The 268232-nt window shown below is 42.1% G+C and overlaps 1 protein-coding gene across 3 annotated transcripts; it reads left to right on the top strand.

Moving 5' to 3' along the window:
• Positions 1-87161: 87161 nt before the first annotated feature.
• On the top strand, positions 87162-267491 carry SPTBN1 (spectrin beta, non-erythrocytic 1; the record flags this gene model as incomplete). 3 transcript variants are annotated; one of them, XM_081069287.1, is made up of 36 exons in its annotated part: positions 87162-87740; positions 137338-137532; positions 201726-201877; positions 210465-210638; positions 214334-214425; positions 215482-215562; positions 215926-216041; positions 219206-219318; positions 220096-220283; positions 221284-221401; positions 222420-222578; positions 223249-223551; positions 225314-225467; positions 226166-227036; positions 227141-227278; positions 228082-228838; positions 229637-229839; positions 234777-234867; positions 239650-239796; positions 240690-240953; positions 242511-242735; positions 243179-243268; positions 243437-243718; positions 244409-244539; positions 245807-246011; positions 246383-246757; positions 251010-251254; positions 252399-252537; positions 253330-253414; positions 255209-255405; positions 256516-256628; positions 257363-257426; positions 261776-262014; positions 263175-263348; positions 264880-264922; positions 265719-267491. In XM_081069287.1, 35 exons carry the CDS (start codon positions 137385-137387, stop codon positions 265935-265937), a joined length of 7095 nt encoding a protein of 2364 aa, XP_080925413.1. In that variant the 3' UTR covers positions 265938-267491. The 3 variants fall into 3 exon arrangements, with proteins under 3 accessions (XP_080925413.1, XP_080925414.1, XP_080925415.1); XM_081069288.1 differs by lacking the exon at positions 87162-87740 and adding an exon at positions 87948-88477; XM_081069289.1 differs by lacking the exons at positions 87162-87740; positions 137338-137532; positions 261776-262014; ... (1 more) ...; positions 264880-264922; positions 265719-267491 and adding an exon at positions 166959-167067 and having other exon boundaries at positions 257363-258715.
• Positions 267492-268232: the final 741 nt, after the last annotated feature.

Below are 268232 nucleotides of genomic sequence, written 5' to 3'. Positions count from 1 at the left end.
ATAGGCCAGAATACCCCCCAAAACCTAAGGGGGTGAAGCTATAGAAATTCTAAAGATAAAAATATATAATTTTCTAAAAACTTAGACTGTAGCTTAAGAGAAAATCAGCAAATTGGAAGACAGAGCTGGAGAAATCTCATAGAATAAAACCGAAAAAGATAACAAGAAATACTAAAAAGAAGAGACACAGAATAGAATGTTACTGAGTTCCAGAAGGACCTAATAGAGACATTTGAAATAAAAATGGCTATGATAGAGACTACTACTTGTTACCAATAACCAATCTCCCTTTCCGCCTTATTAATAGAATCACCCATTTTTAATGGAATTAGGCTCCTCAGAATAATAACACTATTTCCCACTTCCTTTGTTGCTGGGTAGACTATGTGATTATGTCCTGAGATATAACCAGAACAGCTGGTGCAACTTCCAGAAAGCCTTAAAGCAGGGAGGTAGGCCCTTCTCTGTACCTTTTTCCTGCAGTAGCTGGAATACAGATGTTATGGTTGTAGTTTCAGTATTGAGAATCTACTTGCTGAGGATAGTAGAGCAATAAAATAGAAGTGTTCCTGAGCCTCTGATACCATGAAACACCACCTCGATGGCCTAATTTAGGTGACAAAGAAATAAACTTCTATCTCGTGTAAACCACTCTGATTTAGAGGTTGTTTTTTGTTTTTTTTTGTGTGTGTGTATTTTATCACTTGCCACAGAATCTAATCCTAAAGTACACACTGAAGGAGAATTTTCTAGGATTAAAACCTTCAAACTGAATTTTGAGCTAGAAAAAAAATGAAATGAAATCCACACATGGATACATAATAGTAAAACCACAGAACATCCAATGTAAAAGAGAAAAACCTTAAAAGCAAATTAGAGAGAAAAGAGATTCTTAGAAAGACAATCATAGTGGCAACAGGCTTCTCATCCACAACAACAGATGCAAGAAGATAATGGAGAAATATCATGAAAATGCTGAAGGCAAATATGGTCAACATAGACTTCGCTATAATTCAAGAATGAGGACAAAATATGGACCTTTTCCAGACATACACAGATTAACAATAGGAAGTGCTTACATACTACCGTTTTACAAGGCACTGACTGTTCTAAGTGCTTTATATATTTTAATTCAGTAATCCCCACAACAATCCACCAAGATAGATACAATTAACATTACCGTATTAAAGATGATGAAACTAAGAGACAGAGAGTTTAAGTAACTTGTCCAAGAACACACAGCTAGTAAGTGGCCAAATTAGGATTCAAGAGGCAGCATTCTGTTCTAGATTTCATGGTTTTAAATGCTACACTGTCTCCATGACAAATAGAGGTAGTCACTCACAGATCTTCATTGAAATAACTACTTAAAGATGTCATTTAAAAGACTGATATTGGACCTGGACAGGATATAAGCAGAAAATAAGACAAATCAGTAAATCATATTGATTAACTTAAGTATTAATCAAAAAATGTTCTTTTGTGAAATGATTCTGAATTTAGATTCTAGGAGATAATTTTTTTTCCCTTTATGTGGCAAAAGAAAATATTTGACAATTCTATGTCAGTTCCCCCAAAACTTTTGGTGATTTTCCTGGTAAATGAAATCACAAAGTCTGGAAACTACGAGTTCAATCTATGGTGCAACAGAAGTTTTTGTTTTTTTGTTTTTTGATAAAGCAAAATTGCAAGACTAATTACTAATATGTCAAACAAAAAATATATTTGTTGATAATAGGATATTTTGTTGGATATTTGTAGTCATGATGTAAGGACCGGCTTGCATGTAATCATTAGTGAGAATCACTGTTCTTCCAGAAACATGACCCCAGCAAAGGGCAAGCCATAAATCAAATGTTAAAAAAGAGGAAAAAAAACCTTTCCACTACAGAAATTCATTGCTAACATATTAAGATTTATGGAGAAAATGCTTTTGGTTGATAAATTGTATCAAGATGATCTACAATATTTCAGCCAGGAAGGCAGAGCCCAGTGCTGTTGTTACATGCCCACCAAAGTGGAAGATGGATAATCACACCAAATAACCTCTAGAAGAGTAAATTTCTTTGTTATAAAAATTTATTCAAATGACACTATAAACTATCTTTTTTAACTCTGTAGATTGAGAATGCCTAATATTTTACTCTTAAGAAACTTTATAGGTCGCATGATTTCCTCATTCTTTAATCAACTTTGCACTAGAAGGAGACGTCCCAAAAATGTTCCCTAGGGTTCTTAGCTCTTTGTTTCACAATCGTCAGCAAGTGAGTTGAAGAAATGTTATGACCTAATACAATTTTCATGGCTAGGATCTTAACTGTAGCTCTAACAAAACTTAAGTTTCCAGATTAAGGTCTGTAAAAACAATTTTAATTTTTAGGGTGCTTTTGTATATTTGCTTTTGCATTTTTGGTTGTTTACAGCATCAGCAGCTCACGTTTTTCACTGTGGTAGGAATTGGGGATGGTGAGAAGGTATTTTTAACAGTCACCCTATAAAATCAAAATTCCCTTGAAAATCCCTTACAGTGCCCATGATGTCCAGTATACACAATTCTGTGTACGGTAATTCTTACATACACTAAAAAAATGTCACTGAGCCACAAGAACAAAAGGAAAATCCCTATGAAATGTCTGCTTGCCTGCAGGATTTCCTCCATTCTCGTTTTTGTATTAGATTTCTACAACCCTAATACATGCTTGTATGGTAAAGGATTAACCTTGCTCAGAGAGACGTCTGGCCTTTGCCCTTGGCTCCTGTGAGGTAACTTCTAAGACCTTGGCGTATCCTGCCCGATAGGAGTGTCTTTGTTTACTTGGGAGCCTTATGCCATGCCACACCAAATAGTCTATGCTAAAATGTGATTTACTGTGGGGGGTTTTAGGCATACAGGATTATTAATCTTGGCCTCTGGAGGCATAGAGACTAAAAGTCAACCATGTGGGCAGTCAACTCTGACTATATGACCAAGCTCCATAAAGCTCTGGATACCAAAACTCAGGTAAGCATCCTAGTTGGAGATTTTCCATGTGTATTGTCACATACTGTTACTGAGAAATGTTAGCACTATCTACAACTCCCCTGGGAAAGGACAACTGGAAGCTCAGGTGTGGGGGTCTCCTGGACCCTGCCCTATGTGCCTCTTTCTTCTGCGAATTTTAACATGTATCCTTTGGCTGTAATACACCATAACGGAGTATAAGAGCTTTTGGTGGATTCTGTGAGTCCTTCTAGCAAATTATAGAACCTGTGGGTGTTCTTGGGGACCCTCAAACTTGCAGCTGGTGGCAGAAGTGAGGGTAGTCTTAGAGACTAAGGTTCTTAGCTCTTTGGAGAACTAAGAAACTTTGCAATGCTGATTTATTTGTTGTGAGAATTATGCAAGATAATGAAGTCTATAGTGAAACTCCTTGGTAATATGGAATCTTTCACTATATTAGATGGAGTTGAAATATTTGATAGGAGAGGCTAAAAATAAATTGTATTTGTTTAGCTCTAAAAATGTTCCCAAGTATTTTCAATCAAGATAATCCGAAATTTTGAAGGATTGATTCTTAAATTGTTTAGCATTGATTCTACTACAGTTAATCTCAGTTATGGATTTATGAAATAGCCAAGAGAAGAACTCTTCATCAATCACTAAAATTCTCACTTCTTTAATCAATCCTACTGATGGTCCTTTAGGCCTCTGAGTGGTAACCACTGTTTCTGGCCTACAGGACAGAGCATATTTGACTTACTGACTTCCTTTAACTCTACCCACAGTTTCCTAAGTAATCTCTTTATTGAATTCTCCTCATTCACCCTATTTGAGTGGCCAGTATTTCCCGGCTGGACCTGACCAATACAGTAATTGGCACTAAGGCCACATATGATCACAGAATCTTCTCAACACTGAGCTCCAGGTTATAACTATGAATTGATTAAAATTGACACTTGAAATGCATTTGTCATTTCTAGATTTGAGAAATGATGATATTCTTCTTGGTCTGAGCCTCTACCAAAAAACATGAAAAATATTCCTTATTATTGGACACTTCATTACTTTCTTACTTCCAACACTCAGTTATACCACTTGTGGCCTCAGTTATGGAGATTTTGGCCCAATATATCTGTCTGTTAACATAACCTTGATAGCCACAAGAGGTTCTATGATTCAATGAACTTGTGTGTCATACCTCTTTGTTTGCCAGTCACCTGCCTCTATAACTTACCCTAAACTCAAATGTTCTCAGAGACCAGGCAGGTAACCTAAATATGTGAAGACCACGGATATAAATAAGGCAGTAGTATAAACAACATGCAGTTCTGATTCTGGCATATTGGAATAAAAACCTCTGAAAATCCACTCCTCCATAAAAGAAATGAGAACACTAGCAAAACTTGTCAAAATCAACTGTTTCAGAACTCTGGGAATTAACCAAAGGCTTACAACAATTGGAAAAGCATTTATTTAAGAAAAATGGCTGAATCTCTGTAAGAACAGCGAGCTTTGTGGTGTGTTAACTTGCCCTATTCTCATTCCATCTCAAAAAAGGATAAAATACTTACTGTGCTTCCCTGAAAATAAGACCTAACCAGAAAATAAGCCATAGCATGATTTTTCAAGATGCTCGTAATATAAAATAAGCCCTACTGTATTTCCCTGAAAATAAGACTGGGTCTTATATTAATTTTTCCTTCAAAAGACGCATTAGGGCTTATTATTAGAAAACACAGATAAGTTGGATTTCATAAAAATTAAAAACTTTTGTGCTTCAGAGAACACCATAAAAAAATGAAAAGTCAACCCACTGGAGAAACTATTTGCAAATTATATAAGAGACGTGTATCCAAAACATATAAACAACTCATAAACTCAATTTTTAAAATGCTCAATTTAAAAATGAGCAAAGATTATATGAGTATTGGGGATCACTTCATAGATTGTATTAAATGCGTACAACATCATGCTGTATATCTGAAACCAATATACAATAATATTGAAGGTCAAGTATAATTCATACATATATATACACACACACACAACACACACACACACACACACACACGCATATATACACATATATATAAAATAGTCACAGGATGTGAAGTACTGCATAAGGAATATAGTCCATGGTATTGTAACAGTTATGTACGATATCAGAGGGGTAGTAGACATATTGGGGTTATGACTGTGTGAGGGATGTAAATGTCTAATCATTTTGTTGTTTTGTACACATGAAACATAAAAAAATGAGCAAAGTATTTGAATAAACATTTCTCAAATGAAACTATACAAATGGCCAATAAACACATGAAAATATTCTCAACATCATGCGACTCAAAACCAGAGTGAGGTATACACAATAGCCAAAACATGGAAACAACTGAAATGCCCATCGGTAGGTGACTGGATTAAGAAACTGTGGTATATTTATACAATGGAGTATTATGCAGCCATAAAGAAGAAAGAAATCTTACCATTTGCAACAACATGGATGGACGTAGAGAACATTATGTTAAGTGAAATAAGTCAGACAGTGAAAGACAAATACCATATGATCTCACTTATATGTGGAATCTAAAGAAAATAATAAATGAATGAACTAATCAGAAACAGTTTCAGAGACATAGAGGTAGAACTGAGGGTTGCTAGATGGGAGGGCGGGTGGGAATAAGAGGGATGGTGAGGGGATTAGAAAGCACAGTCAGTAACCACAAGATTTCCACGGGGTTATGAAAGTCAATTTGGGGAATGTAATCAATAATGTAAAGATTTTGTAGGGTATCCGATGGACACTAGTCTCGTTAGGGAGACCACCTCAGGGAAGATGTAGATGCCTGATCACTGCACTGTACACCTGAAGCTGAAGCTGAACAATAATGAATGTCAACTACAAGTTTATATATTATGTATATAATTACAAGAAGTGGAATACAGCATTAGGAATGTAGACAGTGGAAATGTAATGGCTGTGTGCGATGTCAGAGGGATAGTGGATGAGGGGAGGGCGATTGACACAGTGTGAGGGATATAAATGATAAATGTCTAACTATTACATTGTTTTGCGTGCCTGAAACTAATAAAAAAAATAATAAAATAAAAAATTAAAAATCAATCAATAAATAAATACAGTGATCTAGGATAAAAACAAAACAAAACAAAAAACCCAAACCAGAGTGAGGTACCACTTTATACCTCCTAGGATAGCAAAAGCAAAAAGAAGAAGTGTTGTCAAGGAAGTAGAGAAACTAGAATGCTCATTTATTGCTGGTAGGATTATAAAATGGTGCAGCCACTTTAAAAACAGTTTGGCAGTTGTTTGTTCAAGACGTTAAACAGAGGCTGGCCCGGTGGCTCAGGCGGTTAGAGCTCCATGCTCCTAACTCCAAAGGCTGCCGGTTCGATTCCCACATGGGCCAGTGGGCTCTCAACCACAAGGTTGCCAGTTCAACTCCTCGAGTCCCACAAGGGATGGTGGGCTCCGCCCTCTGCAACTAAGATTGAACATGGCACCTTGAGCTGAGCTGCCGCTGAGCTCCCGGATGGCTCAGTTGGTTGGAGCGCATCCTCTCAACCACAAGGTTGCCGGTTCGACTCCCACAAGGGATGGTGGACTGCACCCCCTGCAACTAGCAACGGCAACTGGACCTGGAGCTGAGCTGTGCCCTCCACAACTAAGACTGAAAGGACAACAACTTGACTTGGAAAAAAAAAAAGGCCTGGAAGTACACAGTGTTCCCCAATAAACTCCTGTTCCCTTTCTCCAATAAAATCCTAAAAAAAAAAGTTAAACAGAGTTACCCTATGACCCAGCAATCCCACTCAAAAATATATGTAACCAAGAAATGGAAAAGATATGTTCAAACAAAAACTTGTACACAAATGTTTAGAGCAGCAATATTTATAAGAAATAGAAAGTAGAAACAACTCAAATGCCCACCAATTTATGAATGAAAACAAAATGCAGCATAGCCACACAATGGAGTATTATTCAGCCATAAAAAGGAATGAAGCCCTGACACATACTACAACACGCACAAACACTGAAAACATTATGCTAAATGAAAGAAGCCAGGCACAAAAGGCCAGAAGTTGTATGATGCCATTAATAGGAAATGTGCAAAATAGGCAAATCCATAGAGACAGAAAGCAGGTTAGTGGTTGCCAGGGCCTAGAGACAGGAGATGGAAAATGGGGAGTGACTGACTACAAATGGATACAGTTTCTTTCTGAGGTGATGAAAATGTTCTACAATTAAAAAAAAAAAAAAAGAAAATGTTCTGCAATTGTGGTAATCAGTGCATGACCTTGTAGTAAAAACCACCAAATTTTATACTTTAAAATGGTGAATTTTTATTCTATGTTAATTATATCTCAATAAAGTTGTTATTAAGGAAAAGACAATAGGCAGTGCTTGAACCTATAACAAACTGTGGAGTCCAGGCCCCTTGCGAAGACATGGTAGCTCAAAAACATTTTACATACTGGGCTCATCAAGTAAAATACCATTGCTGCCAGACCTGGACCCTAGGCACCAAGTATGATGCTCTGAGAAGGTCTTTGTCTCTTCACACCTGCTTCTCAACACACACTGGCCTCCTGACTGGGAAGGGGCAAGACGGAGGGGCTTTCCCACTGAAGTGGATGATCACCTCTTGGCTATCAGCCCCTTTGTCTCCCACATGTAGGACCTGGTCAGGAAAGCTCCAGGAGTGGGTCTGGATGTTTCTCTAGCCATGTTACACCCTTCTATGGTGCACTCTCGCCGTACCTGGGAATACTGGTTCCAACTCTACTCCAGCAGGGCGGCTCAATCAAGTCTAGTCCAACTGTCCTTCCAACCTTTTTGGAAATCTTGAGTCCTCTGAAAAACCAAGCTTCCTCAGGAGCTGTCCAATTACACGAATGTTCCTTATTTATCTGCGTGCTGCATACTTGATGTACGTGAACACACCCAGCCACAGGAAACTTCAACCCTCACACCAGGTCACAGAATAATATCCCTCTCATAGTAAGCACTTAAATAAATACTCAGCTTACCAAAAAAAATAAATAAATAAAACAAAATAGACAAAACTTTCAAGAATTCATGTGTGTGGGGGGCGGGGTGAGGCGTTTGTACGAGGTCCGACAATTATATTCATGAACTTGTTGCAACCATGTTACTAACCTTTTTTGATATCAGAGGGATTATTCATCATGAATTTGTATCAACTGGACAGTTAACAAGGTTCACTATTTGGAAGTGCTGAAAAGGCCGCATGAAAAAATTAGATGACCTGAACTTTTTGCCAATAATTCATGACAATGCACCAGCTCACACGGCCCCGTCTGTGATGGAGTTTTTAGCCAGTAAACAAATCACTGTATTGGAACACCCTCCCTACTCATCTGATCGGACACCCAATGACTTCTTTCTTTACCCAAAGATAAAGGAAATAGTGGAAGTAAGACCTTTTGACGACATTCAGGACATAAGGGATAATACCCTGACAGCTCTCGTGGCCATTCCAGAAAAAGTTCCAAAATTGCTTTGAAGGGTGGACTAGGTGCTGGCATCGGTGCATAGCTTCCCAAGGAGAGTACTTTGAAGATGACAGTAATGATATTCAGCAATGAGGCATGCAGCACTTTTTTTAGGACGAGTTCGTGAACTTCTTTGTCTGACCTCATGTATGTGTCTATCTGTCTGTCTGTCTGAAATGAAATGATCCTAGGCTTGCAGACATTTTGACTCATATCATCTAACAGTAACCCACTCTCAGGAGACTAAAAAATATGCTGAACATCTCTGGGAAGGCAGCTTGGCTCAAACACTAAACCAAATGCTGAAAAATCTGGCTTCTAACCCCAAGGCAGGTCTTGGAGCTGGTCATCTCATCTATCTAAATATCAGTTTCCTAATCCATGAAGCAAGAACAATTATATTTAGCTCTGCCTAAGTCACAGGTGATCTTAAGGATCAAACTGGAAAAGAAAATTGATTTGAAAGTGCTTTAAAACTAATAAAGCAACAGTCAGATGTGGGGTTTCATGATCTCATCTTTGAAGTTGTGACCCTATGAAAATTTTAGTAGGCAAATACAAATGTTTTTTTTAAATACCTAGGATAATTCCTTGGTTACAGTGAAGAGAGGAAAAAGAATATTCCCAAATGCATTTATTTTTGTACTATGTATATATTTATATTGTAAATACAGCATGTTTTATACTGTTTGTACATTTGTATTTTATATATCATATATTACATATGTTACAATATATTTATACACATATGTATACATAAAATGTCCTTCCCAGGACACAGAGTAGTTGGTAAATCAATGTTACGCTGACATTTCTCATCACACCAATCACAGCAAAGCTGTTAGGGTTGTGAAAAGAATTCAGCAAGAACAATGAAGGGCGTGGCACTGCTCAGTGGCCAAGTGGGATGTCTCTTTCTTCATCTTGCTTCTAACATTATTGCCAGTAAATTCACATTGTACAAAAACAATAATTCTATCCTACTTTAGTCCTATATTTCAATGCTGCCGGCTATCCAAAAAAAAGTCAAAATTACATTTTCAGGGGAGGAAGAGGGAAAGGAAGTAAAATTCCCTACCACCTCTACAAGAATGTTGGACAAATCGTGAGATGTTAATTTAAAAAGTACTTTGCATATTCCTTTCAAGGTGCATTACAAATATTCGTTGTTGTTTTAGTGCTTAAAACAAAAGCAAAAACACGTGAAAAAGAGTAGCAGGTTTGTTCATTCGGACCTCCTGCTGCATAGCTGATGTGATATTCTTCGGTTTTGTCATGCAGGATTACACCCCTCAAAATCTGAATTGGGCAGGAACCTAAATCTGGGAGTAGTTCTGCCTGGCGACTCTTTGTAAGTGGAGGGTCAGCTCAAACTGTGGGAAAAGGTGAAGTAGCCCTTTAGAAGAAAGGTCTTTAGTAGGTCTTTAAAGTTCTTTTTCGGAGGGCCCTTCCCTTGTTATGTAGGTGGAGAGGAAGCCCAGGTGGGAGGGGTGGTTGGGCCCCACCAAGGCCAGACAGGGTTCCTGACATTCTTGGGACTTCTGGAGAGCCTTGAGAGGGGAGACACAGTCCCTGGAGGGGACAGTCTACCGTGGTCTCTGGCCATATCCAGGGCCACCCGCCAAGTGAACTGTTTTTATTGTTACCAAATGTCACTCCACCCTAGACAGGATTTTCCAAGATTCCTTAGATGAATGGGAACTTCTGGTTGCTCCTTGTTTTCTGAAGTGTGTTATGACAGGCATTTGATCTGTTCCTCCTTCGTAATTCAGGAAAAATTCCTCAGAGCCTGGAGGATGACCTTTAACAGAAAGCAGCAGACATTGTTATTCCTTACCAGGCAGTTTCAGGGTCTCTGAAGGGTTGACAGATTCATTTTCTCACAGACGTGTCAATGTTTTAGGCTGTTAAAGTCAGAAGAGAAAACCCATCACTGTCCTGAGTATTTCCTGGCTTGATTTTGAGCCCCTAAAAGAGGATGGTGGAGTGGGTTGAGATGGGAAAAAGTACTGAGCTTGGCCAGAGCTCCCAGGGAGTGAGAGGCCCAGCCCTGCAGGTACTACCACTGAGGGCTGACAAATATTCACCAGGGTGCTGGCTTGTGTTGGATTTTCGGGGTGAACGGCAGGCCTGTCATTATTCAGCCCTCCCCCCAACAGCCAGCTGGGCCTCTCCCTCCAGCCAGGAAAGAGGGCAGGAACATGTAGGCTTAGCATCTGTTCTGGTGCTGGACCTCAAGGGAGTGCACGGCGCATTGATGTGTCCCGTCCTGGGCTCTGATTGGGTGTGGGGAAAGGGCCACACCCAGACTATATCCCCATTCCCGAGCAAATGCAACAGCCTGGAGATTTCAAGCAGGGAGGCCTGGTGCCTGCAGCAGTCACACCTGCTGTCACAGTTGTCTGCTTCTTGCTTCTAGTAAATTTCAGACATGCCGGTGGTGGGTGAGGGCCAGCGCAGCGTCTCCCAGGAGGACAGCATCAGTGCCAGAAACACAGTGGCTCTGCCAGGAAGCCAGTCCCACAGTGTGGGTGGGCACAGGAGGGGCCCCGAGCAGACTCTTGCCTGGGGAACAGCTGCACTGCTGTGGGAAGAGCCCAGTCTAGGAAAGCAGGAAAGCAGGTCTCTGAGTTCCAGCTTTGTCATTTTCCAGCTGTGTGACCTTGAGTGTGTTGCCCAACCTCTCCGGGTCATGTTCCTTCATCTGGTAAATGATGGCAATATGAATAGCTACATCAGATGGCGTTCGTGAGGAATAAATGTGATAATACATGTGGAATGTTCTGTAAACAATGATAGCTAGTGACACGTATTGAGGGTGCTGTGTGCCTGGTACTGTTCCATGAACTTCACATGTCTTAACTAGAATCCTCACCAATGCTTTGAAGTAGGTTTTTATTGTTACACTTGTTAAATGGGATAACAGATAAGGAAAATGGGGCACAGAGATATTAAGTAATTTGCCTATGGTCAAACTGGCAATACCCAGGGGATCTGGTATTCAAACCCAAGTTGTCTGATTCTAAGTCTGTCTTCTTATCCTTGCAATAATAATAAAATGTGCGTATTCATTTTTGAGGCCTCCTTAATCTAATAGTTAATCAGTTGCTGAGATCTGCAGAGTCCAATAGTGTCTCAAATCTGTCCTCTTGTTTTTATTCCCTCAAACTCATTGTGGTGGTTTTGAAACATGGCCCGCAGCTTTTTGACACTCTTGCTATCAAGAAGAGAGTCTGTGTCCCCTGCCCCTTGAACCTAGGTGAGCTGTGGCTGCTTACACCTATAGACCAAGACATAAGTGATGACATCAGACTTCCAAGGTGAGGTCCACTAAGCATTCACTGGACCACTAAGCTACCATGTGAGAAGTTTGACTTCTCCGAGGCTGCAAGGCAGGGATGGCCACATATAGGCATTTCAACCCACAGTCCTGGCTAAGCCCCGCCTTCCAGTCTCCTCCACCAAGGTGCCAGATACACGAGTGAAAAAAAAGGGGCTCCTGAAGCTCCAGCTCTTCCAGTCCTCTCCAGTCTTTCCAAGGGAGGCTCCAGCCTGGGGAGCAGAGATGAGCCACTCCCAAGCATAATCCATCGGTTATGGTTGTTTACCACTAAATATAGAGTCGTTTATTGTACTGCAATAGGTAACTGGAACATTCATTAGGTCCCAAACCGGACTTATCCCTGCCTCCTGTGTTCCCCTTCCTATATTTCTGCCTTTCAGTTAATGATATCATAGGTCACCCAATGGGCCAGAAACTTCTCAGTTCCATCTCCAATTAGTCACCAAGTTTTTATTTCTTCCATCTGTTTCCTGTTTCCTATTTCCACTGCCTCTGCCTTACTAGTGCAGGAACTTACCACTCCTCTCAGGCAATGGTCTCCTAACTGACCTGTGTGCCGTTAGCTTCTCACATCCGGTCCATTCTCTGCACTACTGCTGGTCTTTGCAGATTCACCTAAATCTAATAGTCTCAGCCTTGCTGAAAACTCTCTAAAGGCTCTCCATTGCCACCAGAAGGACTCAGAAGACCTTGATAGCCAGGTAGCCTCTCTCCAGCCAGCCATGCCTCCAGCCCAATGTGCTGCACTCACATCTGGAGCTACTCACTCATTTCAGAACATGCCAGGCATGTTCATGCTTCTGTGCCTTTCCCCATGCTGTTCCCTCTGCCTGGACTACCGATGCCTTCACACTCCGCCCCCCAACCCCCACCCCACATCTGTAACATTTCTTTATTCCACTCAGGCCTAGCTCAGATATCATCCTCTCTGAAGCTCTCCTTCCATCAACCCCAAGCAGAACAAACTGTTCCTTCCTGTGCATTCCATTGTTTCCCAGTTTGTGTGTCACTTTTGTAGAACTCACTTGATGTTTGTCTCAACGCTCTGCATCTCCAGGGCCTAGTGTGTAGCCTGCCTGGCATGCACTGCATACTCTATCAATGTTTCTCAGATTCCCACTGCTGCTGCCCTAATTCACAGAGTAGTTTTCACCCTGATACAATTTGCCTTCTTGAAATAGTCCCCAACAGGTCACCTCTCCATCAAAAAGGTAGGTGGCTCTCCACTGAATAAAGACAGAACCTCACAGCATGGCATCTGTGACTTACACCTATGTCTTTGGGTTGACAGAGACTTGAGGTAATGGTCAAACAGTTGAAGTTGCCCAGTCAGTTGGAAGGCTAGCGTGTTGCCCACCTCTGTGCTGCTTCTGACCTTCTCCTCTTGTCTGTACCCAGATATTTCTCCAGCACGGCTCTGTTCTCAGTTTTTGAATATATACTCATATTTGTCTTCAAATTAGTTTCTTTTTCTTGGACCAAGTCGATTCTTCCATTCCTGTATTCTGTCATCAAGTCTCTACACCCAGTCTCGGGAACGCCTATGAGGTTGTATTTATTTCTGGGTCTCAGATAGCAAGTTTACTTCTTTATTGCCCATTACCTAGGTAATGGCATACAGACATCTGCGGTCGCAGGTATTGTTTCTTGCCTCCTTTCCAATCGTCTTAGCCTGTAATTTACTATGCAACATGCCTCCTGCCATGCTCCTGTCTCTCTTATACTCAACACTCTCCATAGTAACTGATTTCACAGTTTCATCTGAACATATTTTTGCTGTACACTATCATTCTTAAGGATGGAATCCTAAAATGCTGAAACTGGAAGTCTTTTTTTCTTTTTTCTCATTCTATTATGAGATATTTCAAGCACTCATTATACCCATGTACTGGGAGTCCTATTTAAAACAGGTATTTTGAGTAGTTACATTTGAGTTCTCTGGCTGAAGAATGATATGTAATAATTATTCAGACAGTCACAGTTCCTTTGGTCATTGATGGCATTTAAAGTAAGAAGAAAAACTATCTCAGGGCAAAAGCAACACAAGGATTTTAATATTTTTAAGACCAAACATTGTAAAGACAAAATAATGCTTAAAGAACCAATGAATATACCTTAAGTTTCTCAGAGAATAACTAATTCCTTCCCAAAAACCTAGCATAGTTTATTTCCATTTAAAGAACTTAAACATCAACCAGATTATACTTTGGTCCCTTTAGAGAAATGTTATACACATTATCCAAAACATATGTAGAAAGAGAAAGCTGGGATAAGCCTGAGCTGGAAAGCAGTGGTCACTTTTCAAACACAGAGCAGTTGAAAGATTTCTAATTTTCTTTCTTTTCTTTTTGCATGGCAAATAAAGACAGATTAAGCCAGTGTGAAATTTTGGCTCCAGAGCAAATGAAATATACATGTCAAGACACCCTTTGAGTTTCCTGTTTGGCTCCCTGATTCTACTCCCATGCATGTCTGCAGCACACACAAGGCACAAGGCAGCTTTCTACTCTGCATTTCTTCCCTGATCTGTAAAAAAGCATTTATTAATCTTGCTGGGAAAATATTTTTTTTGTTTTGCTTCCATACATAATGGAATATCTAGTGAAGTATTAAGTAAATGCTGCCTATCTGCCTATTTATGATAGTAATCAATCAAACTTTCAAGGCTTTTTTTTCCCCCTTAAGGCTTGCCAATTACCTTATCAACATTTTTTTTTTAATTTATCAACATTTAAATGTATCCAGACAAGACCCAAAACGCAGAGGCCATGAAGGAACAGATCAGATTTATTCATAAGAAAATGTAAAATATTAATATAGCCAAAAATAGAACTTTAACAAAGTTAAAAGATAAATGGAAGAGTGAAAGAAAATATTTGTAGCATATAATAAAACAGTTATATCCCTAATACATAAAGATATAAAAATCTCTATATAAAGACCTCATACAAATCAGTTAAATAAACTTAAATTAATGGGAAAATGGGCAAAGGGCATGAACAGGCAATGCAAAGAGAAAACACAAAGAAGAAGTAAAGAATTTCAAATAATTGCAAAATAAGAACAAGATACAATTTTACACCTGAGATAGGCCAAAGTTTAAGACTGTTCATATAAAATATCGGTGAAGAGGAGGGGAGAAATAGGTACTTTACTATAATGTTGTAGGAGCATAAATAGGTACAACTCTTTTAAAGGCAATTTGACCAAAGTTATCAAAATTGTAAATGCACATGCATTTTTACCCTATAATTTTAATCCTTGATAGCTATCCTATAAGACGTAACTATATATACGAGAGCAAATTTATATGGGTGCTTATCTACTATATTATTTTAATTGCAAATAATTGCAGAAAAGTTCAGTGTTCTTCAGTAGGGAGCTCTTTAAATACATTAGGGTACATCTGCACAATGGAATTCTCTATTACACATTCAAAGAGTACTGGGCTAGATCTTCTCCAAGATATATTGTGAACAGAGCAAGTCACAAAATGATTTGTACAGGCAGCACGATCCAATTTTGTACCTAAATATTTTCAAATCATGTGGATGTGTGTGTGCGTGTGTGTGGGTACGCGCGTGTGAGCATGTGTGTTCTGGAAGGCTGCACACCACAGTGTGACTAATCGCAGAAAGCAGGTTTAAAGAGGCAACTCCCTTTTTTGCTTTATACTCTTGAATACTGGATAAATTTTTCTACAGTGACATGAATTGCATTCCAAATTTTTAACAAAACCTATTGAAGAAGAGAGATAATATCTAAAGAAATTTTAAGTATATTACTGTTAAGAGCGTCAACCCACCAAGCTTTGAGGATCCCTGAAGGATCATAGTTACCTTCAAATTTCAAGTTCACTTTATAGCCCCTTCACGTGGCATTGGAATAGAAATACATGATTTTGAGTTTCGTTCCTGACCCTTCTCCCAATTATTCTGTCTTACTCGTTTTCAGAAGCCATATTCCCGTGGAGGCAAAGCTGACCTTTGGTGACAGTCATGCAGAATAAATCAGTGTACACTCACTGGGGTGATGGGCTGGCACTGCCCAAATCAGGAGTGAGTCACACAGAGTGAGAGTTAAGGAAAGCCAGCCAAATACCATGCAGCATGACCTGCTGTGAATGTGTGTTCACACACTTCACCAGCCAGGTGGCCATTGTGTTGGGGGTGGAGGGGCACTAGCACTGAGGCCCAGGAAGCAGAAGTATTATGGAAGAAAACATTAGCCACTCCAGGGCTTCTATCAGCTGGGCACTATAAGCACAAAACATTAGGCTTGGTTTTCCTTCAGGGAAAAGACCTGCCTTACAGGATCACTGTCAAGTTCCCACAAGCCTGTGTGCCACAGTTTTGTGAATGACAGTGTCTTTCTGATGTAAACAGCCTTGCCTACTCACCTTAGCCATGCCCCAGCAGACATTCTGTTTTCTTAATCTTTACTCTCCTGGCCAAGTCTCTGTTGAGTGGATAGCACTCTTGGATTGACAGAAGATATCCACTGGTCCTTGTGGACTGTGAATTTCCTTATATAGGGAATTCAGGATAACACCTGTATGGATACTGTCCAGTGGTATGTTGATACATGTTTGAAAACCAGCTCTCCTGGATATTTTACAGTTGAAACGCTCCCACTATGTGAGCAACCCCCTGCACCTCAGTTAGAGACCTCATTTATTCAGGGCCAGAGGGTCATGTCCAAAGTGGGAAAGGACCTGGGGAGCTGTCCTCAAAGTTCCAGACCTCTCTCTGCTCTAAGTTTTCTGAATGCCTGTATCTTTGTAATAATTTAGTAAAGGTGATACTGGGTAAGATCTCTGCCTCACGTAAGTCTGTTTTGATATTCAACACTTGGGTTAGCCCAATAATCAGTTAGTACTGTAATCAGTTACTACTGTTATCTAAATCAATGATTCTCAACTCTACTCTGTATAAACATTAGTTGGGGAGCTTATAAAATGCAGATTCCTGAACAGAAGATATCCACATGCAGATTCCAAAATCTCACAGAGATTTTGATTCAGTAGATCTGAAGATGGGATCAGTACCTATTAACTTAGAAATGTGTATGTAACAAAATGATTTGAAAACATCTCTAAATCAACCTTCTGTTGGCATAATTCTACAAATTTCTATTGTCTTAAAAATAGCTTTTATGAGAGGCGATATTTACAAACAATGCCTACAAGAGGCTAACAGCCAAAACATATCAAGAACTCATACAACTCAACAACAAAAAGACAAACAATCCAATTAAAAAAATGGGCCGAAGACCTGAACAGACACTTCTTCCAAGAAGATATACAAATGGCCAAAAGATACATAAAAAAATGCTTAACTTCACTAGCTATTAGGGAAATGCAAATCAAAACCACCATGGGGTATCACTTCACACATGTTAGAATGGCTATCATCAACAAAAGAAGTGTTGGAGAGGCTGTGGAGAAAAAGGAATTCTCATTCACTGTGACAGCTGTAAATTGGTGCAGCTACTATGGAAAATGGTATGGAGGTTCCTCAAAAAATTAAGAATAAAATTACCATATGACCCAGCAATCCCTCTCCTGGGTAGCTACCCCAAAAATCTGAAAACATTTATCCGTAAATATGTATGTACTCTGATTATACATTGCAGCTTTATTTATAGTGGCCAAGACATGGAAACAACCAAAGTGTCCTTCAATAGATGACTGGATAAAGAAGATGTGGTGTATATATACACTGGAATACTATTCTGCCATAAGAAAAGATGAAATACTGCCATTTACGAAAACATAGATGGATCTTGAGATTGTCATGCTAAGCAAAATAAATCAGACAGAAAAAAATCGAGAACCATATGACTTCACTCATATGTGGGATATAAAACTGAAAGCAACAAAGGAACGAGACAAAGAAACAAAAACTCATAGACACAAACAACAGTTTAGTGGTTACCAGAGGGTAAGCAGGGAGAGGGATGGTGGAAGAATGGAAAGGGGGTCAAACATATGGTGATGGAAGGAGAACTGACTGGGTGGTGAGCATACAATGTAATACATAGATGATGTATTTTAGAATTGTACACTTGAAACCTATGTAATTTTACTAACCATTGTCACCCTAATAAATTTAATTTTTAAAAAAAGGAATGAAATACTGATACATACTGCAATATAGAAGTTGAAAACATTATGCTAAATTAAATAAGCCAGATACCAAAGGCCACATATATTAGTCCATTTATATGAGATGTTCAGAATAGGTAAATCTACAGAAACAGAAAGCAGATTAGTGGTTGACAGGGACTGGAGAAGCGAGAAATGATGAATGACTGCTAATGGGCATGGCGTTTCTTTTGCGGTGATGAAAATGTTCTGAAATTAGATAGTAGTGATGGTTGTACAACCTTGTGAAAGTACTGGAAGTCATAGAATCGTAAACAATAAAATAGTTAAAATGGTGAATTTATCGCCATTTAAAAAACATCTTTTCAAAACCGAAAAGAAAATAAAAATCTTTTATGATTTAAAAAAACAGCTCTCCTGGAGAAACTATGCCCTGGCTTGTAATATTTACCAATTTCTATAGTGTAGCTACAACTATAGAAATCCCCTGGCTAATTTCAAGACACAAAATAAAATGTCACTGAATGTCTGTTGGGAAGAGGTACACATAATAGCATACCATTATATAGTATTTCTACTTTAAGAGCAGAGATAATAGAAAAGTGTAGTAAAATAATTAGAAAATGATGAGTTGCATATTTGACATTTCTTTTTAATATCATTTATTTAATCATAAGTTTATGTAATTTAATTTCTAATAATGGCTGGGTTTAACAACTGGCTCACAAAATTCTTGAAAATTTAACAACTGGCTCCTGCAAGCCAACACAAGCCGACTCCAGCACTCCCCTGAGATTACCATACTGCAAGATGTTACAGATATTCTTTTTCCTTTCCATCAGTCATACTTCCATTTCCAATGGAAACCCAGATCTCCTTATGTTTTGGAAAATACATATGTCTGTTTGTATGTAGACAGGGGGTGTCTGTACATTGATGTGTGTATGTCTGTATTCATGCCTCGTTGGGCTTGGTGTGGGTGCTGGACAGTGTAGTAGATAAGGAAAGGCTTGGACACTGGAGTCAAATAGATTCAGTGACTGCTCAGTGTCAGCATGCAATCTAATTAATCTTTGGCTCTTAATTTAATAATATGTTTTATATTATATATTATATATTACCTAGGGGATTTTTGTAAAAAGAAAGAGATAAAACAGGCAGAGAATATACTTAAACACACAGCAGGTGTGAGGTTTAAAGATTACATATGTAAAAACACTCAGCACATAACAGGAGCTTAATGCATGTTAGCACCTTTTCTCTTTAACAAGCATCTCCACAGAACCCTAGGTAATTCACTGGAGCTATTTAGAGAGACCTGCAGATCTGGGCAGCGTCAGAACTCAGCAGGCTGAACCTGTCTCTCCTTTCCTTTTTACCTGATTTAGAAATCAGTCTGGGAGAAACACTGACTTTATCATTCTGGTGCCTGGCAACGGTCTGTAGTTTAATCCTGCCAACTAGAGTTGCCATTGTGGGGTAGAAGTTTCTAGAGATAGACCTGCCCTGGTTTTGTGGCGATAATACCCCTCTGAGTCACCAAGGTTGGATAGTCGGCACTGCTCCTTCTTGGGAAAAATCTCAGCCTCACACAGTTTTGAGACTGCACAAGCTTATCCAGGGTGCTACACCTGCACCTAAGCAAACCTAGAAGGTGTTTTTTAAAGTTTTAAACAGGAAAACTATGTATTGCAGCAATTTGCATTCTTCCCTAATTAATCAAATCACATGCTTTATACATGTGAATGGCTTTTTTTTAGAACATTAGAAATCCATTTTAAAATGTATTTGGGAAAATACACAGGTGAAATTAACAAAAAATTGTCTAGAGAAGAAGAAATACAGCAATGCCTCACTTTCCCAGGAAATGGAGCATATTATAATTAAAAATAAAGTGCAAGGTACTGATTTGAGCAACAACAAAACTTAGTAACACATCTAAAAACAGACTAACGGATATAACAGTTCACAAAACAAATAAAAAGGAAGTATTCATTGATGGGGTTGGAATGCCCTCTCCTCGCTCTGTGTTGTTCAAATCAAACCCCCTTTTCAAGTCCCAGCCCAGTTTCCCAAAGGCTGCAGGAAACCTTTATGGACCCACATCTCCTGAATTCCTTCAGCTACAGAACTTATCTCTACTGCTCAATTTGTCCTTTCCTCTCATTCTGTACTGTTGTCCTCTGTACAGATTCAAATAGTCACGTTTAACATGTTTTTGAGGGCAGAGAACATTACTGTACTTTTATGTAACTTCACCTAACAGACAATTCAATTCATGAATGAATAAAGGAATCTAAGAAGCAACAAATGAATGAACAACTATGGATTTGGGCAAAGCAGAACTGTGCCCTGCAGTTTCCTCATCTGGCCTTACACAAGATTACATTGATTCAACCTAACTACTAGACTTTTTGCTATAAATGTGGTTTATTGGCCTCGGGCCATGGGGACTGACATCTCTGGAAGTGATCTGGCCTGCTCCTAACAACCCCTCCTCATTCACTTGGAAAATCAAATAGCCAGGAAAGGACCCCTGGTATTCATTTGAGATCTTATCCTTTGATTTCTTTTTTTTTTTTTCTCTAGTTCCTAATCCCTCTAGGATAGTGTTTTCCAATGTGTGGTTGTATGATCACCTCATCGGCTCACAGGTGGTCCTAATTAAATATGCAGATTCCTGGGCCGCATTTGCAGGCTATTGGAGCAGATCCTTGGGGGTGAGCCAGGCTGCATCTCCCGGGTGACTCTTTTGTGCTCTAAAGTTTGAGAATCTCTTACTTAGAAGAGAGAGAAGGGAAATAAATGTGTTGCGTGTCTCCTATATGCCAGGTACTTCTGTTTAAGATGCCTCCTTTGATTCTTACAACACGACTAAAGATAGATTTTACTATTTTCTTTCAGTGATGGGTCTCAACAATAATATATTGATGAGACAAATTGCCAAAGGCCCCCGTGGTGAATTAGTACCAAGGCGGGCTTCCAAAGCAAGTCGATTTGACCCTATGTCCTCAGTTCTTTCCATGACAACACAGTTTACCCCATAGCACCTTCCATTTGCATGCATTCGAGATCCCAGGTTCCAGCTGATACTTTCTACAATTGACCCAAAAGGACCTGTGAGATGCTACTCCACAGCTCATTTGCCTCAAGAGCTGAAATCTCAAAAAGCAACTCAGTTTAGTCCCAACCATCAGCACTGTTTATATGTTTTGGCGATGGCTTAGAGACATACAATTCAACTCAATTCAATTCAGCAGGTCATTGCTAGGCCCTAAGCCAAGAACTGGAATCCAAAAGAAACAGTGACAACTGCTTCCACTAGGCCATGTGGCAACGGAAGGAGAGAACTCTTGGCAAGGCTTGGAGCACGGCAGGGGGATCAGAGCAATCACGCCAAGCCCACCCTAACACTGAATGGGGTGTTGTACCTCCCTCTAAGATGGTCCCCAAACATGGAATCCCCTCTCCTTGAGTGTGGTCTGGATTTAATGACTTACTTCCAATGAAAACAACACTGCAGAAGTGATGGTATGTCACTTCTGAGATTGGGTTATAAAAAGACTGCTGCTTCCATTGGGCATATTAAAACAAGAAGACGTGGTGAGACAGAAGGAGAAACAAAAATGATGTCCAGATTTTTAGATTGAATACCTGGATGCATGTGGTGTCATTTACTACAATGCTGAAGATTAGATTAAAAATCGTTTAAGAAGGAAAGTGTTCTTAATCGTGATTTTGGATTTGGATGTGAAGTTTGAGATAATGTCTGCTAAGCAGTTCGGATTTAGGTTTGGAGCCTAGAAAAGAAGTTTGGGCTTGAGTATAAATTGGGGAGTTTTCAGAAAGAAAAAAAAAAGCTGGGAATTTCTCTTCCAGTTGTGCGCACGCACACACACAATTACACTGGTGCTGTATGGGTATAATCACCCATATAGACACATGCTGCCATGGGAACATGGGCACAGAAATCATAGCTGGTTCCCCCCTTTCCTTTTATAGATATTGTCAAAACAGTGTTTCTTTGGTGATATCTTTTTTAGTCTCCTTGTTTCCCTGACTACAGGTTGAGAATCATGAAAAGCCTCTGGGTGCTTTTTAGTAGATCTTTCTCCACTGAGCTTGGTGGCTGAATGACTATATTCCTAGTCCTGATTCAAAGTCTACTGTACTAATTATATCATTCATCTGTTTGCAACTGAATCTCAAAATATGTTTGCATAAAACATCTACCCTGCCCTAGAATTTAGGATCCTATCCTCCTCTTTATTAGGTCAAGCTCACGCTCCTCTCCTGCTTTCCAGGGCTGATGTTGCCCCACCCCTCTCTGCCCAAATCTTCCTCTTTGCCCAAATCTTCCTCTGCCACCTCTGTTCCAAACCCACGTGTTATTTCTGACCTCTACGCCTTTGTTCATGCTGGTTCTAATGTGAGGTTCTAATCCAGTTCCTAACTAACTCCCTATATAATTCTGAGCAAGATGTTAAAACTCTCTAAGCCTGTTTCTTCATTCACCATGCAGAGCTTCCACCGATCACTGGAGCTACCATTTACTGCCCTAAGTATTTTATGCATGTTTTCTCAAATCCCCCAAACACCTAGTAAAAGGGACATTACTGTTCCCATTGTACAGATGAGGAAACTGAGACTGAGAGAGCCTAAGTAAAATTGCCCAAAAGTACACAGCTAATGAAGAGCAAAGAAGGAATTAGAATCTGTGAGAGGAAAACTCTTCATTTTCCTCTACTTGTTTACTTACCTCTGTGACCAGATGTATGGGTTTTTTCCACAGTGACCAATTAATTCTCTAACACTAGTTGGGCATCTTGCAATTGGATTCAATTCTGACACTCTCTACCTGGAGTCAGCATTCAGATCCCACAAGTTAAGGGCTCTATTCCACAAGACTGCCCCCTCATTTCAGATGCCAATTACACATCCCAGATTGTCACCCACCATTCTGACTGACTGGTTATAAATTGGGATTCTCATGACCCTTTCCTTGGGTTCAATAATTTGCTAGAATGGCTCATGGAACTCCAGTTAAATTAGTGGTAAATTACATTTACCAGTTCATTATATCATAAAAGATATAACAAAGGTTATAGATGAACAGCCAGAGGAAGATTCATAGGGCAAGGTCAGAAAGGTCCCAAGCACAAGAGCTCCTGTCCCCATGAAGTTTGAGTATACTGCCCTCCTAGTATATGGATGTGTCCATTAACCAGGAAGCTCTCTGAACGCCATCCCTTTCGGATTTTTAAGGAGGCTTCATCATGCAGGCATGATTGGTGATTAGCTCAACCTCTAGCCCCCTTCTTCCCTCACTGGAGGCTGGAAGGAATGAGGCTGAAAGTTCCAACCCTTTAATCATATGATTGGTTCCCCTTGGCAACCAGCCTCCCATCGTGAGGGGCTTTCCAAAAGTTACCTCACGAAAATAAACTCAGCTATAGTTGATAGGGGCTTCTTATAAATAACGAAAGACATTCATTCCCTTTACCTTTATCTGCTTATTTCTTAGGAAATTCCAAGGGTTTGAGGAACACTGTGCTCAATATGTATTTCATCCACAAATTCTTCAATACTCTTCCTTTCAAGAATTGGAGCTTAATTCCTCTCCCCTTGAGTGAGGATTGGACACTGATTTTTCTCTTAATGAACGACTATAGAAGGAGTGGCAGCATGTGACTTCTGAGACTAGATCCTAACAAGCACTAGAGCTTCCTCCTTGCTCTTCCTCTCTGTCTGACCACTGGCTCTGGGGCAGCCAGCTGCCATACTGTGAGGACACTCAACAGCCCAATGGAAAGGTCCACTGGCAAGGAACTGAGGCTGTCTGCCAACAGCCAACAAAAAATCTGAGACTCTCTGCCCAAAGCCATGTGAATAAGCTGTCTGGAAAGAGGATCCTTCAACCTCATTCAAGTCTTCAGATACCTGCAATCCAGCCAAATCTTGATTGCAGCCTCATGAGAGACCCAAAGCTAGAGCCACCCAGGTAAGCTGCTCTAGAATTCCTGACCTGCAGAAACTGAGTTATTTGAAGCGGGCTGCTAAGTTTGGGCAATCGGTTACAGAACAATAGAGAACTAATATATGGCCTTATCTACAAAACATCCCAAGCACTATTTCACATATACTCTTTTTTCCCCTCCTCATGTACCTTGAAGTGAATGATCTTGAAGCTCTTGAAGGCCACAGATGGAAGGAGCTGGGAGCCCTGCATCACTCAGATGCCCAATGGCACCCTAGGAAGCCATCCCTATTGTGTTCAACTCCACGCTTGGAGCTTTGTTACAAGAGCTAGTGTTACTTACCCTCCTTCTACTTCTCATGGCATGTATTATTCTTTACCATCTAAGATACAATTATTTACATAAATGTCTTTTTTTCCCCCCAATCTAGCCTACAGGTTGCTTTCTTTTTTAAGTAAACGTCAAATGAGTGCTCAGAAGCTGCTTGGCACTATGTGTTTTGCAATATCTCAGTTAATTCTCACAATAACCCTACAAAATCAATTCTATTATTTTTCTCATTTTTCAGATGTGGAATCTGAGACTGAGAGAGTGACTTGCTCAAGAACACATAGCCCAGAGGAGGCAAAGCTGACAAGTGTTCTGATCCCCAAATTCGAGCTTTAACCAATTTGATCTTCTTCCCCATGACCCCGATATCCCACATAGCACACAACAAAGTCTTCTGCATACAGCTGTTGTTTAATTAATGTCTGTGGCTGCATGAATAAGTGAATGAACAAATGGTAGTATGTTGAGAAGGGGAAATGTCATGAAAGTCCGCAAATAATCAAAACACTCTGTTGTCCCGAAATATTTTTCTCCTCATACAAATGCCCCTTTTTACTAGCATCTGAACTTTAGGGTATTAATGGCTAAGACACATAAAGAGATTCATTCACTGGATGAAAAGCATGCTCAGAGAATTCATAATGTCTACATTTTCAGATAAAGAGCTGCAAGTGCTTCAGGACATCAAACAAATTCAGGACTTTTCTGAGGAGCCGACTCATTAAAAGGAAGCTGCTGAAATCCACTGGCACCTTTTAAGGAGAAGACAGTAACTACTGTACCAATGGATGCCCATTTTGCTACAAACCTGCATCCATTCACAGGGCCTGGCCGGGAACCTCAGCAGCATGACAAAGGCCGAATTGTTCACTCCAGAACAACTCGATAATGCAGGGAAAGAGTGGGTGCCCTGTGTGCTAAGGGAAAAAGGCAGTAAATGAGTCCCTGGCACCACCACAGCAGGTCAGCCTTAACAAAGATGGGGACAGAACTCTCTGCCAAAAAACCGGTCTCAGCAAGCTTGCTCTATGAGTGAAAACTCTATCAGATTTAAGCTAAAAACAGATAAATTTCCAAAATATGCAGCCACGGCACCATGGGAAAAAGACTATCCCTTCCTAGGAAGAGTAGATAAGTAATGAATAGTCTCAAGCTCTTTTACTGAAAGCAAAGCCCAGGTTGTCCTTTCTGATTTGTTCAGAATTGGCCTTAGCTTTAAGTCACCACTGTGTTTCCAGCCCAAGTTCACACCTGTGTCTATTCCAATTCTCCCAAAGAAGAGCTTAAACTTTCCTTACTGTAAACTTTTTTTTCTGAAGTGAAGGAAAGTAGTTAGCCTTGGGGAGAAAATGGGGAACTGGAACAGAAGGAGGGAGACATTTGGGGTTGTCCATGTTTATCTTGTGTTATTTACCATGCGTGCTTATTCATTTTTCTTTTATAATGTTAGAGTTCATCAGAGTGAGCATTATGACCACTTGGGTCTCTTCTATTATTCTGTTTCAAAAGAAACCAATTATTATTTTTATAAGTTTTATAACGACGAATCTCTGCCCTAAAACAACACTTATTGTTCCCATAAACAAAAGCCCTGTTTATCAGAGAAAAGTGCATTCAATGTGTGCTCTTTGGAACACAATCCTACAGGAGACCTTCACTGAACAGGAAAAAAAGGGGGTTATTGGAGGTTGGTTGTTTGTTTTTTGTAATGTTAGTATTGCTCAACATGGTATAACCATATATTACTCTCTTACATAGATTCACGTTTCCAACTCAGGGTGATTTTCCCCCCAGAGGATATGGTAATGTCGAGAAACATTTTTGATTGTCGTGACTTGTGGGGGAGGTCCTACTGCACCTTGTGGATACAGACCAGGGAGGCTGCTAAATATTCCACAGTGTACAGGACAGTTCCCACAACAAAGAATTATCTGATCCAAAATGCCGATAGTGCCCAGGTTGAGAAACCCTGATACAGATATGACTTCATTGTATAATATGCAGAAATTCACCCTAAAGTTGTACTCACAGAATAGCTGATGAGGCAGAAGGCCAAGGGGGAATCATATCTTAATTGTTTGAATGCCACACCAAGTGTAAGGTTGTGACTGGCCAGATTTGGGGGCAGTTGTTTGCATCTTTTCTTCCTGGACATACAAGGTACTCGATAAATGCTTCGAAGTAGAAGTGAACCTATTCTTCATTCTTTGCTCATTTATTTAACAAACATATGTTGAATCTCTGCTATACGATCAGGTGAACACAGCTTGTAAGAGAAATCACTCTTCAACTACTATGAGCACATCTGTTCTTAATAAAAAAGAGAAGTACTTGGGTCATGTCTTAATGTTACAATCAATATTTGGGCCAGGATATGTCTTTCGAACACTGAAATGAAATGAGAATGAAACTGAAATGTTTAGCTATCTTATATATTAATATTAAATGTGCATACAGTTAATTTCCAGCATGGCTGGTTTTGTTGTACAGTCATTATAATAAACTCCTATCTCTTTGGGAAAGCCAGGTCCTCCTAGGGCAGCAATTCAGGGGGCTAAAGAAGGCTAAACAAACCAAGTAAGAATTTACGCCCAGGACATGGGTGGCAAGAGCTTCTCCTGGTACTTTCACTTTATATTTCTGTCTAGTCCCCGCCCTAACCAGTTGACTCAGGACAGGAGGTGCTCCTGGACTTCCCTCTGCAGCTAGAATAGCCGGAAGGACATGCGTGTGTAGTCCCAGGGGCTGGACTTGGCTCCTCTCTCTAAATGGAGTCATTAGGGAAGTTCGTGAACTATCCCTCCCTGAGCAATCATGAATCCACATTTAGTTCTCCCCCATTAAATTAAGCCTCACAAAAATATTCTCCCTTAAACTTAGAGATACCCCAGCAGGATGAATTCTCTCAGAAGTTATAATAGTTGTAGCATTATTGATCCATGAACAATTGAATTCTTTGAATTAGTGCCTAAGAACACATAAGAAACCCTTGTACTTTTTCACAAGTCCCTGTGGAATTTCCCATTCCAATGAAAGCAAGCTATACTGTTTTCTTTTCTTTTTTATTCAGCAAGAGTATCATTTCCAACCACTAATGTAACCACTTGATAAGTTTTTTTTGGTTGATTTATGATTCAGAAAAAACAAATTTCTAATAAAAGAAATGCAGCTACAAAGTACTAAGATCAGCTATATGTGCAAAAATTACATTGCAAATATTCTCTTCAAGTTTTGATTGCCTTCAAGGAAAACTAAGTTGGATGAGCAGCATTGACACCAACTCAATTGGGCCCAAACCAAAGCTGACCCAGGGTTGGCAGAACCCATTGAACTGAGGTTAGAGCAGGCCCAGCCTGGCCTCCCTGCTGGGCAGGAGTCTGGTAGCAGTCTGTCTCAGGCCATCCCAGCTGGGACTGCTCTTGATTGACCTTGCCTCCCACCCTCAGTGGTGTTTAGCTTACAGCCCGACTCCAGTTCTATAGGTGACCAAAGCGCTGGACAGGGCCCAGAGCCTACTGTCAGCCTCAAGCTTCAGGGTGCCCTGATCTGGCCTAGAAATAGTCCAGATGACTGGGGGCCATAGCAGTGGGTGCTAGGTCCAGGATCAGCCAAGGAGTCCGAGATCAGTCCCACAGCTACTCAACTCCAAGGGCTTTGACTGGAACCAGAAAAATTATGGGAATGCAGCAAACCATCTGCCTGGCTGCATTCAGCTCTGGGTCAGTCCCAATAGGTGTTCAGAACCCCTGGTCCTATGCAATCAATCAAAGACAGACAACTTCCACTAAGAACTAAAAGCTGGCCAGGCTGTCTGGCTTTAAATCATGCATTGTGTCACTCTGGAACCATGGAACGAGTTAAACCTCAGCATGCTCCTGACTTTAACTCATTCCAGTTTCTCAAATGAGAACAAAGAAAACAGAAGTTATCCATCAGCAGTGCAATATGTTTCATACTGGGCTAAACCTGGTATTTTCACACTTAACTCAGAATTTTCGTCCACTTACAGATTTAATGCAAATCCTTTGTTCTTGTTGAATGAATGATGGCACACATATGTCTTTTTGTTTATTTACTATATGCTGGGCTTCCTATGTGCTGGGCAGTGTCCTAAGTGCTTTATAAACACGAATGTACTTATACATACACATGTATGTACACTTATCACAAAATGTACATATTTGGGGGTTGCTACACTTTGTAATGATTTATTTGTGACCGTATTGTTAATATTTTTAATTGCTAAAGTAATTATGTGCACATTTGAAGGAAGGAAAGAAGGTTTTATAAAGAAAAGTGAATATTCTTGTTCCCTTCCAGATCCATCCTTCTGAGGGAACACTGCTGTTTACAGTGAGTGGTAAGCCTTCTGAAGGGAGTACTAAAAAAAGGGTTTTAAAGAAACCCAAATCTTAAAGCAAACAAGTGGCATGAGATAAACAACAACATTTTTCAAGAAAAGGAAAAATTAAGAGATGAGGTGGAACACAAGATGAAGGAAAAGACTCATGGCCTCAGCATGGAAAGAAGCTAAATAGCATAGCTGTCATTGAATTTTTTAATTAATGTTGTTTGGTGGGAATGGTAAAGAATGAACCATAAGTCAGTGTAGACCTGGGAAGATGGGTGGAGGGGACAGTGTGAAATTTCAGGCTTTATGTAATTGATCAGTGAGTTTCTAAACGTTAAATAGAGATGGAGAGCAACTAGCAATTACTCTCAGCAGATATTTCCTTTCAAGAGTTTAGTCACATGTCCTTTTGAAAATTGTTCAGTTAGCTTCCATTCATATACCCCAAGCTTCCCCGAGATTGCATCTGAACAGTCTGTCAGTGCAAAAGGGAAATCTTGTTCCTCTTCCCTGGAGAGATGAATACAACAACCTAAAACACAAATCTGGAAACAGTTTGTCTGCTGAAACCTAGCATCTTCCAAGAAGTTCTGTTCTCCCCTGTGATGTGTGCAGGAGACTGTGGCCCCACCGCCAAGGAGGCTTTGAAGTCAAGGGAAGCTCACAGGTACCCTGGAGAATGGGACCTGGGATGGTCAGTGCCAAAGGGGTCCTTTGTGGAACTAAGATGCAGCCAAACATAGCAGAGAAGATTCTGAGTCGGGTGGGGGAAGGGGGGGAGGAGGGGAAGTTTGGGGGTCGGGGGGAGGGGAATTGGGGATCAACTGGAAAAGAGAGAAGGGAGTAATCAGGACAGAAAAATACTGTAAGTCTTCCAGGATCACCATTGCAACTCTCAGTAAAAGGAAGGCTTCAGGCTCCAGGGATTCTTCTACCTACAAAAATGTTACGGACTGAGCATTTTTGTCTTCCAAGGAGACCAAAACAAAGATCAAATCATGGAGGAGGTGGAAAGTGGGAATATAGAACTTCCTAGCTAACTGACCTTAACACTGCATGTGATTTGAAAGCTTTGTTGTACCACATAGGAATCAGTTCTTAGCCTTTTAAAAAACACATGTGTTAATTGTTATTTCATATCTTCATAAAGAACGTTTAAACTCTAAACTCCCCATAGCTAATTAATCTTTTTTTTTTTTAAGGGAGGGTGTAGCTCACAGTGGCCCATGCTGGGGTTGAAGTTTTGGTGTTATTAGCACCATGCTCTAACCAACTGAGCTAACTGGCCACCCCACTAATCAATAATTCTTAATCCTCAGGTGTCTTGTCTTAAAGTTCAAAGTGTTGGAAATAATCATGGGACGTGATTAAGAAGGGTGTTTGTCTAAAGCAGTGGTTCAGCACCTTGGGTGCACATCAGAATCACCTGGAGAGTTTTAAAATATTGATGCCTGGAATCCATCCTCAGAAATTCTGATTTAATTGTTCTGGGGTAAGGCCAGGTTATCCACATTATTTTTAGAAGTTCCCCAGGTGATTTGAATGTGCAGGAATCAGCGAGAAACACAGGCCTCTGATCATTGGGATCCCAATCCCTTCCTTAATAACCACCCCTTCCTATGAGGTGGGCACAGAGAAGAAAACAAAATGAGTAACCCTTTCTCAGGAGCTTGGACCCCCCAATCTCACTGCAGCACTGTAGTTAGGCTAGATGAAATGAAGAAAGCTTTTGCATGCACCTGATTAGCCAAAACCAAAGCCACATGGAAAGCTAACTCTCCCTCTCCATCTCCAACTCTAAACCCAAGCCTCAGTTGTTACCACTCCAACATGGACAGCCACATCAACATATTTGCAGCTCATATTTTCAACCAAGAAAGAATGAGTATCCCAAAATAGAAGGAAATGCAAATCAAGAAGAAAAAGGCAACAACCCATTGGAAAAATGAACAAAGGATATAAGCTAATATCAGTTAATAAAAGACAGGTCTCTAGAGACCAATAAACATATGAAAAGATCCCCAATTTCTCCAGCAATCAGGGAAACACCAATTATAATCACGAATGAGACAGATACTATTTCACACTTATCAGACTGATGAAAATCCAAAAGGTTGGTAATACCAAATATTAGGAAGGATGTTGAGCAACAAGAAGTCTGACATATGGGGTATGAATTTGCACAACCACCACTTCGAAAAGCAATTTTGCAGTCTCTACTAATGTGAAAGGAGTGCATACCCTTCAAGGAATCGATTTCACCTTCAGGTATTCGCCACTCAGACAGGTATAGACTTAGATGTATACCAGGGGGTCCATTGCAGCACTGTTTGTAATGTGAAGGGTAAGTAATACCCTCCAACAGTGGAACAGATAATTGTGGTTTCATCATACAATGAAATAGTATACTCATTCTATACTATTATACAATGTTAAAATGAGTAAAAAACAACATCTACTTATTTCAATACACATTAATAAAACAATGTTGAATGAAAAATGCAAGTTATAAAACATAATTTTCAGCATGCTACCATTTATGTAAAATATTAAAACACACAATATATGTAGATATACGTATATCCATAAACAAATATGTAAAAAAAAGTATAAAAACACGAGCAGGAAAAATGCATATGAACAGTAAGAAAATGTGGTGTTACCTTTGGGAAGAGGTACTATCTTCTCATTTGAGATTGGGGAGGCATTTCAACCGCAACTAAAATGTTTTCCTTTCTTCTTTCCTTCTTTCCTTTCCTCCTTCCTTTCTGTTGTTTTTTAATCTGAAGCAAATGTGGCCAAATGTTAATAATTTTAAAACCTGGGCATAGGTAACTGTGTACTGTTATTTTTATCTCTATCTTATCATACATTTAAAAAACTTACTAATTAACTTTTTAAAAACTTTTTAAGAGGGAAAAAAGAAGCCACGAGCATCTCCGTCAGGAGCTGCTTTGGTCTGTTTCCTCTCTCTTGCTTTAATGCTGATGTGGCAAACAACTGCGGTGGGGAAACGTGCTGCTGGCTGCCAGGATCCACTTACTGATGGGGTGAAGATGTCATTGGTCCCAGGTGATCCATCCCGTGGCCATCAACCCCATCAGGCTCACGTGGCATCATCAATGTATATTCCATAACTCCACTTTGGAATGTGGGAGATTTCATCCGACTTCCAGAGTAATGCACAAACCCTGGAGTGCAGAATGCCTTTACTTAATTGGTGTTTTATATGGAATAACTATTTGAGTTACATTTAACCTATATTTGATGTGTTCAAATGCTCTGGCCCCTATAAAAGACCAGGTTATGAGTCATTCATGAGCAAGTCATGGAGAAATGGGAAGCAGCTGGGGAACCAGGGCTGTGGGGCATCTGATGGGTGAGAAACCGAGACAACAGATGTAGGTAGTGGGGCTCGTGAGAGCCTGAAGCTTTCTCATTGCTGGAGCCAGGGCTCTACTCTCTTGACTCCCTGCTCAGTGCTAAGGAACCCCAGGCTGCCAAGGTGTTCCTTTTTATGGACAGGTGAAACATCCTCAGGGGAGAAAACTTTCGAAAGTGTAAGCTTTTTGCCTACCTCCTTTTCTCTCTGTGGTGTTGTTTTATCGCTACATTTAAAATTTACAGAAACTAATCTATTATACATTTAGGTAACCAGTTTATTTGTTGAGTCTCAACTTGAAGAAAAAAATATAAGAAAATGGCTTTATATATATTTCCATCCCTTAGTGTCATTTTAGGCAGATTGGATATCTCTCGGGTCACTTTTAGTTAATAAAATTTGTTCAATCTAATCTCATAAGAGAGTCAAAGTTCTTTTCTCCTTCTCCAGGGTATCTCTGCAGGGTGAGTGTGTGTGTGTGTGTGTGTGTGTGTGTGTGTGTGTGTGTGTGTGTGTATTTGGTGTGGGGAATGCGACCTGGCCTTAACACTGCCAGCCTTTGATTCTCAAGAAATTGTTAGAGGCTTCCAAAAAGACAGAGACCTAAATCTGCTTCTGTGGCTAGTGAGCCTCGGTTAGCGGTGGGGAGTCGCTGGTATCACACTGGTTTGTGATTCTCTCTGAAACTGGAGACCTCTGTTCATTGCAGAGCCACCCGGAGCCCATATGTTGCCTGGGCCGATTGAAAACAGGTTCTCCCAGAGAACCTTCTGGGGTGATGGGAATGTTTTACACCTTCTCCTGCTCTCCCTTAAGGCATCAGCAGGAATAACCCAGGCTCTCCCATCAAGCCCCTCAAAGCCAAGATTTCCTTAGAGAGCAGACTGTTGGAGAACACCAGCTACACAGCATGAGTTTTCCTGGCTCCATTTCCATCTGAGCATACAGAGGCACCAGGACACCTTCCCTGGTTCAGTGTAGCTGCTGGAAAGAGGTTGAGTCTCTCACAAACTCGGTTAAGGCCTTACTTTTACCCTGAGAGAAATTTGTTCTATTTTATGGAACTAAGACTGGCCACTGAATCCCAATGAATAATTTATCAGTAATTGTATCAGTGTTTTTTCAGTGGAGAGCTAGGGAAAAAAAGAAACAATGGGCCTCACCCATCCAGGTAGCAGTGTCTAAAAGTGAGAGGAAGCATTCAAAATATTCATTTAAATAGCTCTTTTGTTTGGTTGTAGGGAAAGAATGGAAGGGAAGGAAGACATGCCTGTTTTAATCAAAGAACTTTTCTTTTAAGAAAGGTCACCAGGAAGTTACCTCTGGAGACAGGGTGGTCCCCTCATCTGATCGTGTCCACTCCCTATAGCCTTTACCTGTCCCCTCGACTCATTGTGACAAAGGCTTTGAGTAGTAATTCTTTCTGAGGTTGACCGGTGTTTTAGCCTCCTCCCCCATGACAAGGGAACTGTGAGCACTCTACCCTGAAAGGAAGCTGTCCTTAAAGAGTGCCATTCACACCAAACGGCAGGTGTGTTTTTTGCTCCTTGGACCTGGTCAGAAATCTTCCATTTCAAATGAAACTTGATATATCTTAATCCCTTTCAATTTAGAGATCTCAAGCAGGTAAGGCCCCATTTCTTATAATCTCTTATTTAAAATTCTGGTTTTAGTGTCAAAACTTTCAAACCTAGGAAGAGTCGCCATCTATACCAGGGGTGTCAAAAGAATGTATGCAACTGGACACTTTGGTCAATGTTGCTCAAGCAGTAGTTCACCGTAATCAGAAGTGTCTGGATGCTGATGGTAACCATTTTGATCACCTCTTTTAATTGCAGAAGTCAAACGTGACTTGTATTCATCTTTTGTTATTGGCATATATTGAGTATTACAATGTTAATGTAGTTTTCCTTTCTTAAAATGTGTATAATTTTGGGGGGCACTGTGTGTGTTTGTGTGTGTGTGTGTGTGTGTGTGTGTGTGTGTATGGATATGGATATATGGCTAGAAATTGATTTAAACTATATAAATCTTGAAATAATCCATGGAATACTTTGGTGAAGCATTACAATCCTCGTGTTACTGTTATTTCAATATTTTTATGTTGCTGAGATGTCCAATAATCGATATGTGGTCTGTGCTCTGAAGATGTTTCCAGCTGGCATTGGTCACATTATAGAACTGACATACAGTCAATATAAATCGCACTTACACCTTGTAAATGTGGAGTGCTAGCTTCTGTCAAACATGGAAAATAACATTCTGAGGGTATTGCAGGATAGCCAGGAAGAGATTTTTGTTTCTTTATAGGGTCATCAAGATGCCTATCTTTTTACCAATTAAATCATGTATTTTTTTATTTGTTTCCTCTTAGTTAAAATTTTCATGGCATTCATTTCCCTTCCAAATGTGCACTCATTATTTACATTTATGTCATTCATTAAAATTAATTAAAATTACTCTCCCTTTAAAATATTACTATAAAAACCAAAATATAACAATTCCTGGCTTTCTATTCAAGTTGTTAGGAGCAACCTGGTTTGCAATCCAGACAGGAAAGAATGAATCATAGTCATCTTCTCAGACAAGAAGCACAAGGATCTGAAATATTTATAATGGGCAGGTCAAGGATAAGTGCACTTGAGGGTGACTGTATGTATGCAATTAGCAGGACACACAGCTTAATGATATATTTTAAAACGTGACAGTTGCAAATAACATGAGCCTCTCTAATTAAATATACATCTTCCAAATGTCTATGAAACATTTCAGAATGTCTGTCATTAGCAGTTATCACAGTTATGGCTTTACAGAACTGTCATATCCCTTTGCATAAGTGAGTGGCTGGTTCATTCTGCACATCTGAACGTGACTCAAGGCTCTAGTTTCCTATTAGAGAAAATTATGGGGGTTGAAAAATGTAAGGGGGGGGGAAGGGAGAGAGACCGAGAAAGTGTGTGTTAAGAATTCCAGGAACCCAATCAGAAATCCACCACTGGGCCCCCCAAGCTGCTAATGAGGTGATGATATTGGCAGATCATGGATCATGGCGCATTACCTCAGCTTACCCTTTTGGATGATTTAGCAGAGGCACCTGCTCTCGAGTGCTGCATCTCTTTCGTTCATAGAAAGTTTTAAAGCACAGAAACTCCCTTGGTTTCCTCTCCTGTACATCCCTGCTCTTCACACAAGGGATGTCAGTGAAAAGCTAAATAAATGTCCTCTCAGCTGGAGGTGTTGCTGGTGTTGCTAGTAGAGACCACGGAAGGAAACTTCTTCCTTCCTCGGGACCGCTCTTATGCCTTTAGCACTTTTATTCTACTCAAGGTGTCTATTAATTTTCTCTGTATCTTTTTAATGTTTTGAATAATTCATGTTGGGCTTTTAGCTTTTATATGCTCTGTCTCAATTCTTTTTGTCATGTAAAATGAAATGATCATGTTTTCCCACCCTCAATTCATTGATCTGGCTACTTAACTGTAAAGCACATCCAGTTTTTCATCCAGAAACACAAGCGAGATACTAATATTTCTGCAGTCTACCCAGGTGCCTTTTTCCTCTCTGTGGTGGATGCAGATTATGCCAGTTTAGCTAAGGTGGGACTACATTTCCCAGAATTCTCTTCCTTGCACAGTTGGCCTTGGGTCAGAAGAGAAATTTTGCTTGAAATTCATAAGGTAGAAATGAAGCAGCCATATTCTTTTTGTGCTCAAAGGTTGACACTGGCATGCGGGGTTGTTGCCACTCACACATGTCATTGCAGATCTTGTGGCTCCACTTGGTGTGGGGCAGCGGCCTGGCCCACAGCAACTCCAGGTCTCCTGTGTCAGCTTCTCTGACTCCAGGGCCAGGTGTTCTCTTATCTGTGGGAGAAAGTCACCAGCTTATCCTGCAGGTCACCTGCATCATAGTCTTGGAGGCTTGTAGGTAATTGAGAGTCCAATTTGAGGCCCAGCCATCTTGCGGTTTCTGCCTCATCCTCACATGTGTCTATGCTTCCCCCACTTCACACCCATCTTTCCTTCCTGACTGCCTGCCTGCACATTTCAAGTCCAGTACCAGAAGCAGAAGCAAAGCCTCATAGAGACTGTTTAATCAGCTCCCACAGTCGAATAAAGTCAAATAGCTAAAAGAAATCCCTTATGATGTCACCCCTAGTGATTGTGATTCTCTGGTAAAATCTTGATGGATATACTAACTTTACTTGGTTGGGTGCATTTTGATGAATAAAGAAAAAAGGATTTGAGCTACAACTGTTAAAATCAAGGTTACTGTCCCTTAGCCTCACCTGGATAGGAAATCCCCAATCACACTTAAAACATTTCTATTTGGGACAAACGCCTGGAATTTGAACCAATAGTGTCATCAGCTTCTCTTCTAGTGCTCAGAGCAATGTAAGGTTTCTCAGCCACTTGCTTTAGGTTTTCTGACTCAGACAACCCTCAGATGGGTTACGGAGCATTGAATGGCCAGGGTACAACCTTCACCTTTGGGAGCGCACTCCTGCCATTCTTACATTGGAGTTGGTACATCAAGACCCTCTGATCCACGCAATCAGCCTCCCCATATTACAGGACATGTTAAGAAGAGGCCTTCTTAGGGAAAATGGTAATCCCGTTGAGTAGCCAAGCAGTGAGAATTCATTTGACTCTTCTACATGGGTGGGTCTGCTGATTTTAAAGGATATGCTTTAAATTATGAGAACAGCCCAGAAGCCACAAAACTTCACTTTGGTTACATGCATGTTTATGCACAGAGAGTTGGTGAGATCTGGAAAACACTTTAGGAAATCTCAATATTGTTCCCATGGCTGAACTTTCCTGAATATAATGCCTTTTTTTTTTTTTAACATGAGAGTTTCTTTTGGATTAGACTTAGGTATATGGGTCATGACTTGTACAAGATCTTAAATAACCCCAAACCGAGATGAGTAAGAGCAGTTTCCAAACACAGCTGCTTGACAATGGAGATTGCCAATGTTCTTTTTATGAGGGGAAGGAAAGGATATTTTCAGATATCTGTTTTCTTTCCTTTGCAGTTTGTTTTTCACTCAATCCAAGAACGAAGACTTATTTATTGTTTACTCCAAATATCCATTCTTGAAGTAATTTTGGGGTGGTCTTACTACCTTAATCACCTTTATACTTTAGCTAAATTATGCTGGATTCACTTTGCATAATTTTAAGCAAATAAACTAATATCAGTCCAGCTGGGCCTACAAGTATTCAACCACATGATTTTGGCAGGAAAAAGTCACAGAAAAGGAAGCCAAACATTACCCAAACAAAGGAGATTACATCTTTTGGTACTATCTTCCATGTTCAAGTTTATCAGTATAAATCAATACAGCCTTGAGTGTCCCCAGGCCATAACTGTCTAAGGATACACAGGGGCTCATGCATGTAGGGCTCATGCATGTAGGTGTTTATACATATTACCTATTTTTTACTCATCTGAGTTCAATAATAATAACTAGACCAGGTGTCATATAAATGAAGACCAAAATTTTTGGCTTTCTCCCTGAGCAAAGCTAAGTTAGAGGACGTAGCTTAGCTGTACAATAATAGGCTTATTCCAGAGCAACTATATGCCAACAAATTGGACAATCTGGAAGAAATGGATAAATTCCTAGAAGAGGTTTAATACCCAAAATTTAAAAAAACTTTTTACAACTCAACACCAAAAATACCCAAACAATTCAGTTTAAAAATGGGCAAAGGACCTGAATAGACATTTCTCCAAAAGAGGACATACAGATGACCAATAGACATATGAAAAGATACTCAACATCACTAATCATTAGGGGAATGCAAATTATTAGGTTGGTGCAAAAGTAATTGTGGTTTAAAAGTTTAAAAATAATTGTAAAAATCACAATTACTTTTGCGCCAACCTAATAAAACCCCAATGAGATACTATTTCACACCTGTCAGAATGGCTATTATCAATAAATCAACAAACAACAAATGTTGGTGAGGAGGTAGAGAAAAGGAAACCCTTGTGAACTGTTGGTGAGATTGCACTCATAACTTTTGGTGGGATTGCAAATTGGTGCAGTCACTATGGAAAACAGTACGGAGGTTCCTCAAAAAATTAAAAATAGAACTACCTTATGACCCAGCAGTTCTACTCCTGGGTACTTATCCAAGAAATCCAAAACACTAATTCAGAAAGACATATGTACCCCTATGTTCACTGCAGCACTATTTACAATAGCCAAGATATGGAAACAACCAAAATGTCCATCAATAGACAATTGGATAAAGAAATTATATAAAATGGAGTATTACTGTGCCATAAAAAGAATGAAATCTTATCATTTGCAACAACATGGATGGACCTAGCGGACATTATGCTAAGTGAAATAAGTCAGAATGGAAAGATAAATACCATATGATCTCACTTATATGTGGAACCTAAAGAACAGAGTAAATGAACAAACAAAACAGAAAGACTAATAGATACAGAGAACAAACTCATGGTTAGTACATGGGAGGGGGTTGGAGGACTGGGTAAGAAAGATGAAGGGATTAAGAAGTACAAATTGGTAGTTACAGAAGAGTCACATTGATGTAAAGTACAGAATGGGGAATATAGTCAAAAATATTGTAAAAACTATGTATAGAGCCAGGTGGGTACTAGACTTATTGGGATCACTTCATAAATTATAGAAATGTCTAACCACTATGATGTACACCTGAAACTAATAAAAATAATATTGAATGTCAACTATAATTTTAAAAAAATAGTCACAGGATATAAAGTACAGCATAGGGGAAAATAGTGAATAACATTCTAATAACTATGTATAGTGTCACATGGGTAATAGACTTCTTGGCGTGATCACTTTGTGAAGTGTATAAATGTTTAATCACTATGTTGTTTTATTATTACACCTGAAGCTAATAATAAAACAGATATTATTGTAATAAACTTTTTTTTAAAAAATAGGTGTACTCCATACTGTCCCCTGTGACAGGCACAGCTGGACCACCTCAGTCCTCACCCACAGGGTCAGAGACACTCCACTAAGCTTCCTGCATGATGAAGATAAGTCAGAAGATCCCAAAGGAGTGGAGACAGAAAAGGAATGAGCCCAGTTCCTTCCTCCAAAATAGCCATCAGAGAAGTCATTACTCCTCACAGGGGGAGAGGAGAGTAGGTCTGGGGAGAGAGGCCAGGATGCTGTTCTAGGGAAGTTCCTCCCCAGGGAAGCTGTTGCCCTTCCTGAGCAATGCTGCTGTCTCCTACCACGTTCCACCATGGCTTCCAGAGCCGTCAAGAAACCTGAAGTGGCCCACTATTTAGCAAAGCAGGAGAGCATGTATCTATTCCTTTTATATTTTTGCCATGGCATCTTGCTAACAGAATTCCAATTATGCTCAGGCTTTCAATATAATAAGCTAACCATTTTCTTCCCTAGCCCCTTTGCATGAAGAGATGGCCATGTGACACAATTTGGATCAATGACACATAAACAGAAGTCTCTGGAATTTTTCTGATTCCAGATTTTAAATATACACACATATATATATATATATATATATACATACATATATATACGTACATATATATACATATATATACAAACGTATATACATACATATATATATATATATGTGTGTGTATATTTATATGGCTCCCTTCCTTGGACTAGAAATGATAGAGTTATTGCCATCTTGCAACCATGAGGAGTCAAGGATGAAGATGAAATCTGGCTCATTAAGGATGGTGCAGCAGATATATAGGAAGATACTAGGTGCCTGGAGTTACTGTTGACCAGCTAAGCTAACCAAGCATCAGCCTATTTCTGGGTTTCTTGTTATATGGGAAAACAAAAACTAAATACAAAGACATTTGTATAAGACACTTTAAAATGGGTTTTCTGTTACTTGCAGATAATTGGGATCTGAACTGATAGCATCCCTGTTTCCCCAAGCAGCTTCAGGAGAGAACTTCATGAAGCAGTAAAGGATGAAGGGGGCTCCTCACCCTTTCTCTCCCCTAACCCCCCAGCCAGCCAAAGCATCCAAACCAACATGGGTGACCAGAAGGATGAAACATGTTGTGGCCATTACACCCCTAGCCCATCATCATTTAATAAAACCATGGGGCAGAGTCAATTTCTTCACTCTTATCACTTATGTGCTATTTAAATTCCACTCTCACTGCCTATATCAAGCCAAGGATTCACCTCCTCATTGACAATAACCACCGAGTTCATTCTCCTGGCTTTCTTGTGTAATCTAAGTATCAGCTAACTTTCTACGTCATTTACCATTTAGAAAAAAGGATAAGTGAGAACTGTGTTTCTAATAAAGAGTCCCTTTATAGCAAGGTATTTTGTTACCAACTCTCCAGCTTTTAGGCAATCAACTCTCTTCTCAGCAAACTCAATAATTCATTATCATCTTCAAAACCAGATTTGTGTTGAGTAGAGACAGAGGCATAATTGAAGAGATTCCTGATACTAGATCAATAATCACATTCTCACCCTCTAGGTAGTGCATCCTCATAACCCAGGGAGCTCCACCTTGCATAAATTAGTACTATTCTATATGGTATTGAAAGAAGTCAGAGGATGGCAAAAGGAAGAAAAATACCACCGTATCATATCCTAATGGGCTGCTTCCTAGGACATACAAATTTGAAAAAGTTTTTAAGTCAAAAAAGATGTCTGTCTCCATAGTTTCTTTGCCTTTTTGTTGTTGTCTATTATTTCTGTGTGGTGGTATTCTATGATATTTCCCTCTGTTTCTTCTTTTATTACAGTATGTATTTCAGTTCTGGATTTTTTTTGAGTGGTTACCATTAAGTTTATGTAAAAGAAAGTTTGATATTGGTGATGGAAGGAGAACTGACTCTGGGTGGTGAACACACAATGGGATTTATAGATGATGTAATACAGAATTGTACACCTGAAATCTATGTAACTTTACTAACAATTGTCACCCCAATAAACTTTAATTCAATAAAAAGATGTCTGGATCCTTATCTTATTTTAATTAGAAATATTAAATAATACTTTTTTCTACCAAAAATATTAACAGATCCAGGGAACCTTGCAACAAATAAATACTTAATGGGTTATTGGCTTTTCACTTCCTTCTATAAGAATATAATATTCTTCTGAATTAATCTGTATATCTGTTGTGCTGTTTCCTGTCACTTTGTGGTTTCTATACACTTGAACAGCTCTGGGTGCCCATGAGTCGTATTGTTTGTCTGCCTGTATCAATTAGAATGTGTATCAATTAGAATGCACTGAGCTGCAAGTAACAGAAAATTTAATAGTGGTTCAAACCACAAGGATATGTTTTGTTTTGCTAAAAAGAAGTTTTGAGGCAGTTTGTCCTTGAGTTTGTTCAGTGACTCAGTGATGTTGTCCAGTACTAAGGGTCTTTCTATAATTCCACCCTACCCTCCTCAATGAGTTGTGATGTTGCAAGATGGCTGCCACAGCTTCCAGAATCAGTCCACATAAGCAAAAAATTAGAGCAACATGACAAACACAAAAAGGATTTTGTTCACGGGTCTTACTTCTTTATCAGGGAGGAAATTTTTTGCAGCAGCAGCACTCTAACAGGCTTCCCTTTGGATTTCATTACCAGGAATGGGTCACATGGCAAACACTGGTTGCAGCGGAGGTAGGACATCCAATATGGCATTTTCAACCCTTTGAGTAAGAGACAGGCAAAAAGGAAGTGCACTGGGAACAGTTCTGAGTAGGCCATGACCATGTGCTATAGAGTATAAACTTTTAGAAATCAGGAATTGCATATTTTTATTTTTTCTGTGTGTCCTTTTGTAATAATTCAAAAACGTTTATCAAAAAAATAGCAGTAAATATATTCAAATAGTACTTTGAACAAAAGAAAAACCATCACCTATAACTCCTTCTCCATTACAAAGATTTCTTTTCTGTGTATTGTCTTCTACTTACTTTTCATAGCTCATATTGATAAATATTTTTACCTATTTACAATTCAATTTTGTATTTTTTCATTTATTATTACATCATAATCATTTTTCTACATATTGTTCATAATTATAATTTTTCATGGAAAAATAATTTTCATTAAGATTAATATATTACAATTTACTTAACTATTTCCCCATTACTGAACTCAAAGATGATTTTCCATATTTTGGCTTAAAGAGATTATACTACAATAACATCTTTTTGCATGTAAGTTTCTTCTGCTTGTAGATTATTTTAAGTGCAAACAAGCTATGAATAGTTTTATAATATAAAATATTGTCATATTCTCATGCAACCAGAATGACTGTTATATGTTATAGTTTAAAATTCCACTAGTGAGATATATAAATATGAACATTTAAGCACAAATTCACTAGCATGGCGCTGATCATTATTTAAATGCTTCTTTTTTTCTGATTCACCAGCTGTAAAATATTGCGTTATAATTTATTTCCATTATTTTCCTTCTTCCTTGCCTGGGAGACCAGGAAACTAAACCAGCCAGGGTGTATCTTATATGACTATAAGATAGGGGCAAGATTGTTTTTCGCTCAGAACTCAGGTAAACTCAAATGTTAATATTATTAGAAAGGTATCTCTGAAGAGTATGTGTGAGAAATTTTTATTTTCTACTTTAGTTTCTATTTTCTACCTTGTTTTTCTCTAACTATTCATTGAAAATGTATTCCTTTGATAATGAGTATAAAGCAATTACAAACTATTTGTTTTACTTTTAATGAGTTGATCTTTGATAGTACCGGCACAGGTGTGTAAGCAGAGAAAAGGGTCCAAACGAGTCATCAGAGCATGGAGAGCCTAAGACAGGAACACAGAGAAGGAATACAGCCAAGGCTTGGGGATTCCACGGAGACGGGACCCCGGAGCAGCATGCCAATAGAGCAGACAAGGCCCTAGAAACAAGGGCTTGCAGGCTGCTGGTTCTCATGAGCTCCTGAGGCAAGAGAGGAGACAAACCAGGCTTTTTCAAGGCAGAAGGATAAACAGATTGTTTTTTTTTATTACTGCCAAGGTGTTTTCTTACTGTTATTGTTTCTTCTTGACTGAATTATTTATTCACAGCCTGAAATGTGCCTTTGTAATTATAATATTACTTTATTCATCGTTCCATACATATGTATTGAGCACTTCCTCTGTACCAAGCGTTGTTGTAAGCACCAGGACACAGTATTAAACACGACAGATGAAGTTTAACTGTTATGAAGAAAGAAAACGAAGGGTAAAAACAGACAGGATGTGTGGGAGCAGAGGGAACCTCTCTCACATATAGCAGGTCAGAGAAGACTTCTCTGATGAGGTGACATTTGGACGGAACCTGGATAAAATGAGACATGCAAATATCTGGGGAAATGGTTTTCTAGACTGAGTGAAGAGAAAGTAAAGAGGTGCTAAGATCTGAGCATACTGGATGTGTTGAATAAAGAACAAGTCCAATGTGGCTGGAGTGAGGGAGAGAGTGGTAATAGATATGACTGGAGAGAAATCTAGAGAAGGCTCTCATAGGTCAAGGTAAGAATTTAGGATTGTGTTACCGCTATGAGGAAAAGTAGCTGGGTTTGCAATGACTTATATTTTAAAGGAATCACAACTTGTTGTTCGGAGAATAGATTGGCTAGGGATGTTGGAAGCAAGAGTAAAAGTTGAGACCAGTTGGAGGTTATTGCAATAGTCTAGGTGAGAGGTGCTAGGGGTGCTGAGATAGAGGTAATGGAGTTGGTGAACAGCTGTCAGTTTCTGAATAACTTTTTAGGCTAGAGCTGACAGAATTAGCTGATGTATTAAATATGGCATGTCAGGGGGAAAAGAGGAGAAATCCAGGAAGACTCCTAGGTTCTTGGCTAGTGCCTTTTACTGCATTTTGGGACACTGGGGGAAGGGCAGTCTTGGAAAAGAAAATTAGAAGGTCAGATTTCTTAAGTCTGAGATTAGGTGTCCAAGCAAAGATGTTGAGTTGGAAGTTGAATATATTAGTTTGGAGTTCAGGGCAGAGATCCGGATTGGAGATTTTATTTTAGAATCACCAGCATATAGATTTAGGATTTATAGCCACAGCCTGGATGAAATCACTGAGGGAGTGACTGCAGGTGGAGAAAAAAAGAGGCTCTTTCACAAGGGGAAACTGGGAAGATGAGAAGGATCCAGCAAAGGTCATAAGAAGGAGTGGCCAGACAATGGGGGAAGAGAACCAGATGGGTTCAGGGTTCTGGAAGCCAGATGAAGAAATTGTTTCAAGAGTTGTTTCCACTAACTATGTCAAATGCTCCTAAAAAGTCTAGTAAAATGAAGACTAAGACTTGATCTGCAGTTATGTTCTGGCACTTGGTAAACTCCCAAATGCCGAAGGTGCATAAAAAGCCATTGAAAGCAATCCCAGCACCATCTCTCCCTGGACTATTCCTACGTGACATGGACAGGATTGAGATCTGTCTTTAAGTAAGTAAGGACTAGTCGAATGGTAGCTGGAGGTTCCACAGGTTGTCATAATTCCTTGTATGGTCAGGTATTCCTGAGATTGTTCTAAGGATTGCATGGATAATAAATGAAAAATATGAGGCACAGGATCTGAAGCAGTGTCACCCATATTGTCAGCCTTAGCAGTGATTGTACCCCCAGTAAGTCTCATTTAATTTTCAGCTCTCATTTCAGGCTGTTGCTTAGCAGTGTTTCAAAGATAAGCATTAAATTTTCTGGAAATGACTGAAAGTAATCACAACATATTAGAACTAAAAGGACGATAGAGATTACTTACTCCTTTCTCTTCACTTGATAGATAAGGAAACAGAGATCCAGTAAGATTAGGTAACTTTCTCAAGGTTCCCCACCAGATTAGTGACAGAACTTAGACCAGAATACAGGTCTTTCAGTGCTGAATCCTTTAGAAGCAGTTATAGTTAAAGCTCATGGTTAGGGAATTGAGCATTCCAGGTCGGGGGATCTATTTGAGATAACTGAAGCTTGTTCCTTGTAACAACGCAAACTTGGTAACAATCATTATCATCATCATTATCACTCTTCATTAAAATCTTCTCCTAATTAAAACACTTCTGCACAATGTAGTTATTTTAGTCTAGAAGATTTGAAATCCTTAAAGTCAGCTTTTCATGTTACCTTATTTCTTTACCAGCTGCTTTAAGCTTTGAGCAGTCCCTTTGACATGTAATGCAAGTGACAACTTCCTATGATAGTGTTACAATATTGTTAAATTGATCACTTGATATTTCCTGAAAACTCAGAAATGTAAGGAGTTAAGAACAACAACAAGCACATAATTCTGCATCTAAGAGGATCCATGATTACAAGAGTGCATTTACTATACATTAGACATACATGTAGAATTGTACATGTATTACTATGGAACTGTCAGTGTACAGCACAGATCTGAAACTCATGGAGAAAGTAATCTTAAATGAGTGTCATCTTTCCTTCAGCAGTTCAGCGAGGAGCTCATATATATTTAGTTACTAAAATAATTGTATCTCTGTAGCATTTTTTCATAGAGAAATTCTGAACATCACTTCATTAGATACCGAAACATTCCTATGAGAGATGAAAAATCAGATATTGTTATTCCTCTTCTATAAATTAGAAAACTAACATCCGCAAATGTTAATATACCAAGAGTACATATATGAACAGGAACAAAGTCCTTTTCTCCCTTCTCCTTCTCACTAGGCAATCTTTTAGACTAATCCAGGAGTCTGAATCTAGCCCTCAGTATTTTCAGCTGTTTCAGGAATAGAGACAGCCAGAAAATAAAGCCCACTGATTCCTGATGCACACAAATCCACCCTTGACTTTTCCCATCACTAGTGACCACAGGTTTAGCCTCTGACTGCCTCTAAGGTCATGGGGTCTCTGTTGCTACAACAACCATGAATCTGTCACATTTCACTATTAAATGTAAAGGGCCAGTCACTTACATTTTGTCCAATATTGTGAGAACAACTGAGCTGTGCATGTCTAGGAAGTGGAGTGGCAAAGGATTCCTTCTTACCCTATCTAGATTTTGGTGCCTGTGAGTGACGAGAGATATTGTTGGATGTTGGGCATGTAGGATGTTCTGGAGGAAAAGCTAACATCTATATAATTACAGGATAGATGGGAGGATTAAAATGAAAGGAAGTAATACATGTGAAGTGCTTACCAAAGGGTCTTGCTCAAAGAAAATATTCAATAAATGTTACTGGTTGTTGTTTGTAGGTTAGCTGGTAGAATTTGGAAAGAGCTAATAATCGTGAGCATGATTACCGTTTATTAGACTTAAATCCCACAATAAGGTTACAAGACGATTATCATTTTCCCCATTCCACCGATGAGAAAAAGGCAGACTTAGAATTTGACAAAGGTTTCTCTAATTTTAGCAAGCTTGTTCGTTTGTTCATTCATTCATTCACTCATTCATTCACAAATACTTATTAAGCACTAGGCCTTGAGCTAGGCAAAGAGGTGAACAAGACAGACCTGGTCCCTGCTCTCCTATGTCTTTGAGTCCAGGGAGGTTTCTAAACAGGTGAAACCCAAATGTCATGATGTCCCAAAGCCTGCCCTCAGTCTTGCCCTGCCACCTTGAATGCAAACCTCTGCTCTTCTCTTTACCCTCCTAAAATGAATCCACACCAGGAAGAAAAGGATATTTTACTGAAGAAAGCATAGGAGAAGGAGTTTATACTTCACCATACACAGAATTCCTCTCCAAAATTCCCCCATAAACCTCTGTGTCCTCCCCACCACATCAGTCCTTAAGCTATTCAACCCACTCCATTCTACCCTCAGTCTCGCAGTGCAGGGAGAGGCGACAGATTCAGGGTCTGCCCTGCAGACCTCTCTGTGGCTCTTCCTTCCTTATACATACCACTTAAGTCTTATATCAGGTGTCAAACAAAGGTCCTCCTATTAGCAAGATACCCCTCCCTGAAAGATGGCCAGGAGATTATGAATACATATTTTTTTCTTCTGGTCCCATAAGTAACGAGGCAGATCTACTGGGTATGATCCCATGATAGGGGAGCACATAAGAGGGACTTAGAACAGACTTAGGGCAGCAGGGCAGGTGTCCGGAAAAAGTAACATCTAAAGTGGGGGGAATGACATGGTTGCCTCCTCAATATCCATTGTTCAGGTTTTGGTAACTATCCTAATTTGGTGGTGGAGGTTGGAGTGGGGGGTTACTCACACCTTCTATATGAAGCCCAAATACTTTGTGGGAAACAATTCCAGCCCCCACCCCTGAAATCAAGTATAAGGTAAATAGCATAATTTCATCCCCCCAGCCACAGTTATTGGTTCAAGGGTTAGCAAGCTGAGCTTAAGCTGAGCCAGTAAGAATTTTAAAAATGTGGTTTTCAGGAGGCAGAGAGGTCTGGAAAAGAAACACTTGTCTTCTTTAATGGACATGAATAAGGCTTCATCCCTACCATTGGACCACATGCCTCACCAGGAAGGATATGTTGCCCCACACACTAAAGAGCTAAAAAGAAATTGAACCTTTCGTTACTTATTAGAGCTGCTGACATACAGCCTCAGTGATGTGAGCCTCTCTTGTCTAAGGCAGTTTGGCTTGAGTTTTCTGTTACTCACAATCATCCAATCTAACTGATGCAGAAGATGACATCAGATCAATGAGTAGCCAATAGCCTAGAGAAGGGGGTAGGCAAGTTCATTCATTAAATGACTTAGTTTAATTTTCAAGACAAACACAAAAACAGGATGACTCCTACATACTCTCACTAGCTAGATAACAACATGAAAAGAGAGATCTGCTTTATAATCAACGCATGCGTGCACACACACACACACACACTCCATACTCACAAATTTCCAAAGTTAAAATGATTAGGGACTATTTAATTTCACTTTTAAAAAGAAAACTTGGTTCCTTTGTGAGAACATTTTAAAGATGATAAGATGATTCAAATAAGTGGAGAAACAGAGACAATTCCAAGGTGAAAAGACTCAATAACATTAGAATGTATGAACCAATTAAATTTGAGTGTAATTGAATGTATAGATTTAATACTATTATGATCTGAGGCGCATTAATTATTTTCAATCCATGAAATTATTCTAAAATATATGTATAAAAATTATAAGAATACCATCAACAGGGAGTATAGAAAAGCAATGAAAATGTTCTACCAATATCAGCCATTAAAACCTACTACATAAATCAATACGTAAAATATTACTGAGATATTTTATAGTCTCTTTTTCATACTAACCCTTCTAAATCGGGTGTGTATTCACAGAATTCAGATGTGTGGCTGGTGGCTATCTTATTAGACTGTGCAGCTATGTGCAGATAAGCTTATCCTTATTTTTATGACTTAGTATGTTCCTTTCTAAGAGAAAGTGCCTCTCCTGGGTTAGACAACTGAAATGAGAATCTCTGTTCCTTGAAAGTAAGTTTGCCAGATAAAATATAAGACATCTAGTTAAATTTGAATTTGAGATAAACAACAAATAAATTTTTAGTATAAGTATGTTCCCCTCCCACCAAAAATAAAATAATAATAATAATAATAGAATAAGGATGAAAATAAATTAATAGAACCAAAGAAAGAGACTTACAAAGCCCTAACTACTTACAGAAGCATTTGGGTGGAACAAATTGAACTATAATATATATATATTAAATACACACACATACATTTTAACATATATGTATCTAGTACAAAACAGTTTATTAAAATATAATAAGGAAGGTGTGTGGCAGACACTTCTAATTGGTCTGTCTCAATATCCTTCTCCCTTGCTGTTTTCTACAGCAGAAGAATTAAACAGAAGCAGAAAAATGAAATACTTTCCCAGCCGCCATTACAGGTAGATGTGACCATGTGATGCAGTTCTGGCTGAGACATAAGTGAAAACCTGCTGGTAGGTTTCTGAGAAAATTTTTTTTCCTAATAAAAGGAACTGGTGTGATTCTCACTGCCCTTCCTTCCTGCTTTGAATACAGCCCTCTTCCTGCTTTCAATACAGATGTGATAACTTGAGGTTCAGCAGCCATCTTGGAACCAGATGATAAGCATAAGGGAAAGGCCAAGAGAATGTCAGAGAGCCCTAACATCACTGAAACACTGAAATGATGCCAGAGGCTAATATATTAATACTATATTGATCATTAATTTGCTTTTAAATTTTTTTTGTATCTTATGATGTTTTGATATCTTGAAAATCTTGCTGGCCAGGTAGAGATTGCCCTTCCAGAGATAGTTAATATCTAACAATAATAAATAACTTACTTGGGAAGCAGATTTCTCATGTACAAGCCAACCATCCACTTTATTTAACTCACTCAACAAGCCAATATGTCCCTAACCCTAAATCATCTAGGGCCAGGTACCAGGAACCTAGAAACCACCTTTATAGCCCAAAAACCACCAGAATTATTCAAACTAGCCAACCCTGAGTGGTTTACTCAGCTCTGTTTTTCCTTTCCTATGGAAACCCAATAAAGGCTCTGGTCTTAGCTTTCCCTAGCTCTTGCTTTGGACCAAAACCTTGCGCTTCTCCTGTGGTCCTCTTCAATCAGGAAATGTGAGTAATAAATTCTTTTTGCAATGGTATTGATCTCTCCATATTGTCATTTAGTCACCTCTGTAAATTAAAATGCCACATGTACATTTCAGGACAACTAGCAACCTCTGGGCATCTTGTAAAGTGAGAAGAATAAACCCCTATTTGTTTAAGCTACTGTTATTTGGATTTTTGTTACTTGCAGTCACATAAGCATAACTGATACAAGAAATATTTGATAAGAGGTATTGGAATTGGTGATAGCAATTTTAAAGTAGCTAAATATTCTATATACTGCAGATGGACTAATGAGTTAACTTTTGTGAGAAAAGAACAGAACGTTGAATAAGATTTAGCAGATCAGATAGGAAGAAGTTTTTTTTCTTAAAACTTTACAAGGAATCATAAAGAAGAAAGTAATAGGCATATATAAATTTTAAAATTCTGTGCAATAAAAAACAGCAAAACATAAGAAAAATATAGAAAAAGTCTATCAAATATTCTATATTCTACAGAATATAAAAAAGTATATCAAATATGACAGACTGTAGGGTCATAAATAAAACATAAAAGGATCTTATTCAAATGTATTAGCTATATTTCTTTATTCTGATAGATAAATGGGCCAAAAATATGAACAATCAATTCCTCCAAGGAGAAATAGAAACAGTAAATAAACACCTGAGAAAATGTTCGGCCCTGGTAGTGATCAAAGAAATGCAAATTAAAGCAAACTTGAAATATCATTTGACACCTACTAAATTAGCATTTTAAAAAATGATAGGCTGGCAAGGTGACACTGATATTAGCACACTCATTCATTTCAAGTAGTACCAACTTTGAGAAAGCACTATGAGAAGCACAGAGAAACATTCTTGCCTTTTGACCCAGTAATTGTAGTTTTTGCAGTTAGCACTAAGGAGAAGAATTCAGTAGAAGCAAAGAGACTCAGCACTGTTCCTCAGAGTCTTAGCAATTCTATTAAATTCAATTAACATATATTTTACACCTTCCACTTGCCAAGTAGAGGCAGCAACAGGGAATCAGAAATTAGTAAGACACTTCATCTGACCTCAGGGGGCTCACAGTCTGGCAGAGGAGTCAGGTAGTTACTTACTGGACTATTTTGTAATGTAAACAAATACATTACTAAATAGTGCAGTAAGTCCAGCAATAAAAATAGAGATAAAGTCAGATGGGTTAGGTTTTGATGATGGGCATGGGTGGGGTAGGTGAGCAGAGAGCAGTCAAGGTCGAGAGAAAGCTTATTATGGGGACAAGGTGAACCTACAGGCAAAAAGGTAGAGTTAAAATAGGGACAGTGAGTAGTCCAGCACCGTGGGAACAGAGATTCCAGGACGAAGTTTGTGGAAAATGGAGCTGTGTGGCAAAGTGAAAAGAGAGCTTTATTGCCCTTGTTTGACATGTATAATAGCAAGAAATGGACAATTCTTAAATCACCAACATTAGAAATATCTCTCTATGAATTGTGATACACAGTGACCTTTATTCCACCAGAAGAATGAAAGTGATGAAAAGCATATGATACTTGGAGACATTTACGATATGCAGGCAGGATAACTTGGAGGAAAGCACTTCTGGCCTTGACAACCCTAAGCATTGCTCCAAAATTCACCTTTGCTTCTTTTTCCCCCTCAACATTTTGTTATTGAAATATAATTCACATACTATAAAGTCCACCCACTTAAAGTATACAAGTCAATGCTGTTAATATATTCACAAGGTTGTGCAACAATCACCACTATCTAATTCCAGAATATTTTCATCACCTGAAAAAGGAACCCATTGACAGTCACTGCCCATTCCTCCCAGCCTACAGCAACCACTACTCTACCTCTTGCATCTGTAAGACTTACCTGTTTTTCACCTTGCCCTTTGGAAGCCTCCTGAACCCCATGCTGTTCTCCCCAGGCCCGGATAAGCACGGGCAATACCTATTCAATGCTCTGGCCCCAGTGTGGATACTGGCCCTCCCCAGAGTGCAGCTGTTTGAACACAAGCAAGCACCACTCTTTTAAAGTCTCAAACATAACACAGGAAATTAAATATAGACTCACGTAAAACTAAAATATCTATTAAAAGAACAGGTAGCTTGCTCTGTGGGGTTTTCAAGGTCACCATCTGAACCTGAACCCCTCCTCCCTGAGGTGAGCACCATCTTAGCTCCCACTTTCCAGATTCCCTCCTTGATGTTTAAAGGGAAGAGAGCAGGGCCAGTGAATAAACAGTGTGAGGGGAGCATGAGGGCGCAGTAGGAAGCACACCTTCCTAGAGTAACACACGCAAAGGAAATCTGGTGGTGCATTTTCAGTTTCCACTCTGGCACTTGCAGGAGGCATGGTTTGTGTGGTGGCTTGGTCTCTGACCACCTTCACAAGTTCATTATCTCTCTTCCTCTCCAGCCTTATCTCCTGCAGGACACTGTTTTGTTCCTTTCCCAGGGACATTGAGTGTAAAAGCTGCAGTTCTCTCTGGAAATGACCACCGATGAGTTTCCTTGCAAGTTGTGTTTGCTGTGCTTTCCTGACTATCTCAGGAGCACACTGCATGTTTGACCTTTTTGTCACCACAGCACATTCTCTTTGGCAATCTCAGTGTTTAGAAAACTTTACTTCACTCTTCACAAACAAACTGTAGCAGTGATTCATCACCTTGTTTCTCCCAATCTTCTGATACACTGTGAAGTGAAGACAGTGGTGAACCATAATATCGTGTTGAAAGTGCAGACACAGAGGCAATCGGTGATATATTAGGAAGAGCACTGACCAGGAGTCAGGATAGGTGGGTTTGAGTGTAACCTCTCCGTGCTCAGTTCCCTCGTTGGTAGAGTGAGAGTTGGAATAGAAAAAGGCCTCAGCAGTTCCTGCTAGATTGAAATTCCATAGATTTTCTAAATTAAGGTGAGGACCAGGTCTCATTGTTTAGCAGATGTTTGTCTCAGGGTCTTTGTGAGAGAGAAGAGGAAGGAGATTTGAGGGAAGGACAAGAAAGGAGGGAACATAGGAGAAAGGAAGAGAAGGTTCAGGAGGTGATGGAAGGGAAGGGGACAAGAGAGAAGGGAAAGGACAAATGGGAAGGAAGCGGGGGAGGGAAGGTACAAGAGGGGAGAGGTGGGGACAAATGGAGGGAGGAAAGGGAACCGATGGGGATGAGAGAAGAAAGGAAAGGAGGGCAGGGGACTGGAGAGGAGGGGGGATGCGTAGGAGGAGAGAAGAGGAGAATGGAGGGGAGGAAATAGAAATAGGGAGGGGACAGGACGGGGAAGAAAGGCAAATTATTAAGAAGAAGATGGAAAGAAGATGGGAAGAATGAAACTAACATTTCCAGTGTCCTACCGGATATCAATTCTCCAAACCACCTTCAAGGTAGGTACTGATATTGCTCTTTCACCCGTGAGGACCTGAAGTTTTAGATTCTTTGGGACCCTCTCCTGTATGTGGAATAAGCGACCCCCATCTCCCCCATGGGATTCTGATACAGTTGGACAGGCTTTGAGACAAGCTGCTCCAAGTAATTTGTTCAGAGTTTCACTGAGTTAATCATGGTGCTGAAATTCATACCCAGGCCTATCCAGTTCTGAGACCTGTGTTTCGTCCACTCTACTATGCTGAGAAAAGAAAACACAAAGAGAAGTGAAGTAAGATTTCAGAGTGGATACATCTCCATGAATGTAATTTAAAAAATGGGCTATGAAACCCTCTCAATGAAATCCACTGTCAAAAAAAAAAAAAGGAGGAAGGAAAAAGTGGGCTGAGTTAAGCAAAATCTATTCAATTCAAGGAACATATTTAAGATAAAATCGCAAAGGCATTCTAGGTACAATAGACCTTTTCCATAACTAACACGTCTCCCTCTGCCCTGGGCTAGCAATAACTCTTACTGCTTATTTTTTAATAGGGATCTAGATTTAACAATTATGCTTTTTATTTCATAGCACATTCACAATCTTGATATCACTTTCACATTCATTATATTTCTTTTGACCCTTAAAATAATAATAACAATAATAGGTAGGAGTTCAAATAAAGGGTTTTGAATAAGACCTCAGTTTGATTGGCCCTGCCCTTATGAGCCGTATGACCTTAGGCTGGTTAATTAACCATTCTGCACTTTCATCTCTGTCCTCAAAGATGGGGACAATTAAAGCGCCTACCTCATAGGGCTGTGGTGAGCATCCAAAAAGATCACAAACACCTGTCGACTATGGCCTAGCACATCGTAAGTGCTCAAGAAATGTTAACCAGTATTATTTTTCATTTTTCAGAAAAATTATCTGACATTTAAAAATAGGCAGAAAGATTATGGATCTTCTTTCAGTGCAGTTCTGGGCTTGATTTTTCTATTGACTTGACAGCTCTGTAGGTGCAGAGGCTCAACTGAAAGTTTGTGTTTGGTGAAGAAGCAAATAATTTCTGTCTAATAGAGCAGATAAGCACAAAGATTGCAGTTTACTGTCCTGTTGAACATTAATCAGTTCTGCATCTAACTTGGCAATCTTATACTTTTCAAAAATTAAGTTGTACACACAAATACACACACATATACGCAATTTCCGATACTCTATGGACCAGTTTTAACATCCTAATACTCCCCTAAATAAACAAAATCTTTGACATGCATTCATATTATATTTGCATGAGAGATACGATTTTACCCTTTTGAAAATTGTACTGTAACATATTAGAAGCTCATACAGGTAGGCCTGCCCAATTTACTTGAAGGACTCTGAAACTCAAGGAGATTTGGACTCGTCCAAAGTTTGGAACAGAATTTGGTTTTCTCAAATTCCAGTCCAATACATTTTTTTGTTCTGTCTTATGCCTTTGCCAAATGATACACAGAAATAGAAAAACAACAATAAAGAATAGAATACAAAAGAATGTAAGGCCATACTCTTCCGGCTGGCTTCAGCAGTTTCCAGACTATCTTCACAGCTTCACTCACTCAAAGAGGAATGTGAGAAACACCCTGTGAAGCTGCTTTCTAACTGTTCTCCTTCTCTAAATGATTTTCAGACCCATAGAGGAAAAAGGGACACTCTTTAAAGACAGCAAAAGTATAAAAAGAGATAGGGTGAGGAATCTAATAGTTCACTAACCTAGTTAATGGGAAATCAAAACTATTCTGTGCAAAATAAATGTGATCTATATTGATCAGATAGAGGGAGATTGGGTTGAATCTACCTTGGAATTTGAGCAGACTCAGCATCTCTGAAAACTTTATATTCTCTTTTCTGGGCTCAAGAGGAACGTAAGCCTTCAGAATTAGAAGGGTAATTGAGAGGAAACCCTGTGTCCGTGGGTTGAATTCATTGTTATGCTCTGGATGGGGATACCACTTGAAGCATGACCTTGAATTTCTAAATTAATTTGGGGATAGTAAATCGCCATCGGGATGGTGACGAGAACAGAGGACTGGGGTGTAGGGGGGCAGGTAAGCAAAAAGAAAAACACAGGGAAGTAAATTGTTCACTCTCCAGACACTGAGATTCCAAATAATTCTTAAGTATCCAGAAAAAACTTTAAGTGAAAACATAATCATTTTATTTTGCCGAGTAAAGATATTAGGGGAAAGTTATCATCTACTGTCACCAACACATCATAAAATAATGGACATTTAATTTCTGAAAAAACAGAAAAGATGTAAATTTTAGTTTTTAAAAATTGAATAAATTTGGTTTTATGAAAACGTACTCTATTGACTTTATTTCTCCCATTGCACCATGGTCCTTTAGAAATGTTACCACTGACATGATGGGGAACCACTGACTTAAGTGAGGTTCAAGGTCAATGAGCAATCACTGACAAGTTTCCCAAGCCTGTACTTCTCTACGTGTCTATGACCAAGTAAAGCTCTCCAATAAATATTCTCTACAAGGGTATTGAAACATGTAGGTGAATAGGTGACCTGAGATACCTGGCATTAAAATTTACCTAGAATTTTTCCCATACATTAACCAGTTATAAGACTAGGCATACCAAAAAAAAAGGTAAGATACCTGAAAATAATAAATAAATGAATATGTGTGTATGTGTGCGTGTGTGTGTATAATACATAAGGAAGAAATTAGTGGATCAAAAGAATTTTAATATGTAAATTAGGATATAGTATCTACTGAAACCAATGACTAAGACATTTAGTATCATGGTTACATTACATAGAACATAAAGTGGAATTTCCTTACATTTTACTGTAAATTGTTTTGAAAATAGGTATTTTTTAAAGAATTAAGATTAAAAGGCACAAATAACAGACAATTGAAAAAAAAACATTTAGTCTACTGAAGACAAAATCAAGCAAGACAGATGATATCAAGCAATATTCACATTTACCGCTGAACCAATTTATTCAGGAATAACACCCACGAGAAGGAGAATATATTTTGAAAATGGAAATGTGAATAATTTCCTTAGATGGCTTAATTCACATGAAGAGGAAAATCTGCTCACAGAAAATACGGACAGTGATTGGAAACAAGCTTGTTAAGGGAAGAGAGAAATATTCTGCGCCAAGGGGACATTAGCCAGCCAGTATCTGAAAGAAGCAGGAGTGACTGGGACATATGTCATAGGCCACTGGATACCATTTTAAGAAATTAATAATTTAGGGCCCAAGGGGAGCATTGGGTGACTGGAATCATACATATAAGCGATTAACAATAAGGACTAAGAGTTCTGTCATTTAATTGACCTCCAGGTTCCTGGAGGACAGTAAACAGGGACTCAGTGCTTGACTCACTGGATAAACAACAACAATATAAAACGAATCATTATGGTTCCAATTTGGAACTCTAGCTCTGCAGGGGCAGCCACATAATCCATTCGAGTCAAAAAATAAGAAAACTCAATTAGCAGCTGTCCTCCCCACTACCCCCTCTGATGAGGAAAAGAAGCAGAATTTTCTCCCACACACTCCTTAAGCCATGGGGGTGTCCTTTGAGCTTTTGAACAGCAGTCAGGAAATGAGGCTGTTCAGTAAGCTGATACTGTGAGCCACACAGGTCCCATGAAGAGCTTAAGTGGAAAACAATACTAGTGGCTAGATTTGAATTCTCAATAAAACCAAAGTTATTCTTCCGACTTAGTGCTAGTAGAAATTGCCAAATTTTAAATAAATACTATATAATATTTGGGATTTAGAATAAGATTCAAAATCTTATCTTTTGATGCAACAAGCAGTCTTTTCTGGTACTCAGGCAGATTCAAAAGCTTATCTTTTGATGCAACAGTCAAGCTTTTCCTGGTACTCAGGACAAGCAAAGGAAGTTGGTACCAAGCTTCCTGGACAAGAGAATGTCCACCCAACGTGTTCCTCTTGGAAACATCTTGAAAACAATTTCCCTTCATTATGGCAGTCAGAGCCCATCATGGGCTAAAATTCTGTGTACTATTGGAGATATGTTCCCCAAGTAGAAGGAAATACCCATTTGAATTTTATTTATTTGAATTTTAATTAAAAGGTTGCAAATACTCCTGACATTTTTGTTTCAAGATACACTTCAGCTGAACTCATGTTAGTCTTTCACTTATAGGGTTAGTCTCTGGGAAGAGGTGGGGACAGCAAGAGAGAGGAGTTGGGAGATGTGGCTTCACTCTGCCTGTTATAGCAGCCAGCTGTGTGTTGACCGAAGATTTCACTTACCTTCTCTGAACTTTAATTTCCTTAGCTAGATAATTAGGGTCTTTTCTAGTTTCAAAATAATAATCTGTGCGACTGCGCAGAAAGTTTGAATAGGTCTCTTGCCCAAGAATAAAATGGCTATATCTTTCCGTTGTTGAAATGATCAAGACAACTAGATTTAAAACGCCTTGGCTGGTTATTTCAGTAACCTTAACCACTTACTGGCTTGACCATGAAGCAGTCCTTTTGATTGCTTTAAATAGCTTTTCAGAACAGTTAAAATAGCTTAAAAATAAGAATAACCATCTTTAATCAATTGGTCTCCATCACATAATTTGACCTTATTTATGGATAGCTTGAGACACATATCCCACAGAGTTATTTTGTAAACTCTCCTCCCTCAGTGTTGATAGCACAACTTTTTGCGGCATCCTGGGTGCTTCTTCTTGCTCAGTTTTACAACTCTTCTTTCTCTGTCTACTCCCTACATTTTACTTCCTTAGCACTCCTTCTCAGACCTTTTCCTCTCTCACTGCAGTTGCTCTCCTTAGATGATTTCACCTTCAGCCCACAATATTGTGCAGTAAATATTAACAAATGAAGGGATTTAAAAAGTTTAGCTTTTAGTGTTTGCTGATTTCTGTGGTGTAATACTCTGACCACTGCTGATTTCAAGCTACCAATCATTGTGGAGCTGGGAATTGATGCACAAGGTTGGCGATTACCAGCTATATGAGCCAGTTCTAGCGCACCATCACGCCCATCCCTTCTACTACCACCTTGCCTACATGCTAAAGTCTCTCTCCCCACTGCCTTGCATGCACATGCCTTTGTTCCAGAGTCAAATCCACTTGAATGTCACATCTTCTCAACATCAAGGGCAAAATGAACAAACAATCGTCCTATAAATCTTTTCCTATATTCGCAGTATATCAAGGTAACTATGGATAAGAGTGAGTGACCCAGCCTATGAGAAATGTGCTAACCTTGAATTACTGTGTGAATGCATCTTTTGAGCAATGGAACAAGACCACATGCTGGTGGGTGTGGATGCAGTTTTTCCTGGCAGAAATGGATGTTTCTGCTCAATCATCCTGTGAAAGTGGTTTCTATTTCTATTGGAAAAAGAAATGAGAGGTGGGGAATTCTTTGAATTGGAGGACAGAAAGAGTTAGGGCCTAAGACCAACTCAATCTGAATCTGAGGTAGGAAGAAACCTAGAATGGTTCTACTAGCAGAGGAACTGCTGCTATTACATGGAGGCAGTGAATGGTAACACTACGTTTCTGAACACTACGTTGCCGAACACTACGTTTCAGCAACATGGCGGCTGAAAAGGCAAGGCAGAAAAGGGCCAATTTCTGGAGATACTAGAGTGAGGCAGCAATTGTGGACCTGGTTAGTTTCAAGAGGGGACATCCCATTTCCAAGGCTGGAATGGAGATCCATGGACAGCAGTCACTCATAAATCAGCTAATCCCACAGAGTGGGGATCTCAGAAGGGCATCAACAGTAGCAGCAGCAGCAGCCAAGCAGCAAGATTAGAAGGTTAGAGGGGAAGAACCCTAGGGACTTGTTCTGTAGCTCAACTGAGAGGCGCTCCAAGACACTCTCAGAAATAACTGATAGGACACTGACAGCAGCTGGTTCCCAGGAAGTAGTTTCATGCAGGCTGTATGCTACAAGAATTTAGTAAAGCAAGGAAGAATAACTGTGTTGTAGTCACAGGCTAGTGGGGTCAGGGTATTTCCTTGGATTACATTTATTTCCATCTATGCCAGACCATCTACCCTGACACCTAAGCCTGAAAACTGGGAGCCATTCTGTATTCTTTGACCTACCACGTACGATCAGTCACAAGTCACGTAAATGCAGCTTTGATTTACTAATCCCTTGTCCTGGACTGGACCAACGATGGCTTTAAGGACTTTCTGAATATTTTCTCCTATGCTTTTCATCAGCTAAATATGAGTGAAGAAACCTAAAAGATGTAATCTTGTCGTCATCCTCAATAAAGTACATTTTCATATTCACTAAGATATTGCATTTAGAATAAGATACAATATTCACATGTATTCCACAACTATATGTATTCACAAAGAAATAATAGAAAACAAGTGTTTGTCAAACTTAAACAAATTTTTCTCATCCATGCAAGTTTAATAGTAATAAATAATACATTTTGATAAATAAATTGTAGTCTCTGGTTTTAACTGTAATTTTAATCAAGGCTGAATCAAATATATTTGGGGTTTATAATAGTTTATTTTCCAAATAGGTACTTTACATTATCTCAGTCTTCATAGTAACTCGAGAAGGAAGTTATTGTTTTTGTTAATTAATTTATAGGTGAGGTAATGGAAGTTTAAGATGGTAAAATATGTAGCTCAAGATTACACAGATAGTAAGTGATGAAGCCCAGGTTTGAATTTACGTAGTCTGACTCCAGGTCCACTCTTAGACAAAATGCTTTATCGGCACCTCCCTCTCCTTTACTCCCCACTTGTAATTGATATGCCAATTCTAACTGTTTCCTATTTATTAATCTAACCCTTTCTATCCAACCCAAATGGCCTGAGTTTGTTCAGGCTCTCATAAAGTCTTGCCTAGATTATTCCTTTAGCCTTCTCATTGTTTCTAGTCCTGCAGGTAATGTACAAATCTAACTTTCCTCTTTACTTAAAACACCTTGAAAAATAACACACAAATTAAAGCTACAATGTGATTCCACTATTCTATTTCCCCCCCACTACTCTATTAGTCTGCTTGGGCTGCCATAACAAGATAGCGCAGACTGGATGGCTTAAACGACAGACATTTATTTTATCACAGTTCTGTAGGCTGGAAGTTCACAATCAAGGTGTCAGCAGGGTTGGTTTCTGGAGAGGACTCTCTTTCGGACCTGCAAATAGCTGCCTTCTCAGTGTGCCTTCACATGGCCTTTCCTCTGTACATGTGGAGAGGGGGAGGGAGGGAGATAGATAGACAGATAAATAGATATCTGGAGTCTCTTCCTCTTCTTATATGGACACCAGTCCTATCAGATTACAGCCCCACTTTTATGACCTCATTTAACCTTAATTATCTCCATAAAGGTTCTAATTCCAAATACAGTCAATTTGGGGTTAGGGCTTCAGCAAATGAGTTTGGGTTGGGGGGCACAATTCAGTCCACAACGACTACACACACACACACACACACACACACACACTCGCACCAAAATGGTTAAAATGAAAAAGACAAACAATATCAATTGTTGGAAACTGGAACTCTCCTATACTACTGCGGAGACTTTAAATTAGTCCAATCACTTTGTAAAACTGGCAGAATCCAAACAATCTGAATACATACTTAGCTTATGACCCAGAGATTCCACTCCTAGGTATTTTAGCCAGTGGAAATGCATACATATACTCACCAAAAGACATGTACAAGAACAGGCACAGCAGCCCTATTCATAATAACCTCAAGCTGGAAAGAACTCAGATGTTGATACATAATAGAAAGGATAAATAAATTATGGCAAATTCATACATGGAATATTATACAACCATGAGATTGAATGAACTACATCACACAACAGAATGGATGATGCTCAGAAACATAAGGCTGGCTGATAAGAGCCAGACACAAGAAAGCACATGCTTTAAAAATCCGCTTAAATCATGTTCCAAAAAAGGCCAGGCTGGTGGTCCCTCTTGGAGAAGGAAGTAGTGACTGGAAAGGAACAAAACAGGGCTTCCAGGGTTCTGGTTACCTTATGATATAGTTTCAGGCTGCACAGCTGTATTCAGTTCATGAAAATTCATTAAGCTGGATATTTATCACACGTGCATGTTTCTGCATACATTTTATACTTCAATAAAAAATTTTCTTAAAAAAGAAATACTCTGAAGACTCTGTATCACCCCAGAATAAAGTCCCAATACTTCAGCCTGGTCTAAAGCCCTTTGTGACCTGGTCCCAGGCCAACCTTTCCAGTCCTGTCTATAATACTTCTGGCCTAAACTCCTGCCTAAACAAGCCATCGTCAGTACCCACACTGTATCATGCTCGTTCACGTTCTCCCCCCTGCCTGCATACCCTTCCCATCACACCCATTTCATCTAGTTGGTTGACTCCTTTTAAAGTTTAGAAATCAGCTCAGGCTTCATTCCCCAGAAAGTTTTCTCTCACCCCACCCCACCCAGGCTAAGTTAGGAGTCCCTGCTCTTTCCTCCCTCAACATTCTGTGTACTTATCACCCGTAGTACATCGCACTGTCATTTGTGGTTTATAAATCTGTCTTCGCTGCTGGATTGTGATGTGATAAAGACAAAGATTGTGTCCTTTACTGCAGCATTCGCAGCATAGGCAGCATCTAGTGTCCGGTGAACAGAAATGAACAAATAAAGGGATTAACAAAATCTAGCTTACATCCTGATTTAGGTACGGAATTTTTCTCTCATCATGCTAGCAAGAATTTTTTTTTTTCAAATGAAACTAATCTGGCAGCGCAGACTATATACCATGCCCCAAATTCAGTTTGCAATGAGTGCTTTGTTCCCCATGAACATAAATGTCAGGGAAACCAAATACACGTTTCTTAAAATATATAATAGTCATATTGCCCATTCCCTAAAGACTGTCCAACTTTACAAAATGATTGCATTCCTCTGGAATATGGGTGAAGTGTTAATGTTCTTGGTTGGCTTGAAACTCAAGAAATTCCTCTAACATCTAGATTGGCCATGTTTCTTGGTGGATCTGCCAAAAATTCCTCAGATATCCCGGTCTGGGATTTATGAACTGAGAGGTTTATGATATTTCAGAGTGTAGAATAGACTATTGTTTTACATATTAGACAAGTCAAGTAAGTGCAGTGAAAGCTGTGATTGGGCTGAGGGCCTAAAAAGTGAACCAAGTTGACAACAGTCATTTTCTATACAAGTTCCAAACAGGCTTCAACCAGGAGAAAGGCTAAGTAGTGATCATATTAGATTCTGAACAATGTTTCTTCCTATTTCTGAGTTTGGGCATCAGGTATCACTCCAGAATAGAAAGCCAGAAAAGGTATTAATGATGAGAGGTAGGATGATAAGGATATTGCCATGATGATGATTCCTGGTAAATAAGGGTGAACTATTTGCAACAGAAGCACAGATGTGAAACATGACCCCAAAATGCTTACCATTCAAAAAAGTTAAGGCAGGGGCAGCCGATGGCTCAGTTGGTTAGAACAGCAGGGTTGCCGGTTCGATTCCCACATGGGCCAGTGAGTTGCGCCCTCCACAATAGATTGAAGACAATGAGCTGCCCCTGAGCTTCCAGATGGCTTGGTTGATTAGAGCATGAGCTCTCAACAACAAGGTTGCCAGTTCAATTCCCGTATGGGATGGTGGGCTGCGCCCCCTGCAACTAAAGATTGAAAATGGTGACTGGACTTGGAGCTGAGCTGCACCCTCCATAACTAGACTGAAGGACAATCACTTGGATCTGATGGGCCCTGGAGAAACACAGTTTCCCAATATTATCCCCCTCACCACCACCCCCCAAAAAAGTTAAGGCAAAGGTAAAGAGGTAGTAGTCCATTTTAAATATGTGTACAATCTAGATAGTGAACCTAGGCCTGCCTTTAGGGTATTTGCCCATCCTCTCTTCGATGAGAACCTCTTACCTACTCCACCCCAAGAATCCAACCTACAGGCTTATTTGTACAGTCTCTGATACCATCCATTCTCTTGAGCCACAGCCGATTGGACCAGACATAGATACGTGACTTAAGCTAGGCCAATCAGATGCTCTGTTTGTAATTGGGCTGCAGTGAAGCTAGTACTCTAAATGAGAGGAACTGTAGGGCTACAGCCTGGCCATTTGGGGTGGAAGGGAGTGGGAAAGCATAGAAAAGTGGACAGCAGGGATAAAGAAGACATACAATAAATCATCTCCAGTTCTCTGGAAAGACCTGTTATATTCTCTGCCCAAGTCTAACCTGCTCTTTATGACAAAACACCACGTTTTGTTCATGCTGGTTTGGGTGGGTTTCTGAAGCCCCAGGACTATGACGTGAGTGCTCTGGTATTCAGGCAGAGGTCTGTCTTTACTCCCCTAGTGCCTTGGAAAAGAAGCAAAGGTACAACTGAGTCCAGTCCTCACAGCCGTAGCCAGCTGGAATGTTAGCTCTGAACACCAGGGGCTTGCAAGCTGTGGGTTATTGGGGGTGTTACGTAGCTCTTTAAAAAAGGAAGCAGGACACTGTGAACGATGACATTTGAGCATCAACAATACAAAATTAAGCCTGTGGAAAATTTTGATAGTTAACACAGGAAATTGCATTTATGTATGGAAACTAAATTTAGAAACCTGGACAGGTTGACAGGATCCCTCCTAAATCCATGTAAATAGCCCATGCCAGGTGCCAGGAAGTAACTGCAGTAGCAAAGACTGGCTAGGTGGGCAGGCCCCTTGGCTGTCCTAAAGTCTGAAGGAAGAAAAAGGTCTTTTCTCCAGGCAATTTATTTTTTCAGAAGTGTTATCTTCCAGGTTAAGAGAGAATTAACAGTTTCTGAAAGAATCTTTTCCAAGGCGGTTCCTAGTTTCTCCCTGCTTTGTGTCCATAAACAAGGAAAGGGTGTGGTTACCACTTGGATTGGCTCTGGGCAGTGTTTCTACAGCCCTGGCCAGCTGCCAGAGGCAGTGCCCAGTGGAAAAGGGGAAGTGTAGCAGTGCGTGGGGGAAATCCCTCCCGCTCTTTCCCCTCACCCACTGTGCCCCCCACTCTTAGAGTTCCCTCCTTCCAATGGTTGTTCCTCTACCACTTCGAGTCCCAGTGACATGAAAACCGGGGGGAGAAGCAGAGAGATGACATTGATGGTGATTCAGTAGGGCAAGGACGCTGGAGTTGGGCAGACATGTTTATAGCCCTGGTACTACCACCAGGGCTCCCCTCAGACTCAAGCAAGAGGTGTCTCTGCCCTGGGCCCTGAGGATCTACAGGGCCCGACTGTGGTCCTCCTCAGGGATGCTCCATCCCATGGAATGAAGAGGCCACCAGGTCAAGGGAACACGCCTACCCAGCCCATCTCCCCCATCTAGACCATGCTCCAGGTACTGGGACATCAGAATTCCCTGTGACGGCCTTGAGTCTGCTTCTAGGACCTGTGCACACCTCTTCCTAGGTGTGTCCTCTCAAGGGTGTCTATTCCTTAGATTTCAGGGTGGCTGAGGGACAGCTGTTTCTTGAGAATATAGACAAGAGTTGGATGATGCCTGCTGAAGTATAGATATATGAGTTTCAGGGGTGGGAAGAGAAGGGCACCAGGCCCGGGATCGGGGCATGGCAATCTGTGCACCACCTCTTACTGGCTCAGACCAAGAAGTCTGAGAATCCGAAATTTGAATCTGGCCTTCCAAGTTGTTATGTGAAGGTTTGTTTTTCAAAGCAGGAGGAGAGAACATATTTTATTTACCTGTTAACTTCATGTGTAACTTTTGCCATGGAATATGGGTTCCTGTTGTAGTCTTGCTCCAGACCTCCCAAATGTTAGGGGTGGTCTATACGACCACTTCAACACTGTGTGACCTCAAATAAGTAACTTTAGGTCTCTGAGCCCCAATTTCCTTAGTTACAAAATGAAGGAAAAACAGTAGCAGTTATTTTGAGAATTTAAAATGTATTTAGTTGTATTATTGTTATATGTCCTTTGGCAAGTTACTTAATCTCTCTGTGCCTCAGTTTTCTCATCTGTCAGATACTAATAGTATCTGCCTTATGGGTTGTTATCAATTAATGTATGTAAAAGCTTTAGGAACAGTGTCTGGAGCATGTAAACGTTAGTTGCGATTGTTACTGTTGTTAGTATTACCCACTGCCCAATACCACCATCTGGCCAATTAGATTAAAGGAAACATCACGTACAGTGTGTAGGTCACAGTGAGACACACCTCTGCCACATTGTTTAGTTACTTTAAGACTTGTTTCATGCTCCAGATTCATCCTGTGATTTCAAAATCTCTACCAGACTTCTTAGGAAGTATGAAGCCTGTTCCTGCTTCCAACTGCGACTGTTGCTTTGGCCAAGTGTAATCTGATGAATACAAACTAAGAGTACTGTCCTGGGATAACCCTCATTCTTGTCTGTAAAGGGCTTTGAGATCCACTCAGAAAGGTGCAAAACAAATCTTAAATCTCTGGGCAGAGACACAGTAGTGGCAGGCAGGGAGGCATGGGGGAGGGAGGTTGGCCCTTCTCCTGAGATGCACTGATTGCCATTCCTTGCTATGGAAGAGTTTCTGCAGCCCTGTGCATTGGCAGGTTCTCCGGGCTGGGCTGGGTTTGGGAATTAACTTGAAATGCTAATTTTGCAAATATTGAGAGAGGACTGAACCTCCATAAAAGGTTATTTGATTGCACGGGGCCTATAAGCCACAGAGAACTACAAAGGGGTTTCCAAAGCTCAAGCCCTATTGCTTTCTGCTACACAATGCTGCCTCAGTGGATCAGCAACTCTTTCTTTTGCTCAGCACACAAGCCGCTCACTCCAAAGTTTGCTTCAGCTTTGTAAGGGATCACCAGCAGGCAGCTTAGATACCAAAGCTCTCCAGAGTGAAACTTAAGGAGGGTACTAGGGAGGCCATTAGCAAAGCATCAGTCATCAACTCCCTAGCTCTTCACTTCCGTATTATCTTCTCCCCAAGGACCCATTGGGGGCAGGTTCTTCCTACATCCCCATGCTCTATAGACATATTTTATCTTAGAAACAGTCTATGCTTTATTTGCATTAAGGCACAAGTAACTAAGAACAGCACACAGTATTACACCCCTCTCAAATATTTTCGTTTTAAAAAGACTTAAGGAAGTCCTAAGCCAAAGAAATAAGGCAATTTCAGACTGCAGTGTTTACTGCAGCTGGAGAGGGTTTTTGTCAGGGTGGTGGTCCTGGGGAATGGCAGGCCTATTCCAAAGTCCTCGCCTAAAAATCCATTTACCTGAATTCAGCCTAAATGTTTTCCTACCTGTGCTCAGGTATGATATCAGTAATTGACTCCACAAGTTCATTGGCATCACTGTAGTTTGAGACTGGTCACACGGCTATTCCTCAGGGCCTATAAGCAGTGACCACACTAAATCCCTGTGGCCATGGTTTCTGTCGAGGCCTTTGCTTTGGTGTCCCCTTCTCCTTATGGTCAACATTTCTGAGTTGTACGGACAGCCAGGGAGTGGTGCCCTGACCATCTTTTATTTGTGTTGGGTGGTTCGGACCATATACACCACTGCTACATTATAGCAATGGGACTGTTTTAACATATAAAAAAAAGTTAGTAAGGAAAAGCAGCACCACAGTGTTGCCAATGAGGGTACCTGCTTTGATTGGCATGAGTGACGCCTTTGTTTTTAAGATAATATTTGAGGCATGGTGAAAATATGTAAGTCAGTTTGCATGCTATGCTGAACAAGCCCAGCAATACGTGTGAAGTATCAACAATCCTGTGACACTTCTAAAAGGAAGTAGTTTCTGTGTATGGCTAGCAAACACTTTTTCAAGAGTTAAACATCTGAGCTATTTAAATTCCTCTGCAAAGTATGAAAAGCAAATAATCATGCCACAATCACTCAAATTAGAAGAATGAGGAGTGTAGTCGGGTTTTTTTTTGTTTTGTTTTTGTCTTATAACTTATATCATTTTGTCAAGAATGATAACCCTCATTCTTGTCTTATAACTTTTTTGTTTTGATTTGTCCAGTATGCTGACAAATCCAGCTGTTTTGTTTTTGTGGCAGGGGAACATCTAATCTGATTGTCAAAATTCAGTCAAAACCTCTAGCCATTAGCAGTTTTTAAGAGATAAATGAAACGCTTTACAGATGGTTAGCTAGGACGAATATTCTTGTGGTACAATCAAATCAACATGTATTTTGATTGCTGACTGTTTGCTGTGTGCTACAGAATGAATGTGTAAATAAGTCCAGGGCATGAGGAGACCATTGTATGTTATGGGTGTGTCCATGAAGTTGCAGAAATATTTTTCTCAAGGTTCTGTTTATGAGGCTTAGTTTTCTGAAGAGCTGCTGAGGATGTTATAGTCACTATTATAGTGACTACCAAAGGATATGATAGTCACTATTTTATCCATAAGACCTGATTTAAACGAATTTATCAGTGGTGCAATAAGCCATATTCTATGCCAGCTCTTCTCTGCTCAAAACAAAACAGATACGTCTAGTTTATTTCCCATGAAGGAAAAGTTTTGATTCCACCCTGAATGTACCTTTGCTTATTTGTAGAGCTGTTTCCTGTTTTTTCTTATCAAAATATTTCAGCTATAGCTTAACAAATTGAGTAGGCCAACCAAGTCAGATGAGTGTATTTAATCACAGCTCTGAAGCAGATCCACAATGTTAGCAACTGAAGCACTTTAAAAAAAAAGGAAAAAACATTTTTATTCTAGTGAGTATCTCTTATGGGAAAAAATACAGATGGAAGGAATAGCAATGATGAAACAAAATGAATATATCTATATTATATACCAACCGAAAAAGGTGCCATGTCACATTTCTATGTTTCCTTTCAAGTAATGTGCATATTCTTTTTTTCTTTGAATATTCTTTTATGCTTGGCAGCCTTAAAGGCATAGGATAGATCATTGATTTCTGTCCTTTTAAGGAAACTTTAAATATCTCTGCCCAGTGCCACTATGTGTTGATTTCAGTTTAACACTCAGAAAATGTATTTGTTTCCCTATTTCCTATTTCTTGGTTGTGTTGTTGGCTGAGGGTGGATATCTTACTTTTGCCCTCATGGACCACCTACACGTGTGAAATCAAATTCAGAGGAAATGTATTCTAACTCCCTCTAGCAACATATGAAAATGTTTTATTACTGGAGACTGAATATATTCCAGTATGCTGACAAATCCAGCTTTGGAGTATCAAAAGTGGGAGACATTTTTTTCCTGTTTTTTTTCTACAGAGACGTCAATAGTTTTGAATAAGAAGGAACTGTGTTACTTTTAGGCCAGAGGAGTAAAGGTAGTACTTATGGGAGGTAAGAGAGTTAATCATATGCCCTGAATTGAGCTGGCGGCAATGTAAGTAGTGCATTCTGTTAACTAATCTTTAATTTTTGTACCAGGCACAGAGCCAGCACGGCCAGTGAATTGGGAGAGATGATTAAGGAGAACACTGTAAAAATGCTGAACATAATTCACTATCACCAAATTAGGCATTTCTGAAGCTGACAGTCTTGCTCATGTGAAATGGAATAAGATGATCCAAATTGTGAGGAAAGGAATCCAACTTGGTTGGGATAAAAAAGACAAAACAAAGAAACTTTGGCCCACTTGTCATTTTTGTTTGGAAAGATTTCTAAAGATTGAATTTAGGCCCATAGTGCACTTAATGGTGCAATCTACAGCCTGCCAAGCCTGCCAATGAGCAATCACGGAACTGAAACCAGCAGTTCAAGGTGGGAGAAAATTAAGTGGACAGAATCTATATTCTAAAGATGCTCTTCTTATCAGAGCTTCCTGACACCTTCTAGAGTGATGAGTTCCAAATTATGTACAGCCATGGCTGGGGTGTGAGGTTGGATAGTGGGGGAATTTGGCCAGCTGTGGATACGGGATTTAATTATCTACAGCCTATTTCTATAATAGCTTCAAACAATTTCTGCTTCTATCTTATAACCCACCATAGCCCAGAAGTTTAAGAATTTTACTTTAAAGTATCTTAACAGTATATGTTTTAAAAGCAAATTGCCACAGAAAAAAAACATTTTTTAAAAACCACTGTCCCATTACACATACAGTGTACACATGTATGTATAAGGATACATATTTTATTCACACATAGAGATTTAAGTCAAGTAGGTGCCCTGACTTTATTCCCTATATGTAAAGTTCAAGAAGAAGGATCTAAAGATGCCTTTTTCCTAAGTTAGGTATATTCTTTGGAACATGTTTTATAGGATGTTACTTGGTGCTCCAATTAGCTGGACAAAATAATTATTATTACACATACAGAAAACAAATGGCCAATTTCTTTAACATAAAAATGAGTCTTACAAATCAATAAGAAAAAGACAAACAATCTTATAGGCAAACGATATATAGAGATCGTTCACAAAAAGGAACAAAAACAGGAAACAGACATATAAAAATATACTCAACTTCGCTCATACCAGTAGTTTAGAAATTCAAATGATGATGAGATAGCAATTTTCACTTCCAACTGGTAAAGATTAAATAGAGGGTAATACCAAGATATGAGGAAAGTGTCACTCTCATACATCGTTGGTGAGTGTATTAATTGATATAGTGATTTGTGGTGGCAATTTTACAATATCAAAGTTGACCCCAAAATTTTAATCCTAGGAATATAACCCATAGAAACATTCACATAAGAACACAGAGACAAATATACATAGATGATGGTTGCAGCATAGTTCCCAATATCTAAAAACTAGAAATAAACCACTGAAAAGAATGAGGCAGATCTATATATACTCACATAAAAAGTATTCCAAGGTATGGCAATAAGTAAAAACAGCAAGTTACAAAAATGAAGTAGAAAATGGTTTCATTTTGTTATATGCAAAGGAAAAAACTATAATGACATATATACTAAAATGTAAATACTGGTTATTTCTGGGGGTGGCATTTTGGAGCACTTTCCATTTCTACCTTATGTATTTCTGTCCTATTTGATTATATGTTACAGGTAAAATAAAAGTAGTTAAAAAAATAACACTGTGAACATCACGTAAGTAGTTTTCTTGCCAAATATGTTAAATCTGAATCTCAACATGAGGAAACAATCACATAAATTCAGATTGTGTGATATTCTATAAGATAACCAGCCCAGACTCCTTAAATTTGTCAATATTATGAAAAATGAGAAGAGACTGTTCTAGATTAAAAATAACTGAAGCGGTCGTTCACCCTAATTGCCTCACTACATCCTCACGAAGACCCCATGCAGTTGAAAATGGAGCCCCCCCGTGGGAAACGGCTTGCCCCGCCCCTAACTCAAGGGCCCCTGTCTGGATCCGGGCTGCATCATTTCCCAGTTCTCCTTCATAGGTACCTTATGTCATCAGCATGATTGCTAAAAGTTTCCTTTTTAAAAAAATTTTAGATTTGTAATAACTAAACACGCTTATACAATTTATAAACTTTTAAACATACCTTCTCTCTTAATATATTATTAAGCTCATCCACTGTGTTGCAGTTATTCATTTTGCCCGCTGCGTAGCACTCCACTCGGTGACTATTCCATCGCTGACTGTGGGAGGGAGCCGAGAGCCGCTCAGAATTCTCTGCCACGTGGCTCCTGCTGCACGGTGGATGTATTTAGTCACACGGCACGAGAATGTCCACCTGTAGGAGGCAATTCTAAGCCTGTTCCCAGAGGGCTGGCGCCAATCTGCTCTCCCACCTACTATATAGACAAACCTTCGGATTGATCCACATCCCAGTCAATGATTGGTCAATGCCTACGCATTATGATGCCCACCTGACGAATGAGAATGAGGAGAGGGTTGCCCCGGGTATGCTGGGAAATTCATTTAATCCTAATTCTGACTCACTGGCAAAGAGGGCCTCTCTTCTGCATCTGGACGTGATGCTCCCACCGGGAGACCCGGAAGGAGCAAAGCGATGGAGAGACCTGGGTCCTCGGCGTCCATGATAGTGTCCCTGAATTAACCATACCTGAGGCTGCCCTGCTTTTGGATTTAAACTTGTTACAGGGAACTGAATTTCCTTGCTGTTTTAGTCATTCTGAGTTGGGTTCACTGTTACTTTCATGTTTGCTATTACTTTCATGTTTGCTATTACTTTCAGCTGTTACTTTGAGCTGCCTCCCAGCCTAGTTCTCCAGCAATTCCATGGTGACTCACTCTCCTTTTTAGCAAATCCTTTTTCTGCTTGCATCAGCCAGAACTGATTTCGGTTACTTGCTGCTTAGAATCCTGATGATACAGAGGAGAGTCTGAACTCAGGGCTGTCTGCTAACAAAGGTGCTGAGACAGGAACAAGGAGTGTATTTGGAGATGGACTTGAGAGAGAAGGCAGGGCAGAGGCTGGAGCTCCAAGCATTACCCACCCTCTCTTGGGTGGGAGCACTGGAGGTCACAGTGCAAAGACACAGGTTAGATCCTAAAGGGGCTTGAATGCCAGGCAGAAGACTGTTTACTTTATTCTTAAAGTCACGAGATCTTGACGAAAAGAGTCACTTACTAAATTTATATTTTAGGGAGTTTGCCCGGAAAGGGTACTTAGGGGCCCCCTGGAGAAGGGTCTCTGGCATCCTCTGATCTCCTGTGGGCCAGTCAGGTCCCCACACCACCTCAGCTAAGCCTCATAGTTCCCCTCTAAGAGAGAGATTATTCTTTTTCTAGATAAGAAGCCTGGGGCACAAATCAGGGAAGAGACTACCTATGGCCCCAGCTGGTAAGGGGCATAGCCTCTTCATGTGTTGGAAGAGAATTGACACCCCAGGGCTGATGCTGCCAAAATTATCTGCGCTGCACCAGGAAGGGAGAAGCTTCCACAATGATCACCAAAATGTTTCTATAATTCTTAAAACCCAGTGACCAGGTCACTAGCTTTAAAGCTGCTGAGGCTAAGTGACATTCCATCTTTTTCTGCTACATTTAAATAAAGCCTTTGTGAGATGACAGTAAATAATAACTAAAGAGAACTGATAACTAAAAGCAATGTGTGATCCTTGATTGGAGCCTGAATGCATAACATTAATAGGACTTTTTAGGACACAATCGCCTTGGTAAATCTAGGTGAAAGAATAAGATTCTAGAATTATATTTTGAGAAATACAAGTATAGGAAATACCCATTTAACTAAAATGTGTTGTGCCCCTCCTTGCTAAATGTTCCCATGGATATACTATCACATTTAATGGTGGTTATTTATAGGAGAGGAAGATGATTTCCTACTGAAGCTAAAACTCACGTTACTACGATTGCTGAGGGAGCCCATATATTTAATTCTAGAATATCTTATCTGGTTTAAAGATTTCCAATGAGTGCCTAGATGCCAAATAGGATTTATCATCAAGTTGGGGAATTTCAAAGATGGATGGTATCTTTGAGGTTACTTGGGATCAATTTTCATCATTTTCCAGATGAGCAAAAGGGACCCAGATGGGCTAGGTGATGTATCTATAGTCAGTTAGAGGAAAACTGGTTTTGGAAATCTTGCCTTGAAATTGAGTGCCCTTACAATTAAGCCATAAAGATAGATTCAACCGTTGCTGAACCGCAACATTGGACTGGACATCACAATGGCCGGCCATGAGAAGGTCCCCTTGCAGCCTGCATGGAGAGAGGCTTAACACTTGAGGACGAATTGCATGATAATCCTCAAGGAGCAAAAAGCCTCCAACTCCTAGCACATGTAATGATGTAGGCAGTCTGCCGAGTCCACGCCAAACCAAGACATGCCCTTTGCTTGACTTTTTTATTACATAAGAAAGCACTAGGAGATCAAGCCAACACATTTTTCTACCTAAAAAAAAAAAAAATACAAAAGAAAAAAGAAGTGATGCTTATGGAAGATGGATTACAAAAGAGTCCTAAGTCCTTTACTTATCTTCCTGAAAAACATTTCCCTTGTAACATGTTCCCAACAGGCCTCATCCCATCTGGTAGAACGATGGGAGGGAGATTGAATCATTTTTTCTTAATAAAATATGTGTACCTCCTTCTTAACTGTACTAAGACTCCAGATTTACTTCCCCTATTTCATATCTCCCTTTGAGAATAATCTCCTGACCCACATGGTGGATTTAAGGAAATCCAAAAGCCCGTCTCCCTAAAATGATTTCCAGATGCCCACTCCTCAGGGGTCAATGGAATGTCCCAAATTGTCGATGGTAAGAGTGTGACTTCTCCTTGTGGTGGGGCAGGTACTGGGGGTTAAGGTAGGCAAAGAGCTCTACACGGCACAGCAAGCCACTGTAGAGGTAAGCCCAAGTGTAAATAGCTGGAAGAACATATACAATGCCAAGCTGGGAGGCTACTGAGATTGGGGTTGCTAAGTTAAAGGTTTGGAACTTAATGGAAATGGGCTTACAGTACAGACAGGTCAGGGCCAGGCAAGAGGAAAACAGCCCCAGATTCTAGCTGGCAAGTGTGGCTCATCATTTGTGGCTGGGAGGGCCTGGTGTTTTGAATTGGCTGATATGGCCAGGATCAGTGGACCTAAAAGAGCCACTGGTCAGTGAACAACAGAGAAGAGCACCAAGGCTTGAGTTAGAGTCTGGAGTGAAAACTGGATACCCACATTCAAGGAGATAAGAAGGGGTTGAAGTCAAGGACAAACCCATTGTTGGTCCAATAATCAAATTTGATAAGGGAAGAACAAGAATGCAAGCATGAAGCCAGGGAGAACAGACAGCCAAGGTGGTCAGTGCCAGAGGAGAGCAATACAGTGCTGGAGGTGGGATGAGCTGGAGCAATGCCAGGGCCAAAGAGTAGATGGTACAGCCACTCTTCCTTCTGTTCTGTTGCTCTGAATGGGATGTGTCTTATGCCTTTAGAAGTACCACCAGAAACTTTATTTATTCTGTTTCCTTGCAATTAACTGGGAGTATGAGGTGAAAGGAGAAGTTTGTTTATGGGGAAGAGTATGTCTGTGTTGATTGAAAGTTTGAGTTGATAGGAACACCAGAATTTCAAACATGCAGGCATTCCTACTAGAACATGCTGGGGCAGTAGGAATGGGGGAGTATGGCCAAAAGAACTGCTCCACGATCAGTCACACTGAGCTCTCCAACTGACTGGATGGAGATCGATGGGTCAGGTCAATGTGCACTTTAGAATAACTCTGTGAGAATGCACACATTTTGGGGAGGGTGGGTAACATTTATACTCGAGAGCCCTAACAGCTCAGCTCAGATCCGTTTGTGCTTATGCCTGGAGGGAATAGAATGAGGAGGCTAGGGTACTGGGGAAGGCTAGGTTCCTAGCAAGGAAGCCTGAGAACACTGGATACCAAAAGGACAGGGGAGAGAAGGAGGGTAAGACCTAGGGGTGCTCCACAGCCTGCTCAGAGAGGTGGGGTTCAGCTGACAGGATGCCAGTTTACCTACCTTTACTGCAACTTCTGCCACAGTAGGGCAACTTTCGTCAATTATGCACGTTGGATTTCTGTGATTTTCTTTCATTTGGCTTTAGGTCATTTGAAAACCACTATCCTATAGCAACAACACTCAGTGCTATCCATGTTCTCAGCTCTGTATTGGATGATACCTTGATTATTCACATCGGATCCTCTCCTCAAGGAGTTTATAGCCTCTCCAGAAGTGTAGTTTTATGTAATGGCAAAAAGGAGAGAACAATATAGGGTAGGACTTAAGGACTAAGTGATGTCTTAAGGGCTACAAGTGACCCATAACCACAAGGAAAAACAATGATCCATGGGATGTGGGGGTGAGGGACCATGTCAAAAAGTACAGAAATTTCTACCAAAAAAAAAAAAAAAAAGTTGGTGTTTGAGATGAACCTTAAAGGAGGAGAGGATTTGAATAAGGGGGGAGGTTATTCCAAGCTGAGAGAGCAGCATGAACAAAAGCATAGAGATGGGAACTCTCAACGCCAGTTTGGAAAATAGTAAATAGAGAAAACATATGGATGACTAACAGTGTTTTCCATTCTTCTAATGACTTATTCAGATTGAATCCTGAGCAAGAACAATGTCCTGTGGTTTATAAATAGGTCCCACTTGTTTTTGTAGAATACAACACTGATGATCATTCAGTTTTACAGAAACTTCAGTTTGCCAAGGACCAGGAGAAAATGTGTAAATGTCTAAGAAATGATCTAGTACATTAAACACCATTAATAAAACCTAACACAAAGTTTATGCAGCAACTTAGTGTTCCTATCCAGGTACTTGTCTCTCTGTCTCATTCTCCCTCCTGGCTTTGCTCCTGACTTACTGTGCAAAATGCCTGAGGCTTCAGATGACATGTACCTCTGGAAATAAAAGACCAAGAATAGAAATTGGGAGATTGAAAAAAAAAAAAAAAAACAGGCACAAGAGATGAAGTAATTTATCTGAGCTCACACGGAGGGTGGTGCCAAGGTTACAATTCAGGACGCCCATCTTAGGTTTCCTTTTACCCAAAATCTTGAATACAGAATTTCTACTAATCTCTGTAACCAAGAAGCTACCAAATTGTACAGAATTCCGATTCCTGTGATCCTAAGATAAAAACTTTTCCACTGTTTCATAGGTTGGGAATCCCAATCGCCTATACTTGAGAAACATTCCAATGCATATGTGCATGTTACATGGTATCCAAAGAAAGAAAATATTTATACTGATACTTAATTAGGTGAAACGTAGATCTGTATTTTGTTGCAATTAGCATCATCCTCAATTTTCCTGTACTGTTCTATTTTCCAGTCTGTTCCAGTCTGTGATAGCATTTGCATCACTATATAGTGTTCATTTTGGCCTAAGAAAGATTTGAATGGATATATCTGTTTCGCTCGTATTTTTCCTTTGTTTGCTTCTTACTATATAGACTTAGAACAAAAATAAAATGATGATTATCCTAAATATTGAACTTTCCAGTCATACTTTCCTATCTACTTTCCAGTCATAACGCTGTTGGTAAAAGAAGGACCCTGGACTTCATTCACAGCTTGGATTAAAATTGAATTTTAATAACAGTAACAGCAGCAACAAACTATTACAAAAAAATTTATTAGGAAAAACATCCAACAGTCAATCCTATCTCATATCTCCTATCTCATATTTTGAAGAGATTGAGGTATCAATCTCTTCAAAATATCAAAAGATATCTTTGGAGATATCAAACATCTCCAAAACTATGAAATAACTTTATTACAAGTGACTCTACAAGTTTTCACAAAAATTTGGAGTTGTATCTACCCCAGCTCTTTAAGAATGAGCATTATTAAGTAGTCCTCTCATTCTTAAAATTGGTCATCTTATGGGGTAATAAAAACACCACCAATAGCATTTCTGGTTATTCCAATAATCCTCTCAAAAATTCTTAAAATACTGCTAAAATTGAAAAGGAAGCTCCACCCAACTTATCAAATGTAATAACAACTGACTATAAAAATGTCCTTTGACAGGCAGAATTTGTAGTTAGTCAAACAGGATTATTTTCACACAGTGTCCAAGATTTGCAGGATCTTTTCTTAATAACAAAGTTTTACTTGTTAGCCATGTCATGTGTGTAAGTTTTACATTTTCATGAGGATTTTCGGAGGGAGAGGGTGGAGGTATCCGTTTTGGACACACTCTATTTTATCATGTTATGATAGCAATGTTGGATTATATATTAAACCACCAGCTAATTACCAGTGAAGTTCACAGGTATAACAAGCATGGTTTATTTATTTATTTTTTTGGTTCCCAACAACCCAAAAACTGTACTTTGGGGTATGAGAGAACTAGAATAGAAATTGGGTAATTTATTCTTTAGAAATAAAATCAGGTTTCTCCATTTTGATCCCTAAAATAAATAAAGACAAAAACAAAACATACCAGTTTTCTTGGGTGTAGAAGTTAGGATAACTTTTTTTCTGTGCATTCCTCAGGAAGTAAGATTTAAGTAGCTACATACCTGGGTGATCAGGAAACACACCTTTCCTTCCTTTTTCCATGATGGTCTATTTAGGCTTTCCCAGGCTGGTACCCTCCCAGCACTATTTCCACTGAATGTGACTCGAACAAAGAACTTGAGAGTAGTGGCAGAGAAGGGTATCATGGTAAAATAGTTTTGAAAATGTGAGATGCAACATCGACCTCTTGGTTGATTTATGAAGCATGGTAGTGTATTAAAGTCTCAGAGAAAATCTGCAATTAAATCAATGTCTATTTTTGGTTATTTTAGCATTTCCCAAGCTTAGTTGACTACAGAACACCATTCCCTTCTAGGCCGTGCACTAGTATTCTGTGAGTTACCTTTGAATAATCGTTGGCCTGGGCACGAGCATTGGCTGTCACTCAGACATAAGGTTCTCAAAGGCTCTCTGTCATTTGATAGCTTTCAGACCTTGAGCAAGTTACTTACCCTCTCAGAACCCTAGCTTTCTCATCTGAATTAAATGGAAAAATAATATCTATCTCTCAAGATCTTCTGAAGACATGGTATATGCTCAATAGATATTTATCTCCTTCCATTTACAAAGTATAAATCTTTGTGTGTCTCAACATGCATTCCTATATCCTCTCTAATATGAGCACTTTCCAGTTTCATCTTCCAGTAACATGGAGACGTAACCTTACTAGCTAACTTTTGACTTGAGGCAAGTTACACATTCTTTCTGTGTCTCAGTGTCCCTATCTGTAAAATGGAGATAATAATGCCTCCGTGGGTTTTGAAGATTAAAGGTTAATATTGATAAAGCATTCAGAATAATACCTGGCATAAGGTAAGTGCTCAAGAAACCTACCACTAGTCTTATCTTATGACCATACACTATGCTCTAGCCACACTCAGCTCCTTGCTATCCAAAGATACCTGATGTTTTCCCATGTCCATGGCTTTGCTCTTTTGGATCTCTTCACCTGGAATGCCCTTCTTCACTTTTGCTACCTGGTGAAATCGTTTCCATTCTTTCAGGCCCATGGTAAATGCTACCATCTTGGTGAAGCCTATTGACATTCCCCTGGTTTTCTTCCTCCTCAGAGGAAGCCCTTCAGGGCTTTACAGCTCTCTCCCAGCTTTTATCAGGTTCTACTTTGTGTTTCCTGGGGGAACAACACAAACACACGCGCGCACACACACACACACACACACACTCACACTCACACCACCGCCACCGCCACCACCACCACCACCAGTTCAGCCCCCAGCAGTGTGAACTAGCAGGGAGAACTTCAGACTGGGAACCAGAGACCTGGGTTCCCAGGAGACCTTAGGCAAATGGTGTCATTGGAGCTTTGGTTTCCTTTCTTAAAATAATGGGTTGGATCTGACCAGCTCTAAAGCCTCTTTTATCTCTACCTTTCTGTAAATCTAGTATACCTTTCTTGGGCAGCCCTACACGTGTCTGGAAATTCAAGTGAATAGAACGAACCAAGTTTGAGTCAGAAATGTCCAATCAGAAACCCTTGATTGCACTGTTTGTAAAAGCAAAAGACTGAAATAACCCATGTAAATAAAGTGTGGCAAATAATAGAATACAATGCAGCTGGAACAAAAGAAGGAGGAGGAGGAAAGGAAGAAGGAAGCTTACTTTGTGTGATAAGGAAAGATCTCTAGGATGTATTAAGTGAAAAAAAACAGTCAAGGCTTAGAACTATTTGTAGCATACTACATGTTGTATAACAAAGGAAGATAAGTCATATTTATTTGATTTTGTTTATATATGAGTATGCCCAAAAAGACACCTGGCAGGTACCCTGGAAGAATATATAAGAAATTTTAAAAAGTGGTTACATATAGGGGTACAGTATGGAGTGAATGAGCATGGGATAAGAGTGAGAATTTCAATGCATACCTTTTAGTACTGGGAATGTATGTAATGTAAATATATTGTCTACTCAAAGAAAAGGCTAAAATTAAAAATGAAACCTCTGATTGTGACAATGAGTATTTTAAACAAAAACAGATGCTTATCTTATTTGTTTATTTTCCGTTTTCTGTGGGGCTAGGGAAGAACTAAGGAAAGATTTACTAATTTATTGCTGCAGCTTTGTACTGGGGTACAAACTTGTGGCAAACTTGTCATTGGAAAGGTAAAACTTGGCAGTTAAGGTATCCCTGGAGTTTTCTTGTGAGGCCAGCCACATTGATTTTCCAGTTCATACCACCTAATGCAGATGGCTCAGAAATCAGAGACCTCCATCCATCTGGGATGTAGCTGGTGGTTGTGTGAAAGGTGAAGGGTCGCAGAATCGGCACACCAGTTCTTTCAGGAGGATCTGGGAGAATTCAGTTGAGGCAGAGTGAAACCTAGCAAATTCTCAAATCCTCCAGGAGAGAAAATTAACAGAGAAGTGATTAGAGAAGGCTCTGATCTTCTCTTAAAGATGGGCAAAGATAATAGTGCCTACATTACAGTAGCTAAGACAATTCAGAGCAATCTTTCAGTTGACTTTCCTAGCCTTCCCATAAAATCTACCCCACAGATGGCATAAACCTTCCCACTAAGTGGGTGAAATCCCAAGTTCTTCTCAAATTCTGTTAGCCCACTGCCTTAAGAAACTTAGATCTATAAATATTTTTTGGTCCTACCACACAATCCCATGGCAATTAGAAATCCAGCGCATAATTTTCTCAGCTTGCTTTGGTCCAAGGTCCTCCGTGGAGAGAATCCTGAGTGTAAATTACTTGCAGCTGAGACAGGCCCATACTTACCCAGCATGGATTGTATCAAACACCAGCACTCCTGCTTGGTTGTTCCTGGGAAGGCCTCAGAAGAGCTTTTCAAAGCGGACCTCATAAAAACAAATATCCCACCTCTACCCCCATCTCCTGTCCCCTTCAAAAAACAAACAACAATACTGCTCTGTTCACCAAACACAGGGGGATTTTCTGTTTAAAGTATTTTTTTTCTTATTCCATATTGGCAGCACTTATTAAGGAGCGGATGACTTTCAAGTTGGGTAAACTTTTTTTGAAACATAAGCCCCTAAGAATCCAGGTGCTTCAAACTTTCAGACTTAGCTACAACCTTACAGCCTTCATCTAAACAAATGTATTTTTAAAGTTTTATTAAAATTATGTCAATTTTTAAAAAAGGATGCCTTTGGGCGGCCGGATGGCTCAGTTGGTTAGAGCGCGAGCTCTCAACAACAAGGTTGCTGGTTCTATTCCCGCATGGGATGGCTGCGCCCCCTGCAACTAAAGATTGAAAACGGTGACTGGACTTGGGGCTGAGCTGCACCCTCCACAACTAGATTGAAGGATAACAACTTGGAGCTGATGAGACCCGGAGAAATACACTGTTCCCCAATAATCCCCAATAAAAAAAAACTTTAAAAAGTGCTTTAAAAAAATGAAATTTAAAATGAAAAAAAAAGGAAGCCTTTGAATACATATCTGAGTCATTATGTTTACTTTTAAAGCTAGTAATAAAATGTTTAAGATCCTATTTCACTTTTCAAACTTTGGAAACCGTTTGGTGTCAGATGGACACCATCTGGGTTTGAATCCGGTTTTCATCACTTATGAGCTATAGTACTTCAGGCAATTGACTCAACTTCTTTGTACTTCAGTTTTCTCATAGGTAAAATGGAAATAATAACAGTATGCCCCACGTAGATCAGTTGTGAGGACTAAATGAGTATGAGTATACTAAGTACTCACTTAACAACATTAAGGCATTCTTGGAACTACAGCAAAATGACATATTATGAAATCAATTTTATCATAGGCTAATTGATATAAAAACAAGAGTTCATCGACGTTACAACAAAACGATGTTGAACAAAACTGCATTGTGTAAAGTGCTTAGCAGAGTGCCTAGAAATATATAAGTAGCAAAAATAATAATGTTAAAACAATAACAAAAAATTATTATACCTCATATCTCATTTGGAAGAAATGCTTAGTAACCAAAGTTTAGCAAATATTTCCTCATTTGTAATTTTTTAAGCACTCCAATTTCAGCCTAAAATAAAGGCTTATCGTTAAAATCGAACTTTTGCTTGCTCTAACCCTTGTGTAATACAAAGAACCCAAGAGAAGAAACCAGCTTGCCAACTATGAAAAGTGAGGAAAGAATTTCATTCTGTCTTTTGCCTCCATGGCAAATGTTCAGATAGTTTTTGGTCATCTTCTGAGAATGAGACATAACATTTGTGCTGCAACCATGCACCCCCATCCCCACAGCATCTGAGGGCATAGGATGAGAAATGAGGATACCCCAACATTAGAGGTATGATTAGGGGGCAAGATCTAATCACTCAATCCAGCCAGAAGAGTTTCTCCTCAAACCAGCTACTTGTTAAACTTCTCTGACCTCTGTGGGGAAGTGATTCTTCTGTTTCTCTTTGTTCCGCACCCATCAGCCTATGAATTTCTGCAATTTCTTGAATGAATTCTAGGCATGAATCTAGCCTACTTCTGGAATCCTTTACATAGGCTGGCAAACTATGTCAAATTGTGGGGTTGGGGGTGGCAGGTGGTTTCTTGAGCCAATGGCACTCTGGCATTGCCAAATTGTCTTTGGACTGACTTCCAATAGAGTGACACCAGTTATAAAAATGTTAGCCATACCTGCCTTCTGCTCACAGAAAACCATCATGGCTTGCCCAACCCACAGATACCAAGGCCATTGTGATGGAGGCACTCTGGGAAGCCTGGAAGTTGGAAACCACCCCACTTTAGAGTTCTTGGTCTGTGGCATATTCCAAATTCTAGTTGCTTTTCTTCAGTTTTCCTGAGCCTAAATAATGAGGATCCCAATTACTGAGGTCCCCGTTGACAATGTCTGGAGCAGCGTTGTCCAATAGAAATATAATGTGAACCACATATATAATTTAAAAATTTTGCAATAGTCATATTTGAAAATATAAAAATAAATGGTGAAATTAACTTTAAAAATAGGTTATATTTAACCTATTATCTCCAAGATAGTATCATTGCCACATATAATTGATATATTTTTTTAAAGATTTTTTATTAGGGAAGGGGAACAGGACTTTATTGGGGAACAGTATGTACTTTCAGGACTTTTTTCCAAGTCAAGTTGTTGTCCTTTCAGTCTTAGCTGTGGAGGGCGCAGCTCAGCCCCAGGTCCAGTTGCCTCTTTCTAGTTGCAGGGGGCACAGCCCACCATCCCTTGTGGGAGTCTAACCGGCAATCTTGTGGTTGAGAGGACGCATTCCAACTAACTGAGCCATCCGGGAGCTCAGCGGCAACTCCTGATCAATCTTAGATGCAGGGGGTGCTGCCCACCATCCCTTGTGGGACTCAAGTTGTTGAACCAGCAACCTTGTGGTTGAGAGCCCACTGGCCCATGTGGGAATCGAACCAGCAGCCTTCGGAGTTAGGAGCACGGAGCTCCAACAGCCTGAGCCAGCAGGCCAGCCTATAATTGATATTTTTAAAAAACTGAGTTATTTTATATTCCTTTTTTAACTGTCTTTGAATTTGATGTATGTAGATTTAATAAAATTCACAGTTCAAATAAGTAGATTCAAATACCCAAGTTGTTCCAAACATACTTAAAAGTTTTCTAATAACTGAACATAGAATCAAATTTTCACTTTAAATTTAAATTAATTAAAATTAGGTAAAATTAATCCTCTTTCTTGCCCCTTCCTCCAACCCCTGGGAACCACCAATATGTTTTCTATCTCCATGGATTTACCTATTCTGGATATTTCATTTAAACAGAATTTTACAATATGTGACCTTTGTGTCTGGCTTTTTTCATTACGTTAAGTGTACATGTGTTAAGTATACCACAATACATATACAATGTACTGATAATCTATAGTATGTACCAGTGCTTAACTCCTTTTATGGCTGAATAGTATTCCATTATATGGATATACCACATTTTGGTTATCAATTTATCCATTGATGGACATTTGAGTTGTTTCCACCTTTTGGCTATTGTGAATTGTGCTACTACGAACATTCATGTACAAGTGTTTGAGTACCTGTATCAATTCCTTTGGGCATATAGCTATGAGTGGAATTGCTGGCTCGTATGATAATTCTATGTTTAACTTTTTGAGGAAGTGCCAGACTATTTTCCATAGCAGCTGCACCACTTTACATTCCCACCAGCAAGTATGAGGCTTCAAATTCCTCCACATTCTCGCCAATACTTGTTATTTTCTGTTTTCTCTCCAGGTTTACTGAGCTATAACTGACATACAGCAGTGTATAAATTTAAGGTATACAGCATAATGATTTGACTTGTGTATATAGTGAAATGATTAATGCAGTAAGTTTAATTAATACCCATCATAGCATATAAATACAAAATAAAAGAAAAAGAAAAAAATTTTTTTCCTTGTGATGAGAACTCGGGATGTACTCTTAACATCTTTCATATATATCTTACAGAAGTGCTAACTATTGTCATCATGTTGTACATTACTTCCCTAGGATTTATTTATCTTGTAACTGGAAATCTGTACCTTTTGATCACCTTTGTCCAAATCCCCACCCCAACCCCCATCTGATCTCTTCCATTAAAAAAAAAAAAGAAAGAACCTATCCTAGTGGGTATAAAGTGGTATCTCACAGTGGTTTTGATTTGCATTTCCCTAAAGACTAGTGATATTGAACATATTTTTATGTTCAATTGTATATCGTCTTTGGAGAAAGAGGGTATCCTTTTTGGAGAAATCCTCTTTGGAGAAAATTCTTTTGTATATCCTCTTTGGAGAAAATTCTATTCAACTCCATTTTTGTTGAGTTGTAAGAGTTCTTTATGTATTCTGAATACTAGACCCTTATTAGATGTATGATTTGCAAATATTTTCTCCTATTCTGTTGATTGTCTTTTCACTTTCTTGATAATGTCCTTTGATACAGAAAAGTTTTAAATTTTGACGGAGTCCAGTTTGTCTATTTTTGTTGTTGTCATGCTTTTGGTGTCATATCTATCAATTCATTGCCTAACTTTTGAAGCACATTTCAAAAGAAAACAAAATGATAGGTTTATATCTGGAAAAAGACATACTTAGATGTTTTAATTTACATTCACCTGCTAATTGGTTGACAAAGTATTTATACATGTTTACTGAAAGTCCACTTCTTTTTTGTGTAAGCCAAAGCTGATACGCATTTTTGTTTTCTTTTAAGTTGATTTAGAACTTAGAGACACTTGCAGAGCATCCCGAACTGAATATTTTAAGGTTTTTATGATTTCTCTCCCTCCCTACTTTTGTATTGTTATCTTGCCCACATATATTTTGATGGCAATATTTTTAGCCTTTATCAGACAGTTCAAAATTATGCAACTTAGTTTTCACTAAAGAGCTCTCTTTTCACACTCATATTTAGTTGGTTCATGTAATACTTAATTATAATAAGTGTACTTATTAAGCATAATAAGCATAACTAGCATAAACAAATTTGGGAACAAACAAAACTGACTTGGTAAATATACAGCACAACTGGAGGGAGCTGAAATATACAGTTGCAGCCTACTAACAGAGTGTGTTTTGTGTCCATGGACATTGGTCAATATGCTTACCACACAGAGTGAACAGTGTAATCCAACAAATGGGTTAAATGAAGGAGCATTAAGAGTGCATATGCTCTACTATTCTAGGGGTCTAAATTCAGAATTACTTAAAAAGAATTTTTTAAAACATGGTGACATATACATAGAATAAAATTCACCATTTTAATTATTTTAAGTGTACAGTTTAATAGCATTAAGTACATTAACATTGTTGTGCAACTATCACCACCATCCACCTCCAGAACTTTTCTCATCTTATAAACAGAATTACTTTTTAATTATTAACATACAATGTCCAGACACACAGCTCTTAAATGCTAGCTTCGATGCAGATATCTCAGACACTTAGTAGCTATGTAAAGACACTTAATACCGCTGTCTCAGTTTTCTCATCTATAAAATGGAGTTAGTATGTACCCCAAAGAACCGACAAAAGGACAAAATAATATGATATGTGCTAAAAGACTTTAAAAACTAGAAAGAATTTTATAGTTGCTACTTATGATTATTACTATTGTTCACAAATTTTGAAGGTCCTTTATATCCACAAAAATTTTGTAATAAGTACTATTTCTATGGGAGACAAAGCCATATACAACCACATGGTTTTAAAAATGGAGAGTAGAGTGTTACAGACATGATATCGATGAGTTCTCTCTTAACCATGAGTTCTAGGTTCCTTTAAATCAGGGGTGTCAAAACTGCAGCCCGCGGGCCAACTGCGGTCCACAATCCATTGGCCAACAGCAAATTTCAAAAATATATTTAGTTTACTTAAATAAATTAGGTGAGGCAATATGTACTTCACCTCGAGTGAGTGGCCTGGCTGTGTATTTTACCGCATATGGCCGTTGATAAAAAACGATGAAAAAAGTTTGGACACCCCTGTTTTAAATCAACCTTAATTCTATTGTGACGATAAACTTCAGCAAAGCTTGTTTGGAGATATTTGAGAACACTCCTTTTTGTTGCCAACATTACAGACTGAGGCTTTTGTCTTTTCTAGATTCTGCTCTTCCACAGAGGCATATGTCTTCTCCAATCATCTCTCCAGATTTAGACTGTCTTTTCTTTGATCTACTACTTTCTTTTTGTTTAGTGTACACTGCTCTCCTGGGTGATGATTTTTTTCCACCGAAAGGTAAGAATTTGAAACTGGGAGCAGGTACTTATAGTGAAACTCTGAATCCTTGTTTTTTACATTTTTGGAATACTTACTGCCTCTTTACTAGAGTACCTAGCTAAGGTTGTATGTGGTCTCACTTTTTGAAGGAAATTTTTAAAAAGTAAGTGGTAGTGGAATGAGTTAGGGGAGGTGACTCATCCACCAAATTGAGATTTATTCAAGTACTGTTATCTGTGATAAAGGAAGCAGTTAAGAGTCACCATTTCAGAATAGCATTGGAAGAATTTAAACTGAGGAATTTCCCAGTACTGCCATTGTTCTCTTTGCTATTTTATTAACATTGTGGGTGGGGAGGTGCTGGGGGCTATGCCCAAAATAAGTGAAAGGGAAACAACTTTCATTCCTAGTGGATTTCCAAGTGTTGCCTAATATGGGCAGCACTTACCTGTTGATTCTGTTCAATTCAACAAAAAATTTTTGAGCACCTCCGAAGTGCCTGCTATGTACAGTGAACAAAGTACCCGGCCCTTGAAGAGTTCACCTTTCAGCTGTGTTAATAACCTTCTGAGAAAAAATGTTAAATTATTTGCCTTCCTCAATTATTTATATATATATATATATATATATATATATATATATATATATATATATATCTCAAATGTAAACATTGTACAAACATTCAAACTGATGGTGAAGGCCTAAAAGGAAGAATCATCTTCATGAATTGCTGGGGACAATTTCATTTAGTTTTATTTAAAAATATTAATTTAAAAATACATACAAAAATATAAACCCATCAATCTTCAGTTCTATTGATTCGAGATATAAGCATGATCCAAACTATTTGTCTTTTATTTCTGTTTCTTATTCAGGGGTTGAGGGTTAGGTCTTTAGGGAAAAGCCTTGGGGCTTTTGCAACCAAGAAGGGCCTCTTTCACAGAAGCTTACAGTGGGCACCCTTGGGCACCTACAGAGCAGGCAGAAAATCAATTTCTCCAGATTGCTTTCTAAAGAGTTTCTAGTCTTGGTCATAGTGATAACACCATCTTTCGTCTCAAACAGTGCTGGTTCCATAATTTCTACATAGCCTGGGGGATTGACAAGGTTGGCCAGCTGGTTGAGAAGGGGCGCTGGCACTTGACATGAACGTCCGGTGTCCATCTCAGGATATGTGGAGAGGGGGAGAACTCAAGCCCTCAAGCCATCGCGGGGCCTTCACTGCAGCCGGGACGTCCTTACTCTCGAGCAGTGTCTCGGGAAGAGCACCCACTTCAGGTGAAAGTGAGCCAGCGTTTGGGTCAGAGGCAGGAGTTGGACGAACCACTTGTAGTGTATGTTCACAGCTACCCAGACGGAAAGGGTGGAAAAGCTCACAAAGGAGAAAGACCTTGACTTTGTCGAGGAACACCCCTCCTCCCCCGATCGTCCAAGGTTTCCCACGGAGAGGTCACCATTGCTCTTTATTAGGCTGGGTGGAACCTACAAGGCACTACCGCCTAGATCTGAAACCAAACCAACCAAACGACGTTGTAAAATCTCCCTCAACACTCTCCATAGCGTTCCAAACGCAAACGTCGCGGGTGAAAAGAGGCTGCACAAGTCACGTAGATAATTAGGCTGTCCCTTTCCATGGCGATAATCGAATTAGCCTCAAATTAAACGTGAAATTGGCCCTTGCCAGCTGTGGGGACAAAGTCCCTATTGTCCCTTTGCCCGGGTAGTGGCAGCGGCGATGTCCACTCTGACCAGGCTGTCCCTGGCCAGTCTCTGCTACAAGGAACGAGGTCGGCGCTGGGCCCCGGCAGAGCTTCAGCTGGGGAGAGCGTGAACGCGCCCGAGGTTCGGTCGCGCGTGGAGCAGGCGCAGGGTGGGCGGCTGCGGGGCTCCGGGCAGGCCCTGAGGGCCCGGGAGAGGGAGGAACCGAGGAAGGGAGGAGGGTGTGCGGGAGAGAGCTGTGCGCGCGCGTGTGTGCACGCTCCCGGCGCCGGCGCGCTCCCTCTCCCCGCCCCTCACCCCCTCTTTGCCTGCTCCCTCCCCTCCTTCCCCCGCCCCGCGCTCCAGCCCAGCCCCCGGAATCAGTGCAGCTGTTACCGTGCAGGCTGCGGATTCCTCCAGTCCCTCCCTCGGCCGCCTCTCCACCCGGAGCGAGCGCGCAGCCCCGCGCAGCCCCGCGCAGCAGCGCCCACCGGTCCCGTCCTGTGAGCCCCGGCCCCAGCCGCAGACAGCCCCGCGGAGTCGCCTCCCGGCCCACCCGCCCGGCCGCCGAGGAGCGGGAGGAGGACGGGACCCCGACGCCCCCACCCCTTATCCGCGGGAGGTAGGTGAGGGGCCTGAGGCTGGAACATGCCAACTCACTGGGGCTGCCTCCCAGGCGGGCTCCTGGGCGGCAGGCGGGCGGGAGGAGGGGCGCGGGCCCAGTCCGGCGGACGCCGCTGCCCGGCTCCCCACGGAGCGGCGTGGGGGCGGGGAGGCTGCAGAGCCAGGGCGGGGGCGGCACCAGGAGCCTGGGTCTCCAGTGCTTATTAGTGCTCGAGTTTTGCGGGGCAGGGAGGGCAGGCCCCGCAGTGCAGCGGCCGCAGATCGGCGGCCCCGGATCCGCGGTGCGCACCGCGGCCGCCCAGCCCCATCCCCTGCGCGGTGGCGCCGATTTCTCCTCCCTACCTTGGCCGCCGTGTCCCTCCATCTGGGCGCAGCGGCCCCTGGCGCGGGGGTGGGTGCACAGTGGGCAGCAGCGAGGGTATATTTTCGGGTACCCTCCTGCTAGTCAGGCTGGTGGGGGAGCCGGGGCGGCATTGACAGGGCCCGGCTCTGCGCTTAACGGTACGGAAGATGCGGCCAGGCGTGGTCCTGGCTGCGCCGCGCTGCAGCTGAGCGGGAGGCGGCGGCCCGGTGCCCCCTCCCACCCATCCTAGTGTCAGCTCGCGGATCCGCGCCCGCTCCCCCCCCCCCGCCCTCCTGCTGTCCCCACTCTCCCAGGGCTGGGCGTGAGCCGCCTGCGGGCGCGGAGCCGCCGCTGCGCCCGCCCTTCAGCTCCTGCTACCCTTTCTTCAACAGGTTTGTACCCGCGCGGAGACCCGCCCGGCCTGCCTTTGGGGTGGTGGGTTGGAAGCCCCTCTCCCCATCACCCCTTACACCACGCCCGCGGCCCTCTTTTTGAGGGGAGCCTTCCTTTTGTTTTTGTGATAGGAAAGATGCCAAGTGCCTGCTATCAGACGGGGTGGGGAAGTGTTGTAGGGATCGGTACACATTATTTTTCCAATCAAAAGCCGTGTCCATTATTTTTCCAATCAAAAGCCAGGCCACTTAGTAAGTGAGGAGAAGGCAAGTGTAGGGCGCTGCCGAGGAGAAAATGGATTCGGTGGGTTTGTTTGGGTGGGGATGTGCTTTTTTGGCAAGATGGATGGCTCCCGGTGCCCTCGCCGTGATGCAGCACAATGCAGCAGTATCGCGGCCTCCCCGGGTTCTCGCTGGCGGGGCTTGGCACGGCCACTCCGCGCCTGCAGCCCCCACCCAGCCCCACCCAGGCCCGGGGTTGCCCTTGGCAGAGGCTGGGCACAGCATCTACCTTGTCTTGCTGTTTCAGCGGGATGTGGCATCAGGAGGACCAGGTCACCTAGCTGTGAGGGTGGACTCTTCTTTTTGGGGTGACCCCCTCCCGCCCCGCCTTTTGGGATGTACTTGGATGAAGGGGCTTCCTGCAGCGCTGATGCGGGCAGAGGGAGCTGGCCTGCGGCTGCGGATCGGAATCTGATCTCGGACTGAGGGACCTGAGCTGTAGGGAGGGGCTGCAGGGAGGACGCGCGGCCCAGCGGTGTGCGGTGTGCGGAGGCGCTGGTGCAGTCAGCATTGGGAGTCGCAGCGGTTTTTTGTGGATCACTCATAATTTGTAACTACAACCCAATTACCCATCGATTTCTTCCTATACGAAAAGTTTACGTTTATTGGAGCATCGTAACGGTTACATTGCAGTACCTCTGTCTTTGGTCAATAATAAGAATATGAATTTTTCCTACAGAAAACTATTTTTTGAAATAAAACGATTACTGTTTTAGTTCGTGTCTCCCTGAGACATTTCTAAAAATACTAACATTGAGTAGGTTTGTTTTTAAAAGGAACTTGATGTATTTTTTGACGTGTAGTAAATGATTACCTTGTATTGGCATTGCTTTCAGCGTTTGCGTTTTCTGTAAATCAAATTACATATTTGGATGCTTTATTAGGTAAATGAGTGAATTGTTATTCAGATTTTTATTGATTTAGATAGCCAAGTTTGTTGTGACTAATGGGATTATGATGGTAACTGACTTCATTTGTGTTTGTTTATATGTATTTTTATACATATTTTTTGCAGATGTTGTTGGGGAGGGAGTTGAGAAGTGCAGACCACCAAGGCCTGTGTGGCTGGTATCTGGTCAGAAGGAGATGGTTGCCAGTATTCTCATCTGTTTAGTCTGGGCTAATACACAGGGAATTTCCCTTCTAAATGCCACTTCTACAATTCATTTATTCATTGTGGGATGGCAAATGGGATACATTTCAAATGTCACCCAGATTCTTCTAAAATGTTTAAGTGAAAAAGAGAATTTCAGTATGCTAACTAACTGGAAGAGAAGGTCAGTATTTCAAAGCAAGGGTGTGTCTACTTTTATTTTTTAAATCTCTCATGAATCCAAGTTGGTGGCATTTGATTTCACGTGGCTCTGCAGAGTAGAACTGAATGCAGATTGTGTGGTGTATGTGCATTATTTTGAGTTTCTCTTAAAAGAAGGCCATTGAAAATACAGAACTTTTTGGATTTCGGCTTCATCGGTGTCTGCTTGTATAAAGTCGTGTTGCATAAAGATGTTTGGGAGTATTGTTCCCATGATTATCCAGACATTTTGGATTTACTGTGTTGTAAGAAAATATCCTGTGTTGATGTCACAGGAGGTTTAGCTGTTCTGACTTACACACCAGGTGCAGAATTCTGTTAGGTTAAGTAAGCGCTTTGTAACTGTTCTCTCTGGACTGACCTAAACCTTCATCTGAAAGCAGGAGAAGTATTGGGACACTGAAGAAACTGTGGTCACTGGGTCCTCTCTGTTGTGCAGGGTTTCTGAAGAGGACCTCTTGGGTGAGAATACCTAGTAACAACTGTCTGTGATGTTGCAGGAGCAAGTGAGAAGATCTCACTGTCTACTTGTGACATATCCTTAGCAGAGACTTGACATTGGCAGTTTCGTTGGAAGAATTTGTTGGAGTAGTTCTTTTGTCTTGCTACTACGTATATGAAAGTATGACTTTACATGTGGAAGTACTATTTTGAGATGGAAGGATTTTATTACTAGTAAACAAACATAGACATGATGAGTGGAAATTATTTGATGTGGTTTTGTTGAAATATGCTTTTCATTTTAAGAGCATATTCTTAGAGAGAATTTTAAAGGCCAATATATATTTTTTACATGTGGTGATGTGATGCTCCTTTAATTACGTTGGGGATTGACCAACATCTGCATTATAATCAGGCTTTAATTAATGTCCTGTGGATTTCCTTGTGGTAGTCCTGGTTTTTTCCTGCCAGGCTATTGGGAATGTAAACCATTCTTCCCTAAGGAGAAGGCTAATGCCATGGCTGGAAAAGTTACTTTCATAGACCTGCGGAGGTGAGGAAAACATCTTAATGGATTTCTCTTGTAAGTTTTCAGTCTTTGCTGTTTCTCAAAGCACCTTTTCTTTGCAAAAGACCTGGTTTAATACTCTTGATTCTTCTGATAACAGTTGTCCTGTATCCATGTTATTTAGTGTAGCAATAACATCAATCTCTTTACCTTGGTGAGTAAAATTAAACTCTCCCAGCTGGATACACCCAGACTTCTACTTTTAAACATCACTGAAGAAGGCATTTTCATAATGTGCCTTGCTGTAGTAATGAGGTTCATGGACAAGGAACATCAGGATTTCCTGGGAGTTTGTTCTAACTCAAACTACAGAGGCCCAACCCAGACCTGTCCTATCCTAATTTGCATTTTAACAAAAACCCCCAAGTGATTTGTATGCATATTAAATTGAGAAACTGCTTTACTCCTTCAGCTAAGGGGCCTCCCTATCAGAAAGTTCCTTCTTGTGTCTTACTTTCTTATCTTTTGAACAAGTATCAACACATTTTTTCCCCATGTGTCACTGAGTGGTGTTGAAGAAAGGGATGCACTCTGTAAATTATTTAATACAGAAAAACTTCATGAAGTTCTTTAATATTTTGGTGGAATAGTCCTATTCATTATACCTTATGTAGATTAATTAATTTTTTTCGGTTCTTTTCTAAAGTTAAAAATAACTAATTCCCTGGAGGTGGCCCAGTTAGCTCAGATGGTTAGAGTGCCGTCCTCTTGACAACAAGGTTGTCGGTTCAATCCCCACATGGGCCATTGTGAGCTGCGCCCTCCACAACTAGGTTGAAACAACTACTTGACTTGGAGCTGATGGGTCCTGGAAAAACACACTTAAATTTAAAAACAAACAAACAAACAAACAAATAATTCCCCTCTCCTTCCCCAAAAGGCGTTAGCTTTGAGACTGCAGAGCTGGAGTCCCATAAATGCAGGGTCCCCTTTGCTCCCTCGGTTCTCCTCTGGCGTCTTGTTCTCTGTCATCAGCTGTTTTCCCTAGTATATTCAATATCCTGCTCTTCGGGTCTAGTCTTAAAAAGTTTTTTTTTTTTAATCAAGTGATCTGTACATATAAAACAATGCCCATAAAAGATATGTCCCAGAATCACAAACCAGCAGACGTGAAGCCAGCCACTACTTAGTTCAGGAAGAACCTTATCATCTATTCAGAGTTCCCTGTGTGCCCCTCTGTCATCAGAAGCAACTGCTGTCCTGAATTTTGTGCTTCTCATTCCCTACTCTTCTTTATGGGTTATCCTTTTTAGACTTCTTATTTAATTATGTATGTTTGTGGACTTTATATAAGTGAAATTATGCTTTATGTATTTTTCTGTGACTTACACTTTTAGATTAACATTATATTTCTGAGATTCATTTTGTTGCTGTTGTTCATTCATTTTCACTGCTGTATAGTATTCTACCATGACTTGTTTATTCCTTCAGTCCATAGTGATTTGGTTTGATTCCAATTATTTGCTACTATAAAAGGGCTGCTATGAATGGTTCTTCTCTATGTAATTTAGTACATATATGGAAATAGACAACACACACACACACACACACAGAGTCTGTTTCTCTGGAATGAAATTTGCTGAATCATAGGATATGTGCATCATCAACCTGGCTAGAAAATACCAGACCTTTTCCAAAGGGATTATATAGATTATAGCCCCACTAGTAGTACCGTATATAAGTGTTACTGTTGTACCACAGCCAGCCAGTACTAGACTTGAAAATGTCCAGGTAATTATTTGTGAAGTGTTATCTCATTGTGCTTTTTATTTGCAATTTCCTTGATTATTGAGGTTAAGTATCTATATTATTGGCCATTTGGGTTCCTTCTTTGTGAAGTTCCTGTTCCGTCTCTTGTCTTTTATCTTCTAGATGGTTTTCTTTATTTATTTGTAGGAGTTATTTATGTAGATTGCTTATTAATCCTTTGTGGATTATAAATGTCCCAAAAATTACCTCCCAGTTTGTGTGTGGTTTTTTTTTTTTTTTTAAAGAAACCCTTTGTGGTTTCTTTTGATGACTAGTCATTCATAATTTCAGTAGAGTCATAATCAGTTTTTGTCTTTTCAGGTTTGTGAGGATGATTTTGTCATTGCAGAGAATTTTTCCTAAGTTTGGAAAGAGGATGGATTTTGAAGTCAAACAAATCTGGGCTCAAATCCTAAAGTTAGTGTTTACTAGTTATGTGGTCATAGCTAGGTTCTAGGCTTGCGCTAGTTCATTACTTTTGGAACCACAGTTTCCTCATGAGTAAAATCGAAATACTACTACTTATACAGTTGTGAGACAGCAGTGTGCCGTGCTAGGCACAGCTGATAACAATTCCATTTCTCTTCAGACTGCCTAAGCCGTGTGAGCTACTGACCCCTTTTGAAATGCTTTGCAAAAACTAACATTTTTATGTCTAAAGAGCTATTAAACAGCTTATTTTATTTTTTAAAAGACTGCATTACCAATAGAATTTATATATTGATTTTACATGTATGGAATATGTGGAATTTATATATTTACATATTGATTAACATAGGCTGTAAGACCACTTACTGGAGACTATTTGTCAGTTCAAGTTTCTATTCCTGAAAGTTAGTATAATTATAGTTGTTTTTACCAAGAAGCATTTATACTGTTTTCCCCTTTCTGCTACTCTTAAGATTACTTTGCAGTATCTTTTGTTTGTTTTGATTTAGTAAATAATGACTGGATACCTTCTCTTGCCAGGACATGAAGTTGGGTTAGGGTGATGACGGTGTGGGCTCGCTTCAAGTTGAGGAAGAATTAGTTCCTGAATCCAAGGACTATATAGTCTACTATATAGATTATACATGAACACAAAAGACCTTTTACTGACTACCGGTGTAACTTCTGCAAGCCATTAACCCTTTTGGTCTCAGCCCTAAATTTATTAAATGAAAAACTTAGATGAAATTATAGTGGGGGTTAAAACATGTTTGGTTGAGAAGAGAATCAGTTTGTCTTTAAAGATGTTGTTTGAGGTTCCAGCAGAACCCTTGGTGGAGACGGTTTGAGAAGTTGAAGTACAAGAGGCCAGGGCTAGTGTGGCTAATGGGAGGCTACTGGATGCAGGGGTCCTGACTTTAGGCCCTGGAGTTGCACTGCTGGGTCACTCTAGGCACTGGCTAAGTGACCTTGGGCAAACTTCATTGACTTCTCTGTGTGCCTCAGTCTCTTCATCTGTAAAATGGTGCTTGTGACAGAACCTATCAAAAAGGATTATTAAAGCTAAGGGAGATAATCCAGTGCCCATCAGAGTATATTTTAATTACCATAAAATGGAATTTTTGCTTGTCTAAATTTTATGCTTTCTTTCAATTAAGTAATTTCATTTTTTCAGAAAAGAGACGTTCCATTAAATAATACCAATCATTCAGATAAATAATGCTGATTTCAGTCTATGTTAAACTTGTCCCTATTTGTTATGTCAAAATACAGTACTAGGAAAGGCAACCCTGATTAATATTTATTTTTAACAAGAAAACGCTAAAACCTAGTAGGTGGAGAAAGGCTAGGAACAGGTAGTTTATAAAAGAAAAAATCAGGGACGCCAGTAACTATATTAAATTGTCCAAACTCACCAGTAATATGAAACACAACACAATTAGATTATTTTCCCACTTAAATTGGTAGTAGATCATGCTCTCTGAGATGCTATGAGATGAGAGCTCTGTAGCACCTGTTGGGAGAATATTTGGATTAAATACAAACTTAGTTTGGTTAGGTTACATATATAAGATAAATCTTTAATGTTTATACCTTTTGGACTGAAATTCCCACTTGTAACTCTATAACCTAAAGAAAGAATTAAAAACAATGGCAATAGTTCTTAAACAAGGATTTTCTTAGCAATAATAATACTAGAAAAGCAAAAGGGGCATGATCAGATAAATTATGGTATAGGCATAGGATGGAATTCAATGTAGTGCTTAAAATAATGGTTTGGAAGAATATTACTGAAATGGGAAAATGCTAACAATATAATATTCAGTGGAAATAATCTGCATAATAGGGTATAACTCCAGTTTTGTTACATTAAATAAAAGACTGGAAGGAAATACATTAAAATGTGAATCGTTTGCTATGGATGGTGGGTTGATGGGTGATTTCCTTTCTTGTACGAAAGGAAATTCCTATGACTTAATGTTTCTCATTTTGAGTTTTGAAATATTTCACACATAGGGACGAGTACAGTTAATAATACAATAGACTTCCACGAGAACCATTTTTTAATAATCAAAAAGCAATCAACACTTTATTTTAATATTAAAAATGAAAGAAAAAAGCAAATCTGGCCAGTATTAGGTCATTGTTAAAGAATAGTTTGAAATTCCAAAGGATTATCATATCTGTCCTTGTCTGAATTTATGTAAGAGCAGTGGGAAAATGAGTCACAGCATCTTAAGGGTGTAGGTCTGAGAGAGAAGTACAGCATTCTGATGTAATGGGATGCGAACTTGTCTCTCTACACTCACCTAGGCCAGCTTAAAAAGTGGGGAAGGCCAAGACTCTTTAGTATTTCCAAACTTCTGACTTGCTGGGAGAGAGGAGTGGAAGGAATTCTGTGACATACTTGTTCTCACTTGTGGAAGCCCAGACTGCTGCTGGAGGTAATTTTGTAACCATAAGGCCATCATGTTTCATTGGAATTGGTCAGAAATGTAGACAAAATTCCAAGTGAAAATTTTAAAATAAAAATGACCCCAGATTTAGATTACTTCTGATTAATGGTTTCTCAGCATTTGAGAATATTGTAGGCTAAACAAATTTTAATGATATCCTTCCTTTTTTGTATGAAAGGAAATTATTATGTAATGTTATATGTGATATTTATATATACATATGTGATGCATGTATCTATTCTACCTTATCTATATATCTCTATCACATAGGTGAGGAAGAGAGATGTGTGTGATTAATTTCCACCACAAGGAGGCAAAGGGCTATTTTAAGGCTTTTTAAGTGGGGAATATTATAGAGGTAATATTTTGAAGGTGAATCCCAGGAATGAGCCACATCCTTAGCTGGTGGCAGAAATGTTTGGGAGAAAATACTGTAAAACTTTCTGTTTTATGGTATTAGCACTTTGTAAAATTTAGCTTATAAAAATGAACTCATTTATTTCTAGGCATTTTGTATGTTTTCTGCCATGAACTTTAAATGGTTGATTGAAGAGGTTTTCAGGATGAAGTGTGCTTTGAGATATGAAAGTAATATGTTACGTTCCAAGTCACTTTAAAATTGACCCTTGTTTATAGATGTCATCATTCTAGTCTTAGTAAACTCTAACCTGTATTTTTTTCCTAAAAATCACCTGAATGATTTTTAGAACCGTTTGACATCTCTGCTCTAGAATGTAGAGTTCCTTGCTTGTTCTGATTTTGAACCTAAAATTCTAAGCCATTAGTTAGGCAGTAAAATCTGTATTAGAAATAACTATAGATTTTTACCTAGGATGACATGTAGAATGATATATAAATATAATAGTATTTATGCTTTTAAATGTATATGTTCAGTGTTTAATTTGTGTCATTAAACACGTCTGTGCTTAGGACGTTCATTAGCCTAACAGAGGAGGTTATCTCGGGGTGATGGGGATTTTGGAAAAGTTCTAATTTCATCTCTTCATATTTTCCAAATTTGTGTAAATGTTTGGTAATGAATAATCATGCTTTTTACCAAAAATATTCTAACATTTACCATAATGCACCTCATTTTAGCTGGCTAAGAATGAAATAAAATGATTAATCAGCTGAATAGACCTGCTGTTCAAATATTTTTCTCCTGTAACTTTCAGAAAAGCAGTGTTAACACTGCAGGTGTAGAGAACCCTGAAATTTAAAAAAAAGTTTTCCATGCCTCATTTAAATGTGCATTGTGTTAGGGCCTTGCCATTTCATTACTTCTGTGGAGTGTGGGAAAAGATGTAGGAGCCGGCCCCCAGGGAGCCTCAGAAACATTCTCCAGGAGCTCAGCGTCTATGGCTGCTGCCTTTGGCTCTGCATGAAGTTCTTGTTCCCACCCAAGCCTCTTGGGTGGCTGTTTCAGGGATGGTTTTTGTCCTAGCATGTTTGCCTCAAGGACAAATCTAACCTGTCAAGAGATGCATATTTTTTTGGAATGTTCTTCACCAGCTGTACCATGTCTTTGGGGTAGGATAATTCATGTTCTTATTGCGGTTTAGGGCCGCTGGAGGGGGGACCTTTTTATTCTTATTTATCTAAAGGGGAAGGAAAACCTAGATTTTTTTCCCCTAAAACAATGCTTATTTATTTTATTCTGTGATGTTTAAACATTTTCCATTGTATTTTTTAGCCTGTAGTGTAGGAGTGCTTTTATAGTGAGAACAATAGTTTTGAAAAAAATATATATTATTTTTTTACCTTTTTAGAATATTTGATAATCTGCTAATATATACACAGTGTATAGTTTTATTCTGAATGGTTTCTGAAGAGTATATACTTTCACAAAGGTATACATTAGCATAAATCATCATAACATTAAAAAATTTCAATTTCTGAATAACATTTTATTTTTTATTACCAAAATAATAAATATTTATTATAGATCAGATGAAAAATAAAAACGAACACAAAGAAGAAAATTAAAATCACTAGGTGAATTCAGTAACCCTATTAACTTGCAGTTAACAATTTTGGTATTTATCCTTTAAACCTTTTTCCCTCTACACATTTGTTCATCTTACAAATAAAGGCCAATTCTCAAATCTTAGGTTGAAGATGTAAAGTTTTGAGAGTCTAAATAATCACTTGATGTTTGTCACTCTTCCAGTTTATACACGTATCATGGCAAAACAAAGTCTTTACTGGTTGTATTTAAAGCTATGGCACAAATACTGTCTATTGCCCTGAGTTGTTTTTAGTGGTGGGCTGTTAAAGAAAAATAGTGAAAAAACAGAGAATCCAAAATTTGCATATTATAAATACTTCTCTCCTTTGAAAAAAAGTTTTTACAGTGGAAAAATACCAGAATTTAAGTTCTCATTAGATAATGTGTGTTTTCTGTTTTGTTTTGAAAGGAATTCCCCATCAGAGTTGTCTTAATTCTCTTGAGAGACATCTCCATATGCTTGGACAACATCTGATTTTACTTTTGTCTTCAGATTTCAGAGAGTCTTTGAAACAGCTACCCCATAACATGTCGCAAATGGAATGGATACGGTTATTACAATCTTGGTTTTAAATGTAATAAATTTTAGTAGGCTGGGTTTGGTTATAACTGTTGAAAGCATACACCAGAGCTCAGCTTTCTTAGGGTCTTTGTATTAACTGACTTCTTTAAAATTCTGTCTTCGGATCTAGGATCTGTTTCAAGGGGAAAAAAGCAATATACATATTTGATTATGCAAATCAGTTCTTTAAGCCCTGAGACATCAGATGGATGGAGGTGACTTGATGGCACTTCTTTGTTGTCTTAATTCTAGTATTTGCCTGCTTCCTGCAGAAGGTGCTAAAGTGATTTCTTCATGTGCTGAGGGAAAGAGGGAGTAGGAAGAGGGGAGAAATACCCTTTCTTTGGAAGAGAAAGAAAGCCCTTTCCAGCAATTTCCAAAGGGAACTTTGTGGTTGTTATTAGTCTTGTTTGGGGCGGTGGGCGCTGGGGAAACGTGGCAAATGATCTTCCCAGGTTGAAGGCTAGTGGTAGCTCCTTCCATAGTTTAGTGGGAAAATCTGAGCTGGGCTGGGTGATGGGTGGAGCAGTGTTGGGTAACGGAGCTCAGCTGCACTTCCTTTCTCTAAACAAGGGATTCTTCAGAAACTCCCAACCTCATGGGAATCATTCTCTTTGAGGGTGGCTAAAACCCATCAAGGGAAATGCTTGATGGTTAATGTGACTGGGCTGTTTGAATCCTGGAATAGGGCTCTCGGCTTAACCTCCAGGCAGCTGCAGAGGTTGGGCCAAGCCCTTGAGGAGGCATTGAGCTGAGACAGCGCCCAGACTGGTCCCCGGTGCCTCAGGTTAGGGGAGAGCAGGGGGCTGGAATGTGGCCTTATCCGGACCTCTGACTCGATGAGCACACCTGTCACTATTTTAGGAGGTGAGTGGTGGTCAGAAGTATCAGTCGGGTGATTTCTGAGAGGGGCCTGGTTCTTCTCACAGCAAGGTTGACAACTCTGTGCTGCCAGCTGTCCCTAAATACCCAGCTTATCTCCTGGGGTGGCGTCGAGGTCGCACCACAGTCCTGGAGCAGACACATTGGTGTGCCATTTGAGAAGGAAAGAAACCAGCGCACACCTTGTGTTTTATCCTTGGTTTTAAAGGTAGGTTTTTCTGTTTGTTTGCTTGTTTTTAAATCAACACCCACTGCTAAAGGAATTCCTGAGTTTCCCAGAGAATAAGGATGATTTGTCATCTTGAAAGGCTTATTTTGCTTTTGCAGTATGTGTTCCTGACATTAGCACCCGCTTTCCTACTAGTTCTAAAAATCTCGTTTGAGTTATAAAGGGTGATAATTTAGAGAGCAGACTAATTTTTTTGTCTTTTCCCGAGGAAGACTATTCTTGTCTGTCAGTTGAATTTTTATATACACTTATATACAAAAATGTATACACATTTTAAGAAAGGAAAGTTGTAATACTCAATATATATCAATAACAAAAGATGAATACAAGTCACGTTTGACTTCTGCGATTACAAGAGGTGCTCAAAGTGGTTACCATCAGTATCCAGACACTTTTGATTATGGCGAACTACTTCTTGAGCAACGTTGACCAAAGTGTCTACTTGTATACACTTTTTTTGGCACTCCCAGTAAATACTTTTTCCACCTCTGAAGAATTATTTTGTCAGTGTTATGTTTGCATGAATATTTTATGCTTAATTATAGTATTATTTCTATTGGGTTACACCCTTGTTCAAGAAAACTTGTTTACATGAACTAAAAAAATACATATCTTTAGTGGGTCATACTTGAGAACTGCTTCTTAGTCCTCTCAACTTTTAAAGTAAGTAGATATTTAATGTAAAGAGTATATCGATAGCCGGGCTATCACTGGAATGTTGTGCAGCTGTGCAGAGCCTGAGGATCAAATGTACTAATTAAATATTTTTTTTTTTAGCAAGAATGGAATGTAGCAGCATGTGGTTACCCATTCCAGTTTGTTTTTGAAGAGTACTTTTTTTTTTTTTTGCCAAATATTAACAGTTAGAACATTGCCTTAGAGGATGTATCACTATGTTAAATTGTTCCTTTCACGGAGGTAATGGGATTCATTAAATACTAAGATCTCTTAAAGTGTACCCGGTTAATAATCTGCTTCAAAGTGTAGGCAGTGGGGGCATGACTGGAGTTTGGCATCTATAGTCAAGGTGTCCCTTTTTAAAGATTTGATCTTGCTTTTTCCCCCCTCCATATCAGTTAACCTTCCGTAGTTGGTGAGCATTCCACCTTTCTTTGGACAGTGAGGCAAGGCGTTTCCCCCCAGTTTGAGCAGTATTCTGATACTTGTTTGGGGGACTAATGTGGATCATTTGGGCTAAACTGCATTCACACAGATGTTGGTTTGTTTTCTTTTTCTTTTTTTTAAGCCAGGCATTGTGTGAAGTGACCTGATGGGAATAAATGACAGGCTGGTTATATAATGGCAACATCTTACTAGTGTGTCTTCAGAGATAACTAGAATGTGATTCCAGCAAGGCTGTGCATAAAAAGTTGGAATGTGTTGGAGAACTGCCAAGAGATTGGGAGCAGGCTGTGTGACAAGTACTAATGCAGCCTTGGCCTGCCTTTAAATAGCTGTAGTTTAACAAAATATCTTGAAACTTGTCATTTCACTTGAACAAAGTTGCTCCTCTACCTGTATGACCAAGCAACAGAGGTTGTTGCTTTCCTCTTTAGCTTCGCAAGGTTTCTTTTAACTTGTTTCAGGTTTATTTATCTTTTTGTTCCAGCAGTCTTAAAAAAATCTTGTGACTCTACATAGGAAAATACTTCTGTGCAGCTTCTTATTTTGCATGGCTTTACCTGGACTAACTAGTAATGCATTATCCCAAACTTTACATTGAGGTTCCCATACCCCATCCCACTCACTGCAAAATATGCGGTCTTTGTGGTTTGAATAAAAGTTGGGGAAGATTTTTAAAAAAGGCCTATATTTTATTTTATCTGTCTGATAGTCATTTGGATATGAGTTACTGACATTTGAACACTAAAACATTGTGGAAGCACAGTAAAAGGCATTTGTTACTGTCTTGCAGAATCTTTTTTTCCTTCACTTTTGACTTGCTATTTATTATTAGGTTCGTTGGCAGTTTGTCTGCAGTACTTGATTTTTGTTTGTAATTGATTTATTTTCTAACTGGTCTTTCAATTTAAAAAAAAAATAGATGGGCTTTATATTTTTAAGTCAGGATGGTAAAAACAAAGTGGGAGGGGGTACAGTCTTTAGGAGGGGTCCTGTATAGGTTTTAACCTGAGGGTGACAGGATCAGTCAGGGCCTACCCACAGTTGAGGGGCTAGGTGAGGTGGGAATAACCCAAACAACCTATTAGTTGGGTGCTGTGAAGATGAAATTTTTAAAAATGTAGTATTTGCATCAGTGGAAGTAAGAACAGAATAATCCAAACAACCTATTAATTGGGTGCTGTGAAGATGAAATTTTTAAAAATGTAGTATTTGCATCAGTGGAAGTAAGAACAGAATAATCCAAACAACCTATTAATTGGGTGCTGTGAAGATGAAATTTTTAAAAATGTAGTATTTGCATCAGTGGAAGTAAGAACAGAGATGATTTAGATGTTAAATACAATATGAAAACAGTGAATGAACTTTTATCTTGAGGCATAAAATACAAACCAAGTTCCAATTAAGAATTCTTAAAAGGTGATATTAACAGATATCTTCATTATCCTATAACAAAATCCTTTAGAAATTTGGACTTAAACATTGCAATAATTTTATAGCTTTTTAGAGTACCCACAAATGTGTTTCTTATATTGCTGTCTTCAGATTTATAATAAGTTTGAATTTTGCTTTGTCGCTTGGTATCTTAACATATATATCAGAGGGTGTCTTCTTGTATAGAAACATTATTTCTGGCTTTATGTAAGCGCCTTTTACAGAGATTTATAGTGTATAATTATTAGCCCTATGGTCAATAAAGGTGGGGTTATTTTTTTAGGTATTTTTTGTAATATGTAAAATATATTTTGTTTTTAAAACATGAGAAAACATTTTGTGGAAAACTTCTTTAGATGTGTTGATCTTCTAATTAGATGGCAGATGAATTCTCTGTGGTATTGTTGACATGTTGGAAAATTTCTTTATTGAGCCTATGATTTCAAAATCTTTTATGTTTTTGCTTTGGCCTTCTTGTATACAGTCCCTGTGTTTTAAACATAGTCTTGGGTAGTTAGATTGTTAAGTTGAGTTCAGAAGATGTGAACGATGAGCCAGAACCACTGCTTACCTTTTCACTTAGCACACCATTATCTGATCTGCTTGTGTGATCTTGCTTTTGGATAATTTTCACCTCAGACCATCCATTGATTTAGAGTATGCATTCCTTTAATCTTGCAAGTGTTCAATCATTCACTATATGATAAGCAGGCAAAAAGTAAAATATTTAAATATCCCTTTTCTGGATTATTGTCTGAATTAGAAAAATCATTCATTTTTATTATATACATGCATATTGGATGTTATCTCTGTGTATGCCTTGGATTGGCACAAGCTCATGCAACTAGGAACATATAAAACTTAACATTTAAAATGTTCCAGGCAAAAAATTGATGGAATTTGCTTATATGTGTTGGGGGATTATTGTGAGGATTAAATAAGGTAATATAAGTAAAGTGATTAATGTGTGGCAAATATATAACTATTTAAATATTGGTTATTACTGTATTGATAAAAATATTATTGAAAACCTAATGACATAGGAAAGTTTGTTTTGTTTTTTTAAGTTTTTAATTTAAGGGAAAAAGTGACATGATTATATAAATGGTGTTTCTTTTTCTTTAATGATTTCTCAGGGCTTTTATAAGCTTCATAGGCAGTCTAAAAGGGAGAGGAATGTATGGTGTTTCCCAAACTTACCTGACCTTCAAATTCTTTTCTATTTTTTCATAACCTCTCTTAAGCCCAGGATTTCATAGAATATGCTTTGGGACACACTAGTCTGGTCTGTTCTTACACAAAGCAAAAATGTTAGTTACATTTTATTAATAATTATTACATACTTTGGGAAGAAGCTTTGTTTTTATTGTTCGTGAGAAGAGTTGGTTATTTGAAGAGTCTGATTTCTACTATTATGAATCAAATTGTAGGCAGTGCTCCTTTTTTTTTTTTAATTTAGTCATTATTGGTTACATGCTTGTGTTGAATCCATAGGGTTTTCTTCTTCATTTGGTTGTTTTCTGTCCTAAATTTATCCTTGAAAGGAGTAAGGTTAAACAAGCCATGACCACACATCTTAGTGGTTATAAAGGATTAAATTGGTTTGAACAGATGGCCCAAAATCATAAAATTTTTTATTGGCTTCAACATTGTTTCTTGGTTCTCTCTGACTTTTCATAACAAATTTCCTGGAAGTTTTGACGCTACTGAAATGAGGGCTCTGATAAGAAGCAGGGAGACAACTTTTATCAAGAGGTAGTACTTATTTCTCTACCAGAAGGTTTTGGGTTTAAAACATGGTCTTTGTTGGCAGGGATTTTGATACATGCCTGTGAAACAAACCTCAACAGGGAAGTTTTTGCGTAAGTGTGGCTGGAAACTTCTTGTAATAAAGTTTTAGGTAGGAAGGATCTCCTGTTTCCTAATAATGCATGAGTAAAACTTTATAAAAATTAACTCCCCAGACCTTTGAGTTTGTAGCTTTATTCATTTATTTTTTTTAGTGAATTCCGTTTCTATTAGAAATCATGGGAACTCCAGTCTGAGAATTCAGTTTTCATTTTCTGTTTTGTGCTTTTTTCCTTTGTGAATGAAAAGGTGTGAAGGGCATTTGCTGTTTCTTGACAGAAAATACACTTTTAAATCTATCAGTAACTCAGCAGCACCCCACTGTCATTGTAATCCGGATCCGACCGTTAGTAAACTTGCCCTCTTGAAGATGCCTTGTCAGGATGTGAGCGAGGCAAAACCTTGAGAGCATGGTTCCCAGTCTTATCCTTTTTGTTGATTGTAGTATTGTCGTAGGAAAAGCATTCATGACCCACCACAAAAACAAACATTAAAAAATACTTTTCACATGGCCTGGGGCTGACAGGAGTCAAAGTTAATATATCAAAGAGTATTACAAATATGGGAACCATCCCTGTTCCCCACACAGCTGCTCCCAGGACCCTTGCCTGTAGCAGGCCTCCTGGGTGTTTGATGACCTCACGTGCTTGTATTGGGTTTCACCAATGGTAGCCTCGGATGTAGGTCTGTTTTTGAGAGAGGATAGTTTATTTTCTCACCTTGGGGGGCTTGTAGTGTGATTCCCCTCATGGACCACCCTTGTGGACCAGCTAGGAAGCCAGCCGTTAGGAAGGTTTGTGGTCGAGCACCGTTTTCACTTTGTTCGATATAGCTCATGGTTAGAAAGATTGTAGAGGATACATAGCATTAGAATTTTTAGAGCTGGGTGGGACCTGGTAGATCTCAGTACCTCAGTGTCATTGGTCATTGAACAGAGGAGGAGACAAGCTCAGAGACTAGGCCAGGTGAAGTCACCCAGCCTCACATAGTGTCACGGAGTGTTGTTCGGAGCCATTTGCAGATATGTATAGGGACACTCAGTCTCCTCGTGACCATTTTCAAAGTGCTGACCTTGCAAGGCATCTTACCTCTGCTTATGTGGACCACTGGTGATGCATTTAAACATCATATATAAGAGCTTGTGCGCCTATAAGTTAATGCTTTTGTTCACTATTTTCATGCTGTCAAACTAGCATTAATCATTTATGGAAGCGTAGATTGCATTTTCTCAAAGATGAAAAAGAAAGAGAAAAAACATTTTTTTTCCTCAGGGAAAGAAGTGTGGAACTAAAAGTCAGCACATAACGTGTGTCCACCTTTGTCTTAATAAAAATACGTAGCAAACAACTGTGCCCTGGCTGCCTGGGCCAGGCTGAAGGAAGATGAAGGTCATTCCAAAATAGAAAAGGATCTGGTTAAATATTACTTTGTTAAGTTGAATATGTTTAAAATTTTTCAGACCCAGAGATGTGGCTATAGGCTGACCGAGCAATTCTCTCTGAGCAGATGACTTGTGTATTATCAATGATGTGTATCATTATCAATGCTGTGTATTATCAATGATTTAAAAGGGGATAAAGAACAGTTCTGAAAAACATGACTCTCACCTACCCCCACCCCCCCACCCCACATGGATTTGTAACCTTTAGGAAATCTAGGGGATGATGGGTAAAAAAGTAAAGTTAACCCCATCTTCCCTTGGAATCCTCTTCTGCGGAAGGTAAGACTTGGCAGGGAATATCTTTCGGTGGATGGGTTCTGGAGTCACACTACCTGGATGGAACCCTATCTCTGCTAATTACTGTGGATCTTTGTTAGGTGACCATATAATTTGTCATCCAAACTGGGACTGTCTGAGGCAAACCAGGCAATATGGTTGCCCTAGTCTTACCAAGTTACCTAATCTCTCTGTCTCAGTTTCTTCATGTTATGAAATGTGCAGGATGCTAGTACTCATTTTTTAGGGGATTAGAATTAAGTGCAATAAAACATGTATAATGTTTAGAATGTTGTTTGGCACATAACTGTGCAGTACCGTCAGCTATTTAAACAATACTATTATTTAGGATGCTTAATTCAGACCTAATAAGCACTTACATACTCCGTTTACTTCTGTTGTCTTCATATGATTTCTCCATAGCAAATTTTGCTTTTACTTTTATTGAAAGAATAGTCACATTTACTAATGACTTCTTCCTTTTATGATACCTACTCAAACTTAATTACTTGCTTTAGCTGGGCCCTTTATGCAGATGAAGGCCCTGAAAGTAAAATTGACTTCTATTTTGTCAGCAACTCTTGTATCTGGCACTTAGTTATATAATTCACACCTGTGGTCCAGAGAAGGCTGGGCATCAGGGCACTTGTGTTTCAGGTAGTGGCTAATTAGTATCCACACTAGTGCGCCCAGTTTTTACAGTTGACCTTGAGATAAAAGGAATGGTTGGATGGTTGAGAGGATGGGGAGTGCCAAAACTAGATCTCCTCCTTGCCTCTCTCAAGTTGGGTTTTCCCAGCATATATATATATATATATATATATATGAAAAACAAAGAAACCAGAATTCCCAGTTAGATATTAATTTCAGATAAACAGCACATCTTCTTTAGTGAAAGTATATCTCATGCAGTACGGGGGGCACATGTATATTAAAAATTCATTTTTTATTGGAAATTCAGCTTTAACTTGGCATTCTGTATTTATCTGGTAATCAAGTTATATAGTCTAAAGGAACTTTTTACCCTATTCAGTATAACCCGCATTCAGAGGTGTCTACAAAAGTATAGTCCAGTTCTATTGTAAGTATTGAGTCAACTTTTTAGAAGTCCATGTGTTTTACCTTTCATGAGAATGGACATTTGAGAAGTTGTTAGTGAGTAGCTGCTGCTGGGTACCCACCTATGCCAAGATAAAAAGGAATTCAGTCTGCTTTGCCACAGCAGCAGGGATTACATTTGCTCTGTGAGAACTTCTTGGCTGTGAGTATGGGTGGATGGAAGCCAGCCCTTTCTCCTTGGAGGGGAGTCCACTGGTTAAGGTGACTTATTGAAGCCTTGGCCAACTTGGAGTTCTTGGTTTTGAGATTGAATTACTGAAGTAATAATCCAGGGAGAGGAAGTTTAATTTTGGATCATTTATATTTCCCTTGTGAATGTGGAGGGAACAACTTTTATTGTCATGAAGGGTGACCTTCAAATACTCTTCCCATTAAAAATCTCTTCTTCCTGTTTCTTTCAGTAGTACTGCCTAGAAAATGCTGGTGAATTTTTTGCATCAGCCTTGGAACTCTGTCAGCATTCATCCTGAAGGGCCCTGCATGCCTTTGGGAACTGATGACGGGAAGATCAGGGCCTGTGGACACCCCGGTGTCAATTCATATTTTTTTGAGCTCGGAGTATGAGGCCCCTGTTAAGTGAAGTCTCAGAAAAAGCTTCAGGTTAATGATACACTCAGTGAAATTAATAATAGCAAGTGAAGGTTGAGACTGTGCCTACTGGGGAAGAAGGAGCCAGGGCAAATGGGTTTTGGCCAGTACTGCTTTGTAATTGCTGCCATTTAAAAAGTTTACTGTACCCAGTGAAAAGGCACAGGTTTCAGATTATCCTTTGAAGAAAAATGCACAGTGGTAAGCGTTTACTATCAGGCACAGATAGTGTGTGGGTGGATTAGCCAAGGGGGGAAAAATCTAATTAGAGCTGTTTGCTCAGAGTACCAGATTTGGAGGTGTATTTTGTTAACTGGTGGCATTCCAGAAAACTGTTTGCATAGACTCATGCTAGCCAGGCTTTGGATGCTGATAGCTATTTTGAAAAGCTCTTTTTCCCGTCTCCTCTTCTGAGTGGTCTCCTGCTATGCTTCCTTTAATGTCCCATTCCTTTTGGACATAAAGCAAAACCTGAAGTTTGTCATAGTGTCATAGGATTGATTGCATGATAGGTGGAATATTGAGCCTAATTCTTATATGGCTTACTATTTGTATGCATGTGTCTGGTTGAATGAGGATTAGCTGTTAATGGTAGAAATTTTGCATTTTAGAGCAGTGATTCTCCATCTTGGCAGCACATTGGCCTCACCTGAGAAGCCTTTAAAAATGCAGAGGTCTGGGTTCCATCCCCAGAAAATTCGATGTAATTATCTGTGGGTATTAAATGGACACCAGGACTCCCCAAGTGATTCTAGTGCATAGCCAAGTTTGCATGTTGTCCTTTGGTAAACTCTCAGAATTAGGGCTCTAGCCGGAGCTGTCTGGTGGCATAGCCATGAGCACCAGGTGACTCCTCACATTTAAATCAATTAAAGCTTACGAAAACTAAAAATTCAGTTCCTTAGTCGCACTAGCCACATTTCAAATGCTCAGGAGCCACGTAAGGCCCACGGCAGCTGTCCTGGACGGCACATATGTTTCCAACATGGCAGAAGGGTCTGTTGGAAAGCCTAGATTTAGGCTGTCCGTGAGATAGCAACAAAACAGGGCAGGGGCAGTGAACATTTGAGAAGTCTGACACAGGAAGGGACAGGCTGGGAATAGGGCTAATCCAGTAGGACCTGCCCGTACTGAGTTACTGCACACATTTTTAGCAGCCTTTTTTCTCAATGGTCTTTTGGCACCAGGAGCCCTGCCGCAGTTGGTGCAATGGATCATGTGTCGCCTGGTGCTGAAAGGCCCCATTTAAAACAGGCTGGTCTGAAGGGGTGTGGTAAGGACCCAGGGCAGGAAAGTGGGAACCCTGAGGCGTCCAGGGCCAGGGAAGAGAGAATTAAGCTTTATTCCTGCAGACCTGAAGCATGGCTATTTGTAGTGAAACTGGAAGAGGGGATTTTATCCCTTCTTTTGAAGGAACACCTGCTTCTGTTGTTTCCCTCTCCTGGCTCATCTCTAGTGTGCAGGAGAGAAGGACAGTGCTAGCATACAATTCCAGCGAAATAAAGTTCCATGTGGGCCCCCATGTTCTTGCGGGGCAGGGCGGGGGGGAGTTGAGAGAATGGGATCCAAGTAGAACAAATCATTTTTATTCAGACAGATCTCATAAAAATCCAAGCAACGTAGGGTCATGGAAAAGAGAAAGAAGGAAAATGAAGTTTGCCAGAGGATGTGGATGTTCTAAAGATGCTTTCTTCCAACAAGTTGACTTGGAAGAATCTGCCTCCTACAGGAGTGAAAAACCCTCAGGTGGGCGAGGCTGTCAGGAGGCCAGCAATCCAATCTGTACCCTCCAGGCTCTTTGCTGAACCTCCTCTCTTGCTGGACGTTAGCACCTCCCCAGGGACAGATTTTGTTGCTTTTCCCCGAGACCACCCAACATGCCAAGTGTGCATGGGCATGGGGAGTAGGTAGGAAGAGCTCTGACAATCCATGAATCAAAAGCATGCACCTGGTCCAGGGATATGAGTTACCAGGGTTTAATAGGGTCTGTGAGTCACTTGAGTTTTTCCTGTTTGTCATTGTCTGCTGTTAATCTGGGGTGAAGTTTAAGTGCTTGTAGCATGTGTCATTTCCTCGCCTTGTTACGCTTGCCAGTTAAGTGTTAGTGACAGGGTTGTTTCTAAGTGTCTGTATTGGGAAGTGATAACCACATAGCACTACCTGCATCCCCCGGAAGGAGTGACCGGACCTCTCCCCAGTTACGTCCACTCTGCTTTCGAGTGCTGGAGAAGAGGCGTGTTTCCTTCCTGTCCCATTGTCAATCATTTGTATCCATTTGGTTAACACCCTGCTTTTGTTTTGAATTATGTTCAGCACTTTTATTGTGCCTGGTTTTTAATATTCTCTTTCCTCAAGATTAGCTGGATAGGGTATGTTAACTTCTTTGAAAAAGAAGAAAATGGAATCTTGGAAAGACCAAAAAGAAGAAGAATAGGAAAGCCAGCCTTGATTAATTAAGATCTTGGGTCGTATAGGAAGCCATACTGGTAACTCTCGAGGGTGGTCCTCTGTTGTTTGTGGATTTTGGACATCTTTATGGGATTGAATTTTAAAGGACAGCTAGAACTCTTACGTCCAAGCCCTTGAAAATTTGCATTCTGAAGTACTATAACCTTTCAGTGCTGAATATAGTACACACAGAAATCTAGAAGTAAGTAGTAGATCGGGGTTCTCAACAAATGTTTAAGTTGTAATTAAAAGGATGTTTGGTAGTTTCCAGACATGCGCATCAGAACCACCTGAGGGGGCTTTTTAAAAATTACGGGTTCTGGACACATCACATTTCTGTTGAATAGAATTTCCAGGCACTGACTGGGCTCAGAAATCTGTATTTAAAATTCCTAGGTGATTTTGGTCAGCAGCCAAGTGTAAGAACTACTGGTCTTACTTTCTTGCCCCAATTTTCAGATGAGGAAACTGAGGACTAGGGAGGTGAACTGATTTCCTTTCAGTGAAAGAGATTTAGAGAGGGGTGACTAGGCCAGGGATCTTTCTAAGGTCCCTTTCACCGCTGAGAATTTGTGACTCCCTGCTTTCACTGTAGACTGTTGTGATATCTGACTCATACTGTAGTCTTTTTGAAATCTGCGTCTTTTCATTTTATTTTTGGCAGTGTGTTGAATTCTCCTTTTTCATTCCCAGATTGCTGTTTCTTGCTTCATTAGAAAGGGTGGCATGTCACGGGTCCTACATGTTCACACAAGCGAGGTATAAACTCTGAGGGTAATCTCTGGGACCCTTTTCCTTAGATTTCAGAGTTTGTCATTACTGTCATCCTGGTGGCTTCTTTATGATTTACAGTTCTGTCTCCTCACCATTAAAAAAAAACAACAACAAAAAAGTCCTATCTCAATATATTTTTGGCTGCAGAATAACTCCAGATGGCGCATTTTCTATAGGGGGGAAAAACACCAGAACTTTTCACACTTTTCTTTGAATTGTTTTCCTACTTTGAATTTTAATGAAGTTATTCATCTTACAAAGGACTCATTCTGTAAAGAGACTAATCACTGAACAAACACACTTATATACAATCTTTAATTCAATTGGCAAAAATTAAGAGTATGTTATTCTTACATCGTTACATCATTTGTTACTGTCTTACATATTTAGCATCACATGCTAAAATAATTCAATTTTCTAGAAATAGAAAATTAAGGAAAAGAACTTTTAATACATGGGTTTGACACTGAGTGCCAAAAATAGGATCAGATAAAATGATGTAATTGAAAGTACTTTGAAAAATACATGGCAATATACAGATATATTACTGATTTTTTAAAATCATAATTCTGACTTGAGAGCTGATGTTGTTTTACATGATTAAGAGCTTTCACAAGGAACATGCATACAGAAATCCCTAATTGGGAATGTTTTGCATAATATTACTCAGTATGGGTTATTTCTAGAAAGTGTTCTTTACTTTGAAATGATATTTCCAGTGTGGTTTTTATTAGTTGGATTTTTCTGGATCAAGGAAAGAGGACCTGTGACCTTTGAGCCTAAAATATTTCGAATCCAGCTGTGTTTCCATAAAATAGGAGTGTAGGTAAGGTTAATCATTCATGCTCATCTCACAGAGCCAGCCCAAGAATCTGCTTAATTTTGCTGGGTTGATGCAGAGGAGAGAAACCATTTTTGTAGATTTTGTAAACAGATCTTTTAATTCAGAAAATATTTAAGGGCTCTGCTCTGCTAGTGCTTTTAATTCAGGTAGAGTCACACACAAAAAAGGGAAAATAGGACATTCGAACCATCTTGAAACCACTGAAATGGTGATGAGGGAGTTCTTTCACAAGGCAGTTTCTCCAGAAATTTCTGATTGAGAATAAGCACTTTAAAATAACTGGTACTTTAATTAATCTACCATGTCTGAATTTTCCCTCAGTATTGGATGTGTTTTATAGGACATTTATAGGATGTGTTTTATAGAAATGGGATAACTGCTTCAGCAGCGTAGATGGACGTGGAGCCCATTGCTGGCCTCTGTGCTGGCTCCAGGGAAAAATTCTGCCCTCACAGGGCAAGAGTTCAGCGGAGGAAATGGGGAGCCAGTGACAAGTTCTCATGATTAGTATAAACGGCAGGCACAGAATTGGTCTCATTCAGGTAGGTGCCAGACAGGATAGGGACAGCTCTCTGAAGAAGGGTGCAGCCTGAGATGAAGCTTGAATGAACATTGTTAGCTGGAAAGAGTAGGCTGTGCAAGAGTCTCAGGCTGAGGGAACGAGCCATGGAGAGAGGAGAAAATAGTGCGGTTTGGGAAGTGTTCTATTATGGCTAGAGCAGGGGGAGCATGTTGAGAAGTGAAGGGAGCTGAGGAAGTGTGAAAGGGCTTGCATGCCTTGAGAGGAAGTTTTACCTAAAAGATGAAGGGGGAGGGTGTTGAAAGATTTTAGGTAAGTTTGTGCATTTTTCAAAGCTCACTAGAGCTCCAGTATGGAAGAGAAGGAATTTTCAGTAAGGCAAAATGGCAGTGTAAGGCTGCCATTCAGTCAGAAAACACTGAGGGACTTCATTTAGGTCAAGGCTATATAGTTCATAATTTTTTTGGCTCCAGAGAAGTTGTTAATAAGCCTGACAGGAAAAGCTATACTGCCAGGGCATTATAATCTGTCGCTGTGAGGGTTTACCTAACTCTGTCCCACACAGTATATTGTGAAGAGCCTCCAAATCCATAGTCACGGTTTTCGAAGATTGCCCACATCATTAACAACACTTTATAATTTTCAAATATGTTCTTTTTCAATTATTCTACAATTTTGTAGAAAAAATTCTCATTGCCAACTAGATAACTATGATTTGAACTGTGGTGGTCCATATTCGTGGTTAAGAACGTGTTGGTAATTGTTGTTCATATTATGTAAGAGTAATTTTTTGAGTAATAATGTTCTGAAGAGTTGCATGCAAAGTAAAATTTTGAACATCATATTTTAAGTGCTTTATAGCCATGCACCATTTAAATTTGTCCTCTTGAAACGTCTGTGGGTTGAAGAGTCATTTTTAAGTATTTCATTCTCTCTCTCCTAAATCCAGATTTTCTTATTGGGCTTTGCATATAGGCCCTTAAAGAAACAAACATTCAGCAATGCTGGTGAACATAGTTCTTGACAAGTTTCCAGAGAAATAGTGTGGTACTTTAAGAGCTGTTTTAAAAACAAACAACCCCGCTGCCCCCCAAAAACCCTGTGAAATACTTGTTTTGAGGATACATTGTCATTTTTAAAATAACTTCTAATTATGAAAGTAATAGATTAACATATTTTCCTGTTATTCCAGACCTGACCCTTGTTAACATTTTGGTATATTTCTTGGTCTTTTTTATTCACACTTGCTCACATGCATATACTCACATTACATCACACTTTTGGTTTTCTGTAATTGCGCTCACTTTGTTACATCATGAGTTTTATTTATTTTGAAAACGTTTTTTTGAAAACAGTTTGCATGACTTTAAAGTACCCATAGTCCCCTATTCCTGGACATTTAGGTTGTCTTCAGGGGTTTTTTTTGCTTTTATTTTTTTGCTACTATACAAAGCACAGTGATGAGTATCGTTGTATTTACATTTTTATCCAAATTCACCTTTCCCATAGATTCCTAAGAGGGGACTTGCTGGATCTAAGGAGTTTTATTTAACACCTGTTTCTAAGGCTGTGTGTTTCCATGACCTCCTTGCAAGTGTCTTACGTACTACCCTTGTGTTGGCCGACTCATTCCTGTGGCAGATGCCTTCACACTTAAGCAAGCTGGTAGCATTTTATATGGGATTTGGGTTTTGTTACTTAAAAGGTTGCCTTCCAGAACATTTATGTAAATCACAGTAGTCTTCATGCTGAGGACACATGGACATGTGTCTTATGTCTCCAGCAAAGATACTCCCAGCCTACAGTAGAAATGTAGTTGACTACTGGGTGGATTTCCTTTTTTTAAATGTGGAATAAGAATGAGATTTATTGGCTTGTATAGACTACAGCAGAAAAGTTAATAGAAATAATAAAAGCTGTCAGATTGTTTAGTTCTATTATGCTTTTAAAGCCAGATTCTTTTAAAACCGTGTTTAGAAAATTGTGCAGTTTAATGTGTCTACATAATAGTGAATATAGTATTTATCCCCAAATCCTATCTTTTGAAGTTTAGTTAAAATGAAGGAGCGTATTTCAGTGTTTTCAGTTTTCTTATCATTTGTTTCATAGTCTAGATTGCGCTTACTTATATATTCCGTAACTCATACGCGTTGATGTGCTCTGAATTTAAATAGATTAAAGTTGCGGGAGAGGCTCCCAGACTAAGTGCCAAGATATTTCTACATGGAATATTTCCATGTAGAATTGTTTTTCTATTTTTAACTCATGTTGTATTTACTTCTGAATAGCCTCTTCAGTAGGAAGCCCTTTAAATCTTACATCTTTTTTGGATGCTGATAAGGTGCTTATAAAAGACCCAGAAAGTTAATATAACTTCCCCAGAGTCACATGAGTCACATGAGTGGGTTACTGTCTTTTCTTGGAACACATACAAAGAAAGGGTCCTTCTTCAAGACTGATACAATCATGTCACACTCTTCTCACAACACCACTGTAGAGAATTAAAGAGAAAGAAGCCATTAAATAGTGCCATGCAAATCCTGAAAAGAATGAGGTGCAATGTAGGGGAATTGGGCAGTGGACAAAGCACAAATTTTTATATAACTGTAATTAATATAGGCATGACTCATTTGACGTTAACTTCAGATGTGAAGATTGGATTTTAAAAGTTACACAGAATGATTATTCACATTATAAAATGACTCATCCCTTATAAAAAGGACTTAACTTTCTTTTAAGAGGATATTCCCTTGGTGCGTTTGGGTACTTGTTTGCTCATTGTTTTTTGTGTGTTTTTTTCCCCAGTTGAATTAGAATGCCCTATGATGCAGTTTTTTAAAAAATTAAGATATGACCTATAATATGACCCAGGTGTTCTACTCCTAGGCATTTACCCAAGAAAAATGAAAGCACACGTCCCCACAAAAGCTTATATACAAATGTTCATAGCAGCTTTATTTGTAATAGCCCTAACTGGAAAAAACTCAGGCATCCATCACAGGTGAATGGATAAACTGTGTTGTAGCCATACAATGGAATACTTCCCAGCAATAAAAAAGGATGAATTATGGCTATATGCAACAACATGGGCGAATCTCAAAACAATTACAGTGAATGAAGAAACAAGATAGAAAAATAGTTCATACTGTATGAGTCCATTTATATAGAAGATACAAGTTAATCTACAGTGACAGAAAGCAGATCTGTGGTTGTTGGACGAGAGGGGGCGGGGATATGTGGGGATGGGCTTGAGGAAACTTTTTGGAGTGAGGGGTATGCTCATTTTCTTGGTTGTGGTGATGGTTTCACAGTATGTACATATTGCAAAACTTAGAAAATTGTGTAATTTATATATATGTAGGTCATTATATTATTACACATCAAGTATACCTCAGTAAGTCTACTTTCCACCTGTCTGTTGACTCCACCACTCTGTTGTGTCCCCCCCAACCAACTCACTGTCAAGAACATGGGCAGGAATGAGCCAACAGTGGTAGTCCAGTGTGCAGAACGCTGTGCTAGCTAAGGACACGAGGTACAGTGAAGACCCCCTACAGGAGGTGAGCTTGAGCTGAGTAAGGGGTATTTTGGTGGGTGTGCTAGTCTGGGAACTTCTGGTGGGTTGAGCTGCCTGGAATGAGGGTGTGTGGGTTTGTGGTGAGGGATGAGTCCGGGGTAAAGCAGGGGCGCTGCATGCTTCTTATATAGTTTGAAGCTTTGTTTTGAAAGTTCTGGGGCATCACTGATGGCTGGTAAGCCAGGGAAAGACAAACTCACCTCAGGGGCCTTGCCCATATCGGGGAGGATGAGGAGGCAGGAATCTCAGGTGCAGAGTTCAAGGAGCCCTTGCGAGATGCTGCTCCCCAGTCTGTCCAAAGAATGTTCCTGCCGGGAGAACCTTGTTAGCTAAGAGGGATCTGCTTTGCCAGACGGCTCTGCTCTGTCCAAGAAACTGCACACCTCATTGGAATCCCACCTGTACAAATACTTAAAATTTCTCATTTCAAAAATAAAGTGTTCTTTGTAGACACAGAAAGAAATAGTTTTCTTAAGAAAAATAAAAACATTTAAATTGCCTGTAATACCACCACCCAGTGCTAACCACTTTTAACATTTTGGTATATATAATTTCAGATAAATGTATGTGTTTTCAAACAAAAATAGAATAATACGCATATTTTGTGATCTGCTATTTCATCTGAGCTTCTTACTGTGTTTACATATACATGTAAAATATTATTTTTACTTGAGGCATCAGAGTCTATATATTTACACATATGCATGACTTATTTAACCAAGCTCCTTTTTGGAATCCTTTTTTTGTTATAAAATTTTGTTACAACATATTTTAAATGCTGGGAAAGTCAGAGTTTTATTTTTTAAAAGGTAAATCAAAAGATGTACAATTTAGTCACATGTTTGTTTGTTTTTGTATATATTACAGAAAAATAGCCTTGATCAAATGGATATTCTAACTAAATGAAGGGGAGGGATGTCCACTTCTAGAATTACACATGGGTACATAACGGTGGTTTTTTGTTACCGAGTGATAATTATTTCATCTGCGCTATTCACAAAAAGTAACCACCAATGTAAACTCTATTGTTTCACAGGAAGATTTCTTCCTTATCAGAAATAAGTTAAAAAGTATTAATAAGTGAAAAAGTGTAAATGTCAGAAATAAGTTTAAAAAATATAAATAACAGTAATGTTTTTTGAATATTCCATGTATTTTAAGCATTTTATGTGCTTTAACTCATTTAATTCTCAAAACAACTCTATGAGATAATAGGTTCAATTATTATTCCTGTTTTATAGATAAATAAACTGAAGCAGAGTTAGGTTAGTAATTTAATCAAGTGATCAATTTAGATTATGATAACATACTCAACATCACATCACTAGTAAGCAAAGACCTACAAATTAAAATAACAGTGAGATGTTACTTTAGAGACCATTGGTGATCTTACCCATAATAACTTGCGTTGCTCAGGGTAGAGGGAAAACAGGCGCTCTCACACAGTGCTGGTGGAGGATTCATTTCTGTAAGGCAATAGGTTTCTCTTCTAGAAATTTATCCTAAGAAAATAGTGGGCAAAGTTACAATGATATTACCACATTCATGAAAATCTTATTGAGAAGTGAACAATTATGTGCCTTATAGAAGGGACTTGGTTAAATAAATTATGGTATACCATATGTAGAACACTGCTCTGCTACCAGAAATGATGATTTGGCATATGTTTATGGAAATAGTTGTTCAGGAAATAGTAAATGAGGGTAAACATACAGTGTGGGACATGGGAATCCCGTGTTTGTGCAAACTCCGCTCCCAGTTGTGAGTATTTAGCCTGCCCCACCAGGGAGCATACCAAGCCCCCTGTGTTTACTGTGGTACCAAAGAAACTTGTCATCTCTTGACCCATAGTATGCATGTCCATTCAAGGAACCCCTGGGGTTCCCATGGGGAACCCTCTGAGGTTCTTTGAAAATAAGCATCATAAAAAATGTCTGGCTTAGAAGAGGGAGGGAAGGAATGAATATATTTTGTTATAGATCTTACATTAATGTATTTTCACAAATGCAGAAACAGAATTTTACACCTCGGAAGTCCAGCCACAGCAGAACTACGAACTAGTTTTGTTTTTCCAGTCTTCCTCTAAGCCCACTTGAGTATCTTCTCTTTTCTTCTTTGAGACTCGCTGCACCCAATGAGTTTTCCTCTTTACTTTTATAATGTCCCGCCCCTCAGTGCTAGGACTTTTTTTCCTACCAAAATTGACCAGTCCAAATGAAGGTCTCATTTCCCAAGTCCTTTTGGATTCAGATGTTATATCGAACGATGACTCGGTGTGTCACCCTTCTTAGGTAATTGACCTTTCACAACTGATTTTTTTCAAAGGTATAATTATTTGGGGAATTGCAGAAGTCATAACCACCCACCCACCCCCCAACCCCCACCACCCCACCTCACAATGGCAGCTCTCCCTGAATCCGTCTCTAGGGCATAGAATTTAAAGGCTGCCTTAATACCAAAAACTTTGTTTCCTGTGTCACAGAAAGAACCTTATATGGTGTGCTGTCTACATTTTGAAAAATGTCTGCAAGTATTTTCGGAACTGGATTTTTGGGAAGGGCTACCCTCTGGCTGAACTTTGCTTGTAAAATCTATGAATACATGGTTTCTGCTCTTCATATCAGGACAGGTGCAAGTGTGACCTAACAGCCAGAGACCATTTCTGTGAACATCCCGTCAAGAGAAGAGAATAACAAAGGAAAAAAACAAAGTTTCTACTTGGCTTTCCTGTTGAGAATGACCATTAAGAATCAAGCTGCCGTTGACTTGCCTTTCTATATTCTTGCTTAAAAAAGTGGGTATTAGAAAATCTCAGGTGGAAAAAAGACCCTTTGTGTTATGTTTTGTTAGACGGAGGGTATGGATGGCATAGAGATAGGACTTCATGGATTTGGAGCTAAACTCAACTTGAGAGGCAGCAATAAAGCGTAGGCTTTCTGTGATGATGGAAGTGTTATCATCCATGCTGCGTAATTCAGTCTTCATGAGCCGCGTGACTTATGCGTGCATATGGCTAGTGCACTGAGGAGGTCAATTTTCCATCTTATTGAATTTTAATTCATTTAACTTAAATGAACACATGTGGCTCATGGCAACCATATTGGACAGGATAGGATAGACTCAGAAACGAGACCACTTGGGTTTAAATCCGTATTCCACTAACTTCTTTGACCTTAGGCAAGTCCCTTAACCACTCTGTGCCACAATTTTCTTATCTGTGAAGTACAAAAGTTAATGCCAACCTCAGAAAGGTTATTTTGAAGATTAAATGAGTTAATATTTGTAAAGGGCTTAGGCCTGGCACATAGAGCTATGTGTTTGTTAAATAATGCAAATATACATACATCCATAAAATTCAAGTCAGATCCATGTTCTATTTTCTTTCAAGAAGCTCCCCCACATTAATCATCAATGCATTTTCCCTTAAACTCTGTAAGCGCTGTGGTGATCAGAAAAATAAATGCTTATTGAGGCCTGACTTTGTGGCGAGTGCTGTGCTGGGTGCTGGAGATAACACATTGGGGGGCATAGAGATTTGGTTCTTATCCCCCATCCTAATAGGTAAAATCCAGCAGCGTTTTCTCATTTAATGTTTATGGAACTTTAGAACAGGAAGAGACTTTACAAGTAGGGTACATGTTTAGGTATAGACTTAGAAACCTGGATAAACTTTGTGCCTGCTCTTGGTCAGCTAGCTGGGACTTCAGCTTCATCTCCTGTTAGCCCCCACTTCCCTTTACACCCGTGGGGCCAGGTATATCCTGAGGAGATCACTGCCCACTTCTGAAGCCTTGATGTAAGATTACCATTTGTCCTTTACCGCAAAGGATCGATCTGTCAATTCTCAGATGATGATTGTTCTCCTGTTTGGGGTCTTCTTTACAAAATAGTGGCAATATTAGTAGTTTTTAGTTTTAATTTTTACTCCTTACGCAACTAAATAAAATTCGGGAACCTCTGTTGGTTCCTCCATATTTTCGTTTGTTTAACTTTACAGGCTTATGAGATTGAAAAGTCTGTGCTGTACTATACTCCGTTTGGTTTATATAAACCTTTTTAAAATAATATAAGCCCCAACATTTATGAAGTACTAAAAGTGAGAAGCTTTTGAACCATAATTGATTTGACAAGAAATACACATAATGAAGGAAGGTGACTGGTTGGTTGTCTGTTGATTTGCTTTCAGCACTTGCTAAAATGTGGAGGGACAGGGAAAGAATCCACCAGTTTGCTTTACATATGAAAAATATTAAAATGTCAGCATGGCCCAGCCACTGACATAAGAAAACTTGTTTAAAGTTTAATCTCTAAATGATGCCTTAAAAACACATTTGTAATTATCTAATTAAATTAATAAAGGCTACAGGTAATAGAAATAATATGGGAGGCATTTTCTGGCAGATAAAACTTTAGAAATGTTCACATCTGCACATGATTATAAAGCCCCTGTTGTTACTTTGCTTTCTCCCTTCCTTAGCCCACATTTCTCACTATGAACTAATAGTACATAATAATAAAACCCTGGATATCAGCCAAAACAGTTTTGGCTAACTTTTAGAGTGTTTGCAAAAGTTGAAAAAGCAATGCAGCTGTTATACTGGGTACTTTCCAATGGAAGATATGTTTTCCAGATGAAAGCACAAATAGTAATTGAAGTGTAATCAGTATTTTTGGCATTTTGGTATAATAATTCCTTTCACTTTTCGTTATGTTAATTGTTCATTTCTTAGGATTTGTTTTGTGCTTTTTTTTGCAGCCTATAATCAGCTAAAAGAGAGGGAATGAAAGTGTTTTATGCAATTTTTTAATCATTATTGAAAACAAAAACAATGGCAAGTAGTCTCACTTGTTAGCTGGAGACTTATTTTTAAATAACCACATAAGTTTTGTTTAAGGTATTTTATTGTGAGACTCATGTTTCAGGCAACAGAGAGAAGAAAATCTAAATCCCAAATACAGTGTGAAAGTTTTAGAGCTGACTAGAAACTTCTAGATCCTTCAGGTAGGCTGCAGCCTGAGTGTTCAAGTGTCCTCAGGGCCAGGCTGGCTGGAGATGTCTCTTCCTTTGAGAGACTTGCCCTATTCGGTGAAGAACTCACCTTTTTCATCCCGTCCTCCACTCCAATTGGGGGTATGTGTGCAGATTATTTCATTGGTATTTAGGTCTTAGGAAGTTCTTTGTTTTAAATTAGAAGGGGCTCTAGTTAATCAGTAGTTCTCAACCCTTTTCAAGGCCCCGATGCCCCCCTCTAACCCCCACCCCCCCAGCTTAATCAAATCACAGGATCACCAGAAGTGATTATGATGTGCGGCCAGGGCTGGGACCTGCTGTCCTAGTCCAGCCCTGTCACCGTACAGATGAGGAAACTGAGGCCCTGAGCCTGTAGGCGACTTGTCCCAAGTTCTCTACTGGCACTGACCTGAATGTGGGATAACTAACTGGTTTCCGGAAGGGATGTCCGTCTCTGATTGTCCATCTCTGTCCATCTTTCTCCCGAAAGGCTGTGAACTGCCCTGTGGAGAGTCGAGTCAGGAGGCCCAGAGAGCAGGACCCCAGTGATAAGATGGAGCATTGATGTCTCTGCCCCTTTCACCCAAGTGGAACGTGCTCTTGGTTTTCCTAGGGGAGCTACTGCATTCCTCAGTGAGAGGCATGGTAAACTGCCTCAGGTGGTCCTGTTCTTTTTCCCCAGAAACAAATAGGTTTCTAATTAGCTAAATAACATGGTAGTATCCAGCCCAGTTGCTGTTTATCACAAAAGAGCGTTTTGAATAGTTGGTCTTTCTGCATATCTTCCGAAGCCTCTTTCTCCCTTTTTAGGGAACAGTACACACTAATGTAGGCACAGGGTTTGGCATAACTGACAATTCCTAATGCTTGGGTATCCACGAAGGATCACTGACACCAACGAAGTTCTGAGCTGGCTGGACAGCAAGGTGTAGGTCTGCGGTATCCAATGGCTGGACAGCAAGGTGTAGGTCTGCGGTATCCAAAAAGAGGCCTTGGGCCACATGGACTCTGGGTTGGTCTGTTCCCAGCCCTTCTGTGTCAGAGGCTTTGTCTCAGGTGCCCTCCTGCCCTGCGTGCTTCCTCTGGCCGCTTCTCAGTGCTGCAGCTGTGCACTGGAGGGTGGTATCCTGAGGACAGGAACGTGGCTGGCTGCCTTGCCATGCCCTGGGCACCTTTGGGGCACCCTACCTGGGGGATGAAACCTCCAAGGAACCGAGAGCACAAAGGGGGGGTGTGAGAGCACAAAGGGGAGCTGTGAGAGAAGAGGAAGCCAGGATATGGAGCGGTTTGTGTGCACAAATACTTGCCTTGAGAAAAGTTTGATTACATTTTTGGTGAGTATTTACAGCTCCCTGAAATTTTGTACTGCAGGTGATCATTAGCATATTTTGGAACATTTGATGGAAAAACATTTGCATTGTAAAGCAAGACTGGATTAAAGGGCTTTGTTTCATTTCCAACCCGGCTGTTTATTGTAATATGACAGCATCCGTTTCCCAATGTAAAACTTGGAGAAATTTATTTTTCTTTTCAGGATGTCAGTCAATTCATTCATCCCTTATCTGCAGCACTCACTAGCCTCTGAAATGACCCCCTCCACCCCCCTCTTCCCCCCAGTGTGAGGCTGTGGCTGTGATGGGAAGCTGATTTTCTTCTTTCTGGCCCAGAAGGCCTCACTCCGGCTATCATCTGGAAGCTGCTGGTGAAGGTTTGTTACTCTTGTCAGGAGGCGATTACAAGAACCTAAGCAATGTGGACCGAATTGGTTAGCCAACATTAGTTTAGCGCCGTGGGATGATCAGGCAGACACACAGGTCTGACTTTACCTGCCCGCCCCCTCCTCTTTGAGGAGTTGGTTTACATCAGAGAAGCCTGCTCCTGACGTTGCAGTGTATTTCTGGCAGAGATGGAAGCTACCTCCTGCCCTTTACAGGAAGTGAAACAAATACTCACTTCAGAGAATACATTTTGAGGCCGGGATGTGTATGCATGGGTGACAGCTCCTTGCCTGCTTTTCCTGTAAGGTTCTGCACAGAGAGAAAGATTAACAGACTTAGCCTGAAGTCAGACAGAGTTGTGTTAATGAAAAACCTAGCTCAATGCAAAACCAAGGGCAAACTCTGGCTTTACTGTTGTTTTTGTTTTTTCTCTCTCCCATTTTGGAATGTACATTAAAAGCAGGCAGGAGAGGGCTCCTCAGCCCTTATTTATAAAGCCTATTTGGGTGGTTAGCAGGAACTTTCTGGAACTCCTAGAGGAGGTTCCTGGAGAGTGTGTGAGTGGTGAGCAGTCTGGTTGAAGAGGGCTGGTGCTTGTTGGCTTTGCCCTCGTTAAGAGTTAAGGGGGAGCTCTGTACAGACCCCTGAGCTAACACATCAGCCTGCTCACCTTAGAGGAGAATGCACTTGACATCACTGCCATGTTCCCTTCTGTAGTCATGAGGAAGGAAGAGAGCTGACAGTCCCTGCCTGTGTAGCTGGCATCTTTCCTGGCACAGCAGTCACTCTGGATTTTACACTAAGAGGTTTTAACAACTGGGTACATTTATAGTCTTCTGGACAGTGATCCATAAGTTTTAAAAAAATCCTTTTGCCATTTGGAACTCTTATTGAGGTTATTAATTCAAAAAAAACCACACAAAATGGACTCTGGTCATCCAGTCTCACCTGCCCCCAAACCCCCCAAGACTGTAGTCTCCATTCTGATATGTTATACTCCGTTTCTTGGCATGTTCTATTTGGAGATATGAGAATAATCTCATGGAACTCTGTAGAAGCCAATGGCTGCCCTTTCTGTTCTCGGAATCACCAGCAGCAGTCCGAGCAAACTACGGAGACCAGCACCCTTCTTGTCATTCTCCTGCAGGCCCAGTGTGGGGCGAAATGTGTTTTGGAGAAATCTGTTCGACACTGGCTGTCTGCTCCTTCTCCTGGAGGATCTGAGGGATTTAGTATAATTTAAAAGCATCCAAGGCTTTGAGGCAAGAAATCTTCATAAGCATGAAAATGATCATCTTTGTAGGTCAACATTTTGGTCAATACTTCTGGGAACTGCATTTAAACCAGCCATAACTGAAACAAATTCTACAGCAGATATGGTACCTTGGTTATTTGATTTGGTTTGTCACCTGTTCCTCTTCTGAGAAGGTCCCCCTCATTATGTCAGGACGTGGCTGCGACATGATGCTGGATGTGTGTATATGTGTGCATTAACCTTTAAGTACACTAGGTGGGACTGATGAGTTCAGATTCCCCTCCATGAGAGCAAAAATCTCATCAGGAAGATCAGAGAGTAATTTCTTAGGGAAACTGCTTAGAATGCAACCCCTCAAATTGAAGAAGCAAAGAGAGGTTTTCATTTAAGCAGTATAAACAAAGGACTTGTAAAGTACAAGCTGTTTTATATTCTGATATTCTGACTTCCTTAAATAAAAACTTCTTACAGTTTCTTACCTATTTAGGTAGCAGGAATGTCTTGCTACCTAAATAGCTTGATATTGAGCACTTTTTGCAAAGGACAAAATATATAGACTCAATAATATACACGTATGCCCTGGGTGGTAGTATCATACCAGCATAGGCAGTATTTTCTAATTAAAAGTTTTTTAAATGAACAGATGTTTTACTTGGTACCTTGTATTTTAAAAAGTGTACAGTTGCCTAAGAAATAATTGTTTTGATAAATATTTCCAATGGTGCACTTAAAATTAATGTTTCCATCAAAATATAAAAACCTTTTTCAAAACTTTTTGCCCATATTTTTTAGTGGGGCTATGAAACCTAACAAAAATGTTTATAAATGTTTGCAGAAGAATAATTTTTAAAGAGAATGAACATATTTTCTTAATATGAAAATACCTTAACAAAGAAAGATTATAATTAAAATAGTAGAGATGCAGTTTAAAATATTATAGGATTGGAAAAGCCATTGTTGTGAAATATGCTCTGAGCCCCATCAAAGAGAGAATATCGTGCATATCTGGGGAACCAAGTTTTGAGTACTGTAATATTGCTATAGTAATACTACAGTAATTGCTACAGTAATATAGTACAGTGTACTGATACACCAGAGTGGTAAATACTTTGTGGTTAACCAGATCACAGAGGCCTGTTTGTCAGAAGGGATCTTAGAATTCATGCAACCCAGCTTCCCACACGGTACTTGGTCCTCTTTGTGGCTCCCTGTCAGATGGTACTTCCCCACCCTTCAGGGACCGCTGGTGACATGGTGAACTCCCTGCTCTTCGGCCAGCCCTCTGCATTTGTGGAGAGTTCTCGTTGTTAGAAAGCTCCTTCTAACCCTGAGTCTCCACGCATTTGTTGCTCCTTGCCTGCCAAGGAGGCTGTGCCAGAGCTCACATGAGAGCGACTGAAGCTATTTAAATATTGGTGCCGAGTGTCCCTCGAAGACTTTCTGCTGTGTGGGGTCCAAGCTGTTGGACTGGAAATCCCAGGTGTTTTACAGACTGGCTGCCCCCTTCTGGACACTCTTGGGTTGATCGGTACCCTGGGGTTTTCTAAAAATGAAGCCGTCTAGAACAGCGCTTCTTTATTGAGCTTGCCACATTTTCTGTAATCTGCTGTCAGTTTTCACCTTTTCTGACCTTCGGTAACTTTAAAAATCTAAATCTAGGATTCTACGTGTTCTTGAACAATTTTGAATCTTCTCAGTTCAGAGTACTCCACTGTGAATTGTACTTTTCTGAGGTAGTGAGGGAAGTGCAGACCACACCAGGGCCTGCATTATGAGGCTGCCCCACCACCCTTTAATCTTAGCGTTAGCCCCGGTTGAGTATGGCTGCTCAGCTAGCAATGAAAATTTGACTTAAGAAATCAGCTCCTAATTTAGACAGAAATTTGAAGTTGCCATTGCACAAAATATTTTTCCTTTGCTCAGTGAGTGAAGTTAAAAATTCTAGTGTGATTAAAAAAAAGTAAAATGTAGATGATTCTTGATCATTTAGGAGTGTATTTCAGCTTTTCTTCGTTTGTTTTTAACTATTTTCTTTGAACAAATATCCCAATGGATAAACTGGAGCATTTTTTTCTTCTTGATACAGCAGCTTTGGTAGGGAAAGTACTTATAATACTCTTGAGAGATGAGAAAATTTTAAGTATAAAGTTTATTCAAATGTTTACTGTGTGCTAGGCATTGTATCAAGGGATACATTGATTTTTAAAAAAAGAGAGAGATGCCTAATAATTCATAGAGAGGATATTGTATAAGGTGAGATAGGCATTTAACAAATAAGCACACAGATAATTATTTAAACACTATTGGTATGGGCCTTGATGAAAAGATACCAACAAGAATATATAATAGGAGGCGCTGGGTTGGGGCAGGGGCTTCAGAAGAACCTTCCTAGAGAAAGGCTGACCTGGTTCTCGTTCATTTGTTGTCCCAATCTTTAAAATCACAAGTTACTGAGAGAGAGCAGCTCCATTGCTAATGAGATTAGAAAGCCTCCCTCGATTACAGGGTCCTTTTTGGGTTGGGATTGGCATTGAATGGCACAAAAGACAGCGTTAGAGTTCACTCTGACTAAGGAATCCGGCTACCACTATGGCGTCCAGCCCTTGATTTTCTTTCAGTACAGAATCGTAGAAATCTAACAGGATTTGTTTCTCACCATTCTCTAAATTTCTCCCTACCATCCTTTTCATTCTTCATTCTGGTGATGGGGGTAAAAAAAAAAAACAACAGCAACTGAGTTCTTTGAAAGCAGTTGGAGGCAGGAAAAACAAAGTGTATGTTATGTTGTAGATATTTGGGGAAGGAGGAAACAGGTTTATTAATAACATAGTTCAAGGAGATGCAAGTACAGGCTTGATTTTGGTCAAGCAAGGAGTTCAAAGATGCAGCTTCCAAAGTCCCATCACCAGGGAGCTTTTAAAGAAGTCAGAGTGATCTGGATGTTCTAGTTCTTGTTCTTTTAAGTCTCTTTTCCCCTCTTGGGAGAACAAGGGAAGTTGCTGGTTTCCTTTGCTCTTGACCTGATTGAGGACTTCACCAGCTAAGACCTTATTTTCATTTTGAAGTCATTTGAGCTATAGAGTGAGTGTGAGCCAAGCAAATTTGAGTTGCAGGCCTATGGCCCTATAGCTTTGCATGGGCTGTGCTTTATTTACCTCGTGGCTTTCTGAGACTCTGGTAAAGTGTTGGCATGTTGGCTCGCTTGGATTGTGGTCTGGCCCTGTGGTAGATGTACTTACTTGTGTGTCTGGTCACCTACGATGAATGCATGCTTTTAATTATATATCAGAGAGCTCCTCTGTGATCCTAAACTTACAGTGATAAAACACTGTGGCTCTTTTTTTTTTTTTTTTTGTATAACTGTGTTTAAATATCACGAAAAGCCAAAGTGAAATCCTGCACTTACTGTAACTGGCCTTTGTTTCCCAAGCTTGATATTGAGCACTTTAGGAATCAAGCTTTTAAAAAGTAAAGTGCAGCATTCCAGTGGATTCCAGCCTGTACACATTGTTAAATAAGGTTTAAACACTTTTTTTCAAATCGACCAGGTTTAAACAAATTTTAGTAATATAGGTTTGATCGTGTTAAAATGGTAATTATTTGAATGGTTTTTCTGGGATTGACGTCACTTATTCTTTTCAAGTATTGTAGGCCAACCTTGACTCATTTTGTTTATTTGAAAGGTTACAGATTTCTAAGTAAGTTTGGGGAACATTTACGAAGCATACAAAGTGAAAAGGCTTGCTGCTGAAGTGTCCACTCATGCAAGTTTGAACTGCTCTCTGAGAAAATTTAATAGTATTTAAACCTTTGGAAATTTGTATATTATTAGACAAGCCTGGATTTAGGCCATTTTGCAAACATTTCTTTATCCTCAGTGAGATTGTGAAATTAGTGATTACTCCCTTCCTATCCAAATAATGACCTATCTTATTGTGCAAAGTCGAAAATGAACTTCTTATCAAAATTCATCCTTTGCTAAATGAAACTGAGTGAAGAGAAGGTTGCTCCTTATATAACAATGAGAATTTTACGGGGGCCCAGGCTACCTATCATTTAGGCAGAAAGAAGCATTGTGGTTTAGAGTTAGAGTGCTCTGGAGTGACGCTGCTCCTATCACGCAGCGTTGTCTTTATTTCACAGTTGTTCTTTTTGTTGTTGTTGTTGTTTTTTTAGCACCTGCTATGGCTTAAGCATGTTGCTGGTGGTATAAAGAGGAACAGAATAGGGAGGATTCCGGTCCTCGTAGAGCTTAGTGTGTGTGTGTGTGATTCATCATTTCATACAGTGTTGCTTTTCATTACAATTTTACATATTTCTTTCATTTGATCATTATTCCAGGAATTTGGGATACACATTTTTACTTGATAGATAAGCAGAGAATTTAGGCGCTGGGCTGCTCTAGGAGTGAAAGCCAGCCAAATAGAAAGCACATTATTACTCCTCCATTGTTCGGACACACACAATACTGGCTTAATGAAATTTTACAAAAAATAAGGCAGTGAAACGCAAAACTCATTGAAAGTTCAGGATCAGCATTTTGGTAGCAGAGCCATTAGACCTACCTATATTGTAAGGTAATTCAAAACTATCTGGAAGTAAGGGTAAGACCAAAATTGTTTGTAGTGGCTCGGAAATCCCACATTGGCCATAAGATCATAGGGTTAGGTCTGCATGGATTTAATGATTTCAATTTTAATTGCTCCTCTCTGTAAGGAGAACAAAAATAAGGATGGTCTTTAGCTGCCAAGTTTATGAGGATAATATTTAGTATAAATTATTTTAAACATTTTTTGTTTGATTTAAGGTAGATGATTTTGAGACTTACAAATAGACATTGGAAAATCTAACCTTTCTCTCTAGCTCTGTTTTCAAAATAAAGCTAGTTTTTTGTTTTTTTTAATTTAGGGCTTGTAGATTTATATTTAGAATCTAGATGGTATCATTTGTAGGCAGAGAAAAGAAGGTACTTTGTTTAAAATTTTGATGTAAAAATAGTAAATTAAGATAAATTTCTATGCAGTATATTAAGAGTTTTCCTTTCATTTAAGGTACTTGAATAATAAATCTGTTTATAATTTCACTGTCCTTTGTCCCGTTTACTCTGTAAAATGGAGGAAGGTCATGGAGATGTCCTGTTTTTCCCTTTTTATTATATTCTTCCTTTTTCATAGAAATGTACTCTTGCTTATACTGTACAATAAAAAGTTCTTAAACCATAGTGATGGTTCCTTTTAATGGATTGTTTTAAAGTAATGAATTATGGTCCATGTATTTTTCTCTAGTGAATTTTTTAAAAATAAATAATTTCCTTTATAGTAAGGATTAATTTTGCTCCTCCAAACAGTAGAGCCTGGTATAATCTGCCCATGTTAAAAAATAAAATTTGTTCCTAAAGCTTTGTACATAAAACTGAAATTAGCCTTCCTGTGGTATCGTTCATCTGTGTAGCAAAGAGGTCATTTCTGAAGATAGGGAATGAAGGTGTCTTAGTCCGTTTGAGTTGCTATAACAAAATTCCGCAGATGGGGTACCTTACAAACAAACATTTATTTCTCTCAGTTCTGTAGTCTAGAAAGTCCAGGATCCAGGCTCTAGCCTGGATCCAGGTGTCTGGGGAGAACCTGCCTCCTGGTTCATAGACTGCTGTCATCTTGTTGTAACCTCACATGGGAGAAGAAGTGAGGTTACACTCTGGGTATCTGTTATAAGGGCACTAATCCCATTCATGAATTCTCTGCCCTCATGACCGAATCACCTCTCAGAAGCCCCACTTCCAAAATACCATCTCATTGGGTGTTAGGATTCAACATGTGAATTTTGGGGGGATGCAAACATTCAGTCGATAGCAGAAGGTTTATAATGGGTGCTTTAGTCTTTCAGTGTTATAGGCAGAAGATGGCTGAGTCATCGCTATTTCCCTAAAATGCATATGTTAGTGTTAGGGAAGAGTAGCCCACTGTGAATTTCTATATCAGAGACATGATGAATGGGACCCATTGTATATGCAATTCTGATTCTTTTATACAAAGAAATGTGCTTTTCATCTTCCTGTCTTCCTGGCCCGCTTCAAGTCTTCATTTACTTAAAGGTGATACAGCTTTTCTCTTAAGTTGGGCAGTGTTTTTTAAACTGTTTTTCATTCTTCCTTTTCTCCACCAGGAATCTTATAGACATTTGTTTCTTAATTTCCCACCTATGAAATTTTAATACCGCAGAGTACTGTATCTCCTTGCTTACGTGAAAATGAGTAAGTTTTTTCACTCCATCCCCAAAATGAATTTCCATTCTTTGGAGCAGCATCATCCCCGTGGAGAATCCACAAGTGAGGAGACTTGGTTAGGTGGGTTGCTGCCCTATGCAGTAATCAGAATTGGAACGGGGGGGGGGGGGGCAGGGGGGGAATTTGAACAGGGCTAATCTGTTTACTCATTTGTTTAAGAACCTTGAATCCATTAGATATTTTTCTGATACGGGCCACTATTTTGTGCCTCAAATTGCAGGTTAAGTTATTCGTTTAAAGCTTGGGCTTTGGAGCCATACACACTTGGTTCAAAACCTCTTGGCTTCTTCATTTCCAAGCTGTGCCACAACAGGCAAAACCTTAGTTTATTCATCTGTAAAATAGGGCTAATAATATCTCCCTCTGAAGGTTGCTGAGTAGGACTGAATAAAAAAACAAAACACCATTTCCACAGAAAGTAAACCAGCAAGAAAATTAAGTTATTTATATTAGTATTAGTTTTCTTTGGTTGTTAGACTCATCAGTTTTCTGCATTTTGAAGATTAGATTGAGTTCATATGGTTCTGGATTCAGTGGTGACAAAGATATTATGTATGTTGGGCTCATAGCTGTGTGTGACTTGATCCAGTTGTTTAACTTTTTAGTTGGCCCCAGTTTTCACTTTTTATTAATTAAGATAGAAAACAAAGTTAGTTGGTTGAAACTTCAAATATGGCAGTAATCCTAATAAATATAAATGGATATTTGCCCACTAAATGACCTAGACTCTTGGATTGGATTTTAAAAATAAGCCATACCTAAAACAAAAAGACTCGAGAAGATGAAATAGCATGGGGGAAAAAAAACATACTAGAAAAATATTACTATCAATAAAAGTAGAATTAATGTGTGAATAAGGAGAAAGTATAATATTTTATTATGTTAACCTACCAAGAAGATAAAATAATTATGATTTTGTATGTATTCAGGGAATTATAAGGAAAACCTGATAAATCCATGATTACAGTATGAGATTTTAACATGCTAAATAAAACAGACCAAAGTAATAGAGTATTTGAAGACCATCTTTGTTAGTGAGGTTTAATTATTAAACAGGTCTCTGAGATCTCTTCCCTCTCCAAATGGTCTGTGTGGTTCTATGAATTTTGGTGAATTCATGTAGCTGTGTCATGCTTTTGTGCAGTTGATGTGTTCCTGTAAACCTGCAAGTAACCCGAATAACTTAAAAGCTAAATGATACTCTGTTAAACAATAACCTTCAAGGCCAAAAGTTTTTCTGAAAGAAAGGGTTTACTGAACCAGGAAAAGGAAAGGTCTAGGGGCGTGCAGCCTAAACCACCAGGGCTGTGGCTACTAGAGGGAGAAGACAAACGTGTCTACCATCCTGGGATCCACAGGGCTCTTTTGTACAATGAGCTTGGGAAGAAAGATACAAGTTGTTTTGGAAGAGTTTACCTTGGCTATGGATGGAGGTGGGGGGAAAAATGCGGCTAGTTCTGGTGTAGGTGAATAATTTATAAGGAAGAAGGTTTTGCTGCCCTTGGGTTGGCTGTGGGTATTGGTTAGGACAGTTCATGCATTGGCAGGATGCGGCGGCATCTGGTGGTTGGCTGTTCTCTGGATGAGAGCTGAAATAGTCATGTCTTGGTGAGCAGAGAACTTGAAATGTTTACAGTGGTATCTTGGGCCTTCTTGTGGAGCAAGCTCCACGAAGCTGAGTAAAGTCGGTTAGCCGAGTTTATGCGTCCCCTTGGCTCAAGATGGGGTTTCTTGCAGATGGGCCTCTCTAGTGGCTGGCTGTTGGTATGTATGCTGCAGCATGCCTTGGTGGGCGAATTGCAAAGAGGGTGTGCATGTCTTGCTTTCTGGTGACTGAAATAGTCAAGAGGGTTGAAAACACTAATAGGTCTCTTTCTGGAAATTCTCAGGCCCATAGTTTGGTCCCGTAAAGTCCCTGAGCAGGACTTTTTTTTTCCTTTGAAGACAATACACCAGCAGTCCACTGTATGCTTTTTCAAGTCTTCTATGAGTAAAGTGGGAGGATTTTAAGTGTTTGCAGAACATTTGGGTCTGTGTATTCTGCCAAAGTAATTGTTCGCATATGGTTTTCCTCCTCAGAAAGGATTGGCAAATGTTAGTCACCTTTTAAATTTTTATTTAATTTATTTGAGCCTTTAATTAAAATGGGGTATTAACAAAATGTGTGTTTGTGCAAGTGTGTGTGTTTGTGGGTGGGTGGTTGTGTGTGTTCTCTGTATTTGTTGCTTTACTCTCTGAAATCTGACTAGTTCAAGCAAAAAATAAATTATTTTCATTAATAAAGACCAAAAAGGGAAATTTTAATTTTAATATGCACGTGGAGAAGCACCTTATTAAATGTGTGTTCATGTTCACTGGCAGCCTTGTCTGAAAATGTGACTTCTTGAAAGCATGGTGCTCGCCAGGTCTCCGTAGCTCAGAGGAGTATGTGTTGTGGGCTCCGTAACTGATGGAGAGAGTTCCAGAGTGGCGGCTTGGAGTGACATTGCTCCTGTGGCTTCACCTTCCAGGGCTCTGTCTAGCAGTCTTTCACCCAGCCAGCCAGCCCACAGATAAATAATTAACAAATACTTAATGTTTCTAGGCACCCAGCTAGGAGCTGAAAGATAAAAAGGCAGTATGATGGGGACATGACCTTAAGAGTCTGGCCTATTGACCATAAATATATAGCAGTTCTGTAATCATAAAACAGTCTGATAATGATAAGTGATGGGTCAGAAGTATAGAAGGTGTCTGGGAGGGAGTACGTATCCGGCTATCTAAGGTTGTCTAATTTAGACCAGATGGTGGTGGGGAGTGATTGGGGGTGGCTTTCTGGATGAGGTGATACCTCCACTAGCATTTGTGGGATGAGTAGGGAGCTATTCCAGGTAGTAGTTTTGGAGGTGAGACGAGCATGACCTTTCCCTCAGGAACTACAAGAGCTTAGGACAGAAATAATGAGCTTCGGACAAGAATATTGAGACCAGGCTGGAGAGCTGGGCAGACCTCCCCATGAAGGGTCTCATATCTCTCTTCAAAGGGTTCTGACATTATTCTGAAGGCATGGACGTTGGTGGGTTTTAGTCACAGGAATGAAATGATTAAATTACATTTGAGAAAGGTCCCTCTGGTGGCAATGTTGGGGAATAAATTTAGGGGTTAAAATTAAAGGTGAGGCCTTGAGTAAGCAACTGTATTGCTTGAGCTAAGTCAGGAGATTGTCACGGAGGGCCTGAATATGGGAGGAGAGGGAGAAATGAAGGATGTCTAAAAGGTTTCTAGCTGAGGAAACGGGGGGAAATGAGATTGCTGTTCCGTGAGGGAGTGACAGGAGAAAAACAGGGCTTCGAGGGAGGAATTAGGAGCTTAGTTTTAGACACTGACTTGGTGACCCATAGGAGACAACTGCACTTAGCTGTCCAGGGAGTAGTTGCCAGCAAAGGGTAGGAACCAAAGATGGGAGTGGGTAATGTCTGTCACCGAGGGATTTTGTAGAGTAACAGAAGAGGGCAGGAGGGGGAAGCTTGGAGATAAACTGTTATAAAGAACAAAAAAACCTGTGTGTTGGTCTAATACCCGTTAATACGTGTGTAACATGGAAAATAGATTGGGCATCTTGGAAAGTAACAGGACTGATAAAGTGTTTTCTGTCTGGGCTTTGCCCAGTATTGACTTTCAGAATTTTCATCAATAAAGAGGAGGACTGATAGAATACTCCTAAAACTTAGAATGGTAATGCTCCAGTTGCTTTCCTGGTGGTTATGACGTTGGGGTAGCACCTGCCAGAGCTCAGGAACCTTTTGCCTCCTAGATCTAGGGTAATTGTTTCCTCATCCATGTCTGTCGGGCTCTGCCAGTTTGAAGAAATAAAATTGTTGTCTTAATGAAGTAGAAATGATACAGCTTTTGGAATTTCTTTGTATTCTTTGGAAAATTTCAGTTCATAGGACATAGGAGTAGAAAAGAGAAAAATTTGGTGCAGGAGGCTTAGCTTTTTCACATTTTCCTTTCTCCCTCTCTTCCTCCCTCCTTCTCTCTCTCTCTCTGCCCACCTTACCCTCTTTTTCTTAGGATGAAGAAGAGCAGGGAAGGTAGGAATGTACTTTTAACCATCTTCCCAAAACCTAGCCACAAAAAAATGGGTATTGCCCATATCACACCCAAGATATTATTGATTTTTATTCTTTCAAGGATTAATTAATGAATTCCTGCTGTGGTGATCAAGTTAGATAGAATCTGGGCCATCACTGAGCCAGTAGAGGCAATGAGAACCCTTCTCTGGGAGAGGAAATTGTCTTGTCTCGTGCCAACAGTACATAGTCCTCTCAAGTTTTCCTAATGGCGGACCCAGCAGGCAGAATTCCAAGATGGCCAGCTCTCCTCTCTTCTCTCCTCCTAATCTTCCCACAGCCATTTAAGAAGTACAGATTACTTCACAGGCCCTGGGACACATGGCTGATAGCACCTTGGGAAAATGTAGCCCTTTATAGATAACCTCCTGGGGACACCTATATGTGTGATATAAACTGCCTTCACAGCTGTCACAGTCCCTTATTGAAGTGGGTTAGAGAATAAAGATGTTTGTAGCGTACTGGGTTTTCTGGTCTCCCCGTGCCATGGGCACACCAATCCATGCTCTTTCCTTCATTCTGAATGTTCGTTACCCTCACATCACTCCATTGTTTCTGTTGGTTACCTAGAACAGCCTTTCACTGGGGCTCTAGTGGGGAATGTGGGATGTTTTGCTTTGACATTGCCCTGAAATTTAAAAAACGTCCCTGATACCCAAGTTCTTAGAAACGCTAGTGAAACCTTACTACATTAATGTATCTTTGTACACAGACTGGTAGGAACTTTAGCTTCCCACTTTCCTCTTTGTTTTAAGGGACAAGGGTGTTAAGTGAAGAACACCATTTAAGAATTCTTAGGGGGAAAATGTGCTTATGTTCCCTGAAGGATTTATTTTAAGCTTAAGGAGAGGATTAAAATTAGCACTTGCTTGTTGAGAAATTTGTGGAAAGTAGTCAGTGATTTGGGGGTAAGTCAGTGGTAGGAAAAGATTCGTTGTGGGGAAAGGGTTGTGGTTGGGTTTACTCGAGTCAGATGTGAGGAAGTTCTGGCACAGGTTGGTAGCCGCCCTGGAGGCTGCGATGTGGCTTGTTCTCAGTGGTCAGCAGGTGGCACCAAATAGCCAAAACGAATCGAGAGAGGTGCGTGGTGGTTAGATTTCACCTTGGGTTGGGTGAAATGGTACTTACTTTGCTTTCAGAAATTTGGAATTAATAGCACATTCACATTTCCCTCTTAGACATGGCATCCTCCGAGGCTGAATTGTATGAAAGTCTTCGCATTGACCTAGTCAAGAAAGTTAACCATCTCCAAGTTCAAATGACAGTATCACATTTTATGACTCCGAATGTTAAGAGCAACTGTTAAGATCACTCAATAGAATATATTTACTGGCTTAGGTTTCTGAAATTTATTTGTGTTTTTATGAAGTCTTATAGATGAATTGCTGTGTAGTTGTTAAAATTAATCTGCTGATGAACTTACGTTGTTGGGATTGATTATGTCTGCCTGATGGGAATCTAGGATTTATTCCCATCCAGGATGTTTCAGGATGAGCAAAGATGGGTGACTATTTGAGGTACAGATGTGTGGCTCAGTTGTAAGTGCTTTTTCCTTAGGAATATGTAGGGTGTGTTGGTGATATTCTTGGGTAGCTTGGGAGAAAACTGCTAATGATGAAAGGGGAGGCAGTTCTATCCTTGTGTCACTAATAATTATACTGTTTAAGGTACAGTTCCTTTGTTTCAGTCTAGTTTATTTACCATGGAAACCTGGTTGCATGTGACGTGTGGTTCTATACTAGGACTTGAGAAAAGCTACATTTGAAACACAATAAGAGAAATGTTTCTTTTGCTGCATATGTGACTATTTTCTTTGTAAGGTGGCATGTGTGAGGGGGAGAATCAGCTGGGGTGATCATTTAGTGACTGCTGGGTCTGGTTTCATTAATATGCAAACTAGTGATTAGGCCTGTTTGCTCTGGTCCATGAGCATATTCTTGGTGCACAGTGAATGGGGTTTTCATTCAATGAGCATCCAGGTACAAAATCTTATAATAAATTGTTGAATCTTAAGATAGAGTAGTGGGACAGGATGGGAGGGGGAGAGAACAAACAGCTTTTTCCTTGGTACATCTGCCCCTTCTTAACTAGATAGCTTGGTACATAAAACATGTAGGAATTTAGCCACACCAGTAGGAATTATGAGCTCATCCTTGCCTAAAATGTGTATTCCATGCAGCACCAGGATGGATCTTTTAAATACATACATCCAGTGGTGTCAGTTATTAGCTTAAAATCCCGCGGAGCCTTCCATCACATTTAGGTTCGCAGAGCCCTTTGTGGTCTGGAGCCACCTACCATTCCAACCTCATCTCCACATGTCTCCCCCTGCCCACCAGACAGACTCCAGCTATACTGACCTTTTTCACTCCTCTGAGAATCTGTGCGTTTTCTCACCGCAGGGCCTTTACACAAGCTGTTTCCTTTACCTGGAATGCTGTTCCTTTTGATCAGGGTGTGACCTGTTCCTTTTTGACACTGAGATCTCAGTTTAAATAAACACTGACTCAGAGAGGCATTCCCTGACCACCAGATCTAAAATACATTCTCACTCACTCTCTAGCATATCACTCCACTTGTATTTTCTTTCAGCTGTCTTGCCTTTTCTTGTGTGCTTTTCATCTGGCTCTCCCTACTAGGACGTAAGGTTCTCCAGAGCCTGGTCCTTATCTTGTTTAGTGTTCCCCCACCATCTGGAACAGGCTGAGCATGTAGCAAGTCCTCAGCACACCCTGGTTCGATCAGTTTTCTAATGGTTCTCTTGAAGGAGAAGCTCTATTGAAAGCTAAATGCATTTGTCTTCATTCGCGGAGGGTACTGTCATAGAGCGAAGATAGCAGTGGGCCAAAAGTTGAGGCCTAGGTTCTTGTTTCCCCTTTACCTCTGTAAAACACTGTGACCGTGGATGGGTTCCTGGGGTGTGGGGAGTGGTGTTGGTAGTAAGACTTTATAACAACACAGCGATATAAATATTGCAGCCATTATTTATTGAGCATCTATGCACCAGTACTGTCCTTGATGCCGTACGTGAACTCTCACGTTTAATCTCAGGCATCATTTTTCTAATATGTAAATGAGCTGTTTAGGTGACACGATCTGTTCTTTTATATACCACTTTAGGACTTTGCAGGAGAAGCTTCAAGGTTAGTTTATGGTGGTACCCTATAGAAGTAACGAGTTCATTCCGAAGCCCCAACTAGCTGTTCATCCAGCTCCGATGAAACTTGAAAATTGCAAAGTTTAAACTTTAGAGAGAAGGAAGAAACTCATCCTTTGTTGGGCATCCGTCATGTCATTCCGTTCTCTCAACAACTTATAGTTCTCTCAGCAACACTCGTTGATGGTTGGGGAAACCGAGGCTCAGAGATGCGAAGTACCGTGGCCAAGTTCAGAACACACGTGTTCTGAGGCAGTGCTCAAGTTCAAAACCAGCCGGGATTGACTCCAGAGACCTGTTCTGGATATGTGTGAATTGTGTTAACCTTCTACTCACCTTTATCCCAGTAGGTTTTGTGGGGACGCTACGCACTGCAGGTGACTAAACAGGTTTTTGCTTTTCTTTCTCACAGAACTCTAAGAAGGAGCTCATGTGGAGGAGCCGCTGAGACAGTACAAGATGACGACCACAGTAGCCACAGACTACGACAACATTGAGATCCAACAGCAGTACAGCGACGTCAACAACCGTTGGGACGTGGACGACTGGGACAATGAGAACAGCTCTGCCAGGCTCTTTGAGCGGTCCCGCATCAAGGCCCTAGCAGGTACGTCTCCTTCCTGCCTGCTCACACAGGCCCAGGGTGCCACAGTGTTCCCTTCAGAATCACCCACCCTGACGACATCGGCTCACCTCTACTTAACCATGTTCCCGGAGAGCTAGCTGACCAATTCATAAGGTACCCAGTTCCATATTTGGAGAACTGGCAATCCTAAGGCCAGAATGATTCAGAGCAGAGTGATTTTTCTAGCAGTTCAGAAAGAGCTGCCCTAGGATTGTTAAGAATCCTCTTACATTTGTTGGATGCGTCTTACATTTCAAAATAACAAAGCATAAATATACAAATTAATCTATGTACTTAGAGCCTGTGATATATTAGTTGACCTGACCTGTTATAGTAGAGTACTTTGAATGACCAAGATTAGTTAGTACCACATGCAAGGTTTTTAGATCTAAAAAGCAATAGCTTAATCTGGTAAGGGCACATTTAATACTATAACAGTTAAGTTTGCCATTGAGTCTTTAAAATTAGCAGTAATGCATCCTTACTTTGTGATTTCTCACTCCCTTGTTGAATACCTAGAACACACTTTCATCTTGGGGTGGGGAGTGTTTTGCCCTGAAATTGTCCTGAAAATCAGGAAAGGGTTCTGTCATGATGAAAACTCAGCAGTATTGAATATATATAAACGAAGGGTCAAAGCGTTTATGCAAGGTCTTGCATCTGTACTTGGAGATTTCAAATAAAATGGTTTCCAAGTGAGAAAAGTGGGTTTACATGATTTTTTAAAATGTTTTTAATTATGACAGGTAAGTCGTAGTCATGATGTAAACAGGTAAGTTTATTATTAATTGTGGATGCAGCTCACTTTTTTTGTTATACTTTTACAGTGTAGTTTGACTATGAGGCATGTATGATTTAGAGTTCTCTTGATTTTTAAAGGAAAAGGAAACCTAACCCAAAGTGGTTTAAATGGCAAAAAGAATTTATTGATCAAATAGTAGACAAAGTGGCTTTTGAGCAAGACTCCTGCGGTGCAGTGGTGGGGCCAGGACCCGTTTCTTTCTCTGCACTTTGTAGCTCTACTTCCTAGTGTGAACGAAGCCTCAGGCAGGCTCTTGGGACCCTGTAGTCCCGAGCTAGCTCTCCAGGTCCCAGATCTGTCTGTAAGGCTCTTTGGCAGAAGAGAGAGCACCTCTGCTTCCCTAGTACTTCCACCATGGTCCTGGGGTCAGTCTCACTGGCTTGATTGATGACTCGTTTGGGTCGTGTGCCTCTCTCAGAACCTTCCTTCAGTTGGAATCAGAGAAGAGGATATGCTGACTGACACACTCCTGGAGTGAGGAGGTTTTGGGGTGTGGGGGAAGGGGTCAATCCCACCCAAACAGCTTCGCTAGAAAATTTGGAATATAATAGGAAGGAGGAAGAGGGGAATGGATGTTAGAGATACAGCCAACTAAATGCTATAGGAAAATTATTCAGCTGCTGTAGAACAATTTGTTTCTTGAGTGGTGGTGATTTCATGATCTTTCTTGAGCTTGCCTGATTTGAGGGTGTAAATGATTAACCAGACAGTCACTCTAGTATTGGAACTTGATTTTCTAGCTTATTCATTAACCTGGAACATTACGAAAACCATGATCCTGACTTGTGCTAGTGGATTGACTTGTACTTCAATCTCTTACCTCTTTTTCTCCTCGAATCTTCATTTGAGCCTTTAGACCAAGATGATCTTGCTGGTCAGTTACCTTTGATCATAAGTCATTTACGTCCTGCTGCTAGACTACTATGTATTACCTCCCTTTTAAGGAACGTTTTACCTACAGACTGCAGAGCCGTTTCTTACTCTTTGTATCTGTTCTTTTCTGCAGTTCCCGAGGAGATGCCCAGCTGGCCTTAGTATTGCTCAGTTGTCCTTGCACTTCCTAGGATGTCTTTCCATCTGTGTTACTAGGTCTCTGAACTGTTGTAGTTACGGTACTTGCTTTGTGTCAGGCACTGTTCTAAATATATTGTATATATTAACAGTAATCCCACAACAGCCATATGAGGGAGATTATTATTATCTACAATGTATAAATGGTGAAACTGAGGCACAGAGAGATTACATGGCTGAAGGCAGAGTGGCTCTAAAGTGGATACTCTACTATTTTTCTGTATTCAGTAAAATACGAACTGACTCCTAGCTCTTTGGTGCGGAGTATTAATAATGAGTAATTCAAACGTGTTAAAAATTTTCTACTAGAAGGCTCAGGTATGTATCCTGTGATCTAGAAGAAGCCATGAGTAACCATGACATGTTAGTGAAAAGAAAACACGCTGCCTCCAGGTTAAGTAATGTTGAAAAAAACACAAAAAATCTGTCAGTGAATCCAGAAGGTATCAGGAAAAGCATGTGTTTATTGGAGGAAATTGTCTTACTCTCAGACTTCCTAATTCTGTGAGACAGAAAAGTCTCCGAGCTCTCTAAGCATCTTATACCGACAGCACGAGTAACATAGTAGTCCAGCCGTGTCTACAATAGTGGTTCTAGACTTTGAGCGGGCATCAGAACCATCCCGAGCTCTGGTTAAAGTACAGATTCCTGGGCCCAGCCCCAGCGTTTCTGGTTCAGTAAGTCTAGGGCGGGGCTTAAAAATGTGCACTTTTTGATGGGTTCTCAGGTGATGCTCCTGCTGCTGGTAGTGAGGGGGGGAATCACATTTTGTTGTCTGGTCTACTTCCTGGGGTGTCTACTTCCGTTTCTTCTAGACCCAGCTAAAGTCTAGGGAGAATTAAAGTATCAGCTTCAACAGAGATCTTAAAGAGACGCTTCAATGTGGGAGTGGGGTGGAAGACTGGCACTCGATTTTAAGAAAAGGAACTATCTTCTTGCCCCCACAGGGAAGTGGTACCATGATAGGCTTAGCTGAGGGAGTGCTGTTGTGGTTTCTGGTACAGATGCATCTTCAGAAGTCAGAAGTCTTTGGTTATAGCAGTCGAAATGTTCATACCAAGTTTCCTGTTGCCCTATGGCGCTCGACGTGTCGAGTCTTCCTAGACTTTCATCTGAATTTTCTGAGGTGATTTCAGAAGACATTAACAGGAATTTATCGTTTTACAGTGCAGTGCATCTCGTATTGATAACGTAACCACCACCTTGTTTTTCCTTTACTGAATGACTTTCAATGTCTACATCTCTAAGGAAATAAGGTGAAGGAAACTGCTTGCTGTTTCATCTTTGCTTTTGACTCTGGTATAAGAAATAAATTTTTTTCTTTGTCCCCAGTGCCTGGCACAGAGCTCCTATAAAAGCTTTGGAATTTCCTGAGAGTGTCCTTTGTTATTCTAAAGAGGCTCTTTTATCACACCTGGATTTATGCTAATGAGGTGACTTAGGGTCTGTCCCCTGGATAGCCTTACCTAGGAACTGGTCACTGTACACACTGAGTGATGAGAAGGTGGGAACTTTCAGCCCTACCTCCCCAATCTCCAGGGAAGGCTGGGCTAGAGATTGAGTTTAACCACCAATGGCCAATGATTGAATCAATCACGCCTATGCAGTGAAATCTCCATAAAACTCCCCAAATGTGTCAGGGTTTAAAGAGCTTCTGGGTTGGGTAACACATCATTGTGCTGGGAGGGTGGTGAGGGCGTGGAAGTTCTGCCCCCTACCATCCCTTGCCCTATGTACCTCTTCCATTTGGCTGTTCCTGAGATACAGTCTTTATAATAAACTGGCAAACCCAAGCAAAGTGCTTTCCTGAGTTTTGTGAGTTGTTCTAGCAGATTCTTGAACCTGAGGGGGTGGGGGTGGTCATAAGAACCCCTGAATTTATAGCCATATGGAAGCACAATGGCCTGGGACTGGCAGCTGGTATCTGAAGCGGAAGCAGTCTTGTGGGACTGAGCCCTTAACCTGTGGGACCTGTGCTAACTTCAGATAGTGTCAGAACTGAATTGATTTCTAGGACACCCATTTGGAGTCCGAGTATCAGACTCGGTAAGATATTTCACAGGGAAGATGGCTTCTTAGATATAGTGTGTAACATGTTCATTAAAAAAAAAAAGTAGAAATCAGGCCTGCAATCACTGTCAAATGCCAATTTATCATCACAAAGATGAAAGAGTGGAGTTGGTTCACGTCCGTTGCCCAGTGAGCTTTGAATCTTTCCATTTTCCTTAAACTTTTTTGCTTGGAAGTCTGATTCATATCTCAGTCACTCATCACCCCTCCTGCTCCTTCGTAGTTAGGAACATCAGAGGGAAATACCAAGTGGAAGCACAGGGAACTGAACTATCCAGTCTTCATAGTCTACTGAGAGCCTTTCCTGGTAGAATTGGACTGCGGCAACGTTTTGTCAAAATAGAGAAAAGTTGCATCTGAAAGCATTCCCTTCACACAAGTTGGGTGAAGAGAGGGAGTCTCTCAAATCTCCAGCTTGTGCAAGTTCCAGACTTAGACAGTTTTTAGAAAATAATTAGAATTAATATTAACAATAGCCACATGTTCAAAATTTGTATATGTATGAGACTGGTGAGATGTATATTTAATGCCTAAAATTGAATGCGCTACCATTTACAGTTCAGAAGGAAGGTGAGAAGAGCCTTGGTCCATCAGATTATGTAGCAAAGAGATCATGGCATGCCGATTCGGCCTTGAGACAGAGAGCTGTGAAGTGATTTTTATGCATTCTGTAAATGATTTCCCACATCCCATGGTGGCATACCAACATTCCTGACCTCTGACCAAATTGCCTCAGTAGTGTGGGACATGTGGTGATGAAGAAAGTGATTCCAACCAAATAAGCTGGACTTTTGGGAAACCAGCATTTTATTTGAAATGAAAATAAAACATAAAACTTGAACCTTTTCAAGAAATGTAAAAGGTAATTGTTTTCTTTTTACAAGTGATGGGTGTTTACAGTTTTATTTTGTGGAATCAACATAAATTAGGGAAGTAGGAAAGGTAGGTCTTTAAAAAGTGCAACCTTTAGCTTTTATTTTTATTTTTTATTTTTTTTAAAGATTTTTATTGGGGAAGGGGTACAGGACTTTATTGGGGAACAGTGTGTATTTCCAGGACTCTTTTCTAAGTCAAGTTGTTGTCCTTTCAATCTTAGTTGTGGAGGGTGCCGTTCAGTTTCAAGTTGTTGTCCTTTCAGTCTTAGTTGTGGAGGGCGCAGCTCAGCTCCAGGTCCAGTTGCCATTGCTAGTTGCAGGGGGCGCAGCCCACCATCACTTGTGGGAGTCGAACCGGCTACCTTGTGGTTGAGAGGACGCGCTCCAACCAACTGAGCATCCGGGAGGCAGCTCAGCTCAAGGTGCCGTGTTCAATCTTAGTTGCAGGGGGTTGAGCCCATCATCCCTTGCTGGACTCGAGGAGTTGAACTGGCAACCTTGTGGTTGAGAGCCCACTGGCCCATGTGGGAATTGAACCGGCAGCCTTCGGAGTTAGGAGCATGGAGCTCTAACCGCCTGAGCCACCGGGCCGGCCCAACATTTACCTTCTAAATATCGATAAATTAGAATTCATACCTTTCAGCACTCATAAACAGTGAATTTAAAAAATTGGGAGTATATGTACCAAAATATTCAGTGTTTATTTCTAGTGACTTTCCTTTTCTTACCTGTATCTGAATTTTTTCCCCTGAAATAAAGTCTGAACTATTTTATAATTAGGGAAAAAAGCAGGAAAACATCTTAACATGTAATATATCACATTGAAAAATTTAGATTAATTTTTCCCCCCAAAATAAAGGCATATAGAGGTGGCAGGAGAAAGCTTGCATATGAATGAGCATTTGAAAAAAAAAAAGACAAATTAAAAACCAGATGACTTTGGGAGTTGTCAACATTTATGAGCTAAAATTTTGCATAAGAGCCTCTCTGCTAAGCTGTGGACATGGCAAAAAAGACATTGACCTTGAGTGTACATGGTTAGGGGGAAATCAGGGACAGCTGATAGCCATGAGAAGATAAGGTGAAAGCACCTAATTGTATCTTTTACATTACATATGTAGAGTAAATAATTATTATTGGCCATATTTATATGCCAGATTCCCTTTAAATATAGGCATTTATTTGAGTGACCAAGAATTTTGGTGAAACATTTAAAGCAGTGATTTACCTTAAATATCCAGATCAGTGATTTCCAAAAGAACCATAATACTAGCTACATGTGTTTTTGAAGATATTTCAGTTAATCAAATTATCCAACATATATCCTATACTCATCAGTATAAAAAATTATTAATGAGATACTTTACATCTACACTAAGTCTTTGAGCTCCAGTATGTCTTTTACTGCCCACATTGCACATAGTGAGTAGTCACATGGGGCCAGTAGCTACCGATTTGGACAGTGCAACTCTAGTGCCTTCACATAGACACTTTTATTGGCTAAAACTATAGATCCTGCTGAACAAACGTGGGCCTTGAAATACCCATCGAGTGTTTGGTTTGGGGCATATTTTTGAAGCAGTGACTAGTTGGCCACTTGGCTAAATGTGAATTTAAATTTTGATGAAGAGTAATGTATCAATTGAATCGTTATTTTAAAAACAAGCACTTCTCCCTTTTGTGCTTTCCAATATTAAAGTTTTATCAAATGGATGCAAGGCAGCAAGAAGGACAGATCTTCCACATCATTTACACATTGCTCTTTTAGCTGCACACTAGTGCAATCTTCTCAAGCACTGCTTTTGGATGCAGAAGACTCAGTATCACACTTGTATAAAAAATGCATATTCCTACGTCCCTCAGCCCCCATACATTGAGATTCCGTACTATGGGTGGGAGCACAGGAATCTGCGTTTTGAATGCATGCGATGCACTTGGAGAAACACTTTCCTGGGACCTGGCCTAAGTGTTCTCACTTAATATTCAAATCCTGTTTCCTTGAGTATTCCCACCAAAGTGAAAACCAACTCTAGCTCTCCTTTAAAATATTAGCCTCTCCTTTCCCTCAGTAAGTAGGTCACAGTTTATGTATTGATATATTGACGCCCTTTAAGATGGCTTAATGTTCTGCTCATACTGAGTATAACGCTGTCTCCTGGCAGGGGGAACACATTCTTCCTGTAATCCCTGGCCTCACAACAGCCTGTCTGGGAGGATCCTCCTCAAGGCAGAAGTGAGTGAAGTGGTGCCCCCTCTCCCACCTTCTGGCCCCTATCCCTGTTTGGGCCTTTTCGTTTCTAATCTCCAGGAGGGCAGAATATTTCTCTAGGCCTAAATTCGCTCTCTAGTTTTAATTAAAATTAGTGGAGACACTTGAAAAGTATATGCTAACAAAATCTGCAGCTGTGGATAAAAATATTCAGGCACAGAGTTTTCTCAGAGCAGAAGAACTGGATTTTATACACTGAGAATTAGAACAGAACTTGCCATCACTGTCTCCCAGTTGACTGCAAATTTCAAGCTATCGTTGAAGTTATGTGCTTAAATTATTTGCTTAATCCAAAAATAGACAGACCTGCACACAAATGGAGGAAAACTTATTGTAAAACTGTAAAAGATTTTTAAGTGTACTTCTATTTTCTGAGAGAAGTCTTAGTGTCTTTCCTTCCTATAATCAACAGTTTTTAATTAGGTGGTTTAGACACTGGCGTTATATTTTTTTATGGTGTCTTATAACATGGTGGTTTTACTTAGAAAGTTTCCAGAGTAAGACTGTTAATTTACAATAAACCACCCCCTGTCAAAATGAATATATATACTTCTATTTTATTCTTTTCTAATAAAGGTACAGAAGCAGCTTGCTATTGACTATGTAAAGAGTTCTATAAAACATGGTCTGGAATTGTCTAAATAGGAAGATAAAACCTATTTACATGAAATATTAATTAAACATGTATGCAAGTGCTAAGAAAGTAGTATAGGCAATTAGCGCTCTAGTAATTTTGAGAAAAGGATTGCTCACAGGAGGGAAAAAAACCAGTCACTTTAAGAGGATGGGTCTAGTAACGTAACGACCTTTGAAACTTGGAGAGAGAACAACTGGGGCTTGAACCTTTCAGGGCTGCTTCAGTTTCCTCTGCAGCAAAACAGAAGAGGCCAGGCTGCATATCTCTGAGGACTCCTCTCATTAAAACAGAAAGTCTGCTTTCAGCTTCTAAAGATGGTACACCATCTGAAACTTGGACTCATTCCTCGAAAATTAAGCTAGAGCTTTTCTTATTCACACGCCCACAGCCCAGTTCAGATGGCACACTTTTATGCCCCAGGGGGAAAGCTTCTTGCATGATGGAATAGATTTTTATAGTCAGGATTAACAGGATTTAATAGCTACCCATTCTTTTCTTCATCCACTCTTGAGACCATTTCCTTAAACTATGCATTATTTGGTATTATTTGTGAGACAGGGGCACGGTCCCCAGTGGATAGTAAATACACCACCCATCATTTGTGAAATCTGAATCTGAAAGAGCATTTCATTTGAAAGAGGCTCATGAAAGCTGTTTAGGTCACTCAGTATAGTCCCAGATTATACCCTCAATTTATTTTCTATAAACATATGGCTGCAGTAGCTCTCTGATGTAGGAATGCGGGGATCTTTCTTTTCTGGGTACAGGTTCCTCAGGTTTCCTTCTCCTCGCTTTCCCCTTACTCCTGTCCATGACCCTCTCCCTACTTTTGAAATCAGTTTGGGTGCCTGCTACTGTTCGTTATGTTCCTCAAATTCTGTCCTCACCTCAGCAATGGCTGAAGTCCCGTAGTCCGTGAGGCGAATGATCCTGGCTGGGAGAACCAGCCTACTGTTCTATTCCTCTCCTTCATTAAACCTCTTAACCACACCCCATTCCCTTTTCCTAACCCACTCCATTCTTTCCCCTCCATCTTCTAGAGCCCAAATTCTCTTTCCTCAGTCACCTCAGGGAACTTCTCTTGATTCTCATTCCCTTATTTATCTCTTCATTCACCCTAGGCCTTTGTCTTAATGCCTCTTCCCATCCTACTGGACTATTTTCCTTAAATCAGTCTCTTTTGAGGAACTCCAGTTACCATTTCTATGAGAAAATCTCATAAATGTTATGGTTAATTTATGATTGAATTTAGGGAATATAACCTCTCTTTTGTTGGGGACTGCCTGGGTAAGCAAAAGAGGAAAAACTTACGATTTTTCTCCTCATTTACACTTTTCCTGGCTCTCTCTGTGCTCGTGTGTGTGTCCTCACCCCCATCTGTCTCTTAAATATCAGCTTTATTGATATGTAATTTACATACCATAAAATTTACCCCGTAAAGTACATACTTCAGCAGTTTTTATATACTCAGAGAGTTGTGCAAATACCACTAATTCCAGAACATTTTTATCACCTTCAAAAAGAAATCCCATGCCCATTAGCCATCATTTCTACCTTCTGACTCTGGATTTGCCAGTTTTGGTCATGTCATGTAAATGGAATCATACAATGTAATGCCTTTTGTGACTGGTTTCTTTCACATACCAAAATGTTTTCAGGTTCATCCATGTTGTAGCATCAGTACCTCATTTCTCCCTCTGCTCTCTTATATAAGTAACAGTGGTAGATTAGTGAGAAAGAACAGAAAAAATTCTATGAAAGCTACCAACATCATAATACTGTGATTTTTTTACTTGGCAGTTGCCTGGGAACAGATGGCAGATCTATTGTGGGCATCTGAAAGTACTGTAAACGTAGGAACTGTTCATTTACCCAGATGTAGTCATCAGAAAAGCCTCCTGGTGGGTGTTTCGTATCTCATGGTCATATTTGTTGCCTTTATTAAATTCACTTACACCGTTTAACTCTCTTGCCAGTTTTCTACCAAAGTGGACCTGTGAGCAGGTACCATTGTAGGAAGATGAAAAGAAAAAATGTAATTTATATGCAAGGCATTTATAAAGTCCTGTACACTTTAAAAATGAAACATGCCATAGGATTAGAACAAACTGACAATGTCGCAAAGTAGCTTCTATATTAACAGTGGAATTCAGATATCTGAGGTTTTAGTTAATCACCATATTCAGTGATACCATTCAATTTAATTTTCTAATTTGTGGAGAAAATTGATGCTGGGTAGATGTGAAGTAGTTTATTAAAATACATTTTGATTTTTGACACCAATTGATTAAGAAGATGGTTTTGATTATTAATCTGTATATTCATCAGTTGTTTTGACATGATCACATTAAATAGTAATCCAGTGGAAGGGGTCTTATGTAGTAACAAGCATTTGGTCTCTGTCTGCTGATTGGCTTCTCTGAAAACAATCCTGCATTCAAAATTATTTGGGGTTAGTCCTTTTTGGTTGTCAGAGGCAGAGATTCACTGGAGTTATATGAGTACAAAAAAGGTATGTGTGTGTGGTGGGGAGTAGGGGAGGAAAGGAGGAGGGTTATTGTAGAGTTTCAGGTGCACGGAACACAGAAATCCATTAGTGACTGAGTCTGCTGAAGACCTGGAGGCATTCTCCATTCTCCATCTTGCAGATGGACCATGGGCCTCATTCACTGGGGCCATCTGCAGAGTCATAGTGTCTGCTCTCTCAGAACTCAGCTCACATGGCTTTGATATGCTGTAGTTCAAACTCTATGTCCAGCCAACCTTTGCTCTTTTGAGTTCGTTGCTAAATGACTCATCCTGGTTTTCTCTAGTTCCAATTTCTGTGAGGAGATAGGGCTGTGATTTGCCCAGATAGTCTTTTTATACCAGGTTACAAACAACTGGATACTCACAAATGATTACTTAGAAAAGAGGTATTCACCACATTGGTGAAGAGCAGGAAGCCATTTGAATGAATGTACCAGCCCCATCCATCCACAGCTTAGAGGGCATTTGGCTGACAGTTGGAGGCTACGGGTAGCATTTCTAATCCAGAATTCTGACATGATGGGGGAAGGTACTTTATATTAGGACTTTAAGGGAAAGATACTGGGGTATCTTGCATGATCAAGGGAAGAGTTAAACAGCCAATCTGAGGAGAAACTAAGTGCAAAGAAGCCCTGGAATAACAGAAATTAAGGCTTTCCGTCTCTCAATTTTTTGCTTTTGCTTCTCCTTTTGTAGGTGGTCTTCCAGGTGATAGGAAATATGGTTGCCATCTGCCTCCTGGACCTTGCTACCCACCACTTGCCCCATTTTTCTAGTTCAATTTGGAAACATTGGGCATGTTTGATAGGGAGACTACAGTTTACTAGGCTTTGGTTCGGGGCTACTGCTGAACCAGTGAACTGCGCTGTGGGATATGGAGGGATATAAGAACATGGCAGCTCTTCCTGGAACCACATGGAGCTTTTCTCAAATCCGGGTGTGGTGGGTACTGGGCAGATGACAATAAAGAACAATAAATGTTCACAACATGTTTTCAGATATTGATGTTCCTGATTCAGACATAAAACTATTTTATAAAATGACAAGGTGATGGTCACCATTGACTGATTGCTTCCTTTAAAAAAAAGCAAGCAATACTGTACAGCTTCCTTTAAGATCTTCAAACAAAGAAAGTTAACAGAGAAACAAACAGCACTTTAATCTTTGGAAGTTGCGTCTAGTAAGGTGCTTAATTTACACCTAAGTTACTAACTTAGGAATTTTCTTGAGGTTTTGTGACTTGGAAACAATCTATCTCATTCCTCCTTCTTGAGACCTCAAGGGCCAGCACCGTCTCTAGAGTATACACATTCCTGTGTGTATACAACGAGCAGTGAATGTGACAGTATTACATAAAAGTGTGGTGATACTTCCCCCAAACCTGAATGTTAGCCGTTTCCTTCTCTGGTTGATAAACATGTCCATTTTTCACAATTAGGTAATCTTGAAAGGAATTTGCTAAGCTCTGAGTTTTGACCTCTTTTCTGCAATCTTGTGAATTTTCAGAGCCCTAAGGTAATAAAATAATTGGGTGATGGGCCCATCTTACTGGGTGAGGCTGATAAAAATTTTGCCACACAGGTTTAAATGTCTTCAGACTCCTCAGATTTCTTGAACATGTATGTGAAAGTGCTTTATTAGCCACGTGATTGTGTCTGTAGGCATCTTAAGAAGCAGGTGGACTGGAGTCAGGGAGACACTGTGCTGTTTGTCAGGTCCCCAGACCCTCCCTGCGCTATGGTACCTGCTGGATTGCCTTGTACGTCTTCAGGAAACCCAGGCCCTCTCCACTGTCTCCAGCCTGAGCCCTCAGCTGCCCCATGGAGCCCTCTCTCCTGGGTCCAAAGGGTCCACACTGACCTTTTCAAGACATTTATTTGGCTTTTGTTATTCTGTACCCTACTCCCCGAGTCTTTTGAGTTCCCTATGTGTTTTCATGGTGGGTGTATCCATATTCTTTGGAGCTGGTTACTAAACTTGACGACAGTGACGATGAGTACTGTTTCTTTCAGCACCTCAGGTAAGCCTGAATGCAATTAGGTGCTTTCACCTTGTATATTACAGTGCAAGGCATCGAGAAAAAGATAATATCCAAACACTACAGAAGTGGACAGGGAACATTTACCCTTCACCAAACCAAGCACAAAAGGAGACAGGGGCCAAACTGAGAGCCTTGTGTGAAGGGTGTTCCCTTCGCTGTGTAATGGTTTGTACTGGCTTACAAACAATGTCTTCCCAAACTTACAAAAGCATCTCTATAAGTTAACATTGCAGTAGGGAAATCAGGTCCTTCAGGAATGCAAACCTAAGATGACAAATACATACTCGTTGGAGGGACAAAGATTAAACGCCAGATTCTAACCATCAACTGGTCTTTCGTAAGTTAATTACTAGAGAGAAAAAAAGAAGTGTTTTCAATAACGTACACAGAAAATATCTCAAAAGATATGCATCGAACTTTTAAAAGGAATTATCTTTAGGGATGGGGCTGGGTTTTACCTTTTTTTGGTCAAAAGAGCTAAAGCGTAAGATTTATTTAATTTCCTGCTTCTTCTTCAGGTCACTACCTTCTGGGCCTTTTCCCTCTTTACCTTCCATGTTTCCTGGATGCCATGATTCGTGGTGCTTTTGGGGAAAGAGAGCATCTCTAAAGGGGCACTCTCACTCCTAGGTCAGCCTGCTGGTTGCTTGTTTTCCTATGTGTCATCTTTAGCCTCGAGTGGATGCCAGCGGTTGGCATTAGATAATTTAATGGTTCATTACATATTTATAAATGCTGGCCACAGTTTTCCTCCTGGAATCCAGTTTTGTGACTTTAAGGACAGGGAATGCGATGGCCAACAATGACCAGGAATGGAATGCTTTAATTGAAGTGTATGGTGCCTAGAATACTTCTATTTTATATATCTCTGACAGCTAAAGGTCATTCCTGTGCCCCTCAGGCTGGTGCTGTTGTCATTGTTGTTGTTTTAACTGATAAGTGATTTAAGTCTTTTCTTCTGTGGTTGTCAGAAACAAATCAATCTAACTTCCTAGGCAGCTTGGCCCTATGGTCTGTTTTCACCTTTCTCTGGAGCCGGGGATATGGCTTTGACAGTTCCATGGATTGGTAGTCCCAAAGCTGTTTTATATACTGATTTTGGAGAGATAAGTTTACCCACCAAATCTGTTAGCCCTTTATATGTCTTCTACTGTGAAAACACAAATTTTTATACTTGGAACTGGTCTCTCTACAGAGGATTAGTGTGCATTTCCAGCTTCTGCTGTGAGCACACCACCCATGGAATTGTCTCCCGGCATTTGAAGGAAGGCCAGTATTAGTAGGGATGCTCGTAAATAATGTAGAGGTATTCAAAACTGCCTTGAGAAATACAGGATGGAAGGGAGGCAAGGTTGGAGGACACACTTGATACTAATTCGAAACCCAAAACCCCAGCACTGAATTAACAGGTGTGCTCGTGCGGCTTTCTTTGTGCCTTTATTTAATCAGCCATAATCTTCAGGCATGCCCACATGTATATCCTTTTTTTTAAACTCCCTCACAAATTAGGGAGCCATTTCAATTGGCACTCCCAACACCATTATTGTCTGAACTGAATTTTATCATGGGATGAAGTTTCTACTGTTTTAAAAACTGAATGGAGGATTTCAAGAGTAACCATGTTGATATAGTCTATAACTGACTTGAGATTTTGAAAGAAAACAATGTGAGCACGGTATCAGTAAGAGATACAGTTTACATGGCAACCTAGTCCATACGGACATTTACGTATGTCGGATATTTGTGTGTGTGTATCCACTCGCATTTAAGTTTCACAAAGTAGTGTTCACTTGTGGTATGTGATATTTTTTTCTATTCTGTTCCATTTTTGTTTTAATGCTAGTATTCATCCATGGATTAGATTTTGTAACGAATGGTGTTGGAAAACCCTGTGGTAGCAGGTATGTTTAAAAAGACATCTAAATAGTCTCTCCTTTTAAGCTTTGTGAATCATGATTATTAGAGTGGAGTGGTATTCGATTGTTTTTGTTTCATCCATTTATTAGTGAATGAATGAGGGACATATTTACTGAGTACCTACTATTTGTTAGGCTCTGTGATGAGTGTTAGAAATACAAAGATAGCTGATTAGGTGAAAACGAGTCTGTGGTCAACAGGAAAGATTTATACTTCTCACAGCAGAGAGGCAATGTCAGTGGATGGAATGGAATTTTAGGCTGAAAGCGGTGCCTGGCTTCCTCAGGGAGCCACATGCTGGAGCAGAAGGGGCTCACGGTAGAACCATAGGAGCAGACACGGGTGGGGCCTTGAATGCCATGCCGAGGACTTTAGCCTTTATTATTTTGGTCAGTGATTTTCAACATTTAGCACAGGAGAATTTTTATTTTCAAATAGAATTTGATTTGTTACCTCCATATGTAAAATGGCAAACTCAGAATCACTTTGGCTGAAAGCGTGGCCTCCTCGAGGTTTCTATCCCCGGGAATCCTGAGGCTCCTGAGAACCACTGGTGAGGGTGAAGCGAATAGTAGGATTTGACTTGTGTCTAGCTTGGTAGGAACCCACTGGAAACACTGTGGAGGGTGCCTGAGAGAGGAGAATGGCTAGAAGAAGGGAAGCCATTTTAGAAGACTGTCATGTTTTTCCAGGGAAAAGATGAGGAGGAGGCCCTGAAACTGAGAAGGTGGCAAAGGGCTTGAGAGGGCAAGGAATTAGAATCCTCAGGATGTGCTCTCCAGTGGTCTGCGAAGGGTACGGGAAAGGCAGGAGGGAGGAATTTGGTTTGGGTTATAGGAAGCCACAGGTCAAGTTTTTCTTCTGGGTGCCATGTAATTGGGGTAGGTGAAGGTCGTGTCTGGTATTTTGGTCATGAATCTGCACAGCAGACCACTGTTTAGACTTTTGGAAGGGGGAGGCTCTATGACGTGGCCTCCAGTTTTTGGGATTGTATCACATTTTCCTTAGTTCATATTTATCTATATTCTCTGCAGCCTTTGGAAACTGTATGGTCCCTGAGGCTCTCTGTTTGCCTGTCCTCGTGCATGTTGGGGCCCGAGCACCTGGGCATTCCAGGTTTGAGTTTAGGCATCCAGGACTGCCCAGCTCAGGGCTGATGCTGAGATAGGAAGAATGCTTTAGCTACCTGGGGTCCAAGAACAAATGCCTGCTCTGAGTTAATGGGCAAGTTACTTCTGAAGGCTGAGAATGACAGTATGTACCTTGTGGGATTGTTGTGAGAGCTTGAAAGAACCGGGCAAATTACCTAGCTCAGGGTGTGCACACAGTAGGCCTGTTGTGAGGTGTTAATTACAACATTTCATAATGAAAATCCATCTTCTGAAAAGAGGGCTCCTCTCTTCTCTTGCAAGGAGGCCTTCAGTACTGAGAGATATTACGCTAATGCGAGGTGGGAAGATTAGAAGGTGGAAAAGCAGGATCATCCAAAAGAACATGTTCAATGGCCTGAAGAGTGGTGACCTGGGGCTTTGTTTGCTGTGCCTTTTAGAGGGCATCTGTGACTAGTACCTTCTTCTGGGAGGCTGGAAACACAATGAAAACAACCTTACATGGAGATAGGAGTGGGAGACCTATAATCCTGAGTGGGAGAGGGACGTGCTCTGCATAGAAAATCCCAAGTCAAATAGACTGGCTGTACTAGAAGAGGTTGGTCCTTCGTGGGGGTTATTTAACTTTAGTACTCTCTTCCTCTTTGTTGAGAAAGCTGTAGTTTGATGTCAGGGTATAATAAAGAAATAGTGCTAGGTTTTCAGGGGGATTATTTATGATACTTGAAATTTGTGATCACTTTCACCTTGGAGAAGATTATAAAAATATTACTGTCATATTAAGAGCAGTCTTTGGTAGGGAGCATTAACCACATTTTACAGATTTCAACCTGAGATTTTCCGCATTGGGTGGTTGTTTTCTCCAGCCTGCCTGCCTTACTAGTACTATAAATCAGAGGCCCCTGCGTTCCAGGGTGGTAATTGAAAGCCTCCAATGCCTGTCTTTGACCTGCCTTTCCTAACTCTTTGGGAAATTGCTGTCCTTTGCATAGATATTTGTAGATCTCTGAATGCCCTTTAATTCATGAAAGAAAAAAATTTTGTATCTCTCCCTACAATTACTCTATATTAGAGAATTATGAATAAGTCTTATAGATACCGTCATGTAATGTGCCAGATGGGCACAGGACTTATCAGGTGGATCACGTCATAGACTGTGTAGATGCCTGACCAATGCGCTAGACACCTGAAGCTGAAGTAGAATAATACTGAATTTCAACTATAACTAAATATATAGGTTTATATAGTCCCGGGATGTGGAGTAGAGCATAGGGAAGATAGTCAGTGGTATTGTAACAGCTATATATGACGTCAGAGGTTGAGGGAGGGGGGTTATCTCTTTATGAGAGGTTTAAACATCTAACTATTACGTTGCTTGCTAATAAAAAAATTAAATTAAAAGACTTTGACATACCTTGAGTATAGAAGATTATAACTATTGGAGAAACAGAAATCAGAGCAAAGCTTTTTGTTTGTTTATTTGTTTTAAGGAATGAATACTCATTTGATGACATCAGTGGTGATTGAGCGTATTAAAACCTTTCCCACTAGAGCCAAACACTACCTATATTTAATAGGAAAGCTGAGAGTAAGAATCAGATATTTTACAGTATTCTGTCTTTTTGTTTCTGACTGTCAAGCGCAAGAGAAGTGTGACCAGTTGAAAAAGGGAGGTCTATTGACCTATATGTGTTAAAAAAGGGTCAAACATACAAACAGTGTATGTATTTGTGTTAAATAGTACACTGAAAAGATATGGCGATATTGTAAGATATGGAGATATAAAATATACCTGGTTATGACTAGGTATGTTGTACAAACAACTTGAATTTTGAAAAGGGGCCCGTTTTTATTTAAGGAAGAATGAAATCAAATGAGTGAAGGTGTCCTCAGACCCCATCCAATGACAGTAGGAGCCGGATACTCCATTTCACATGCCTACTGTTCTTCCGTTAGAGAAGAGCCAGCAGATGGACATTAAAATCTAGGGAAAACGGTTTTCAGGTCACAAAGCTTTTTTATGGCATTTACAAAAGTGGCTTCAGAAAGGGGGCCGTGTCCGTACTGTTACTGCCATCCAGAGATCTAGGTGCCAGGGGGCGTGGCTAGTTGAGACTTGAGAGAAATCATCTCGCCTCTCTCAGCCTCAGTTTCCTCACTTGAGAAACAAGGGGGTGGCCTGGTTAGATAGTAAGGTGCCTTAAGGCCTCTAATTGTGTGTGGGCTCCTGGGGAGTTAGTAGGCTGACTTCCTGTGGTTACCAGGGTGAGTTTGGCCTCTTTTCCCGGTGGTTTCTGTGTACACAGGGAGATGCGAGCTGTGTGTGGGGATAGTGAAGAGAGCAACCTTTGTCCTTGTCCAGGAAATAATGCGTGCCTTGTGACTAACTCAAGTCCCAGTCTCTTGTTGATTTTTTTTCATGTTAACGTTTTATGTTTCATGAGTCAGAAACGCAGGCTCTTGGAGAGTATTAACAAGACTTTGATTATAACCACTCCAAATTACAGGCCCCTTTCCTGTGTAATGATTTTTGCCATAATCTTTAATCGGCAGAATAGAAGGACAGTGTTTTAATCAGTAAGAACCTTATTTAGTCCGTTGTTTCATGAGCCCTCATTGCCCTAAAATTATCCGTAATAGAAAACTATGCACGTGCCCACATTGACAGGATATCAATGTTCTTACCTGGGTGAGCAAGTCTAAATATTTCAGGATAGTTGATGATAGAGTATCACAAAACCTTAGGAATAAGGTAAACTTGTCTATTTAATATCAGCCAAGGTGCTCCTGTGTGCATGTGGGCCTGTACATGCACACGTATGCACACATACACACACACAAATTGTATAAATGCGTACATGTCTGCTTAACTGTGATGTGTTGCCACTGACGAGTCCTAAGCTACCAATTGATTACTTTTGTGTTTCAGGGACTGGATCTCAAAGATGGTGACTGAAAAATAAAGGTTTTGAACAATTTTGTAAATGTTGGCCTTGTAGAGATCATCAGGCCTGACACCAGTGGTAATCGGTGGTAAAGGGAGGTTTCTTTGTAGTGCTGTACGCAGATGTGAGGCTTGGAGGCGGTTTGGAGTCAACAACTAATTTGTCAGGCCTTTTGTTGTCAAGATGAGAGTTGGCAGGAATCCCATAAAGTTTTTTCTTTTTTCTTTTTTTCTTGGAGATTGAAGAGAGGACTTGGAGGAATGAGTGTGTTTGATTGATAGCATTTGAGAACATTTAGTTTGAACTTCAGAGTCATAGACATGTAACACATGGCTTTGGGTTTGCTGTTTCTTCCCATGCCCAGTAGTGAATTCTGCTTGAATCTTTATTGAAGCTTTTCTTTTTTTAATGTTTAATTATGGTGGGAAATAAATAGCATAAAACATAGCATCTTAACCATTGTTAAGTGTACAGTTCAGTAGTGTTAGCTATATTCACATTGTTGTGTAGCAGAGCTCTAGAACATTTTCTTCTTTCAAAACTGAAACTACATCCATTGAATAACTCGCCAATTCCCCCTTCCTCAGCTCCTGGCATCCACTCTTCTACTTTTCTGTTTCTATGAGTTTGACTATGCTGAATACCTCATATAAGTGGAAACATACAGTAGCCATCTTTTTGGGACTAACTTATTTCATAATGTCCTCGTAATGACTTAGCACAGTGTCTTCAAGTTTCTTCCATGTTATAGCATGTGATAGGATTTCCTGCCCTTTTTTTTTGTTTTAACTTTTATTTATTTTAAGTATGTTTTTCCAGGACCCATCAGCTCCAATTCAAATAATTGTTTCAATCTACATAGTTGTGGAGGGTGCAGCTCATTATGGCCCATGTGGGGATCGAACCGGCAACCTTGTTGTTAAGAGCACCACACTCTAACCTACTGAGCTAATCGGCCGCCCCAAGGATTCCCTTCTTTTCTAAGGCTGAATAATATTCCATTGTATGTACACACCACATTTTCTTTATCTGTTCATTCATCAATGGACATTTAGGTTGCTGCTACCTCTTGGCTCTTGTGAATAATGCTTCAGTGAACATGGGTATGCAAATATCTCTTAGAGATTCTACTTTCAGTTCTTTCCGATATATACCCAGAAGTGGGATTGCTGGATCATAATGTAATTCTATTTTTAATTTTTTGAAAAGCCATCACAGCAGTTTTTCACAGTAGTGGCACCATTCTACATTCCCACCAACAATGCACAAGCGTTCCAATTTCTCCCCATCCTTCATTGCAGCTTTTATAATGTCATTAAAATAAGGGATAGTGGAGAGAAATCACCATCGTACTCACAATTCATGTTTTTCTTGGTAGAGGGTAATTAAGAGGGTGATAGAAATGGTAATAATAAGGTGAGTGGATAGGTGGTTATAAGTGAGCATGGCAGGTTTTATAAAAAAGCTTATTAATCTTTCTCTGATCTCACTTCATTCTTTACCTGTCATTAAAATTCCAGTTACAATGAATAAACCCATTTGTCAGACATTTTTTAAAAATGTTTTCCTCAGAACATCATAAGAATAATGAAGAAAAGTCCAATGCAGAAAACTGAGAGAAAGTGTCTTTGAACAACAGAGTTTATTGGGGCTGACTGTGTGTTTGGTTCTGCCCTGGGCTGGGAGGATGAGATCGAAGCTACTACTAGTCCATACTGTGTTTCCCCGAAAGTAAGACCTAGCTGGACAATCAGCTCTAATGGTCTTTTGGAGCAAATATTAATATAAGACCCGGTATTCTATTCTATTCTGTCCTGTTCTATTCTATTCTAGTCTAAGACCTCGTCTTATTATAGTAAATTAGACCAGGTCTTATTTTAATTTTTGCTCCAAAAGATGCATTAGAGCTGATTGTCTGGGTGGGTCTTATTTTTGGGGAAACAGGGTACCACAGTCTGGGTCCTCATTCTCTCTGCTGTGCTACAAGTTGGGACATCAAAGAACAAGGAAAGATATGGGTCATCTACTTAGTACAAGCCTGTCTGCGCCAGCGTGGTATTGGACGCTGGAAGGTGAGGTGGAAGAGGGGGTGAGGATGAGCTTTCTCGGACTTTGAGCACTGCTCCCACTTCACTGACAGAGAAGCAGGAGAAATACATGCCACTTCCTTTGTGCTCAGCTTCCTCGACCTTAGATTTGCCCTCGAAAGGAGAGAGGCAGCAGGAATTCAGAAAGCCTGCTTTCTAGTTTCTGGTATGCAGTAACTAACTCTCTGTGTCACTGGGCACGTTGCTCTGTGCCTCTTTCCTTGTCTGTAAACGAGATGGTTGGCTTAGGTAGGTGAATTGTGAAAGGACCTTCTTGACACCTGCTAGGAGTTCTAAGTCATCTTCTCATCGTGAAGGATTAAGGTATGGACTGGGGGTGTTACATAAGGGTGGTGGAGTAGGCTAGGCTCTGCACTTCACCATGTGGTGCCAGCTCCCTCACAGTGCTTTTGCTCTGTTCAGGCTTCTGAAATGGCGAATTCGCTTTGGAATAACTGTGTCTTAGAAGATACTGGGTTAGGCAGTGTGGAGTGAGGGTTATATAAGGCTGGCCTCTGCCCTAAAACAGATAATGATATATTTCTAAGAATATTATATCCAGAGGATGTAGAGACTCTCTTTCAGCCCTGTTGATTTTTAGGGAGAGCATTGGAGAGGCCAAAGGACCGGCACAGAGTCACAAGGCCAGTCGGTGTCCAAAGCTGAGACTGGAGTCCATTTTTTTTTACTTCTCCTGAGTCTGTAACTGGTGCACTTTCCATTATTTTAATTAGGTAGATAAGACTGGTACAGAGGAAGAGATAAGCAATTCTCTAAGGAAGGGCATGAGAGGTGCCAGACAAGGGGGGCTGACGGTGAATGATATAGGGTTTCTGTGAAGGAGCCATCATCCTAGCTGAGATCATCTGGGAAGCCTTCCTGGAACAGGGAAGTTTTCAGCTGGGCTTGAAAGGTGGGTGGACTTTAGATAGACCAAGAGCAGAGGCAGGGAGATGGGAAAGGCCATGACAGGTGGCGGAGCACAGATCCGTTTGGCTGGAGCAGAGGAACAGGTTGGAAGAAGGGACGAGGACTGACAGTTATTGAGTCAGTCCTACACATCTATCTTGTGTTAGGCACAGTGTCATCTCTTCCTGAGTGGGGGAATGACGTCCTTACCGTGCCCTTGTATGAGGACATCACTTCTCCCCACTCATCTGTGTGCTCGAGACCTGCCCTCCTCCTCTGATCTAGAGGGAAAGTTCCTGGTTTAAAGCTGGGAGAAAAGGAACAGAGGAAAGGAGTGTCTGTTTCTGTAAGGAAGGTCTGAGACATAGTAGATAGTATTTAATTCTTTTACAGTAAGCCTGGAGCCTGCCTCCCACTTAATGGCAGCTGGCGTGCCTTGGCGCTCCTGAGTGACCGGGCTGACCATGAATTATTCAGGGCCTGTGCCCAGTGAGTAGCTGCCTAGCAAAGTCCTATGGGAAGGACGCTGTGCTATCTCACCGAGAGATCAGCAGAAGCTCAGGTGCTGAGGAGGAAAAAATGACTGCACTCTTAAAATATTTCGCGTGTTAACATGCCAGGGCCGCACACGTAGTTCCGTAGCATTGCAACGAGGTAATCGGGACCTGTGTTTTAAAGAGCAAGAAATAACAGCCCTTCCCCCCAATCAATAAGTAGAATAACCCCTACTCTCGTGTTAGTGTGGCACATGTTGGCAGGGATTTCGTTAGGATTGTAGTGTGGCATAGCAACAGAGAACATTTTCTCAGCCAAGTAGAGAAACGCTGTTGTTGATCCGGTCAGAAGGGTACTTACTAAAACTCTGTTTCTAGCACTAACCTCATTTGCTACGTGCTACCACATCTTGGGATTTGCGTGTTCATGCGTGTGTGCGTGTAGGGGTGTGTGTCCTATTTTCTCACCTAGGTCGAAAGTGCCTGCAGAGAAGAAATCACTTCTTACAACCTCGTGGGTGGGTCCCTCCTATAACCTGTGCTCTTGGTGGGGCTGAGAACGTGTTGGATGGACGCACTTTTCTTCTCTGTGGATGGAGAGGTGTGGGGCCTGTGTCTGGATAATGACACTCCCTTCCTGTCCCTGCTTCCCTCTCCAGGTGCCTGTGCAACCTGCTCTTTTCACCTTTCTCATTACAACCAGTCTATGTTAAGTTCCTGGAAAAGGTGACACGGATGGAATACCCGAGGGCAGGGTCCAAAGGCCTGTTGTCATGACGAATTGATTTATGTTTCCTCTTTTCCTATTTTTTTCCCCATGAGCTGTGCTACCAGGAAGCAGCAGTGACAGGAAGTCACTGTCCCACCTGCCCCCTTGTAAAACTCTGGCCCCATGGCTCTGAACACCTATGTGCGTCGGCCTTTTCCCTCCATGTTAGAGGTGGGAAGCAGAACCAGAAATCCGGGCAAGAGCAGGCCTGGCCCCAGCTGCATTCCTCGGATGCTCTTTTCCTTTAAAGCACTCTACCTGTAGCAGAGGAGCCGTCTTGGCTCTGACTGGTGTTACATTCACAGACATAGCAACACCTGTTTGCCAAAGGTGGGGCCTCTGGACCGGGGCATACTTTTGCCCACACAGGAAAGCTTTGCATGTGTAGATAACAGACAAATAAGAATGCAAGGATAAGGTTTGCCTGGGGTAGAAGACTCAATAAACTACATTCCTTCCCCTGGACCTTGGGTGCTGGTTACTGTGTATAACTTGACATTTTCCTCCTCAGCATAGATGTCAGGTGCTTTGTATTTGGTTCTGCTGTGACCATTTGAAACAAGAAACAAGAAAAGAATATGAATGGAAACTAGATTTGCTCCTGGTATTTCAGATTCAGCCATATAGCTAGATGATATTTTGTGTGTATAAAGAGAAAGAGAAAAATAATGTCTTCCAAGGAACAGAGATAGCAATTGCTACAGATGGAAGCATACCTTTAGCCTTCCTTTTAATTTTTCTTCTTGTTATTTTAAGTTCTGAAGAATCAAATCTGATAGCCCCACCTCAAACAAACATTGGCCTTTCTAGAAACATAGGCCCTTTGTATCTTGTTTTATAGTGAGTATTATGTTGCTATCTCTGAGGTGTTACTTCTTTTATGTCCATAAAATATGATTTTGAATATGCCTTTCCCAGTGCATAATGGGGTGAGATAAAGAGAAGGGAATGGGGCTCGGGAGTGCTTCCCAGGTGCAGGACTGGTCCTGTCATTCCAAACTGTCCTTGCCCAGAAATCCAAAGGGATATGGTTTGCATGGGGTAGAAGATGCAGTAAACTGCACTCTGGTTCCCAACCTGAGGTCAGTGATTCCACATGAGACCTACAACACCCTCCAGCTGGTAGCCTCCTTGGTGAAGAGATGGTCCAAGGTGGGGTAGAATTCGTTTTTGAAATTTCTTCTATGAGTAGTTTAAGGACTACTGATCATAGCTGCTCGGATAGTGCTAGGATCTGGAAACGGCAGTAGAAAATGGCAGAGAATTTGGCAAAACAGTTTATGTGTTAAACCTTGTTGGTTTCCTGTCCCTCCCTGTTCCCACCACTTCTTTCCCAGCTCTTGGGTTGGTTTTTCAAATCCTTGAATGTGTACAAATCCCATCATATTTTAGCATGAGGCCATCCTCTCCCAGACATTTTCAATCTTGCTAATGTTTAGATGTTCAGGAAATGAACACCCTGTAGTTTACCCTTTCAAGTTTGCTGCAATGCAAGGAAAGCATTCTTTCATTCTTTTTTTTTTCCACTTCCCACACTACATGAAGCCTCTTGAAACAGAGGCTTAATCTCACCCCCTTAGTGTTCCCATTCACATGTTATGTGCTAAATCATATAGAATCTTAGTGTACTGGTCCACCAAGGATGAGAAAAGAAATCAAACCAAACCAATTCACAACAAGAGAGAGCCCTCAATGTAGGAACTTGTGTGTGAACATAGAAGAGAATGTGCTTGACCCTGACCCAAACTAAGTGTTGTAGAGGTTTGTGCAGAGTCTTGCTTGGGTTTTATGTTTCTCTTCATACCACTTACCAGGTTTCATGGTGTTTCTGAGAAGCTTAGAAACCATGAATGAGCTGCTATTATACTTTTGAGTACCCAGGAGAAATAGCACTAGGCTTGGTCTGTCTGAGGTCCAGGTGGGACTCTGCCACTCACCAGCTGTAGGACCCTGGGCAAAGCACTGTATCTCTGAACCTCAGTTTCCTTATCTGCAAAGTGGACACAATACCTACCTTCCAGGGTTAGTCACTTGTGAAAACGAATGTGAGAGCATATTGTAAGCCACAACGTGCTGTAATAATGTGCTGGTGGTGTTGTTATGGCCATGCAGTTTATGTATACGTTGGTGATAATTGGGACTACAGCAGTCGTCAAGAGGGGGGGAACCCAAATTACTAATAAATACATTTAGAACCAGAAGGAATTTTTTATGACAGTAGAGCCCAATCTGTTTGATTTGTGGGTGAGGATTGCTAGGCCTTGGGAAGGTCAGCCGTGAATGCACGTACTTAGCTTCTTGGTGGCACTCACGATACTTAGCTTCTTGGTGGCACTCACGAGTTGGGGTGAGCCTGAGTACCTGGCTCTGGACTTGGGTGTTGCCACCACATCACAGCACTTCTAATTTGTGCTGTCCCCACATAACCGCAGGGATGTGGTTGCACCTTTCTGGCATCCCATGGATGGCAGATGCATGTTAACTCGGGCTGCAGTTGCTTCGATCCCATTGCTGACTGCCAGTCAGTCACGGCTGTCTTTCTTTACACCGTGGAATCTCGGTGCAACTTGAAGGCAGGCGCGACAACTTATCCGAGTTGGTCACATGTGTCAATATCCTTGGGATGGGTGAGGGGAGAGTAGGGTTTTTTTAGCTTAGAAAAGATTGAGGGGAGAGGCCAAAATTGCAGGGTCTATTTCTACAGAAAGCTTGGTTGCCTACTGAGCATTCTGAAAACTGTCTCACGCCCCTTAATCATCCTATTCACATGCTACATGTTTCTGCCATAAGTACCAGTATATATAGTTAGGAGTCTTTTTAGATCACTATAGCTAAAACTGGGCGTAGGACCCCTGGCCTCTTGTTTGTTGAGTTAGAGCTGGGCAAGCACCTTTGAATGCTTTATTTCCTCCAGGGAGTCTCAGTCCTTTCCCTCCTGCCTCTGAAGGTAAGTATACTGCTAAGTGCTCCACCCATACCTTTGAGCCATTTTCCCACTCGCCTTTTCCTATTTTTGCCAACTTAGGGCGGAAACCTGTGCAGAGTGCTCCCCTGGACCCTGCCCCAGAACCCCTCCCGCTGATCCCCTAGCTCCTAATCAGTGGTTTCCTCTTCACACTTCTACCTTCTTGTTCTTTTAACTGCCTGTAACCTTGCTTCAGCTTTTATTACGCTGTTGACCTCCTGTTTCACACATTGGATTCTCTTTTCTCTGACTTCCGGTTCCTTGTTCTTTTTGCATTGCTGGAGTAGCTCTCTCCTCTCTTGGGTTTCATTCTGTACCTCCTTTGGTATCTCCACTGCTGTTTCTTCTTTCTCCCAGACTCTGGCCTTCCCCAGAGCTCTGTGCTTAGCCTCTTGCCTCCCTCCCTGGACGTAAGCCCACTACAGTCACAACCCTCACTCACTCTGCGCAGGACTGTGTCTTGAGCCTTGAGTCTAGTGCCACATCCTTGACTGCTTCTGGAGACGTCACCCCACGGTGCTGCAGGTAACTCAGATTCAGCACATCTGAAGAAGAAAATGTTCAATCCTCCTCTGCACCCCCACAGCCACTCCAAAAGCCCAACAGTCATCTTCAGCCCTTGCCTTTGAACCTCCCACATACAGTCTATTGCCAAAGTCCTGTGGATTAACTCTTGCAACAGTCCATTCCTTTTTGTTCATGTTGTCACACCCTGACCCATCCTTTGACCTAGACAATTGCAGTAACTACCTAAGTGACCTTACTGCCTTCAGGCTCTTTCCTTTCTGCCCATTCTAACCTACCACTGCTGGGCTAATCATCCCTAGAGCCCAGCCCAGCCCTCATCCTCCTCTGGCTCAAAAGTCTGCAAAGGTCCCCAGCCCCTGCAGGCTTAGCTGCAAGCCTGCCTCTCATGGCTAACAGTCCCTTAAGCTGCAGACAAGCAGTAGCACTCCATGGAGCTGTTCCTGGAACAGACCAGTTGGTGCCTTTACTGTGCGGCTTTCCCCCCACAAAGAGAGGTGACTTCGTCTCCTTCCAGCCTGTTGATAGTCTACCTGAATCTCAGGTCTGGCCTCATGCCATCCCTCTTGGAGCTGATCCTGCCTGCCTTCCTAGGCAGAGGTGACCTCCATGTCCTCTGAATTCCACCCTCCTCGCCCCAGCCCTTATTCTCTTTTAGGATTGGACTGTTTGCATATTTGCCCCATGTCCTTTGGCCAGCAACTCTCCCAATCATCTTGGAATCCTCCAAAGGACTGGGCAATGTGCCTTGCACACAGTGGGTGTCCAGTAAATAGTGAATGGAATAAAAGAACCAGTGCCTCTGGCCTTCCTTCACCACCTCTCCCCTGCTGAGTGGGAGGTGGTCAGATGACCCATGAGGCTTGTGTCCGCTTCTGCCTGGTTCTGTCACACCAAATGGATTCCCTCTTCTCACCTTCTGCCCCTGCAGGGTTATAAACCCTTACACAGCCTCAAAACCTATCTTTCCAATACTTGCAAGTGTTCACCGTGCCTGGCTTGTTTTAAGAATGCTCTTTAGGATTGAGTTTGGCTACAGTAGTCCCAGCCTTTACCTCCATCACACTGTATGTAACCTGGCTAATAAGAAAGCTTATTTCACCTACTTCTCCATACCAGAGGAAGCTGAAAGGGAGCCTCTAAGAGTGGCGACCCCTCCTCTATTCACTAAGTGGCTTAAAGATTAGAAATAAAGCGTGGTAAATTGGCAAGCACTTTGCAATCTCATTTTCTGTGCGTACAGCTGGACACATGGAGACTTATCACATCACCAGTATATTTAAGAGTGAAGAGGGGCCTGATAAAAAGATCGTAACTGAGAAAATTTTCCATTCTAGTCTTTGTAGCCTTGATGTGATACGAGAGGGGGAAAGAATGCAAGAAGGGGTGCATTTTGAAAAATATACTCCTAATTTTGAATAGTATGACCATTTTAAGGCATTTTCACATCATTCCCTCAGTGACCTTGAGGTAGGTATTAATTATCCCTGTCTGACAGTGGAGGTTGAGAAAAGAATCCAGGGTTTCTTCTAAGGTCGTAGGTGATTAAAGAGGCTTGGCCAGCACTAGAAACTCAGGTCTTGGGAATCCAAGTCAAGTGCTTTCTTCCAGTACCCCACATTTTGCTGTCCACCTGAATTCCACCAGTGATTAAAGGGCTTTAGAAAATGCTGTACATCTTGGGTGATGAAAAATGTCTTAGAATTCTGGGCCTGGCTTTAGAAAGCTAAACGGCTGATATTTGGATGTATTACAAACCCAGTGGTGTGGATGGAAGGAGTGGGGGTTCAGAGTTGAGCAGTTAGCTAGACTCTCGGTTTGTTTTATCTCTAGCCCTGGACAGGATGCAGTTGCTTGAATTACCAGTGCCCCCAGGACTAAGGTAAACCTGGGGTGGAGGCCCACCTTTTTAGTACAGATTGCAATCCTAACCTTCTTCAGTGAGTATAGCTGCAGGGCTCCATGCTGGAAACACCAAATTAGTAATTAGTTGTCTGCCTGTAGTTAGTGAGGAAGGGGGTGGGGGATAAACTAGGGTCGATTATTTTCCAAGAACACATTTGATCACTCTTCTTTTCTATGTAGAGGATTTTATTTCTGGTTGAGCTTGGTGGGAGAAGCAGCTAGGAAGGAGAGTTTTAAAAATTTGAAGAAGCCAAAAGCTTAGAGGGCTCTTTTTACAAATCAAAGTAACATTTGAGGGTAATGTCTGTCCTCTTATCTCCTCATTGGTTCATAAAGTCCCGCAGGTAAGGGATCCTTGAGGTATTTACCTGTGTACTTTTCTTCCACAATCGGTGCTCCCATAAATCTTGCATCGAATTACTACCCTCGGGCCAGCCAGTGCTGTCCCAGAAAAATCTCTGGTTTAATATCTTGTGATGGCAAGCAGAAGTCTGTTGAGAAGCGTCTTCCCTCATCCTGAACTCACACCTGCCCTCGTCGTGGCCCTGCAGTGTCCAGAGTGACTTTGTGTTACTTTTAGTCGGTGGCCTGCGCGGGCTGCCGCCGCGTGGTGGTTGGGGCCCGCGCAGTAGGGCCGCCCCGCGCGTCCAGGTGCGTGGTCCGCGTGGTCGCATTATCTCCGCGGACGCTAAATAGTGGATGAGCCGCCCCGGGCCGGGGACCTGCGGGGCTCCTGACCCTCCCGGCCGCCTCCTTTTCAAGTGATAGTAATCGGAGACTTTTCCGTTACGTGAGGCTCTTAACAAAAGATTGTAATTCCAGCAGCTTTGTTTGGGAAGGTACCACCGCAGCGGCGGGCGTGTCCTGGGCCCGGCCGGCCGGGGGGTCGGAGGCTGCGGGCGGAGGGGCGGCTGGTGGGTGGGGGGCCGCCGGCCTGCGGCCTCCCCCGCGCCCCTCCTTGTGGTACAGCCTGGTTTCCTCTACAATGCTGTTATGCTAATCAGGTGACATCACCGCCCAGCTCACGGCGAGTGGCTCCTGATTAAATTACAAACCGGCGGCCGGGAGGAGGTGTGTGCGCCGCTCCTGCGAGCTCCCAGGCTCGGCGACCCTGCCATGCTTCAGATTGGCTATATTTTAAAAAATTTTTAAGTTGGAATTGCGCCTCCTTCCCTCGGTCCTCCCGCGCCCTTCCTGGGTAATTTATTTGCAGCTTCTAGCCAAGGGCCACAAAAGGAAGGAAAGCAACAAGGAATTAGGTGCTTAAGTGGTAACTCCTGGCCGGGCGGAGTGGACTGTCCTGCAGCCAACTTCCTATCAGATCTCCCTGCTGGACTTTCAGACCGGAATGGGGCTTGCCTAAGGTCCAGCCCTTTTCTCAGGGGCCGGAGCCAAGCCGCGCGGAAGCTGCTGCGTGTTGGATGGGGGTAGGCGGGGGCCGGAGCGGGATTTCCACCGTGCAGCCCGCCAGGGCGTTACGCCGGGCATAATGGAATTGCAGAGGACGTCTAGCATCTCTGGGCCGCTGTCGCCGGCTTACACGGGGCAGGTGCCTTACAACTACAACCAGCTGGAAGGGAGATTCAAGCAGCTGCAAGGTAAGCCCCTCTCCGAAAGGTTAGGCCTGCCCTGGGGCCGTCCCAACGGGGGTTCTGAGGCCCTGTTCGGGCCATACGGTACGTGACCCTAATAAAGACGAGCGGCCGCAAGCCTGGCCCCACTCACTGCTTAGGAGTGAGCACCCCATTGGTTGGCTGGGAGCACCCCATTCACTGCTTAGAGACAGTGTGTTACTCTACTTCAGAAAAGCCACCATTTGGAGTCCCTCTGGCTCTCCAAGTATCCTTTTGGCTCTTTGGGTTGTCTGCTGCTACCCACCCCATACACATTTTCTGTCCTTTGAGGTATCTTTGCATCTCAGTAGATCAATGTTCGTAGACCTATTAGTATGTGAGTGTCTGATTTCCCGTGGCCTGTGCCTCCCACCCCCAGCCTCTTACCTCCTAGGGAAGCCTAAAGGTGTAAAGTGCACTGCACTACACCCAGTCCTGTGGAACAATGGCAGAGGGGAGGAGGGAGTGGTCTTTTTGTTCCTAAGCCTTGAGTAAATTACAGTTTTGATTCTAAAGCTTAATTTTAACTCTTTTGATGTATTGTGTTGGGGGAGAGCCTTCCCATCATTTTAGTGGGCTGTGTAATTTATAATGAAAACCAGTTATTGTCATTTCAATAATGTGGGTTGGATTAGTTGGATCAATTACAGGTTTCTTGGAGTCTATATTAGGCTCAAATAATTGAATGAATGCAGTATTTTAGTACACATATTTTTATGAAGAGCAGGGTGCTGTGCACAGCAGTATGTGAGGTGATGGGCCTGAAGCCTGCAGCTGGGTTGGCCCCTGAAGCCCTTGGCTGCCCCTGCTCAGCCAGCAGGCCTGGCCCGCGGTGTCTCAGAGCTATATGAAAAAGGACTCATAACTGAAAACAGAACTTCCGATTAAAAGCCGGTAGAATCAAGTAGTAGGCTGGGAATGGCTCGAGTGCTGTGAAAAAGTAGCCTTCTCAGACTGTGTATGTTTCTTATTTTAACTCTTCTTGGTGCCACAAATGTGGTTCCTGCGCGGAGGAGGAGGAAGGAAGGAAGCAGCTCAGTCCTAGAATGTTTTCATTGGGAAGGGGGGAGGATATTTTTCATTCATAGGTTTATTTATCTTGTGAAATAGCTGACAGTAATGACACTTTTCTGGAAAACAAGAGACAGACCAGGACGTGATTTTAAACATTTGCTAGGCTGAGCTGCATTCCTTGGGCAGTTAGCTAAGAGGAAGCTCCATCCCCTCCAGGGAATGATTTTGTGTCTTTGGTTCATTCCTCTTGAGTTCTACAAAGGTGGAATTTGCTTCTTTGGAAACTTGACCGGCCAGGGCTGGTGGGGGAAATACGCAAGTGATAAAGAGGGAGAGGAGTGTGTTCCTTATCTTTTGGGTCTTATGTTAAAAGCCCCACAGTTTCAGGTTCTGAGAATTCAGGATGCACCTCTTCTTCGCATGGCCCAGGCTCCCTATTTCATTGTGTCCTATGCCAAGGAGAAAGCACCCATGGGGGAATCAGAAGAAATGGAAAACCAAGGAGAAAACATAAGAAGGTGTGGGGAGGAGTGTACCTATAGGCCCATCCATAACAAAAGGCTGTTATTCTGAAAGGTTTGAGGATGGTTGTAAAACTGCTCACTGAAAAGGGTGGAGCTTACACACAGGAAATGTCTTAAACTGTCCTCCCTGGACAAAGTAAAATTTAAATTAAAAAAAAAAATCACCGTGTGCTCCTGATATTTTTACCTCATAACTGTTTCTCAAGGAAATCCCTTCAAAAGGGGTGGGCTTCACATTTTTGTGTGGTGACCTTTTTTTTTTTGGTGTGTCTTCTAATTTAGTTCCAAATAACTTTCTTATTTCTAAATATTGTGGTTTAGAAGTTGCACAAGTTTCGTGTTGGTATTTCTATAACAGAAAACCACCCATGTTGAGGAACTGAGAAAGAGTGGATTAACTTTCAAGTAGGGTGAATCCCAGGAGAATTACAAACATTTAGGTTCGACCTTAGTAACAAATGGAGCTGATTGCATTTTAAGCAATTTTAGGAGAATTTTTGATAAAACCGTTTCCCTTCCCCACTTTCCATTCCCACTTTGGTATTTTGTTTAGTATTTGTACTTCTTCCAATCGCTAACATCTTTGATAACATACAAAGTCTTATCTGCTGATTTAATTTTGTACATGCCTGCAAAGCTGCCTTTTTTCTCTTTCAGGTATTCTTTCTAGCACTTGTAACCCAATATTGGCAAACTGCTTCTCTGAATTTATTAATTTTTTTAAATACCTCTTATTTAGTGTCTACCTATCCTATGTCTGAGAGTACTGTGATTTCGTGGGAGATATTTCTGCATTTTTGCTGGTTTCAAATATTTTCACACTGGATCCTAAAAATTTCAGGTGGGACCATGGGATGAGATTTGATGTTCTAGCTAAGGGAACTAAACTAAGATACTAAAATGAGTCGCGTCTATTTAGATGAAGTAGTTTCTAGAGATTTATGGGTAAGTGTGATTAGAAACAAAACCTTGGTGATTTAAGGGCCTGAGATATAGAGTGATGTTTATCACACTAATGCTCCAGGTATAAGAGAAGAGACAGGACCTTCTACTTTTGATGGCTTCAAACATTAACCACCAACACCCAGCACACACCTCACAGACACACCCAATGCTTGCTCTCTCTCTTTGAAAAATTTCACCTGCAAAATTAAGTTACCACCTTACTCATCCTGTTCGTGTATCTTGAAAGGTTGGAATAGTTGTTTTGTTTTTCTTTTTTGAGTTAAAGAGGAATACTGAAACACAGCAAAACCCAGCCTCACATATTTAGAAAAATGTGTTTGTAGAAACAGAGGTTCATAATACCTTTTCTCCATTTTCACTCCTTATAGGAAAATATTCCTGCCACTCTGCTACTCAGAAATGATTACTTGTGCCTGCTGTGTAAATTAAATTCCAGACTCCTTAGCTTGACATTCAGGACCCTCCCCCAAATGGTCCCACCCCACATACTTCCTATTCCAGTTCTTACATTCCGATCAAATCATCCAGGTAGGCAGGCCCGCAGCTCTTCATAAAACCCAGCCCTGGATAATCTACCTTCTGCCTCAAATGTCCCACTATTCCATTTCACATACAGAAATCCTTCCTATGACTTTTTAACACTGTGCTCACATTCTACTTACTCCATAAAGCTCCTTGTCTCTTCCGTTGGGGTTGGTGGGGAAAAAAGATCTCACTGAGTGCTTACCACGTACCAGACATGTTAGTAGGAGATGGTATTTTATGAATGGTATTTTACCCAGTTTTCATAACACCTCTGAGATTAAAGATGAGAAGACAGAATCAAATAACTTGTGCAGGGTCACAGGTATTGATGGGCTCAGGCTGCACATTGTTCTGTAACTTTCTCTACCCAGACTTCTAGATATTAATATTAATATTTTATTTCTGCAAAAAAAAATGACAGGGTAACATTGTGAAATGCTCACGTTAACCTGATTTCCTTTTCCTGCCTACCTGCTTCCCCAACACCCCCACCCTCTGCCCCAGCACTGATTCTATTGGCTCTGGCAGTGGGGTTGTAATGAAGACAGGAACTAATTGAATTAGTTGAAAAGCATCAAAATGAACTTTTACTGCCTTCTTTGCAGCCTAACACCGACATCCAGAACCTGGTATTTCTGGAGAATGTGCTTTATCTTTGTTCTGGCTCAATGAATTTATCCCACTATCCAGAAAGAGTTATGGAATAGTCTGTCTTCATTGGGACACAGAGGAAAACTGGAGTTTTGGGTCATGGGAATGTGTAAGCGCTCTCAAATTTGTTACATGCCATCTCAGAGTTGCCTTGTTGAATTTCTCCTCCCCTCCTCTCCCTCCTCCTCCTCACCCTATTTCTTAACTATTAGGGAAAGAATATTGCTGGGTTTATACCTGCAGATCATGAAGAAAATTTATTCTTCAGTTTTTAAGAACTTTCCAGTTAAGTCAACTACATGTTTGTCTTGCTTAATTTCTGAAACCTGGGTTTACTTCTGTTTGTCATGAAGAAAATTTTAAGTTCTTAAATATAAAGTAATATCCTTCAGATTTTTTCAGTTATGACAGTGAAAATTGTTGGTGACAAGTGATATTCCTGCTTTGGTTGGGGGGAACAAGATTTATAAGAACATTTTTGGGTTTAATGAAAGCATTAAAGGTTGGCTTTTTGGTCTGGATACCTGCCAGTCCTGTGGTACCATAGTTTTTCTAAGCCCAGATAACCTTATGAGATAAGGATAAGTCACCAATTTAAAAACAAAAAAACAAACGCTCCTTTTACCAGTTTACCAGAGTTTCAGCTCAAAATTTAGAAATTCCTAACAGATTTGTGAACAGAATCCTTTTTGAATGAGGTAATAATAGTAATTATTTTAATGTGTATAGCATTTAGTATGTATCATTTTGCTTAAGTAACTAAATAAGATTATTTAAAGTGCCCAGCCATGGGATGTGTTAGGTTGGTGCAAAAGTAATTGCGGTTTAAAAGGTTAATAATTGCAAAAACTGCAATTACTTTTGCACCAACCAACCTAATAGTACTTAGTAGGTTCTAAATAAATGTACATTTCCTTAGCACTAATAATAATCCTATTGGGTAGATAGTCTCTTAAACTTTTTATAGATAAAGAGATCATTGGATTATGAGCAACCAGTATGAAGCTACTTCTCCAGAATCCAGGTTTTCTGACTCCAAAGTTGATGATCTTCCTGTAGGACCACAGAGTGTGAGTTAAATATGAGCCACGACACCCATTACCTAGATCATGAGTTCATTCTGGTGGCATGGAAAATTAATGAACTCAGAACCCCTCAGATTTCTGAACATGTGGTGCTCTCAGTTTTTGGTGGGCTAGGACCACTGACAGCCACGGAACACCTATTCTTTCAGCTTCAATCCAGTGCTTGACTGGAACAATTCATTATTAGAACTCTTGCAGACCAGCTAGGAAGAAGAGGAGGGGGATCAGTAACTCCCTCTGAGAAAAAGATAGCACTTTTTAGAGGGTCGTGAGATTCTGGGGCTATAAACTTGCTGACTGCTGAGGAAGCTTTCTGGGTAACTGTTCTCTGCCTTGGGCCTGGGAAGGGGTCTGTTCCTTGTTTCAGTCTCGTTCCATGATTTTCTAAAGCCTCCCCTTGCCAGCTGCCCAGCCTCCCTAAAGCCAGGCCCTGATAAGAGCTCTCCTCCCTGCCAAAAGTTTTGGGGTTTGACTCCAGCCAACCTTCCATCTCCAGCTGCTGTTACTCCCTAATCGACAGTACTTGTGATTCCCTAAACCTACCTGTCTTTTTCCGGCCTTGAGACAGTGTTCTCCTGGTTTCTTCCACCAGGAACTATTTCTTGTGTCAGGATCATTCTTTTGAGGTTTAGTTCAGATGCCATTTCATTCTGAGTATTCCCAGAGGGAGGAGAGGTCAGAGTCCCTGCGTGGATTCCCTTCCTTTAATTTAAGCATTTGGTCATTCTGTGATTTTCACTAACTGGTTTTGGTGATAGTTGGAGATTTTGCCTCTGTTTTCCCTACATTCGACAAAGGCTGGGAGCTTAAAGACAAAAGTATGACATAACTGATCTTACGTATAGCATAGCAGTCACTAAGTCTTTGTTAAAGAGTAAATAAAGTGAATATTATGGACTACTTCACTGCAGTGGTTCTCCAGATGAGGTCTCCAGACGAACCGTATCAGCATGGCCTGGGAACTTGCTAGAAATCTAGATTCTCAGGCCCTACTTCCGACCTACTGAATCAGAAACGGGGTAGGTAGGGTCCAGCAATAGGTGTTTCTAACTGGCCTGCCTGGTGTCTCTGATGCACATGAAAGTTTGAGAATCACTTCCTAATTGGATCATTTGACCAGTCTTTGCAATTGATGGTGGGGTGGGGGGGCCTGGGGAGGAACAGAATGCCTGAATTGCTCCCACATAGGAGCAAGCACTATATTTGATTTCTTACTGGGAATAAAGAGTTGTAAAAAAGGGTGTTTTAGAACAAAACTGTCTAATAGTGGAAAAGGCATTTAAGCAGTCAGGAATGGGCTCCATCTTGCTAAAGCAGGGAAGCTCTCACCTGCCAGATGGGGTCAGTTATCTTTCCCAGTTCCTCCACCGAGTCGGTGTGAAGACCGATCTAGAAAGAGGTGTAAGTTTAGGACAGATAAAGATAATAGTATGTATATGTTCTGAGGACAGTTCAGCAAGGCATCTGGTTTAATTCCGTTTCGATTCTTAATACGAATTCTGTTGGATTTAACCTTAAAAACAAAAATCCCAGCAACTTGGCCTCTGGTAGGGAGGCAGGTGGCGCCTGACTGTGGCCCTCTCCTGGATCTCTGAAGCTCTGGGCTGCTTTCCTTATCTGAATACCTGTCAGATTTACCTTCTAGGGTTGTGTTGAACAGCAAATGCCAGAATCTATATGAAGTTTCCTTGAAAACGTCCACGTGCTATTAAAAATATAAAGTATGGTTATTGTTTCCATAATCATTTCTTTTAAAGAAAACTGCAACCTATAGATGAACTTTGAGAACTCCACTATTTGCACAACAGTTCAAATATGGACTTCAGAGTTTGTTTCCCTCTCTTGGCAAATGACATGAATAGCGACAGAGCTTCAGGTTTTCAATTTGATGATAGGTTCACCAGCCATATCCTTGTTCGTACTAGAATGACTCTTGTGCATGTTATCAGAATAAGCCAGGTAGGTAGATCACAGCCATTTTTAGATCTCAGTGCCATTTTCCCCTCTAGCCTGACAAGTTATTAACTCTCAGGTCGTAGCTGTGAAAAACTAATGATGGGAAATAAATGTTAGGGACATTGCAAACTTTTTTTTTTTTTTTTTAACTTTAGTATTCTTTGCTGAATTGACTTAATTACAAATTTGGCAGTTAAACCATTTCATGGGTGCAAAGGGCTTGCCATTTAAAGCTCAGTAGTTGGTCACTAATCTAGGTTGCTTTAGAGCAAGAAGAATCCTAAGAAATAAAATAATAAAACTGATTTTAAAAAGAGAGGGCTTGCACTCTTGGCACTGCCCTGGCTTCACTGATCCCACTCCTTCTCTGAGGCTTCAGGGCGAGGCCCCACAGCAGCCATGTCTCCTCATCTTGTTTGGTGACTGATGGCGTGGGGCTCAAGACACTGCTTACACCATGCTGTGAACTTCTGGTGTGTGTGTTGGGTTAAAAAAAGAAGAGAGAGAGAGAGGGCTTGCTTTTTAAATGTTTATTCTATTTGTTTATTAACAGCTATGTATTGATTACCTGCTTTTTGATGAGCAGCTGTCCTCTGGCTAGGAAATGTGTTTCATCTATGTTGGAGATTTTGGCTGAGTTGACTGATGATGAGAAGAAAGTATAGAAATAAACTTGTTCCATATGAGGGACTCAAGCTAGGGGACCAGGAAGTGAGGGATTTGGGAATTCGAGCATATTCGGGGTGGCCTGAGTTTAGAATGCAGAGCAAGCAAGGACTGGTAGGATAACTGACAAGTGCTGGAGAATGCATGGTCCTCTTAAATCAGGTTAAGGAATTTGGAAGAAAGTCAGGTAGTGGGAAGCTAGCTACTGAGGATTTTAAATAGGAGAGTGCCTTGTTCTGACTTTCTTTTAAAAAAAGAATAGGCAGTCTGACTCCTGAGGTGGATGCTTGTTTTGGAGAGTAGTGATCAAGAGAGGAGGCAGGAGACCAATTAGGAGGCTTGTTGCATTTGCAGAGTGAGACACGTAGAAACAATGAGGCAGCGTCCTTGAATTTTGAACTGCAAGGTACTTACCGCAGAAGCTTGTTACTCAGTGTGGTCTGTAGATGACCTGGGAGTTTGTTAGATATGCAGAATCTTAGGTCCACTCCAGACCTACTGAGTCAGAACCTCATCTTCACCAGATCCTCAAGTGGTTTGTATGCACATTCAAGTTTAAGAAGTGCTGCCTTGGAAACTATCTCTACTTGCCTCCCCTATCCCTGTGAGCAGAGAGAGGGAAATAGTCCCAGAAAGGTGATGACCTTTCTGAGGTTTAAATTTATGTTTTATGTAAAGTCTGTATTAAAGGTAGGAGTTTTGTGGGGTTTTATTATCTTTTAAGTAAACTGGGTTATTTTAACTAACTATAAAAATAATCTGGTGTCCAAATGTATAGTAGTTAATTAAAGAAAGTTTAGTTTTGCCCTTGGAGATTACAGGGCTTTAAATCATGGTTGGTTAATTCCTAGCTTTGTAAGTCTTTGTAGAATTTGGCTGGGATTTTCCTACTTGCTAATCCTGCAGTTCTAGAAATTTGTGAGGTTAAAAAAACACAGTTTCTTTTCTTTTGCCCATTTGGTATTAATGGAGAATTACAGGAATACTCTGGACCAATTTTTTTCTAAATTGTTTCAGAATTTCACCATGGTGTCCTGGGAAGTAGAGGGTTGTTAAGTCCATACATGCTTTATAATTTCAACTTTTACATACACTTAAGCTATTTTTTTAAAGCAAAAGTGCCCCCCTTTTCCCCACCTTCCATCTTAGTAAAATGATGCTGTATTAAATGAATGTTGCTGTTCTTGCAGTGGCTTAGACTTCAGTTTCACATATATCAAATTCACCTAGCAGGGCCTTCAAGCTTTGATGTTAAAGGTGGATTTGAAATACATTACATATCTGTTATTTGGTAAGTGTTCATATCCTGTGAGTCTGCAGGTGAAGCTTTAAAATTACTGGGTATTGATGAGGTGTGGGGGGGGGAAGCACCTGCTGAAACTTACAGGCTGAAAGTTTTTGCCCCTTAGAAGAAGAAAGAAAAGGGGTCGGGGAGAAACATGGTATTGCCAAATTGCTTTCAAAATCAGGGCAATTTATTACTCATCGGAGCTTTTAGCCTCATCTATGGGATGAGGGGAATACAAATTCTATGCAGTAAGATTGTTGTATGAATAAGTGAGACTTCGTGTAAACTGTGTTTGGCACGGTACCTGGTACATAGTGGTACACGGTACCTGGTACATTACAGATCTTGGTTAAATGACAAAGCAAGGCCCAGCAGGGGTGAGTCTTTTGGACTTGAGTGTCTGAACCCCCACCCCCACCCCTGAAACCTGTCTGGGTGTGGTTTCCTTCAGTTTGTTAGAAGAGTGGTTAGTTTGCCTGACTACCCAACTGAAACACACCCCCTTTCATGTTCTCTTTTAGAAAGTACACCAGGTTGACTGCAGTCACTTGAGTAGGGTGGTGTTTGATGTAGACTGAAGGTCACAACGGTGGTGCCTCTCCCAAGTTCATAAAAAGCCTCTGGAGCAGTGACTGCTGAAGCCAGAGCACCCAGCACTTGGTCAGAACTATGCAGGCAAACTAATATTAACCGCGCTCCCATAGATTGTTGAATGCCTCTACTGTGTTTGCTTTTGAAAGGCCTTTCTTAGCCTTGTCTCTCTCCCAACCTTGTTTTGGAGAGGCACAGGACATCTAAGTAGCAAATCCAGTAATCACAGTGGAATGGAGACACAGGCTGGAGTATATTTGGTTTCACAAAGGCCTTGTGAAAGATCTGGCCTTAAAGTCCCTTTTTAACGCTGAAATGATGTAAGTAGAAAGTTAATTTGAGGATCACTGAGGCATACTTTATTCGTGAGGAATGAACAAAACAGAAAGTTTGGAGGCTCTGATCTTCTCTGGTGGCAAGGAAATGACATAGACTGTGTCATTATTTGGGTGAATTTTACCCCCCACCCCTCCACTGAGAGTGCAGTTGTGATGGAATTTTGGAGTGAGAGATATCTCTTTAAACACTGACTAGTTGCACGAGGGAGGGAGGGAAGGGGGGAGAGAGAGAGATGAAATTCTTATATAAACCGTAGATATTATTTTGGTGACATGCAAATGGTGGTTATATCTTGGAACGTGGCGTTAGCATTTTGTATTAGTTTTTTTTTTTTAAGGGAAACTTTGGAAGTCTATTTTAAAGTGTAAAGTTATATGGAGTCTTTGAAAGTCAGCTTTGTCTGTTTGAACAGTCAAATGCCAGTGAGTTTCTGTAATGGCTAGCTTGTGTGTGTAGTAGTTGAGAAATGAATACAAGTCGAGTGCAAAGTGGGTTTCTGGTGCTTGAAAACAGTGCTCTGATTTCTATTGAAGGAGACATTTATTCCTACAGAGGTTTAAATGACTTGCTATAAAAAATAATTCCACCTTGCAGTGGTAGAGGGAGATACGCATTATCTGCAAACAACTGTCAAGCAGATGAAATCCCAGCTGCACAGTCTGTGGTAGCAAGTGGGTGGGGTAGCCCGAGCCAGGTGGGTGGGGAGCCGTGGGGGGAAGTGCTCAGAACCTGGCGGCAGCAGTGGTGATGGTGGTGAGGAGGGCTGCCGAGGGTTGTTGGAGACCATGTTCAGTGCTGGGACATTTTTATCTGACTTCAGAAATGCATGGGTGGTGGATTCACATAAGCCCCATGTCTTCATCTGTTAAAAACTGGGAAGAATTAGTAGTCCTTGGGGTGGTCGAGTAGTATAATTTAGTATATTGTTTTACTACAGTGACCAGCTAATCCTGGTTTGCCAGAGACTTTCCCAGTTTTAGCATTGGATGGTCCATGTCCGGGGAATCTCCCTGGGTCCCAGACAGGCTGGACAGTGGGTCACCCTAATTATATATGTAAATGCCTGTTACTATTACTGTGTATGGAGGGCAGTGTGTGTGTGTGTTTGTTCATCCCTGTATTCCTTCCAAGCTCTTGGTGCATAAATAAATGTTTCATAAATAAAGGAAGGAATGAATGAGTAAAATAATGTACACAGTAACGCATATGTATTTATTTTAAAGTGAGTTAGTTGATCTTCCTCCCTGTTGCCTCTTCTCCCCTGAGAAAAGAGGTGGCCTCAGCAGCCACATAATAATAAACGATGTGTTGACTGAAAGAATGAATCACCTGATAATGAATTTGGCTCTATGATGTGGCTGAACTGTAACTTCAGGAAGGGCTTATCTGGGTGTGTCTACTTTTTTGATAAAATGAAATTTGAATAGGACACTAGGGACTGACCTCCCTTATATAGTCCCTGTACTCTGCAGGGCGCTGGGGAATTGACTTAATTTGGGTGGGGAGGAGGGGAGAGGGAAGCCTACAGGGGACTAAAGTACTTGGAGCGACAGAAACATTTCCCTGGAAATTAATTAGGCATCAGGTTGTCTCTTCTGTTTTGGGGGGTTTTTTCTTTTTCCTTTGAGTGGGATAAGGCAGAGTACTTGGACCAGGAGAAAGTTTAAGGGTTACACTAATATAGCTACCTAGCAACCCCATGAAACAGGTCCATTCTTCCAGGTGTGGTAAGCATTCAGTTTATACTGTGTGGCTGTAAAATGAATGTGACTCTTCTAACTGCGAGTAGGCCTTTGCTCACAGTGATACAGTGTGAGTAATGCTTTTCTAGAAGCCAGGCAGTTAATAATTCTCTGAGCAAATAGAGGCAGGGCCTCAGACATTTACATACCAGATTAATGTGCAAGCTTGGCCTTCTAAACTGAAGAAATTTTACGCGAAAAATAATTTTGGTCAAAGAACGACTTCCCAGCTCTCAGTGCTTCCCAATCCCCAACCCACCCACCTTAAATAAAAAGAAAAGAAAAGACAAATCTTTGTTTTTCCTCTGTAAATATACATGACTTCAATTTTCAGATGGGAGGTTATTTTTTACTTGAAACACAAGGAAGCAATTTTTAAAAGGGATACTCATTGAGTAGTGGGTTTTACTGTAGCCCAGCTTGGCTGGAACCACACGCTACTATCTTTATCAGGGTTGTAAATTCAGATGGCTTTTTGGGAAGGTAGAGAGGGCTGGAGGGAGGGAGGGGCACAAGAGCAGTAACCTGCTGGGCAGGGGCTCTGGAGCCAGCTGCCTTTGTGTGTCTTTGCCACCAGTGGGCTGGGAGTCAGATGGGAGGGTAGGCCCAGATTCACAGTTCAGCCATTGTTGTCATCCGATGATTCTGAATGACCTTTCTTACCTCATTTTCCTCTGAGTTCATCTGCAGATATAAATTATGTCATGGATCCTTGCTCCCTCTTTGTTTGATAAGGAGCAGCTCTTCTGCTCAGTGATTTTCAGAAGAGGAAAGTGAGGCACAGGTCACTCAGTGATTCAGCCCTTGACTTGAGGTCTTCTTTGTTCCTCCTCGCCCGGTGGGAATTCACAATGCATTGTATTTGCTAAGATTCCAACCTGCATTGAAAACCAACAAACAACTTCTGTTGGAGCTGGAGACCTGATAGTAGTCATTGGCATTAGTTAACTCCTGTTGAGGGTTCCGCCTTAAGAGTACTTCTGTGTACAGCGCCTTTCCAGGCACTGGGGTACAGTTTATCCCTATCCTGAAGAAGCTCACAAACAAGTCAAGAGACAGGAAAACACACAGTTTCTGTAATAAAATTTGAATGGGTGACTCTTAAGAAAGGGGGGTGCTTTATATACCTGCCTTCCCTACTCTTCAGGCGTTGCTGTGAGAATCAGTTACAATGTGTGTGAATTTCTCCTATGAAAAATACAAATTCATAGTCAAATCTAAGAAATTGTTGTGGGAAATAAAAGGCAAGGCTGTCTTTATTCTCAGGTCCCCTCGGCTAGTCTGGTGTCCACTGTGAAGGGAACGTAGACCTTTTTCAGTAACAATGGCCGACATTTATTGAATGCTTATGTACTGGGCTCTGTGCCATTCATTCTATGCATTACCTCATTGCCTGCTCAGAAGAAGGCTAGAGATAGGCACAGACATTATCTCTGTTTACAGATGAGGAAACCAAGGCTTGGAGAGATGAAGTAAGTGACTTGCTCAATATACAGCTAGTAAGTGGTGGGCTGGCAGTCACGCCCAGCTGTGTGTTCACACAGCCCTACTCCAGGCTGCCTTATCAGAGACGGTTATCTTCCCGGGAGGACCTAGGTGGGGATGGGTGTGGAGGGAGCCGTTGGACCAGCACCCTACGCAGTTCCTTGTGTCTGCTTTGAAGTAGCTTCCTCAGCCCTAGTTTCTCAGAAAGCATCCTCCCCTCTGGGCTTAGGATTTATGCTGTGATTTCCTTCCTCCTGCCTCTGGAGGTCAGCTCTTCTCCCCCAGGGTCAGACAGCCCATTGGTTGTTGGGAATCTGTGTGCTGGAGTCACCTGGTGCTCTCCCTGTGTTCAGGATGGGCATGCTTATGTCGCCCAAGGTGAGCCAGTGGTGCGGAGAAGGCCTGATCTGTGCGGTTTGGAATCAGAGTTCGTGCCCTTTGCACCACACTGCTCAGGAGTCCGCTGAGGCCTGTGATGTAAAATTCAACCACAAGCTGCTGTCTCCTGCACTGCTGTGGCTTCAAAAAAAGTTTTTGTGGGCCTCTGGCAGGAGGCAGGTGTGCATCAGGGGTCTTCACAGACGTATTGTTTACCCTTTCAGTAGCTCCGTGAGGTAGGTGGTGTCGTACCTGCTCTGTGGATCGAGGAACCTGAGGATCAGAAAGCTGAACTGAGGTGGCTTTAGACAGCAAGTGACAAACTGGGTGACTGAGAAATTCTGCACCACGGGGGCCGTTGTCGTCATTTGTTTGAACTTAAAAGTGTGTGCTTTTTCTATATAAGTAGAAGCAAATAGCAAGGCGTAGTTTACTTGTCTGTCTGCACATGGGTAGATTGTATGGATTTTAATCTCATTTTAAATTTTGCTTAAAACACGTATTTAATCATTCTTATGAGGGAATTCAGCCAAATTCACAGGTGTTTGAGTGTTGCACTTAACCTAGCAACAAATTGAATGCACAGCTTAAAAACGGAAGGCTCACCTGTCAGGTTTCTCAGATATCCCCTTGTGATTAAACTTGCTATTGGTGAGTAAATCATTCCATTATAAACAACAGTCTACAAATGTGCTTATCATTGATCCTGCGAGGGGCGTTCCATCTCTGGGACGGGTAATGCTTCTACATATCTTGTCGGACAGAGCTGACATCCAGCTGCACGTGGATACAGGGTGTGGTAAATGCAGTTAGGGTATTGGGTAGGGGGACGGTGAACTGGTAATGGTCTAAATTCAGGTGATACTAAGTGTTGGTGTAGCAGGATCCCTTTGAATATACAGTGGTACCTCGGTTTTTAAACATAATCCATTCTGGAAGGACCATTCGAGTTCTGAAACGTTCGAAAACAGCCAACAGCTAGGCCTCAGGATCTTGCACTCAGCGGAAGCCGTGTGACATGTTCGACTTCTGAGGCGTGTTCGAAAACCGAAGCGTTTACTGCCAGGTTTACGGCATTCATAAACCAAAATGTTCGTCAACGGAGACGTTGGAAAACCGAGGTACTACTGTACCTGTAGACATGCATATAGGTAGAACCACAGCTGGTACTAGGAGAGCACTGGATTTTGAGTTGTTAGAGATGAAATACCTGCAGCCAGAGATCTCTCATGATGCAAAAATGGTGGTGACTTAGTGGCGCCCAGACTGCTTGATGACTCCACCTCGAGATATCAAGGATTCATGTGAATCTGTCCACAAACCTCTCAAACAAAAGGAGAGGGAAAATGTGTTTACATACATTTGGACAGCTGGGTCCCAACATGCCTCTGCTCAGGCAGTCATGAAAACCCTGTCTTTCTTCCTTTCTCCTGGGTGAGACAGGAATTAACCTGTAGCACAAAAGAAACATGTTTGGGTGGGTGTATAGAGCAGCTCCCAGAACCTGGTTCAGTTTAGGTTATGGCAGCAGAGGTAGAGGGAGAGGTGGGTGAGGGGCTGTGTTTTATTCCTGGTACCTAGATATGCTGCTCTTTCTGCGGCTGCCGCCTTGCTCCATTAACGACTTAAAGCTAGAACATGGATGGGAGGCGTGCCTAGGCCCAGGAAGATAGCTGTGGGCTCTAGTTGCTTCCATTTCTTTTTGGGGCTCGGGATGGGATATGACCAGAGGGAGCCGGGAACCCATGAGGCATGTTGGGGGAATGGCTAGACATCTGCTTAGGATGTGATGTATATGTGTTCCTTCCATTTCAGGTATTCGTGTTTGTTATTGTTAGTTGGGAGTTTTGCCTCCTTTTGTTAGCCAGCATCCAGCTCATACTGGCACCAGTGCAGGGAATCAGGTGCCCAGTGGGTGGTGTCGATGAAATGACCTTGCACGAGTGACTGGCATCTGATTTCTCTCACAGGTTAGAAAGCGTTGTTAGATCACCATCTGATAACAGATTTGAAGGCCCCTGCAAGTAACTTAGTGGTACTACTGGTACCAGTAACCAGCGGTAACTTTCATTTCAGTGTACGCTTCTCTCCAAGGCTCTGCTGGGTAGATGCTCACTGCTAAGAAAAATGTAGGCTTCTGTGTTCTCTGAGCTCACAGAATCAGTCTTGGAGGGAAACTAATAGGATGGATACTGAGCAGAGGGGAAGCAAAAGCAAGAGGTATAGCCTCACGCACAGAGAAGGAAGGCAAGTGGGTCCCAGCAGTGGTGATAGTAATACAGCTGAGACTTCCTGATACTTGTAAGCACCGTTGTAAGTGCTCTGCATGTATTGATTCCTGTGCTCCTCACAGCGTCCCTGAGAGGTAAGAATTATCTCCATTTTGGAGGTGAGGAAATGGAGGTGCAAAGAAAACTTTGCCCAAGGACATTTAGCTAGTAAGTGGTAGGGTCGGCATGCCAAGCCAGCAGCAGCAGTCTGTTTTCTGGCTTCAGAATCTCTCAGGACTATTTCCCCCATGATGCATGCAGCCTGTGCTTTTGTAATTCTCAGATTAGCATTTTGTTAGGACTTGGCAACCTGGGTTTGGTGAGAGCAATTACTGAGAAGCAAAAATTCCTGATCCCATTCCAACTGTAAAGGATTTGGTGAAATTTTCACTCTTAATCGTGGTAAATGCAGTGTAACATTCACGCCTTGCCTAATCTCAGAGGACTATTCCTTTTGGTAGTAGATTGCTTTGGTGATACTGGCAGAATGAGAGGGACTCAGCTGAGAGTGCAGACGCCATCCTTCCCCCCCCAATGTTACAAGTTGTCGCCATATCACAAACTCACCATTTCTATTCTAGCAGTATTGGTTTTAGTTGTGTTTGGTTTTGGTAATGGTGTTTATTGGTTTTTGTTTTTGCCTGGTATTTTGCCAATAGGTCAAATTATTTGTAAAGAAACTTGAACAACCTGGAATGAAGGGCACTAGTACTGAAATAGAACTTTGGTGTTAAAAGTATGAGGTTCATCCGCGAGGCCTGGGCTACACAGACCGTCGCCCTGGAGCAGTTGGCAGTGGTGGCCCCCTTACCTAGGAACACGGAGTAGTTGGGCCCAAAACCCACGTTTTAAGTTCAGATTCTTAACAGTTTGCTGACCTTTCTTGACTTGAAACATTTTCAGCTGCTGGAACATTTGTTAGTGTATTTAGGCTGAGTTGCCTTTTTGTTCTATGATGACCGTGTGTGAATAAAGTGAATTAATCCCTGTTTCTGGTTCCACTGCTGCTGCCAAGCATAAGTGAAGACTCCCAGCTGCTCTTCGCGTTTTGTTCTCAGGCTGCCTCTTGAGTTTCCCTGCAGAGGATATAAAAGTAGTGATTAAGAGAGGCACCTTACTTGTCATACCCTAAAACCACAAACTTGGTTTTGTTTGCCGTCCATTGTGTTGTAAATTTGGCATAAGAGAAGCAAGTAATTTGTATTTATTGTTTATACCCCACGATTTCTGATTGTTCCAGAAATGATTTAATTTGGCCTTGGTAAGTGTCTCCTGATGATCATTTTTTTATGTGTGTGTGATGATCGTTCTGCTGCCTGGAGACTCTGGAATCACAAGACTCATCATAGGATTGCTGGTTGGTGAACACCAGCTTTGTTCTCTTTTTTGGCCTCTCTATCCAGAAAAATGTGAATATGTTTCTTAGGAAGGCTGGACGGAAGGGTGCCACATCACTGCTATATGTCTGTTTTCCCCTCAAATTTTCCTTTTGAGAGTGCTGTAGAACGACCCTCTTATATGAGTGCGTACATTGTAAACTCCCATTTCGATCTCTTTAGAATAAAGTTTATCTTATGGGTTTATATACATCAAGTGATCTCTTTTTTCTTTGAAATGCAATATACTTACAAGGAGCTATGACAAGCATGCAGTCAGAATTCATAACCATTTGCATTCATCATGTGGTACCCCTCAGGTGTAAGAGTGTCACCCAGTGAGAGAGAATACAGTACCACGTGGTGAACGACCGCATTTTGAGATTGATGCTGTGGAGCTAATAGCCAGTGTGTGGCCATTACATGGGGAAACCAGACATTTCTGAACACTCCTCAACTCCCCATCTTTCACATTGGCATGTAGGGACCATAGCACCCAGCAAGGGTCGCTTCATGAACTCTTTGTAGTAGGAACACTACAGTCAGCAGGAGTATCTCAGGCTGTTACTACCAACACCGTGGGCAGACCGGAGCCTCACTTAGCTGAAGATTGGGCCGTTGAGTGTTGCTGTTCAGTCCTGCTTTTGAATTGGAAGACACATCTGCTGTGTGGAGTTTTGAAAAGTACCTTTGTGAGTCCCAGTAACTCCTGACTGTCCACGTTTGGGTTAGGTAATAAGGTAAGCCTTAGAGAATTGATGAGAATGTAGGAACCGGAACTAGCCAATGCATTAAGACCACAATGGCTGTATTGTTTGTCAGGTCTTGCAAGAAAGTACAAAGTGACAGATCCTAAAAACTTTAAAAGTAAATAGCCTACAGCAGTTAGCGATATTTACTTTGGAAACAGGTTATAAACCTATATCTGTCTTGCTGAACTTGAATGTTTCTTTCTGGGGTAAAAGCTGCTGATGAGAACTGCTCTCTGGTGTTGCTGGGATGAACATGTATGACCTTCTTTATGTAAATAATTAACAGGAGAATATTTTAATTTACGTCAAAGCCATATATGAAACCTGGGCTGGTTCTGACAACCTCTGGCCCCTGTGGGGAAGGAAGCTAATACTGAAAAAATTTCAAGCTTCCAAATGGGCAGGTGGAACCCCAGAATATCCTCTTCACGACAGCCATGGCTGCAGGGCTGTTTTTCTTTGAAGTAAACCCCCCTGTGAAGGTTGCTGTGGGATTTTTATTGTTATGTAAGGAGTAGATTTTTGTTGCTTGCTGGTGTGCTGGGCGGTGGGGTTTAAAGGTAGAACTACACGGGTGTATCACGGGGAGATAACATGGGTTCGGTTCGAGACCACCCCAATAAAGCGAGTATCACAATAAAGTGAGTCGTAATCTTTTTGCTGGTGGAGGGTCTTGGCTTCAATTTGTGAAAGACCCAACTTCTGTGAAGCAAAACAAAGTGAAATGTAGTAAAAATATGTGGAACTAAAAAGCTTCTGAAAGTTTTGGGAAACCAGCAACTTTTAGCTGCTTCTGGCCCACTTACTGGGCACTTCCGTTTTAATACCCACACTGGCTCTTCAGAGCCTATTTCTTGACTACATTACATAAAAGGCAGACTTACCTGCATTATTGGGAAAGTAGTTTGAAGCACAGGCCTTGTGAATTGGAAGGATCAATAATAGTTTTACCATCATCTGTTTATTTGTGTGTGGAGGGAAGGGGGGATTATAATTACAGTATCGTCAGATTGTCACTCTTTTAACAGCAACAAAATACTTCTTTCCATCATAGCCTCTTGCCAGTAACTAGTTAATTCTGAAAAGGTCTGGGTTCCTATCATGCACTTTCAGGCCTGGAAGTAGCCAAGATGAGATAAAAGTGAGGCAAATTTAATGATAATACACATGTAGGATTGAGAGCAAAGAAATTGTCGATCGTCATTAAATGCTTCTTCTTCATGATTAATAAACCTTCTAATATTTTTAGTATTGGGGAGGAAGGGATGCTCTGAATTGAGAATTCCCAGTAAGGGCTCCAGTGAGACACCAGCTGGTGACTGTACAGCTTGCTCAGGACACGGGCCTCCTTTGGTGTTGACAGAAGTTGGTCTTGCTTTCCAGGGAATCGTGCATGGCTGGCACCGAGTGGCCACTGCCTCTGGGCTCTAAGGGTCCCCCTCCTCCTCTGCGGGTGAGCCAACCCCCAGGAAGCGCAGCAGTATTCACTAGCATTCACGGTTTGGTTTCTTTGCCTTTTGTTTAAAACTCTTTATTTGCCCTGGGACCATTTCTAAGGCTTTCCAGGGATTTTCCTGGGGGTTGGGGGGTGGATGTCCATCCCCCACAATTGAAAAAAATAATCATCTGTCTAAGGCCCTGAGCTCATACCAGGAGTAAAACCCCTGTCCCCTTCTCAGTACTGCCTCCTCCGTGCTGATTCATCAGCCAGCTGCTGCAGGTCTCATTAAACCTCATTAATCCTGCACATCTGTCTGTAGGACCTGCCTCAAGATAAAAAGAGGAAAGTTAGCTAAACATTTTCGTCGCTGCTGCTAATTACCACAAGCTCTACTTTTGATGAATTAATTGTTCTTCTTCCTTCCAAATCTGAATGAGGACCTTTCCCCATGCCAGGCAGCGGGCGTTTCACTCCCTTGGCTGCAGATGTGCTGTTCTGTGGTTTGGTGCATGGGATTCCTGTAATTATCAGTGCCAAGAATAGGGGGGCTCTGGAAACCGGTAAAGGAAAAACACCCGGATGTTTGGTTGTATGTAACTGAGGCTTGTTCAAAGCCTTCAATCGATATCGATGCTTTTTTAAAAAACATGCAATCTCAAATTACCTCATCTGTTTGTTAACATACATAATGACAAAACAACTACTAAGCTAGTTTTCTTGACTCCCTAGTTCCAAAGGAGGAATTGCAGTCGGGGTCGGGATGGGATAGTGATGGAAGTTCCTGTGCAGTGGCTCGAGGCAGCCTTTGAAAGGGAAGGTGTTGATCTTTGGATTTATGGTGGGTTGGTGGTGATGGAGAGCGAGGATTCCTGGGTGGTGCACGGTGTCGGGCAAGGGAGAGGAGCACACTTCCCTTGATAGGACTTGGAAGAGAGATGAAAATTGAAAGGAAGAGAGATCAAAATTGAAATATGGAGGATTCGTTCTGATGATGGCTTCTGTGTAAGCAAAACTCCTGGTGTGAGCATTGTCAGGGATTAAGGTGACCTTACAAGATTCACTCCTGTGAGCTCCCTTTAGATGGGGAAAATCCTTATTCAGCATCAGGCTTGAACCCTGTTTTATCTCAGTTGCATCGTAAGGTCCTTGCTGGTGTAGAATCCTGTTTCGAGCAGTGAGGGCTGTGGAGGCAGACTTTGCTTTAAACTCCTGGGGCTCTACTTGATTTTTGACTGTGGGCAAGTCATGGAACCTCTGTGAGCCGTAGTTTGCTCTTACGCAAAAGTTGTCTGATGATGAGTACGTCACATGGTGGTTTTAAGAATTAAACGGGTTTTGGTGATGTGCTTAGAAGAGTGCCTGCCCTTACAGTACAGGGTACACCTCAGTATGGGGTGGATGTGGGAGCTGGCAATGAATTCCCTCAGCATCCCCCTTGTGTAGCTCAGGCACTGCTACATTACCTGCACGGGTGCTCATCCTGTCCTCCTGCTCGTGGGTGATGTCATCTGGACTCCAATCTCAAGGCTGAAGCTTTGACCCCTGGACTCACCTCTGGTCAGTGGCTCCCACAGTGCTTTGCTTGTTCCTCTCTTGTCACCTGTTACTGGGCAGTGTAAATACCGGTCAGCCAGACTGGTGTGTCATTAAACTGGACACCTGTCCAGCATCTATCCTTACTTTCCTTTGCTTAGTCCAGCAATTTACAAAATGTTAAACACTGGAATTTGTTTTCCCTGTAAATGAGATTTGTGGTGGAACCCTGGTAAATGAAGGGTATAAAGCCAGAGCTCTTCTGACCAAAGTGGGAGAAGGTGCTTGAGGCCTGACCGCGAGGCTTCTCATTTATTCCTTTGGCACCCCTTGTTGGGAACCTGGTTTAAAAACGTGCTCCCCTAGCATCCAGACCTCAGTGTTCCTTCAGTGAGTGGCACCTATTTGTGTATTAATATCCTCAGTATCCCCAACTATTGAAAGGAAGTATTAATATTTGTTTACCCTGTTTTGTTTATAAATGTTGTATAAGGTTAAATACTGATACAGTATTCCCCAGAAGAAAGAGAAAATACAGGGTGGCATTTTATTTTAGAATACTCATTAACGATGACATTTCACATATGACCTTTGGTGGTGCCCTGGGAGAATTCTTTGTCTTCCAGCAAGGGCCCCTTTGTTTCCTGCCCATCCATCTCAGACCCATAGGTGAGCCTCAGTTCTTTTACCAAGTAAAAATGAATTGTGTGTTTTCCCCTCAAATGGAAATACCTTTTAAATGTTTCAGAAATAGGATCAAAGTACGTATTACACACTGTTCTGTAAGTGGCTGTTCATTCATGACCCTCTTCCTAGCCTGTATACTGCACATTTCCCGTACTCTTTTTAATGCATTCACACTATTCTTTTATATGGATGCATCACGTTTTAATTTATCAACCTGTTTGGGTCTATTGTTTCTGGTCTCCTGTTAACATTGTTGCTGTCCATTTTTTATATTTATTTAAAAAATCTGCCCCCCATATCCTGCACAGCTTTGTACTCTTGCACAGGTATTCCTAGAAAGGAAATATCTACAGGTGTGATTGGTAGATGGAGGTAATGCATATTTCAACTTTGATATTGCCCACTTACCCTCCCAGCAACCACATACAAGTGCCCATTTCTCCATGTCTTCAGTAAGTGAAAGGATTTGTTTTTTTTCCAAGTCCAAGGAATAGTGTTAGTTTATTTTCACGTACTTTGACCTAGTCCTGAAAGAAGAACTTCTGCTCTCTGCCACCCCAGCAGAACCTCTGTGGGCTTCCAGCCCTTCCCACCCCGTTCCGAGATGATCATCTGTATAGAGGTTTGTGAGGAGAAACAGCCACAGTTTACATTAATGCAATAAAATACCCCTGAAGAACAAATTAGTTATAGCGGTACACTTCCAGGCTTATCGAGGTAACTAGCAGTAATACTCCTCCTATGACCGGGTTGGTTTATTCTCGCCCTGCTCCCCCACAAACTGGCAAAACTGCAAACAGCCAGGTCCCCACACCTGTTGTGAGTACCTCACTTTGTAGGGTGGGAGATAAAGCCTTGCTTGTTGGGGATGGGAGGGAACTGGAGTGGAGGGGCCTACCTGTGCGTTCATACTCTGGGATGTTACATAAAGATCAGCATTCTGTTTTGTGGGAAGAAATTTGCATGTCAGTTATGCCAGACAACAGGTTTAAGTTTCCAAAACAAATAGAACAACAGAAAAACCGATCTCGCTCTTTATGTCCCCCTTTTGTTGCTCCCTTTTTTCACTTGAAAAAATTAAAGTAGATAACTTTAATTCTACTTAAAGTAGATAAGAGGATTTGTTACGATCCAGGTCACATCTTGTGCATTATCTTCTATAAAACTGCACTCAAAGGTTTGGTTAGTGAACCTATTAATGAAAAATCGTTTTTTATTAAAAAAATAAAACTAGTATAAACTGTCCTGCTCACCTTTGATCAGTGTGAGGATCCTTTGGTGCCCCCCAACCTATTGAGTGGGTCATAGGGGTTAAATGTGAGGTTATTTCCTCCTCCAGTTTTTCTGTCCTCCTTTCCTAATACGAGGCAGTGTTCATTGTGTACTGATGGGAAGTGTCCGCCAAAACTCTGTACTGTTTGGCTATGAAAGAAATCTTATGTTACCATTTATCGTATGGGTGAGGTTAGAAAGCCAAAAAGGAAGTTAGCAGAATTGTGTTTTAGTGCTTGACCTCTGTGAGTGATAACTTTCTCTTTTTAGTTTTAAGATAACCAAATGGTAGTTGAATATGGGTTTCATTTATCTAGTGCTGTGAATCATCAATGGATTGAAAATTGTGCACTAACTTTTGCAACGGAGAGCGCTCTTGACGCTTGGAGCTGCCCTTCACAGCACCTCCCTTCTTAGTTACTCAGTAAGTGGTGGCTCATTGATTGACCCAAGGTGAAGAAAATGATCGCAGTAGGCCTCTATGGCTGACTGTTGGGTACCAGTGTGTATAACGTTTGATGTTCTACATGGAATAATTTTTCAGGCAATGAAATGGTTAGCTAAGTTAAAAATAGAATTGAGGATTGGGTCAGAGCTTATTCAGTAAATTACTTCCTGAATGAAGAAAGCTCAATGAGAAGTGAAATTTTGGTTTGATGCACTGGGATAGCATTTAGAAAATAATGCTAAACTCTATAATCCTTAGTTCATTTCAGGGAGAAAATCATCTTTATAACATGCGTTTTGGTTCTTGTCACAACCATTATTTCTGAAATCCTACTGTAGTTTGGACGCCTTCTCCCCAAACACACTTGAAGGCTTGGGCTTACTTACATATACGTACAACTGTAATTTGGGAGTTTTGCCATTGAAGTTGAGACAGTTTTAGTTAATTTATCAATCTGCCAATTCAGCCCTGATAGTTTTTACAGTGGGTCATGGTCACTGGCCAGAAGGGGTTTAGGTGACTAATTGGTAATGATTTTTAGGACAGAAGCCAGTTTTTAAATCCTTTTGTTTCATTTGTTTTTAAATATAATTGCTCTTCTCATGAAGTAGAACCTTGTCATAATTCTGTAGTTCCCAGTGATGCCTTGGCATCACTGTCGCTTTCTTTGTTCCAAAATGCTAGTCCTTTGCAGATTAAATTTGCATGTGTAACCTAGACAACTTCCATGATACCTTATGTTATATGTTATCTTACATGCACACTTCCATGATGCATTCAGGAAATGATAACTTGAGTAAACACTGTGCTATCCATGAAAAGCATACAGCTTTATGGTGAGGTTTAGGTCTTTGCTCCCTCTTTCTTGTCTCTGTGTGTCTGTGGTTTAAAAAAGGAGGCCTTTGGATCTTAGCTGTTTGGACTCCATGAATGCCTGCAGTGAATTTGGACATCCTCATTTCATAGGAAAGCTGTCAGGAACTGTTCTGAATGGCCGGATTGGTACAGTTGTCTTGTGACAGCATCAGCCTCTCTGAAAACATTCAGGAGTATCCGCTTGTGTCTCGAGTGTCTGACAATAATGTGACTCTAGTATGTGAAAGAGTTCTGTTTTCCTCGCTGCACTGTTGACCCTAAGAATTCTGGAAAACTGGAGAAGATAGAAATACCACAAGCAAGGGCCAGAGTGCACACTCTTTGATTTTTAATATGCCCGCTTAGACCAGCTGCATGGTCCACAGGACAGAACAGCTACCTTTTCTGTGTGTGCTACATGAAAAAGCAAATGTAGGAAATTTAAATTTGCTTGCACCACCTCCACTGCATCCCAAGGCTCCTGTAATGGAAACCTACCTTTAGCCCTTGAAAATGAAGTACAGGATTTTATTGTTATGAGTGAATTCGTGTGCCACGTGGTAGATTGGCTTAGAATAGATTGCACACCGCTGCTTTAGTTGTCTCTTAGAAAAAGTAGTATACAGACACAACTGCAGTATACTGCAATTAAATTACTTTTAAAAGTTTTCTCTCTAGTGTATCCAGTATTGTTGTTGCCCTTTAAAAGAGGTTCTCCTAGTTAGTCTGTATGAATTCTACCATGTAAGTTTAATAAGTAAGGATATGTTACCTGTTTAGTTCCAGGCTTTTTGTATCTTTTGGGGATATTACAAGTTACTCCTCAGTCCGCTGTTGACTTCCTGTTTTTTCATCTCCTTCCAGAGAGGATTGGGGGAGGAGAAACGATAGTGAATGAAGTGTCCATCAGAGTGAGAACTGAGGACCTGCAGCTTGGGAGGAGCTTGGGAGGAGCGGTGGTGTGAAATTGGGAGACCAGGCCTCACAGCACCAAGCTCTTCCTCATTCTTTGACCATCAAGGTGTGGCCTTGATTTCCAGCCATGCTTTGTCCCTCCTGACAGCTGGGGTAGTGCACAGGTAATCCTGTTGTGTCGGGTAACCAGATAAATACCCCTTAGCTGGGGGTGGAGAAGAGGGCCCTGAGTTCACCCCCTGAGTGACCTGGCATGTGGGCAGTCCTATAACATAACTGGGGAAAAAAAAAAAGTAATGCCTGTGACTATTGCACATCTACCTGGCTGCATGTTCAGTAATAAAATTTAAAGAGGCCCCCAGTATGGTGCTTTGTTCATAATAACCACTCAGTGTATATTTGCTAAGCTGATTTTGATTCGAAAATGGGACCTAACAAATGAGATACGGGACCAGTGACATTATAAAAATGTTTAATCCAGGAATTGACAAACTTTTTCTGTGAAGGACCAGATAGGGACTACATTAGGCTTCACAGGCCACATAGGGTCTCAGTTGTGTCTCCTCATCTTCCCCCGATGTCCCCTCTCCCCCACCCACAGTTCCTTGGCTGTACCCAAACAGGCTCCACATGAAGATTTCTGTTGCCTATTTTAAGTTGGTCTTTTCAGTTAGGAAGGGACTGACCTGAAATGGATGGCTGTGATTTTCCCCCCTGTTGTTTGGAGGAGGTAGTATCTCGTGTTCCTCAGGCAGCGTGGGATGATGGTATGAGTGAGGGGTAGCCTTTGTCAGCCCTGGTATACCCTCAGGCAGATCACCAAAACCTGTGTGTGCCTCCTCTGCTTAGAACTAACAGGTCAGGTCAGCAAAGATCTAACAGCAGTGTGTAGGAGCAGAGTAGGGTGTACTTCATCCTTCGTCCTACTCATTTGATTCTCCCTGGTAGCGCTGTCACACTGTTTCCTGCTGGACCAGCCCGTAAAGACGGAGAGTGGCAGATTAGCAGACTCATGATACGGCTTCCTGTAGATGAAGGCAGTTTTGAAGTGTGCCACTCCTTTTCAGACAGATTTTGTGAACAGTTTCTTCATAAGGTCCCTTTTCTATTTTTTGAAGGCACTTTCCCTTCCTGCTGCTGGCACTTTACTGTTAATTCACCCTGTTCTCACCTTAGCTCTCATCTCAGAAGAGTTAGTGGTGTTACTCTGCCTTTTTGCTTTCAGAGTTCGTCCCTAACCATAACCTCAGCCTCCTCCAGTCTTGGCTGTTTTGTGAGTTATGACTGGAAGGGGCTCACTCACCTTGAAGTGATAACCATGACAGGCAGGCAGGACCCCTGGAAATTGGTCTGATTTCTCAGTTTACTGTTGTAGGGCTCCTCTCAGAGGTTCTCCCTGTAGTGCTCTGGTTTCCACGTTGGCAGAACAGTGTGCTGCTCAATAGAAAGCCCCTCTATGAACTATAAGCAGGGCATGTTCTGCTGATGTACAGCATAGGTGCAAGGTTGTATAGTTTATTATAGTTCTCTAGTTTGCATATCAGACTGTTGAATATTAGCAGGGAGTTGGATATTTGCTGCTACCCGAATTTAGCACAGATGTTTACATGTGTTTTGTCCATGAAATGGGTTAAACTATTAGGAAAAACATTTTAACTCAAGTTCTATTTATATACAAATCCGCAAACATGAATTAAAGGCCCCCAGACTAATCCGTCACAGGGAGGCCTTCATTCAAAAGATTAGCTTCCTTCCTTTTGCTGCCTTGAGATAAGTTTGGTTCTCCATTATCAATGCAGCCAGTTGCCTGTTTCCGGTTTCCTGCTCTGTGTATTTTGCGTGTTGCTCATGGGAAACGATTTATTACTTTTTTCAAGCAAAGGCATATAGGGGGACTCCACCCTACTGTGTTCTTTTATTTTTAACTATTCTTTCTTTTAAACAACTCAATCATTGAGCTTTAATGCATACATAGTTAAAATTAGTATAAATTAAGTCTTTTGACTATTGGCCTGTTTGGGTCATGTTAAAATAATGTTATAATTACACCATTATGTGTTGCACAGCTTCACTCTGCTTACTCTACGGGTAAGGTGGCAATTACCCAGAAACAAAACGAAAAAACAAAATTTTCTTACTTTTAGGTTCGCTTTGGGCCCCTTTAATCTGAAAGCCACTACCATAAAATTTCAGTTTTATCATTTATCAGACATTGAGGAACAGTTGCAAGAAACAATTTAATTGTGAAAGATTTTTAATGCCTCACACTGATAACATTTAACTACTTAGGACCCGTCTATGTGATTTGGAATTTCCTTCCTCCTCAATTTCAGTATGACAACCAGCAGCAGCAGGATTTATCGAAAGGGTGTATTTTGGGACACTGGAGGTTTGCTGATTGATTCAACAAATGTTTATTGTGCGCCTACTCTGCCAGGCACATGTTGAGGCTCTAAACAGAGTTGGATCCTTGCCCTGGAGGCAGGTACAGGCTAGTTGAGGAGATAGGACACAGGCTACATAATAAAAAGGTAAGAGACTACATCCCATCAACTGAAGGTCTGTTGGCAGTGCTAATCTTGGCCTGTGTCTTCAAGGAAGGGTAAGAGAAGAGAAAGTACCTTCCAGGTTAGGTGGTTGGTGTAAGCAAATGTGGGAAAGAAAAAGGAACGTGTAAGGTGAGAGTTCAGAACATTATGAATAAGAAGACCTGTTGGGTTGGAACACAAAATTGGTGTATCAGGGAAGATTCCAGAGGAAGTAGGTGCTCCAGGAAAGGCTTCTTGTGACCCTTGAATGCCAGGCTCAGAGATTTGGACTGTCTGTTGGAGTGGAGGCTGTTGAATGTTCTGGTACAGTGGTGTAACTCTTACAAAACCCTCTTTGGGGAAGATGAGTACGGCAGTGATGTTTAAGGTGGGTAAGAAAGGGAAAAGCACAAGGCAGCAGACTCCAGTAATTGTTGGAGGGTGGGGCCCAAAACCATCCTATTGTAGTGAGCTTTTTCTTCCAAATACCCAAAGATACACTGTTGAAATCATTCTCTTGGCAACTGATCCTGTACTACTTTGTAATGTGTTTTGTTATTTTTTTAATTTTCCATTTTGTTTCCCCAGCTAGACTTCTGGTTCATTCTGGGCAAGAGACCCTGTCGTAGACATAGTTCTGCGTACAGTATGCACTTTGTAAATATTGGAGCTTATGCGTACGCTCAAACCCTTACTCAGCTAGCCAGATAGTATTGTCAGTTTAAATAGCCAGCCGTGGGATGTATTCATGGGATGATTGCTTTGTCTCCTTTTGATTTCTTCTCTGCTTCCATCCTTATACCTCCTTTCCTACAATGAACCCAAGCCTATAACTAACATAGCTGTGTGTCTATACAAAGAAAAATTGCACATGGTTGCCAACTCTTACTTAAAGTACGCCATTATCTTAGCACAACTAAAGAAGATCCTGATAGGGGCGGCCGGATGGCTCAGTTGGTTAGAGCATGAGCTCTGAACAACAGGATTGCCCGCTCGATTCCCACATGGGCCAGTGAGCTGCGCCCTCTGCAACTAGATTGAAGACAACGAGCTGCTGCTGAGCTTCCAGAGGAGTAGCCAGATGGCTCAGTTGGTTAGTGCACGAGCTCTCAACAATGAGGTTGCCGGTTCAATTCCCGCATGGGATGGTGGGCTGTGCCCCTTGCAACTAGGCAACTAGACTTGGAGCTGAGCTGTACCCTCCACAACTAGATTGAAGTACAACGACTTGGAGCTGATGGGCCCTGGAGAAACACACTGTCCCCCTATAAACGAAACTTGTAAAAAAGAATAAAAGAAGATCCCGATAGAAAATATTCCTGGGTTATACCAGCAGATTCACACTATTTGAAAAGTAGAATAACGATTTGCTCTCTCAAGCAAGGTATAAATTCAGTTTTGGGGGGAATAATGAATGTTTCCATATTTCCCTTATTTTCCATCCAGACGCGTTCCATACCTTCAGACCTCCTTTTGTCCCTGGTGCCCATACCTTTCCATAGCCAGAAGCGTGGCGCACGTGAATGTGGTTGTGTTTAGCACTCTGCAGAGAGTGTTGCAGAAAGATGCCATACAGTCCTTTTCATAACTCTGCCCTCCTGTTCATCAAAGCCATTTCTGTCCTGTAGCTTAGCTCATGCGAATGCAGTATTCGTTTTCCCAATTATAGCAAATTCTGCAGAGTCGATAAATGTTAAAGCATCCCAGTCTTCCAATATTGATAACAGTCATTCCCTAAAAAGAGAGGGAGTCGATTATGTACTTCTAAAGGGAATGGTGGTGGAGAGGATATTCAGAGCCCTTTGGTTAAAATGAAGCAAATATGTTTTTCTGTTCTAAATATCTCATCCTCTTTCTCTAAGATGCCCTCAGAAAATTTCATGTTATTTATCAGAAACAAAAGACAGTGAATCTAGATCTTAGAGGAGAAGACGTAGCCATGCATCCTAATCCCTCTTATCCTGACTGAACAGTGGAAGAGACAGCAACACCCGAGGACCCCCAGCATATGCCGCTCTGCCACTACTGGCTGGTGACGCTGAGCGGCCCTTAACCTCACCGAGCTTTGGGCTTTTGTGGCGGGAGCTCTTGTGCTCACCTCCCTGACAGAGTTGCTGTGAGAATCTAGTGAGCTTTGAGGAAGTATAAATTGCTCTTCAGGTGTGTGATGGTGTTATTGTAGGCACAGCACCTTATAAAAAATCCTGTTTTCAGGAAAAAACCACCATAATAGAATTTCACTCGTAATGCACTCCTTCCAGGGATCAGAGCTGGCGGAGTAGATGTTGCCACTCCCTTGAGGTTGGGTTTTCTCACCTGCTCCACAGTCCTCATTTTCCAGGTGGCTAAGTCATCTCCGAGTCTGTGGAGCTAAAGACTTAGCTGGCTGAATCTTCACACTTAGAACCACTTCCGGTTCCCATGCTCTCAAGGTGCCAAGGATGTGTTGGTAGGATTTGTGGTTGTGGGAAAGTTGTTTTGAGAGAACTTTAGGGGTCCTTCCTGATTCCCACTCTTGCATTAGACTGCCTCACCGGGCTCCCTCCCGTGAAGGGCTGCTGGCTCTTTTTGCCCCTTCTCTTGGATGACCACTTTTCCACCTCGGGACTACTGGTACTGCAGCCACCTCAGGTCTGGCGTGAATGGGCAGGTATGCGGTGATATCCAGGCTGCATGAGGCAGCAGTGTCCTCAGGTACTGTGGAGGGTTCCACTCTGCCCAACACACCGTGACAGTCATTGCAAAGGGGGTCGGTGAGCCATGTTTCACCCTGAAGGCCTTCATGTGGAGGAGTGAGGACATGTGCTCTCTGTACCTTCCCTCAAAGGTAGAGGGAGCCTCCGGGGGCCACAGACTGAGATCTAGTCTTGATGGAGACACCATCCCAGCAACCGAGTTACCCGCTGTTGGAGCAGACACTTCGGCAAAATAAGGACTTGGGTTAGGATGGTGAGATTATGGGTGATTCTATATCTTGTATCATTGAAACCTTTTTCTTAATGGTGTGCTGGACGCATTATTGCGTAGTGATATTGAGAACCAGGCTTTGGAGCCAGTCTGCCTGAAGAGTTACTAGTTCCTGCCTCATGGAGTAGTTATGAGGATTGTGAAACACAGAGATCAGTACCTGGGACATAGTAAGTGCTCAGTGAATGCTAGTATTATTTTAATAAAATAAAGAACAGGTTGTTTCTTTCCCATGCCACTGTTAGCAACCTCCTGCCACCCACAGCCCCTCCCCCCCCCACTCTGGGATTTTTAAATAGCTGGCTGCCCAGGTGCTGAGGAAGGGATTTAGGTTTTGCTTTTGAAAGAAGTTTGATTCAGATGCCTTCTAAAGGCTTGTTCCACCCTGAGATTATGTGATTCCATGATCCCTGATAAATTTCACAAGTGGTTTGAACTGATGAGAGAGCTACCTTGCTGGGGAAAGGAGAAGGAACTAATTTAATGAGCATTTACAACAAGCCGGGCACTTTGATGTACACTTCACCTCCTCCCACTTAATGCTAGAGCAACCTTTAGGTGAGTCCCTCTCCATTAGTACAGTGTGTGGGGGGTGGGGTGGGGATGGGAGGCAGCCACAGCTGAGAGAGACTCACAGGGAGCAGGCCTAACAGGTGCCTGTTCCTTGGAGGCACCCCTACCAAGTTTGGGTCAGGGCTGTGGGGGAACCTGCCCATGTCAGGCTCAGCCATGTCATCTTTTTAGGAGGAGATGCAGGCATGATTTGGCTTGATTAACAGCAATACGAGAGCCTGAAAAGGGAAAAGGGAGAATGGAAATGGCATGGGGGCCAGAAATGCCAACCCAGTCTGCTCTCGCTGCTGCTGGTCCTCTGCCTTGCAGGGAAGCCACAAGCCCTTTGTGCAATGGATGGGCCTTAGGGCAGGGTGTTTCTGCTGCCATCAGCCGACAAGCAAACCATTAGGACCAGCAAACCATCAGGACCCGAAAGCTTTTGATGGGGGTAAAGAGAATAATGAATGAACAACACCCCAGCTCAGCTACCCCTCTCTGCAGAGTCCTGTCTGAGACACTGAATGCCAGCTCCAATTGGTGTAAGGCCAGCATGTCTTAGACCAGGGTTTCTTACCCCAACACTGTCCTGCTGACATTTGGGGCTGGATAACCCTTTGTTGTGGGGGTGCTGTGGGATGTGTGTCACAGCATCCCTAGCTTCTACCTATGATGTGTCAGCAACACCTACCCCCTGGTCGGGACAATCAAAAATGGCCCCAGGCATTGCCAGATGTCCCGGGGAACAAAATTTTCCTCCATTGAGAACCACTGATGTAAATAACCAAATCAACATGGAGCTTGTAAAGGCTACCTTTTCACATCACCAGATTAGCTCATACTTGTAGAACTAGCAGGGGTTTCTCTTCCCTCTGCTACCCCTTCCACCTCCTCAACACAGCTCAGGCACAGTGACAGCAGCTTGCGCTTGGAAACGTGCCTCTGGACTGGACTGTCTTCCATTGTCTGTGCCAAGGGCCTCCTGCTCCTCCTCAGGCAGGCGTCTGGCCTAATTTGCCCTGATCTCGCTGGGTTGGGATTGCAGGGGTGATGTCATTGTGCCTTCCCAGGAAGGGTGGAACAAAGGATGGAGTCCCCAAGGGCACGGAGCCTCATCCTCATCTAAGCCGCTGGGTAGATTTTTTTTTCCCTTCCTTTCTCTCCTTCCTGCCTAAGAAGTGTTTGCTGCTCACCCAATGATCCATTGTAAGGTCACACCAAGCTGGCCGGGCTTTGTGTCTCCAGTGGGGCCCACTTCCTGCCCCCCCACTGCTCCCCGCCCCAGTCATAGGGTGTTGGTTCTGGTCCAGTCCCTGGATGGAATCTTCCATGCCTTTCCAATGTGGTGGCGTGAGCCCGAGGAACTTGGATCCGGTGTGATTTTTCTAGCATGCTTATCCTACCTGGAGCCTGTTGTTGTAGCGAGGAGAGTAGAGAAGTGGGAAGCAGGAGAGAGGGCAAGAAAGCAAGCCCTCATTCTTATTTTAATTTTTAAACTTCTCTTCCTCCTCTTCCTTCCTTTCTTTCTGGAGTTCTTGGGGACCTCAGCAGCCCTGGGAAGCGCTCCTTGCACAGATCCTCAGCCTTTTGTATTTCTGCTCAGTTCGGTCTGTTCACTCATGACCTCTGTGTGTGTCTCCTCACAGGGAGGAGGAGTGGGGTGGGGCTATAACTCTTCAGGACTGTGCTGTGGGAGTGTATTTACTGTCTTTTGAAGCAAATCCTGACTCTCCTAAAGGAATCTGTTAATTCAGAACCTGAAAGAAGCCTGGGGTGTTTCTGTAATGTGAGATTCACCCAGAGGAGTGACAATTGGCTGAGGGAACACATTGTGTGCTTGTTTATTTAGTAATACCTTAATCCAAGCAGGTTTTCATTTTGATCTTGTTCCCTTGATAGGCTGGGTGTGGTAGTGACTTTGAACCCCAAACCCTTTAATAATAGCATAGGATAACCATCAAGGGCTTTATGAAAGACATTTCCAACTCCAGTGTAGCACATAAAAGATATTATAAAAAAATTAGTTGACCCTAAATACATCTGAACCATACCTAGGAGCGTCTGCTCTTGACCTGCTCTTTCAGAACAGCCCACTTAAGGCAAAAAACAAAACAAAACAAAACAGAAAAAACAGCTCCCCTTGTCACTGTCGTAAGAGTTACCATCCATCAGGATGATTGCAGGATGAATAATGGATGTGATCTTTTCTGTGTGACCTCCCCTGATGTCATTGGTGCAGCTCCGTTTTCAGTCTGTAGCGTGCCCCTCACTGCCTTTCTCTCGTCCTCACCCCCGCCCCCCAATCCTGTCTTTTCCAATCCTTTGTCTATTTTTGGTCGGCCTTTGTTCCTGGGGAAAGGCCCTCTTTTCCTCTGGAAGGGTTGTTCATTTAGGGAAAGGCTGGACCCAGGAGGAGCTGCTGGCTGCAGCAGGTGGCTGGCTGGCTGGCTTGGCAGGGGCCCCCGGCTGCTTCACCTGCCAGGTTGGCAGCAGTAAAGGCTCATCCCACGTTTTCTGTGCCTTCCTCCCTCCCTGTGGTGGGGTGGATGGAGGCCTCAGCAAAGCCTTCCAGGCAGAACCTCCCAGGATGCAGTGACCATCCTGGAAACCCAGTGTCCCTGGGCCACCTGGTACACGCGCCCCATCAGCAAGGGTGGCTTTTTAGTTGTCACCCAATGGTGTTGAAAGACAGAAAATTGTTAGGGTCTGCTCACTTTTTTTGTAGCTTAATGCATAAACATCTTGGTGGGTTCGGGCTTGCACTGGAAGGAGTAGCTCTTGGGTCCTTTGGGTGCAAATTCATGCTGGTGAAACCAGAAGTAGGGCGAGTAACTGACAGAAGGGTAACTAGAAAACAGGAAGTCCAAGTGGGTAGTTCCAGGGCACAGTCTGTGGATCCCATTGAAAGTCTTCAGCAGCCTGCGTTTAGAACATTGTGCAGAGGCGAGAAGGTTGGACGCCTGTTTGTATGGGATACGAAAGGCCAGTTCTGGCCACACATGTCGAGAGTTTCATGCTTTGAATTGGGCAGAGCTTGACCACTGAGGCTTGAAAAGCTTGCTGTTTCCTGGGTGACTTAGATAAGCAGCTACCACACTTTAGAGCATAAACTGGCAGTTGCCTTTTAAGTGAATGGTCGAAGTTTGGAGAGGATAGTTGTCCACTCATCTTACCTAAGGGGACACTGAATCTAGCATCTCAGCAGGTTTTCAGTGAAACCCTGGGCCCAGGCTGTCATCTCCCAATGCCCAGCCAGATCTCTCTGTACTCTACCATGTTGCCTGCCGTTTTCTGTGTTGTTTACGGGACTTAGCACGCAGCAGGTTAAAAGGGTCATCGCAGATCCAAGTCATGAGTGAATTTATCTTACTAGGTGATGCCTGCTCCTTTGTACAGGGAAGCGGTTTCTTTGTCTTCTGAGCTTTTCTACCCCACATCTTTCCACGCACTGTATGCTTCCCACTTTCACCTTTTGGAGGAACGATAGCTATGAAATGCCTGAGAAACTTGACCAGTCAAAATGTTACACTGTTGGGCAGGACTGCAAAGGACCCCACTGAAATCTATACCCTGATGCCTCTTCAGCAAACATGGGAGAAAGAAATGAGTGCGAGCTAAGGATATTCTGCTGGTGGCGTGCTTAGGGGCTCAAACATTCAAGATTTGAGTGACTCCTGTGTTCCCAAGGAGTTGCTCATGCTTGAGAAGCTAAGTAGAGGTTTCGTTAGAGTCTAGTTTTGCTGTTCTTCCTTTGGCTGGAGTCCCATGGCTGCTGGCACAGAGGCTCTGCTGCCCGAGCTGTGGTTGGTGGTAAAGCGAGTTCTCCTCTGCTTGCAGATGAGCGTGAAGCTGTGCAAAAGAAGACCTTCACCAAGTGGGTCAATTCCCACCTCGCTCGTGTGTCCTGCCGGATCACAGACCTGTACGCTGACCTTCGAGATGGACGGATGCTCATCAAGCTGCTGGAGGTTCTCTCCGGAGAGAGGCTGGTAAGTGGGAATGTTGTGAAAGGTGTTACCCCGTTGGGGGGAAAATGGTTTTGAAAAATCTAGTGTGCACTTGCCTCCTGCTGAATTCTGCAATTAATGGTTGATATTTTCGAGAAGGAGAACCTTGATAAGTACGATGCGCACGTTGGGGACAGCTCCCATGTAACATTCTGAGTTTGGGTGGTGGTCTTGAACTGGTAATAAATCGACCGCATTCTATTTTTCTTTCTCCTTTTTTCTTTTTTTGATGCGAGGTTACTTACTGCCTTCAGTCAGATCAGGGCACAGTGCTGGTAATTGAAGGGCCAGGCTGGGACACCGGCTCCAAGGTGAATCTGTATTCCAGGAGATCATGGAATAATTTTAAATTTGTGTCTTATTAATTCTCTGGAAAATCTGACCTGCTGTTTTTTAAAGTGGCAAGAATTGAATTCGGTGGTTTCTGACGTTGTTTGCTTTCTTCCCTGTACACTTTTTATTTCTGGGGTGGAGGGAGAGGCTAGTGTTTTGTCGTCTCCTTGGAAACTCAGAGCTTCTGGTGAATTCTCCTGCCCTTTGGGGCAGGAGAGTTTTTAGCCTACAGTGAAAATTTTATCCCCATTTTGTTTCCCAGAGCTACTGTGGCTATCTCTGATGTGATTTTTTATAAACCGGAAGCCAAGAAAGCTTAAACCAGTCTCTAACTGGCCCAACAGGTTTTGTCTCGCCTTGGTTTGAAAATGGATGGTGTATTCTACCAGACCACATGCAGTTCCATAGGTGGTGGTGGGACTGAGCCAAAAGCTGACGCCCAGGGATAGAGCCCCACATCTGTAGTGACATCACCAGGAAAGTATGCTGGTGGTTGGCAGGACTGCCAGGAAGCCTTATTTTTAACTTGATCTCCACCCTGTAAGTTGACAGCCACATGGCTCTGTGTGCAGACCAACCCACACACCTCTGACCACAGGCAAGAGCCAAAGGTTGTACTCGGCCCTGTTATTAGCCCACAGACAGAATTGCTTGGGTAAAAACAGAGTCAGAGCTTTCTCCCTGCCCCTTCGTTCCAGAACAGGGTCCTCTAAAAGATAGTGAAGCCCCATCTCATCTGTAGCAAGTTTTGTCAGTGCTCTTTGTTCCCTGTGCATGCAGGTGTTGCTTCATTTTCTTTGGGAGTTTGTGGGTCAGGCTAGACCAACTAGATAAGTGAAGGAGGCTTCTGCCTGTGACCGTAATGGCTGCCTCGAAGGTGGTTTGTAGGGAGACTGGGGGGGCAGTAGGTCCCCACACTCGGAGGGTGGAGGCTGGTTATTGATTGTATTTTGATCTGTTTTTTGAAGTGAGTCTTGAGAGCCTAGGCTAGAATTATGATATGCATCTTTAAATATAATTTTTGTAACCGGACTGTCCCTCCATCTCTCAACCTTTCACCCACCTTTTAATATTTGACCTAGTGTGATTGTTTATTGATTTTTTTTTTTGAATGATGTTTCAAAGAAACGTGAAAATAGCACCAAAAATCACTAAATGTCATGTGGATAGAAATTAGTTTGAACATTCAGTTTTATTCTGACAGGGTCCAGTCTTCCTAGCTGTAGGAGTAAATTGTTCACTTCTGAAGGTCCATAATTCTCTTGTACCAAGAAGATTGTGTCCTTGATAACGGCGACTTCATAAATGGGATCAGGCCCATTGCCCTTTTCTTCTGAACAAGGCACCAAAAATATTCATAGGGAGACAAAAAGCAACCAGCAAAGCATAATTCTTATTTGTGTTTGGATACTGCTCACTCCTCTCTTTATTTGCTGCTGGCAATGATTTTTTTTTTTTTTTTTTTTTTGTCATCCATAGACTTAGGAGATTAGGGATGGAGAAGAGCATAAGATGGCCCCCATCTCCAACCTCTCATGTAGTCAGTGCTGGAAATTGTGTTTAGCAAAGACATACCACTTGGTAAAAACCCCGTGTCTTGACTTCTTTTATTACCCCTTTCTCACAGCCAACCCTGATTATAGGTTGGGCAGTCTGATAATCTTCTTATTCTAAAAATAAGGATATCATAGAAAGAGTGAGCTAAAGCTCTGGTTCATTTGGACTGGAGATTTTCGGCTGGTTTGGCTCCATGGTTCATATGGTTCATGGAACTTTCTGGAAGGGACACAAACCACTCTCTGCTGTTGGCTACAGAGGCTGCCAGGAACCTAAGTTAGAGACCCTCCCTGTGGGAGAGGACCTCCACGAGGGCTTGCTCCAAAGGTTCCTTGCATATTCGGATTCCAAAACCAATGAGCTGGTTACAGCTTCCAGGCCTGGGTAAATTAATGTCCACAGCTCAGTATGTATGATCAGATAACATTCAGTCAGCACTGGGCTTTCTGCACCGGTGATCCAAAACCCTGGGTAACACAAACATTTGCACTCCATCTGGAGCTGTGTCAGTCAGTTTTGGCCCCAGCACTTACCACCAGCTTGGCAGTAGGTAGTAGATAAATGTTTGAGGGCCTAGAGTATCTAAATTTACTTTATTAATAGATTCTTGGAGCCAGTTCATCCTTCTTTACAGAGGAGGAAATTTGTCTGATTTTTACTGAGTGAAATTTACAGAAACATTAGCTTGATAATCCAGACAGTTCCACCCTAACCCCACCCTGCGTTTTGGCTTAAAATCATTTGAGTTAAATGTGAACGGGCTTTGGGGAGGCCTCGGGGTTATCAGAGCATTTGTTGGGGGAACATTAGAGAGCTGAGATCCCATCTCTGGTCCTGGCTTGGGCAGGATCCGTGTCCAGAAGTGTCCTTCTCTCTGCCTCAGGTATGTCAGCTTTTGAAGCAGTGAGGAAACTGAGGCTGAGCCAGGAAGCTGCTGCTAATTGGGATTGGGTTGATGACAAGGAAAACCATCCCATTCCAATATCTTACATTGAATTTACTATGGGCTTCATAAAGACCTCACTTTAAAATTCCCCCAAATACCCTTATTTTTTAGCACTCACTCAGCTGAGCAGGTAAAGTGGTAAGCACAGAACCTGTGCCGCTTGCTTTGTCATTGGTCTCAGGTTCCCAGGGCCAGATGAGAGCAGGACTTGAGGGGGGAAGGTTTGTCCCTAGGCAGTATTGACATTTAGAGGGAGTAGGGCCTCGGGCATAATGTCTGTCAGGCCTGACTTGGGTGGCGAAGTGGAGCCCCCAGGTCATGAGCCAGGCTTGAAGCTTGCCTGTGCCTGCCCCTTCCTTCACTGGGCCTCGGCAGTGAAGGATGGTTACAAGATGCCAGTTGCTGCCTCTCTCCTGCCTGACTGGGCTCTGGCCTCTGACAGAAAGAGGACAAGGTTTTTCTGAACACTTCTGCCCTCTTCTCAGCCCCTTGCCATTTCCAAGTTACAGGTGGCGCTGGTTTTTGTTTTCCTGACATTCTGTCTTTTTACTCTGTTCGTCAGTCTCAAAGGAGAGAAAACACCGTTAATTCCAAAACAGGCTGAGCTAGGTGGAAAAGATAGATTTACCATGAGAGTTGTTAAGCCTTAAATCCCATGTTGAACTGCTCTGAATTTTTCATAAAGCCTTTGTTAGGAGAACCATACTGGCCGTTGTTGAAACAGGGTTTTGTGGACTGGCCACAGAACCTACCTGTTTATGATATCATTTGTGTGGGAGAATTTGCTTTTGTTCTAAACAACAGCCGCAGAAAAAATGCCCCTGTTAAATTGCAGCCCAATTAATTACACAGATGCGAAAAGTGAGTTAGTAGCAATGGGTACCATATGGTAAAGTACCGAATTAATGGTTCCAGAGCCCTAGAATTCAGAAGGGGAAACAGGCCTTCTGGAAGGGGTGTCAGGAAACCTCAGTAAGTGTGCGGGGTTCCAGCAGGATCTGGGAGGAGAGGTGCAGGTGTGGATAGACAGAGTGTAGGGGGGTCGAGTGGCATCTGTGAGGCGGAGTGAAGAGAGTGTTTGAGGCCGGACACCAGGGAGGAACTGGTGTAGGGAGAGCAACCGGACAGACTGGAGTATGTACATGTCGCTTTTAGTGTTTGCTGTCACACACTCGTATATCTCACGTGGTTCGCAGTCTAATGAAGTGGACGATTGATGCTTTGTAGAAGAAACGGGCAGAGTGACCAGGGTCTTGCCCAAGGCCAGTATCGCTAGTGAGTGTGTCACTTGGGCTCCAGCCCCTTCTCTTGTCTGTTGGTCCCCTCCTTTCCCACTGAGCCCTGCTGAAGGAGAAAATGCCTCTCGGGAGTGGGTCCCAACCAAGTGAGAAGACAGGCAGGAATTAACGGCACACAGTTTGTTGTTCCCTGATTAATTTCATAGGGCAAGAATCGTTTGCATTCTTCGTAAAGCTCAAAGTCTGATGTGTTGGGAGGCATTTGGCGATGTAATATGAAATGAGTTCGGCTGTATGTTGTATTAGTGATGAGTCTGGAAATTAGTGTTTCCCATCCTACCCTCTGTATTAAGTAGACGCATTTGTGTATGGGTGTGTGTTGTGAAAATCTATTTTTGATTAAAAGACAAAAGCATAAACAAGTGTCTGTCACACCTGGTATACTGAGACCAAATAGTTTCTTTTCTCTGTTTCCTCTTTACCTGAAAAATAAGGTCAGCAGGCACTTCAGAATTCACCTTTCATGATAGTACGTCGTCCACCATCCAATACACAGATTGTATTTTATAGCTGGAAGTGACTTTAGTGGCCACTAAGTAGATTAGATCCCTTCATTTCATAGGTACTGGAACTCAGAGAGTAAGCAGCATGCAGGGCCATTCAACTGGTATGTGGCACATCTAGGCCTAGGACCGGCCTCTCCCAGTTCCCAGGCTGGTGCTTTGTCCACCCTGCATCCCTTGTTGCTCCAGGTGGCTTCAAGGTGGCCTTGGACACCCATGGAGAAAATCCTGAGAGAGCAGGGGTTACCAGGGTAGAACAGTGTGGCCCAGCTCGCCAGTGGCCTCCCAAAACAACCTGCCAGGAATCCTCCCTTTTGTCTTCCTCTTCTATTCAGGGAGCCAGATTGGCTCCAGGAAACATTTGTTTTTTCTTTTCCACCGCTGGGCTCTGACAAAAACCCTGCCATTGTGATCATGCTATAGTTCTGCAAATCCTGAAACCCCACAGGATATAACTGACTCAAACTCAAGGCTGGATGGGCAACGGTGACAGAGCCGAGCCGTGGACCAGGAAGGGACCATCTAGCTTCCTCGTGCCTTCCTAAGGGCATTGGGTCCACTTGGGTGAATTTGACCAGGGCACACCACTTTTCGGAGGTAGGGCTTGGACGAAGTGCTCTAATAAGCAATTAGGATTACATTGGCAGATGCTAGAGGTGGTTTAGTCCTAGAGAGGGGCCAGAAAGAAGATGGGTCTGGATCAAGGCCGTGGCGGACGTGTGGTTCGTAAAGATTTGGAACTAAAAGGGACCTTGGGGAGGGGATACAGGAAGAGCTCCCACAAAACAGGGCCATGGGCCATGGTGTGGGAAGAGCACGGAAGCTTGTTAAAATTATTTAAAGAAAGATCAGTAAAAATAGGCATTTCCTCAGAGGAACCACCTCCCTGCCTGCAGAGCCCCCCTTGTTCCTGAGTCACATATGAGTCTGGTTTTGATCCTGGTCCCCCACATTAATGGCATTTCAAAATGCCCCGTCAGAAAGGACACACAAGACAGAAGTGCACATGCTGCCGTGGGAATGAACCTGTGGCACACTAGGAATTTGATAATAATTAATGGAGGAAAGACAGGGAACCCTCCTTTTCTTGACAGAATTAGTCACTCTTGGTGTTGGGGAAAGGCTTAAGAAAAGTGTTTATTACGGAGAGATGAACCTCTCCCTCCAGTTCCATTGTGTTGAGTTTTCTCCATTGTTATCACTCTTTCCTTTTAAGAAGATGAAAGTTTAGTGATATAAAAACAGCTCTTTAAAAAAAATGAAAACTACCTGCCAGATGGGAACTGAGTCTCTTTATTTCCTTTCATGGGGAAGTGTGTACCACTCTTGGTTCTGGGTGTAGCATAAAGAGAACGAGCTTTGGAATTCTGGCCCACCACGTGCTAACTAGCTGCACGGATTATGCCATCTCTCTGAACCAGTGTAGTTTCATCTGTAAAATGATAATAGTAATAATAATAATAATTATTATTATTATTAATTATATATTATTATACGGTGTTAATAAGAGGATTAAATGTGATAACAGATATAAACCACTTAACAGAGGTTAACGGTTAGTTGCTCAGTAAATGGCAGCTAAGAATTTTCAGATCGTGTGAGCTATGCAGCCTGCGTGACCAGTGTGTTTCAGTGTATACCTCTGAGAGATCATTAACCCTGCCTAAAATTAATTTCCTATAATTATTTTTCCCTAAACTTACCCAAGTATTGCGCCTTAAAATGTTCTAGAAGCCCTCTCCGAAGCAAATAGAACACAGGACTGGGGAGTTGTTAAACTTCAGTTGTACTGTTAATTTTTATTCTCCTCATACCGTGCTGCCAGTACACTGTCTCACCTCACCATGTCTAGTTTATTCTTTTGGTTTAAAAGGAGTTAAGATATCGCTGAGGATGAGTGAGCTTCAATTGAGATGAAATGTGGGTAGAGTGCTTGAAAAACATAAAGGTCATGTGGCTGACATGGAGAGATCGCTGGGCATCCTCGGGAAGAGAGGGTGCCAATGTCAGCTGCAGAACCAGTCACAGGATTTGAGAGGGAGCGCACCCCTTTCCCCTGGAAGTCTAACCCTTTTCCTACCTGGTTAGAGTGCTTGATTTTGATGTAATGTTATCACTTGACCTAACATAGTAACAAATCCTAGCATTTCCCACATGCCTGCAATAAATTAGTTGTGAAGTTTCAGAGAAACACCTTTTTGGGGGAATGGGTGGTCTGTAAGGAAAGCTATCAAAATAGTGTGAAAAGCTTGACTTTTAGAGAATTTCTTTTCCCATTGCTGTTAGTTGAAAATAGAATCTGCCACTTGTGGTAAGGCCTGTGCTTGTAATCTTATTTCCTCAGGGTCAAAGCACGGTCTTCTGTCTGTGCTCACTAGTTCTTTTTTGTGGAAGAGAAAGTCAAGAGAAAAATGACATAATCTGAGACTGAATACTTAAAGTGGACACTTGTTAACGCAAGTCGTCTTGTCTTCGGATGTCTTCCATGTAGCTAATAACTAAGATCTCAACTACAGAGACAAAGTGGGAACAGGCAAGACATAATTACCAGGCGACTGGCTGGTGTCCGTACCTTGGTGTGCCAGGTTGTTGCTCACCCGGCCACCTTTCCTGGGAAGCCAGCTCATACAGCACACACCAGTCCATCTGCTTCGCTTGGAACGAAGTGCCCGGTCCATCTTCGTTCACTTCACCACATGTGGGCCTTGTGCTCTGAACCAAACTAGAGGCCGCTGAGTAAATAGCAGAATATTGTAAAGCATCATTCCTGCTCTCAAGAAGCCAGTGGTCTGGTTCAGAATAGGAAAAGCAATGCATGAAACGGAAAAAATATAAGCCACATTACAATTAGTTCCTGAACTCTGTGGTCCAGACCATCAATGTATAGAGTTGTGCGAAAAGGGTGACCTGTAAGAACTGGAATGGTTGGAAATGTCTCCTAGAAGGAAGATGTGCCTTGACCTGAGCCTTGAAAGGTGTGGTATGGTGAGATGGCTGAGAAGTCACTGGGGAGGTAGGATGGCAGCCACCGAGTCAGCCAGTACACTCTTCTGGCTAGGGGCGTGTGCACAGCTTCGCATTGTCTTTGTGAAATGGTGAGATCAGCCTGAGGTGCAGCCTCCGCTAGAGGGGGAGTGGTGGGAAGTCGGGAGGTCGGGGGGAGCATGGAGACAGGCAGGGAGAGCATGAGCTTGCTGTGCACGCAGTAAATGGTAGAGACCCATTGAAAATTTCGTGTGTGTGTGTATGTATCTTTATCTTTTGCTTTATTTAAAATGTTCACCTTCAAACGACCACTTTTGGATTTTGATATAACTGGGTAAAAGGAAGAGATATTTGGGGTATTCAAATTAGCCTCCTCTCATATTTTTTCCCTTTATCCTTTCTTTTAAGTGAGTCACACCCCTTTACTCAATTGCCTCCCATCACTTCGCAGAACCACCTGATTTGGTGGTGTGTCCCCCCTTTTGATTTTGAGCTGCCCTTAGGAAACAACCCAGCAGGTGGCAAACCTATTTTTAGTGTAAAGCAGCCAGAAAACACCTCCTCAGAAGTGTTTTGCCATGCGTCTGCCAAAGGTTGTATGGATGACAGCAGTAGCTCTGAAATTCTTTGCGACAGTTGGGTCCCCTTTTCTCTAAACTTCCAGTTTCTATGTGCATTTGTAAATTGTGTAGCTTCTATGATTTAAAAAACAAAACTAAAACAACCTTCTAAAAAGTGAAGGGTCACCATCCCTTAAGTAAACTTTTCTAAGGCCATTAGATAAATGCTGTCCCTGGACTGCGTGAGCACACATGGTTTTTAACGTTTCAGTCTGGGTAGGAGCGTGCTGCATGCATGGGCACGTGTGAATTCTCTGGGCAGTAGCTCTGGGCCTGTTTCTGCCTCAGTGGATGATTTATTTCCACCTTCTGCTCACCCATTTCTAGCCTAAACCCACCAAGGGACGGATGCGTATCCACTGTCTGGAGAACGTGGACAAGGCCCTCCAGTTCCTAAAGGAGCAGAGAGTCCATCTTGAGAACATGGGGTCCCATGACATCGTGGATGGGAACCACCGGCTGACCCTCGGTCTCATCTGGACCATCATCCTGCGCTTCCAGGTGAGGGACTCAACCCAGGGATTCCACCTTCCTCCCAGGTCTGAGAATCCTTGTGAAGCTGGCCTCCCCATTGCGGAGGGACCAGGACACCAGGTTGAAATGGCATCTCAGTCAGGTGTGCGGATGTGTGTCACACCGAGTTGCCCTGTAGGCACAGTGGCTGCATCCTCCCTCAGATGTGCTGGCCCCTGAAAGTCTTGGCTCTCCTGCTAGATAAGGAGGTTTCTAGGCTGCATCCCAGCCCACCACTCCACTGGTACCTGCTCGAAACGTCTGGTGTCAGCTGCTCAGCTTTCAGGAGCAAAGCTAGAGGATGTGGTTGATACTCAGTTATAGCCCAGGCTGTCTGAACGTCACCAGCCTGTAGCATGTGCCATAGACTATTTTTAGGAGAAGTTGCGTAGGATTATGACACCTTCTCATTCTCCTTTGGATGTGAGGAAGCAGTCCTCAGGGGGCATGTGCAAAAAGCCTTACGTTGTTTGAATTGATGATGGATGCTACGGATTTGTTACAGTCGCGGGGAGGCATGGGGGGGGGCTCTAAGTATAGTACTGTAAGCCAGAAGGTACTCTCAAGGTCATCTTGTCCATTGCCTTCACTTTATGAGGAAAGGGAGGGGCCCTGCCCAGGATCACACAGCCAGTCAGGCAGCACTGCAGGGCACGCTTCTAACCCCTTAGGAGAGAGCTCAGCATTTCAGGATTGGGAAGCACCTCCAGCCTGATTACTACTGGTGCTTTCTCCGGGCGAATACTTCATGCTCATGCTTTTCAATTAAAAACTGAAATGCAGGAAACGCTTCTTACCATAGCGTCAGGTTACTCTGCAAACAGATGTCCTAAGAGGCCTGTGTCCTCGGTGGCTGTTCTCTGTGCCTTTCCTTCCTGTTCTGCCCCTTTGATAAAGTCTGATTGATTTTTTTGGGTAAATGAAAATCTCACCAAAAAAGGGCAGAAACAGAAACCAAATTATAGCTCTCTTTGTATTCTTATTAAAACTCTGAGATCAGCCTGTAACCAGTCCTTTTCCTTCATGTTTCCCCTGGGATTTGGCTTGAGTTAACAGTGATCAGGGTGTGTTGGGGAGTGGGGGAAGGGGCTGAAACAGCTACAGAGAAACTCCCTGCATGGGTGGTTCCCTAGCCCACTGATCATCTGACTCCCCAGGAGGAAGCTTTGTACTAATTCAGATTCCCTGTCCCAGCCCTGGTCTAAGGAGGGAGCCCTGTTGAAGATGACATCATTAATGGAGTTAATTACAACAATCAGCGACTTTATTTTCAAGCAGAACTCTTATGTAGGTTTCGGTCATTTAGTTCCTGAATGATTTTAAAAAGCAGTGAATGTTATTAAGTTCAGTAATTATTGCACAGTTTTAGGCCAACAGAGGTGAAATGAGCAGGACACTCACCTCAATTTTGTAAGAGTAAAAAGTTCTGTTTCTGTTGCCTTTGACCAGTAGTGACAGAGTGTGGAGGGGCATCGTGATGTGGCCTCTTTGCACATCTGGTCAGGGCCCACGTTGGTGAGCTGGCAAACGCAGCCCTTTCCAGGATTCTCAGCATGAACTGGGTTGAGTCATTCACTAATTAGCTTCCTGATAGCTTGCCTTTTTCTGTACTTGAACTTGTAAATGCTGGTATGTACTTTCTCTTTTTCCTGTGAAGCACGAAACACAGGCTGCTGATATCACTGCATGGCCTGCACTGTTGGTGTCTCACATGGCCCAGCAGCTTTATTAAACCATCACCCGTTCCACAAATGTGAACTGATTCTCCATCGGCTCGCATTCTGCCTCCTCTGTGTAGCTTCCCCATAGACCTGCAAAGATCTCTCTTTCCCCTCAGCTCCTGAATATACAGCCTTGTCTTAAGGTTCCCAGCATGCGTACATATGCATGTCCATGCTTCCATCCCCATGGCTCCCAGATGTGCCCTGCCATGTCTGTACGTAGCAGGTATCCATTAAGTACTGATGATTGACACATAGGTGTAATGCTGATGTCCCTTTAAAGAGAATAAAAGGTGGTCTGGGAAACTGGAATGAAAGTCTTTTGAGGTTGCCTAGTCTAAATAGGGAGCTGTCTTCATTTCAGAAGGATAGACTGTGTTTCTAAACAAACAAGTCTAGAGATAGAGCCTCTTCACACAGAAGCCTAACACGGTTGCCAGGCGTTAATGTGGAGAATTCCACCTGCTTTTCCTGGTGAGTCTGTGTGTTACCCTTTGTGTGGGCTACTCTTTCACATTTACTTTATGCACATGATCCTAATAATAAGAGTTGGGAGTTTATGCAAACCCAGACTTCACATACTTAACCACAATTAAAACTGGAGAATGTTTTTAGAAATATAATTATTTCAATTTCTACTTGTTTTTCGTGTTGAAAGTTTCCTTTTAATCTCTCATTTATACAGTATTTTATCCTCCTTGGAATGGTTAGAGCTAAAACATACTGGATTGCCTCCTAGGCCAAGCACCACTCCCCCCATCCCCCACCCCACATTTTATTATTGTAGGTAAGAAACTAAAGACAAGAGGGTGTTAAGAGCATTTGTCTAAAATCACATAATTGGTGGGCAGCCCTGAATCCAAAGAGCTAACGTTGATGGGTTCCTTGTGATGAACTCAGCACTTGATGTTCTTTACGCACGTGAGTGCACAGCAGTGCTGTGAGATAGGCAGTGTCATTGTTGCCGTTCTTCAGACAGGAAGCTGAGGAACTCACCCAAGGACACACAGTAGGTGGTGGAGCCTGGATCCAGACCCAGACGATCTGACTTCGGTGCCAGGAGACCAGCTCTATGTGTAATATAATGTTCAAAGTGTGCTGCCTGTGAGTGGCTTCCAAATGCAGACTGTCTTAGGCCATTGGGGCTTCTGTAACAACACCATCGACTGGGCAGATTACAAACAATATAGATTTATTTCTCACAGTTCTGGAGACTGTAAGTCTGAGATCAAAGTGCCAGCCCGGTTGGGTGAGGGCCCCATTCCAGATGGCAAACTACTTGCTGTGTCCGCACATGGTTGAAGGTGCTAAGGCTCTCTGGAGCCTCTTTTTCATAGGGCACTACACCTGCCCAAGATGGTTCTATCCTCACGACTTAGGCACCTCCCGAAGGCCCCACCTACTAATAACACCATCCCCTTTCAGGATGAGGATTTCAACATAAGAATTTGGAGGGGATACAGACATTCAGACCATACATAGCGCAGATCATGGAAGAAGCACAGCATTTAAGTGCACGCTTTCTCTGAGCCTTGGGGTCAGCCCGCAGGCCATGGTGTACACACTGTCCTCCTCTATGAAGGACACACCCTGGTGTGAAAAATGTTTGGTTTTGAAAAACTGAACTGAATGTTTTTCTGGGGTCTGATGAGGTTCAAGGTGTACCATGTAGACTACCGTGCTAGCTTGGAGTTGGAAAGATGGGCTAGCCTGAGGGCAGAAATGACACCTAGTAAGTTCTGGGAAGTCATGCAGGTAACTCGTCTTCGCTTCCATCTTATCTCTGCAAAGTAGAAAACTTGCCGAATTTCTGGCCAGTGTTTCTTTGAGACGAAGCCTGGCTTCAGAAAACAGTTTTCATTGACACACTCAGAGGAAATGGTCTGCAGAGAGGACCTGTTCTGTGGTTGTCGTTAGGCAGCTGACCCATCTGTTCATCTAACATGTCTTTGTAAATCTTAGATCCAGGACATCAGTGTGGAAACTGAAGACAACAAAGAGAAGAAATCTGCAAAGGATGCATTGCTGCTGTGGTGCCAGATGAAGACAGCTGGGTGAGTATGAACTCAGAGGATCAGGGGCCGCTTCCCCCAGGGCCGAGTTCCAGTGTAGTCATCACTTCCAAGGTGTTGACAAGTATCTCTTCCATTGCTTCCATTGAGAAGTCTTGTTAACTCGTAAGCATTTGATATGCTGACCTTTCAGCTAGCTCTCAGAATGGAAAGAGTTCTGATTTATATTCCGGACCTCTCATCGCCACAGTCGGTTTCCCTCTCTTTATTAAGGACGCTCCAGAGAGCAATACATCTTGGATTTTAATATCCTGAGACCATGTTTAGGAATCATACCCATAATGTTTTAAAAAAACAGTTACGGGTTTTCTTCTCCCTTTGATTTCTGCTGCTTTGGGGGAGCTTTGTGCAGTAAACATGAAAGTAATCTTTATGTATTATCTGTTTCAGTTTTCCTTTTAGTTCTTTCGTTGAAATTTCGGTGGAGATATTTTTTAGAGAAATGCATCTTTTTCGTTGCTCACTGAAATTGCCAGGGCTTAAGGTACTTAACTGAGAACTGATTTTGTACCAGGTTAGTTGGAGAGTTACTGTGGGGACTACTTGGAGGATAGGTGTGACTGTAATGAACGTGATCGGTCAGTTATAAATATGGAAACCATACAAGGGATCAAGTTAGGTAGGAACCTTGAATCAACCACAAACACAAAGTTATTGATAATCAATATGCTGTAGAATACCTGATTGATCAGGGGTAAGTTTCAAACATAGGGATGTTTTTCAGGGAGGTACTTGATTTACAGAACTTCATCCAGCTCAGTGACATAAGTAAGAAAACTAGCGGAGTGTCACCAGTAAGCCGTGAGTTCGGCTCTCGGTGACTGCAGGATCCCAAAAGCTGTGTGGCTGACAGTAGGAAGCCAGTGGAAGCAGGCCTCAGAGGTTTCTAGGTTGTAGGCACTTTTTCCCTCGGAAAGGTGGTGTTTGAGGCACAGTTTACGTCTTTTTTAAACACTGCATTTGGCAAAAGTGTAAACCTACATGTGGTAATTCTGTTGTTGTCGTTGCTTTTTTCCCCTTGTGCTTCTTCTTTGCCAGTTACCCCAACGTCAACATTCACAACTTCACCACTAGCTGGAGGGACGGCATGGCCTTCAATGCACTGATACACAAACACCGGTAAGCAGCAGCTCTGGGGTAAATGTTCTCATTCTTCTGTAGCAGATCGGGGCAACTTTTGGTCCCCAGACCCATCGCCTTAGATGTTGTACCACCGTGCAAGTTCCTGCATTGCATGTGAGGAGAACATGAGAGCATACGTAAATTCTCCCAGTCAAACTCCACAAGTTCTCCCATGATCCTCAGTTCTCTTAATAAACTTTCAAGTGTTTATTCACAGGTTTCATTCTTTGATAATTAAATAATAGTGTAGAGTTTCACTTCTCTAAGTGTTGACTTTAACACTTTTACAGTAATAATCATGTCTCGTTGGTCACATGTTTTCAAGCTATGGTTTTTGTTGTTTTCTATTGTTCTCCATAGGCCCGACCTGATAGATTTTGACAAACTAAAGAAATCCAACGCACACTACAATCTGCAGAATGCTTTTAACCTGGCAGAGCAGCATCTTGGCCTCACCAAGCTGTTGGACCCCGAAGGTAAGGACTCAAGGGTGAAAGGTGGGACCTTGAGCATCTCTAGCACTGAGGGGTTTATAAAAGATCTGCTTTGTGTCTGTTTGGGTTTTTTGTACAATGTGCTTTGGGAATTATGCAAGGAGGAGGACCTTAATTTTGGTGTGGGAATTACTTGAGGATTTGTGCAAAGGATTATATTTCAAAAGGCTTTGAAAGATGAGTATGATTGAAATACGTTCTGAAGGAGAGGGCATGTCAGGCAGAGGGGCTTGTGCGAGCATAGGTGAGGAAGGCGCTTTTGGGGACCAGCAGTTCACTGGGAATGGTGTTTAGAGTGTGAATAGAATATGTCAGTGGAAAGTGGGTAGGGACCCAACAGGTTCGTGTTTTTAGAGGTTATTCAGGCAACGGGGAGTCACTGAAAGTTCGTAACAACTGTGCTCAAGGAGGAGCCCCTGCCATAGGCTCTCGGTGAATGCTTGCTGTTGCCTGGCTTTCACCCCAAGGAGGCATGCAGCATGGCTTGTTGGAGTGGGTGGAGATTGGGGGCAGGGCCTTGTTACAGGAGGCTGTGCAGTGTTCGCTTATGAGCAAGAAGAACCAAAATGAGGAAGGTGCATTGGGAAAGGGGAGCGTGTGTGTGGGAGAAGGAATAACACAGTCCCTTGTGGCTGGCTGCTGGGAGGCCCAGAATCACCGTCTCTGCATGGAATTGCTCTCTCTGCTCTGAGTCCCTGCCGCAGGGCCCCAGAGACTAACTCAGGGGACATGGCGTTTACCTGTGTGGCGGCAGTCCTGTCCTTCCAGCTTGTAGCTCTCTTACTTAACAAAAATCCTAATTCTTCACTTTTTCTAATTTTGAAAAACATTTAAATATAAGAGGATTATTTTGTACTGCTCTTTTTAGATACTCTCAACTGCGAGCAAATATCAGAGAAAACTGTATGTGAGTGAAAGTTTAAAGTTCTTATAAATATAGAACAGGAAGTTGAACTCCCCAAGGGCAGATTGAGGTCATGAGGCTGCCAAGCAGGCTTCTTACTGTTTTCCAGTGCATCAGAGTCACTGATATGTTCACTACAGGAAGCTGAGATAAAATTATCCTCTGCTAGCCCATTAAATGATTTCTCAATATAAACAGAAAACTAAAATTCCTTGGGTTGTGATAAATCTTCCTATTTAACCCCTACCTTATTATGGGAAGGCATTCTTCCTTAGCCCTAGCTCTTCGTGTTTTGATAAGGAACTTTTTATTTTTTCAATAACTGACAAAAAAGTTTTTAACTTGCTCATTCGTTAATCTTTCTAATCACTACCCAGTATGAAAAGGGGGTTGATTTTCCCCAGATCACAAGACAAGGAGCTAAAAAAGGCAGTTGATGTCACTTATCCTGTGGGTTTGATCTTGATTATTAGTTGTCCTTGCTATTGTTAGTTGTCCAGTGCCCCCACAGAGCCACCATTAGTTACAATACAGTTATAGACACGTTTAAAGAAAAGGTTTTCCCTGCTCACTCCTTCCCAGTTAAGCTGACATTTTGTGTTTATTGAATTGTGTACGAGACCAGCAATTTTTTGTGGCCTTCCAGTTCTCTCTCCTTGGGGCACACTTTGACCAGGCTGAGCAGATGTAGGAGTTGGCCATGGGGGCTCTGAGGTGGGGACAGTAGCTAAGATTCTGGCCTCCATTGCCATTGGCTGCCTCTGTGAGACTGAGCAGGGGCTTTGCGGCCATGGAACCCAGTGTTCTTATCCTTAAAATAAGAGAAACAACCCTGCGTCACACAGGGCTGCCAGGAGGTTAGAAGTGACGGCGCATGTGTGAAAGCATAAGGCAAGAGAGCCCGATAATTAGGAGTCGTCCTGTATATTCTCCTCTTGATCTGTCCCTAGTTGAGGACTTCACTTAATAATGCCAGACCTTGAAGACTTCTTCACTCATTGCCATCTTCACCTATTTGCTCCCTCCTGCAGTAAATGCTTATGGACTACCCACTCTGTTTAAGACAACACAGTAGAAATGTGGGAGGTGGAGCAGCACAGGGCATATTACCAAGGCAGGGTTCCACGGGGACCTAGTCTTGCAAGACACATAAAATGTGCATAAATAGTTATAGTACCTGGCAGAGCATAGACTGTATGTCCATACAAATGAAGTCCTTAAGAGAACAGGAGAGAGACAGTAATTCCAGCGGTAGAGATGAAAAACATTGAAGTGGCAGCTAGTTCATGCAAAGGGAAGTTGTGTAAAGGGGAGGACTGTTGGGAATTTGGGGCTGTGTGTCATAAATAGTCCAGTTTGGTTTAGATACGTATATAGTGCCTGAGAATTAGTAGGCTATAGAATTAGAAATGTCTAGAACAGTGCTTGGCAGTTAGAGGAAGCCTGATAAATATTCAGTGGATGGATGAACGGAATGAAGGGAAGGAAGGTTATGTAAAATTCTAGAGGACTAAGGGACTTATACTTTATTTTTGAGACTGCAGGGTACCTTCAAGTAATTTTGAGCTAGGAGGAAGTATGTTCACAGCTGTGCTTCTGTATCATGTGAACTGGATAGTATGGTAACCCAGTGAGGAAAACGTCACCCCACGTCTGGTTATGTGACCACAAGAGTCTGAACCACAGTGACAATAAGAATTCCATAAATGGATTCATCCGCACTCAGACTCAGTGACTAGCTGCATATGGGTAATAAGGAGATAAAGATGTCTGTCCCAAGACTGAGTGACTGGGAGAAATTCTGCCGTTGGCGGAAGTGAGGACCTGAGAAGGACAAACCCAGTTTGGGGTGGAGAGTGAGAGGAACATAGTGTGTCGAGGTGGTAGCCACATTAGTGACAATTGTGACTGAATTCTTACTATACTCTTCATTTCTCTGTAGTGGTTTTGCATGTATTTTGTCTTCTCGATGGTCTGGGATCCTCTAGAGAAAGGGTCATGTCTCTTAAGACTTCATGTCCTCATCGTAGAAGGCATTTATGAATATTTATATAATGAAAGAGTTGGTAAAATGGTTTCGTCCTGGGTAGCCTAATAATTGATACACTGATGGCATAGCTCGGATACAGAAAATGAAGACACTGACCTGTTCAGTGCTGAACACTTGTTGCGGGTTGTTCCTGCTGCCTGGGTGGCAGTACCGTGAGCCAGAGTACTGAAGGAAATCTTGTCTGGGTTACAGATATCAGTGTGGACCACCCTGATGAGAAGTCCATTATCACTTACGTGGTAACGTACTACCATTACTTCTCTAAGATGAAGGCCTTGGCTGTTGAAGGAAAACGAATTGGAAAGGTAGGCTCACACTAATTTTGTAAGTTGAGACATAATTGAAGTTCACATCTTGAGGCACTGCCACTGAGCACCTTGCTGTCCCATGCAGTCCTAAATTTAGCCAGTACCAGTTTGGGGTTGGGTCTCCAAATAGCAGCGCAGCAGGCAGAAGCCTCTTCATCCCAAGGAGTGATGGGAGGTAGGAGTGGTGAAATACTTAGGAAGGGATTTGAGGGGGATCTCAGACCCTGAAACACCCCTCCCTCAACCTTACCAGAAAATTGGGTATTGGAAATCTGATTGAGCTTCCTAATGTTATGGGCCTGAAATCCTACTTCCCACAGCTAGAAAGGCATCAGTATTACGCCCTTTGTTTCTCACTGGGCTCATGTTCATCTGCTGTATATTTCAGAACACCTCAGACCAGATGACATCGTCTTCTCAATGCAATAGGAATGGAAAGTTCATGGGCATTCATGGGACAGGACCAAGCAAAATAGAGCCCTTTTCGTTTCTCTAGGAATTTTGGAGCTTGTGCAATAGGAGTCCTTCAGACTCTTTAAACCCTTTGCCTGGGGGTTGGGAGGTTACAGAACCAATTATAGTTGCGTTAAGCTGTCATTGCTCACAAATAGCCACAGCCTGAGTGCCTATTAACAAATGGTTCCGCAAGTTGAAAATGCTCGTGCCAAAGGAGCATAGAACCGTCATTTAGTGTGCATGTGGTCATGGGTTGCGGTCATGTTTTCTTTGCATCGTGATATGATCTTACTTTTCCATTCTAACTCTGGTTTACAGGTGCTTGACAATGCTATTGAAACAGAAAAAATGATTGAAAAGTATGAATCACTTGCCTCTGACCTTCTGGAGTGGATTGAACAAACCATCATTATTTTGAACAATCGCAAATTTGCCAATTCACTGGTTGGGGTTCAACAACAGCTCCAGGCATTCAACACTTACCGCACTGTGGAGAAGCCACCCAAGTAAGAGGCACATTGGATGCATTACCATTAATGTGGGAAGAGAGTCATGGTAGTCACAGACCCCTGTTTCTGACTTGTGTGATCTCATGTCTTCACGAATGCCTCTCACAGTGGCCTGTCTCACTCCTAGTCACCTGATCCTGGGTCGCTGAGATTTATTACAAATCATGCCCTCTGTGAGCCCTTTCCAGTAGATTGTGCCACTGATACACGAGAATCCAAAGTAATGGTACAGGTTCCCAATCCCTTATCTAAAACTCTTGTGCCTAATGTGTTTCAGAATGCCCTATTGTTTGGATTTTAGAAAAGTAGCAGTTGTGTGCATGTTGTATATTAGAAGAGTCTGGGTAGGTTTGGGGCAGTAAGCCATAATCAGGCCCACGAACATACCTGTAGCAAAACGTGTTGGAGAGAAACAGACAACAAATAGTTTATATCAATTCAGATCACATTTTGCTGCCCCTCGTATCGTTTTAAAATTCATAATGTGGAATAAGGTTTGTGGACCTTCTCTCTTATTATAGTTCAAAAGTCAGTCCTCTTTCTGAAATTCCACTCAGTTTTGAATTCCTTCCTAAGGTCTTAGAAACCCATTGAAAGTGACATTGGAAATAATAGGTCGTCATTGGAAATAATTCTTACTGAACACATTCAGTTATGCTCTCTGAATGAAGTAAGTCCATCACCCAGGACTTATGGTCTAAACCTTGAGTGAGGTGATTAATAAAAGAGTGGTATGCCCCCAAATACAAATCTCAATAACACCAACCAACCAACCACAAAAAATTTCACAGCTGGGCACATTTTGAGGTCTAATAACCCAAAACTAACCCACTGTGATTTCTCTAACATGCATTTCACACAAGTCAAACCAGAGATAAATGGCTTTTAAAATTGCGTGGCTGTGTAAAATTTTTTTTCCCCAGAGGCAAATTAACATTTCTTCTTGAAGGAACAAAATATAATAAATAATGTTTATGGCTGTTTTTTCTGTGCTTAGATTTACTGAGAAGGGGAACCTGGAAGTGCTGCTTTTCACTATTCAGAGCAAGATGAGGGCCAACAATCAGAAGGTCTACATGCCCCGGGAGGGGAAGCTCATCTCTGATATTAACAAGGTAAAATCGATCCGTCCGGTCCTGCCTGGGCCCCGACTTCCTGTAGGCTTCTGGTTCTGTCATTAGGTCCTGACTGCTAAGACGGCAGGCGACTGAAAGTGTCCCTGCTGCCTGCTGACTTGATAACAGGCAACTGTTGCTTGGGTACTGCAGAGGGTCAAGTGAATATTGATTGGTAGGCTGGTCTGTCGGAGGTTTGGGGGAGCATGTAAGATTTTACCAGACCAGCCTGGGTTCCATCTGTTTACCTTTTTACTCTCATCTGTCCAAGGCAGATGACTCAAATACCTTTAAATTGCAAAAGGGAGAATGCAAAACTTTATTTCATGTGTCTGGAATCTCTAGGGATTGCGGTTTGGGATTTTGGCTCCTTTCATCAGAGAAGCTGTCAAATAATTTTCATTATCATGCCTGTTATGTCTGCAATTATAGAATTTCACAGTGGGCATTATTTCCAAGTAGAAATTAGAAAAAATCTACAACTGTGATTAGTTGTTCCCATTAAGATTCTTTTAAGTGGAATTTTTTTTAATGTGAAGTGAGATGTATTTTATTGGCATGAATTTAATTTGGACAATCAGTAAGGATTTTGGGGAAAAATTACTCAGATCTATGTGAATAAAAAACAAGTGGCTGTGGGTGGGGTGAATGAGAGATTCATAAGATATTTTTCCGTGAAAAATAATTTTTTTATGTGATCAGAGCTGTTAGAGATAATTACTTTGTTTTCTCTGTGTTAAAGTAAAAGATTTATAATTTAGTTACGTTGCTCCTTAGCTTTACTGTTTTGTTTTCTAAGTACAACACAGGATCTTTAGGTTTAGGTAGGGGAGGTTGTTACCATGAGGCTAAATCTGAGAGAAAATATTTTTTAACTCAAGGCTTAAGAGTCAGTGAGGGTGGGAATGGTACTTTCCCTTGTAAGTTCTCAGTTCTTTTTGAGAAATACTAGCTGTTGACTGTAGCCAAGGAAAGTTCCTTGAACATTGCAGGAAACTGTTCTTTTTCACTTCTGTAGGCCTGGGAAAGACTGGAAAAAGCGGAACACGAGAGAGAACTGGCTCTGAGGAATGAACTCATCAGACAGGAGAAACTGGAACAGCTCGCCCGCAGATTCGATCGCAAGGCAGCTATGAGAGAGACGTGGCTGAGCGAAAACCAGCGTCTGGTGTCTCAGGTTCTACTCTGTGCATTACTCCAGAAACTGTTCCCGGGATGCTCTAGAAATGAAGACCTTACCCAAGGGCCACGGGACAGCTGCTTACTAACATCCTGCATGCTGAAGTGACTGTCAAGTCATCTTGCCCACTTCCTATGAAGAGGATGTTTATAATTTCTAATATACTTTTCTGTTTATCTAATGTTTTATAGCCTTGGAAGCAGCTCAAGCAGAGTTTTGTTTAGATCCAGTGAATGTGTGTGAACCATTCACGTTTATATAATTTTTTAAAATTTCCTCTTTCCGTCAGTTTCCTCTTTCCTCTTTGACGAACCAATCTTTTGAGGCAGTTAGACTGGCCACGAAATAAGTAAAAATGGCTTTCTTTTCTACGTGGCTTGGCATAAGCTGTCACCTGCTCCAGTCTCATAGGTCAGGTGCTAGACATGAGTTGGACCCTTTTGTAAAGTGAGAAGTTGCTGATTTCCTTTGGCCGTGGGTAGGCCTCTGAACTCAAGCATGGTGTTTTAAGGGTCCTGGGGAAGAAGGTGCGGGTGGGGGGTTAGTGATCAGGGGCGGTGTTTGGCTTTAGGACCACCAAACACTAAGGTGTGCTCAGGATTCTACCTCCGTTCTGTTTCTTTGTTCCAATTGGATGGCTTTTTGTTTTCATTCTGTTTCTCTGTAGGACAACTTTGGATTTGACCTTCCTGCAGTCGAGGCCGCCACAAAAAAGCACGAGGCCATTGAGACAGACATTGCCGCGTACGAGGAACGCGTGCAGGCCGTGGTAGCTGTGGCCAGGGAACTCGAGGCGGAGAACTACCATGACATCAAACGCATCACTGCGAGGAAAGACAATGTCATCCGGCTCTGGGAATACCTGCTGGAGCTGCTCAGGGCCCGGAGGCAGCGTCTCGAGATGAACCTGGGGCTGCAGAAGATATTCCAGGAAATGCTCTACATTATGGACTGGATGGACGAAATGAAGGTAAAACTGCACTGAAAGGCCAGAGCGGATCCAGTGAGGCCTCTGTTTTCTGTGACCCACCCACTAACCCCCCAAAATACCTTGTCTGACGGCCCACTCTGCAAAGCCAGAAAAGGGCCATGTTACCCATGGGAACATTGTTGGGTTAGCTTGTGAGTACGAGATGTGAAGTATGAAGAAGTTGTAAGACCACTTCCATACCTTGAGGTCTGCTACTGTGATTTAGATCTATTTTAGATACATTCCACGGCAGGGAATCCATTGAATGGGGGGGTTTCTGTGTTTTTAATTGTTTAGAGTTGAACCAGCTTTCCATCTCGTTGATCTATGTTGAATGGTTCTGGTCTGGGGAGGGATCCCCAGTAGGTGGTGTGGACACAGTGCCACTTGGGATTCAGGCATCCAGGGCTCACATGGAGTCCCAGAGCTGCCTGCTCTCCTTGAGCCTCCTTTCTTCACCTTTAAGTAGAAATTGTATTCACTGTCCACTTCACCCTGTTAGAGCAGAGAGGATTCATGTAGTGGAGCCGGTGCCCAGATCCTGGGTTGGGGCTGCTTAGAAATGGCTGCCAGTGCCAGTTTGTGCTTCCCTTTCCATTACGGGCAGCCCCAAGCATAGAGTGCCAGGCTTTCCCCACATCCAGAAAGAGACCTGTCCTTCCAAAGTCCTGTGCCTGTTTGTGTCCTCTCCTGCAAGCCATGAAAAGCTCACCCATGTCAAGCAGTTCCCCAGCTGGAAGTAACTTAGTTGGGACAGAACAGGGCAATTTTCAGGTCATACCATGAAAACTGCACACTGTGTTCCCAAGCCTGACCTTACACAAGGGATTTCCTTCCCAGAATGTAAACCCCAGTCTTCTGCTTACTCTTGAGCTGTTCCTGGCAGAGGGCAAGGTCATCTGATGCCATCAGTTTTCCCTCTCACTGTCGCAGTTTCATGATGTTGTCAGGTGTGGTCTCTCTTGACTTTTCTATCCTAAGATAGAAAAGTTCATCAAATGTAGTGGGGAGGTGTTTTTCGTTTTATAAATCCTGATGCACACTATAATTCTGATTGGGCCAGAGACTTCCTCAGAAGGGAGTGTGAAATAAAAATTCTGCCTGGAGAGGATGTGGGATGAGGCCCCCCAAATTGGGCTCATAGAAGAAACAAAAGAAGATGTTAGTGAGTTCAGACTTAAACCAAAGAAGCTGGTCAGGGTCTACACAGCCACCCGCCCCTGTTCTTGTTCGTTTAAGTTATGGCCAATAAGCTTTTCAGCTAGATTCTTCTCCAATTGACTGTACACATATCTCAGAGGCATACCAATAAGCTCTTAACTGAGGAAAGCATCCATTTAAGGGGTGAGCAACTTCTAAGAGATTTCTTTAAACTTTGAAGTATAACACTTCTGTTATCTTTATCTTATCTTCACGAATAGTTGTTGCTATTCGTGAAGCAACAGCAATTTCCTCTTGGAGCCCCGGTTTATATTTCCTACTGGTTCTCCTCTCCCTCTTTTCCTATTCTGTACTTTTAGTGGATATTTGACTTGCTTATTCCAAGGGAGGTGATACTTAGTTTATTGTATCTCTCCTGATGCAGGTTTGCGTTGCTTTGCTCTGGTTCACGTGTCATCTTCCCTTAAAGATACGGGGAGGACGGCTGGCTAGAGGGAGGGTGTAGCTTGCTTGTTGACTCTCAGCTTGTCCAAAGATTATAAGATGCTGAAGTCAGCATTGTATTCATAGGTCCCTTTCTGTTGCCTCTTGTTACGCACAGGTGCTATTACTATCTCAAGACTATGGCAAACACTTGCTTGGTGTGGAAGACCTGTTACAGAAGCACGCCCTGGTTGAAGCGGACATTAGCATCCAGGCAGAGCGGGTGAGAGGTGTCAATGCCTCCGCCCAGAAGTTTGCAATGGATGGGGAAGGTACGGATGGACCATTCCAGATACTACTTCTTGGTTACCAGAGATCCATCTTTGTAGAAGTAACTAGATTGTGTGTGGCAATGGGGCTTTTGAAGTGACGGTGTCGTTGTAAGTTCCCAGCGGGTTTATCTGCCTCCATGTCGTGGGTATATGAGATGCGATGGGGTCGCCTTCCAGACACTTCAGCTCTCTCCAGCTTTCCTGACATGGACCTGCCTTTCCCTTAAATACGCAAGTGCTGCTTGGGTTTGAGCGGCTTGGTGTTGGGCAGTGAGACTTTGCCGTTCCATACCCGGGCATACCAACAACCTGATGTGCCTGCTCAGGCGTCTCGTGGCCCTCACAGCTGGCTGTACACATCTGTGTTTAAGGGAGGTTCGAAAGGGTTGGGTTTTGTTTCTTACGTTTTAGAAACAGTGAAATGCAGCTGCCTCCTTTCTTAGATGTGTGCGCTTTTTTGATTTATAAGTGATACAAAACAGTAGCCCCAAAGGCACAACAACAAGAAATGCTCATCACGCCCCTCTCTCCTCTGTCAATCAACCTCCTAGAAGGCGCTCTGTCGCCTCGCAAGGTGGCCCTGCACTTAGAATTGAACTGACAGTAAGAACGTGAGGTGTCGTTTACTGCCCCCAAACAAGCAGGAGCCTATGCTAAATCCTGTCACACACCCACCTTCCTTCTTTGGCGTTAAACAGGTTACAAGCCCTGCGACCCTCAGGTGATCCGAGACCGCGTGGCCCACATGGAGTTCTGTTATCAAGAGCTTTGCCAGCTGGCGGCCGAGCGCCGGGCCCGCCTGGAAGAGTCCCGTCGCCTCTGGAAGTTCTTCTGGGAGATGGCAGAGGAGGAAGGCTGGATACGGGAGAAGGAAAAGATCCTGTCCTCCGATGATTACGGGAAGGACCTGACCAGTGTCATGCGCCTGCTCAGCAAGCACCGGGCCTTCGAGGATGAGATGAGCGGCCGCAGCGGCCACTTCGAGCAGGCCATCAAAGAAGGTGAAGACATGATCGCGGAGGAGCACTTCGGATCAGAGAAGATCCGAGAGAGGATCATGTACATCCGGGAGCAGTGGGCCAACCTGGAGCAGCTCTCGGCCATTCGGAAGGCGCGCCTAGAGGAGGCCTCGCTGCTGCACCAGTTCCAGGCGGACGCCGACGACATCGACGCCTGGATGCTGGACCTCCTGAAGATCGTGTCCAGCAGCGACGTGGGCCACGACGAGTACTCCACCCAGTCCCTGGTCAAGAAACACAAGGATGTGGCAGAGGAGATCGCCAACTACAGGCCCACCATCGACTCGCTGCACGAGCAGGCTGGCGCCCTTCCGCGGGAGCACGCAGAGTCCCCAGAGGTCAGGGGCCGGCTGTCAGGCATCGAGGAGCGGTACAAGGAGGTGGCTGAGCTGACGCGGCTGAGGAAGCAGGCGCTGCAGGACACCCTGGCCCTGTACAAGATGTTCAGCGAGGCTGACGCCTGTGAGCTCTGGATCGACGAGAAGGAGCAGTGGCTCAACAACATGCAGATCCCAGAGAAGCTGGAGGACCTGGAGGTCATCCAGCATAGGTGAGCGAGGGGCAGGGGTGCTGCTGGGGGGATGGGGCTCCGGCCGGCTCCTCGTCACTGCCAGTGACCAAGGAGGCGACTCCCCTGTTGAATTGCCTTTTCAGGTTTGAGAGCCTGGAACCGGAAATGAATAACCAGGCTTCCCGGGTCGCAGTAGTGAACCAGATTGCACGACAGCTCATGCACAGCGGCCACCCGAGTGAGAAGGAAATCAAAGCCCAGCAGGACAAACTCAACACGAGGTGAGCGCGAGGCCAGCCGTGTGTGGGGCCGGCGACGGTGAGGTCACTTGTTGAGCCCTGCTGTCAGGAATTTCCTGCACGGGGTCACTGGCACTGTGGCACTGATGTCATGGCATTGGCATCTGCCTTTTGACATAGACTGATTTTGCAAGAACTGTCTTTCGGGGCGACCTCGTTCAGGGCAGGCCAACATCTGCCCCTCCCCACATCAGAAGTTAGGGCCGTGGGGAGATATCACGGCATCAGGGTGGCTCCTGTGCTGTCCCTTTTAAGGTGATTTCTGGAGCAGGATTTCGGCATGTTTGAGACGTTAAGTGGCCAGCGAAAGTCCTGATTATCAAGGTAGACCTTTGTCCAGGTCTAATCTTTCTCTTGAGTAAACCACATTTGAATAGGTTGTGGTAGCACGATGGCCTCGGTTTGGAAGGTAACTGTCAGGTATTAGGTTTGGAAAATGTTCATTAGGTACAGCTCAGAGATGAGTAAGATGTGTGTGGCACACATGAATCAGTTGATTCTTTGAGGGACAAATTGTCTTGTCACGGCTCATGTTGGAGCTCTTGAAGAAGTCTCTGTTCATGTCAGGCTTTTTCCAGTTACATTACATCCCTGAGCTGTTTCAATAATATTTGATGTCCATATACAGAGTGAGATGATTTTCCAAAAAACATGTAGTCAAAGCAAAGGTGGAGGGGGAGGAAATTGCAGCTTTGATCATCACTCATCACTGTTAATTTCATTATCGAGCCATGAGCTGTCAGCCTCTCTTCACACTGCTCTCTCTACCGCCCCTGTCCCCACAGGTGGAGTCAGTTCCGAGAGCTGGTTGACAGAAAGAAGGACGCGCTTCTCTCTGCCCTGAGCATACAGAACTACCACCTCGAGTGCAATGAAACCAAATCCTGGATTCGGGAAAAGACCAAGGTTATTGAATCCACCCAGGACCTGGGCAACGACCTGGCCGGCGTCATGGCCCTGCAGCGCAAGCTGACCGGCATGGAGCGGGACTTGGTGGCCATCGAGGCGAAGCTGAGTGACCTGCAGAAGGAGGCGGAGAAGCTGGAGTCGGAGCACCCCGACCAAGCTCAAGCCATCCTGTCTCGGCTGGCCGAGATCAGCGACGTGTGGGAGGAGATGAAGACCACCCTGAGAAACCGTGAGGCCTCCCTGGGCGAGGCCAGCAAGCTGCAGCAGTTCCTGCGGGACCTGGACGACTTCCAGTCCTGGCTCTCCAGGACCCAGACAGCTATCGCGTCGGAAGACATGCCCAACACCCTCACCGAGGCTGAGAAGCTTCTCACGCAGCATGAGAACATCAAAAATGAGATTGACAACTACGAGGAGGACTACCAGAAGATGAGGGACATGGGCGAGATGGTCACCCAGGGCCAGACCGATGCCCAGTACATGTTTCTGCGGCAGCGGCTGCAGGCTTTGGACACTGGGTGGAACGAGCTCCACAAAATGTGGGAGAACAGGCAAAACCTCCTGTCCCAGTCCCATGCCTACCAGCAGTTCCTCAGGGACACGAAGCAAGCCGAAGCCTTCCTTAACAACCAGGTAAGAATGTTTGCCATTGCCTTTGCTTCCTGCCTCTTAGGGCAGGTCCTGGTTGCCTCCTGAAACATTTTTGGCCAGGGCTACTGCTTTAACCCACACCTGTGTGAGGGCAGAGGGGTGACCTAGCAACTTTTCTCCGCTCATGGCTCCTAAGGCATTGAAACCCATCACGATGTAGAGGGCAAGAATTGAATATTTCCATGGGAGCTGTCTCGCCTTGCAAAGTATGATTCTGTTTCAACTATGACTGAGGACCCTTTATGTTCATAGTATGTCCTCATAGTAACTCATTAAATTGGCCATATTCAGTGTGCTAGAAATCCAATTTAAAAGGTACAGGGAGGATTTTTTTTTTTTTTTACTGAACAGCTCTCTTGTTCTAGAAGAGTCAGGGACTTCACCTGATGACACAAGGCAGAGATTAGAAAAAGAAAAACAGCTGACGCTGGTGCTAGTTTCTCTTAAAAGAGTTTTGGAAGGTACATTTCTATTGCCTTCGTGGACACAGAAGAGGACCCTCGAGGCTGATGCGCAGAGCTGTGCTTGCTTTCCTCACTCACTGTGGGAGAAAACTTAGATTTAACCGCTTAGGAAAATGTAGTCACTTGTGGTGTCCCACTGGGTTTCTTCCCCCTCCCACCTTTTTATTTTACCATGTTCAATAGATTATTTCCTTCCCGTGTAATGAGTAACGAAACAAATATGGTAGAGAGTGCTTTTGCTATGCTGAAAGTTAGTCACGTTTCATGATGTCTCATTCTGCTGTGATTTTCTTTTCTTCCCCTATTTTAAAATAAGGAATATGTTTTGGCCCATACTGAAATGCCTACCACCCTGGAAGGAGCAGAAGCGGCCATTAAAAAACAAGAGGACTTCATGACCACCATGGACGCCAACGAGGAAAAGATCAATGCTGTTGTGGAGACCGGCCGGAGGCTGGTGAGCGATGGCAACATCAACTCGGATCGCATCCAGGAGAAGGTGGACTCGATCGATGACAGGTACAGTGTTCTGAGGGTCTTAAAGGGAGTCCTGCACCCTGAGATTCGCAGGCATCTGAATCAGTGGCTGAAAGTCCTAGGGACTCCGGGTATAAATTTCCAAATAGGCGGGATATGGACACCTAGCAAAATTTAATCTGCCTATCAGAGAACATCAGTGAGCAGCAAATGACAGCCTGAGACTGTGGTTCTCATTGCAAGACACGCACAAGTGTCCAGAAAAGTAAAGAAAGCCTGAAATGCCAAGTTAATCCTTAACCAAAGACTTGAGAGCGATAATGCTGAGTAGCATTTGGGTATAAGCCATGCCCTTCCAGAATTGACACGAGCCTGTCACCCGATGGGACCTGAGAGCCAGACACTTCCCCAGCTGCGCCCATGTTCACCTTCATCCACACAAGATCTGCCGAAGCCCATCAGGAAGGGAGTAGGGAGGGCGGGCAGGGTTTGCTTGTCCTGAGTACCTGGCAGAGCCACAAAGGAACATTATCAGGCCTTTCTTAGAAAATTGGCTTGGCTAATGCTGTAATAAGATCCTTTTCATGATGAGGGAAAAGGCCCTTTCCCTCGTTTGCCAAGGTGCCTCTAAGATTGGATGCTTTTGTTTTATTTTTATTTATTTATTTATTTATTTGCAGTTCTAAAAGGTTCTCTCTCTGACTGAAGGCCAGTGTACTTTGTTTGACCTTCCCCCCTAAGTTTCTCCTTGCCTTTGTTTGTACCCAAGTGGGAAGTCTGGACAGATCAAGCTTTGGGTGCACTGGTGGGGGCTGGCTCTGGACTGGCCCTCCCTGTCCTGGTCCGGCCCATCCGGGTCAGTCACTAACCTCTATTCCAACCAGTTTTCTCTGACCCCAGTTTGGGCTGGATTCTAAGGGCTTATTATGATGAGATTGATGTCATTGAGAACGAAGCTCTTCCACAAGGCTTCTCTGTCTCCCAAGTGCAGTGAACAGGAAGAACTTACTGCTGAGAGTGGTTCCTTGCTTACCATAGCTGAGAGGGTCTCCTGGGACCTTAGGGTCCTGGGCCAGATTAACTTTTTATGATATGGTGTAAAAGGGGGAATTAATGACTCTTCCCCCGTAAAGATTGAGCTCTCCTGGCGTTAGCCCTTCCAGTCTGACTTTTGCACTGCTTCTGAGCCTAAACCGTATATTCTAAGGGTGATTCGATGGAATAGGGTATAATATAGATTAATTACAGTTTGTATCTGTTGCTTTTAAAACAGCTACAAAAAGAGGAAAAAAAAAATTCCCTCCACCAGAGCCTTCTTAAATGAGTGTGAGAAACAAGGATTGGACAAGGCATTCTTAACCTGGAGAAAAAGAATTTCCTTTTTTCCTGATGTTAAATCTCTCATTGTGTTGTAAATGTGATACCCCATGTCCTGCCGTGTTCGATGCACACAGCTGGTTTACTGAAGGTGGGCTTGGCAGTTAGGGACACACGTGTTCACCCTGCGTGCGGCTGCCTGGCAGCTTCCTTGGTGTATTTATACGTCCCCTGGTGCCGCAGCTGTGAGGGGTTGTTGGAAGCAGGTGATGTTGTCAAGACTGGCGACTTCTGGATATGAGATGACACTTCAGCAGCCCTCAGTTGTGGCTTGACCTTCCTTTTGCCCTTGACTGAGAGAGCCGGAGCTCCTGGAGTTCCAGAGCCTCCTTAGGATTTCTGATTTTAAAAAGAACTGGAAAGAGGATCCTGTACTATCCATAAGCATACCAAAAATGGAAGAGGAGGGGGCTTTCCATTGGTCTGCTCGAAGGAGGGCTACTTTTTCTTATTTTCCTCGATGGGTATTAACTGAATTCTGGTTTCACTTTAATGTCCCCCGAGGCCTTAAGATCTGAAACTGACCCCAGAGGATACTTTCAGTTATAAAAATATACAAATCTCTGAGTCCCAGGTGTTGTAGGGACACAAGCTAAGGAAATATCTCAACCTTCAGATCTTAGTCCCTTTGTGCACATTCTGACGCTCTTGTGAAGCTATTCTCATAGAATGCAGAATCACTATAATGGGCTTACGTTCCGGAAATCTTGTCGATTACCGCAGTTTGTTGAAATGAAAAAGTACTAGAACAAAGACACTGACTCTTAGCAGATGTGGGTGGGTCGCGAGGGGCCTTTAACGTGCTTGTGACTGGGTAGCAAGGAGCCTGCTGTCCAAGTCTGTCCCCAGCTGAGCTTCCTGGCTCAGGAAAATTCCAGCCATGGGGAAATCCTGAGAGAGCAAGGAACAGTGTCCAGCCTCATAAAGCCAGACCCTATCTCACATGGGGAAAAAGGCTCACAGACTACCAGTCCGTGTTACTCAGGCACCTGTGCTTCTTTACTTTTCACAAGAACTAGAGTTAAACCCAGCATCTGCCTCCTGTGATGAGGGAGCTTTTGAGTCTGGTGATAGGGATAGGAGGTGAGAGGTGGAAATAAAGCCAGGGATTTAACCTTGCCCCACACAAAGAGCACTCTTAGGACTGTGGGAAACTACGGCCAAGTGTTATAGACGGTCCTTCCCTATAATTAACTCCACGATTTAGCTTTGAAAGACTCTCCTGAGTTTCACTTCCCATGAACCATTTTGCTTGCTGCTAGTAAACAGTTAAGCCACACTCGCTTCTCTCGAGGGTTTTCTGAGTCAGCATCAGGCTCTGCTGCCTGCATAGCTGTTTCTCACTCCACAGAGCCTATCACTCAACGACCATCATTATGCCTTCCGCATAGATGTGTGTCGTTTGGACATGGGGACCGAAGTCACCATTTGGCTTTTTTCTTTTTCATGGTTTCACTCTAAGAGAAAAATTGCCCGGGCAGGTATCTATTGGGCACACATGAGACTCGATTATCTAAGAAATACATTCAAATTTCTGTCTGGTTGTATTTCTCCCTTAGTGAGGAATCTCAGTGTCTGAAACTGTTTTGATTTCCGTTATTTCCATGTCCTGTTGTAACTGCCAGTATCTGTGAGTTTTTCTTGTTTGTCCTAGTGCTTTCCTGGGATTCTATGGAAAGGAAATGGGATCTTTTATTCAAGGCCTTTGACTGAAGGCAGGACTCTTGCATTTTGTCACTAACTCCAATTCAAATGACCTCCCTCCAGAAAATTTGCTTTATTGTTATAAAACCTTCTACAAACAGTGACTGGAATTTGAGGGTAGGGTGTAGGGCACTGAGGAACTTTTCTTGACATTCCTTCCTCACCCACCTTTTTAGATGACTCATTCATTTAGCCCAGATTTGCCAGCAATTTTTAAAATTTTTAATTTTTGGTCTCTGAGAAAGGATAACAGTAAATTAAAGGGTTCTGACTTTTATTTATTGTTATAAAAGCAATAGAATATCTGAATTTGGGGGGGGACTACAACCTTTAACTTCATTCCTAGCACATGCCATTTTAGTTTTTCCTTTCTAATCTGTGCCTTAGAGTTTTATATCCTTGAATTATGCATAAACTCTTTTCATTTAGCATTATATAAGAAGTATTTTTCTATTTTCTCATTTCGCCTACGTGGTATAAGTATATTAAGATTCCTTTTTCTGAAGCTATGGAACCCCTTTCAACTAAAAAAAAAAAAAAAAAGGTAAAAGTCATCTTACGTATCTAGTGTGACAGTATTATTTCCACTCATTTCAGTCCTATTCCGTGAGCACCGGTGCCCGTAGGAGCGGAGGGCGTTTCCTTTTGGCCCAGGCACATGACACCCACAGTGCTGCCCCTTGTTCTGCCCGCGCTTACTGAGGACCCGTGTGCCACTGCGTGCTGCTGCAAGATCCTTCATGCTCCTAAGGGTCTTTGAAAGCCAGTTAGCAGCCAAGTGCTCACCCAGCTGCTCTTTCTTATCACTCGGGAGAATCCGAGTTTATGTTCTCATCTCTGCCGTGGAGCCTGAGGGCGTCGGATGAGTCTTTGCCCAGTCTCTTGAGGAAGAAACTGCTTTGAGAATCAGAATGAAAAACTCAGACTCCTCATTAGCATTCTCCCTTTGCCTCTCTCAATACCCTGCACGTAGGCTGGTTTGTTCAGGTTACCCCGGAATATACGGGGAGCTGCGTTACAGCAGCGCTGTGTGGTTCTCAGCATGGGGTAGCTCTCCCTGTTGCAGGGGAACTGTGTAAAGGCAGTCCTTTTCACAGTGCCCACGGCATTCTCACAGCTGTGCAGTCTCTGGGGGAGAACCGAAGCCACTGTGTGCATGGAGGAAGTTTGCCAGTGAGTTCTGGCACCTCCACAGTGTGTGCGAGGGAGCCCTATGTACAGTGTTCCAGCTGGGGAGCAAGCACCCCATTTCCCTTGTTCACCAAGTTCAGCAGCCTCTTCCAATTCTCACAATGTTTGAAGGTGTTGTACTCTAACTTCTTTAAACCTTGGTTACCCTTATCCATTAACAAAGAGAGGAACTGACTTAGTAGCTAATCTTACAGGGCAAAAAATTTTCATTCCTGGTTTATTTTTGATGAGTTTTTCTCAGGATGGGAATCTGTTTATCAGGAAATGTTCATTTAAAGCCAGTTACATGATTATAGTTTTTTCTTAGCCGTATATATACATGTCTTGCCACCCAGTTATGAGTTTCTTGAAAATATATTTCAGCTTCTCCCACAGAGCCTAAAATGAGGGCTGGTACACATTGCGAGCTGAGATTTTCGTTTTCCTAGCACCAGATTGGGGAGCATCAGAGTTTATACGGCTCATGTGACTGTATCCTTCGCCTGTTGCGTGGCGTGGACAGGTGTTTCGCTCTCCTTTGTACCATGGCTTACTCATTGGGAGAATGCTAAACTCTTGTTTATCTTCCCTCCTTGACATAATTGAGAACTGTAAGCAAACTGTTTTCAGCATATTTTAGAAACCCAGGAAAGAGACTGAGCTGTGAAATCTGTGGTTCAAGGATTCTCTCCTTCCTTTTTAAAAAATGATTCTTGTTCTTATCACAGACATAGGAAGAACCGGGAGGCAGCCAGTGAGCTGCTGATGAGACTGAAGGACAACAGGGATCTGCAGAAATTCCTGCAGGATTGTCAGGAGGTATGTCTCCCTTTAATCTCTCCCTTCCTGATTTCCAGCAAGAGCCAGCATTTGGCACAAGAGCCCCTGGAATTACAAAATTAACTGAGGGCAGAAATTCATACCACATAATTTTCAGGTGAGGCAGTGTGGTACTTTGTCAGTTCTCCAAACTACGAATTACCACTTACAGGAGCTGGGTTATTATAATCTGGAATATTACAGTTTAGAACTATACTGTCCGTTATAGTAGACATTAGCCACATGTGGCTATTTCATTTTAAAAGGAAGTAAAATGAAGAGGATAGTTCTTCCATCTTACGAGCTGTATTTGAAGTCCCCAGTAGCCCACTGGGATGCGTGGCTGCCATATCGGACATCCAGACCTCACGTGTTCCCATCATCCAAGGAAGTTATATACTGATATCCTAGAATGTTCTATACCCTAAGAGCATTTAATATTTTAACTGCTTAAAGCCACATACATTCTTTCCAGTGGAACGGAAAGAAACAACTAAAAGGAACTGGAACTGGCCACCCAGAGAGGAAGCAGAGATTTAAATCATGCATACCGAGTTTCTTAACCCAAGACCTTAAAGCGCCCACCTTTCAGGCTCTTTAGATTTGCGTCTAATATGCCAAGAGCAGTAGTAATCCTGATTTCAAGCTCTGAGTGTTAACATGTGCTCTTGGTCTGATGGTTGTCACACTACTTCATGCAGCCCTGATACCTGCATAAACAAACTTGGAAAAAGTAAAGTTAGCCAGCAAATGCGGTTCTCTGCGAGCTAGTTAGAGAAAAGCCTGTAGCTGACTTCACATGTGTGAGTTCATGAGCACGTTGTGACTCAGTCTTCTGGTTTTTTACATTAAATTCCCTCAGAGGCAAAAATGGGGTGAAGAATATACAAGCGAAGCTGCAGGGGACCTTGGGTGCAGAGAAGGGTAGCGGGTGTGGGGAGGGGATCAGGTTGTGTGCTAAGAAAGTGACTCAAAGCAGCACAAACACCTTGCAGGCAAACGTGTGGCTGTGTGTTAAAAGAGATACGGCTCTAATAACAGTTGTCATGTTAGATCATCTGTGACAGAAACAGAAGCAATCTTTCATGTCCATTAAACTGCTGTCTTAACTGAATCTTGTAATATGCTCCAGCAACTAAACCTTAAGAAAAGAAGGAAAGCCCGGAAGCTCTGTAGTTTATTGTCTCTCAGTTTTCAGCACCACAGAGATGAATCTAGATCTCTGGGGAATTTGCCTGAAGACAGGAGTGCCTGCCTCTTTAAGTGACATCCAAGCATTAATAATCCATTTGAATAGGATGCTCACTTAAAGAGGTCTCCCTGTCCCAAGTCAGGGCACAGAGGAGAGTAGAGGGATGTAAAGTAGCTGTATGGCGTTGCATGTTGTGTCGTAGGGAATACCAAGTGGCCCTGGAGCATTGGAGGCTGAAAGGGGTCAGGAGTGTTTGCAGCCTGGGCTGTGCGCTCCACAGGTTGGAGGGCCCTGTATTACCTTGAAGGTTCCCCTGAAGCACATGATGACTCGTTTTAACCTCAGGCTGTACTTGGGGAAGATGGGGGATCAGTGGAATTACATGCTCTTGCCTAGAGGGCAAGTGAATGAAAAGCAATGCATAGATCTGACCATGGTGGAAACCTGGGCTAAATTTGAGAAGAAAAATGCAGGGAAATGAGCAGGAGGTTGAGGGGACAAAAAGAACCTTTGGGAGAAACCTAGCAGAAATTTCCAGCCCCTGTTTTCCATTTACATAAGTGTGGATTCATACAGATGTGTGGGAAGAGCGAGTCGATAAAATGATAGTCCTTCCCAGTGGAATCACAGCACGTAGTCTCAGTTAAGCCTTTAGATCTTTATTCACACTTGTTCCAGGCTGGCGTCCGTGGTTACGAGGAGTGCACCCCTCACACCCCAGGGACTGTTAGGCATGCCCCGGGGCTCAGTCTGCACGATTTCCCCTTAAAGCATGCAGGCAGATTTCGGCTGGGCTTTTCTGTCCTGGAGATTATTTGTAGGTCTCCTGTGACTGCTCTGCCACGTCTCCTGGTGGTTTTTTCTTTTTTCTTTACCTTGAACCTCATGAAGTTAGTACAACCATAGTATCAGCTGGGGGCAGGGCGCGGAGAGGGGGAGGGTGTCACAGCATATCCGGTTTCCTCAAAGTGATGGAATTTAGGTCAAGTTTGGGGGTTTCAAAACCCTTGGAGTAAAAGTATAAGAAAAGGAGTGATATGTATTATTTTTTTTGGATGTAAACTTTCTGTCATTCATCCTTATTAAAATACTCCTTTTTTAATAAAGCCAGGTATTCTGAGAATGGAGTTTATGTATGTACCAGCCCTTCATTTGAAAATCTACCTGTGATGCTGGTAGATGTTTACAGAGCACCCAGACGTCAGATGTAATAACATTGCTGGCTGTCGGTATTGTTTAAAGTCTAAGGACTCCAAATTTTCTCTCCGTCGCACTCCCTTCTTCGCGGGTGCCTTGGCTGGAGGAGGCATGGGTTGTGAAATCTTGCGTTGTTGCCACCCTCTCCCCCTCCCCATAAATACTGCCTAGATGGGGAAGTTATTGCAGCAGCAACATGGTGGGAATGAGCAGGGGTCCACCTAGTCCCTGTTACAGATGGTGGGTACAAAGAGTGTCATTTTAGTAGTGTTGTTTTAATCTGATATCCTGAAAAATGAATGATTTGAAAGGTACTTACACGTTTCTCTTCTTTTCCCGTTTCTGAAACGGATGCTTTTTTGTTTTGTTTTGTTTTGTTTTGTTTTGTTTTGTTTTTAAGGAGGGCAGTATAACTGGACATGTGTGGGACAGGGTAGCGAGTTCCGTGCTTTGCTTTTAGCTTAATTCATTGATCAAAGCATTTTTCCTATCCTTTTCCAGGCTGCATAGTGTTCTTTTCTGCAGGGTATGAGTATATTCTTAAATGACCTTTGTAAATGCCCACAGATAATAACGATAGCTCTGATTCCAGAATACGGATGAAGGGCTAATGCACTAGTGAGTTCCATAGATCACTTTCATTGTCCTGCATCGCATGATGCTTTTCCTGAAGGAGGATGTGTTCAGCAAAGAGCAGATTTGTTTATAAGCCTCGGATTTGTATGTAGTTTTTTGTTTGTTTATTTTTAAATCTCTTGGGTAGGTGATTATGAATAGTGAAAATATGTGAATGTACTTGGCACTTTGGATAAATGCCGTGTGTGTGTGTGTGTGTGTGTGTGTGTGTGTGTGTGTGTGTGTATAAAACACGGGAAATTTTTACCATTTGGTTTCCTTTTAATCTCTTTTCCCCTTTGATTGATCGAATGGCCATAGTATTTCAGATTTCAGCTACTCAGATAACTGGGAAATCGGTAATTGTTTTAAACGAGGAAATTTAGTGCCTCTGCTGTCATGTAACAAATCTGTGGTCCTTGCTTACAAAGGGCTTTATGAGATTTACTGGGTTTTCCTCTCAATAAAGAGTGACCTCAAAGATCTTGCTACCTTTTGCTCTCCACCCCCACCCCTCCCGCATGGTGGGTGAATAGCCTGAGACAGGTGAATACGGTGCCGGGAGTTCACCCACTTTCAGAGCCAGGGGCCTTCCCGTGACACATATCACCCTTCTTGACATCGTTTCCAAAGAACGGGCTTTCTATTGTTTAAGCAAATTTATGGGGAAATCTTTCCCGGCAGCAGCCCAGAGTCCAAGTGAATGGCCTTGGAAATAACTCTGTAAGGGGTTTCTACTGGCTTTATCTGCCATTTCTAAATCTTTGGAGATAGCACCGTGAAGAAGTTCAGGTGCAGATTTGTTGTGGCTGCGACTTGTGTAAAAGTGGGCTTCTTGTGGTCATGCAGAAGGGACATGGTCACTGACGACATTTCCTTTTGGCTCCAGGCCAGGACCTGGCCTGGCCAACTGTAGGCAGGCAGTAAGGAGCCGGGTGAATCGGGATGAGAGCCAGCTTGAGAAGTGTGTCCAGGGCCCGGGTTTGGGCTGACTCCCAGGCTGAGCCTCAAGAGAGAACTCCCTTCTCAGATCTGTCAGCGGCTGGCAGGCCTGGTGAGGCTTTCCAGAGTTCAGATCCAAGTAGACGTGTTGGATCTCCGAATCAAGTCCTGTGGAGTGTTCTTGGTCTGAATGGAAGGCCCTGTAGAGAAATAGTGGCTCTAGAAAAACGGGTGAAGGTGATTCCAACATGAAGGAAACATTGAGAAGGCATCATTGCTGTCTTATCCCTACCATGAGTGAGTTATTTATACTTTTTGGCATTCCTGCTGATACACCTGCGAAGGGGAGGAAGGGATGGAAGAGTAGGAATTTGGGTGGTTTTATGATAGAACTAAGAGTAAAAAGATTGAGTGGAGTGAAAGCCTGTTAATCATGATTAACATAGTATAGCTGGCACAGGTATTTAGAAGAGAAAGAATGTTACTTGGACGGGTTAGGGCAGAATTTTAAACACAAGCCTTTGTGGGGGAAAGCCGGTTAAGTGTGTGCCAAACAGTTTGAAAGCTGGCTCCGAGGGTTTTTGTGCTTCTGGATTTAATGTTAGGTATCTGGTTTGGAGCAAGGCTGAGGCCAGCCTCCCTGCAGTGGAGATACCTGTCGTGACGGATCAGGGTTGTAAAGTAAATATTTGGTTGTCTGTTGACATAGAAACCTGCAGTATGCATAGTATGACATAACGTAACTCTTTCCAGGCAGAAAAAGGGCTGATGTCTCTGATCACAATCTCTGAAACCTTCCTGGGATTTCCCCCCACCCCCATTTTTTTCCTTCCTAGCTGTCTCTGTGGATCAACGAAAAGATGCTTACAGCCCAGGACATGTCTTACGATGAAGCCAGAAATCTGCACAGTAAATGGTTAAAACATCAAGCATTTATGGCAGAACTTGCATCCAACAAAGAATGGCTTGACAAAATTGAGAAGGTGAGTTAAAATGTTTGCTGAGTCTCCCATTTCTGCAGTGTGGCCTTGATAAGAAAATGAAGTGGGTGGGAATGAGTCCTTTTTATTTAGCACACTTTCCAACACATTTCAGTCATATCTGATAATGTACAAAAGTTACATAGTCAGTAGCAGTCCCACTTGCACTTAACCAGTTTCTGACTTCAGCGTAGCAGAAGAGAGAAAAGCAAAAACCCAACCAGTGATACAAAGCACTTAAGATTTATCTTTTCATGAGTACTAAGTGTTCAGTTTCTGTTGTGCCTCTCACCTGCTGCACCTGAATGGACCGCGAGCCCCTGGGCAGGGTCCCCAGTATCTTGATCATAGTACGTGTGTAGGACTGTGACAGACACTGGTCAGATCCAGCTGTACATCTAAAATCTACAGAATTTAGAAAATACTATGTATTTTTAGATTTCCTTATTTTTCTTGTGGGACTGCTGTATAAGAGGCACTACAATAATTTAAAATGTATCGCAGCATAGGGAAGATTCTATGCAGCATAACTGATGTGAATGTGATGCTTTTTATATTGTTTCAGATTCGTTAGAATAATGTGTTGTGGTCTTTTAAGGGTGGAGTTGAGGGGATAAAGTGTTTGGTTATCAGCATTAAATGTCCCGTGGCCCCAGTTGAAACTATTTCAGTGTGCAGAAATCACTCCTTGCTCGACTCGCATAAAAGCCGTGTAGCGTGTGTAGACTAGGCCATTGTCAAGTTTATTGAGCAGTAACTTCATGTGCAGAGAGAGAGAGAGAGAGAGAGAGTTTTGAATGAATGGGTAAATTGCAGATCAAATAATCTTAGGTTTGTTGTTCACAGTGACATTTGTTCTCTAGCAAACGATAACCACAGTGGTTTGTATTTTCTAGGAAGGAATGCAGCTCATTTCAGAAAAGCCTGAGACGGAAGCAGTGGTAAAGGAGAAACTCACTGGTTTACATAAAATGTGGGAGGTCCTTGAATCCACCACCCAGACCAAGGCCCAGCGGCTCTTTGATGCAAACAAGGCTGAACTCTTCACCCAGAGCTGTGCGGACCTGGACAAATGGCTGCACGGCCTGGAGAGTCAGATTCAATCTGATGACTACGGCAAAGACCTTACCAGCGTCAACATCCTGCTGAAAAAGCAACAGGCAAGTGGGGGAGGTGACCACCACCGCCAGCCTGCTTCTGTTGTACTGCCATAGTCTTAACTCATCCACTGTGTTCTTAACCATCCACCTTCTCTACGAAGGGATTTAACCCAGCAAAGTGTTCGCTCCAGTAGCAGCATGGGACGTTCCCAGAATCAACTGGAAAGAAACTGTTAGGAGTATTGGATGTTTTTTTATTATCACCATCTTAATTGGTGGATATAGTACCATCATCTAACAGTCGAGTAACTATTCGTTCATTCAGCTCTGTAACTTACATGAAGGAAGGTTATCATGTTCACATACTTTGCTATATAACATCTAGATATGTGAGTTATTAGAGTTGTTCATGGTGCATTTTTTTAAGTAATGAAAGAAATTCGATTTTTTATATCATGATAGAGCACTCTGAGGGCAAATGAATTTATGAGAAATTGAAATTTGTAAGTTACTTCATATTTATAAGAAAATAGCTCCAGTGAGTTTGAGAAAGTAACTCGGTGGTAGAAACTTCTGGTGGCTCCCGTGGCTGGGTTTGCAGGTGTGTGTGGCTGAGGCCCAGGCCCCGCAGTTCTGCTTAGAACCAACAGAGGCGCTGTGGCCGAGGCCGAGGCTTGTTTCTGCATCCAGAGTGACACCTACCATTACTTTGCTAGATGCTTTGATTACTCTGCTCTTTAAGTCATTAGGTATTAAGGAGTTTTTTTCCATGGGTCGTTTTTCGTCAGAGCTGTTTACGTCCCCTACCTACAAAGGGAGTCAGTTTGTTTCCAGAGGTGGCCCCCTTGTCTCTAAGCTGTCAGAGTATACGGTCTTCCCGGTGTGATGTGTGCTAAGGAAGACACCTCCACTTTTGCTTTTGTCCATTTTCCTTAGGTAAATAAACAATGACCATGTTTTCAGCTGATTATCCAAGTATGTAGACAAAGAATAATCAGCTTTCTGACTGAAGAAATTGAGGGAAGATGTCCTTCTTGCCTAAAAGAATTAGAACCTCAAGACTTTACTGCTTCCTGATCGCTAAACTGGTTCCCAACATTGTTATGGCTTCTGAACAGGCAGATAGAGACTCCTTGCTTCATGGTTAATTATTTTTTCCCCTGTTATTTCCCTGCTGCATTCCTGGGTAAACTTGAGTGTTATCCCCAAATTTAAAAATCTTAGAAAGGGGTTTTTAAAAACTCAGCCGAGGGGGTGGCCAGTTAGCTCGGTTAGAGCACAGTGCTCTTAACAACAAGGTTGCTAGTTCGATCCCACATGGGCCACCGAGCTGCGCCCTCCACAACTAGGTTGAAACAACTATTTGACTTGGAGCTGATGGGTCCTGGAAAAACACACCTAAATAAACGAAAGTTTAAAAAAAGGTCAGCTGATGGAGTGGGATTCTAATTGATAGTTTGATAGGTGTTAGGAACCATTTCTTAAGGCTGTCCACTGTATAAATTTATATTCTTCAGTCTTCCATTTTCGCCAATGCCAAAATAGCAAACATTTTATAGGACTGTCTGTGTTTCCCTTTGTCTCTGGTGTGAAGGTTGGTCTGTTTTCTGCCCTCAGATGCTGGAGAATCAGATGGAGGTGCGGAAGAAGGAGATCGAAGAGCTCCAGAGCCAGGCCCAGGCCCTGAGTCAGGAGGGGAAAAGCACCGACGAGGTGGACAGCAAGCGCCTCACTGTGCAGACCAAGTTCATGGAGCTGCTAGAGCCCCTGAATGAAAGGAAGCACAATCTGCTGGCCTCCAAAGAGATCCATCAGTTCAACAGGGATGTGGAGGACGAGATTGTGAGTAGACCCTCTCTGCACAAGTGGCTTTTCCATAAACCTCCTCTCCTGGAGCCATGTTCTCGCTTCTCTGCCGGACTCACCTTGGGCCGCGTTGGTGAGCTGAGCTGTCCAAGCCCATGCTATGTGGATTCTGGGGGTTTTTTCCTCTCTTACACAAAATGCAACTCCACTTTTCTCTCCCATTTTCTAAAGATGTTCTAGTATTTTAATCCCCCTAGAACACTAATTTCAAAAATAAATAAAACAAGGACTTGGAGCGAGTCCAGCATCGAGGATGGGGTAAGGTCAAGGAGACGAGCCGTTGCCCTGGGTCGGAGAAGGGCTGGGTCCTTAGCAGCCCCTCCCATGGAGACAGAATGAGCCAGCCTCCCTGCTGTACTTGTTTGCATCAGATACTTCTCTCTGAGCGCTCCTGACCACTTACTTACAATTCTTTCCAGCTTTGGGTTGGAGAGAGGATGCCTTTGGCGACTTCCACGGATCATGGCCACAACCTGCAGACTGTGCAGCTGTTAATAAAGAAAAATCAGGTAAGCATTTCTGCGGGAGGGGGGGGGACTCTTGTCTGACAGGTAACTGCTCTGATTTCCAAGGCAGAGCACGTGAGGGAGCCCTGGAGGTTCACGGTTTCTCCTTGGCCCTCACCGCGTGCTGCTGCGGTTTAGGAAACCTTCTATGTGTGTTCCCTGTTCCCACAGACCCTCCAGAAAGAAATCCAGGGGCACCAGCCTCGCATCGATGACATCTTTGAGAGGAGCCAAAACATCATCGCCGACGGCAGTAGCCTGAACGCCGAGGCTATCCGGCAGAGGCTGGCCGACCTGAAGCAGCTGTGGGGCCTCCTCATTGAGGAGACGGAGAAGCGCCACAGGCGGCTGGAGGAGGCGCACAGGGCCCAGCAGTACTACTTCGATGCCGCCGAGGCCGAGGCCTGGATGAGCGAGCAGGAGCTGTACATGATGTCCGAGGAGAAGGCCAAGGTGAGAGAGCCCCCGAGCAGCCTCGGACGGGAAGAGCCCCGAGCTCATTTCCTGCTGGCCGCCGGGTCTTTGTGAACCATTTCATTATTTCCTTCGCGTAGCATGGCACGGCACCATGGTGCATAAAGGTGACTGACGTCTGCCTGCTCTTTCCCCTTGTCTGAATCCTGATATGCCATTAGCAGTGGGTCTTCCTGGCTTTTTTTTTTTTTAATGGAAATTTGCCAGAGTCCTTCTTGCTGTCTCTAGTGATGGGGTTAACCTAAATTTTACGTATAGCATACAGGACGCTTCTGAGACCGTTTGCAAGTATTTTCAGGTTCCGGAATGCTGTCATCTGCATACCTGTTAGTGGATGAGGAGTCTAGCCAGCCAGCATACACTTGGTGTGCCCGGGCTTTCCTGCGTGCCTCAGGGGTCTTAGTCATGCTGCGTTATCTTCGTGTTGCCCTTTCACAGAGTCCTTCCACAGTCCAGGCCACGCTGACGCTTTTGAAATGCTTCTGTGTTCCAGCACCCATGTCACACTTCTGGCTTTTTTCTTTCTGATGGTCCTTCCTCCTGCCCCTTCCCCCCCCCCGCCCCCCCCCCCCGGCCCTCTGTCCCTGCATGCAGTCAGCCTGTCTCCCTTTAAGGTAATATCGGGCCAGAGGGGAGGGCTGTGGTTGTGACAGTCCTCTCTCTTTGCAGGATGAGCAGAGTGCCGTCTCCATGTTGAAGAAGCACCAGATTTTGGAACAAGCCGTGGAGGACTATGCAGAGACGGTTCATCAGCTCTCCAAGACCAGCCGGGCCTTGGTGGCCGACAGCCATCCGGAGAGGTGACTGCTGTTTTGTAAAGATGAGGCCAGGCTATCAGTTCCTCCCAGTAAGGGCCTCTTACTTCAACCTGTGCAAAAAGAAATGGTGGCATTCATCTTGAGTAACTGGTAACAGATCTTTGGGAAATACATTTAAAATAAACCCAGTAGGCCTATGCTGAATGGGAAGGGAGAACCACTATATAGGAAATTGCTCTTGTCAGTGAAATGTCTCCTCTGGTCAAGGCCCTGTTGAAAGATTATTGGTGTCATTAGTCAGAGTACAGATTGATTCGCACAGATACGGGTTATTAAAGCACCTACCCTTGGGTCGAAAAAGTCATCCAGTTTAGGAAAGCAATAACTAGTTTTAAGAGGAATGGGAGACAAGAATACGTAGACCTAAATCCAAGGACTGCCAGGGAGAACAAAAGGATACCTCCTCCTGATTTTACACATCAAGTCCTAGAACGCCTTCGGAATTAAAAAATCAAAGGTGAGTGTGTGGTACTCCTGACTATGTGCCAGGTTCCTGGATTAACTTCAGTGGCAGTCATTTTAGCCTCTCTGGGTATGTAACGGCCTTCTATGACTCAGACAGGAAAGGAAGCGACTCGATGTGTTATCCGGGCCACACTGGAGATGGGATAATGGCTGTGTTGGTGTGGGGGGCTCTTCAGGTGTCCATGATTAGGATTCCCAGGGAAGGTGGCTTTCCTCGTCTCTAGGGACAGGCACCAACAAGTCCTGTCTCTGCTTTCCTGTTACAAGACAGTCATCTTGGGGAGAAGTTGGAGGCAGGGCAGGAGATGCAACACACCCAGGACCCACCACCTGGGAACAGCAGGGCTTGCCCTCCTGGCGGACAAGAGCATACAGCCCGCAGTAGGTAGAGGTGTGTGCCAGACGGGCATATCTGTGTCCCTTGGCAGCATGGTACCTGAGAAGGGAAGGCGGCTCCTGGGTTTGGCATTCACGTTTAACGTCAGAGGAAATCCTGACTTACAGAGCCAGCAGTGCAGAGTTCATTTCTCTCCCCTCCCTCCATCATTAATCAGGATGGCCTTTGGCCTTGATTACTGTGTTTTGTTTACGTGTTGGCTCATCATCACTTGAAGTCAAACTTTCGAGTTTTATTTTTTAGGCTAACTAGGTTAACCAGAAGTTTCCTTCCTGAAATTTTATTATAATATGCTCTCTTGGCATTTCCACCTCGTTTTGTTTCCTCCCTGAAGGAAATTTGACATTTAAGGTCCTTTCCCCCCCCACTACCCTCCCCTCCTTTCAGTGAGCGCATTAGCATGCGGCAGTCCAAAGTGGATAAGCTGTACGCAGGTCTGAAAGACCTTGCCGAAGAGAGGAGAGGCAAACTGGATGAGAGGCACAGGCTGTTCCAGCTCAACCGGGAGGTGGACGACCTGGAGCAGTGGATCGCTGAGAGGGAGGTGGTCGCGGGGTCGCACGAATTGGGGCAGGACTACGAGCACGTCACGGCAAGTACTCTGGGTAGGGCGTGAGTAGATGTGCAATGAGTGATGGGCATGGTAAGCTATTTGCATTCTTTGTCTGATAAAACACCTTGAACTCAAACCAAAGGTCATGGGATTTAGTTTCAGTGAGCGACATTGACTTAGGTAGTTTAATCCCTCTATACCCCCTTCTTCAGTAGTAAAAAGAGATGGAGCCAGTACCTTACTCAGCTATAGCGAATAAGAAGGAAGCCTGATCGATAGGAGGTTTTAGAGCTGAGATCTGGGGTTAAGTCATGCATACCACTCATTTGTTTTCGGAGAGGTTCATGTGATCAAGAAATAAAACATTCATAATAGTCTCACTGATTTCTTTGCATTCATCTCCGTTTCAGATGTTGCAAGAACGATTCCGAGAGTTTGCTCGAGACACAGGGAACATTGGGCAGGAGCGTGTGGACACGGTCAATCACATGGCAGATGAACTCATCAACTCTGGACATTCAGATGCTGCCACCATCGCTGAGTGGAAGGATGGGCTCAACGAAGCCTGGGCTGACCTGCTCGAGCTCATTGACACGAGAACACAGATTCTCGCCGCCTCCTACGAACTGCATAAGTTTTACCATGATGCCAAGGAGATCTTTGGGCGCATACAGGACAAACACAAGAAACTCCCTGAGGAGCTTGGGAGAGATCAGAACACAGTGGAGACCTTACAGAGAATGCATACTACATTCGAGCACGACATCCAGGCTCTGGGCACTCAGGTAGGTGGGGGAGCTGCCCAGGGGTGGTGGGAGGTTGTCATTCCATACAGAGTCTTTGTGCATCTCTGAGCACCTCTCCGTTCCTTGCCTCCTCAAAACATGTCTCAGTGAATGGCCTAAATTAAGTGCATGTGTGTACATGCACACGTGGTTCAAAGGCTCCATTTGAGAGAACGTATCAGTCCATAAAGTTCTAAGTTTGCCTCATTTGCAGACCTTGTTAGATGAACATCCTCGTGATTCACATAAAGAAACCAAATGCACACGCACACAAACATTTGTAAGTTATAGACCTTCTCACAAGAATTTGTATTATGTTACCATGTTTCCCCAAAAATAAGACCTACCCCGAAAATAAGCCCCAGTTAAGATCGCCAGCCACACGGACGCATTTAGTACGTTAGGACGATGTTCCAGAAGAAGATGACATGACTGTATTTGAAGAAACGTAGATTGTTGTACATGAAAAAATAAGACATCCCCTGAAAATACACCCTCATGCGTCTTTTGGAGCAAAAATTAATATAAGACCAGGTCTTATTTTCAGGGAAATATGGGGTAAGACCCAGCATCTAGAATAATTTGCAAAATAATGCCTTGTTATTTCCCATAAACCAGGGTCTGAGTTATGCATCCGGCAAGAGGGAAAACGAGATTCTGAGATTTTAATATGCCTGGCCTGTTTTCCACCAGTGTGAAACAGCTAACATTCAAACTGTGTTTAAAAGATGTTTGACAAAGTGATGACAGTGTAACAGTAAGAATCTGTAGTGTAATCGCTCTCTAGTTTGCTCTCTAGTCTCTGCACTGTTTCTTGTTTAGTTTTGTGTTTTTTGGGTGAAAACTAAATTGACTCTTTTTCCCGTCTAAATTTCATGGTCCTAGAGGAGAAGTCAGTTTATTAAAGATAACAGCCCCGGGTTTTGTTCTTGTCTGTTAAGAGCACGTTGATAATCTAGTGCAGGGGTCTGCACCTTCTTCTGTAGAGTCCCAGATAAATATTTTCAGCATCGTGGGACATAGTAGTCCCTGTTGCAACTACTCACCTCTGCCATTGTAGCATAAAGCAGCCACAGACAATACGAAAATAAGGGTGCATGGCTATATACCAGTAAATACTTAGTTATAAAAACAGGCAGCCCGGATTCAGCAGCTAGGGGCTGACCCCGATCTGCCGCATCAGCCTTACCATTCTTTGGTGTGCTTCGATTTTGTTTTGTGGAAGGACCACCATCATACCATTGTCTTCCCAGTTCCCCTTGATTTGCCCCTTCCAGAAGCAGAGGGAGATCACATTTGGGGCTCCATTCAGATTGAGTGCTGCAGCTTTTCCACCAAGGAGGCAGAAGGTGTCGAGAGATTGTTTGAAAGAGCTACGTGGAGTGGCTGAGGCTTGCATTATCCAGAATGTATTGTAATAGAGCCCACCATGCATTGTAAGGGTTTCCAGTCTTTCCTTCAGACCAGCTCTGTGAAGACTTGCCATTTAACAGCTTGTCAGCTTCCTGTTCAGAGGTTTTCATTGCACGTGAGGTCCTGGAGCACCATACGCGTGTGTCTGCTCCGTGGTGAGCGCAAGGGCAGACCCCGCTGTGGATCAGCGCTGGCCTAATCCCGCTGTGTGTTGTTGCTCGGACTTAAACTCACTTCTCTCAGCTTTAGTCCCCTAGTGGATTGAGGGTGGAGGTGATGCTTGCAAAACACTTGCCACAGCAAGAGCTCTTCTGATGTAACAAAAGCTTAGGGGAACTTTTCGGAATGTCTAGAGACTGAGCTAGAACACCTTACCATCAGCAGGTCTTTCCTCTGCACCTGTAAAAGTAGACTCAAGAGAAAGTAGACTTCAAGAGGCTCCAGAGATGAGGGAGCCCATCTACGGTCCAGTAGCATCCTCGGCAGGAATTTGTTCCCTCAAGCCTGACAGTCTCCATCCGTCTCACCGTACCTGCTGGGCTAGGCCTTAGACCTATGAAAGTGTGTGCCTCCCCTGCCACTTTGCAATTATTGACCCAGTCCAGGTTTATTATAACAGAATTAGAGTACAAGGGAAGCCTCTGGGGCAGGTTCCCAGAAGCCGGTGGCATTTCCTCCTTGGCTGGGTTACGCTTGGTGCCATCCTGACCTGCCACCGTCGTTCTCCATTCTGTATGGGGGCAGTGGAACATGAGGACACACTACAATATTTGCACCCAGTAATGGTCTTCAGTAACTTCCCAGATCAGTAGTTAACTCTTGTGGGAATTTTCACTTTTGCTATCCTTCTCCACCTTGCTTTTTGTTGTAAGAGCAAATTAAAAACAACCACAGACAAGGGTTTTTTTCTTTTACTTGTTTGGAAAGGGTTGGTTAGTTGTATAGGAAATTACAATTTTAAATAATTCCCTAGGAACTTGCTCTTTGTAATTTGAGTCATACCTGAGTCATAATTAAAGAATATTTCCAAAAGTCTCTTAGAATGTGGAAATCCAGTTACCACGGGAAACAAACCCCTTTGATTCTTCTTTGCGTCTTTTGCAGAAACTTCTTTTCCATATCTGCCACTATGTAAAATCCTTTTGTGTATGCGTGGTCAGTAATCCACCGCCCTCAGGCCGCATTGGCATCTTCCCTCATCCCCTTTCACCCCACCTGCACCCCCCATATGGTATCTTCCCAGATGTTCCCTCACAGACAGCTAAAGGCTCCTGTCGTCCCCGTCGAGTATTGTCTGTGGACTTGGATCACACAGCCTATCAGTAAATGAAGATTCCCCCATATGTGTACATTTTTAATTAGACATTTTATACAGGGCACTAGTAATACGTGCTTTACATAAGACAGGAGAAAATTTTAAAATATAAAATAGACACAGTTATAATTAGGTTGTGCAAAAGTAATTGCAGTTTTTGCAATTATTTTTAACCTTTTAAATCGCAATACTTTTGCACCAACCTAATAGTTTCTCTTGTAAAGACATGTCTCTCCTCTATCTCTCAAAAAAAGATGAAAGTTTATTCTTGACTTTTTTCCCCTTTTTATACCGAAAGTAGGTATTATGCATACTGTCTGCACTTTGCTTTTTTCCACTTTGCCATTATCTTGGAACACTTTGTATGTGAGCATACAGAGCCTTTCCTCATTTTCTCTCTTAAAAATTTTTAAATTAAAATTATTTTTCAATTATAGTTGACACTGAATATTATGTTAGTTTCAGGAATACAGCACATAGCGATTAGACATTTACATAACTCACGAAGTCATCCCGCCCCTTTCTGTTTTCATAACTGCATAGGTGCCTCTTGTATGGATGTGCCATCGTTAATGTAACCAGTCCCTCATAGGGGACATTTGGTTTAGTTTCACCCTTTGTGCTTTTAGACAATGCTGTAATAAATAACCTTATGTACATTTCATTTCCTGAGTGTATAAGAATATATGTAGGATAAGTTCTCCGACGTGAGATCATAAAACCAAAAGGACGTACATGTGTAATTCTGATGGATGCTGCCAGCTGCCTTCTGCAGGAGCTGTGTGGTCTGTTGTCCTATCAACAGTGACTCATCCCACTGGCACATAAAGCGTCCAACTTGAATTGTTGCTAACTAGTAGATGACAAATTACAGTGTCTCTGTGTAGCATCTTTTCATGAGATCCATTTGCATTTCCTATTCCGCAGTTTTTGAAATTTCAAATTTTAAAATTTTACCTTCTTTGACTTCATTCCATTTTTTCCCCCCAACTATATTAAACGCTGCATTGTTATGTGTTTCAAGTTGGAACGTCCCACTGTGAGAGCTCTTACAGGTGACAGGCATGTTGTTTGCAGCAACAACATCACATAGCAATGGGAAAGGTGTTTTCAGAATGTGTTCCTCATGGCAGTTTCTCATTCATGATAAGAACATTGTCTTTATCCCGAAGGAGCAGATTCTGTGCTTATTTTTTTACTATCTCTGGCTATGTACCATGTGTTTTCGCTATTATACTCCTAGCCACTGCCAGGGTAGCTTTCCCGACCATTTCCTGTCTGCCTTCTCACAGCGTTTCATTTGTTATTGTCCATACAGAACTTAATAATGTAGTTCAAGACGTTTATAGTAGCGTTGGGATTTTGTGACTTGGATCTCCCTGATGAGATTGTGAGCTTCCCGGGGGTCAGGGTGCTCCCCTTTAATGTGTAAGCAGAAGAGTAGATGGCGTGTGTGAAGGCAGTGGGGGAGGTGCAGGGAAGGCCCAGCTGTCTGACCTGGCTGTCTCCCCTGGGCCTTTGCAGGTGAGGCAGCTACAGGAGGATGCGGCCCGCCTCCAGGCAGCCTACGCAGGTGACAAGGCTGACGACATCCAGAAGCGGGAGAACGAGGTCCTGGAAGCCTGGAAGGCCCTGCTGGATGCCTGCGAGGGCCGCAGGGTGAGGCTGCTGGACACGGGGGACAAGTTCCGCTTCTTCAGCATGGTGCGTGACCTCATGCTGTGGATGGAGGATGTCATCCGGCAGATCGAAGCCCAGGAGAAGCCAAGGTAATCCTCCCGGTCTCCTGGGCAGGAGGAAATCCAGCCGACTTATCCCGGGTGATTCACAGATGGGATCTTCCAGGGAGAACCGTGGGTCTTGCCTGAGAGCTTGGAGGCCAGAGCAGAATAGGGAGGAGTTAGCGGGGAGCCACCACCACTTCAGTTGTCTCCTGCATGCACTTGCCAGGGAACGAGGGGTGCCGCGTTGTGGGGCCCTCCCCGCCCTGTGTTCCACACTCCCCTAGGCCCTCCTGCCCTCGTCTGCGGACCTCATGCAGCCAATATCTTGGGTATGACTAGCTCTGCCTCATCATCTGGATGAGATGGCTTTGCTGAGCTCTTTTTCTATGTTTGGTTAAAGACCGCTATGTCCCTTTTCACAGACGTTCCTAAAGATGTCTCTTAAGCCTCGGCATCTGCTTTAGTGGTGGTGTAAGATGATTACTTAATATTCTGTGTCTTCTCTGGCCGTGTTTCATGCATAGAAGTGAAGGGAAGCTAATGGATGAACAAGCAGGTTCATGCACAATTTCTAGTTCATCTCTGCCAGCCCAGCGCCCACTGTAATGGAGAAGTGAACTGTGTCCCAAGAGAAGATATATATATAAAGCAACTCTATTTCCTAGATCAGGACTTTCCGGTCGTAGGTTGTGACCCACGAGAAGCTCTCGGCGTTAGCAGTCATTGGTTCCTAAGCTGGTTCCTGTTCTCTTTCTTCATGTCCGAATAAGGAGGGGTTATCAGCTGCTGTTTTGAACACATGCGTCTTGAACCTTTGGCAGCTAACTGGGGATTAGGGGAGCCTGTTATTGCCTCTGTACCTTTTTAAAGAGAATCTGAACTGCATTTCAAAGTAAAAGTCTGGACAGAAATCCAGCGGTTTTTCCAGCATCTGTACTTTGAATTATTGTGGCACGTGCGTGTGAGTGCACACACAAGAGAAAAGCCTTATTCTATACAGTAGGTTGCATAGCTGGTCCTGAATTACACTGTCGTCATGCTCTAGCTCCAGTGACTCAGCCTGAGCTCAGACTGTGAATCAGAACTTGAAGGCAAATGGTTTCCTTCAAATAAATGACGTGTTTTGAAACCTACACATTTATTTGAAAAGCTTGTGCTCCTAAAGGTGATATTATTTGTCTCATTTTAGAGATGTATCATCTGTTGAACTTCTAATGAATAATCATCAAGGTATCAAAGCAGAAATTGATGCTCGTAACGACAGTTTCACAACCTGCATTGAACTTGGGAAATCCCTGTTGGCGAGAAAGCACTACGCATCTGAGGAGGTAGGAGGCCACTTGGCTTTGGGGCCACGGGGGGAATGTAGCTGTGTTAAGATGTTAAATGACTGTATGTTGTGCGTATATATATGTGTGTGTGTATGTATACACACACATACACAGAAATATATATTTACATTCATATATACCTATGCACATACTTACATATATATTTCAAAACTCCTTGCTTTTTTCCCTGTGTGTATAAAAAAAGATAAGTACTTAGAGTCTGGGCACAGAGCCAGTAAATGTGTGGCACAGCAGACAATTTTTGAAGACCCTGAGCTGAGGTTTCATCCTCTGTCACCTTCATCAGTACTCTCCCTAGGTGGTACACCCTCTTCTCTGTCACATGTGCCCTGGATCTGTTTGTTCTTTAGTGGGTGTTGCTACTTCCAGTTAGGACGATGCTGATAAAATGGTAAATGGTTAGTCAGTGTGTGGCCCCCTTCAAAGGATTGGACGTTCTCTCAGAGGTCAGGGCTTTGCCCCTCTCACTGTCCGTCTGCCTGAGTGTTTGCCATAGGGAGCCCCCAGGTTTGGAGGGGGCTCAGTGCATTGTTAGCCTCCTTATAACCCAGCAGCTTTGGGGGGAGCCCCGTCTTCGTCTCAGCTTCCCCTGTATTTCTCTCCTCTCCCAGGACGCAGGCACAGTCAGCAGTCCCTAGATACTGCCTGGCTTAGTGGTGGTCTCTACAGAAAATGTATTTTTCTTATATGAGTGGCCTATCAAGGGGAAAACTAGGAGGAGGTGGTACATTCTATTAAGATGTCCCTGGGATCCTTCTTTTCTCACAGATCAAGGAAAAGTTACTTCAGTTGACGGAAAAGAGAAAAGAAATGATTGACAAGTGGGAAGACCGATGGGAGTGGTTAAGACTGAGTAAGGACATATTTGGTTTTTCTCTCTCTGCTTCTTCTGGGTGTCCGTTGAAAGCATACAAGTTTATTTTCCTGCTTTAGTTGATGTGATGTGGTGTTACACCTAATGATGTTTGGAGTTCTAGATGCTTTTTTTTTTCAATGCCCCATTTCACCATTCCATGCTAAGTATTTTTAAGTAGTTCCCTGTGGCATGTTTATTGTTGTTTTTTTTCATCTTAAAGTCATGTCAGTGTTGTAAGTGGAGTTTGAGTGTTCTTTAGGAACAGCATTGGGGTGACAGAACTTGGTATCCCTCTGGGAGAGCACAGAAGTGCCCTCCTACTCTATCTTAAACAAGAATTAGTACCGCAGAGCTGAGAACGTGGAAAGTTGGCCTGACTAGGTCTTACATTTGGTACTCAGCAGAAGGATGAACAGAAAATAAAAGCTAATAACTGTAAAGCTTTTGCAGTGAACTGGGCATTATTCTAAGTGTTTTATATATGTTTCTGCATTTACTCCTACTCTGGGGTAGATTCTACTTTTAATCTCTTGTTATAAAGGAATACATGAGCTAACACAGAGTTTATAATATTGGGAATAACATTTAAAAATTGGTATGAACACCGAAAGTAGCCCAACTCAAGCATGATTTGCCCTCCTTTGCCATTCTGCATTTGGGGCTCTGGGCTCTGTCCATTCGCAGACACCAAGGGTGCTTCCTAGAAACAGAATCCAAGAGACTTTTTCTAAAAGGTGTATAAAAGATCTAGTTTGGGCCCAAAACACTCTTTTGAAAAAGAAATCCCACTTTTGACCATTCTTTGAATGAGGATTTAGTCTGTAAATTTTGAGAATTCCCAGGGCAGGTTCACTTCAGTTCAATAAAATGCCTAATTCACCCCACTGTGAACTTGTCACCAGCTTGTATGCTGGGCATACATGGTGAGGTGACAAGTCCCTAGTGCCGTTGTGGCATCTTCTCCTTGTGGCCGTGTTGGGGACTAACAGGGTGCCAAAAGGAAACAGCCGGCAGCTCCTGGGGACAGTCCATTTCTTACCTGAATGGTCCCAAGCATTGCTGCTGGAGATGTAGGAGAATGAGTGTTAGCCACAGCATAACGCCCCGAGTTCTAACCTGCCTTCTCGTAGCTGCAGCGGAAGTTGGGCTCTGTTTCCTCACACGTGAAGGAACAGAATGAATACAACGAAAGCCTTAGCCCATATCATCCCACTTTATATAGTGCTCCCTGTCACCTTCTCTCCCTCTCACTCTCCCCCCCCCAAAAAAAACAGAACAACCCCAAAAAGGGTGATTTATGAATGCCTGCTCCATCAGCATCATCTGGTTTGTTGCGTGTAGATTGTGAATTCTTGCCGGGCTCTGAGGCTTATCTCACTCAAGGACGGCTGAGGGAGCAGAGTACGTGCCCGCGAGGCCTGCGCTGTCCAGGGTGGCCCTCGAGAACCTGAAACATGACTGGTCCCTGGATGTGCTCTAAAAATGCACATCAGATTTCAAAGCCAGAAGAACAAAAACGAAACACATCTGCCCCATTTTTCATACTGGTTACATGTTGGAAATGATAGCCGTTTGCGATAGCAGCTTGTCTAAAATATGCTTTCGAAATTAATTTTACCTTTTTCTTTTCAATGTGGCTGCTAGAAAAGTTAGGGTAGCGTATGCAGTTCTCGTTACACTTGTGGTGGCGCTGATTTGGACCACAAGCTGGTTGTGCCACCCGGGGGCAGTGCCAGCTCTGACTCCCAAGTCACCCCGCTCACCGGCGCTCACTCTTGGTACCCCGTGCAGTTTTGGAGGTCCATCAGTTCTCAAGGGACGCCAGTGTGGCCGAGGCCTGGCTGCTCGGACAGGAGCCATACCTATCCAGCCGAGAAATAGGCCAGAGCGTGGACGAGGTGGAGAAGCTCATCAAACGCCACGAGGCTTTTGAAAAGTCTGCAGCAACCTGGGACGAGAGGTTCTCCGCCCTGGAAAGGCTGACGACGGTAAGAGGCCACTGGATGCTGAGGTCCTTGGTCTTTTGGTTCTCATGGAAAGTCTCTTCTTCCTCCTTACCTGCTAGACTGGGGAATTCACGTAATTACTGTTTTTAAAAGCTTACTGAAACTGCTGGTTTCCCCGGTACCGGGCCTGGGGAGACAGTCCATGGCTACCCCCACCCCCCTTTTCACCCCCAGTCATTTCCTGGGCACCTAGATTTATAGTAGCTGCTTGCCTGGGAGTTGATTGATTGGGGTTTGCTTTTCTTTTTTTATCTGTTTTTCCTCCTGTATCTCACAGAAGCTTTGGTTTCTAGGGAGCATAGCCTTATAATTTTTTTTTCAGAACTTCAGAATTAGAATTCCCATCATTCTAGCTTAATCCTAGACCACCGAAAATCTCACCATTCCTGATAATCTCTTCTGCCAACACAAGGCCTCAGAATAGGGATATGTTCACTGGTGTTTCCTCTTCTCAGACACTTGCACTCCTGGTAGAAAGCTGATTCTTTATAGTTTATATAATGGTGTTCTTTCTGATTTCTGCAGTTCTGGGGACTTAAAATGTACCTGAGTACTCTTGTGCTAAAATGGAATACTTTTTGTGCATGCATTTTGCTCAAGAAATGGCTTAGTTTCAATTAGACTATTCTGTGGCCTTTTAATGTGGTGTTTGGATTTGGCTGAACACAAATCCCTATCACAGCACAAGAAGCCTCCTGAGAATTATTGCAGCTCTGTCTCAGTCGTGTGTGTCTGAGCTCCGATGGGAAGTCCAGCATGCTCAGGTAACTTTCTTCCTAACCAAAGTTGAGAGCTGCATATTTCATTTAGAAAATTAAACCCAGTGTCTCCCAGGAGGCAAACAGACAAGTCACAAGAATTCTGCCAGCCCATAAAATAGACCTGTTTCATCACTCAGACCTCTGTTTCCTGTAGTTTTGAGTTGTTGCTGCAGTTCTTCTGACCCTAAGACCATTTTGTGTAGGACGTTAGAGCTTCTGTTGGCCAATGTAGAAACCTCAGGCTGGAGGACTTCCTGAGTTCATCTAGAATGCTTTCCTTAAAAGAGGCAGGGTTTGGGGTTCTGCTGAATGTCACCATGTCCTCCTTCAGTTGGAGTTACTGGAAGTGCGCAGACAGCAAGAGGAAGAGGAGAGGAAGAGGCGGCCGCCTTCGCCCGAGCCGAGCACAAAGGTTTCTGAGGAGACTGAGTCCCAGCAGCAGTGGTGAGTCACGGTACTGCCACCGGAGTCTTAGTTTTAGTGGCCAGTGAGGTGTAGGGAGCACGTTTTCTAAACCTGTGCTATGCTAGGCCTAACCACATATCCTTCCTATCGATGACTTCTGTAGAATTTTTAGAATCTGTATAGTCAGCTTCTGAATAACATTTGAGAACGCTGACTTGTCCACAGTCACATTGCAGAAGTGGGATGTAGATGGCACCCTCTCTGCTGCACACACGTGTGTACACACACACACACACACACGTGCACACACACTCAGACTGTCCATATGATTAAATGGATGCAGTGAACTACCTAAATTGAGGCCAGTGATTTCTGTGGTGATGCTTTTGAAAGTTCTGGGTGACTTCACTTGAAGAACAGAAATTATTCTCTTTCTGAAAGGCTTAGTGTTTTGCTCATGTAAGAGTTCCGTGACGTGACAATCCCTAATGCTGCCTTCCGGGCGAGGGGGTGTGCCTGCCCTCTTATTCTCTGTCTAGAGTCGGTTTGAAACATTTGGAAAGATTTTCTTTTTAAAAATTAGATTGTATTATATAAAAGAAGGTTGCATATGTTTCTTTGAGAGAAAAACCTATAATAAGATTGACTGATGTTGTTCTTCCCATCCTCTCTTACTGTTTTTCTTCACTCCTTCTCTTTCTCTTCCTTTTCTTCGCTCCCCTCCCTTCCTTCCCTTTCCCTCCGCTGTCCTCTTTTCCCCCTTTACCTAACAGGGATACTTCAAAAGGAGAGCAAGTTTCCCAGAATGGTTTGCCGGCTGAACAGGGATCTCCACGGGTTAGTTACCGCTCTCAAACCTACCAAAACTACAAAAACTTTAATAGCAGACGGACAGCCAGTGACCAGCCATGGTCTGGACTGTGAAGTTCACTACCATTTGTCAAGAACCACTCTTTCCAAATCCTGTTGGTTTGACCTTTTGGCTTCCATTTCACCCACAGTGTTACAATTTTACTTAATTCATAGCCTTCCTTGGTTTCATATTTGTTTGCGTTTAATTCATGTTTATTTGAGTCTTTTAACTGATGGATGCTCAGTTGCCTTAAAGCAGCATACTTATCTTTTGTTTATTTATGTGAGTTTTTTACTTTATTGAGATTTTGCAGCAAAAGCCTTACATGGGTAATTGAAATTTAATGTGATTACAGCAAAATGAAGAAAACTAGAATCTGACAGGTATGACATATCCAGTTATACTAACAGGGTGCACTACTGCGCTATGGATAGCCCCCTTTACAGATGTTATTAACCTGCAATAGTTTACTAGTGACTAGGAAGACTGATGTATGAGGAAGGAGATTTTCAGTACTGAGTACCTAAAGTCAGCTGTGTGACATTCTATGAAGGATACATATTCATTTATTGAGAACGACAAGAAAAAAAAGGATGTTGGCTCTACCTGGGAAGCTAATTTAATTTTAGGTGCAGAATCTCAAATGTTTTGAGGCCCTCCGATCATTGGTTACTTTTGACAAACCAGTTCCTCTCTCATTTTTTTCTGCCAAGTCCTGAATGGAGAATTCTAGGCTTACTTGCCTCAGAGAATGCAGCCAGCCTCGGGAGTAAAGTGCCCTCTGACTGCTGCTGCCACCTGTGCCTTGGTCACTGCTGGCACCGCCGGGGTGCCTGTGGCAGGTGACAGCAATTCTCAGCATATTTCGGAAGCCTGCCTCCCGGACTTCCAGGCCTGTCCATTCAGTCGATGACTTCAGGGTGTCAAACTGTTTTAAGTTTTTCAAACAAATGGAGCAGAAGCCATTCTGGTTCACCCTGGTTACGTGAAGGATGCGCATGGTGGACCATTCCTAGGAGCAGTTGGACGCTTCCCGGCCTCCTGGCTTCAGAAGGACTTTTCAGCATCTCTGTAGACAGAAACTCCGTTGTATGTCTCATACGGATCTTCTGATTCGTTTTTCATTTTCTTGTGAAAATGAAGTTCTTTTGCGGAATTCTCTAATAAGGAATCTTTTAGGATGGCATTTATCAGACCACCAGGCAGGGATTGAAAATATTTTAATAGGAATTTTGTTCCTCAGGAATAAAAGCTAATGAAGGAGGTGATTTCCTGGTACTGATAAAGACAAAACCAAATCCATATTACATCAAAGCCTTGTGAGACATTCACTTGCTCATTTGCCATATTTAGATGTTCGTGGAATCAGAAACCTGTTTTGATATGTGTTCTCCATGAGTTAAGTCCAATTTGTCTTTTCATTTCATGATGCATGTCTTTTTTTTTTTTTCCTTTTGTCAGGATAACATCATGTAGCATCTTGTTTGTTTTTCCTTATTTCTATGTACATATCTATCTACTTGTGATTGTAGATGGGTATATAGATAGATGCCAAGCTTCTTAAATTCTGGGGGTAGTGTGCACCATTATTGGGTCTCTGCCTTAAAACACACTAAATTCCATTTTAGAAAACAAAGCACTGCGATATCTTCGGTCCTTAAGGAGCCCTGACATGTGTTTCTGGCTCCAAATTACATGTGTCATGGATCTATATGTATATGTGATGTTTCCCTATATATGTTTAAATATTTTGTATCATCAGGATTAATACCCAATTTTATGCTTTTTGTATTCAGAAGATCAAAAAAAAAAAAGCACACAAGGAGTGCGCTGATGTTTTTGGCATTTGTTCTCGTGCTTATTTTTATCTAGATTTTTAAATTGTAGCTTGCCAGAACAAATTTTTAATTACAATTGGATTGTATTGGAAGAAGAAAAGCCTTTTTATTCTTTTGAGTTATGGTGCAGAGACTCAAGTTAATGAACTTGAAAATAGTGTTGCTTCCACTTAGAAAACCAATCAGGTGTTTCTTGTGCTACTAGTTGTCACGTTGCATTTGTGTTCACCTCTTGATTTAAATATCTCAGGTGTACCCAGCCACTAAAGCACTCTGAACTAATCGCTAAAGAGAAGCAACATGGGGTGGGGGGAAAGGGGTGTATTCATGTGTACCCACTGTTTGGTCATAGCTATGATTTGCTTTTGATGTTTGTCTCTAGTGGTGTGTTGTCTGTTGGCATGCTTAAGCACATGTCCATTAAAATTCATTTTGTTCCTTTTATTTTCCTTGTTTTCTTGGTCAGTGGTTCATTTGCATAAACATTAATTGTCTCTGCATACTGGTTTGGGGTTTTCTCTTTCCTTCTAACTCCAAAGAAAAAAATTTTTGCTGCAGAATTTACCCCAGAAGAGGCTTCCCCGGCCTTCACCTGCCTTGAAGTCTGACCAAGTACGATAAATTTTAGCCTTTTTTAAGTAAACAGCCTTCTATCCAGGTTGCTGTCACTGGCAGTTTTCGAGTCACACCTGCAGCACTAATTTTTTTTAACCTGACTTCTGTACACACTAACCCCATGTCTCCCTGGACTCACGCCTCGCACAGGCCTTCCAGACGAAACTCATACTTCCTCCCCACCAGAAGTTTCCTGAAATCTTACACTAGAACAGATTTGTCAACTTTAAAATCCATTCACTCTCTTTTGACTCGGGGTTTTGTTTTTTGTTTTTTCCCCTCCTGCATTTCTCCTTTAAAAAGGAAAAAGAGAAATACTCACATAGCTTATTGCTCCTACAGTCTGTCCCTTGCAAGGCCAGGATAATCACCATGCGTTTCCCCTCCCCCATGCCTTTCAGCCCTAAGAATCCATTTTCCACATTGTTCTGCGGATAAAGGGTTCTAATCAAAAATACCCTTAAATCGAATAACCTCTAGTCTCATCCTAAACCCGGATGCCAACAGTGATAGTTTGTATAGACGGACTATGAACTTGGGACTCCTGCCCAGCCACTTAGATAGGAGCGAAATGAATGAGAGATCCAGTTCCTGAGAGTTGACATATCTGAGTGTTCGCGTAGTGGTGGCCAGTCTGCCGTTTCTCCTGTTGAGGTTGTTGCCGCTAATTTGGTGTCATTTTGGCTCTGGGCAGCAGTGGTGGGGGACGTACCTAATGAGCGTTGCCATTGACACCTCCATGTCTGTCCGTGTATGAGGGGAGCAGGTTGTCTGTAATCCACTAAAGCGTCAGCCACCCCCAGCTTTAGTAACTCGCTAATCCCACGCCCTGGGTGTATCAGCCAGCGGCTGCTACAGTTAATGGTACACAGTTGATGGTACACAGGCTGAAAGCGATAATGAATGGAGACCCTACTGCATTTCCCAAGCCGCAAAGCCATGAGGGTTACAATATAAATGAGCTGGGGAAGGAACAGCTCCCGAAGACGTCTCCAGCCTGAAGGGTCAGAGCCACTGGAAGCCTGGCTGTCTCTGGGCTTTCTCGTCTCAGTGCAGCAAGGCACCGTGATCAACAGCACGTGATGGGGAAGGCCCTGGTTCTGTCTTTGTTTGGGGGTAAATAGCTGTGTGGTGTTGAGTGACTGTGATTGGCTTTTCCAGCTCCTTTAACACAAACTACAACCCACTCACGATACAACTTCGGCAGATGTGGTTAAATTGATGTTTGTTGACTTGCCTCATTTCCTTCCAGCTCTTAAGTTCCAAAGTCTAACTGGGATGGTAGATGTGAAATGCATGATTGTCGTCCTAATTTTTGCATGTGTTTATGACGATATGTTGAGGGGAGGGGGGGAAAGCCAGAGAGCATTTTCAGAAACCAAAGGTCTTTCCTTGTCTTACTTTGGGGGAATGCTGTGTAGTTCTGATAGAATTGTCTATCCATCTGTTTGTGAATGCCCTTTCGCTTACACTTCTGGCCCTTCTGGTGGTGTCCTTGATTGTAAGGTGGCTGCTGTATAACGTCCACTCTCTCATATTTAATATGTGTGATTGTTACCGTTGTCCTTTTGTTTTAAAGTAACCATGAGGAAATGATCTGAGTTACATTAGAGAAAATGGATTGATCAGAGGAGCAGAGTGCAGTAAAACTCATACTGGCATTTCGCTTTTCTCATTTCCCCGTAAACGGGCGGGCATTAATCCCTTCCCACCTTCTAATGTCCTTGGTGTCCAGCTGGCTTTGTGGGGTGTGCGATGGTTTTACTGTACTGCCTCGATCGGTGCCAGGCATTTATACACAGCCACGTGTGCGAGTCAGAGCGTATGTGGTCACCCCCTGAACCACGGGGTTAGCTGACTAGCCTCTCCGCTGTCCCTAGATGGCAGAAACAGTGGACACAGGCGAAATGGTCAACGGTGCCGCAGAACAGAGGACAAGTTCAAAAGAGTCCAGTCCCATCCCCTCCCCCACCTCCGATCGCAAAGCCAAGACTGCCCTCCCAGCCCAGAGTGCCGCCACCTTGCCGGCCAGAACCCAGGAGACGCCTTCGGCCCAGATGGAAGGCTTCCTGAATCGGAAGCACGAGTGGGAGGCCCACAATAAGAAAGCCTCGAGCAGGTAACAGCAGCAAAGGCTGAGACAGTGAGATGGGAAATCCACCCGTTCAAGGTCAAAGCAAGCCGATCTTGAGTTGGAAGGGGAGCATGCATCTATGTAGTTAGTGGATTTGTGCATAGCTTCCTGGGTATTACATTCTTAGGACTGACCTTGGAAAGTGGGAGTAGCGTGCTGCTTTCTCACTGAGAGGAGGAAGAGTTAAGTGTGGATAGAAACAGCCAAAAGGGATGCTGCTAGATTGAGGTTGCCTCTTCCCTACAGTGAAATGATTTCATGGTAGTTTTCCTCTTTGTGGGATTTTTGTAAGACATTCACCATTTCTCCTGCCTTATTTCCACATCAGTCTTTATATTCACTATCTCCCAATAGCTCTACTCCTATTATCTCTGTTTTAGAGACGAGGAAACTGAGGCCCTGAGAGATGCAGCTCATTCTCTGTAGACACCTAGTAAATGGCATAGCTGCGGTGAAACTCAGGGTTCACTCAACAGCCTGTGTGCTTAACCAGTACACCACACTGCCCGGGATCACCATGTACATTGGTACAGATTGTGCTTTAAACAAGGAAATCCCGTCTAAGCTGCCATCCGCGTTGAGGACAACATAGTAGATTTATTTAATACACGCAGCTGACTAACGTATCTTCTAATAAAATCACTGTATTGGGACAGTTTGCCATATCATGGGGGAAAGGCTACCTTTTCTTAGTTCATCCAAAGGTACCATAAGTAGCAATGGCCCTGGATCTGGCAACCACGTAAAGAATGAAGCTGAGGTGGAAGAGCTGCTTAGGACAGGCATGTTTCAGATGAGCCTGGGCTGTGCCCCCTGCCACAGGAGGGTACGATAGCAAGGAACACCCAGAAACCTTTTCCCATCAGAGCCAAGAGTGCCTTTATTGATTACCAGAGGGCACCATGCTTTCCCCCAAATCCAGAGAGAAATCACCCTCAGAAACCTGCCACTGCAGCACCCTGTGCCCTAACCCAGGAGTCCACAGAGGCCTTTTGTTCCATTCATTTAGTTGTAGCAGATTTTTAGGAAGGGCTTTTAATAAGTCACAGCGCTTTGTGTGCGGATCACTTCTGTCTTGAATAAAGTCTTGATTCTCTAAGGGAGTGTGGTGTAGAAGCTTGACGTTCCCTGTCTTTACTGCTCAGGTCCTGGCACAATGTTTACTGTGTCATAAATAACCAAGAAATGGGTTTCTACAAAGATGCAAAGACCGCTGCTTCCGGAATTCCCTACCACAGCGAGGTCCCTGTGAGTTTGAAAGAAGCCGTCTGCGAAGTGGCTCTTGATTACAAAAAGAAGAAACACGTGTTCAAGCTAAGGTGAGAGTGGCCGGTGCTTTGTGTTTGTGGCAGAGTGGGTGGGGGTTTATCGTCGCCTGGAGGGTTGGTTTGCTTAGGTACTGTCATCAGTTGGTTCTACTCCTCTGCCATTTAAAAAACAAATCACCAAGAAAGTGATAGGCCGGGTTGGCACACATCTCCGTTAGGGTCTTTGAGGACTGGCCAGTCCCCAGCTTCCCGGTGGTTAAAGGAGCAGCTGAACACTGAAGAAAAGGAGCTTCCATTTTTTTATAAGCTGGAGCTTACTGTTCCCTAAGAGAAAGTGAGCTATTTACATTTCACAATTTAAGGGTAAGTTTAGAAAAATAGTTTCCCCATCTTTTCAGCTTATCCGGACTCAGGAGATGCTGTTCTTTGCTCCTGAGTTATCTGTGATGGGTCGAGGGAGTCATCCTGGAGCTGGATGGAAACCTGTAGGGAGTGCGTGTGGGTCCTGGAGCCCTGTGCTCCTCTGACTCGCCCAGCCGCCTCTAGAACCATCCAGTACCGAATGTCTCCATCCTGTAGAACACGGACACCTCTCCACAGAGTGGAGCCAAGCTCAGGATTTCTGCTTATACTTGGAAATGGTCAGAATAACCATATCAACTTTTTAAAATGTAAAAAAAAAATGTATGTGCTGGTGGGTAGGATGTTACTTAGTTTAATGCTACTTTGATCCGTTGCTCTGCGATCTGAAAAGCATTGGTCTTTGGTTATGTGTTGCGTGCCAGTTGGACGAGGCCAAGGACCGCATGTGCAAGAGTTTCACATGGTGTGATTTACTCAGCTTTGTTGAGCACGGAGGGTCTTTCGGGACTGGGAACACTGTCACTGTCAGACAAGGTGCAGACCGCCTGGCTCCCTGGCTCCCTCCCTCTTTGTGCTCCCCAATGCAGCTTCAGAGGGTCAAGGTACTGTCCAAAGGCGCCTGCCCTCCTCCCCACTGGCAGCGTTTCCTTTCTCCTGACAGCCACGGAGTGAATGAGTGAGTCCTCCAAGCCAGGCGCTCTCGGTGTCACAGTTTCTTTCATTCCGAGACATACATAAGAAGAGAAAATCTAAGAGACCGTTTCTGCATGTGTGTTCAGAAAGGGGTGTTTGTAAATGTGGGGGATTGCAAGCTCAGTAACAGAATTTCAAAAGGGCTCATAAATTTTAAAGAGCTTTCTCTTGAATTCAACATAGAGCAGTGGTCAGGCATCCAAGTGGTCTTTGCAACAACAAAGCCATATGTTGCTTCATTTGGGACTTTATTTTATCCTTCCAGTGGATTAAAATAACAGGTTGCCTGTGTATATTGAACCCGTTATATAGCTTTTCGATGTCCAGGGGCCTGTGCAGGTCCCAGACACGGGATGTACGCAGAGCTCTGATGGGCATTTCTGGTGTGATCCCCACGGCCCACTGGTATCCCACATAGAATACGGGACTTGGGGGATTGTGTTTTTTTCTTTCTTTTTTTGTTTTGTTTGGTTTTTTTTGTTTCTTCTTTCTTATTTTGTGACTGACTTCTTCCTTCACGTTACAGACTAAATGATGGAAATGAGTACCTCTTCCAAGCCAAAGACGATGTAAGTTTCTAAGATTTTTTTCTCTCAAATCCTTAAGAGTTTGCCAGTGTTTGTGCGTGATAAGCTTTTCATGTAATGTACTTCCCATCGCTGATAATCAGTGGCGGCTTCTGTCACCTGGTCTCCAGTCACTGACACTAGAAGGTGTTCGGTTTTCCTTCTGTCTGTAGGGGGCAGTGAGTGTCATCTCGCTGTCACCTTGCCGTGGCAGGGGAGGTAGCACAGGGCCCTCTGAAGCCCAGGGAGGAGAACCCGCCCACCCCGCCCAGTGGGTAAGGCGCAGTGAGGTGGTCCCAGGACTGGACGTGGATCTTGATGTGCCCAGTCAGGAGCCTCCCTTCTGCACCCCACTGCCTGTTACCTCCCATTTGCTGGTTGTGCTCCACCTGGACGGAACAGCACGTGTAGTGCTTTAAATTCGAAAAGCCTTCTGTTAAATTTACACGGTGTTATATGGCAAGTCTATTTCAACCTAAAAAGAAAAAGAGAAAAGCAGCTTCTAGGGTCGGACCTGATACCCCACAGATGGAGACCAGTCCTCCAGCACTTCTAAGTTTGTAGGACTATATACTAAAGTGATGACCTTCAGGTACCGTAAAACTGAATTCTCGTGAGAGGTGAAATATGTTCACTATCCTGAGAAAGCAGAAGTTTGTCTAGGAACTGCGTGCCTGAGTTAGCACTCTTCCCAAGTCTTCTAACCGACAGAGGCTCAGGTGGTCGTGCAGTTGCAGTGAGAGCGTTTCGTGCCCGACCCTCTTAGCTGAGTCTCAGTCGTGCCTCCTCCTTTGTCCAGGATGAAATGAACACATGGATCCAGGCCATCTCCTCTGCCATCTCCTCTGACAAACACGAGGTGTCTGCCAGCACGCAGAGCACTCCAGCGTCCAGTCGGGCACAGACCTTGCCCACCAGCGTCGTCACCATCACCAGCGAGTCCAGTCCCGGCAAGCGGGAGAAGGACAAAGAGAAAGACAAAGAGAAGCGGTTCAGCCTTTTTGGCAAAAAGAAGTGAACTCCTTTTCCTTCACCTCCTGTCCTTCTCTTACCTTTACAGTGAAATTCCAGCATGCAAGCTCAGAACCAACACATTACTCTCTGTGCCTAATGTTCCTCAATGTGGTTGATTTTTTTTTTTTTTAATTTATAGAGCATTTCTGGGGGTAGGGTGGGGGAAATACACCTAAACACTTTATCTCCAAGTTACAAAAGTTCGAGGTGCAGAGGGAAGACCAGATTTTTTTTAAATGAAGTTATATAGATTAGATCTCAATATTTAAACTGTTCCTCAATTTTGTGAGGCTGTGTTGGAAATAACTCGCCTCTAGTGCTGTTGGTAATGCAAGGCAGCGGTGCTTCAACAATACTTCCTGTGCTCCCCAGAGACAAAATGTACCAATTTCCAGACACCATTCTCTTCCATTTACTTCCAGTGGTTACCTTGAGTCTTGAGTATCAGTCGTGCCCACGATGGGACTAACCCTGATTAAACAGATCGTGTATTAGGATCTTGCTGCAGCCATAGCGCAGCCCCATGTTAACTCTACAGACCAAACCGTTTGTATCTGGCAGCACTTACTAACACACAACATGCGCTTTTCTGCATCAACTGCGACGATGGTCAGGAATGTCAGTATACAAGAAGGAATAGAAAACTGATACTGTTTTAAATAATCTGTAATTTCAATTTTTTTTTTTTTTGCTGAAATACATTATATTGTATGTTTGAGATAATTCTAGTACAAAGTATAATAAAACTAGATGTATAATAAACCCTTTAAATCATTGGTAAGTGTACAAGTGGAACTGAAGCATTTACTGGACAAAGTAATGTTACTCTAATGGTTACTTGCTCTTGCGTTGCCACACTGTGTTATAATTTGCTTCATTTCCTTGCTATTTGATACATAGTGTGCATTTTCTGTCACTGTAACGAATTGTAATGACAAATTTTCATCTTACTGCACAATCAAAATGGCATTGATAGGAATGAACTCCAGAGGCTGGGCCTGAGCAGGAAGGTGGTCACTCAGGCCTGGTGCTCAGTTGTAGGACCTGTACCTCTCAACTTTTGCCCTATCTGTTAAATATATGCTATGTCATTAAATGCTTTTAAATCTAGCACGGTGGGTAATTGTTGTTTTTCCTCTCCTGCGTGCACGCTGTGTAGAGAAATTGCAAAGCAAGAAATAGCAACGGGAAACATGAGTCTCTCTGGGTTCCTGTTTTGTGTTCTTGTGCATGAATGGTGTACCAGCCTTGAAAACTGCAGTGACCAGAATAATGTATATGGAATGTTTCACAGCTACACATCCAGCTTTTAGCTTTTATATATAAAGAAGTTATCGTAAAGCTTTTGAGGCAGGGGTTGGCAAATTTCTTTCTGTAAAGTAAAGAAGCAGAGAGAGTAAGTATTTTAGGTTTTGCGGGCCATATTCTGTTGAAACTCTGCTGTTGTGTAATACAGAAGCAGCCATTGACAATATGTGAGTGACTGGGTGTGGCTGTGTTCCAGTAAAACTTTGTGGACACAAACTTGGATTTAGTAAAATTTTTACATGCCACACAATATTGTGCTTTTGATTTTTTTTTTTCCAAACTTCAAAATGTAAAATCTGATTCACACAGATCATACAAAAACAGACGACAGGCCACATTTGGCCCATGAGCCAAATTGGTTCATGCTGCATAGGGTCATGGGTTCGATATGTGTGCTATACTTGTCCCAGTTTATCTGTCCTGTGGACTCCATATATCACCTGCATATTTTCTTATGTAAAGCAGCAATGGATGCGAATGTTACTGATTTTCAGTACATTATTCTGCAGAGGCTATGCCTAATGTGACATAAGTCCTGGGCTCCACAGCTGACTGGCACTGGAGCTTTCTGTGACCTCCTAATGATCTGAGACCTCACCATCTCTCCCCCCCGCCTCGCACATGTACCCAAGGTTATTTATCTCACTGTGACACTCCCTTGCCCTTTACTCAGGATTGGAATCAAGTTGTTCAATTCTCAACAGATAAACCTGTGACCAGAATGTTAAAAAAAAGCATCTTGGGAAATAATCATTGATTACGCCCTACTTTTGACAAAGCCAGGCAGGCCACGCTCAAATAACCAGCAATGCCAAAATCCCATAAAACATACATTCCCAGGGCATTTTGCCCAGAAGTCCGGAGAGTCACCATCCCCTGACTGAAGCCTGGGCTTGGTGTGCATGCTGAGGATCCTTGAGAGTAGAAGATGATGGGCAGTAGGAGGAGAAGCAGCATAAGGCTGTTTTGTGGGGGTCACCAGGACCCAATG

This window comes from Rhinolophus hipposideros, assembly GCF_964194185.1.
Source record: "Rhinolophus hipposideros genome assembly, chromosome: 12".
Lineage (NCBI taxonomy): Eukaryota > Metazoa > Chordata > Mammalia > Chiroptera > Rhinolophidae > Rhinolophus > Rhinolophus hipposideros.
This window is presented reverse-complemented; position numbering and strand designations above follow the sequence as displayed.